Source organism: Monodon monoceros, unplaced genomic scaffold, assembly GCF_005190385.1.
Source record: "Monodon monoceros isolate NGI ecotype Baffin Bay Population unplaced genomic scaffold, NGI_Narwhal_1 Super_Scaffold_16, whole genome shotgun sequence".
Classification (NCBI taxonomy): domain Eukaryota; kingdom Metazoa; phylum Chordata; class Mammalia; order Artiodactyla; family Monodontidae; genus Monodon; species Monodon monoceros.
This window is the reverse complement of record NW_021703772.1, coordinates 8,496,649-8,743,140: the sequence shown is the minus strand read 5'-3', so window position 1 is coordinate 8,743,140 and position 246,492 is coordinate 8,496,649. Positions and strand designations below refer to the sequence as shown.

The 246,492-nt window shown below is 42.6% G+C and overlaps 4 protein-coding genes, 1 non-coding gene and 2 pseudogenes across 18 annotated transcripts in view; 6 read left to right on the top strand and 1 right to left on the bottom strand.

Annotated features, from left to right (window-relative positions):
• Positions 1 to 7,387: 7,387 nt before the first annotated feature.
• Positions 7,388 to 16,797, top strand: CUNH2orf72 (chromosome unknown C2orf72 homolog). Its single transcript, XM_029224536.1, is given in 4 exon segments — positions 7,388 to 7,627; positions 7,630 to 8,293; positions 12,072 to 12,185; positions 15,089 to 16,797. Coding segments are annotated over 4 exon segments (1,158 nt in total). The 3' UTR covers positions 15,229 to 16,797.
• On the top strand, positions 16,795 to 17,365 carry LOC114897004 (annotated as a pseudogene).
• Positions 17,366 to 25,192: 7,827 nt separating this feature from the next.
• PSMD1 (proteasome 26S subunit, non-ATPase 1) lies at positions 25,193 to 122,964 on the top strand. 3 transcript variants are annotated; one of them, XM_029225150.1, is made up of 25 exons: positions 25,196 to 25,375; positions 29,406 to 29,449; positions 30,085 to 30,158; positions 30,351 to 30,520; positions 33,837 to 34,042; positions 36,926 to 37,069; positions 39,199 to 39,425; positions 41,874 to 41,934; positions 42,799 to 42,927; positions 44,284 to 44,372; positions 44,846 to 44,924; positions 45,419 to 45,592; positions 47,445 to 47,556; positions 48,150 to 48,346; positions 49,316 to 49,411; positions 51,440 to 51,504; positions 83,439 to 83,553; positions 92,340 to 92,456; positions 99,613 to 99,715; positions 104,960 to 105,129; positions 106,859 to 106,951; positions 108,379 to 108,465; positions 109,038 to 109,184; positions 120,641 to 120,796; positions 122,747 to 122,964. In XM_029225150.1, the coding sequence occupies exons 1-24, from the start codon at positions 25,360 to 25,362 to the stop codon at positions 120,785 to 120,787; spliced, it is 2,862 nt and encodes a 953-aa protein (XP_029080983.1). In that variant the 5' UTR covers positions 25,196 to 25,359; the 3' UTR covers positions 120,788 to 120,796; positions 122,747 to 122,964. The 3 variants fall into 3 exon arrangements, with proteins under 3 accessions (XP_029080984.1, XP_029080983.1, XP_029080982.1); XM_029225149.1 differs by having other exon boundaries at positions 25,211 to 25,375; positions 42,796 to 42,927; positions 122,747 to 122,951; XM_029225151.1 differs by lacking the exon at positions 30,351 to 30,520 and having other exon boundaries at positions 25,193 to 25,375; positions 122,747 to 122,951.
• Positions 59,662 to 76,370, bottom strand: HTR2B (5-hydroxytryptamine receptor 2B). Of its 2 annotated transcripts, none has more exons than XM_029225152.1 (4): positions 76,013 to 76,370; positions 74,421 to 75,127; positions 65,235 to 65,435; positions 59,662 to 60,834 (listed from the first exon to the last, which is right to left on the bottom strand). In XM_029225152.1, exons 2-4 carry the CDS (start codon positions 74,767 to 74,769, stop codon positions 59,945 to 59,947), a joined length of 1,440 nt encoding a protein of 479 aa, XP_029080985.1. In that variant the 5' UTR covers positions 74,770 to 75,127; positions 76,013 to 76,370; the 3' UTR covers positions 59,662 to 59,944. The 2 variants fall into 2 exon arrangements, with proteins under 2 accessions (XP_029080985.1, XP_029080986.1); XM_029225153.1 differs by having other exon boundaries at positions 74,421 to 74,752.
• Positions 122,965 to 137,582: 14,618 nt separating the features above from the next.
• ARMC9 (armadillo repeat containing 9) overlaps positions 137,583 to 246,492 on the top strand; it is a 146,895-nt gene continuing 37,985 nt past the window's right edge. For 8 of the 11 annotated variants that reach the window (XR_003793890.1, XM_029224973.1, XM_029224971.1 and 5 more), the window contains exons 1-19: positions 137,653 to 137,728; positions 147,785 to 147,872; positions 149,443 to 149,568; positions 152,839 to 153,009; positions 154,635 to 154,790; positions 158,445 to 158,537; positions 162,620 to 162,644; positions 170,320 to 170,477; positions 173,587 to 173,685; positions 184,223 to 184,257; positions 187,216 to 187,327; positions 190,613 to 190,705; positions 196,166 to 196,256; positions 198,124 to 198,247; positions 200,409 to 200,563; positions 202,028 to 202,104; positions 204,619 to 204,693; positions 211,008 to 211,098; positions 214,545 to 214,600. Coding sequence is in view for 10 of the 11 variants with exons in the window: in XM_029224973.1 (XP_029080806.1) it covers positions 147,822 to 147,872; positions 149,443 to 149,568; positions 152,839 to 153,009; positions 154,635 to 154,790; positions 158,445 to 158,537; positions 162,620 to 162,644; positions 170,320 to 170,477; positions 173,587 to 173,685; positions 184,223 to 184,257; positions 187,216 to 187,327; positions 190,613 to 190,705; positions 196,166 to 196,256; positions 198,124 to 198,247; positions 200,409 to 200,563; positions 202,028 to 202,104; positions 204,619 to 204,693; positions 211,008 to 211,098; positions 214,545 to 214,600 (1,788 nt within the window). In the remaining variant the exon portion in view is untranslated. Of the gene's footprint in view, positions 137,729 to 147,784; positions 147,873 to 149,442; positions 149,569 to 152,838; positions 153,010 to 154,634; positions 154,791 to 158,444; positions 158,538 to 162,619; positions 162,645 to 170,319; positions 170,478 to 173,586; positions 173,686 to 184,222; positions 184,258 to 187,215; positions 187,328 to 190,612; positions 190,706 to 196,165; positions 196,257 to 198,123; positions 198,248 to 200,408; positions 200,564 to 202,027; positions 202,105 to 204,618; positions 204,694 to 211,007; positions 211,099 to 214,544; positions 214,601 to 246,492 lie in introns of all 11 variants that reach the window. The other 3 variants (XM_029224970.1, XM_029224969.1, XM_029224972.1) reach the window with 3 other exon arrangements.
• LOC114897399 lies at positions 154,073 to 154,170 on the top strand (annotated as a pseudogene).
• Positions 220,984 to 221,055, top strand: TRNAE-UUC. Its single transcript has one exon. It is a non-coding gene; the product is annotated as a tRNA-Glu (tRNA).

The window sequence follows — 246,492 nt, the reverse complement described above, 5'->3', positions numbered from 1 at the left end:
GTTGTGGCTCATGGGTTTGGCGGCCCCCCCGTGTGGGGGCCCCCCGGGCCAGGGATCGAACCCATGTACCCTGGGGGGGGGGGGGGGGGGGGGGTTCTTAACCACTGCACCACCAGGGAAGCCCCAGAAGGGGAGTTCTGAAAGAATGCAAGTGGGTGAAATTTCTTTCTACCACAGGAATCACAGAAGTGGTGACAAAATGATTATTCTCAAAGACAAATAAAAACTTTCAATTCGATAAAACCCCTGAGCTCCCCAGATTAGAGAATGGCACAGAGTTCAGTATAAGTCCAAGTGAAAACATTTTAAATATTTTATGTGTATCTTTATTTTTATCTTGCCCTGACTAAAAAATAGAGAAAAAAAAAACATTTAAGCTTGCTTGCAAAATACGTTAATAAAATATTTTTTTAAGAAGTCACAGAGGACATTAGGAAGAAGAGAGAATTAGCTTAGGAGGAATAATGTGAAGCCAGGAATAAGATTAATACACAAAATGCTTGCCATGAAAGTGCTCCACACTTGCTAGTTATGAGCCACAATTTGACTCTGAGCTTCCTAGCAGCCCATGCAAAGAAAGAAACAAGACCAGCTGTTTTACTCACGATGTCCATTAGGTTAAAAACAAATCAGGGGGATTCCCTGGTGGCGCAGTGGTTGAGAGTCTGCCTGCCGATGCAGGGGACACGGGTTCGTGCCCTGGTCTGGGAAGATCCCACATGCCGCGGAGTGGCTGGGCCCGTGATCCATGGCTGCTGAGCCTGCGCATCCGGAGCCTGTGCTCTGCAACGGGAGAGGCCACAACAGTGAGAGGCCCGCATACCCCCGCCCCCCGCCCCCAAAAGACAAATCAGGTGCTTAATTCCAAGACCAGAAAAGAATTTCTTCCATGTGTTTCCATAGTGAACAAGGGGTCCCACTGAACACACAGATCTGGCAATGAAACCCGTGTTTCCATGCACTCACTGAGCCCATCCTTCTGAATCTTTGATCCATCCCTCTGGGCAAGAGAAGTGCTGGCTGGGAACTGGTCTGATCAAGAAATGTTATCATAAGATTAATATTTAGTGGTCACCTCGTTCTATACCAGGCTCCCTGTGGACAATGTTCATGAAGTCACCCACTGTTCATATCCCCAAAACACACTTCCTAGATCTCATCAGCTGGAGACTAAGGGGCTGAGAACGTGCACAGAATGAGACGTATAGGTACAGGAGCGGGGAGTCCATGGTGAGCACTGGCCCTCAGGTCCAGCCCCACGGACACAGCTGGCATTGTATTTGACAGTCTGTAAAGGGTGCTCACTCTGAGCCTTGGCTGAGGAATAAGGATGCCTCCTGTGATTACTGACCTTTCATCCACTCTGACCTCGAGGGGCCTGGCAGGTAAAGGGTGCCTGGTTGGTTGAGGTTGGTACATTCACGATATCCTAGGGGAGGTACGGTCCCATTCCATTCTCAGAGTCCCTGGCCACTTCCTGGCCACTCTTGGCCAGCACCATTCTACCGTAAGGCTGGATCTGGGGAGACTCAAGCTCAAGCTCTAACTTCATCTGGCCAGACAGATTTTAAAGGAGGACCAAGTTGAGTGGCTTCAAGATCACCCCGTCCTTATAGCACAGGTCAGCTGTTGTTTCTTCTCTGCCCTACCAGACTCTCAGATGTTGACAGAGCCTCACAAAGTCACCTTGAGCCCATGGCCATGGGCATGGCAGCAGGTGCAGACGCCCTCTTTGAGGTTGCAGGTTGAGGCCACATTCTGCCCACATTGTGCTGGGCTAAGGATGCAGACGTGCAGACCCTGCTCAGGTGAGCTTGTCTGCCGCTCCTGGATGCCAAGCAGAGCTGGCTGGTGCCCGCGCTTCACACAGATGTCCTTTCAGTTGTTGCTCCCGGGTCTTCAACCATGTGCCCCTCAGTGGATGGGTAGAGGAGGGATGGAATAGGATGGCTGAAGGGCGGCCTGAGTACAGGTGTCTACTGATGGAGGATTACCTCCCTGCCGCTGCCCCTCACTCAGCCAGTGCAGGTGTGCCCTGGGGGGCTGCCCACTCCTCCTCCTGACACCAGCGAACCATCGTGGGCCCAGCAGGGGTACTGTAGGGGCTTAAGCCAGGGTCTCTGGCTCAGCATCCCCTCCCAGGCTTCTTAACAAACCTTCATTAGACCCCTAGAGTTCAGGGAAAACTGAGATGCTTAACCCCCAGAAGGACACCAGCTGTCACACAGATCTGCACTCCCAGTGCCCTTATGGGAACCAGTCCTGGCCAGGTATTCGATGAAGGGAAGCGGAATATGCCACCCCAAAATGTGCCACTTTGGCGTGTGGATTATTTTGAGGTGAAGGCAATGAAGACCCAGCAGACTTAGGGGAAGCTTTTAACCTCTCCTCTTTTTTTTTTTGGCCACACTGTGCGGCATGCAGGATCTTAGTTCCCCAACCACGGACTGAACCAATGCCTCCTGCTTTGGGAGCATGGAGTCTTAACCAGTGGACTGCCAGGGAAGTCCTTCCTCTCCCGTAACTGCCTAAAAGATTTTAAAAAGGAAGCCTGTACCAAAAAGACAGCTATTACCAGAGATAACTTTTTTTCTAATCTGAAAGACTTACCTGCATGGCGGGGCAAACATCTGGTTGCCAACCACCTGCTCTTCTCATCTTCCTGTGAATGGCCCTCCTCCCCTCTGGAGCCCCAGGCCCCTAACCCTTTCCTCAGCCCAGGATGGCATGTAAGCCTCCATCGCCCAACTGCCTTTGCATCTCCTGTCTTTGTGGGGCTCCGGTATGCACATAATTAAATTTGTTTTTCTCCTATTAATTTGTTGTCTGTCGATTTAATTACTGAACCAGCCAAAGAACCCAGAATGGAGGAAAGGAATCCTTTTCTTCCCCAACAATGAGGAAATGAAGTCCTAGCACACTGGTGCCCTGTCTTGTCATGCAGCAGCCAGGACACAGAGGTGAAACGGCTAGGTGGTACTTTGCGGGGCTCCAAGGAGCTCTGGTCCTTTATGTCTCAGCACAGAAAGAATTCAGTGAGAGGCAAAGTAACAGATAAGAAATGACTTATTACAATAGGATGCTTGTGAGGGTGAGAGGGTGCCACCCTAAGAACTTAGTGGGCTACAGTTTTATAATCAAAGGAAAAGTGGGGAGGGGGAAAAGACCCCCCTCTTCCTCATTCTTGAGTAGACATCACACTTCCATCATCAACTCCTTCTCCAGGTTGGGCAGGGGAGTTCTCTTGTCCCTACATGGTCAAGCCAGGACTGTCGTGGCACTATGAAAAAACTGTTTCAGGTCTCAGTACAATGAGGGTCTTTCACTTTGAAATGTCACCTTTCCATAAATTATTGTGTTTTTATGTGTGCAGAGAACATGTCCTAGGGATCATTAACTTACTGAGCTCACTGGGCAGGATGTGGGTCTCATGCCACCATTGTTTTATTGTTTTGGGGCATGTCTCACGCTTCTGTTGCACAGCTTTTTTGCTAAGCAGGCCTGCTTGGTTTTGTGGTTAAGCAAACCTTCTTTCTTGAGTGATCATTAACTTCCAGGGGTCTCCCATACTTTTTGTTTACTTACAATCCCCTAGTGGGATTAACTATTTAATCACCTAATTTGTCCCTTTACCCTGTCCCTGTCAGAGGGGGCTGCTCCACCATGGGGCCCACAGTTCCTCGTTGGACCCAGGCTTTGAATGTACTCCCATGCCTCCTCCCACCCCAACCTCATTCCTCTGTGGTCCAGGGGCTCCCCCAATTTCCTTTCCCTCCATGGTCTTCCTCACATTTAAGATCTTTTTTCCTCTATCTGTCTCACCAGGGAGCCCATAAAGTCTCCCCAGGTCCCACCTTCCTCACAGCTCCCAAAACAATTGTCCTGGGGAGAAAAGAGAGTGTGGAAGGACAAAAGAGAGGAAAGAAAGAGGGAAGGAAGAGTGATGATAAGGGAGAAAAAGAAACGGTGGGGACACGGGAAAGGGGGAGCGGAAGGAAGGGAGGGGAGGGGAAGGAAGAAAAGGAGAATAGGATGAAAGAGAGGGAGAAGAGAGGCGAAAGAAAGCACCAGCAACTCAACCAAGACTACTCCTTGTTTTCCAAATCAGCACTTTTCTGTCACTCTTCCTCCCAAGTTCTGCTTGAGTGAACATGAAGAAGCAAACTGTTTCAGAAATCCCAGTTTCACTTTACATCTCCATTGATAAACCAGAGAAACAAGAAAAAGCCTGGTTGTTTTATGATTTTTAGGGCTTGGACAGAGGGGGGGAAGAAATATCCTTGGCATCCTGCCTTTTTCCTAAGGTCTTTGTAATTTCGTGTTAATTTGCCATGTAAATAATACAGGTAAAGATAAACTTCACTAGCCCTGGACTCTGACCTTTGTTTAATGCCCCACCCCCTGTCTGATCTATCCTCCAACCCACCACTGGAAAGTTTGGTATTGTTACCTGGAAATTTAGAGCCAGAGAATAAATAGCTGGAGAGGCAGAGCGTGTTGGTTTTAGACAAGCCTCACGAGAAAGTACAAAAACACCAGCACAGGGACTTCCCTCGTGGTCCAGTGGTTAAGGCTCTGCACTTCCAATGCAGAGGGCACGGGTTCGATCCCCCATGCCGTGCAGTGTGGCCAAAACAACACAAAACAAAAACACCAGCACCTCTGAGAGTTCCTCTCTAATCAGCTGATAAGTTTTCCTCTCTTCCTCAGAAAGGTAACCAAATGGGGCCAATCCCTTTTCCACTTACCTGGTAGGGCTCCCAGCCACTCTGCCGCCCTCCCAGCTTATGCCCACCCAAGCTGTGCTTTGCAGGCACCACACTGCACCGTTTACTTAGACAAGAATAATTTAAACAAGTGATTTAATCCCTCTTACTCCCTATTGTTGAGCACGCCTGTATCTATTTCTCTTCTTGTTGGAATGTTTCCTCTAACGGTGCTTTCAAAGAGGGGCTGTATGTGATAAAGGCGTTATCTCCTGTATATGCCTGATAATTTAGCAAAATCTAGCTTCAAAGTTCTTTCTCTTTGATACTTTAAAAATATTATTCAACTATCTTTTTTTTTTTTTTTTTTGGCTGCACCACACAGCATGTAGAATCCTAGCTCCCCAGCCAGGGATAGAACCTGTGCCCCCTGCAGCGGAAGTGCAGGGTCTTAACCATTGCACCGCCAGGACAGTCCCTATCTTCTTAAATCCAGTTTTACTATTAAAGAAATCTGAAGTCGATTGAATTTTGTTCCTTCCTCAGCCCTCTGCTATCCAGCTGCCTGGAACACAGAGGTAATGACTGGAGCTTTAGCTGCGAGTTTGAATCATGAAGAAGAGATGGGGGAATAGTGATCTGGAATGCAAACTGAGTCTTCAAAGACCTAGTAAAACAGAGCTACTACATCAGCCATAAACTGTCCACCTCCAAACTTCTACAAGAGAGAAAAATAAACTTTCATTGTGTTTATGCCACTGTTATTTGTAGTCTGTGTCATTAGCAGCTGAAATGAATCTTAATTCATTTATTGATTAAATCTGTACTGGCTTATACTTTCCAGAAATCTGATTAAACTAATAGCTTTCACTGTTTTCTTATAACAAAGGTATCCCATTTATTTTATATAGTTAGAAAATACAGATAAGCAAAAAGGACAAAATAAAAATTACCTGTCATTCTTACTGTCCAGAGATGAGTATGACTGCTTTTTGAATATATTCTTCTGGACACAGACACACACACACATATTGTTTTAATTTTAGAAGATTAGGATCATCTGGAAAGGACTTCTGTTTCTCTCCCACACACCACAACACAACCACCTGCGGCCTCCAGGAAGGTAGGGTGGGGGAGGGCATGTCTCATAGTTTTTAGGTTTGTTTCTCAGTCCTCTTCAACCTCCTTCTTGCTTCCGTGGCATCTTCAGGATTGTATTCACGGGAATGGGCCAGCATCTCAAGCACATTACCGTAGTGTCAGCCCTGCATTATTTTTTTCATTGCACCGATCACTGTCTGAAGCCGTTATTTATGAATTTACTTGTTTCTCGTCTTTCTCTCCCAGCCTCCACTAGACCGTCAGCTCCACAAAGGTAGGAACCTGGCCTGTTCACAGCTGTCTTCCCAGCACCAGCACAGTGCATGGTAGAGATGTTCCATAAATACAGATTGGTTGACTGAATCACTGAGCTGGTGCTGGAACCCAACCTGACTCCAGCCCAGGGCTTCTTGCTCCGTATCTTGTGTTTTTCCCACCCAAGCCCCTGGATATCCATCATGGGCAGAGATGGTATAGAGAGGCACAACAAAGCCCACAACAAAGATATGGGGTCCTTCCCCCCAACATTGGCTATACCACTGTAGGATGATCAGACTTAGGGCAGAGCTGCTTGGATATGTTTGAATCCCCACTGCTTGCACACAGGAGGTGCTCAGAAAAGGTTTGCTTTATTGAATGGACATACAAACTCTCCAGGAGGAGATGTTTCAACATAATTACAGGGGGCAGGAAACAGAGTAATTACAAGAGCAGATTGTGGGTTATACAGTGAAGGAGAGAGCTGAGTATTAACAAGTTATTGACCCAAAGGGGCCTTTGGTTTATACCGAGTAATAGAGGAGAGGTAAAGAGCGTTGACCAGCGCTGCCCAATGCCCTAGCCACTCACTTCAAGTGGTTATTTACACTTAATTGAAACGAAATAAAATCTAAATCTTGCACTAGCCAGATTTCGAGTGCTCCATAATAGCCACATACAGCTAGTGGCTACTGCATTGGACAGTGCAGATAATATAAAACACTTCCATCACCACCAAATGTTCTATCGGACGAAGCTGACTTAGACCCTTAGAATGAAAGGAAATGCATTCCTGCTTCTGACCTGGCCTACTGACATCCTCTTGTCCCCCTCCTGCAAACATAGATCAGAACACCATCCATGCCCCACATCTGCCCCCCTAGACTTTCTGTTCCACAGGGAGCAACACGATCTGCCTCCACTTCCCAGTGCGGAGGACAATGCCCTGCAGGTCACGAGGACTTGTTGAAACAATGAGCCCTCAATTAGTTTTCTAAATGCTGAAGACCCAAAAGGTGAGTCAAGGACAGAAGTAACAGAAGAGACCCCTGCTTCCCTTCTTTTCTCACCTCACTACCCCCTTGTCTGGTGCCCTGCCCCACCCGCCAACTTCACTTCAAAGCAGCAGTCACCGGCAGCCCGGCCTCCAAAACTTCCTGTCCCCGAACCATGAGAACTCAGAAATCTATCTGCTCCAGGCCTCAGACCAATCTAGCTTGTGAAGGTCCATTTGCTCACATGATAATTTTCTGTCTTCCTCTACCTTCGGGTCCTGTACACCTAGTAGGTGTTCAATAAATGTTGGATGGATGGATGGATGGATGGGTGGATGGATGGATGAACGGCTCAGTTTCCCCACGTCTGCCGCAGGGACTGCGGGAGGCGCCACCATTAGAGGCCTGGGGGAGAGCCTCCGCTCCGGCCCAGCAGCCGGCTGGAGCTGGGCGATCCCGGCCCGCGGGCCGGGGGCCGGGCGGGGCGCAGCCCTCGGGGGCGTGTCCTCCCGGCCGCCGCTGCCGACGCCGTCTCCGCCGCCGCCGCCGCCGCCGCCGCTGCCCCCTCGAGAGGCAGGCAGCTGGCCAGGCAGGGCAGCAGCGGCCGCAGAAGGCGGGAGGCGGCGAGCATGGAGCGCGAGCTGGAGGCGCTGGCTGCTCGGCCCGCGCGCCCGGCTGAGCCGCCCTTCCAGGCGCTGGTGGAGGCGGCGGGCGGCTGCGGGCAGGTGTTGCTGGTGGGCGAACTGTGGGAGCGCGAGCAGAGCCGCGCGCTGCTGTGGGACTTCGCCCGGGCGGTGTTCCCGCCCCAGCAAGCCGCGGGCAAGCCGAGCGGCGAGGCGGCCGAAGGCGCGGGGCCCGGGGCGCCGGGGGCGCAGAAGGTGCCCGCGACCCGGGCGCGCGCCATCCGCTCACCGCTGGTCTTCGTGCTTTGCCGCGCGTCATCGCTGGCAGCCCGGGAGCCGCGGCGCCACCTGCGGGAGATGCTGCGGGACGTGCGCAGCCGGCGGCGGCCCGGCGCGGCGTTGGTCGGGGTGCTGGTGGCCGAGGCGGAGCCCGTGGACGTGGTGGCTCCGGAGCTGCGGCTACTGGAGGCGCTGCTGCGCACGGTGTTCGGCCGCCAGGCTGGAGGCCCGGTGCAGGCGGCCGCCTACTGCCCCGGCCACCCGGCTTCCAACTTGACTGTTCAGGCGGCCGCCTGCAGGGCCCTGCAAGCCGCCGGGCGCTTGCGACCAGGTGAGTGGGCTCTAGGTCCCGGACGGCGTGGGCGGGCGGCGGCTGGGGGAAGGCCAGCTTTTTTGGCCAGCGCCCCCCTCATGGTACACCGAGGTAAACTGAGGCCAGGAGAGAGGAGGTGCCTAGCACTAGGCCTCCCAGGTAGGGCGGAGCGGGCCCTGGGCAACGGGCCGAGTCTGTCCCGGGTGGATCCTGAGTGCATGGGATTCTGAGTGCTTAGGAAAGCCGAGGGGGCAAGCAGAAGGCAGGGGAGGTTGGTGGAAAGAGGGCTGGACTGAGCTGGGCAAAGATCTGGGATTGGGGGGGGAGGGGAGGAGGAGACGGGAAAGCCTTGGGATGCACCAGTTTCAAGGTGGGAGGAGGACAAAATTGGGACTAGGGGGATATCCGGTGCCAGGAGCTTCTAGGACGCGCACAGCTAGGGATGCGCACAGCTAGGGATGCGCTAGAGACGCGACGGTGAAACGCCGCGGGGTCAAAAGAAGGCAAGGAATAAATGCTGGGGACTTGGAGGTGAGGGGAGAAAGGATGTGAGGGACTGAGGGCCTAGAGTTTACCAGTCCTTCTTGGCTACCCACTGCAGTGTCTCCCTCGCTTCCCTCCCCACTCTCCTGAAGTGTGGGGAGGGAAGTACGGGTCTTCTACCAGCCCCAGTGACTGCTGCCATCAGCAAAAGGGTCTGAATCTCGTCCATCCGGGTACACAGGGTTTTACAGAAGGTTTCCAGTGCCCTGAGATTAAAATATGGATGTTAAGTACAGCTGGATCTGGCAAAAGCTGTGAAATGCCGGAGTGATTTAGCTTCTAGCTTCTAGCTTCCTTCCCCCCACTCCTCTCCAGCACCTGCCGCCCTCCAAGCTTTCCAGCCTCTGCCAACCTTCTTGCTAAAGAGCTAATGACGACAGAGGCTGTGTTCCGCCTCCCTGGGCATTGGTGTGTTAACTCAGCAACTGGGTGATGCCAAACTTACAGGGGTCGGGGGTGGGGCTTTTCCTGCAAGGAGACCTGGTACCTCTGATGTCACAAATGTCACAGACTTACCTGCCAGCGTGGCCTGCCTAGGTGAAGACCATTCCTCTCAGCTGTGGAGCCTGCCCTAACCTTCCCCTCCCCTTCCCACAACTCTTCTGTTGAGTCTGTGAGGAAGCCAGCTAAATTTGAAACTCAAGGACCAGCATTCTGAAAGACACGGAGAACGTCCTGAGGTGGATTGTCATTCGGGTTGTTGCTGCCGGCACCTTTGCTGACCTGGCCCCATGGGGAAAATTTTCTGTCCCCTAATGAGCCTGTGCCTAGAAATTCTCTGAGCCCTTTGTCTCTTAGACATCTCTTATTCCCAGGGAACAACTTTTTTTTTTTGAATTTTATTTTATTTATTATTTTATACAGCAGGTTCTTATTAGTTATCCATTTTATACATATTAGTGTATACATGTCAGTCCCAGTCTACCAGTTCATCCCACCCCCCCATCCCCCACCCCCAGGGAACAACTTTTAATTCCTCAGAGCCAAGCTTGCTCTGGGCTCCTAAACTTTTTTTACATTGCAGTTGCCTCGGAGAGAAAAGCCTTTTCTTCCATCCTCCTTTTCCTGACCAATCCCATCTCACCATTCAGGACTGGACTTCCTCCTCCAGAAAGCCTTCCCTGACCCGCCCACTCCATTTGCAATTCACAAATGAAACCCGAACCTGCTTCTGCGTGGTTTTGTCACTTTCCCTTGTGAGCTTAATCACCACTGTATTCCCATTTCCTGACACCCTGCATGGCATGCAGAATCCTTGCCTCTTTTTAAACACTAACATTTCAAATTTTTAACATTTTGCAAGGGAATCATTCTATATATTGTGTTAAAGTCGATTGTACTTTTATCAAAACATACTGAACATGAAACCTTTCATTAATGACTAAAGGTCACGGGTGTAATTATAACTCATTGTCCAGTAATTTCTTCCAGCCTTTTGCGGTGGGTTACGCCATGGATTCATGCTGCTGAGGTTTTGCTAGTGCTTGCGGAGCTTTCCAGTCTCTTTCCTCACTGTCTGATGGCTGTTCTTATACTTTTAGGTTGCCTGCCTCTTGGTAGTGCTCTTTTACCCAGTTTATGCTTAATTCAGATGCATTTTGGTTGAAAAACAAGGACCCAATCTTTTTAGAATTGGGTACAGATTAAGAGTAAATTGGCCCCAAGTAAAGAATTACGAGAAAGGATTTTCTGTGTCTTGGCTCTCTGGAGTCCTTTTTTAAAACTTTGTTCCAGTTGACCTTATTCCAGATGGTTAGGGATCTCAAGTAATCCCCAGATAACTGAGGTGGTACTATAATAAGGAAACTCGAATCAACATATAATTGTTTTGTGTGTGATTATCAAAAAAAGATTAATTCTATTTCTATTAAGAAATAGTTTGATGGCCATTTCAAGAATAGTTGAATGGCCATCATTAAAAAATCTACAAATAATAGGGACTTCCCTGGCAGTCCAGTGGTTAAGATGCCGCACTTCCAATGCAGGGGGCGCGGGTTTGAACCCTGGTAGGGGAACTAAGATCCCACATGCTGCGTGGCCCCCCCGCAAAAAAGTCTACAAATAATAAATGTTGAAGAGGGTATGGAGAAAAGGGAGCCCTCTATACTGTTGGTGGGAATGTAAATTGGTGCAGCGATGATGGAAAACAGTATGGAGTTCCTCAAAAAAATAAAAGTAGAGTTGCCCTATGATCCAGCAATTCCACTCCTGGGCGTATACCCAGACAAAACTATAATTCGAAAAGATACACGCACCTCTATGTTCATAGCAGCACTATGTACAATAGCCAAGACATGGAAAAAACCTAAATGTCCATTGATAGATGAATGGATAAAGATGTGATATATATATATATCACATTGTGTGTGTGTATGTGTGTATATATATATATATATATATATATACACACACACAATGGAATATTACTCAGCCATAAAAAGAATGAAATAATGCCATTTGCAGCAACGTGGATGCAACTAGAGATTATCATACTAAGTGAAGTAAGTCAGAAAGAGAAAGACAAATACCATATGTTATCACTTATATGTGGAATCCTAAATGCGACACAAATGAACATACCTACAAAACAGAAACAAACTCTCAGACACAGAGAACAGACTTATGGTTGCCAAGGAGGAGGAGGGGTGGGGGAGGGAAGGATTGGGAGTTTGGGATTAGCAGATGCAAGCTACTGTATATAGGATGGATAAACACCAAGGTCCTACTGTATAGCACAGAGAACTATATTCAGTTTCCTGTGAAAAACCAGAATGGAAAAGAATATGAAAAAAGTATATATATGTATGACTGAATGACTTTGCTGTACAGCCGAAATTAACACAACATCGTAAATCAACTAAACTTCAATAAAATTTAAAAAATAGTTTGAACTACAAATCCGGGGGTAGGGGGGCAATTACTGCTTCTTGAGTTTTTTCTTTGGTGCTATGTAATTATAATTAATTTCATATCATTTTTGTTACTGTAGTTTCTCCAACATGGTACCTACATAGAGTTTTTGCGAAGATGAAATTAGGTAATAGGTATATAAAAGCAGTCTTTCTTTTTGGTTTTTTTTTTTAAAGCTCAAAAACCTACCCCCTTTTGCAAATCAGAATCTTTTTTTTTTAATCAGGCAGTTAAAACTAGGGCAGTTGACAGTTGAAGCTCTTGGTTGGCTGAACAGAAAGTCTCTCAGTCGTGTCAAGCCCCATCTGACCCCACTGCCTCTTGGACCTTGTGTTCTTTCTAGCAGAAGGAGCGTGGGAGAGACCCGGCCTCCCAGGACTGCTGGCATGCTTTTCCTGGGGTCCCTGGAGCCGAGGGAAGGACCCAGATGCCACTTCCCCCAGTGACCCAGCTCAGGGTGAGTGTGTCGCCTTCCTGGCTTCCTGGACCCTGACGGGGGCTTGGGGTTACGGTCACGTGCACACAGGGGACCATAGGGATGGAGTGGCCCACCATCGGCGAAGCCGTTGCCTTGTGCAGGGCGTGGCGATGAGCAACGTGAGGTGCCTTGACCCCCAGGCAGCCGGCACTCAGACTGGGTCAGCGGGGCTCTCGCCCCAGGAGTCTCTGCCTAGGGAAGGGGTTGTGGGCGGGGCTGGAAGACAGTTGCCAGACGTAGGTGATGGGGCACCTGGAGCCAAACGCATTGTCTCCCCTGAGGATCCAGGGAGTTTAACAAGTGACTTTTGAGCTGGAGGTTGGGGGATTTTCTTAGAAATGGGAAGATTTGGAGAGGGAACACCATGAACAAAGGCTTGACAGCATGATGTCAAGCTCAGAAAACAGTGCCCTGGGGGTGAGGTGCAGAATGAGACTGGTGAGGGCCAAGGCTGAAAAGGACAGTTGGAGCCACATCAGGGCCCTGGGCCCAAGTCTTTCAGGAATAGGGAGCCCTGGCGACTTCTGAGCAGGGGTGTGCGCTGATTAGGGTGTATAGCGACGTGACTGGACTGCAGGAGCAGCGAGAGACCAGAGGCAGAGCCCACCTAGGGGGGGACTGCACCCTGCTGGAGCACTGAGGTCCCCACCTTGCTCGCTGTCACCTCCAAGAGGCCCTGAAGCTGTCTCCTCTCCCAGGCTCACTCACTACACAGCAGCTGCTCCTTCCATCCGCAGGAGAATCTCCAGCCTCCTATAGCATAACATAATCACAGGAGTGACTCCCCATCACCTTCATCACATACCCAAATCCGCGGCATGGCTACCTCCTCAGAATCACAGGCCCCACCCACACTCAAAGGAGGGGATTATGCAGGATAAGTACACCAAGGAATGGGAATCTTGGGGGCTGTCTTAGAATTCTGTCTACACAATTGAAAGCTCAAAAAATACAAAAGAAGAAACACAAATATTAAAAATCGTTCATTTAATTCCCCCACTCAGAGGTAACTATAATTTGGGTAGACCATTCTGTCTGTCTCTCTGTCTAGCTATCTATTTATATTGCCTTGTACTACTTAAATATTAATAAATTCTCTTCTATATATATATAACTCATCTGAAAAATGCATCACGTATTTAATATATTTAATTGCAAAAATGTTAACTTCAACCTCTCCATCATCATTTTGGATGTATCTGGAAACTAAAGGGGAAAAAAAGCAAAGGAATCATAAACATTTTTTTTCTTTTTTTTTTTGGCTGCATTGGGTCTTCTTTGCTGTGCTTGGGCTTTCTCTAGTAGCGGCGAGCAGGGGCTACTCTTCATTGCGGTGCTCAGGCTTCTCATTGCGGTGGCTTTTCTTGTTGCAGAGCTCAGGCTCTAGGGCACGTGGGCTTCAGTAGTTGTGACCACAGGCTCAGTAGCTGTGACTCAGGGGCTTAGTTGCTCTGCGGCATGTGGGATCATCCCAGACCCGGGCTCGAACCTGTGTCCCCTGCATTGGCAGGCAGATTCTTAACCACTGTGTCACCAGGGAAGTCCCCATAAACAACTTTACGTAACTCTTTGATCACCTCTCTCTGTAGCATATACCGAATTGTTTAGTCTCATGTAGAAGTGAATGTATTAAATGCAAATTGCGTGTGCAGACTATACATAAACATTTATAATATACATAATAAATAGCAGATTATACATACATACATTTACATACACTGTTTTAGAATCTGCTTTCTTTATCAATAACATACTGTGATTGTGCAGTATTCCACAGTGATAAGTATATGTCAACATCTTTCATCTTTTTTTTTTTTGAGGTAATTGTAGATTCCCATGCAGTTGTAAGAAATCCCATTAAGAGATCCTGTGTACATCTTGCCCAGTTTTCCCCCATGTACATGTCGCAAAACTATAGGATAATATCACAGACTGGGTGTTGACATTGAAACAATCCACAGACCTTATTCAGATTTCCTGAATTTTACTTGTGTGTGTGTGTGTGTGTGTTTAGTCCTATGGAATTTTATACATCATATTTATTTATTTATTTTTGGCTACGTTGGGTCTTCATTGCTGTGTGCGGGCTTTCTCTAGTTGTGGCGAGCGGGGCCTACTCTTCATTGCAGTACACGGGCTTCTCATTGCGGTGGCTTCTCTTGTTGCGGAGCACGGACTCTCGGCACGTGGGCTTCAGTAGTTGTGGCTTGCGGTCTCTAGAGCGCAGACTCAGCAGTTGTGGCCCATGGGCTTAGTTGCTCCACGGCATGTGGGACCTTCCCAGACCAGGGATCAAACCCATGTCCCCTGCATTGGTAAGCGGATTCTTAACCACTTCTCCACCAGGGAAGCCCTATACATCATTTTTAATGCCTGAATCCCATAATGTGACTGAGCCACAGTTTACTCAGCCAATCCCTTTGTCAGATATCGAATCAGTTAGGATGCTCTCAGCTATAGGTAAAGAAGCCATGACTCAAACTAGCAGAAGCAGACGAGGAATTCATCATCTCACCTAAAAGACAGTCTAGAGGTGGAGTCAGTTTCAGGGCTGGTTGATTTAGGGGTCCAGCAACACTTTCAAGGACCCAGGTTTTTTCCTTCTCTTTGCTGGGCCGTCCTCAGTGCTGTTTCATCCGTATACTGGTAGCAAGATGGCTGGAGCAGTTCCACTAATTATTCCTAATTATTTCCTTAGGATAAAATCCTAGAAGTGGAATTGCTGGGTCAAAGGGTATGTACATTTTAAAGGTTTCCGCTACATATTTTGTTGTGTTTTTAAAGTAGAGAGTCACTGGGGCCAACTCCTTCCCTTTCATTCCCAGCTTACCCACTCATAAACTTTATCTTCTCATTGGGTGATTCCTTCTCTTGTGTTGCAGGTAACTTCCAGGACCCTGAGGAGGAGCTGGCACTGACAGTCGTATATCCCAATGGAGATTGCGAGGATCCCAGAAAGGGGTCAGTAGCCTGTGATAGAGTTGCCTCCACTCCCGCTGAGCCCGCCGGAGACTTGAGATGAAGGCTGGACCCCTGGCTGCCCCGGCTCTAACCTACAGACAGGGGGCTGGCTCTCACTGAGCTACCCTGCCTCCATGTTGACCTTGGGATGCTACAAAGCCCCACCTTCCAGGGGGCTGTTGCATTGACCTGTTACCAGCCAAGCAGCGGGACTTACTAAGCTAAGCAGGACCTAAGAAAGTGTATCCTCCGGGAATCTGCCCCCCCCCCTCGCATTTGCTCACTCTCTGGTCACTGTGGGGTTATTTTTTCTCTCTGTGCCGTGGTTTCTCTATGCCATTGAGACAGCTGGCTGTCTGCTTTGAGGTTCTGCGGTGCTGTGGCATCCCATGATTGTTTGCATGAGTATCCATCATTTCAAGAGCAGCTGGACTAGAAATCATCAGATCTGAGAGGGGAGCCTTGGACCTGTCACTCAACCTTTGGGTCTTCTGTTTCTCAAACACGTAAGGGCTCTACCAGCCTAGTGGCTCTCAGCCAGGGGCCAGGCTACCCGCTCCAGGCAGTATTGGAAATTTGTGTGTGTGTGTGTGTGTGCATGTGTGGTGTGCTGGGAGAGTCGCTGCAACTGTGGGACACCCCTGGAATTTAGTGGGTATCTCACAATGTGCAGGGCAATCTCCAGCAGCACAAAATTGTTCCATTCAAAATGCCAATCACAGCAACTTTGAGAAACTGTAGATGAGACAATCTCCTCCCTGTCAAATTCTAGGAAGAGTCCCCCAGAGCAGAGAGAGTTGGGCTTCCTGGGGCTTTGGCTCCCAGAGCAAGGCAGAATAAAGATGCATTGCCACCCTGGGGGCCTTTAGGGCCAGAGCCAGTATGGTCCCTGTGCTGCAGGCCCAGGGCGTAAATAGCTTTGCACATTCTTGAGAAGAAAGGACCATGTTTCTTCCTCGTGTTGACAATAACTTTCTGTGCCACGTTCTTTGAGAATAAAGATGCTAGGGACTAACCACAGCACCAAACAGAAGGAAAGTTAGGGGTATGGATTACAAGAGCATACGATTTGTTCTTGATCTCAGGTCCTAACCCAAGGTCAAAGCAGACAAAGCCCAGAGGTGCCGAGTTCCTCAATCCTTTTTTCTCTGTTTATGAGTCAGTCAGGGTCAATGATGTTCCCTTAAAAGCCGGGAAGACCATCTGACTGTTCACTCAGAGAGGGAACACTGTATTAGCTCCCTTGTCTTTCTCACCTGCCCCTGGAGAAATCCAGTCTTTGGAATGGCAAGCACAGCTCCTGATTTTCCCAAGTAGAAAGCACTGTCTAAGGGAAGCAGCTAAATTCATTCATTCACGCATGATTCACTCAGCAGACATGCAGTTGTGCCCAGCACTCTGCAAGATGCTACGTAACTTGTATTAGTTATTTCAGTTCTTGCTGTGATGGCGACCAAATGGGGAATGGGAAACCTTCTGTGGCCGAGGAGCTCTTTGATGCTAAGGAGGGGCCCTCCCTGCTCTATGCCTCAATTTATTCTCTATAATAGGGAGCCTGGTCCATATGAGTGTGAGGGCAGGTAGGATGACAGGAAGGATACAGCTGACTTCCTCCTACACAAAATGAATTGCTGTTGACTTTGTTTTAAAATGGGGAGCCCCATTCCTTGGACCTCTACCACCACGGCCACGGCCACCTCCCGGGAAGAGAGGAAGCAGGAGAGGATCCCACGTTGCCTGTCAACCAATTCCTCTAGCTGCCCTGAAGAGTGCAAGATGTTCGCCTGCGCAAGCTCGCCTGCACCCTGCTCTGATCCGAGTTGGATCCAGAGTTGCATACAGACCAATTTCTGCATCAGTGTTATCTCGACCAGAGGCTAGGGCTGGAGAGGGCTCTTCAGTACTTAATGGGGCCCAGAATGGTGTGTCTCAGTTAATCCAAAGGGAGTTTTAGACCAGTGCAATCAGCAGAGACATTGACACTACAGCCAATTTTATTGGTGCAGGTGCTACAGCAGTAGGAGTGGCTGATTCTGGTGCTGTTATGGGAACAGCCTTTGGCAGCCTCATCATTGGTTTCGCCAGAAACCCTTCGCTGAAGCAGCAGCTGTCCTCATACGCTATCCTGGGATTTGACTTGTCTGAAGCTATGGGTCTCTTGTTTGACGGTTGCTTTCTTGATTTTGTTTGCCATATAACAGAAATTACTGCTTGAAATGTTGGCATTCATATTAATTACAGATATAATTCTGTGTATCTTACTGTGACTCCAAAAACTGTAGTATTGGTTTCATGGAAATGAATGTTTTTTCCAAAGTCATTTCATTAAAGATGAAAACGTTAAAAAATAAGAATAAAAAAATAAAGTGGGGAGACTGGTATTTTTTTTAATAAATTTATTTGTTTTATTTATTTATTTTTGGCTGCATTGGGTCTTCGTTGCTGCGCATGGGCTTTCTCTAGTTGCCACGAGCGGGGGCTGCTCTTCGTTGCAGTGCGCGGGCTTCTCATTGCGGTGGCTTCTCGTTGTGGAGCACGGGCTCTAGGCACGCGGGCTTCAGTAGTTGTGGCTTGTGGGCTCTAGAGCGCAGGCTCAGTAGCTGTGACACCCGGGCTTAGTTGCTCCGCGGCATGTGGGATCTCCCCAGACCAGTGATCGAACCTGTGTCCCCTGCGTTGGCAGGCGGATTCTTAACCACTGCGCCACCAGGGAAGCCCCAAGACTGGTATTTTTGAAGCTGCTATATTTTTCTATTTCTCTGTTAATTTCTTTGTAATAATTTGGTTGAAGTTTTGTTATTTGATGGGGGGCGGGAGCTTTTTTTAAGTTAGGAAATTGTCTAAGGCAGAAGTCACAAGACAGTAGCCTCTGCTGTGTTTAAAAATCTTCTGTATTTGTTGCCAACATTTGAAACTTGGGAGATTGCATGTAAAAAAGCTGGATGAAGGGGCATATTGAAGGATGGGGCATATTGTCCTCTCCAGTGTCCTGCATCCCTCCCGCCCACCTCTGCCACTCCTCTGCTTCTCTTCATCTGAATATTCCATTGCCTGGTCCTGGTCCAGGTGGGCAAGTGAGTTTGCAAGCCTCTGGTATAAAGGGTGGTTTACTCATTATTTTTTCGTTACCTTCAGTATTTGCTGTGAATAGTTGAAGAGAGAAGGTCTTTCCTTACTGAGATTTGGGTTCTGCCTCCCAAATGTTAAACGGGACTGAGACCCATCTTTGCTTCCTTGAGAATGGCTAAGATACGCCCCATCCCTTCTGGAAATGTTGTTGCCGTCTTCTAGCAGACAGAAGAGTTAGGTAGCAGAAGGGATGGCTTTGGCAGTGGGTCTTTTCTCTAGGGACCCTTTACAAGGCACAAAGTTTGGGGTGGGCCTGTCTGAGGGCAGAATTAGGTCAGTGGTACCAGGAGCCATCGGTGAGGGGCCTCCAGTCAGGTCCCCGTGTGGGCTCTTCGGTGCTAATCTTTCTAATATGGCAGTGGTTGTGCTACTTCTGACTTGAATCAATAATTCCTAATATCTAATAAAACCAAACAGTACCTAATTGCCGGCTAATTGGAAACGGAATGGATCTTTCCCTTTATTCTCATAAAAGTGTTCCTTGAAGGGACCCTTGGGAGCAAGGCATCTGGTTAAATGACAGGACCTCTGGAATCATCTGGCCTGAAGTCCCTCAGTCCTGCCCTGGGTGACGTCTCCACAACCCTATTGGCTGGGATTGGAAAACATGTAGCTGGAAAGTGTAAGTAGATATTTAAAAAGAGTGTTTTTTTTTAAGAGATAGCATTTAACTTGGTATTTATTAGGGTGTGTGTCTGCACACGTGAATGTTTAACGAGATAAAATGGCCTTAACTGAGTCTCAGAGAACCCTTTATACTACGTGCGTCACAGTTTCCTCTCAAAATACTTGTTTACAAGACCTTCTGCACAAGAATCCCTTGGTTATCAAACTAAAGCTTAAGGCAAAGCTGCAAAGGGGGTCAAGGGCTGAGGTCCCTACACCTGTGGTCTAAACAAGCCCCTCTTACCGGGGGCAGACCACCTAGGACCCCACCTCCCTGGGGAAGGTTGACAGTGGCCACGTTAACCTGAAAGCAGTCTATACTTCAAAGTGTAGCAGATCCATGCTGCAGGGCTGTCCCTGTGGTCAGGAGGCTGCACTTTGTCCTGTTTGGGTGGCAAACACAGCCAGCACAGTAGAGGAGCCGGTTATTTTGTACCCAGATGACCCCCTTCTGACCTGGTTTTGTGTGTAAGTGGATCAAGGATTGGGACAGACGAGGAAGTTGGCCTGGGCAGCCTGCCATATGCTGACACGTGGAAAGTTCAAGGGGAAATGGAGAAGGCAGGGGTGACGCCCAGGACCCCACACGTATCCCTCTGATGCCTTTGGCCCCTGGGCCAGAGCCCTCTGGTTGCCTTCTATTTGAGGCTGCCTAATACGGAGCAGAAACAGAGACTACCCCACTGGGCCATGCTGTGGTCCACAGGGTTCTTGGAATTCGACTCCAAGGGACCGTGGTGTGCGACTGGGCTCTAGGGCTGCTGTGGGTCCAGGGCTCTGGCAAGAGAGAGAATCTTGTCTGGCTTCCTCCCTGAACTGCTCAGCTCCAGCCAGGGTTCCTGCTGAAGTGCAGACAGTGAATTTCAGAGACCCTCAGGCAGAAATGCAGATTTTCAGTCTCAAGTCATGCTTGTTGCTGTCCTGCCCTGCACTTATATGGAGTAATTAGGCGCTTAGCTTAGTCCTTGGAGCCAAGCCCTCAGAATGAGACCTGGCTGCAGAAACTGGGTCTCTGTCTTGTCACATGAGTTCTTTCTCTCCCTCACTGGTTAACAAGGTCTTCTCAGAGCAGGGTGTTGCCTCAGATCATTACCCTAACCCCAGAATGCCTTCACCCTGACCTCCCTCCCCTCCCCCATCCCAGGTGCATAGCCCTCTCCAGAACTCCTAGCTGCAAGGGCAGCCACTCCCAGCCCCTTGATCCCTGACAGAGGTGGGTCTCACTTTCAGATTCTGCCCCCTGATCTGGTCTGGCCCCGTATGTGCCACCAGCAAAGAGCAGCCATGATTGTGAAGCAGGCCAAGGGGCCAGGCCTGAATAGAAGGGCAGAGGGACTGAGACCTCGGGGTGAGTCTAGACCAGCCCTGTCTCAGAAGAACCTACCAGGCACATAGGTAGCTTTAAATTTTCTAGTAGCCACATTAGAAAAAAAAATCAAAAGAAACAGGTGAAATTAATTTTATTAACATTTTTATTTAGCCCAGTATGTCCAAAATAGTATCATTTCAACTGTAAATATAAAAAAGAAAATTTAATGAGGCATTTTGCGTCTCTGAAACCCTGTGAGAATTTTACACTTACAGCCAATTCAGAAATTAAATTTTTATCCAATATACTTAATCTGTATTTAGATTTCATTAAATTTATAGTTGAAAAAATAGATTCACATCCTCAATTGTTCCAAAGATACTTAAAAAGTTTTCCAATGACTGAATTGGGTACCAGTCTTTAAATTTCAATAAAATACAATATTAATTTAAAATCAGCTCCTGGGTTGCACTAGCCACATTTCAAGTGGCCACCTGGGTCTAGTAGCCACTAGATAGGACAGCCAGAGTGCAGGAAGTCTCGCTTGAGGGTTCATTGTGGCTCCTCCCACCCCTGGCCACTTGCCCAGAGCTGGTTGGTCATCATAGACCCTCCCCCCGCCCCCAGCCACCCCTCCCCCAGCGAGGGAACAGTGGCTTCCAGCATCACTTCATCCAGGGCAGACTTCCGGTTGCCCATGATAGGCGTTGCCCTCCTGGACACTGTCCTTAGAGGGAAGAGAGCCCAGCGTCTCTGATGGCTTCCCGGGTTCTTTCGTGCCTCAGTCCATCCAAAACAATTACAGCCCCAGCCGGGCGTTTCCCTCCAGCCAAGCACATACCTACGGGAGGCCCGAGTCACCGTCTGCGTTTTACGTTTCTGCTCCCTAAATAAACGCTTTTACTCTAAAAGCACGTGGCCGGCGTGCTGTACAGGAAGCAACCACTAGCCTCGTGGCCAGTTTTATTCCGCGCTGTTCTATGCCAAGCCCTTGATTAGAGCACCTCCCCTCACAAGCTGCGCCAGGTAGGTGGACCAGCCCCCTCTGCAGCAGGGCTCAGGTGACCCCAGGGCTGCTGTGCAACAGGGATTTGATCCCTGGTGTCCTGGCACCGACACCGCCCTTTCCACCTTATCACTGTGCAGCTCAAAAAGCAGTCGAGACAGGAGACCGAGCCCTCCTAAGACCCAGGATTTAAATGCCAGAAGGCTCGCGGGTTGAGGGGATGGGGGTGGGTAGACGTGGGTGGTCATAGAGCGCTCGCCCCTTCCCATGTGCTCTGCCTTCTGGGGAACTCTGTGACCACTAGAGGGCGCCGCGCGGGCCAGGGAGGTGCTTCGGCGAAGCTTCGGACTGAATCCTGCTCAAGGTGGGCACATCCGCAAAGAAAAATCAGGGTCACGGTTTCCTCCCGTCACCCTGACAGAGGTCCCCGCCTAGCCCGTAACCGTGTGAGCCCACAGCTGGCCTCGTTTGGGTTTTGAGATCTTTTGTGTTATTCCTGTATTTGGAGGGAGGTAGTTGTTTATGAACAGAGCACTGGGTAAGAATTCTTTCTGTGGTTTTACTGTGTCCTAAGTGTCCTCTAAAAAGAGCACATTTTAGAGTCTTGGAGAGGGCAGGGGTTTCTGAGACACTGGTCTGAGTTCTAGCCTTGTGCCAATAACTAACTGACCCTGTGTTGATCCATTCATCCAACAAATATTTATTGAGCACCAACTATGTGCCTGACCCTGTACTAGTTACTCTAGGGGACACAGAGATGAGTAAGATGTGGCTGTGCCCTTGAGTAGTTCCTTGTCCAGTTGGGACATAGGCAAGAAGACATGATTATAGCTGTGTGGGTAAAGGCTGTAACAGGACACATGGTGGGGTGGTCAAGGAAGGCTTCCTGGAGGAGGTGCTGGGGATGAGGGGGAGAGGCCTTGAAGACAGAGCAGAGAGCAGGTACTGAGGTCAGAGACAAGGTACCATGCCCGCACAGCCTTTTTGGGAATCGGAGCAGTTCAGGATGGCCAGAGTGTGGCACACAGGGCAGAGGGGTGGGACATAAAGATGGAGGGTAAGCAGGGTTGGATGAAAGTCCTGGAGAAGCTTGGAGGAGACAAGCTTCCTTGTTTTGGGTAGTGCTCCAGTCTAGCTGTGAAGAATGGTCTGGAGAATTGTGCCATGGTGAGCAGGAAGTCAAGGCTGTTGGGAACTGTTGCGGCCAGGAAAGAAGAGGGGGAGATGACTAGTGGGTGATGGAGTGAGATGGGAGGCTGGGCTGGTGTGAGAGAGATTAGGGAGGACCATATCTGGTGCAGACCAGGTGGGGGGGACAGAACAGTCAATGGTGCCCTCTACCCACCCTCTCCCTGGGGGCCCTGCTTCAGTAGCTGATGGTTGCCCTTCATCACACTGGGATCAAGGCAGGAGACATACATGCAGCGGGGGTGGGGGGGGGCCCCAATGTATGCAGCTTTGAGGTCGTTGAATTAAGGAGCATCAAGCAGAGATGCCTGGTAGGTGAGTGAGTCTGATGCTCTGGAGAGAGGGCAGGGCTGCAGGGGTACATTTTAGGGCCACCACCTTGTCCATAGCAATCCGAGGCATTGCACTCCCACAGGGAGAACGGGGAGTGAGAAGAAGCCTGTGCACAGAAACAGGGAAGAGCAAAGCAGAAGAATAGAGCCCAAGATGGGGACTCAGGGTTTCAAGGAGCAGAGGCCGTGGTCAGAGTTGAATTTTGAAAAAGATTGCTCTGACTAAAGAGTGCAGAATGGAATGGAGAGGGAGAAGCCAGAGGCCTGGAACAGCAGAATGTCCAAGAAGAGAGGGACCTCTCAGAGGGCTCCCATGGGGCTCAGATGAGACTGTGGCAATTACAAGCTCAGTGTCCCAGCCAGAGACAGAATCGTCCTTCCATAGAGAATGTCTTCTTTTTGAAGAGCAGAGATGGCAAACTGGCCACCTCTCTGCTTTAAAACATTTAGAATTAGTTGCCAACATTTTTTTTTGAGATATAATTGACATATAACATTGTATTTGTTTTAGGTGTACAGCCTAATGATTTGGTATATGTGTATGCTGTGAACTGCTTATCACCATAAGTTTAGTTAACATCCGTCACTGCACCAAGTTACAATTTTTTCTTGTGATCAGAACTTTTAAAATTTACTCTCTTAGCAACTTTCCAATATACAACTGTAAGTCATCATGCTGTACATTCATCCCCAGGACTGATTTATCCTATAAATGGAAGTTTGTACCTTTCCACCCCCTTCACCCAATTTCACCCAACTTGCCAACATGTAAAATTCCGAGGATTTCACACAAAATTCCGATTTCTGGCTTTTCTTGGAAAAGTCAGAAGCTCTCACGACAGTAGCCCTGCATTTGGCACTGCAACACTGTCGGAGCTGAGTAGCCATTGCTCTCTTTAGATGGGGCATCACTCTTCATTCTGTCACAGTCACCACCACCCCCTACTGTTTCCCTGGCACTAGTGTCAGTTGCCGTGCACCATCCTGCTGAGCTGGTGTTTTCTTACACTCGGCCTGCTTCACTCATTCCCGTTACCTGTTAGCATTTGTGTCTGCTTCTTTTAGGAGTTTGGGGCGCACAAGTATCTTTATGTGAGGGATCAGCCAAAGTGCCTCTGTAAAATAATACTCCTATGCACTCAATCTGTTTCTTTTTCATGCACGCCTCCGAGGTGAGTGTCTTTCAATCTAAGCTACAGGTTCTTGAAAAGTGTTTAATAATTATATTTAATATATTTTAACAACCATAGCCTAAGAATACTAATTTTAAAAAAATTCACACATGCCCTGGGACTTCCCTGGCGGTCCAGTGGTTAAGATTCCATACCTCCAAAGCAGGGGGGTGCGGGTTGGATCCCTGGTTGGGGAACTAAGATCTCACATGTCACGAAACTTGGCCACAAGAGTAAAAAAAAAGAATTCACACATACGCTCAAGTGTGTCATAAACCAAATTTTATTTCAACTGCAAAACATTGGCTTGTGCCACTGGGTTACACTGTTTCGAAAGGCCTCAGAAATAAGCTTTAGTAGGTCACTATCCAGTTGAAGAGTGGCTTGATAAGGCTAGTGGCTTTAAAATGCCACCATTTGTCACAAATCTTTGTCAAGGTTTTCTCAGTACTGACTATGGAAGTAAATTGTTTAGTAAAGCTGGTACAAGACTGCAGATGGCTATCACAACAGGCATTCCAAATTAGATACAATAAAAAACAGGAACCTGTCGCTACGGAGGGAGAGAGGAACTGGTCAGATGTAAGACAAGAACGGAAAATTTGTTTTTCCTTCAGAACACTTTTCACTGTATATCTTTTTATATTTCTGATTTTTAAACCATGTACAGTATTAACTATTCCAAAAGTAAATAAAAACCTTCATTGTTTAACTTTATTATAAACCAGTGCTTGCTTAGGGATTCGTCGTGCTATGATTGTAAAGCATTTATGTTGGATTTCTTTGGAAGCTGGGCCCTGGTTTTTTTAAAAAAATGGAAAATCACCCTTCTAAGAAAACGTTCTTTGCCCTACCGGGATCCCCAAAGGCTTGGCTGGGGCGCGGGGTGGGCGCTGCAGGGAGACTTCCCGAGCAGCAGGTGGCGCTACGAGCCCCGCGAGCACCCCTCCTCAACCCGTTTTTCTCAGCAATGGCGGGGGACGGTGGAGGGGCGGGAGGGAGGCCTTTCTCTAGGGGTGGCTATTCTGAAGCCTGATCCCAGGTGCGGACGACGGTTCCCATTCCGCGGGATCGCTGACCTCGAGGAGGATTAGAGAACACCCTGGAGCTCTCCGTGCACCCTCCCTCGCGAGGCGGGGAGGCAGTGGCGGCACGGAAGACACAGGCCTGGGGAGAATTCGCGCCAGGCGGCAGGCGGGACAGCGGGCAGCCCCGGGGCGGGCGGGGTCCTGGATGAGAAGCGAGCCGGTGGCCTGAAGAGGCGACTGACTGAACCGGTCACCCGGGGAGCCAGGCGGCGCGGCGGAGCGAGCGGGCAGGGAGCTGACAGATAGACGGCGCGGCCGGGGCGGCGAGCGAGCGAGCGGGCGGGCTAGTACAGGGCGCAGCCATGATCACTTCAGCCGGTGAGTGGGATCGCAGCCGGCGCCGAAAGGGAGGAGACGCCACGCCGGCTTTTAGCTGAGTCAGGGCCGGTGACTGGGCACCTCCCGGCGGAGCACCGGCCTGCGCGGCTGCTCACTGCGCGAGGCTCACGCCCCGGGCCGGGGGCTGGCAGTGTGGCCCGGGCCCTCCGGGGGCCCTCGCGACCCCCTCCGGCTCGAGGGAATCGCGCTGGGTTGACCGGCTCGTTCTTTCTCCGCAGCCACACCCCCGTGCCCGGACACTAGGGGCTTCCTGGGCCCTCCTCCGACCCCGACGGGTTTTCCTTAATTCTCTTCCTTCGGCGGTTGACCATGTGGGGCCGTCCGAGCCCAGCCCTTCCTTGCAGGTGGTTAGTGTGGGATGGTCCCCCAGTGCAGTCGGACTGTAAGGCAGCCCATGCTACTTAAGTACTTCTCGACCTGACCTAGCACCTTTCTCTTTAGAGGGAAATCTAAATTAAACTAGGCTTGAGGCGGGTCGTTTCTGGGTCTGTTCTAAGGATATTTAGTTAAAGCACCCAGAGAACTTTCGTGTTCTGTGAAGACAGCATCCTGAAAGCAGACGTTATACTGAGAATCCAACTGTGGTTTTGAGGCTAGATGCTAACTATGCTGCCTCGAAGAAAGAACTCATGGGTGTCTGGGGCAGGTTTCCTACACTTAACCGTTGTGTGCGTAGATCGTGGAATGACGTTTGCAGCGGGATAAGCTGTAGAAGTCAGGTTTCAAGTAGAGATTTTTAAGTCCCGGGCTGCAGACTGACGTGCACGTAGCTGTCCACAGCCTTGGTGCCTTTTTTCGTGCCTGCTCACAAACTTTTTTCTCGTCCTGTTTTACTCTACACTTGCCCCACAAGTGCTTTGCTATAAACAGACTGATAATCAGAGGACAGTAACTTGTAAGGAGCTCCAAACCATGTGTTTATAAGGATTACTTAAAGAAATTGGTGGAGACCCTGGGAGACATAATAGTTCTTTTTAAAGACTTGAAGAGCTGTCACGTGTACGTGGGATTAGAGTTTTGTCTCCAGTGGTTACAAATGATTGGGAGATGAATTTTAGTTCAATGTAAGGAAAAGCTTTTCCATCCAGTCGGAGTTCTCTAAAGAGAAAATGAGCACTAAATTCCTTGCTGCTTGTAAACGTAGGCCTAACTTTTTCAGATCCCTCTACTTAGCCCACACTACCTTCATCTCTTGCCTGCCTTGCTTTGACAGCCTTAAGGTTTTGTTTTTCCAACAATTGCCTCCGTATAGTCCATTCTTCGTGTTGTAGTCAGAGTATTCTTTTTTAAACCTTAATCACATAATATTATTTTTCTGGTTAAAATCTTTCAGTGGTTTCCATTGTGCTTATAATAAAATCCAGGCTTATAGGCCTACATGATCTGATTCCTGGCTTGTCTTGTACTACTTTTTTCCTCACTATACCCTAATCATACTGGCCTTTCTGTTCCTTGAATATGTCAGTTTCTCTCCTATCTCAGGCCCTGTCACATTCTTTTCCCCCTTACTAAACTCCTCTTCCTCAAGTTTTCCCTTAGCTTCTCAATCCTTAGTTTCCGCTCAAATGTTAGTCTCTCCTGATCATTCTATTAAAACATGCTGCATCTCTCCCCCTCAGCTGTCCCCTCTCTTCATTACAGTCCTGTAATTACTCTGTTTACTTGCCTGACTACTGTTTTTCTCTCTGTGGTAGAATTTTGGGCGGGAGACTTTTCATAATTCTTAGAACAACTGCCAAGCAGATGACAGAAGTTCAGAAGTATTTCTCGAATGAAGAAATCAGTTAGCTAATCAAATCAATAAATCAGTCACCAGAGTATTTTAAGTAGAGGCTGAAACAACACTTGGTGGGGATTTAATAGAATTTAAACCTAATGATTTTTGAGGTCTTACTCTGAGACTCGGTGGTGATAGCATAGTGTGTATTCGTTACTGTCATTGGTTACGTTTACTGGATTACTTATCAGCTTCTGCTCCAAACCTTTTGTCACCTGGTTTCCTGTCCTTTGGCTCTCTATGGGCTAGGATCTGTCCCGGGTGCTAAACAGAACCTAACAGGTACTAGTTTGGATTAGTCAGTTTATTTGTTCATTTATTGCCTAGGCACTTGCAGGGCACTAAGAACACAGTGGTGAATAAGAGGTCAACATGTACTGTTAAGTTTTTCCAAGAGGTTTGGCTGTGAAAGGGAGCGGAGAGATAGAGATAGGTGGTTACTGGAGGGAGACGTGAGAATGAATTTTTTTTTAACATAATGAAGGAAAATTATGCGTAAAAGCTTTCAAACAATAGTCTCCCTCCTCTTTTCCCTTATTCATTGAGGCAACTGTTTTCAACTTTTAAGCTGTGTCTTCTGGAGCATACCTTTATAAATAATATGCTATTTAAAATAATGCTATAAATTGATACAGCAACTTTAGGTAATATCTGCTGACTTCATATTATGGCATAAGAAACTTTTTAGCATCCTGAAACATTCCCCATTCCCCAGGTGCGCCTCGTCCCGCATCTAAAGGTGAGTTCTGTTGTTTTTAAGATGAGAAATATTTGTGTATGAAGTGTAGGTATTTGATTTAGTTGTGTTCCACGGACAACGGCTGCATTTCTAAGCCAGGACAACCATATAACACATTAGTCATAAGTGAAACCAAACAGGAGAGTATACAGAAATCCATCACCTCTTTTGGTAAAAGCAGTGCAGACATACTGTTGATTGATGATAAGGGAATGGGTAGCATTTTTAGTGTTTTGATAAAGTATTCTGCCATTTATGATCTGTTCCACATTTAAGGTACTCTTGTCTATCAGCTCTTCCATGTCACTAGTTCACAATCCCCCTCCCCTCCCCTGATTGCATTCTTTAATCTGTCTTCTCTTCATGCTGTCAATTCAACCTCTCTGTTCTGGGTTTGTTATACCAACCTAGAGTACCAAGAAGTTCCTTTCATCTGCTTTAATGCTTTTGAACAGTAGTATGCCCTAGCTAGAACCATGGCATAGTTTCGTTTGCTAAATTTTGAAGCTATTTGGCAGACCTACACTTACCAGTTAGAAATGGCTACATCTCCTAAGGAAAGTTGCCTTGACACTTTGTATCAGCTCACAGTTTCAACTCAGTGTTCCAACTCAGTGTTCCGGAATGATTTTAAGACCTACATGGAAAACATATCTGAGAGACAGTTTAGTTTCCTTCATGGTCCAAGGACGGTAATTTCCCACGTCTTTTTTTCTAATAATCCCTTTGATACATGACTGTATTTCAGGGTGCATTTTTTTGGAGAGGACAGTTATTTCCTTTACTCCCCAGTGTTAGTGCTAATCACCTCAGGGTCACATGGGGAATGCTGTGCTTCAGTAATTGAAGTCAGAACAAGTGAGATTGCTCATCATTTAGCAAAACCTTCTAGGCTACTTGCGATTACAACAGAGGTGCCTTAATATAGGCATCTTGAAATAATCGAATTATTTTATTCTGTGAGTTGATGACTAAATACTCCTGCTTTTGTAAATAATTTTATAACTCTTGGTTTATTTTGTGTGAATAATTTTATTCTAAAATTGTGTAGGAAAGTTTCTCATTTTGGTCAGTAAATTAGGCCAGTGATTGTCAAACTGTAATGAATATCAGTATGACAAGGAAGGCTTATGGCTCCATTACTGGACCCTATCCCCACAATTTTTAATTCAGTAGATCTGTGATGCGGCCAAGAATTTTTATTTTTAACAAGTTCCCAGGTAATGCTAATGCTAATTGATCCAGGAACCATGCTTTGAAAACTGTTGAATTAGGCAAATAATGTGATATATATGGTATTATGAGGGTTTGATAACATAGTTAATTCTTAAAATTTGAAATATAAACCTTTTCAGTTTTAAAGAAAAATAATGATTCCTCTAGTGAAGTCACCCCTCAAAAAATACTTTTTTTCCAACTCTGATATATTTTTGACTAAGCATTAGTTTATCTTAGGATATATATTTCATAATCATATACCTTTTGTCTTATAGCTGGAATAATTTCTCTTCTGGATGAAGAAGAACCACAGCTTAAGGTATGAGTTGAAGAAAAATTAACTGGGCTTAATGTGAGTACTTTGAAGCTCTTTGAATTTACTGATAACTATATATCTTCCACCATTTAAAATAGCCGTCCTACTTAGTCTATACCTAGTCACTGAAATCTAGCCCCAGAGGACAGGACAGTATTTTGGCAACAGCAGTGGTTTTCCCTAGAGTTTAACAAAGCTGAGGCAAATAAATCTCAGTGTGGCACCTGGAAACCACACACACACACACACACCAGTTTTCTTATCAACGGCAATCACAAAAAGTTACTTCTGTATCACATATTTTAAAACTATTTTCATATGACAAAAATTTGGAATATACTTCAGTTGGCTCTAGGCACCTGAATTCATTTATATCCAAACCAGCAGCCTAGAGTCAATCTTACACATACTGTCAAAGAAGAAAAATGTTCAGTATGATAAGGAATGACATTATGTTTTATGATTGAAAACAGAAAGGAAGTATGTAAGCCCAATGGAAAGTCAGTTGGTAAACTTTTGTATTTGTCATTTAGTAAATATGACTTAGAATTTGGCCACTGATTTGTTGGAAACTTTTTTTTAAGGAAGTATAATGGTAAGTCTGTCTCAAAATCGAATTTTGGTTTTATCTTCTACAGGAATTTGCACTACACAAATTGAATGCAGTGGTCAATGACTTCTGGGCAGAAATTTCTGAGTCTGTAGACAAAATGTAAGAATTTACTTTATTTCTATAAATTGGAATAAAGTAGATCAACCTTAATTATCTGTGGATGTGGGTCTTGTGGCTTATTAATTCATTTAGAGATTTGCTGCCACTAAATTGTGGCTTGAGTATTTAGATTTGGAATTTTTAAGGAGAACCACAGTTTGAACTAGGCCTATACTTCCTAATTTCTTTCAGAGAAGTTTTGTATGAAGATGAAGGTTTCCGGAGTCGGCAGTTTGCAGCCTTAGTGGCATCTAAAGTATTTTATCACCTGGGGGCTTTTGAGGAGTCTCTGAATTATGCACTTGGAGCAGGTGACCTCTTCAATGTCAATGATAACTCTGAATATGTGGAGACTATTATAGGTAATTATCTTCCATCTAGTAAGGCTTTATCTTGTTGGCTTCTTTCTTGCTCTAGTACATATAGCATTTTTTTCCCTGAATTTTTGAGGTTGCCACATTTCATTTTAATTGAAAGTTCATAATCTTTCTACAGTAATTTTATGCAGCCTGAGTTTTTAGATCTGTCTTAGAATTCTGTGCTTTATTTTTTGTCGTAATGAACAATAACATGAATAACAGTAATAATAAAGACACTCTACTCACAAAATATTTTAAGAATGAATCTAAGAAATTATTCAGAAGCAGCCAACTTAACACAAAGATAGTTATCTCAGTGATTATGTTTATCTCTTTTCCGGTGAGCATACTGTTATATGAAAAAATTAAATCAGATTATTGTGAATAACAGAAATTAAATGATAGTAATTTATAGAGTTGTTTCTAACACAGGAAACCATTATTGAGTGTTTCCATTGTACTAGGCACTGTACTGGTCGTTCTTCATAGCATAGTTTATTCCACAGTTGCCCTGTGAAGAAGGAGCTAGCCTTGTTTTACAGATGAGAAAACTTGGGTTTCAAGATGATAAAGGCACATGGCTATTAAATAGGAGGGTCAGAATTTAAAACCCAGGCTTCCTCACTACGAAATCCATACTGTTTCTACTAGTAGCCATTGTTTTTTTATTTGCTTCTGTATTTTTGAAGTGAGAGGGTAGCACACAGGTAAGGTTTGGGATTCTCTGTCTTGTAAGTTGAACCAGCTCTGTAAGAGTTCGTTCAAAGCTTTTGTAGCTTTAAAAATGTTTGAAAACTCCTGTGCTAATAGATGAAAGAAGGGATTGCATACCCTTCAGACGTGTCTTTTTGACTGTCAAGCTTTAGATCATAGTTACAGAGAGCCCAAGAGTGTGTTCTCTGTCAAGTGTGTATAGTATAGTTTTTTGAATTACTGATTAAGAGGAGATCTGCATTATTCACCTGAACCCTTAAAAGGAGAAAATTGGTATTCTCTTTCAGAAATTGGGAAATGCTGCACAAGGCAGTCCAGAGAGGTACTTTTCAAATGTCCCTGAAGTTTGAAGTAAGATTTTGTGTTCACATTTAAAACTTTTTTGCCATGATGGTGTGAGAATGTTGCAAGTAAGTTTATTGTTGTTGGGAACTCACTGAATTGGAGTTTTCATCTGTGAATCCTGTGGGAAGAACAGATGATTTTAAAGAATAGACCGTATCATTTGAAACCAGAGCACTTTCCCTACATTAAGTTAGAAATGGTGAGTTAAGTGCATTTATCTCTTCTCTCTTATTTGAAGGATTTTTTTTTGATGAATGTTGATAATTTTTTCCAGTGGTGATCTGCAAGTGCTTGCAATGTTAACATTTTACAAATGATGCTTTTAATCAGGACAGCTGGTCTATAAGAGGCTATGAGGTGGTAGATGCCTTCCTATGTATCATCTTAGTCTTAGCTTGTAGAAGGTGATTGTTGACTGGTAGACCAGTTCTGTTTGCTTTTCTTTGTGTGGAAATGGGGTTCACCCTTCTAGTTTTCTTGGGACTATTAGAATGGATTTTTTTAAATGTCAGTGAGATTTGTGAGAGAATATATAAAGTAGAATTTAGGAAAGCCTTCCTAGGCTCTTAATGAATGTCATAAACAGTACACTCAGAAAATTCAAGGCTAGAATTTTCAATCTTCTCCCGATTGTAATAAGACTTCAGCTAGGAATGAGGCTCGGTTCTGGAGTACAGTTATGACATAAACCTGGTAAGTGAGAGCACAGGTCTCATTTGAAACCTGGGAGGTAACATTTTTCTTCCTCAGTTATTAACTAAGGAAAGCTCCCCAAATGTTATAAATCTGAGATTCCTTTCTGATGAGGTAGGGGAATGTTTCCTCACAACTGCATTTGGTTCAAAAAGCTCATATTAGGGTCTGGTGAAGATTTTCTGCAACCAAACTTGTTTAAGGTCTGCTTGTGAGTGCCACTTAGTTCTTACTAACTGTACCTGAACCTGCCTAATCCTACCTGGATGGACCCTGAATGTGGTATATTCCAATTTATAAAAGTCCTCTGCTTCCCCCAAAATATAGACCCATTAACATGGGCCATCTAGTAGACCAGCAGTTCTTTATCCTAGTTCAAATCGTTTCTGTTTCCTGGGGCTATAGTTTGCAACTAATTAATCTTTTCCTTGTACCTTTCTCTTTGAAAGGGAGGGTGACAGGCCAGTGAGTTATAGAGAGGATAACTATTATATATGTCATTCAGCTTGAGTGGCTGTTTTCCTTAAGAAGGTGGAAGAAGGTTTAGGGAAATTTCCTTTCTTGGTTGCTCCTAAAAAGTTTAAGTTATGATTGTAAAGTAGTGTAAGTTGTAAACATGATACCCTTCAGTATGTTGCCTCATCCTCCCCATTCACCCAAATCACTGTGAAATGGGAAAGCCAAATTATGCACATGCACCACTGCATGAATTTTCAGACTCCCTGTTTGGGGGAGAGGGGAAGTATGTGTGAATAGGTTCAACCTACCTCACATTGAGACAGTGAATATTTTAGCTGATTGCCGGAAAGGTTTTTGGAAATCTTCTTGGGATTGCCTTTAGAACCTGTGGCACATTTCAGGTCATAGACAGACTCTCTACTATCAAGGGTCTGATGGTTTCATTAATCTGAAGAAGTGTAATTTATAGCCATGTGATAATTGCTACAATAGGGTTTTTGTTAATATCCTCAATCATGGCAAGTGTTTGAGAGTGAAAACAGCAGCTGTTTGTAGCCAACTCTGTAGAATAAGCAGCTTAGTCAAGTTGAATAACATAGTTTTGAATAATAAACAGTAAAAAGAGAAATTTTTTTAAAAAATTATTTATTTTGTGGCTGCATTGGGTCTTCGTTGCCGTGCGCGGGCTTCTCCTTGCAGTGGCTTCTCTTGTTGCAGAGCACAGGCTCTAGGTGCGCAGGCTCAGTAGTTGCGGTGCACGGGCTTATTGGCTCCGTGGCATGTGGGATCTTCCCGGACCAGGGCTCGAACCCGTGTCCCCTGCGTTGGCAGGCGGATTCTTAACCACTGTGCCACAAGGGAAGTCCTAGAAATGTTTTAAATAATGTCAGCTTACTGGAATTAGTGTGTAGCCCTGCAATGTAACTGTTACGAACGGAACAATATTAATTTGAAGGTATAACTTACAGCATTTAAAAAATTTGAAATTTGCTCATTACTCCATAGTCATCCCATAAGTTATTTTTATGATTATGAATGTAGGCATTGTCCTTTCTAGTAGTATAGCCCAATTTACCAGCTGATCAGAGTTATTTTATTTTCTCTATAGCAAAGTGCATTGATCACTACACCAAACAGTGTGTGGAAAATGCAGATTTGCCTGAAGGAGAAAAAAAACCAATTGACCAGAGATTGGAAGGCATTGTGAATAAAATGTTTCAACGATGTCTAGATGATCACAAGTATAAGCAAGCTATCGGCATTGCTCTGGAGACACGAAGACTGGACGTCTTTGAGAAGACTATACTTGAGTCGGTAGGTAGATGATGGGATTTTAGAGGTTGCTATTGATGAAGAATCAGCAGAGCAAATAATTAAAACTGAAAATTGCATGGATAGTGAAAAGAAAATCTAACTTAGATATAATAAGGTGCTCTTTTGGGAAAAATTTTATTTTTATATTTATAAAATATATGTATTTTATATTTATGTTTATAAATGAACCTTGGCTGTGTTCTGTGTTTGTCAGATAGTTGCTTTTATCTTACCACATTTATTCCTTTGAGATCTTGCATGGGGAAGTTGTCTTAATTACCCTGCCCTTTTTAAGAAGACTGTATTGGTAAACTACTATTGTAATGCATTTATCATGGTTAAAACTGTAAGCTACATTCCTGGTTTGGGGGTGTTTTGCAATAATTACGACAGTTGCAAGTCACCAACCAAAGTGGTCAGAGAGGTGCAAGACTGAGTTAAATGGACATTGATCTGCATGCCCACTTTGCCTGCCTCACTACCTATCCTTTTCCACAAGCTAGCTCTTTGCACTCCAGCCATTTTGACCTTGTCTCTTCTGCTAGATGTACCATACCCCATTCCCTTTGCCAAAAGTATTGCCCCTGCCAAAAACATCCTTTTCCCTTTCTTTCTTTACCTGCTGTGTTCCTGTTCAAGATTCACAGTTCAGCTCAACTGTCATTTGTTTACAGATCCTTCTGTCAATCCCTGCCAGCCATACCCTCCTCAACCCTTAGGTCCAGCTAGGTCCACCAGATTATAACCTCCTTAAGGATAGGCACTTTCACCACTGGGTCCCCAAAGCCTAAGGCAGTGTTTAGCAGCAGTGGTAAGATTAGTTTAAATGAGTAAATGAATGAATGACCCAGTGTCATAGAACGGCCCTTATTTTGCTCTGTTTGATTTTTGTGCAGTTGTAGTTTCTCCTTGTCTTCAGGTGAATAGAACCGAAATATTTGTTTTTATTCATTCAACAAATATTTTTGGAGTGCATATTATGTGTCAGACACTGTTCTAGACATTGGAGATACAGTGGCAAACAAGACCAACAAAGTTCCTGCCCAAATGGAATAATCCACTGGGGGAATAGGCAGTGAAGCCTTATTCCCTATAAGGTAAAGGGGTGATAAATTTTTTAAAAAAGAATAAAGCAGAGTAAGAAATGCGTCTTACTTTACATCCCAGTGCACATGTACATATAGATGTAACTTAGGATGAAATAATACCTACTTTTTCTACTTACGATGTAATCCTGATATTTTAAAATTGTATTTCATTTTTTTAAAAATGCTAGTCCCATTAAGTTGATTTCATAATGTATACGCCGATAGGTCACAACTTGCTTTTTTAAAAAAATATTTTTTTAATCATTGAACAAAGCTATCTTTAAATTTTATAGTGCTTTACAGTTTTCGAAAGTTTCACGCACATGATTTCATATAATCCTATAATAACCCTTTTTTATCCCCTACTCCTATATTGCCCTTCCCCCTTCCCTGTCCCCACTGATAACTACTAGTTTGTTCTATCTGTGAGTCTGCTTTTATTTTTTGTTTTATTCACTAGTTTGTTGTATTTTTCAGATTCCACATATAAATGATATCATGCAGTATTTGTCTTTCTCTGTCTGACTTATTTCACTTAGCATAATGCCCTCCAAGTCCATCCATGTTGCTGCAAATGGCAAAATTTCATTCTTTTTTGTGGCTGAGTAGTATTCCATTGTGTATATACATTTGTGTGTGTGTGACACCCCACATCTTTATCCACTCATCTGTTGATGGACACTTAAGTTGCTTCCATATCTTGGCTGTTGTAAATAACACTGCTATTGGGGTGTGTATATCTTTTCGAATTAGTGAATTTTGTGAATTTTTAATTTCTCAACTCGCTTTTTGAGAAGTACACTTGTAGCTCTTCAGCATGCTTATTCATGCTGAAGGACTTTTATAGGTTAGTATCTCAAATATTGGGTATGCTTATTTATGTTGAAGGACTTTTTTAAGTTAGTATCTCAAATATTGGGTATGCTTTGAAGAACCACAAGGTAAACATAAATAATCTGGAGGGGCTTCCCTGCTGGCACAGTGGTTAAGAATCCGCCTCCCAATGCTGGGGACATGGGTTTGAGCCCTCGTCCGGGAAGATCCCACATGCCGCGGAGCACTAAGCCACAGTAGTTGTGCGCCACAACTACTGAAGCCCATGCACCTAGAGCCTGTGCTCCGCAACAAGAGAAGGCACTGCAGTGAGAAGCCCGTGTGCCGCAACGAAGAATAGCCCCCACTCGCCACAACTAGAGAAAGCCTGAGCGCAACAGTGAAGACCCAACGCAGCCAAAAATAAATAAATAAAATTTTTTAAAAAATTTATAAAATAAATAAATAAATAAATAATCTGGAGTCAAAATTTCCTCAGGAGAGCACCAGCTAGATGTGACAGCACTCAAAGCTTGAGTCACTCAGAGCTGGAGAATAGTTCTATCACATTGTGTTCCTGGCCAGTGAGTATAGGCGGTAAGTCATGAGGATTAGCAAGACTAGAGGCAGACACAATTGAAAAGCATAGCCACTTGGTATATGTACAGCTGTATAGATCTTTTTATAATACTTAACAGCACCACCACAGTTATAGTATACTATGGTCATATAGTCATGATCCTGGATGATCACTAAATATTTAATTGTTTTCAACCTATTTTTTTTCATGAAGACAGGGAAATAGGTAATTTTCTTTTAAGATTTTCATCTAAAATGGTTAAAAATTTTAAGTTTTATTGTTTAGGTAGCAAATCTTTAGCTGCCTAGAATGACTAAAGAATATCGATTAAAATAATTTGATTTCTAAATAAACATGCTTCAGTAACCAGATAATCATATCTCTTCAAATTATCTCTTTCAGAATGATGTCCCAGGAATGCTGGCTTATAGCCTCAAGCTCTGCATGTCTTTAATGCAGAATAAACAGTTTCGGAATAAAGTACTGAGAGTTCTAGTTAAAATCTACATGAACTTGGAGAAACCTGATTTCATCAATGTCTGTCAGGTAATAACATTGCATTACTTTACACTGTACTGCTGAGCCATGCCTCACTACATTATATTATATAGCATCACATCACTATAATTTCATACATGTATCTCAGTTGATCTTTACAACAGCCTTGTGAAGATACTTTATGCGTTTATATTCCATTTTACTGATAAGAAACTGAATCTCTCAAAACTAAAAAACTGTTATAATATGTTATTTCTATGTATTCTTTTTTTCACTTTGAAAATAATCCAGGCATTTAAGGAAATTTTTGAAAATGAGATTAAAAAAAAAAGGTAGAAGAAAAGATAAAAACGGTACCTATGTTATGTCATTTCTAAAAAGAATTTCAGCTATAAAAATTATCTTTGGTTTCATTCCCCGAACACCAGCCAAGACCTTTGGGTATATTTTCTTTATCTCTTTTATTGTATGGACTTGCTTGCACACTTTAAAAAAAATTAAGACAGTATAGAAAATATATAAAATGAAAAGTGTATCTTTCCCTTTCCATTGGCCTTTTCCCAATTAAAAGATTCATAAATGTTTTTCCTCCACCTACTAGCACATGTGGAGCTACCTCATTCTTTTCAATGGCTAGATTGTGTTTTATTGACAAATTTTTGTATTCTGCTTAGAGCGCAGCATTTTATCACGCATTTGGTTTGTTATATTTTCATTATAATGTGTTCTCAATATGTGTTTCTATCCTCTATACATATTTAAAATATAGATTAATACATCCTTTTTTTCAATGCTTTTTTTTAAAATTGAGTAAAGTTGATTTGCAGTGTTATGTTAGTTTTAGATGTACAGCAAAGTGATTCAGGTTTTTTTTTTTTCCAAATTATTTTCCGTTATAGGTTATTACAAGATACTGAATATAGTTCTCTGTGCTGTACAGTAAATCCTTGTTGCTTATCTATTTTATATATAGTTTTTGATGCTTTTTAAACCAAGTGTGAAACACAGAAAAAGCTAGAAGAAAAATATCCACCTTTATATCACCCGAAGTCCACCTAACAGTATATTTCCTTTCACTTTTCTCTGTAGAGGTTTTTGGAGTTTTGTTTGCTTCTAAATAGTTTTTAATAGTTTAAAAAATAGTTTTTAAAAACTTACATGAAAAACGGTAGTCCTTTGCCTTCTTCCTCTGTGTATTTCAGTTTTATTCCTCAGAAGTAATTTTATTTCTTTTAGCTATTTTATTCCTTGTCCCTGTAAAATTTTTTAAAATTTATTTTACATTTTTAAAATACATTTTTGAACAGATAATATTACATTCACATGATTCAAAATTTGTGAAGAATCAAAGGATATACAGTAAAAAGTCTTCTTGACACTTCTTTCCTTTGGCTCCCAATTTCCCTTCCCTGGAAGCAAACAGTATCAATTATATATTTCCTTCAATTTAACATTTTTTCATGTTTTGACATTTCACAAATTCTTGTACAAACTCTTTCTTGATTGTGCAGTAGTCATTCAGTGGATATACTTTGCCTTACTTAACCAGTCTCCTGGTATTGGTCATTTAATTTGTTTCCATAATTTCCTATTCTTAATTTATAATAACTTTGGTTAATGTGTTCATTTTGAAATTGAGTTATTTGCTGCTTAAGGGAACAAGAAAATTTAAATTGAATTCTTAAGAGAAAAATCCTAAATTTATTGGGTGGTTTTTGTTAAAACATGTGGCAAATCCTAAGAGTAGTAAGAGAAATACTTCAAAATGGTCATTTTAAAATGTGCCTCTTGTCCTGGCCCAGCACAATACAATGTGTTAAATGAATGAACGACTCCTACAATTTATGGTAAAGCAGAAAATAAGTTACAGAGCACTTGATAGCGATTTATGGATAAGATTTAAAGAAGCCAAGATTCACTCACCAACCGGTTATTGAATATTGCTGATTGCCAGGCACAGTGTTAGGAGCTGTGAATATAAGTTGTATGGATTTTCTTATGGAAGGCAGATTCCATTTTCAGGAAAACTTTGGTGCCAGGATCAGAAATAGAATGCTAGACTAGATAGTCAGTCTGCCCCAGTTTGCCTTTACTTATATTTGTTGACTATCACTCTCTAAGTATCTTGTAGACAAAGTTTTCAATTATTATGTAATTGTTCTTTATCTGCATTTCAGTGCTTAATTTTCTTAGATGATCCTCAGGCTGTGAGTGATATCTTAGAAAAACTGGTAAAGGAAGACAACCTCCTGATGGCTTATCAGATTTGTTTTGATTTGTATGAAAGCGCTAGCCAGCAGTTTTTGTCATCTGTAATCCAGAATCTTCGAACTGTTGGCACCCCTATTGCTTCTGTGCCTGGATCCACCAATACGGGTACTGTTCCAGGATCAGAGAAAGACAGGTATAAGTATCTTTTTCTGTATCAGAACTAATTCAACAATATTTCATTTTGGGAATAGATATTTATAGACAACATAATCTAAGAATAAATTTCACCATTAGCTTTCATAGATTAGCCTCTTACTAAAGCTGTTGCTCTGTTTTGCACTCTGCTGCATACATTAAGGAAAACCAACGAAATGGACCCTTATGGAAAGAAATGGAAGTGGTTGTCTGATGGGGAGGGTGCTTGCCAGACAGCATGTGTGCTATTTAATCAGGTAAATTAAAAATCTCAGATAGGGCTTCCCTGGTGGCGCAGTGGTTAGGAATCTGCCTCCCAATGTAGGGAACATGGGTATGAGCCCTGGTCTGGGAAGATCCCGCATGCCGCGGAGCAACTGAGCTTGTCTGCCACAACTACTGAGCCTGCTCTCTAGAGCCCGCGAGCCACAACTACTGAAGCCCGTTGCGCCTACAGCCCCTGCTCCACAACGGGAGAGGCCACCGCAGTGAGAAGCCCGTGCACCACAGCAAGGAGTGGCCCCCGCCCGCCGCAGCTAGAGGAAGCCCACACACAGCAACAAAGACGCAACGCAGTCAAAAATAAAATAAATAAATTAAAAAAAAAAAACTCAGGTGGGGTAGGTTGGGCTAGATTTTAGGCATTTGGGTTACATATTTGTACAGTTAGAAACATTCTCAGCTTTTTATTTTTTATTTTTTTTTTATTTTTATTATTTTTGGTTGTGTTGGGTCTTTGTTGCTGTGCCCGGGCTTTCCCTAGTTGCAGCCAGCGGGGGCTTCTCACTGCGGTGCCTCCTCTTGTTGCGGAGCACGGGCTCTAGGTGCGTGGGCTCAGTAGTTGTGGCTCACAGGCTCTAGAGCACATGCTCAGTAGTTGTGGCACACGGCCTTAGTTGCTCCACAGCATGTGGGATCTTCCCGGACCAGGGCTTGAACCTGTGTCCCCTGCATTGGCAGGTGGATTCTTAACCACTGGACCACTAGGGAAGTCCCCATTCTCAGCTTTTTTAACACTTTTATTAGAACTAATAAAAATTACTGTAAGTCAGTAATCTTGTAATCTTCATTTATTTAGGCTTTCTTTCATTTCTCTCAATAGTGTTTTTGTAGATTTTAGTACAGGAGTTTTGTACATTTTCCCTTAAATTTATTCCTAAGTATATTAGGTCTTTTAATGCTGCTGTAAGTGGTACGTTTAAATTTCAATTTCCAATTGTTTGTTGCTAATATATAGAATTACAGTTGATTTTTCTGTGTTAATGTTGAATCCCACAACCTTGCTTAAGTCACTTATTAGGTCTAGTAAATTTTTTTTATAGATCCCTTTATAGAATTTTCTACATAGGAATCATGTCATCTGTGAACAGAGACAATTTTACTTCTTCCTTTATAACTTTCATATCTTTTCCCCCCTTATTTTTTTCCGCATTGGTCAGGAAATCCAAACATTCTTCCTTTGTTCCTAATCGTGGGGTAATAGCATTTAATTTCTTTCTTTTTGATTTTAAAATTGTCTTTCTCCTTACCCTCTCCTGTTCTTGTGTTTATTTGCTTTCATGTTCTTTCTGAGTTGATCTTAATTTCTGAAGTAATTATCCTTCTTCTTCCATTCCCAGTTTTTCCCTAGTTATATTATTTCATTTCTGATATATAATATTCTTTTATATCTGTAAAAGTTTTCTTCATATCTTTGACCTCTTTTCAAATAATTTTTTCTTATAATAGTGAATGGGATTTTACTTTGATCCTTTTCTGTGGTTTATCTTTACTGAAATTAGTTTTCCTAAATATTTACAAAGGAGGCTTGATTTAGGATAGTTTTCCTAATTTCCCTGTTCTCTAGAATTTCCTCTTTTATTGTGTTTGTGGAGTTTTAAACAAAATGGTGTCTTTATGTTCTGAGATCTCCTGGCTCTGTTTCCTTTCTCACTTTTATTTCAGCCTTCTTTTTCCCTCATTTCTGCCGCCTTAATTTGGATTCTGTGCCCAGCATTTTCTCCTCAGTGTAGTGCTTTGACCTAGAAGGGGGTGTCGGCTGGTTCGTTTAAGAGTTGTTGAGGCTCCAGCTGCTTTGCTTCAGACTGGTCTTTGTGGCTCGTGGTGGTGTATCTTCACCTGACCGTGTTTTGGGAATCTGGGAGATACTTTGTCACCTGGTTTTGTTGTCCATATATTTTGCTAACCTAGTTAGTTGCTTTGCGTGTTTTTATGAATTTATTTGGTGGAAATCCAGTAACTGGGTTGCCTCCATCTTATTTTACAATCTTTTTCGTTTCCTAATGGCAGTACTTAAGAAGTAATTAACTGTTTTTTCCTTGCAAAATATTTAATTTGGACATGGTTCAGACCTTCAGTTTGATTAAAAGGAAAAAAAAAAGCCACCCACACATACTATTCAGAAAAGATTTATCACATTAGTAACTATTGGTTCTCTTCCTTTTAGTGACTCAATGGAAACAGAAGAAAAGACAAGTAGTGTACTTGTAGGAAAGACACCAGAAGTGGTAAGTGTGCTTTTTGAAGTTGAGGTTGCCATTTAAACATGTATTTCCACACTATATTGTAAATTATTTAAAAGTGTTTCGTACCTGCTTTTATGGAGGTTTATTATTAAGTTTGATACCAAAGTTATTTTATAAAAATGGATTTTCTATAAAAAGTAAAATTTTAAAGATTCATCCCAGGGAATTCCCTGGTGGTCCGGTGGTCCAGTGGTTAGGACTCGGCGCTTTCACTGCTGACAGGGCCTGGGTTCAATCCTTGGTCAGGGAACTAAGATCCCACAAGCCACACAGCACAGCCAAAAAAGAAAAAAGATCAATCCCAGAAAGCACTTGACTTAGAAGAAATCAAACCCTTAGATCCTTATCAAAGAATGAACTCTGTCCAGAATACAAATACTTGTTTAGTATTTGTATTCTTCACATGGTTGGAGAGTTGTGTTGATGGCTTGGTAGTTCATGAGATCATATATATGTGTTGGTTAAAGGTGCTTTTTCTCAATTTGGAGGAGGGAGTTTCTCACCTAAACTATAAGTTGGTTGTGTATAAAGTAATTCTCCTTGCATATCACCAGTAATTAGTTACTCTTTTACAGTTTTTTTTAATATTAAAATATTTTATATTGGAAGTGAGTTTGGAATGAATTGCATTCTTCCATCAAGCTGGTATCATATCTCAATGGCATCTAATAAAGAAATAAATTACTTTCTCTCAAATAAATGATACATGAGTTTGCTAGATCCTGCTGTTAAAATATGGGTTTTGTTGTGTGTATGACTGAATTTCACTGGTTTAGTGCTGTTAAAATAAAGTTAGCTTACTGGATTTCAGTAATACAATAATTTTCATTCTTGTTTGTTCAGCAGAGTCCAGAGCCCAAGGATCAGACTTTGAAAATGATTAAAATTCTAAGTGGTGAAATGGCTATTGAGTTACATCTGCAGTTTTTAATACGAAACAATAACACAGATCTCATGATTCTAAAAAACACAAAGGTAGGAAATTCATCTGTAATGGAGGCCTTTTTCTTATATTTATTTCTTTGTTGAATAAGTACTTATATTTGTTATTGAATAATTTGTTGCATTTTATTCCTGATCAAGGAAATAAGTATTTAAAAAAAAATAATGGGAGAAATGCTTGATCTTGTTGAAGAAGAAAAGGAATTAATATTGATTGAGCTCCTGTTTTTTGTGCTAGTCTCTCATTGGGAAGTTTAGTGGCTTTTTTTTTTAAGTTAGCTTTTATTTGAATGTATACATGGGGCATTTGGACAAATACCACAATCAGAACATTAATACAGGTTATTTGTGTGTTTGTTTTTCCCACTGAACTGCAAACTCCTTGAGAATAGGGGTTCTTACCTTGATATTGTAACCTTTGTTGAGATATTGATCCTAACAATTATTAATATTAATTTTTGAACAGATAATCTATTCATCTGGTTCAAAAAATGTTTTAATATAAAAAGATACATAGTACAAAAAGATCTTCCTGCCTTGCCTGTGTTATTTACCCAGTATCCTTTCCCAAAGTCATTTATTCATTTTTTATTGTCATATACTATTCCATTACTAAACAGTTGTTTGATTGAGGCATATGTAATCATGCTTCTCCAGACTTTCAAAATAATTTTTACAGATGGCAAAAAGAATAATATAATTTGCATTTATGACAGTTTTCTGATGTTTTTCTTTATAACGCAGCCTCATTAAAAATAAACAAAATAGGGGCTTCCCTGGTGGCGCAGTGGTTGAGAGTCCGCCTGCCGATGCAGGGGACACGGGTTCATGCCCTGGTTCGGGAAGATCCCACATGCCGCGGAGCAGCTAGGCCCGTGAGCCATGGCTGCTGAGCCTGCACGTCCAGAGCCTATGCTCCGCAACAGGAGAGGCCACAACAATGAGAGGCCCGTGTACCGCAAAAATAAATAAGTAAATAAAAATGAACAAAATAACTTTGGTGCTTGCCAGAGTTACAGTGCCAGAAGAGGTGCAGCATTGCTCCTCAGGTTACCCCAGTACTTTGGAGACCTTGAGCAAGATACTGAAGAGAAATTGCGAACTATTCAGAAACCAAAAATTAGAAAGTCTGCTGCATAAATTCCTACCCAAAATCTACTACTGACCTCAAGTTAAGACCACAAATAAAACTTTGTTTGACTTGCTTGTTTTTTATAAGCTAGCTATTTAATGTTTATAAAAGAAATATCCAAGGTTCATATGTTAAATACCAGTTCAGTTTATTCATGTTTTCACCACAGAACAGGGCCTCTTACTGTGTGTTCACGTGCAAGCTTGCGTTTGTATGAATACTTTGCTAATAATAAAAATCTGTATTTGTTTTTGTAGGATGCGGTAAGGAACTCTGTGTGTCACACAGCAACTGTTATAGCAAACTCTTTTATGCACTGTGGGACTACCAGTGACCAGTTTCTTAGGTAAATATGCTTGTAGGTTCCCACTTTGGTTTAAAATTGTCTTTGACAGAGACTCTGTTGACATTGTCACATGGATGTGGGGAACTTTCCCTGCCTGACAGTCCTGAATTTTAAATTCTACTTTTCTATTTTATAAATTTTTTAAATTGCATATGCCTACTTGTTTTGAGGTAAAATTAATTTTCTTTATTAGTTGCCATGAATATAGGTTTTTGAATGAAATACATTAAGCTTAGAAATTTGATACAGTTTTGCTTTTGTTCATAGTGGAATTACATGTCATGCATTTTTAAAGTCCTCAAAATATTAAGAACAACTTAGGAGGTAAAATGGAATCATCAGTAACTTGAGATCCATAAAGTAAAATGATTTGTAACAGTTCAAGGTGAACATTTTAATGCTTTGACGTTAGCGTTATAAAAAGCTTTATGGAGTTCATTTCAGTAGTGTTGCTGAATTTCCTTTTCTTACAGAGATAACTTGGAATGGTTAGCCAGAGCCACTAACTGGGCAAAATTTACAGCCACGGCCAGTTTGGGTGTAATTCATAAGGTAATATATACCGATCACTGTGAGCAGGCATCAGAACAGAAGCAATTTTCCTGGAGTTAAGAAAAAAACTAAAGTTTACTATAATTCATTGACAGGTACATTTTGTTAAATTGGGTCAGTCCTCATACAGGGAAGGATAAAGTAAAGAAGAAATGTGTGTTTGTTTTTTTTATAAAAAGTGGAAGCCTTTTTCCTGTGAAGACTAGCTAAGACATTTCTCAAAATGAATTGAAATAAGTTATTTGCATTGTCTAAGATGAATTTGGGGAACTGTTATAAAACAAGGAGGGGGTGGGAATTGCAGCATTTGTTTCTAACCAGGATGTGACTGGGTCATTTAAAGGCTGTCTTCTTGTGTGAGTGATAAAGTTGCTTAGGAGAGAGCCCCACTTCCCCCTTCACTCTGGAGAAAAAGCAATAATCATAGAAAATGTTACATCTTCTTTTCTCTAACTTTCTTTTACTGACACCTTTGTGGTGGCTCAAATTTACAGGGTCATGAGAAGGAAGCATTACAGTTAATGGCAACATATCTTCCCAAGGACACCTCTCCAGGATCAGCCTATCAGGAAGGTGGAGGTCTCTATGCACTAGGTCTCATTCATGCCAATCATGGTGGTGATATAATTGACTATCTGCTTAACCAGCTTAAGAATGCCAGCAATGATGTAAGTATTAGAGTGGAAAAATAAATCCCCGTTACTTAAGAGTCCAGGGAGACATTAAATTTGCCAAATTATTTCAGTGAATAGAAATTTTGTAGGATTCCCAAACCAGTACTGTTCTCATTGAATCTTTTCTTTCTTTCTTTATTTGGTTGCATGGGTCTTAGTTGTGGCAGGCGGGCTCCTTAGTTGTGGCTCGTGGACTCCTTAGTTATGGCTGGCCAGCTCCTTAGTTGCAGCATATGGGCTCCTTAGTTGCGGCATGCATGTGGGATCTAGTTCCCTGACCAGGGATCGAACCCAGGCCCCCTGCATTGGGAGCATGGAGTCTTAACCACTGTACCACCAGGGGAGCCCCTAGAATCTTTTCTTTTGAAGGTAGTTTCCTCTCCTTCTCTATAAGCTAAAATTGTGCTTCTCAGTCCTTTAAACCTTGTGTGTGAGGAGCAAAATAAAGTACCAGATATTTATATTGATAAAATATGTGTTGTATTCCCACACTTCAGAGTCTTGTTATGTTATATAAGTGACTTTAGTGATCATTTAGCCTAATTCTATTATTTTTCAGGAAACTAAAGCCCAAAGAAATTGCATGTACTCTTTTGGGAATCAGAATTCTTGCTTGTTTGAACTTCGATGGTTTTTTAAATGTAACTCTTTTGGAAAAACTTACTAAGCAGCCCTGTTCTTTTTTTAAGGAACCTTGACACATAGGATTTTAGACTTTAACTTTTATGCTAGTCTGTTTTAGAAGGTTATCGGGAGAGTAGCTAAGTGAGCCAGAAAATTCTGTCCTACTTCAGTGAAAAGACTGAGGCCAGTAGGAAGGTCTTTCTCAGCTAATAAACCCCCTATCCACAAATCATATAGTTTATACATATCTCTACCTCATTTCCTCTGTTGGTCTCAGGTAAAAATTTTCTTGTCAGATAAAACTTTTTGGTTACCAGCAATAAAACCCTCTGCTTAAACAAGGAGTTTATTGGAAGTAGCTTATTTAATTAAAGGAAAAGCTGATGAACCAGTTCTCACAAAGGTTAAGCACAGGGCAGTTCTAGGAATCTAGATAACAAGAACTAATGGGATCATCTCTTCAGGGCACTACTGTCAGGATGAATGAACTTGAAATGTTTTTGGTCCTTGGGTCATTCCACCTAAGAAAGATTAAAATTCCAGAGGAGCATCTGATTGGCCTGTCTTGGGTCACAGGCCCACACTTCCGCTAGGGGAAGATGGGAGCTTATTTTAAGTGATGGTTCCACCAAGACTCGAACCAGTGGGGAGGAATATTCCCCAAGCAGGAGTGGGGTGCTGTCACCAATAAAAGGATACTGTACATTCAAAAGTAACAGATCACCACAAAAGTGTTCTTCAAATAAAGACTAACTTTTGGTCTTGACACCATTTTCTCCCACTTTCTTCATAACCATGAAGTTATGAAGAAACTTTTTTCTCCTTTATCTTCAGTTTCCTTCTATGCTGCCTCCCTCAGTCCACAAGCATCTTCAGGTCTCACCTATCCTAAAAAAATCTTTCCTCACCACTTGCTTCTCCCTTTTAGTTGTTGTCATCTTTCTCCTCCCCTTCTCATGTGAATTTATTAAAAGAGAGCTGTACTGTCTCTACTTTCATTTTTTTCATTTCCTTTTCAACTCACTATTATTTTGCATCAGCAAGCAGCATTCTTTTGAAACTGAAATTGGTGAGGTTACCACTGGCCCTCTGTATCCTTTGATCATACTTCCTAGGCCAGCTGCTTTCCATGCCTAATATCACAACGTATTTTGAAATTAGAATGAAACTTGGATTTTAAGTGCAGTGTACCAAATAAATGGAGCCCATCGTTTTTCTCTAGATTGTTCGACATGGTGGCAGTCTGGGCCTTGGTTTGGCTGCCATGGGGACTGCACGCCAGGATGTGTATGATTTGCTAAAAACAAACCTTTATCAGGATGATGCTGTGACAGGTAAGTGATTCTTTCCAAAGATAACAAACTCTAGGATTAATTAATGTAACTGTAATATTTGTTTTCTACCTATATTTTGTGGTCTCTTAAAAATCTAATGGATTTCTCTATTTGTAGAGAATTCTTTTTAGGAAGTATAGGAATAGATTTCTCTATTTGCCCCATTTATCAAACTCATTTTATAAAAATATGTTTTGTGATATATAGGCTTTTTAAAATGGTATGTCTTGTGTGTATGTCTGTATAACTGACTTTTGCAAATAGAAGTTTATTAGAGTGATCTGCTTGTATCCTGAGGCTGTCTCTACTGCTAGGTGATAATGTAGAAAAAATATTGCCATAATGTCTCCTTTGAAATCTCTGTAGGATTTGGTAGTGTATCCTATCAAGATTTAAAAGGAAAATAGCTGTAAATATATGGATATACTTCCACATAAACTATTCTTTATGTCTGATGACTTGAAACAATGCTCTCAGAAGCTAATGGTTGTTTTGATAGTTGATGCTAATAGTTAGCACTTCTAATAGGATATGTTTTATTTACTTTACATACATAACTCTTACTCTTTAATGTTTTGCTTTTCACTCACTAGGGGAAGCAGCTGGCCTGGCCCTAGGTTTGGTTATGTTGGGCTCTAAAAATGCCCAGGCTATTGAGGACATGGTTGGCTATGCACAGGAAACTCAACATGAGAAGATTCTACGTGGTCTTGCAGTTGGCATAGCATTAGTGATGTACGGGAGGATGGAAGAGGCTGATGCTCTCATTGAATCTCTCTGCCGTGATAAGGTCACATATTATTCATCCTTTTTTCCCTGCATTTCCTCACCCTCCGGTTATTATATCCAGCATTTACAGAAACACTTAACCTTTACTGGAAATTATCTTTGTTCCTATCAGAACTCTTAGGCACATTTGTTGATAAAACTTCTCAAAAGATATATAAAGCCTTATAGAATTTAGGAAAGAAAAACACTGATTAAAAGAGGTGAGCAGGGCTAATTTGAGAATTTTAAATTTAATCAAGACTTCAGTGATTTTCAAATAAGCAGATTTAGAAAAGTTCTTTAGAAATATATAAGTTGATTTCTTTTAGAGATAATGTTTTGGGGATGATTTCATAATCATTTAATAAGACATAAAGTTTACTTCATTGTTTTTTCATCAGAAAACAGTGCCAATCTCTGTACTTATTTATTTGGGTGAGATGTTTTTCCTTTGCCTTTTGTTTTGTTTTTACAATGGTATTGTATATGGTAGGTAGTCAGTGGTAAACAGTACTGTCCTCTGTAATCTGATAAAAACATCCACTGCTATAGTTTATTGATAAAACTACTAATTATTTTGCTCACCTATCAGACTACATATCTCTTCCACTCAGTGCTCAGTTGCCAAGAATTAAGTGGTAAGGTAAAAGCAAGTTAGAATGTAGAATTAGAAGCAAGCTTCTTTGTTGTTTGACAAATGGAAGTTGAGAATCATAGGGCAGTGAGTGTTGGTATTGGGCTTGAGTTTATACTTTATAAAAAGTGTGAGGCAGCATAGGCATGTTGCACAGAATATTGGGAATTAGAAGCAGTTAACTACTACCATATTAGAGTCTTTTAATTCTCCATTTGTGTAGAGAACTGCCAACCACAAAATGGTGCTCCTTGAGTTCATTTCTTACCTAAAACCAGCTCCCCTGATGGATGAAACTAAGCCTGTAGAAGTTACTGTCTGAAATAAGTTGATGATTGACATTGAATTATTTCTTAGGATCCAATTCTTCGACGATCTGGAATGTATACCGTGGCCATGGCTTATTGTGGTTCAGGTAACAACAAAGCTATTCGCCGCCTGCTACACGTTGCTGTAAGTACTCTGACCTTTCTTGGATAGACATGGAAGAGAAAGTTTGCAGACGGACACTAAATGTGCTGATGACTGCACACCCACACCACATAACTATCACCAGCGGCCCCAGGTTCAGATTCTCATTCATGGAGCACAGTCAGCCATAACCTAGTGCCAGGTTCACTTAGCTTTTCAGAAGGATTCAGGAAAGGGTGACAGTGTGTCTATTTGAATGAAAGTCCTTAAAGTCATTTAGGAGCAACTTCTGAAACTCTATTCCAAGGGGCACCCTCATTTATAAGGGACAGGACCATGTGAATGGATCCAGGAACTTGGACATGCACTAGAACACAGCAGGGAATGACACGGAGTCTTTGGCATCATTGAGCTTAATGGAATACATTGAGCTTAGGGAATACAGATGCCAGAACAAATTAATACAAGTGTAATGAGAGTTACAACACGGAAAACTCAAACTGCATATCAGCTGCTTCCTTTGAGGAACATGATATGTCTTCCCGTCTGCAAATAAATTGTAAAGCATTCATCTAGGACTTCAACACACCTCAGGAGAATTGTTCCTGGGTATTTCATATTTATTGTTATGATTGTGTATGGAATTTTCCTCCCATTACATTTTCTGCCAGGTTATTATTGGTGTAAAACAAAAGCTATTGATTTTTTTAGATTTATTTTGTAAACTGGACACCTTATTAAACTCTTTTATTGTGTTTAAAAAAAAAAAGACCATGTGAATGTGTGCAGCCACCCCAGGGTAGGGAAATCTAATGAACAATAGGAATGACTTCTTTTTCCAGCCTGTGAAGTTAGCTTCCAGGTACCCCTAAGGGACATGCTCTATGACAAGAGACACGTTGCACAGGAAAGCCAATGCCCATGTTTTCCAACAGGCTTTTTCCACTCAGAGTCACCCAATCCAGGTACAGTTTTTCAGTGATAAATAATGTTGCCTGATAACACAGTGGACGTTCCATATGTCTTAACCCAGTAGGTTTCTACCATCTTGGTGCTGGGAGATGGTAGACCCAAGGTCATCTTCCCATGCAGAAAGGGTTTAGAGCTATTATTATTTCTTTCTTCCTAGAGATATTCACATGACACAGTATTTATTAATAATTTATTATTTATCAGTGCAGCATGTGGTATGTTATAGATGGTTGTATTTTGCTTGAGTTTAGGACATACAGTTTTGAAAACAACATTGAAGGAATGGTTAGATTTTCAACGTGGCCCACAAAAGCTATGGTAGAGCTGAAATAGTCTTTAGAAGTAGCCCTGCATCTTAAACTTCACCAAACTATAAAGGCTTCTAAGCCTTGAAATGAAGAAATTCTCAGATGAATTTTTCTTAATTGGGGTAAGACATTCTAATAGAGGAATACAGTAGTCCCCCCGCTTACCCACGGGGTATATGTTCCAAGACGCCCAGGGGATGCCTGAAACCACGGATAGTACATATACTATGTTTTTTCATATACATACATACATGCATACCTGTAATAAAGTTTAACTTATAAATTAGGCACAGGAAGAGAATACCTGAATTGCAGCATCACTACTCCTGTGCTTTGGGGCCATTATTAGGTAAAATAAAGATTATTTGAATATAAGCACTGCAATACCTCATCGATCTGATAACTGAGAGGGCTACTGTGTGACTAGTGTGTGGATAGCATATACAACTGAGATACACCGAACAAAGGGATGATTTACATCCCAGGCGGGACAGAGTGGGATGGTGTGAGATTTCATTAGAATACTCAGAATGACATGCAATTTAAAACTTATGAATTGTTTATTTCTGGAATTTTCCATTTAATATTCAGACCACCGTTGACTGTGGGTAACTGAAACTGCTGAAAGTGAAACCATGGATTAGGGAGGTGGTTACGGTAATATGCTAATGAGATCTAGTTTACATTTAAATGATGTGGGCCTCTCGTATCAGTTTATTCTAGTAATGTAATGAATGTAGTAATAGGATGCATGTAGTATAATGTAATTATCCTTTAAATTTTTTCCTAGGTAAGTGATGTTAACGACGATGTCAGGAGGGCAGCAGTAGAATCACTTGGGTTCATTCTCTTCAGGTAATAATTTCTAACTTCTGATTCTATTTATATTCCATTTCTATTTGTAGTTAGTAATTAAACAGAAACTAAATATCTGAGGAAGTATGTCTAGGTTCAGAGTGAGGACCGTATAACATTAAAGTTAGTACTGTTCCTCTGAAAAAGAAGCCAGTATGTTTTGAGAGTCTGAGATGCTCTTTGAGAAGCAGTAGTCCTCTTCCCATGTATATTGGTAATTCAAAAGGGTTGCTATCTCTCACACAGACTTATAGAGTTCTTGAAGCTCTTTAATGAGAGTGAAAGGTATTAGGTTTTGTTTAAATGCAAAGGAGTGGAAAATGTGCAGATTTGGAGATGCCCTTGGCATTATAGTATGGTTGTGATTTAGAGGACACACTCTGAAACCGATCTGCCAGGATTGAATCTTGGCCCTGTCACTTACTAGCTGAGTGACTTTGGGCTTGTTACTTAGCGTCTTTGAACTTCGAATTCCTAAGGGTATAGTAATAGTACCTAAGACTGTTTTTTGACAGTTAAGTGAATTAATATGTCTAATGCCCTTCGAACTGTATCTGGCACTAGTAAGTGCTATTCAAGTGTGTATGAGTAGTGGCAGTTGCGATAGTTGTGGTAGATGCAGTAGTACTTCTTACAGTAGTTCTTCTCTCCAATTTCATGTACACTGTTTCTTTTCGCTAAGGTACTTTATCTTAAAATGCAACATAGGAAAATAAAAAGTATTTCTTTCAGCTCGTTTTTGGGCACTGCTTATTAGAGTTTACTTGTGAAATTACACAGTAAAATAAGTTCTGAAGGTGCATGTAAGATGAGTTTCATGTACTTTTCATCTTTGGTATAGATTGTATATATTTTTTCTCCAACAGATATTTACTCAACATCCACTGTGAACTGGTTAGAGGACCTTCTCTAAGATGCAAGATAGGAAATTAACCATTTACTGCAGGCACTAAATATTTTTTTCCTATTGTGGATAAAAATGTTGAATAAAACAGCAAAGCACACATCCATATAGCATGTTAATAGGTTTTTCCTTACACCAGTCAGTTTTGTTGAATGAGGTTGTTCAAAAAAATACTAATCTTTACTGTATTACCTCTAGCCTCATTTGTCTAACTTGTTCACAGAGAGAGTAGAGAACTTTCACTAAATCCTAAAGTCATAGTATTTATACAGATCTACTAGTCTGGTACCTCTAAAACAGATTATGTGGTTAGTTGGTTATTATTGTTTTTAGTAAATTCATAGAAGTATCACATGTTCATTGATTCCTTTTCTGAGATCTGATAAAACCTATTTGTGTTAAGCCATTCCACATTTTTTCAAAAGATCTACAGCAGGCTCCATAGTTTAAATTTCTTGAGTCCTATCTCTTTTTGAACACTGGAATATTTAGCCACGTACAGTCCTTTTGTATCTTTGCCATTTTCTGTTTTTGCTCAGATTTGTCAACAGTGGTTCTACAATTATATTCACAAGTTCTGTTTCAGGAGAGTGATTCATTTAGCTTAGAGACTTGAACTCATTTAAGGCACCCAGTCTCTTCACCTGTTTTGCATTTTGATCAGTCTTAACAACATTACTTTCTATCTTTCTGGTCTAAAAAGCATTCTCCTGAGACAAAAGATGGAAGCAGAATAGAAGTTGAATAGTTCTGTTTCCTTCCTGTCATCTTTGGCATATCATTCTAGCCAACCTGTGATGCTAACCTTTCCTTAATTTTGTTCTAGAGTTTAGACACAATTGAAAACCAAAAACAAATGGTTTTATTATTGCTATTCGGGGAGGTTTTTTTTTAATTCTTATTGGAAACCTAGATAATTTGTATATGGAAAATATATTCTTCTAGGTGTGCCCTTAGTAACTATTGGCCTGTATAAAGAATCCTACTCATCATGGTCTCTTCCTTTGTTTTATCTATTCATTGTCGGCTACTAACTGTTCCTATTAGTCACTTTATATTTTATATCATATAAATCAGTCACCTGGTGTGTGTATTCTGCCACACAGGAAGTTGAGCTTTCGTGAAAACTGTTTTTCTTCCATTTTTAACCTGACAGTGCTTTGCTCTCTAATTATCAAAATTCATTTCTGCCCTTGTGTTTACTGTAGCTTACACATGTGCTCAGTTCCCAGTTTCAGCAGCAGATGTCTTCCATGAGCTGCTTTTAGGCTTTGCTAAGATCTCTACTACCTAGGATACTCAGATCCAGCTAATGAGTTGTTTTTGTGCTCATTATTTCTAAGGGACCATTCAGAGTTCTGTTGCTGTTGTTTTCTTTTTTCTTCATAATATGATTCTTATAAGAGGTAGAAACTGGAAAAGACTTTACAGGTAACTTTGTCTAAAACTTCATGGATGAAGAAAATTAAATGTTATCAACTTGTCTAAGGAGTTGCAGTTAAAACCAAGTTCTCTAATTTTAGATTGTTGTCAATTCCCTGGAGTGATTTTTTTTTTTTTTTTTTTTTTTGCGGTATGCGGGCCTCTCACTGTTGTGGCCTCTCCAATTGCGGAGCAGAGACTCTGGACGCGCAGGCTCAGCGGCCATGGCTCAAGGGCCCAGCCGCTCCACGGCATGTGGGATCTTCCCGGACCGGGGCACAAACCCGTGTCCCCTGCATCAGCAGGCGGACTCTCAACCACTGCACCACCAGGGAAGCCTTGGAGTGATAACTTTTAAAGGTGAAAAAAACCTTAGAAATAAAACAGTATTCCCATTTTTTTTGAAGAGAAGAAAATTGAATTCCAAAATTGTTAACAAAACTTCCTGTTGTCATAGAGCTGAATGGTAGAACAGAAATTCAAAACAGGTCTCAGGATAGACCAGTGCTTTCTCTACCATGCCTTTCCTTCAGAGCGCCTTCTTTCTGAGTGGCTGTGATAGAACATTTTTATTCTCAAATTTCCTTATTAAGTTTAATATTTGGAAAGTTTCTGTACTGTATCCTAAGAATTAGTAAATGTTTTCTGATGTGTCATCGGTTGCTTTCTTAGTGTGCTCCATTTTATCATTTCTTCCCTTTTAAATGTCACTTTTAAAATAACCGCAGACATTTGGCCCCCTTGAATTGTGTTTTAAGGATTTATTTCTTCTTAATTTTTAAAACTTCTTTTAAAGTGTACTTATTGGACACAAATACTGAAAACATATCAGTAAACACATATTTGTACTTTAGCAACTAAGGTGAAATTGTCTTTGTAGGAAACTAAAAATTTTCATGTGTAGGGCTTCCCTGGTGGCGCAGTGGTTGAGAGTCCGCCTGCTGATGCAGGGGACACGGGTTCATGCCCCGGTCCGGGAAGATCCCACATGCCGTGGAGCGGCTGGGCCCGTGAGCCGTGGCCGCTGAGCCTGCGCGTCCGGAGCCTGTGCTCTGCAACGGGAGAGGCCACAGCAGTGAGAGGCCCGCGTACTGCAAAAAAAAAAAAAAAAGAATTTCATGTATATTATCTCCTTTATTCTTAGGATAGTCCAGGGAGTTGTAGTGTTTTCACTGTTTCTTTCTACTGGTATTTGTGGGTTATATGTTCATAATCTGTATGATAAAAATAGAAAATTAAATTGAAAAACATTCTTGCCAAGTTGAAATGAACCTAGTGTATTTTTAATCCAGTAAATAGGTGATTCATGGGCCCATTGTTATTAGTCTAGTCAGCAGATTTATTGTCACAACTCTGTACAGTACTGTGCTTGGCATTGACTGAAAACTCAGTTGGAATTGAACAGCATCTGAATTATTTCATCTTCACATTGGAAAGGAAAATGAAGAAAGAGGCTAATAGAAGTATTAGTTTTTATATACTTGTTAAAATTAAGTTGCTATAATGGTGAACAAGGTGATGATCTGATATAGGCCTTTCTTAAAATTAGATAGGGCTTCCCTGGTGGCGCAGTGGTTGAGAGTCCGCCTGCCGATGCAGGGGACACGGGTTTGTGCCCCAGTCCGGGAAGATCCCACATGCCGCGGAGCGGCTGGGCCCGTGAGCCGTGGCCACTGAGCCTGCGTGTCTGGAGCCTGTGCTCCACAACGGGAGAGGCTAGCTACAACAGTGAGAGGCCCACATACCGCAAAAAAAAAAAAAAAAAAATTAGATAATCTTTGATATCCGTGATCATCTTTGCTATGACTTAAGCTTACAGTATAACACTAAATATTTCTCAATTTATACATTAATTTACTTGCAGATATGGATGGATCTCTCAAGATCAGAGGGAGATTCTTGATGCAGATACTTTTTAGACCACAAAAAATGGTTTCTTGAATAGAAATATGTTGCATCATCATAGATCCTTAGCATTTGAAGGAACCCTAGCAATCGAATAGTTACCACCAAATGTGTAAATTATCTTTACAATATCTCCATTCACAATTTTTTATCAATTTGATACATATTCTCTGTGTGCTGTTTTCTGTTTCTGCCTCAGTGTCTGGATGCTGTAACTTCCTTTAGTTTTGTTTTTTTTAATTCTTCCTTCTATCTGCATCTTTGTTTTCCCCTCGCATTCAATTAACAATAATAATGGGGCTTCCCTGGTGGCGCAGTGGTTGAGAGTCCGCCTGCCGATGCAGGGGACACGGGTTCGTGCCCCGGTCTGGGAAGATCCCACATGCCGTGGAGTGGCTAGGCCCGTGAGCCATGGCCACTGAGCCTGCGCTTCCGGAGCCTGTGCTCTGCAGTGGGAGAGACCACAACAGTGAGAGGCCCGCGTACCGCAAGAAATAAATAAATAAATACGGAGTGGAGTGAAAAAAATTTTTTTCAAAATTATTCTTCTAAATAGGTACAATCTATTCCTTTTCTTTGAAGGTAGGACTATTAAAGAGAGTCCCTTTGTTGCCATAGTGGTGGTTAACTTCGAGATTTGCTTTTAAATATAGATTTCCTTAAAATGTTTTAGAATAGAAATATCAGTTATGTATCAAAATGCTAAAAATTTTGTGCTGTGTTGTACTTTTTCAGGAATAGTTTATATTGGAGTTGTATTTCTTTTTCTAGAACCTTCTGGAAATACTAGAATGATCTCATTAACTAGCTCTCAGCTAACTGTAAGCAAGGAATTTTTTTTCAGAAATTGAAGCTGAACAGCTTAAAGGTCTTATAGTTAATTCTGTGGGTGTGCATATGTTTAAACACATACACAAATTTGAAGTCAGTATAGAGCATGTGGGAAGATATTCCTTCTAATCTAGATTGTCTAGGGATAGAGCTTTGCCAGTGAGATTGCCATCTCTAGTATTTAAATTTTCTGAAACAATTTTATGTGCCATCAGATACCTAAGACACAGTTTGGAATACTGTTGGAGTGATATCTGAAAACTTAATCTCTGACTTGGCAAGAATGTAAATCTTAACATACGCCAAACACTTCATATTAGAGACTGGAACCAAAATAGATAAGAATGACTTTTTTTTTTTTTTTTAAGGAATGTAAATTATTTTGCCTCTTATTCGAGATAACCCATCCCTTTTTTTTTTTAACATCTTTATTGGAGTATAATTGCTTTACAGTGTTGTGTTAGTCTCTGCTTTATAACAAAGTGAATCAGTTATACATATACATATATCCCCATATCCCCTCCCTCTTGTGTCTCCCTCCCACCCTCCCTATCCCACCCCTCTAGGTGGACACAAAGCACCGAGCTGATCTCCCTGTGCTGTGTGGCTGCTTCCCACTAGCTATCTATTTTACGTTTGGTAGTGTATATGTGTCCATGCCACTCTCTCACTTCATCCCAGCTTACCCTTCCCCCTTCCTGTGTCCTCAGGTCCATTCTCTATGTCTGCGTCTTTATTCCTGTCCTGCCCCTAGGTTCTTCAGAGCCATTTTTTTTTTTAGATTCCATATATATGTATTAGCATATGGTATTTGTTTTTCTCTTTCTGACTTACTTCACTCTGTATGACAGTCTCTAGGTCCATCCACCTCACTACAAATAACTCAGTTTTGTTTCTTTTTATGGCTGAGTAATATTCCATTGTATATATGTACCACATCTTCTTTATCCCTTCATCTGTCGATGGACACTTAGGTTGCTTCCATGTCTTGGCTATTATAAATAGAGCTGCAATGAACATTGTGGTACATGACTCCTTTTGAATTACAGTTTTCTCAGGGTATATGCCCAGTAGTCGGATTGCTGGGCAGTATGGTAATTCTACTTTTAGTTTTTTAAGGAACCTTCATACTGTTCTCCATAGTGGCTGTATCAACTTACATTCTCACCAACGGTGCAAGAGGGTTCCCTTTTCTCCACACCCTCTCCAGCATTTATTGTTTGTAGTTTTTTTTGATAATGGCCATTCTGACCAGTGTGAGGTGATAACCCCATTGTAGTTTTGATTTGTATTTCTCTAATGATTAGTGATGTTAAGCATCCTTTCATGCAGAGATAACCCACCTTTAACACCGCTGAAAAAAGAGTTGTCGCAAAAATGCCTAAAGTTTTAGTGATTTAGGAGTTAAATTTGTAAGGTATACTCTTTCTGGCAGATGACGTAGAGCCCATAAGATCTGTAATAGAACCATGTTCTAGGAAAGGATTCTGCAATTTGAATTTTATGTACCTGGTTTTCTTATGCTGAGTGAGCTTCTCCATAGCCAGCATATTTCTCGTGATAATTTTCTTAAACTGTGTTGCCTGGAAGGGAGCAAGGATGGAGCAATAGGTTGAGGCATAAGAATGGGTCAGCCTGAAAAGGAAAGGCTAAGATATGGGCTGTCTTCACTGCAGATTCCCTCAGCCTAAATTTATTCACCATTTATGTGAGTAGCATAAAAATAAAATATCAAGGGCTTCCCGGGTGGCACAGTGGTTAGGAATCCGCCTGCCAATGCAGGGGACACGGGTTCGAGCCCTGGTCCAGAAAGATCCCACATGCCACGGAGCAACTAAGCCCATGCACCACAACTACTGAGCCTGTGCTCTGGAGCCCACAAGACACAACTACTGAGCCCATATGCCACAACTACTGAAGCCCGCGTGCCTAGAGCCCGTGCTCCGCAACAAGAGAAGCCACTGCAGTGAGAAGCCTGCGGACCACGATGAGGAGTAGCCCCCACTCGCCGCAACTAGAGAGAACCCGCGCACAGCAATGAAGACCCAACGCCGCCAAAAATAAACAAAATAATTAAAAAATTAAATTACCGGGGCTTCCCTGGTGGCACAGTGGTTGGGGGTCCGCCTGCCGATGCAGGGGACGCGGATTCGTGCCCCGGTCCGGGGGGATCCCACATGCCGCGGAGCGGCTGCGCCCATGGGCCGTGACCGCTGGGCCTGCGCGTCCAGAGCCTGTGCTCTGCGGCGGGGGAGGCCACAACGGTGAGAGGCCCGCGTACCGCAAAAAAAAAAAAAAATTAAAATATCAAAAGTAAATAGAATTGGCTTCCATTTACAGAGTACCCACATGAACTCATTCTCATAAGAACCCTATGAAACGTAGATGAGGAGACTGAGAAATTAAGTATTTTTTGTAAATTCAATCAGTTAGTAAACGGCATAGATTGGATTTATTCCAGATCTAGTAGCGCAAAGTAAAGTAACAAAAGGATGAATAAAAAATTTTGTACCAGAAGTTCAACCAAGTCTTTGGGGAGGCTTAGGCAGCCATGATCTCGTTTATAAGATCATTAAAATTTAGGTTCCTGGATTAATAAGGTCCCATGCCTTATTGCATGCTCTTTGAGAAACATAATGCACAGGCTCTTTGAGAAACATAATGAGGTTTAGGTACCCAAGACTGGTTTCATTTGCTTTCTCCTCCTCCTCCGGCAGACCCACCTCTGCTGAGTAGATGCCTGGTGTGAGCCATCTAACAAACAGGCTCTAGTTCTAAGACCGTGTCACTTTGTGTGATATCCAGCTACTCTCCCTACCCCTTCCATCAAGACAGTTTCCTGATCAGTGCAAAATTGTGACTACATTTAACTAAGCCAGACTATGAATGGCAATCTCAGCTTACCTTCAGATGTGATCATTATTTTATGCACTTATTTTTAGTCCTCTGTTCCTATCACTGTTGTTTTGTGTTATGCCTTATGTCTTTAACGCCTTGAAGACAAGGTTAATACTTGTTTTGTTTATTTCATTCTTAGCATAGCTTTGCATACAATTAGGAACTAAATAAATTCTTATGGTGACATTGTTTTTTGTAAGCCAGAAGTTTATTGATTTATTTAATTTTATTTCATTTGACTATCTTAGCATTTAACTAGTGTGCTGGATTGTTTTAATTTGCAACTATACAAAAATGATTTTTTTCGTTAGAATAATTTTGCCCTAATAAAATTGGGTAATCTTAATACATAATTCTTAATTTAAAGAGATGATTTTTGATACATGATATAAAGTTCTTCTTTATGTAATTCTTGGTATATTTATATCTTCTTTATCTTACTCATCATTATATTAGTTACATAAAAACTGTGCCGTTACTCTATACATAACTGATTTGCTCTTCAGTTTTGTCACCTTCATTTTCGGTGAGAAGTGTATCTAGTAAAATGATTGATGAAAACTGAATGGTTGAACTTCGGAGCCTCATTGGACTCTGGTACATGGCAGGATTAATGCCATTTCGCATTCTATGTTTCATGAAATATTTAGAGTTCTCTGCCATTGGATTCTGGAAGTACACATTACCGGAGCATTTTCTGAGAGTTTTTACTGATTTTGTGGCCCAGTAATTGCAGGTGATGTACCGGCCAAATGCATCCCGAAATGTCTTGTTGAAGAGGGTGTAGACCAGAGGATTCACCCCTGAGGAAACATAGCCTATCCACACAAATATCTCCAGGAGCATTTTGAGAGTAGTCTGGTTGCAGGAATCACATAAAGCTAAAGTTATATTTGTAATAAAAAAGGGGCACCACATAAGCAAAAAGAGGAAAAACACAATCCCTAGAACCTTTGAGGCTCTCTGTTCATTGGAAATGGTATGCACTGACTTTTTTCCTACTGTGGACGTTCTTCGCATAAGTATGTTATCACTTGCATTAGGCAGGGTTTTGTCCTTGTGAGAACCATCCAGCATTGCCACTTTTTCTGGTGTTGAGCAAGGTGTTCCATCCCTTTGGAAGACTGTGGACACAGTCAACCACATTAGGCGTTGAGGTGGCTTGTTTTTGACCAAGTAAGCTTTCTTCTGTAAAGCATGGATAGTGAGAAAGTAGGTGACAATCATGATCGCCAGAGGTGTAAAGAAGGAAGCCAGTGAGCCAAAGAGCATGAAATTGCCAAAACGATCCTTTGTCAGCCCACAAGTGATGTTGTTTGGGTTACCCACATCAGTGTCTATACCTTTAATAGGGATTGGAATGGCAATGCCTAAGGAAGAAGAAACAAGATAAATTGAGTTATTTTATGACCTTTGACTCTTAGATTAGGTCCTTTTAAAGTTTATCTTACTGACTTTACCCTATTAGTGTATTGTAATTCCTGGTACCCACAATGCAGAATCTGTCAAGCAGTAAATCAATGGAAGATTTGACAAATAGAACCTAAGTAAGCAAACCTGCTGTTCTTAAAGAGATTGGTTAGTGGTTTCAGTTTTGTAATTAAAGCTTCCCTAAAACCATAGTGTATGCATGAAGTAGTAGAGAATGTCTTCATTTATTCTCCATTTCTCATTATCTATTTTTGTTTGTTGATCTATCCCCAGTTAAGGAAAAGAATTCAGAAGAGAAGCTGCTTTTATCTTAATATCCAGTGTAGTTGAGCTAAAGAGACTTAAGAATACATTCATGCAATATCTTAATTCTGAGTAGATACCTATTTTATAATCTTTGAGGTTACACAGTTTCGTTTAACAGACAGTTTTATCTTTTGATATTTGTGAATGTCTTTTAACCTTTTCTTTCTGACTTCTTAGGGAAAACTCAGGGTTTATTGTTTTTCTTTTCAAATGCTACTTAATAATTTGAGAGCGAGTGGATCATGAAATTTACTTGCTTTTTTAAAAATATTTATTTATTTATTTATTTTTGGCTGTGTTGGGTCTTTGTTGCTGCATGCGGGCTTTCTCTAGTTGCAGTGAGCAGGGGCTACTCTTCATTGTGGTGCACGGGCTTCTCATTGCATTGGCTTCTCTTGTTGCAGAGCATGGGCTCTAAGCACGCGAGCTTCAGTAGTTGTAACACTTGGGCCCAGTAGTTGTGGCTTGCGGGTTCTAGAGTGCAGGCTCAGTAGTTGTGGCTTGCGGGTTCTAGAGTGCAGGCTCAGGAGCTGTGGCGCACAGGCTTAGTTGCTCTGCGTCATGTGGTATCTTCCCCGACCAGGGCTCGAACCCGTGTCCCCTGTATTGACAGGCGGATTCTTAACCACTGCGCCACCAAGGAAGCCATGAAATTTATTTTCAAGATTGAAGGTTCCTCTAATAAAAATGAAAGAAATGTACCTCATGCTAATTTTATTATACTTTAAATACCATGAAGTAGGTATTTAAATATGACCTTGTTTATTAGTGAAGTAGCTTATTAGCAAGATAGCACAAGGGTTAACCCTAATCCTTTCCCTTTGAAACAGCAGATACTTTAAAATAAGTCTGAATTAATTGATCTTTAGACAACTCTAGGAAGTATCATGAAAGAATTCACTTTTATGAATCTAAAAGTACTCCTATCACCTGCATAGCCTTTTTATGGTAGCAAAGAGACCTTGACAAGAATATATTCCTCAAACCCTTTCTAATGGAGGCCACTGCTTTTTCTGCTTTTCCTCAGGTATAACACCAGAAAGAGGATTCTGTATACTTTCTTTTCTACACTAGGGGTCAGCAAACTATAGCCCAAGGGCCAAATCTGGCCTGCCTTCTGTTTTTTAAATAAAACTTTATTGGAACACAGCCATACCCATTTGTTAATGTATTATATGTGGCTGCTTTTGTTCTGCTGCAGAGTTGAGTAGTTCTGACAGAACCATATAGCATCTGTAAGACCAAAATATTTACTGTCTTGCCCTTTATAGAAAAACTTGGCTGGCCCCACCTCTACCCTGTTACTTCCAGGTAATCATTACACTGTTCTTTCCCCACCCCAAAGCACTTCCCTTTTAAAGTCTATTTAAGCTACTTATACCACTCTATTCTCCATCCAGATCATCTACCAACCTCCAGGATATATGTCTGTCTTCCTTAATGGTTTCGGCCCCTTGCTATAGTTTTCTATCCACTGTTAACCTTGCTATCATCTTCCATGACTTCATCCCATTTATTACTCTTCTGACACCTAATTTTATATTTCTTGAACTCTTCAACTCCAATGCACTCCTGAAGCCATCCATCCATAAGTCCACTTAAAACTACCCCATAGGGACTTCCCTAGTGCCGCAGTGGTTAAGAATCTGCCTGCCAGTGCGGGGGACACGGGTTCGAGCCCTGGTCCAGGAAGGTCCCACATGCCGTGAAGCAGCTAGGCCCGTGCACCACAACTACTGAGCCTGTGCTCTAGAGCCCATGAGCCATAACTACTGAGCCCGCATGCCACAACTACTGAAGCTTGTGTGCCTAGATGCTCCACAACAAGAAAAGCCACTGCCTGAGAAGTCTGCACACCACAACGAAGAGCAGCCCCCGCTCACCGCAACTAGAGAAAGCCCATGCACAGCAACAAAGACCCAACACAGCCAAAAATAAATAAATTAAAAAAAGAAAAAACTGGCCCATATCGAAAATCATGAACTCTGATATTTCCCTTTCTTGTCCTGCTACTCTTCATTACTTCTCTTTACAGTTATCTTGAGATCTAGTTCATCCTTCCTTCTCTTTTTTCACATTCCACTAACTCCCATCAAGGTTCAGGTTACCTTCCCAACCAGCTTGTTGGTCAATGACATTTAAGTTTTCACTAGTATTTTTTATACCTTACCCTCTTATTCTCCTTTTGCCTTACTGTTGTCAGATGTTACCTAGGATAACTGTAAATTCAGAAGAAGAAAGTGAGCTCTTTTTTTTTTTTTTTTAGCACTTTGTAGAATTTAAAAACTGAACTAACCTCATTATTTGCCTTTTCTTTTACAAAGTCACTAAATTGTCATTGGTTCTACAACACAAAGTGTGATGAAATGAAAATGGCATTGATCTTGGCCTTTGTGCTAAAAAGCTGTTAAGTCTTTAAGCCAACTGTTTAAAACCTCTAGGTTTCTTTTCTCATCTGTAAAAGGAAAAAGTAGATTTGTAAGATCCTTCTAAGCTGTAAATTTGGGTTCATCTTTTTATTCTTTTCTTCCTGTATACATATCACTTAGTATTAGTCCATCTTCCTGAATGCAAAGATTCTTTTTCTTATTTATCTTTGTATTCTTGGTACCTAACATATCATAGGTACTCTATAAATTTGATCAATTTATAAATTCATGTCATCCAGCCTTGATTGAGGTACCAACAGGCTGTTTATTGGCTTGATTATATTTCAGTTTCAATGTTTTAATTCTCTTAAGGAGCCATTTCTCCTATTTTCCCTCTACCTTTGCCCTATTGTCTCCCCCCCCACCCCCCCACTCCAGCCTACCCCAACACACACTGTTTCCCTTTCCTTCTCCCTTATCACACTGAGCTTACCAAAAAGGTATGGGTTGTTTGACATGAACTACTTTAGTTTTCCTTCTCTCCACTCTAAATTTTGGCAGTTGTCACCCATCCATGCCTTTTCTGTAGCTTCTTTTTTAGGGGCCTCTTCTATCAATCAGCCTCTGTCCCCAAAGCTAGCCTTTTCTCTCTACTTGCAGGTACCTCCATTCTGAATAGAGTTTTCCTTGACCCTAATTTCCTCCCAAGCCAGACTAGTAACAGTCCTTAGTTTTACCTCCAAATTTTTCAAAAGAGGTTTGGCCTTGGTATCTTTATTCCGGGAATATAAAGGTCATTTTCAATGTCTTGCTTTCTTGATTTTTTCCCCAGCGTTCTTTTTTCTGATTAGGGAGAGAAGTCACATCTTTTTCTTGCTTTCCTTTTAGCATTTTCAGGTCTCTCTTGATTTTTTTTCTTCTTTGAATTTTTCCTTACTAGGAGAAAGTGAATCTGCTGGCAGACTGTTAATGATCATAGTAACCATTGTGAATCTGTTTTTCTGATACTAACTTACTTAAAAGATTTGAGTTATCATTTATGCTGTACTTCATGCTAAGATACTCTAATATAGCAGCTATCTTTGAGTATTAAACATGGGCACAGGGGCATAAAAACAGTTTAGAAGAAATACAATTTCTCCCAAAAATTATTTCTGAACATCGTTTGTGTATCTCTTAAAACTTGTAATTAAACATGTTCAAAACACTTAGACAGTAATGCCTTTAGTCTGCGTACATATTGGTTTCCAAGGTGAATATATGAACTCTGATACCTGCATACAAAAAGTTTGGGTTCTTTTTGGTTTTTTTCCTCTTTTCCTATTTATCTTCTTAGGTGTGATTTAAGATGCATTTCATTTTTTTTAATTGTTGTTACTTTAATAAAATTTCAAGATTCTGCATGCTACCCAGACCTTAATGATCGGTTGACAAATATGAAAACTGTTTTCAGGTTTAGTCTTCCTGCATGTCAAAATCAAGCCTTGAACTTTTCTTCTTTTTCACACTTTTTGCTGATAGTGTGCTTTAGAGGCTATACGATGAATGTAATGTTGTGAGGAGCTTGTATTGGTGTAACAGTGTCTACCAGGCCTGGTAATCTCCTAGCCAAATGGAACCAAAGCCTATATACACCACCCCACACCCTGACATTCCCCACATACCTATTGAAATTAACCACACCACTGTAATCTTGATGAATGCTGTAGCTCGCGAGTTATATTGATTGGCCTGGATTGGCTTTTTGATGGCTATGTAACGATCCACTGAAATGGCGCAGAGATGCATGATGGATGCAGTAGAAAAAAGAACGTCAAGAAATAACCAGGCAGGGCATAGAATGAGTGGGAGGGGCCACATAGCCTCTGAAAGAAAGAAAAACAAAACAAAAACATATTCTCCTCAAAATGGCAACCTTTAATCTGCAGTTTCTTTTTTAAGTGATACATATTTTTTAACCTTTTTCTGTATTCATCTGAAATTTTACGACTTAAGCTCCAAGGTAATGTTTGACTTCAGATAATGGAGTCAGTAATATTAAATACATTCTGTAGATGGTACCCTTTAAATACATTTTCTGTTTTGTATAATAATTACAGCTCTTTTCCTAAATCAGTTTAGCATTTTTAGCATTATTTTGACCTTTGCTCTTTTGTGTATTCCTTTTGTGATCTTTTAAAAATGTATACAGTGTTGCAACTGGAACTTAACCTTACTATTCAGATAAAATTTATTTTTAAACTGCTATTGTATTTAAGAAAAAAAAAAACATTTACCAAATAGAGGAAGCAATATAATGTGGCAAAAAGAATATTAGCATGGCAGTCTCAGTGAGGCCTGGGATTTTGGCTCACTTCTAGCATTAACTAGCAGTATGATCCTTGTTTATAGCAAACTCTAATTTGGTGAAATAATTAAGTGGAATGACTTGAGTTTTCCTTTTGACAGAAATAGTTCTTAAATAAAGTTTGCAAAAGGAATGGCTTCAGATTATTCCAAAGAAAAATGGGTTGTTACCCTTCCAATATAGTCCATCCTTCACTCCAAGCAAGGAGATGTAATAAACAGTACAGACTTGGGTTTAAAAAGAAAATCTCATTATTAAGCATAGTACTTTATTTAACAAATTTTTATTTAAAAAGCATTTATTCTATACTTCATACAGTCTGAAACACTTTAGAAATATTAACTTTTTAAAAAAATTTCAGGTTTGGGGTATGATAGTTTTCCAATAAATTTACTTAGACGAGTATTCATACATATATGAATGTGATACATTATGCATTATACATATACTCACTACTAAATTTTGCAGTCTTAAAACAACTAAAATTTATTATAGTGTTTGTCCTAGAGTATTTCAGTTAGAATCCATTTTACAAACACACACAGATTTTAGAACTTGCCATAAAAGCAAATTCCTCCTGTATAGGACAAATGTCATACGTATGAGATTATATAAACCCTTTTTATGGTTTAATTGTACGTCCACTGACATGTAAACTACTTTTCTTTTCCTGGTTTTTGCGAGTATATCTGACTTTGACAGGTATAAAATGATTGAGATAATTGAAGAGGGAACCAAGATAACTATCTCAGGATTTCAGAGCACCAAGAGACCCTTTAATTGTAAACTGTTTAAATTCAGGAAGCCTGGGTGTGGAGAAAGGTTAGTATCCCAGATCAAAAAAGGACCATAATTTAGGGAAAGAGGTTTTAGATAGACTTGAATATGTCTTTTTCAAGACTCAAGTGGGATCTCAGTGAAAAATATTTGGATACTTCACAAAAAAAGGTAGGTAGCAAAAAAAAAAAAAAAAAAGTAGGTAGCAAAAACAAAAGGTAGGTAGCAAGGCTGACAAACACACCGTTTGGTGCCTTCTGTTTCCAGAGTTGGTATGTGGCATGCTTAATAGAAATATTAAAATATTTCTTTTTAAAACAAAATCAGTATGAATTTTTTATTGAAAAAAGATAAATGATTCCTTGGTACTTGGTTCCATGCTCAGCAGATTCTTTCAGAAGGATTTAAAGCATTAGGTGGAAGGAGTAATTCATACTTTTAAGTAAATTACTGTAATCAGACTTGTCCTACTTCACTGAATTGGGGGTGGGGATAAGAGATGATAAATTACAGTCATTGAGCTGGAAGAGACCTTAGAGATTATATCATTGATTTTGTGGATGAGTAAATTGTGGTACAATTAAGTCTTTGAATATGAGAGGGAGCATTTATTTATCAAAATTTAAATGTTAATTGAAAGTGTTCTTTAGGGCCTTGCTACTCAAGGTGTGCTCTTCAGATCAGCAAGGATCAGCATCACCTAGGAACTAGTTAGAACTGCAGGCTCTTGGGCCTCATCCCTTAGGTACTGAATCATACTGCAGTTGAAGGAAATACCCAGGTGATCTGTATGCAGATTAGTGTTTGAGAAGCACTGCTTTCTTGAAAAGGTTGTGTATTGAGTTTGCTGGCGTAGGATAGGCACTCAGAATTCCTCACAGAAACAAACTTATGGAAGACCGCTCAAAATAAACAAAGAAATAAAGTATGGCAGAGAAACTTGTGTTTAGAATGAATCTAATCAATCAGACTTTCTCCCTCTTAGCCGTAGTGTTCAGTTTTCCTGTTAACTAGTGGAAAAGGACCTTGAACAAAGGCAGCAATGTACTCTTTGACCTGAGCTTAAGCAAACTTATGGTCTAGAGTGGAAAGAATCATATATGACAGATAGTTTTGCAGTGGAAGCTACTTGAAGTGAGGCTTCATCTTCAACTATCCTGAAGTTCAGATTTAGAACTGAGTAGGAAGTAGAAAAATACTCAAGCCTAGAGCTACAACCAGAGATGTTAATCATAGTTAAGGATTTTAAAAGGCAGATAATTAATGTCTTATATCTTAGGCTTCCTTTTTTTAAATGCGTGATCTCCATCATCTTTCAAAGTGGGTTGCTAATAAATTTAAACTTGCCTATTTAGCTATTCTAATTATGGATTATATTTTTTTAAATTAAGGTCTGGAAAATTCTAGTCATAAATCTAGTAGCTGTGAGCAGGAAGCCACAATAGAATTCTCATATGAAAAGTACATGTCTTTGGAATTGAACTGCCTGACCCACATACTTCTAATTTTGAGCTAAGAGGGAAAGCTCTTTAGTGCTGGTTTTAGTTAAGCCTGTGAAACCTTGTTAGCCTCCTTTTCCAACATAATGAATTTATTTTATAAACTCCAATTTTGGAACAGAAAGTGGATAGTGGATATTAAAATTAATGCAGATCATTAAAATTTTATTACTTGAGTGCTTTCTTAATTGATAATAGTAGAGATGTTGAAACGTGACAGAGAAATTTCTTTAAGAAAGAAAGAGACTGAGATTTAGAATTAAGAGTGATGGATCTTTTTGATTAACCTTTATGATTCCAAGTTTCATGAAATACTAGTGAATAGACTGTTTTTATGAAACTAGTATAAAAGTAACAGATGACTGCATTAAATAGGTATCTTTTATGCAAAGCTAAAATAATTGCCTAAAGTAGAAATCACGTGATACAATAATTTATACAAGTTAAAAACAGTTCTAGACATTCTCAGTTTATGAAAGGATTTTTTCTAGTCCAGATATTTTCATTCTAAATAGTATTAATTTGATAGGCTCAAGGTCAGAAAAGTTTTTTACTATTCAGAGTAGCTGAAAAAGGTTAACTTGGTATGGTGAGATAGGATAGCTATTCAAAAACTTATATGTTATTTTTATTAGGAGTTTTAATTTGGTTTAAGGATTTATAATTTCATTTGTTATAATGTATTATGTCTAACTTATTTCCATAAGAATGTAATGTATTATTTTAAATGGAACATAAAAAGAAAGAAAGAATCTAAGGGAAATAAGTTATCAGGTACTTAAACTAAATTTATTACTGCTGGGGCTCTAAATTAGACTTTTTTTTAATAAAAGCTAATACAGAAAGGGGAAGACATTTAAATTATATAGTATTTGTTGTCCCACAAAAAGAAAGCACACAAAATTTCTCTGAAAAACAAATCCCGGGCTTCCCTGGTGGCGCAGTGGTTGAGAGTCCGCCTGCTGATGCAGGGGACACGGATTTGTGCCCCAGTCCGGGAAGATCCCACATGCCACGGAGCGGCTGGGCCCGTAAGCCACGGCCGCTGAGCCTGCGCGTCCGGAGCCTGTGCTCCGCAACGGGAGAGGCCACAACAGTGAGAGGCCCGCGTACCGCAAAAAAAACAAAAACAAAAACAAATCCCATTTCCCACCTCGTTGCCCTATCCACTTCATTAAACTCAAAGAGGAATTTACTTCCAATAAGGTTTGAATAATGGCATTTCTTTGGGTGCCTAAAATAATTACAAATTGATAATTATAGGAGCAAAACAAGTCTTAGATGAGTCTTGGATCATGGACAGTTTGTTATTTATCTAAAAATATTAGTAGCACAAATATCTTGTTTAAAATGAAGACTTGTGTGCTGTACCATCATACATAAGGGGTGGTAGAACTGCCGTTCAGTTACATACGTTTCTACTTGTCTCCCAGGGAAGGTTCAGTAACTTCTTAGACCTATGTCTAATATCTTCCTCAGAAAAGATGTCTGGCAATCATTTCAAGGATTCATGCAAGTATTGGTTAAGACCCACATATTCTGTATCATTTAATATGAAATATAACCTTAAAAAAATATTGGGTTCTGCCTTGTCCCTAGAGAAAATTCTATGGCCCTCCTGTTAGATCAAGTTATTTAAGATATAAATGTTGTCTTTGCCAAATATTATAGCTTTGGTTGATATAATTTCTCATTTCATTTGAGAAAGCAGTGTAACAGAGGTTAAGAGTGTGAATTCTAGAATCAGTTCTCCTAGGTTCAAATTGTATCTCTGCCACTTACTTACTCCTATGTCCTCTCTTGTAAAATGGGGATGATAATAATAATACTGATTTTATAGAGTTGCTTTGAGGATTAAATGCAATAATACATGTAAAGTGTTTAGAACAATATCTGGCATAGAGAAAGCACTCAAAATGTTAGTTCTTATTACTATTATTGTTTGACGGAAACTAGCCAACTAGCCCAACCATTAAAACACTCCCACTTAGAAACAATGAGCCATATCATCAGTATAAAACCTGGTATGTTTGTCTTCCTGCCTGCTGTAGCAAGAGTGCGTGCATCCAATTAAACTTAAAACTGTACTTCAAAAAAAGGACATGAGAACATGTTTAACTGTTCAACTTTTAATTAAATTTGTCATGAAAGTATGCCTTTTACTAAAGTTGAATTTTAACTATGTTATATATGTGGCAAAGAAGCATAAGTAACCTATGTGCATTGCCAAACATTGCCATGTCTTTTTGTTTGTTTTTTTGTTTTGGAAAGTAATTGACATTAATCTCTGAATCTGGCACATAAAAGATTTCCCTTTTAAGGATTTAAAGACTATTTTTAAAGCCATCCCAAGAGGACTATGTTCGTGGAGGTAAATAGTTCATGAATGTATTGGAGTAGGACAAATCCTAAATGGCTCTAATGTCCAAAAAGGACATAGTTTTCAAGTACACGTTTTTTTTAATCTCAAATTCTTATGTTTCTGTATTTATCTTCTGGAAAAGACAGACCTAGACCAGTGCTTAAATTTTTATTACAAAGCTTCTGCTTTGTTTTTGTTATTCTTGTTTTTTCGTTACATTTGAGCATATGAGGTATCCTGGGGTTAGATGTCCAATAGGGTGTTTTAAGCGTTTCGAGTGATTTAATACTTATAAAAATTTTTCCTTGGTTTTTTAAAATTTCCACTTTCCAAAAAGAAGTGCCTTTAATTGCTTTGCTCCCTCATTTAAGAATTAGGTAGAGCAGCATTTCACTGCATAAATGAATAACTGATTTGTTTTTCTTTTACTGCTATACATTTATCTCATCTCTGGTGAAACTCACATCCAAACTAAATCTTATATTTAAGTATATAAACCCTTTGCATGTTGTACTGGTACTTGCCAATTATTAGTGCCTAAAACGTGCTGGGACCTACTTGACAATTTCACAAGATATTGGCAATGGAAGATGTAGCATAACCATTTTACAGACAAGGTGATTGAACTCTGATATGTTGTTAAGTGACTTGCATAAGCCAATACAAGAGAACCAGGATTCAAAGCCTAGGGTATCTTGCTTCAAACCCCCATCTTTCAGCCATTTTATACACCCTCTTTCAACCGTACCACAGATACTGCTTCAACTTACAGATCATGAGACATGGATTAAAACTTGTTGTAAATAAGCCACTAATGACCAATGAATGACCAAATGCTGTATTTACTCCCTTTACATTTTTAATCATTTATTTCATGAGAGAAGGCAAAGTTCAGAGACGTTCTTAAACTGTGAATAATCTTTCTTTTTTATATCGGCATATGATGTTCTGTTTTCCTTTGCGTCCTACTCAAGTATTTCTAACCTAAGCAACTTCAAGCCTTATGTTATAAGCTACTAATTTGTGATCATGATTTTTAAGAATTATAGACAAGACAGTAAAAAACTGGAAAGTAAAGGTTAAGTCCAATGCTCCCAAAGAGGAAGAAGTGACAGAAAAGTTGATGTAGCACAATTTGAAAGACCATGTTTTGCCTGCCAGTCGTAATAATCTTGGAAGAAATTCAAATAATATATAATCAAATATTATACAAATTATTGGTTGAATAAAATGTTTCTCAGTGTAAAATCCACTTTAAAATTTTCAGTGCTCTCCTTTTTTTTTAAAACTACATTTTATTAGAATATAAAGTTTCAATGTTACTTTCGTTGAATTTCCGTGAGATAACTAAAACAACTTATGTCATTCATAGTGGTAATTAGTTTGTTTATGTTTACAGAGCCAGGGACACTTTTGTTTGTACAGACTTCAGAAGTTCTGAAGATTATCCCTATAATGAGAGAAAAATACACAAAATCTACTCCTGCATTTTAAGATTATAGAAATCCTTATAAATGCATTAATTTAGAAAGTCTTAGTATTTGTTAACACATGAAAGGCTATCAAAAAATCTTAGTATTTGAAGTCAGGTCCCCATTTATAATATGTGCACTTCCCAATTTATGAATGCATCCTTTTGAAGCTTTTTAGAGGGCAACATGCATTTTCTCATATATTTTCTCATAGAAATAGAATAATGTTTTCAGTAATGAATTAATTCAGTAATATTTTGAATAGTGGTTAAGTTCCCAGGTTAGTTTATTTTTAAAAATCTACTAACGTTTCTATATAGCTTATTTACTGATAGTAGAAGTGTTTCAGTCTATGAAAGAGTTTATTTTGTAATTAAAAATTTACATTTGAAAGAAGGAAATGAGGTTAAAAATGTAATTATTTCAGACATAGGAAGACATTCTACATATTTTGTGTTAAAATATGTTGGATTTTCTGCTGACTCTTATAGCTAAGAATATCTTGGGCCCCAAATATTTAAATATAAACTTAGTTTTCAGCTGCTATATACCTACTGTTTTCCTGTGGAATACATGGGATTATCACTGTTGTCTGCTTTTGTGTTTTGTATGTCAGCTTATTTAATGCCATGAAACTTTGCCTTTTAAGATTCCTTAACTGTTTAGTTGTTGATTTAAGTATCTACCACAGTATTTTGCAAAGACTAATAGATGTTTGATGGACTCATGGATTTTAAAGTTAAAATTCACTTCAATCTCATTTATTCAACATAACGTCAATTAAATTTTGTGGTAGTATGAGACGAGCATTTTAATATTTTTTGTACGCCTAGCAAAGCACAATTTAAAGAGTGATTTGACACATTGAACTATTGTGTGCATGGAGATAAGAGTTTGAATCAATGCCTATACAGTCTTTACCATATATGCATAAATGTTCCTGCATAATCCTCATTTATTTCTTTTAAACTTTATTCAGAATTAAGATTGTTTAGGTTCTCCTTTAGAGTAAGATTTCTTAATTATTTTCCATGGTGATGTGTAGCACTAGATTATTCAAAAGGTTGCAAATTTGTAAAAGGGAGGGGTATAGACAGGCAATATTAATGATTAGAGAGTCTTGTAAAGCAGAAAACCTTATTCATACTGCATGTCCTACCACAGAATTTAAAGCCTGGATAAGAGTTGATTTAGAATGGGAAGTTTTAGCCCGTCACCATCTGATTATATATGGGGGATCAAGTACTTACTTTTAGATATCTTTCTGTACTTACTTATAAAAATGTAACATTTAAACCTGAATACAATAGTTTGAATGGCAGTTTTTCTTCACCTTCTAATATATATTCTAGTTAATAAATTTTACTTCTATAACCTGAAATATTTTTATCTTCACCATATAAGCAATTCCAAGAAGCCCTATCTGCTACAAATAATCATTTTTTCTTAAGCAATTAATGAATGGAATATCAATTAATGTCAAGCATTATTAAATAAGTTATTCTCTTAATGCTGATTGTTAAGAGCCCTCATAATTCATAATCAGAATTATTTGTGTTTACCCAAATTCTCTAACTAGAGATGATATGCATGAATAGGAGACTACTTATATCATTTTAATATCGTTATCTTTTTTATCAATATTATAACTAAGATTTCAGTTCTAATTATATTTTAAATTATTGTAATAACTCAGGTTTTGATCCCTTATTTTAGTAACTTAGAGGTCTGATTCCTCTAACATATATCAAGGGCACAAATGGTCAGAAATCATAAAAATTAAACAGATGGATCATCTCTTGAGATGCTCTGAGCCAGACCATTCCTTCAGCAACTAAACATAGTTTTTTGTTAACAAGACACATGTGTAAGACTTGTGTTTAAGTCTTAAGTACACAAACTATAAAGAGATATAACAAGACTTTTTAGAACAATTCCAATTTAAATTGGGGTTTAGAGATTTATATTGGAATTTAGTGATTCAAAGACCTTATTATTAATAATTAACCCAGCACATTAACGGTCACAGCAGTGTCCTAGATATTGCTTTATCAAGAAAAAAAAAGTACTAGTAATGGGGTAAAGTATAGGTCTGTTCTTCACAATAATCTTTAGGTAATGTATGCAGAATATATGAATATTGCTAACTTGGATGACTTTTTAAATGATTTTGTTAGGTGGCTGAGGAGGGAATGAAATTGTTTCCAAGAAATTATTTTTTGCTCTTTAAAACTGATTATCAACCATAGAAAATGATGAAAAATGAGGGACTGTTTACTCACTGTACCTTTAACTAGTCCAAGTCCATATTTAAAGATTAAATGAGTATCTATTTCTCTAATAGTATACCATAGTTCGGTGGTTTGATGGCAGGAACAAAATGAAATACTTACCAAACATTATTGTCAAGAGGGCAATCGGCATCACAAACAATCCAACCAGCAAATCAGCCACTGCCAGGGACATTAGGAAATAATTGGTAGCATACTGTAACTTTTTCTCCAGTGCAACAGCCAGAATAACGAGGATGTTTCCACCAATTGTGGGTATTATCACCATGAGTATCAGAAGAGCTGCCCAGTGCAGCTTATTTCCCTGTTCCTCAACAAGCTGTTTCATTTCGTCTGGTATCGATTCTGTCTGTAATCCAGACCAGTTAGAAGAGATTAAATGGTCAAATGAGCTCTGCAAAATGTGCTCAGGAATTGTGCGTTGTTCGAATATTCTATAAGAGAGAGCCATTCATTGTTTTTCTTTAATTTTTTCCGATTCCAGAGAGTGGTCAGCATGGTCAGTAGCTAAGCTGGTCATCTGCATTTTTAAGCCTTTGTACCCATGCCAAATACTCAAGGCGAAAGTTGACTCCTTCCTTAAAAAAAGAATTTCAAGTTCTATAAAATGAGAGCATACATACATTTGTCCATGTCTGTAGGTAAGGCCCGAGTGTTTAGTATTCTGCAGAGGTTCCGGTTTCAGAAGGCTTAGTGAAAGAAACTGATAGCTGTGAAAAAAAGACTATATTTTTGGTTTCTCTCTCTCCCTCTTTTTTTTTCTTGTAGTGGTGGAGTCGAGTTTGAATTTGAATGCCAGAGAGTTCCCCCTAGATATAAAATATGTCAATTGCATTATTTTATTTCTTTATTTTCAAAACCCAGTTTAAAAAGTTGAATTTATTAGTAGCCCCTCCCTTCTCAATAGGTCTCTTGTGCATTTGTGACAATGCAGCCAATCCTCATAAACGTATGCCTGGTATGCTCCAATTAATGAAACAAGATATATTAATTTTTTCAGTGGTATAATAAAAACCTAGGTGTTTCCTGACCCTTGAATGTCTTTTTACCTTTACTTTAGAATATGTACAGAAGATTAGAAACATCAGAGCACCAAATAGTTCTGAATAGAACTTTTCATACACACTGGCCATCTACCTAGAAACACTCCAAGCCCCCCTAACGTATAAATAAATGATTTACCAGCTAGGAATCCTTATTTGTAATTGGGTTTTGTCTGAGCAGGTTTATTTTAATACTGATATAAATGCCATTTTTGTAAAACATTTTAGAACTCCTTTAGTTTGAAAGAAGGGGAGAAAATACGTATTACTAGAATCCAGATAATTGTTTTTACTTATTTCATCTTTCGAAGAAAGCATGTTTCTGCAACAAATATTTTCCAAATTTATCACTTTATGTTTATCGCTTTATGCCAAATTTGAACCATTTCTTTTTTGGTTTTAAGTAATAATTTTTTCTTAACCTTCCCAGTTTCCGAGGGAAGGAGGGGAAGCTGAGAGGAAGATTAAATCATTTATTCATAAAATCTACAAATCCCACGTTAAAAATCTCCCCTTTAACATTTGTAAATTTTTCATTTTGGTTTTTTTAACCACTGAATAGAAATAAAAGATTATGGTAGCAGAGTTTGTGAAGAAAGTAAAAAAGAAAACTCTTTAGATCAACTCTATATTTATTTGTTAAATACTTACCTCTTGCTTGCTCTTTACTCTCCCAAGCATGTCATCTTATCTGCTCAGTAGACCAGATGCTGCTGTGACTGAAGTCCTCCTCCCATTGACTTATTCTGAGCCTCCAGCACTGGTGCTTGAAAGCAATGAAACAAATGTGTTGTATAGCTGTAAGCGTGCCAAGGAGGTTATTTCATCTTTGATACATTCATTTTTAGAGAGTAGCAGCATTCATTATAACTCATAAAATCACTAGTTAAGTATGTTAAACCAGTTCGTGACCCTTATTCAAGTTATATTCTTAAGAGCTCTCTTTAATATTGGGGGGACTGTAATAAACTCTGTCATTTTAGCTTAACGTAGTTCTGTTTTAGATTAACCCTAGGCTGTTTTTCCCATTTGAGAAAGAATAAGATACAATCTAGAGATACTAGAGCTTTAATTCTGTGAAGGTTCTGCCCAGTGAACCTTAGAGTGATTTCCAGAGATCTAATTTCTACCAGTGAAACAAGATTCTTATCCAGCTTTTATGCCTTTGTTGTGGAACACAATTAATTTGCTCTGGTTACAACCTTATATAGAAGAACACAGAAAGGTTTGAATTCTACATGCTTACATAAGTTTTAGAAGAGACTTTTTCATTGCTTGCTTTTAAAAAGATGGCCTCTGGATTTGGGAGTTGGTTCATTGGCAGTTTTTTTTTTTTCACAGATACATTGGGGAAAGTATGTGATATATAATGAAAATATATTTCTGCCTTATTTCAGAAAATTAGTGTAAAAGCCTTATCAGCTATTCTATCTGAGTTTTCCTTAAACTGTAAGACTAGCTTAGTACTAGAACTTCAGCATTCTCAAGGTTTCCTTTTAAAAGGTCATCATAGGGGACTTCCCTGGCGGTCCAGTGGTTAAGACTCTGTGCTTCCATTGCAGGGGGGCGCGTGTTCGATCCCTAGTCAGGGAACTAGAGCCCACATGCCATGTGGCAAAAAAATAAATAAAGATCATCATAGATTGCTCATAGTTTAAAATTATTTAATTACTTCTACATTGGCAACAGCATTTATGCCCTGTTTCAAATTTATATTCCTTACCTTGTGTGAAAGTTATTGGAAAATATTTTGTTCATTTCAGTTCTACTGAGCACTTCGGATTTTATTCAATATTTGTTTTATTTTAACTCAAAATTCAATATTTTAGAAAAAGAATTTTGGGTGAAAACGAATAAAATAATCCTGAACAATCAGATGGATTTTAATGTGCCAGAATTTCTCTTCAGGACTATGAAAATATCTTAAAATACTGCTTTATTCTGAACCACAATTTGACCCCTGTGCTCATGCAGGCAGATAGGTATCTGCAAAACAAGTAATGTCAGATTGAAAATAGCATCATTATATTTAATGAAAAGACTTGTATGAAAGAAACCTTCATTGATTTGTGTTTACAGATAAATTTATTAAAATATTCATTGAGTATATTATAAAAATACCAAACATTATTATTTTATAATACTGTGCCAATGCCGACCCTTCTCACCCACATTCACTCACTTTCTTTTTTTTTTTTAATATTTATTTATTTATTTTATTTTTGGCCGAATAGGGTCTTAGTTGCAGCACGCGGGATCTTGGTTGCAGCAAGTGGGATCTTTTCGTTGTGGCACGCAGGCTCCAGAGCACGTGGGTTCTCTAGTTGTGGCTCGCATGCTCAGTAGTTGAGGCTCATGGGCTTAGTTTCCCCACGGCATGTGGGATCTTAGTTCCCCTGCCAGGGATCAAACCTGCGTCCCCTGCATTGGAAGGTAGATTCTTAACCACTGGACCACCAGGGAAATCCCTCACTTTTTTTTTTTAAACCTTAACTAAAAGTAGTTAAAATTGGTTCTTGGAATGTTTTTATTTTATTTTTGTATTTTTAATTAGTTTAATGGCTAAAGGACATAACTAGCTAGAACAACTACTTATTTGGCAACCTTGAGTTATTAGAAGCATAGCTGATAATCGGAGAGAAAGCAAAATAATAATAATAAAAGCGTAGATGAATCTCTCAGTTGGCAAATAACTAAACCTGTGTTCTAAAACCTCATGCACATTAGGCAGAAGGCTGTCTATAAGTCCCCACTCCAAATCTTTTTGCTCTAAACACACTCACAAAAACTTCTGTCCCCCATCTTTAATGAAAACAAACATTTGCACATGGTGGTAAATCTAAATAGTACAAAAGAATATCCATTGATAAATTCACTCTTGAGATGGTTTTTTTTGTGGTTATTGTTTTAATATTTGAGACAGTTTTAACAAACATGTTTCCCTCCCTTCTCCAGAGTAGAGTAACAGATTAAGAAGTGGACAAGCACTTTGGTAATAGCAAAGGGGGCCAATTAAAAAACAGGAATTAACAAGTGTAGGCGTGTAGGTCTACTCACAATAGAGACTTGTAGCTCTCATAACTCAGCCCTCCACAACTCTGTGGTGTAATAATTGATATCATAGTGTTGACTACCATATATTTAATAAAGGTTAAATCATCTTTATTCAGCTCTGTTTTGGATGACAGGAATACGTGAAATGCATTTTTTTTAAATTTTCATCCAAAATGACAAAAAAATATAAAAGTATGATTCTAAGTGGTAGAATGAGATTTCAAATATCTGGAAACTTTATTTGTGTAGAATATCTCATTTACCAAGAACTCCAGATAAATTAATTCTTACTAAAGTAGCTTAAAGGTCAAACTCAAACTCTAATCTGACCATAACCAAAACACCTAATTGGTGCCTTTTTTTCTAAAATACTTATTTTTACCCCTGATGCCTTTTAATTTATTGAACAGATTCTGTCTTCTACTTAAAGGGACAGTCTAGTATCTTTTATACGTTTAGGAAGACAACTTAAATATCAGTCAAAGATATTTTTTATCTCTCAGTCATAGTATCTTTCAAACACTAACACACTAAGGAATTTTTGACAATGTGTGGATTGTGTCCACTACATATTCATTTGCGAAGTATTCATTGAGTTCCGTTAGCTTGTGGAGATACAGTGATGAACAAGATAAACATTTTCTGCCTTTATATCAATATAATTTATAATTTCATGAGGGGTGCAAACGCATATACTGATAATTATAATATAGATATGGTACAGCTAAGACTAACTCACTTCAACAGGGCCCTCGGTGCAGCTCAAATATTTCTTGGCTCTTTTTTTAATTCCTTTCTTGTTCACTCTCTGACGATATCAGTGAAAAAGCTAAAACTTCGCTCATTCTTCCCTGGTGACTGAATTTACCTCTTATTATTATTTTTTAATTAATTTATTTTTGGCTGTGTTGGGTCTTGGTTGCCGCGCACGGGCTTTTTCTAGTTGCAGCGAGTGGGGTCTACTCTCCCTTGCGGTGCCCAAGCTTCTCATTATGGTGGCTTCTCTTGTTGCAGAGCACGGTCTCTAGGTGCTCGGACTTCAGATTATTTGGAGTCTGTTGGTAGGGAGTACAAGGGACTTAAACAGAGGGAATACTCTTAATTCCTGTGTCATTATGGTAATCCTGTGGCACCTACCTAATGAAAATATAAATTCATAACTCTGCCAAGGGACTACCGTGAGGTTTATGTCCTCACCAAATTCCCACTGCGATGGACCAAACCCACGTGCTTAGAACAGTGTTTCTGCCTGTATACGTATAGTGCTATATTTTTTCCTTTTCTAGGGAAGATAGATTAGAAAAGACACATATTCTTGAAAGCATTTTGATTAATACAATTTAATATTGAGGTTGTACAAAATATTCAATAAACAGTAGTTAATAGCCAGTATGTTTTAAAAAAAAAAGGAATTCATATGTGCACTTTATGGTTGGATAATATGGTAGTGACTTGTGCATATGCCCTTGCACAATTCCTGCTCTCTGGAAGGTTGTACAAATAGTAAGTTGGTAAGATGACTGTTAGCTACAAGCCAAGAAATTTTATTGAAACAACAAATCAGAACTTAGTTACCTGTTTCAGTGTTTTACTTTTTAAAGTAGGCCTTCCCTAGCCCCTTTATGTGGTCTCCCTACTGGGAACTTCAAAGCACATAAAATTAAAAGACACACAATTAGCCCTTATGAACTAACTCAGAGGTACTTGTTACCTCTCTCATTTTTGATTATCTAGCTGAGTTAAAAACTTAAGTGAGGAGGGGAACAAGGAAGGGCCTGATATTTTTCCCAGTGATTAACCCTTAGGATTTGAACCTAGTAGGAAATAGTTGTTGGTCAAGTCTCTAAATATATATTTAGTTTGGCTCCCTTTGTCTTTTATTAAGTAATAAAAATTATTTTATCTTTAGTACCTAGCACTGTGCCACTAATTTATGGGAAAAAGTACAGAAGACACAGTCTCCATCCTTGCCCCTTGAGACATGTGCAGTCTTGAGTGGTTTTATTTATAATTTGTTATGTGATAAGATGTTTGAGTTTGTCAGAGGATTTGAGTATCAAAGTATGGACAGAACTGGGCTTCCCTGGTGGCCCAGTGGTTATGAATCCGCCTGCCAATGCAGGGGACACGTGTTCGAGCCCTGGTCCGGGAAGATCCCACACGCCTCGGCGCAACTAAGCCCATGCACCACAACTACTGAGCCTACGCTCTAGAGCCCGCGAGCCGCAGCTACTGAAGCCTGCACACCTAGAGCCCGTGCTCCGCAACAAGAGAAGCCACCACAATGAGAAGCCCGCGCACCGCGACAAAGAGGTAGCCCCTGCTCGCCGCAACTAGAGAAAGCCCGCGCGCCGTAACTAGAGAAAGCCCGCGCGCAGCAACAAAGACCCAACACAGCCAAAAATAAAATAAATAATAAAAATAAATACATTTAAAAAAAAATTATGGACAGAACTTTTAAGTTCTTAGCCCAATGCAAGTGAAAAATAAAAGTTAAATAATGATGGGACTTACCTTATGGTGCAGTGGTTAAGAATCTGCCTGCCAATGCAGGGGACACAGGTTTGAGCTCTGGTCCAGGAAGATCCCACATGCTGCGGAGCAACTAAGCCCGTGCACCACAACTGCTGAGCCCGCGCCCCTAGAGCCCGTGAGCCACAGCTACTAAGCCTGCACGCCTAGAGCCCATGCTCCACAACAAGAGAAGCCACTGCATTGAGAAGCCCGTGCACTGCAATGAAGAGTAGCCCCCGCTCACCACAACTAGAGAAAGCCCGCACACAGCAACGAAGACCTAATGCAGCCAAAAATTAATTAATTATTTATTTTTAAAAAGTTAAACAATGATGCTGTCAACTACAGTAATTCTCCAGCAACCTCTTTGGTATGATATCACCTTTAAAATTTCATTTTTATTTCATAGGAATATTTCTCATTGATGAAATGTCCTGTAATAATGAACACTGATTTAAAACCTTTGATGATTGATTCATTTTTAAAAGCCATAGAATTGTAAAGTGGAACAGACCTTATGGAACTTTTAGTCCAATTTGTTCTTTTTCCGATGTGAAAAGGGACCCCAAAGTGTATGGTTAATTGAACCTTGTCTAAAATTATCCCAGCTATTTAGAGGCAAAACAGGAACTAGAACATGGGTTTTTTACTTCTTATATAACTTACTGTTATTTACCTCAGTACTCATTAACTGAAAGCATATGTGTATTTGTTCATTTGTTTTTATATTATTCCTGCATGATAATCAAGAAATATTATCTCTAGTTACAGAAAAGAAAATTTACGTGATTTGCCTGATGTCATGTACTAAGAAATTAACAAAACTAAGACTAGAACCCAGATCTTCTGTTTCCTAGTACATTGCTTTCTTTATACTATTCTTCTGTATTGTTGCCACTAGTTTGTTTATGGATTTTTCGTACTAGGAACTAGCTTCATCAAACTGAGAAAGAACATTTTCAAGAAAGAGTGATAGCAGAGTTCTACCTTTTTTTCTTTTTTGAGGTATGGTTGATGTATAATATATGTTTCAGATGTACAACATAGTGATTCACAATTTTAAAAGATTATGTTCCATATATAGTTACCATAAAATATTGGCTGTATTTCCTGTGTTGTACAATATACCGTTGTAGCTTATTTGTATTATACATAGTAGTTTGTACTCTTAATCGCCTACCCCTATCTTGCCTCTCCCCCAAAATTCCACCTTTATAGACAATTTGCATAAACTTGGCTCTACTCCATTTGAAATTTGAATTTACCATTCACTGGAGTTTGAGGCTAGAGGACAATTTCAGCATAGAATTATAGATTTAAATTGGTCTGTAGGTAATAACTGCTTTCATTCACAACAGGATACTTTTTTAAAAAAAGTTCTGTTGGGCTTCCCTGGTGGCGCAGTGGTTCAGAGTCCACCTGCTGATGCAGGGGACACAGGTTCGTGCCCCGGTCCGGGAAGATCCCACATGCCGTGGAGCGGCTGGGCCCGTGAGCCATGGCCGCTGAGCCTGCACGTCCGGAGCCTGTGCTCCGCAACGGGAGAGGCCACAGCAGTGAGAGGCCCGCGTACCGCAAAAAAAAAAAAAAAAAGAAAAAAGAAAAAACGTTCTATTGAAATGTAATATATTAATAGTCTCTTTTTAAGTTTTTATTGAAGTGTAGTATACATCTAAAAACATGAACATAATTAGCCTACACCTTGATGAATTTGCGTAACTGAACACACCTGTGTAACCAGCACCTAGTTCAACATCAGTACCAGCCTTCCAGAAACTCCCCTTACACTCTCTTCTAGTTACTACACCCAACCTGCTGACCCCTCAGGAGTGACCACTATAACAGGATAGTCCTTCAAAGATGAGATCAGATACTTCATTTGTCAAGGTTGTCCTCTCTTCTGTATTTGCTGCAAATATGAAGAAGATGAGAAAAGAACAATTTCTCTATTCTTATCAACACAAAAATAATTGCTGAAGACAAAAAAAATCAAAATTTTTTCATACCAAGTCTTATTTAACAATTTAATATTCAATCAGAGTAATACTGGGAGTTTTAAATCTTTTGTACAGCTTTGGAAACATCTTGGAGTCTCTGTAAGTGACTTTTGTCTTCTGAAACAAGACACAGAGTAAGCAGGAGTTATAATGGATGTAGGGCAGTGTTCCCCGTCCCCATTACCCCCCCCACCCCCCACTCCGCCCTGTCTCCCATGGCTGTTCCCCACCCTGGAGAAGACAGAAGGGAATGAGTAATGCTGTGATGCAGAGCTGTGGTTGAGGGATCACTGATATGTTCCTCTTTCTTTTCATATATTCTCTGAATGTTGAAGATAGCTTTCTAATATCAATAATTAGAATTCTGTTGGAGATTTTTAATTCTGTAACTTCTGTGTTAAATATAACTCTGTTGTTTCCCATAACTTTCAAAAAATTGATTAAAATTCTTCCATCTTGATTTAAAATATGTTATCTATAACACTGTCTTCACTTTCTCTCTTTCTTATCAGGACCCCTGAACAGTGCCCCAGTGTCGTTTCATTGTTGTCAGAGAGTTACAATCCTCATGTGCGTTATGGAGCTGCAATGGCCCTGGGCATCTGCTGTGCTGGTACAGGAAACAAGGTAAAGGCCAAAGCCAATGCGGTCAGTTCTTTTCTGGTGCCAGACTGTTTTCTGTAGCCGAAAAGTTTATGTAACAGTTGTAAAAATACAAGTGTGGTGTGATCTGTAAGACTTAACTTGCCTCACAAGTTAAGCTTCCCAGAACTTCCTCACTTAACTATTCTGGATTGCTCAAAGCCGTTTAAGAACAAACCACCACATTACATGGATGGCTCTAATGAAAACAATGCTGTTGAATTTTTTATGAAAGCATTGATTTCTTTAAAAAGAAGAAATAGTATTTTTTTCTTTGAAGAGCTACTCTGGCCATTTTACATTGTTATTTTACATGTTTAATTTGCATAATAAGTATTGTAGAAATCAAAGTTCTTATTTGAGGCCACCACAGTCAACTCAGTTTGATTTTTTTGTGTGTTTGTTTTAAGTTTATATTTAACTGCTGTTTGCCTGTTTTCTCCTCAAGAACATAATAGATAACCTGGTATTTGTTAAGCCCACAAAAGTGACAAAATAAAGACTTGGGTTAGGTACATTGATGATTTGAAAACAGTTTGTCATGAGAGTCATAAAGAAATGCACCAATGCTTTAATAACAAGTATTCTTGATTCACAGCAATAACATAAATCACCACATTTTGCCTTTCATAGAGCGCATGAACACACCTTGGCCAGTTCCCCAAAAGGTGCACTTTTCTTTTAATAGCACACAGGCATGTGTGTGTGTGTGTGTGTGTGTGAGAGAGAGAGAGGGAAGAAGAACATGATTATACTCCCAGTGTCTTTACATCAGAAAGCAGCCACTTTTTAAAAATCATCTCTTGTCCAAACTAAAGCATAATTATTAGTTTATTGATTGATTCCAGGAATTACATTTTAATCTGCTTGACTTTTTCTCTAATAAAGAGTATTAGTATTGGATACAAATAATTTTTTTCTAGTCACATAAAACATTATTAAAGCTAGGAATTAAAATAGGCATTTTCACTATATGTGGCGAGAATTGTATAAAAATTTATAGAGACATGCCCTTCCAATATTCTTATTCTGTCTCCTTACCCTGCTTTATTTTTCTTCATCTGCCGTGGCCTCTCCTGTTGCGGAGCACAGGCTCCGGACATGCAGGCCCAGTGGCCATGGCTCACGGGCCCAGCCGCCCTGCGGCATGTGGGATCCTCCCGGACCGGGGCACGAACCCACGTCCCCTACATCGGCAGGTGGACTCTCAACCACTGTGCCACCAGGGAAGCCCCACCTGACATATTTTTACACCTATTTATTTATTGTCTGTCTTCTCTCCACTGAAATGTAAGGTCCCTGAGAACAGAATGTTCACTGCTAAAACCTAAAGTCAGACCTGGCACATAGTAGAGTTTCAGTAAATATTTGTCAAATGAATGATGAAGGGAAGATCATTTTAAGGATATGATGATGAACAAGTTGGACATGGTCTCTGTCCTCACAGTTTTGTTTTTTAAATGTTTTCATTTCTTTTGGAGGAGAATTTCTTACATGAGAATGTATCTTCAGTGTTATTAGAAAAGTCATTGTGTGTATAAAATACAGCTTATAGAAATAGGCCTTCATTTTTTTCTAGGACACATCTGTTCTATAAACAAAGGAAAAATATAGTTGGATGTTTTACTAAGTATTTTCTCCCTCCGGTGTTTAGTAGACATTTATATCAGACCTCATAAGTTAAATGTAAATTAGATTTTTTTCTTTCCAGATTATTCTAAACTTAATATGCTATCTAGGAGCAAATGTTCTTTGAGACACAGTATCTGACAAGTTAATTCAATGAATATTCTTCATTACTCATACTAAACAAGTCTGCTTTATTTCTAGATAGTTTGTATGATCTACGTATCAATACCTATCTGTCTGAAACTTGGCACATTAATTTTGTTTCTTAAAAGCCTGAAACACCTATTTAGTCTAAAATGTATCTTTGAGGTCATATCACATACCTCAAAGGCCAAGTTAGTGTCTTTTAACTTACAAGTTGGAAATTTTCTTATATTTTTATCATGAATACTTCATAAACAATATTGACAATATGAGTAACGTTTGCAAAACTTGCTCTTCTAAACAACGGCACTACATTTTTCAGGGAAGTGAGGAAAAGGAATACATTTATATGGTATTTGTATTATTTATTAATTGCTCTGATTTTTCTCTTTTGAATTTTATTTTATTTATTTTTTTATACAGCAGGTTCTTATTAGTTATATATTTTATACATATTGGTGTATATATGTCAATCCCAATCTCCCAATTCATCACACCACCACCATCCCCCGCCACTTTCCCCCCTTAGTGTCCATACGTTTCTTCTCTACATCTATGTCTCTATTTCTGCCCTACAAACCGGTTCATCTGTACCGTTTTTCTAGGTTCCACATATGTGTGTTAATATATGATATTTGTTTTTCTTTCTGACTTACTTCACTCTCTATGACAGTCTCTAGGTCCATCCACAAATGACCCAAGTTTTTTTCCTTTTTATGGCTGAGTAATATTCCATTGTATATATGTACCACATCTTCTTTATCCATTCGTCTGTTGATGGGCATTTAGGTGGCTTCCATTACCTGGCTATTGTAAATAGTGCTGCAGTGAACATTGGGGTGCATGTGTCTTTTTGAATTATAGTTTTCTCTGGGTAAATGCCCAGTAGTGGTATTGCTGGGTCATATGGTAATTCTATTTTTAGTTTTTTAAGGAACCTCCATACTGTTCTCCATAGTGGCTGTATCAGTTTACATTCCCACCAACAGTGCAAGAGAGTTCACTTTTCTCCACACCCTCTCCAGCATTTGTTGTTTGTAGATTTTCTGATGATGCCCATTCTAACTGGTGTGAAGTGATACCTCATTGTAGTTTTGATTTGCATTTGCCTAATAATTAGTGATGTTGAGCAGCTTTTCATGTGCTTCTTGGCCATCTGTATGTCTTCTTTGGAGAAATGTCTATTTAGGTCTTCGGCCCATTTTTGGATTGGGTTGTTTGTGTTTTTAATATTGAGCTGCATGAGCTGTTTATATATTTTGGAGATTAATCCTTTGTCCCTTGATTTGTTTGCAAATATTTTCTCCCATTCTGAGGGTTGTCTTTTCGTCGTGTTTGTAGTTTCCTTTGCTTTGCAAAAGCTTTTAAGTTTCATTAGGTCCCATTTGTTTATTTTTGTTTTTATTTCCATTACTCTAAGAGGTAGATCAAAATATCTCTTGCTGTGATTTATGTCAAAGAGTGTTCTTCCTATGTTTTCCTCTAAGAGTTTTATGGTGTCTTTCCTTAGATTTAGGTCTCTAATCCATTTTGAGTTTATTTTTGTGTATGGAGTTAGGGAGTGTTCTAATTTCATTCTTTTACATGTAACTGTCCAGTTTCCCCAGCTCCACTTACTGAAGAGACTATCTTTTCTCCATTGTGTATCCTTGCCTCCTTTGTCATAGATTAGTTGACCCTAGGTGTGTGGGTTTATCTCTGGGCTTTCTATCCTGTTCCATTGATCTATATTTCTGGTTTTCTACCAGTACCATATTGTCTTGGTTACTGTAGCTCTGTAGTATAGTCTGAAGTCACAGAGTCTGATTCCTCCAGCTCCATTTTTTCCCCTCAAGACTGCTTTGGCTATTTGGGGTCTTCTCTGTCTCCATACAAATTTTTAGACTTTTTTGTTCTAGTTCTGTAAAAAACACCATTGGTAATTTGATAGGGATTGCATTGAATCTGTAGATTGCTTTAGGTAGTATAGTCATTTTCACAGTATTGATTCCTCCGATCCAAGAACATGGTATCTCTCCATCTGTTTGTATCATCTTTAATTTCTTTCAGCAGTGTCTTAATAGTTTTCTGTATACAGGTCTTTTGTCTCCCTAGGTACGTTTACTCCTAGGTATTTTATTCTTTTTTTTACAGTGGTAAATGGGAGTGTTTCCTAATTTCTCTTTCAGATTTTTCATCATTAGTGTATAGGAATGCAAGAGATTACTGTGCATTAATTTTGTATCCTGCAACCTTACCAGATTCATTGATTAGCTCTAGTAGTTTTCTGGTAGCATCTTTAGGATTCTCTATGTATAGTATCATGTTATCTGCAAACAGTGACAGTTATACTTCTTCTTTTCCAATTTGTATTCCTTTTATTTCTTTTTCTTCTCTGATTGCTGTGGCTAGGACTTCCAAAACTATGTCGAATAATAGTGGCGAGAGTGGACATCCTTGTCTTGTTCCTGATCTTAGAGGAAATGCTTTCAGTTTTTCACCATTAAGAATGATGTTTGCTGTAGGTTTGTCATATATGGTCTTTATTATGTTGAGGTAGGTTCTCTCTATGCCCACTTTCTGGAGAGTTTTTACCATAAATGGGTGTTGAATTTTGTCATAAGCTTTTCCTGCATCTATTGAGATGATCATAGGGTTTTTATTCTTCAGTTTGTTAATATGGTGTATAACATCGATTGATTTGTGTATATTGAAGAATCTTTGCATCTCCGGAATAAACCCCACTTGATCATGGTGTATGATCCTTTTAATGTGTTGTTGGATTCTGTTTCCTAGTATTTTGTCGAGGATTTTTGCATCTATATTCATCAGTGATATTGGTCTGTAATTTTCTTTTTTTGTCGTATCCTTGTCTGGTTTTGGTATCAGGGTGATGGTGGCCTCATAGAATGAGTTTGGGAGTGTTCTTTGCAATTTTCTGGAAGAGTTTGAGAAGGATGGGTGTTAGCTCTTCTCTACATATTTGATAGAATTCACCTGTGAAGCGGTCTGGTCCTGGACTTTTGTTTGTTGGAAGATTTTTACTCACAGTTTCAATTTCATTACTTGTGATTTGTCTGTTCATATTTTCTGTTTCTTCCTGGTTCAGTCTTGGAAGGTTATACCTTTCTACAAATTTTTCCATTTCTTCCAGGTTGTCCATTTTGTTGGCATAGAGTTGCTTGTAGTAGTCTCTCAGGATGCTTTGTATTTCTGCGGTGTCTTTTGTAACTTCTTCTTTTTCATTTCTAATTTTATTGATTTGAGTCCTCTCCCTCCTTTTCTTGATGAGTCTGGCTAATGGTTTATCAATTTTGTTTATCTTCTCAAAGAACCAGCTTTTAGTTTTATTGATCTTTTCTGTTGTTTTCTTTGTTTCTATTTCATTTATTTCTGCTCTGATCTTTATGATTTCTTTCCTTCTGCTAACTTTGCATTTTGTTTGTTCTTCTTTCTCTAGTTCCTTCAGGTGTAAGGTTAGACTGTTTATTTGAGATTTTTCTTGTTTCTTGAGGTAGGCTTGTATAGCTATAAACTTCTCTCTTAGAACTGCTTTTGCTACATCCCATAGGTTTTGGATCATCATATTTGTCTCTAGGTATGTTTTGATTTCCTCTTTGATTTCTTCAGTGATCTCTTGGTTATTTAGTAACGTATTGTTTAGCCTCCATGTGTTTGTGTTTTCTACTTTTTTTTCCCTGTAATTGATTTCTAATCTCATAGTGTTGAGGTCAGAAAAGGTGCTTGATATGATTTCAGTTTTCTTAAATTTACTGAGGCTTGTTTTGTGACCCAAGATGTGATCTATCCTGGAGAATGTTCCGTGTGCACTTGAGAAGAAAGTGTAATCTGCTGTTTTTGGATGGAATATCATATAAATATCAATTAAATCTATCTGGTCTATTGTGTCATTTAAAGCTTATGTTTCCTTATTAATTTTCTGTCTGGATGATCTGTCCATTGGTGTAAGTGAGGTGTTAAATTCCCCCACTATTATTGTGTTACTGTTGATTTCCTCTTTTATAGCTGTTAGCAGTTGCCTTATGTATTGAGGTGCTCCTGTGTTGGGTGCATATATATTTATAATTGTTATATCTTCTTGGCTTGATCCCTTGATAATTATGTAGTGTCCTTCCTTGTCTCTTGTAACACTGTTTATTTTAGAGTCTATTTTCTCTGATATGAATATTGCTACTCCAGCTTTCTTTTGATTTCCATTTACATGGAATATCTTTTTCCATCCCCTCACTTTCAGTCTGTATGTGTCCCTAGGTCTGAAGTGGGTCTCTTGTAGACAGCATATATATGGGTCTTGTTTTTGTATCCATTCAGAGAGCCTGTATCTTTTGGTTGGAGCTTTTAATCTATTCATGTTTAAGGTAATTATCGATATGTATGTTCCTATTACCATTTTCTTAATTGTTTTGGGTTTGTCTTTGTAGGTCCTTTTCTTCTCTTGTGTTTCCCACTTAAAGAAGTTCCTTTAGCATTTGTTGTAGAGCTGGTTTGGTGCTGCTGAATTCTTTTAGCTTCTGCTTGTCTTTAAACTGTTGATTTCTCCATTGAATCTGAATGAGATCCTTGTTGGGTAAAGTAATCTTGGTTGTAGGTTCTTTCCTTTCATCACTTGAAATATATCATGCCACTCCCTTCTGGCCTGTAGAGTTTCTGCTGAGAAATCAGCTGTTAGCCTTATGGGAGTTCCCTTGTATGTTATTTGTCATTTTTTCCCTTGTTGCTTTCAGTAATTTTTCTGTCTTTAATTTTTGTCGGTTTGATTACTATGTGTCTTGCCATGTTTCTCCTTGGGTTTATCGTGCCTGGGACGCTCTGTGCTTCCTGGGCCTCTCTGTGCTTCCTGGGCTTGGGTGGTTATTTCCTTTCCCATGTCAGGGAAGTTTTTGACTATAATCTCTTCGAATATTTTCTCGGGTGCTTTCTCTCTTTCTTCTCCTTCTGGGACCCCTATAATGCGAATGTTGTTGCGTTTAATATTGTCCCAGAGGTCTCTTATGCTGTCTTCATTTCGTTTCATTCTTTTTTCTTTATTCTGTTCCATAGCAGTGAATTCCACCATTCTGTCTTCCAAGTCACTTATCCGTTCTTCTGCCTCAGTTATTCTGCTATTGATTCCTTCTAGTGTAGTTTTCATTTCAGTTATTGTATTGTTCATCTCTGTTTGTTTGTTCTTTAATTCTTCTAGGTCTTTGTTAAACATTTCTTGCATCTTCTCGATCTTTGCCTTCATTGTTTTTCTGAGGTCCTGGATCATCTTCACTATCATTATACTGAGTTCTTTTTCTGGAAGGTTTCCTATCTCCACTTCATTTAGTTGTTTTTCTGGGGTTTTATCTTGTTTCTTCATCTAAGACATAGCCCTCTGCCTTTTCATCTTGTCTCTCTTTCCATGAATGTGTTTTTTGTTCCACAGGCTTCAGGATTGTAGTTCTTCTTGCTTCTGCTGTCTACCCTCTGGTGGATGAGGCTGTCTAAGAGGCTTGTGCAAGTTTCCTGGTGGGAGGGACTGGTGGTGGGCAGAGCTCAGTAAAACTTTAATCAGCTTGTCTGCTGATGGAGGGGTTGGGTTCCCTCCCTGTTGGTTGTTTGGCCTGAGGCGACCCAACACTGGATCCTACCTGACTCTTTGGTGGGGCTAATGGCAGACTCTGGGAGGGCTCACGCCAAGGAGTACTTCCCAGAACTTCTGCTGCCAGTGTCCTTGTCCTTACGGCGAGACACAGCCACCCCCTGCCTCTGCAGGAGACCCTCCAACACAAAGCAGTAGGTCTGGTTCAGTATCCTATGGGGTCACTGCTCCTTCCCCTGGGTCCCAGTGCACACAGTACTTTTTGTGTGCCCTCCAAGAGTGGAGTCTCTTGTTTCCCCCAGTGCTGCTGAAGTCCTGCAATCAAATCCCACTAGCCTTCAAAGTCTGATTCTCTAGGAATTCCTCCTCCAGTTGCCAGACCCCCAGGTTGGGAAGCCTGACGTGGGGCGCAGAACCTTCACTCCAGTGGGTGAACTTCTGTGGTCTAAGTGTTCTCCAGTTTGTGAGTCACCCACCCAGCAGTTATGGGATTTGATTTTACTGTGATTGCCCCCCTCCTGCCATCTCATTGTGGCTTCTCCTTTGTCTTTGGATGTGGGGTATCTTTTTGGTGAGTTCCAGTGTCTTCCTGTCAGTGATCGTTCAGCAGTTAGTTGTGATTCCAGTGCTCTCTCAAGAGGAAGTGAGCGCACATCCTTCTACTCCGCTATCTTGAACCAGTCTCTTGCTCTGATATTTCGTAATATTGGGGATATTGGGGATATCCTGGTAAACATTTTGGAAAATCCCACCATATGTGGGAAGTGTAACCATGGAATCATTTCTAGTCCTATTTGACTTAATTTGTGTTGCCATTCTCCTAGCAGGTAAAATCTTTTTTGTTTTGGGAGTTTTGTTTCTCTTTGTTTTTTGTTTGTTTCAATTTACATTCGATTTATTTAATATTTTAAATTAGATTTTGTAAAATCATCTTAAGATATTATCTTACTCTAGTATTTGAAGGAAGTTGGATACTTAGAGTCAGACTGGCCTGAGTTTGCTACACTTATGTGATTTTTGGCAATTTACTTTACCTGTCTAACTCTGTTTCTTTGTTTTTAAAGATTGTTTTGTATTGCTGTTATTGTTGTTTTAGGATGAAGAGGATTAAATGGATAATATATATAAAATACCTCCCACTGCACCTGGAAAATAATAGGTGTTTATCAAACATTAATCTCATTTTTTCTACTTTCTTTTTTATCTCTTTTACCCCAAGACAAGAGCACTTGTGTTGTAAGCTTCCTTTTCACTTACCATCAATTATATTGAAACTTAAAGCATACTCAGTTCTGACTGTTGCATCCAAGTAGTCTTAAATTAACTTGTGATTACAATGTTAGATGAAAATATTGACTTAGAAAGACAGTAACTAATCTGAAAATTTAGCTATATAAACTTTATTAAAAGTTTTTTTTGTTAATGCTTTCAGGAAGCAATTAATTTGCTAGAACCGATGACAAATGACCCTGTGAACTATGTGAGGCAAGGAGCTCTCATAGCTTCGGCTCTCATCATGATCCAGCAGACTGAAATCACTTGTCCCAAGGTGAGCAAACAAAAAAATTCTCTAGAAGAGAGCTGGTTCAGGCTTTTCTTTGGTAGCTTATCTTCTTTTGAGGACATTTCTACCTCAAATATGGTGTACACTGAACTCACAGAAAGTAAAGAGGTAGGAGAATAGGAGAACTTTAAGTATATAATACTCTTTGATTGCATTTTTTATAAATTTATGGTCACTTTGTTAATTCAGTTATATAGCCATACTTGAAAAATTAGAACTCATGGGTTGACAAAATCATAAAAATCAACTTGAATTTTTGCCTCCTGCTGTGCTTTTAAAATTTATTCAGTAGGATAACTTGTTCCTGTGATACAAGATACAAACTAAGTGGTCTATGATTTTTTTTGATCCATCCTTCTGAGGTAATAAAAACTTTATATAGTATATACAATCTCAGTTTAGAAATGAGTACATCCAGATTCTCTGTTAGAATGTCATTGCCCTCATTGGAGATCCCTTGGGCAGTGTTTCACATGGCTCCAGGAAGGCTTTCTTTCTTCTTTGACCCACATCTGTCCACAGAAACACTATTGCATTTTTTGCCCTTCTTGTAGGTAGGAGTATAATAGGCTCTCAGTGCAGCTTTGCCTGCCTCTCCCTCTCTCTCCCCCTCCCTCTCTCATTGCTTGTGCCTCAGTCAATAGCTATTGCCTCATAACTCATGTGTCAGATGTCAGTGCACAATGACCACTGATCATACTAGGCTCACCACATGCTCACCACATGGTCTCTCTGAAGCCCATCTCTAGGCTTAGCGTTAGTGGGAAAGACTTAAAGCCCAGTTTTCCCCGTAGAGAAATCCTTTTCACATATCCTTCTATTGATACAATCAAGTCCTCATATATACCGTGTGGATGACCCCATAACAGATTTTGAGGCACCTGTTTTAAAATTTCCTCATGATAGTCTCTCGGACCTCATTTCAGACTCTGGTAACTAATGTATCTTGGCACCTCACCCAGAACTTCTCATTTTGTTGAGAAACAGAAAGTGCATAAATCTTATTACATATACTAAAAATTACCATGTGTGACATGTTTAATAGATGTATATAGCTTACGCAGTAATTTCAGATCTTTAATTCTTAATTTAAAGTTAGGGCATTTAACAACCTTGTATAATTCTGCTCCTATATAAGAAACAGTCAAAGAAATTGACAACAGAAAAAGCCACTGGTACACTGTCTTCTGCCTCATTAAGCAGATTCATTTTTAGCAAAGTATCAATAGATAGACTGGGGAGGAGGAGGAAAAAAATTTCAGAACTCATTGATTGTTCTGTGGAGCTTTAATAGATTTCCTTTTCTGAGCAGTTGCTATCATTTTTGTTGCTGTCCTTTTTTTTTTTTTTTTTTTAATCCAGTCCTACTCTCTCCTAAAATCACTTTTAAGACTTATAAAAATTGGATTATTGCAAAAAATAGAATCAAACTTCTCATCCTCTTTTAATAATACATTACTTAATATATTGTATCTTCTAGAATATAAACATCTTTTCAAGCAGACCACATTTCTTTTTGGTTTTTGTTTTTAAATAGAGCAGTTATGAGTAGCTTTTGCATCTTTTATTTCTACTTTTGATCTTCTGTTGAGCTTTATCAGCTGGAGGTTATCCAGCTGAGTAATGTCATTAAAGAAGGAAGTTTGACCATGGAATGCACGTCCCCTAACAGTAATATATAGATATTTATTCGCTTTGACCTCTCATGTTGCTTTCTTGTTATATGTATTGTGAACATGACAAATGTTTTGCCATCTTCCCATCCTCTGCTATAGGGTTTCATTGATTTTATAACCATAAGCTCTGTACCAACAATGGCAGAGTACTTTGTAATGGGGGTGGGGTTAGGTTAGGGTAGGCTGTATAGTTTCAAAAACTTTCAACTATTTATTCTAATAAAACTTTTGCATATTTAGAAAATGTAAAAAATACAGCAGTTTAAATAATTAGTATTTTGTAATCATTCCATAAATTTTGTTGAATGAAGTCTTAGCTGATGTGAATATGTGGTGTACACTTGCATCTTCACATTGTATCAGAATCTTGGGTATTGATAAGAATGTTAAAACGCAGTTATAGCTGGTAGGCTGTGCCATTAATATAAACTCAATGGGGAAAGTTAAATGTGTACCCCAGTGACTACAAAAGCAAAAGTGTATACAACAAATGTTCTTTCTGGAAACACTATCCCTTAGAGTAAAATTGTTACTCACTTCATGAATCCTTAAACTTTAAGTTCTGTTTCATCGTTTTCTGCTCTTAAGCATGTGATCAAGAGCTTTGTAGACTATATATAGTTTATATCTCTCTCTTACCTGATAATTGCGAAGAAGGCAACATTGATATTCTGGGAATTCCCTGGCGGTCCAGTGGTTGGGACTTCGTACTTCCACTGCAGGGGGCATGGGTTCAGTCCCTGCTCCGGGAACTAAGATCCTGCAAGCCACGTGGCGTGGCCAAAATTTTAAAAATTGATATTCTTTTGGGGTGGTATGTGATATTGCTGAAAAGAAAAAGCTGTTAACGAGCTTGAAGAGAAGTAAGTTCTCAAGGCTACAGAGTCCTAGTCACAAGGTTACAAACCAGTCCATGAAAATGCCTTGAAATCAAAGATCAAGTGTTAATTTCATCAAGACTATAACCCCCTCCTCAAAGGAATACAGAAGGGACATTTCTCAGATATTTTGTGAGATTTTTAATGGAAATTTCCAAAGGAAATGTTTTTTATGCAGTCATGATCTACCTCACATCCTTTTACAGAATGCTGTCTTAACACTAAGCTCTACACATTGTGGTCTTAGCTTAACTAACTCCAGTACATCTTTGCTTTTCTTCTGCCAGTTTCTTGCTCACTCACTCTCACAAACATAGACCCCAGAACGTGCATACACCCTTGGGTGATTACAAACCCAATTTAGAAGGCTCTTAGACCAGAGGTTCAGAACCATTTAACTAGAATACTGTTCTTTTATAGGTCCTTGGAGTTATTTTGTCTCCAGAACCCAACTCTTTATGAAGGATCTATCTTCTGTTTTTCTTATTAAATGAACTCCACTGTTAGCAGTTATTTGAACATGTATATAACAAGTATCATATATAGAATCAGATAAAAATATTAAAGTGTAAGAATGGGATCCTGTGCTCCTCCTTGCCTAATATCATCTAGCCTGAGGCCTGTTACAAAGAAGCTTCTCCCACCACTGGCATGTACCCTTTTTGGAAGTAGGATCATATTTGGCCAAGTTTGATCAGCTTTTGCAGTTTTAAAATAAATCAGCATGAACGTTTATATTATAAGGTTTTATTTTACAGCATAACACATTTTTAAATAGTAATTTATATTACCATACTGTTGCCTTAAGTAAGACAGGGATTTGGACCCTAAAAGTGTTGGTGGTAATATAAAGAAAAGGCACAACCAACTACCATGAACAAAATAATACTAATAAGATTGAGGAGGGAGCTGAAAACATCACTTGGGATATTGATAGTGGGGAAATCATGATAGCATTGCCTGGAATCTTGAAAAAGAATAAAGATAATTTTCACATTAGGCATGTTAAGTGTGAGATTACAGCAAGTCAGTTGGATTTAAGATGAGAGCATAGGAAAAAAAACAGAACTAAAGAAAGAGATGGGAGCTAGCCCAGATAAATTATATAAGTTCATGGCCTTTATCTGCAATTCTAATTTACAGAAAGGTCTGAAAACTAAGAGTTTTGTCTGTCTTTAAGGACTCGTTTGGCTGTAAAATCTGAGCCAGTATGAACTCATTTATAGCCTTTATCCCATTTAGTAAACATTCATTTTGCTGCTTCAGAAATATTAACTTGGTTGATTACGGGATATTACCCCCACGCTCCACTGAGGGTATTGCATAACTTATGGTGTGTGCACCATGTCACCTTTCTAAATTCTGAATTCCAAAATTCTTCGGGCCTCAGTGAGTTCGTGGAAGGAATTATATACCTAGTTGAAGTCATAAGAGCTAATGTAATGTCATTGAAAGAGAAAAGGGAAAAAAAACCTCTAAAACTGATCCCTGATGTACAGCTTCATTTCTATATCCAGGAAAACAGGAAAAAAAAAAACAAAAAAAAACAGGAAGAGACACACCTAGGTGATAAGTAACCACAGAAAAGACGTTTACGGAACTTTATGCCCTTCTCCCATCCTTTATTTTTCTCGCTGACATAGAAGTATGGGTTTTGTTTTTTTCCAACAGTATAAGGTGTACAGAGTTAAAAACATGATGAGTGTTTTAAATGTAGGATTTGGAGAAGGTAGATTTTAGATAATCAGGCACAGCAGAAGGCATGGGTCACAGCATTGTCTGAAATTTAATTGTCTTTTCTGTGAGATTATCATAATATAAAATGGGAAATTAATATGATTTTCTCCTACAAATTCTAATTTGTTTTATGTGGGGGCCATACTATTCATAGCGATGAAATTGAGTCAGAAAATCATGATCCTTAGCCATGACTGCAATTAATTGTTTGTAATCACAAGCAAGCCAGTCATTTTACCTATCTTGGTTCCATTTTTCACATCTGTAAATTAGGCAGAGTAGACCAGATGGGCTCAAAGTCGCCTTCCAAATAAGATACTATCCTAACCTACTAATATAATAATTCTTTATGAAGAATCGTAATAATGAAAATTAAGTTACTGCTGCATAAGTAATAAAATGTGAGGAAAAATTTTTAAGTGATGAACAAAAACTAGCTTTTTAAAAGTACTAGTCTACTTAATATTGATTGGATAAACCCATTATGTATTTGCATTGATTTTTTTTTATTCCGTCTTTTAGTTTCACCAAATGTCCTGTTGTTTGGGGTGTGGTTTTATATTTAAGTTCTTCTTTATAATGTACATACAGTGCTTTGTCCAGCGTTTCTTTTTGTAAGTTCATGTAAACTTAGCACATAAAATTTCCATCCTATATAAGGTAATATAAGTGTTCATGTAAAATAAGTTAAGAATCAAAGGAATTTGACTTGTTGAACCAGAGTAAAATCATCAAACCTTAGGATTTTTAAAACTAGAAGGGAATTTTATGATGATCTTATCGTGCAGGGTTTTATAGTTAGAGAAAGTAAGATGTAGAGAAGTGAGTAGCTTGCTAATGGTCATATGCTGGGTAGTGGCAGAGTTAGTTCATTGTTTTCGCTATCACATTCTGTCGTTGCCTATGAATAAATAAGTGAGAACCATTTTAAGGAATATCATTTTGATAGCAGTATTTAGGTTGCAGAGAGGGTAGTCATGGAGGACTGGTTGGACTCTGCTCTGATATGGTAAGACAGCCATGCTTACTGAATCATAAAATGCCTTTTACACATTACTTTACATATGTATTACTTCATATAGTCCTTACAGCAGCCGAAGAAACTGAGACTCAGAAAAGCCAAGTAACTTACCCAAACAGCTTATTAGAGCAGAGGTGTTTATAAGCCAGTGTTGTCTGGCCCTATGTTACTCTGCGCTGTATCACAGTGTGGCCTCCCCGACCAAGATAAATGAAAAGGGTAAGAGATTCTGAAAGAATACGTAATGCAGATAAAATCATTATATTGGGAAACTCAAATTCAATATTTTCTGCCTTTGGCAGATTTGGGGAGCTCTGGTGATCATGTGCTTCTTGAACAAGCCGACTTCTTTCTGGGTGCTTACCATTTGAAAAGCACTTGGTGGGAAAATAGAGAAGTGTAAGACATGGAGGAAGCATAAAATATTTCCCTTATTGTCACCCAAAAATCAGGTATTTTGATGAGAACATATATTTTATAAATATTATTTTCTAATTATAGAAGTAATATATGTTAATTTTAGAAAAATACAGAAAATAATAAAGAAGCGAACAAAAATTACCAGTAATCCCTCCCTGAATGAGTCAACATGTATTCCATTTAGGTGTGTCCTTTTTTTTTAAGATTTTTTTTTTCCCTTTTTGTTTTTAATTAATTTTATTTTTGGCTGCATTGGGTCTTCGTTGCTGCGCGTGGGCTTTCTCTAGTTGCAGCGAGTGGGGGCTACTCTTCCTTGGCGTGCACAGGCTTCTCACTGCGATGGCTTCTCGTTGCGGAGCACGGGCTCTAGAGTGCAGGCTCAGTAGTTGTGGCTCGCAGGCTCTAGAGCACAGGCTCAGTAGTTGAGATGCACAGGCTTAGTTGCTCCACGGCATGCGGGATCTTCCTGGACCAGGGATCCAACCCGTGTCCTCTGCATTGGCAGGCGGATTCTTAACCACTGCGCCACCAGGGAAGTCCCTTGATGTATTCTTTTGGTGAGAGTAATTATTGTGATGTGTCCTCTGAAAATTGATGTGTGAGCATAATGAAAATCTTTATTGTATATGTGAATATAAATCCAAAATATGCCTCACACAGCTGCAGTGAAAGGTAGTTTGTTGTAAGGTAGAATTGAAGGACTGTGCCGATTAGGAAATCTGTAGGTTGATGGTGAGCAGAAGAGGTGTAATTCAGAGTTCACTGAAAGCCTTAGTGTTCACTTGAACTGTTTAAGCCTGCTGACTAACAGTGGTACAATATGAAATCACACTCAGCATTCCCCTGAGTCTGAATCATCCACTGTGGAATGAGGATTGAAAACAGAGCTGGTGCTCCCATACCAGAAAAGTCATGACATCCATGATTTCAACCATGGGACTGTTCTGCCTTCAAATCCGGTCCAGAACCCTCTCTTTTTTTTTTTTTTTTTTTTAATAAATGTATTTATTTATTTTTGGTTGTGTTGGGTCTTCGTTTCTGTGCGAGGGCTTTCTCTAGTTGCGCGAGCGGGGGCCACTCGTCATCGCAATGTGCGGGCCTCTCACTATTGCGGCCTCTCCTGTTGTGGAGCACAGGCTCTAGGTGCGCAGGCTCAGTAGTTGTGGCTCACGGGCTTAGTTGCTCCGTGGCATGTGGGATCTTCCCAGACCAGGGCTCGAGCCCGTGTCCCCTGCATTGGCAGGCAGATTCTCAACCACTGCGCCATCAGGGAAGCCCAGAACGCTCTCTTTTTGAATGTTGTGAATCAGAACTCAGGTTTCATTGCATTTGAGCGGTCTATTCCCCGCTCGAAAATGACACAGCAAGTGAATAGAACTAGACTATAATTGGTTTTCTTGTTCCTTCAGGTGAATCAGTTCAGACAGCTGTATTCGAAAGTCATCAATGATAAACACGATGATGTCATGGCCAAGTTTGGCGCTATTCTGGCCCAGGGCATACTGGATGCAGGTAAATGTTTTAAAATCTTCCAGATTAATTTGTCTGTTTAAACTAAATCTAATGAAATATATGTTCTAACTATATGACAATGTAGAAATTGAGTCTGGGACAAATTACTCCTGGAGAAAATTTGGAGCCTGTAGTTCATAGAAATAATTTAGTAGAGTTAAAACTGCAGACTATTACGGTTTGAATCCCAGTCCCTTTACAGTACTAGCTATATTTCCCCTCTTTATGTCTGTTTTCTTGTTTCGTAAGGTCTACCTCATAGTGTTGGAGGATTAAAAATATATGTAAAGCAACTAAAACAGTCTCAGTCACTTAGTAAAGTGCTCAGTGAGTGTTGGCTGATTTCTTTTCCTTTAATTTTCTTAGTATATATCAGTTTTAAACAAGTTGACATTGGAAATTTTTTGAGGAAAAAATTAGGTTTTAGACAAACTCTAGCAGCTAAATCATCCTAAAATAAGATACATGGAATATTTGCCTAGTAAATGCATAGCACACTGTACCAACTGGCTCCTGACTTCACATTCTTCACCACTACGCTATGGTTTATTTAGAAAGAGATGGGCTACTCTTTCAAGATAGAATGGTGTGCTTTAGTACCTTGGACTTGGGGTTCATTCAACCTATTCTTTAACTGTTATTACTGGTGATATCTCACTCAGTAGGGTAGAAGGGAGGAAGCATAACTATTTCATTCAAGTGTGAGATTCTTTTTCTAACTGTACCCTAGGCATGTAGAATATAATCTTTTTCATTAATCTTTGCTAATTTGGAAGGTAAAACGATGTATCTCAAGGTTTTCATAGTAATTCTATTACTAGATGAGCTTTTCTAAAACTTGTTGGTTATCTTAATTTCTTCTAATAAAAACACTGTTAGCCATATTTATTGCAAACATTCTTTTATTGGTCAACTAGAAATGTGTTTATATTTCTAGTGAAGGAAATCAGAGAAAGAAGCTGAAGTTTTTGATATCGTAAGTTTTTTTGTTAACCTTGTCAGGTTTTGTACTTAGAGTATTTTTAGTCATATTAAGATTTTCAGCATCCTTATTTTTTAATTTTAGGTAATCTCCCTTATATATAAGGCTTTTTAAAAAAATCTGTCTCCTTTCTAATTTGATTATATTATCTTTTTCTTAATTAGATTTGCTAGAGATTTCTCTTTTTGTTTATATGCTGTTGCTAGTCTTTTTTTCCCCTAAATTCTTTATTTTTGCTTGACTCTTATTTGCTTTTTCTTTCTTAGAATGTTGGTGCTGTTTTCTAAATTTTTTTAAATTAATTTATTTATTTTGGCTGAGCTGGGTCTTAGTTGCAGCACGCAGGATCTTCGTTGCAGCATGTGGGATCTTTAGTTGTGGCATGCGAACTCTTAGTTGTGGCATGCATGTGGGATCTAGTTCCCTGACCAGGGATCGAACCCGGGCCCCCTGCATTGGGAGCATGGAGTCTTAGCCACTGGACCACCAGGGAAGTCCTTGTTTTCTAAATTTTTGAGGCAAATACCCTTCTCTTTTAATCCATTTGTCTAGTAAAGTTTGTTCTGTTTTAATTTTCCAAGAAGTTGAGAGTTTTCTGCTTAAATTTTTAGTGTTTAACGTACAATTTATATTTTTCTCTCTTTTTAATTTAAAGATAGGTCGTTGCAGCTGTATATAAATAAAGACAGTATTCCATAGATACTTTAGATGAAGTAAACCATTTCAGTTCTTGATGGTATTCTCTCCCATGTATAAATGATACAGACATTGACAATGCCATAGTTTCTCCTTTCTCATTCTTTGCCACCTTCCAAAATTTTTACATTGTCATAGCTCATAACATTTACATACTCTTGTGAAATCATAATTCTCACAGTTTAGTCTTAGTTTCATATTTAAAGGGATTCAGTGCTCACCACCATTTCTTTTATTGCTGCTTCTTTTTCCAAGGTATCTATACTAAGACTTAACACTTAACTGACTGGATTTTGTCAGTCTCTAGTTTACATTCGGGTTCACTCTCTATGGGTTTTGATAGATGCGTAATGATATGTATCCACCTTTACAGTATCATACAGAATACTTTCACTGCCTTAAAAATCCTCTGTGCTCTACATTTTCATCCCTCCCTCCCTCCCCACCCCCGCACCCCCAATCCCCCGGCAACCACTGATCTTTCTGCTGTCTCTATAGCTTTAGCTTTTCCTTTTCCAGAATGTTATATAGTTGGAATCATACAGTATGTAACCTTTTCAGATTGGCTACTTTTGGTAACTGGTTTTTAAATAGGATTTAGAAGTAACATTTTACTACTCCATAATCTTTTATGTTTTCTTTTAGCTGCTAGTTTTTGAAGTTTGTAGTTTTAGGCTTCAACCCTTTACTCATTCTTTAGTACTACTAAATTAGAGTCATTTGTTAAGAAATTGGGGAGAGAATAATTCTTTGTTTTAGCTTTATTCTGCCATCTTTACTAGAAGTCCTCTCTCTGGTTTCCCCTCCTTCCTCTTTGAGCCCTTCTCTCCTTCCATCTTTTTTTTGGGGAGTGTCTGTTTGATCTGTGGTGCACCAATCAAGTTTTGATGCTTCTTTCCATTTCTCTTTTTAGTGTCATTAAGTACATGAAAGTCGTGTACTGCCATATTTGCTATTAGGAGCATAAGATTATTTTCTTACCCTTTTTCACTTTGCTAATATCCTTTCTTCCTGGAAAACATTTCTGCAACTGCATTAGAAAAAATTTTAGTCCTGTAATTTATCTCTCAGAAGTTAATGGTAGTAGAGAAAACCTGGAGAGGGCAACTTCAAAAGAATGAGTAAAGTTTATGAGAACTCACTCAATGATTTGGTTTCTTCAAGGAGAAAAGCTGAAGATTAAGAAAGTTTATGGTGAAGTTTGTAAAACTGTGCAAACACTATCAATAGAATAAACTTGCCCTTGTTTCATATTAAATCTCAAACTATTAGAACTAAAGGCTAGTTTAGTTTCTAAGTGTGAAGAAGATAGGTTTCATTGAAATAAAAGAAAATTCAGCTTCAAAACTTAGATCAAATATCACATTCTCTAGGAAGCCTTCCCCCCTCTTCTTCTACTGTATTCAGCCTCCACCATGTAGGTGGGCCTAGTACCCAGTTATACCTAACATAATACTTTTGTGCCTTATTTTAATTATCTAATTATCTGTCTTCACTAGATTGGAGGCTCCTTGGAATCTTTTTCAGTATTTCAAAATTTTTAATATATTGTAAGCATTCTGTGAATGTAGGGTTTAGAATAGGGAAGAATATAAGTAGACAGTAAAAGTATAACTCATTCCTGTTGGAAAAACACAATTAAAGTATACCTGATTTATTTCTAGGTAAAATCTTAAATGAAATATCTGTAGAGGGAGTATTAAGAAAATCTAGGTTATCTGGTTGAACAGTAGAACGCTGATTCTTATAAAAAATGCTTTTTTTGGCTTAGTAAAGTTAGTACTCACTTCCTAACTCCAAGCAAAACATGAAGGCAGGACTTCCCTGGTGGCGCAGTGGTTAAGAATCGGCCCGCCAATGCAGGGGACACGGGTTCAAGCCCTGGTTCGGGAAGATCCCACATGCCACAGAGCAACTAAACCCGTGAGCCACAACTACTGGGCCCACGTGTGACAACTGCTGAAGCCCATGCACCTAGAGCCCGTGCTCGGCAACACGAGAAGCCACCGCAATGAGAAGCCCGCACACCACAACAAAGGGTAGCCCCCACTCACCGCAACTAGAAAAAGCCTTTGCATAGCAACAAAGACCCAACACAGCCATAAGTAAATACATAAAAAACATGAAGGTGTCTGTGTGATACTGAGATGAAGAGAAGTGAAATGTGAGCAATGGAAATCCAGAATTGGAATTCATATTAGGATGGTGACTAGGCACAAACAAGCCTTATTTTTATGGGCTATATTATATAAACTAAAAGATTCGTGTCTTAAAGTTCTGGGGTCCAACACTAACACTGTTACTATAGGCCAGAGGCTGCAACACAGCAGCCCATGGGCCATACCTGCCTTAAACACGTTTTTGCCTGCCTAGCAAAATTTGCAAAATTTTGTCCGAAATCCAGATTCAAGTGTACTCTTAAAAACAAAATTACATAGTGACCCTGGATCTAACACCCCTAGTAACATGTCCTCTTTAAATATGACACGACCTTTTTTTTTTTTTTTGCAACACGCGGGCCTCTCACCGTTGTGGCCTCTCCCGTTGCAGAGCACAGGCTCCCGATGTGCAGGCTCAGCAGCCATGGCTCATGGGCCCAGCCGCTCCACGGCATGTGGGATCTTCCCGGACCAGGGCACAAACCAGTGTCCCCTGCATCAGCAGGCTGCTTTCAGTCCAACTTTTCTCATTTGTTTACCTGACCAGTTCCTAAAGACATTCAAGTTTGCAACCCCTAAAGCCTCCTAGAATCTCAGCTTTATGAGGTCCCAGTAGAGATCTTAGCTAACTGATACTTGGATCTTAGTTCTTGTTTACTAGCTTTCAAACTGTGTTTCTCTGCACTCCCTCAAGGGAAAGTCTAGGGGTTGTGGAAAGAGGTAGGTTTACAGGTCAGATTCAAGCCCCAAATCTCTTCTGATTTAACAGAATTAGCTCTGATTTCATTGTTTTACATATTGTGCTTCCTCAGAAAATTTTTTCAGTTGAATCAGGGATTGGATATTAAAATTTTTCTTTTGTTAGTGGTAGTGCTCTAGTTCAAATGCTCAAGTTCAAACTCTCATTTTGCCAATGGGAAAAAAAAACTTTTAGAGGTAAAGTGATTTGTCCAAGATCACAAGGCTAGTTAATCTTGGAGCTGCCTGCATTCAGACATGACTAAAGCAGAAAGAATAAAAATAAGCAAACAGTATTTACCTCTTGTCTCTTTGCCACTGTTTACAAATATGATATGTACTAAAATTTTACTTTTTGTTTGCAGATTAAAAGCCAATGTACAATATAGATTAATATTTAATTAAGCATACACGTTCTGATATCCTTCAGGCTTAGTTTTTGAAAAATGCCTACCTATATAGAAAGAAGTTCTAAATTACCCTTAGTCCAGTATTTCCAATTTTGGAGACCCTAGATAGCTCATTGGCTAACTAATTCCAGTGACTTCATATTAGATTTTAGAACTATACTCTCAAAATAATCACCAAATTTTTCCCTAGTGTAGTACTTAGAAATCTTTATTATTGCTCAGCTAGATTCATGTTTATGATTTCTCTCCTTTTCTACAGGTGGACATAATGTCACAATCTCCTTGCAGTCCAGAACTGGGCACACCCATATGCCTTCTGTGGTTGGCGTCCTTGTCTTTACCCAGTTCTGGTTCTGGTTTCCTCTTTCACACTTCCTGTCATTGGCTTATACCCCTACGTGTGTCATTGGCCTTAACAAGGACTTAAAGGTATGTTTGTGAGACCTCAGTTTTATATTGTATCTTCACCATATCCTATTTGCCACCCACTCACGAGGATTTTCATAAAATCTTAAAGATTAGTTGGCATCTTATTAATAAAGTATTTTCCCTTCAGACTGAGTCATCACCTTATTGAGAGGAGTGTGTTGGTGGAAGTTTTGAAAATCAAGTCTTTTTACTAACTGCGTAACCTTGGGTAAATCAATTGAGAGCGATTGGTAAGAGGGGGGCAAAATATTAAAATATGCAAAGGATTTATAATCACTGATGAATTTTATTTAATATTGAAGGTCTGTGAGAGCTGTTGTAGGATTTCATGCAGATAAATGACATGATGAGATTTGCATTTTAGAAACATTCTGATATCAGTGGAAATTTGTTACAATGCTATTGCAATAATCTGGGCAAGGAAGACCTAAACTAAATCTTATTAAGGAAGGAAGGTTTGAGACAGGGATATGTTTCAGTGTTATGTGATGCTAGAGCATTTGATGGAAGAGAGGATTGTTGCTAAAGGGAAAACAAGATAGGAGGATGTCCGTTTGGTAGTGGCAGAAAGCAAGACCAGCAGTGAGGAGCCAGGGACACTGACAGAAAGAAACTAGTCACTTAAGTCAAAGACTTAAGGTGATACATTCCGTGTCATCACACACTATCCTTTTTTTTTTTTTAATGAGATTTTTGCTTATGTCTTTTTTCTCAGTCCTATGGCCTGATGAATCACTTTCTTGGTCTTGCATCCTCTCAGAGGCTTTTTGATCTTTAAATAACTCTTACATTTGGTCATCGCCATTGTTAAAACATTCTGTTAAGTTTTCAGAGTGGAAAAATTTTAGGCCAAAAAATGGCTGGTAAAGATTATTTCATTGAATTGATTTTTTTCAGTATAGCTGTATAGCCAATTAATTATCCTCTAAGTGTTTCAGTATTAAACTACTCACATTTGTAAATATTGAGCAGTTTTATCTCTCAGAGCAAGAATCTTTTGTTTTCCCAATCCCCAACATTTAACATTGTGGTTAAACATACTGTATAATCTTTAGGGACTTCTTCCTCTGGCACACAATTTTATGATCTCTGTTTCCATTCCTTACAGTGAAAGTGGGATGGAAAAGACAAGATTGCTTGTCCTAGTAAATGTGATGCTCATTACCATTCTCTTGGGTAAATAGAGAAAAATTCAGACTAGAGAACTTTAAACCTGGTCAATAAGTAATGCAAAGCCGACTTTTCCATTAGGCTCATGCTAGACTCTTGTAAGGTGTGATTATATGGTGTAGAAACTGTATATGGATGTGTATAGGTTGTTACTGTGGTACAAGGAAGGGACATGGAAGTTAGGAATGCAGGTTAGATAGATGACACTTTACAAAGAAGGTAACAGTTGATCTGACGCTCACACTGTGAGTGGGACTTAACGCACTGAAGCAGGATGTGCGGTCAGTAAAAATGAAAGGGATGCCTGTTTAAAGGCACAGAGCTTGAAGAAAGTATAGGGAACCACAGTAGTTCTGTAAAGCACCTCAAAACTAATTCAGTGAAAGAAGAGAGATGCCTTTAAGGGAGGAGTGGTAACATAATTGAATAACTGTGTAATTTAGCCAGGATTGAAACTTCTGGCAGCCCTTGGCATCTGTATGCTTGTTAAGAGCATAGAGTACTTAAATCTTGATTTTGATTATTTTAATAGAGGGGGGGAATTCTCTTATTTCTTCAGATGCCGAAAGTTCAATATAAATCAAACTGTAAACCATCAACATTTGCATATCCTGCCCCTCTGGAAGTACCAAAAGAAAAAGAAAAGGAAAAGGTAGGTTTTTTGCTACTTTGAGCACCATTTGTACCTATATAGGAGCTGCTTAGTGTTTTACTTGGGTTTGTTTTAAATATTGTTATGTTTTAAAGTAGGTATTTTTAAAGTAATACTTCTCATAGTAAAATCCAACGTTACACAGGAATATAAAGTGAAAGCCCTTTTCTCTCCTGGTCATCCAAGTCCCATGTTGCAGGAATCACAATTTGTGAATCCCTCCAAATGTTTTTTCTGCACATAGCTATACTTTTTATACCACAAATCAAATTATTCTGTGTGCTGTTCTGCATCTTATTGTTTTCACTTTAACAATTTTTTTAAAAAACTTTCAATGTGTATTGATCTCTTTTTCCAAAGCTGCAGAGCAATCCCTTTATGTATATATCATTGTCTTACCAGTTCTTTATCTGATAGACATTTAAGGTTATTTCTGATTTGTCACTGTTACAAATGGGACTGGAATAGAGTTTTTATACGTGTATATTTGTGCACTTGTACAAGTATATCTATAGGTTAGGATCTTAGATATGGAATTGCTTGATCAAAAGTAATGCACATTATTTTTATAAGTGTCAACTAAATTTCTTTTCAAAATGGATATAACCAATTTATACTCCTCCCCACAAGCATGAAGACACTCATTGATACGTGTTAAGTTAAAGTATGGTGAAATTGAGAGCTGTGCTTGCCCCTGTAGTTTTCTCAGTAAAATTACCCTTTATGACACTTGAGGTTTAGGAAAATGATTTTTTCCCTCAAGAAAATGTTCCATATTAGCCAGTTGACTATTTGCTGTAAATGTTATAGTTAAGTAGGGATAATTATATAACTGACCAAATTTGCGGGTGGTAGGTGATGGTATCCTTTGACAACAGTATCTTGTTCATCAGCTGTGTTTCAGGGCCCCCTCCCTTTTGAGTCTAAAACAAAGGCAGCTTTACACCATTACTGCCCAGCCTTTCGAAGTACCTGTTTCACCTTTGATTTCAATGAGACCCATCAAGGAGGATAATTCTAGGTTAACGACTCACCCACTGTGGATTACCATTGTAGGGCATCTAGTCCAGTGAGAGATCTTTACGACCAGGTTTGGAGAAAATTTTTGTTTTCCAGTGCTTTCCCTATGAAGTAAAAAAGGATGTGGCACCCAAATCTCTACCTTAGAAACTTATCATAGCAAATTCACATCCAAGGTATACTACAGATGAAAAAAATTAGAGTTATATTGGACACAGGCCTCTAGGAACTAAAGATTTACCTGATGACTGTAACAGTAAGTTATCTTTATATTCCCAGACTATTTTGTTCTTTATGATACTTACTACCAGGAAACAGAATAGTACTGTAGAACTGAATTCTCATTGGGCTTGTACATTTGCGTGTAAGTAAGGGATTAAAATGATTTACCCTGTTCACTCCTCTAGGTTTCCACTGCTGTGTTATCTATAACTGCCAAGGCTAAAAAGAAGGAAAAAGAAAAGGAAAAAAAGGAGGAGGAGAAAATGGAAGTGGTAGGTATAACTTGGTGGTCATATGGGTTGATGTAGCTTTCTCTGTCATGGTCCAGATTCTTCCTTAGTTGAACATTGTTATACCTTGCTCTTGGCTTCCTTTAAATAATTATCCTGTTCCAAGCATGGAGACTCAAAATTTTAATTGGAAGAGACTTTAGAAATTATACCCATTCATGGGAAGAATAGAAGGGTACAAATCAAAAATGAGTTCTTGGAGGAAATGACAACTAAAATGAGTTTTGAAGGGCAGAGTAGGATTTTCATTAGACAGTGAGATGATGGTGGTAGAGAGAAAAGCCCTTTCAGGCAAAGGGAACATCATTTATTTTTGAATATCGCTGATGATAGAAAAGCCTTCTCACTCTTTACAACTAAGTTAAGTATCATTCTCACCCCCAAATAGAGTTACCATCTCTCTTGTCTGAGTCTGGTATCACTTTACTTCTACTTCCGTTATGTCTAATCCTAACTACCTTTTGCACCTAATAGTTGCTCAGTAAATTTATTAAACATTATTCAGTGATGTAGAACAGAAGTGAACTTTTATGGGGCTATTTTTTCCCGCCTAGGATGAGGCAGAGAAAAAGGAAGAAAAAGAGAAGAAAAAAGAACCTGAGCCAAACTTCCAGCTATTGGATAACCCAGCCCGAGTTATGCCTGCCCAACTTAAGGTCCTAAGCATGCCAGAGACCTGCAGATACCAGCCTTTCAAACCAGTAAGTCACCAATGGCCCTTAACTATATACCAGTAGGATGTTAATCTGTAGGGCAATGGAATCTTTATAGAGAAGGATAAATCTCCAAAGTATTGGGAAAAGCTCTGTAGTACTAATAAATCTCTTAGCAAAAGAGGACATTCCCTTGCATTCCATATAGATTTGGGGAGACTTTTCTTTGTGTGACCCTGCAAACATCCTTCATCTACCAAAGGCTTACATCATGGAAGTTTCTAATACAGCATAGTGATTTGGACTACAGACTCTGGAGCCAGACATCCTGAGTTTGAATCCTGATTCTACCACTCTCAGCCTATGAGACCTTAAGCCAAGTACTAATCCTCTCTTCCTCAGTTTTCACTACTATAAAATAAGAATTATCATCCTTAACTCATAGGAATGTGATTGAACAAGGTAATACATTTAATACATAAGCACTTAGAGTGTTCTATTTTACAATTAGAAAAGGATCTTCATGCCATTTAATTTATTCTAGGGCAGAATGTTTCATGTTAGAAACAAATGCTGATCAGAAATTTGAGCCATGATAATGTCTTTATTTTCTAGGTTCTTGTATCTCGAAAACTAGAGAACCATTAGTAGACATATTTAATACATTCAAATGCTGGACCTGTCTCAAGTGTCATAGACAAGATTTCTAGATCCTTATAGAAGAGTAAACGCATTCTCATCAGCTTGAAGGTGGTCCTTGATGGTGGTGACAACTCTTAACCACAATTGTGAGTCAGGCTCTTACCTGACTAGATTATCAGCTAGAGGAGGCGAGGGCAGAGGATGGAAGATATTTAGTGGAAGAGCTAGAATTGGGCGGAACTGAGTTTATATTGCAGATCTGCTGTTTCTTAGCTGTGTAACTGAGACAAGTCATTTGATTGCTTCGTCTTTCAGTTTCCTCATCTAATAATTGGGATGGTGATACTACCTACCGCCTAGGAATATTGTAAAGATTAAATAGGTTGTTATATGTGAAACACTTAAAACAACATGTGGAACATGGTAAATCCTCAGTCAGTGAATATTACTTGGTGGTGGTGACAAATCATCAGCCATCTGTGGGCAGCAGGCAGTCAGGCCGGGAAAGACGGAATAGCTTGCAGGTCTTCTCCCATCTCCTATTAATTTTTCATTGCTAGGACCTAATACTGCTTGGTCTGTAGTGTCGAATGAATGAATTAATAGAACCACTAATGGACATATTAAATGTAGTCGCTATCTAATCTGCAGCCCAGCTCGCTAAAGTGACGTTTCCAGAGAATATATTCTAACAGCATCCTTTCAAAACTGCTCATGCCAGAACAGGTATATTAGTACACAACTTGTGAGTACTTTAAGCACACAAAACACCTAGTGATTTTGACAATTACGAAGAACTAAAGAGAGCAAAGTATATGCTCAGTGTCATGAGGCCATATGAGGAGACTGGTTTTCCTCAGCTGGAACTTAAATGATTGTTAAGCCTTTGCTCAAAATAAATCCGAGGAAGCTGTAACAGTTGTTCATTTACAAGCGAAAAGATTTCTTCTGTCTGTGCCTGGCTGACTATTGAAGGGAAGGTGTGCCCCAATCACATACATAGCCCCTCAGCAAAGACTCGGAGACTTATTGTTCCAGGTGTTTAAGGAAATCCCTGGCTAGTCATTAGCTGTCCAATCAGGTAACTGAGAGAAGACTTCAGTGATCACACACAACAGAAAATACTTTATAGAAAAGTCACAAAACAGACAACAACAGCAAACCCTGGGGAGAGGTGAGAATCTGATTTCCAGAGTTGCCACATTGTATTATTTAAATGTCCAGTTTTCAACAGAAAATTATAAGATATACAAAGCAATAAAACATGACTCATACACAGGAAAAAAGCAATAAATAAAACTCTCTCTGAGGAAGCCTAGATGTTGTACATAATAGGCAGACTAAATCAACTAAAATATGTTCAAAGAACTAAAGGAACTATGTCTAAAGAACTAAAGGAAAGTATAAGAATGTTATCTTAACAAATCATGAATATCAGTAAAGAGATAGAAATTGTAAAAAATAATCAAATAGACATTCTGGATTTGAAAAATACAATAACTGAAATGAAAAATTTGCTAGAGGAGCTCAACAGCTGATTCAGGAAGACTTGAGCAAACTTGAAAATAGGTCATTTGAGGAACAACAAAAAAAGGGTGAAGAAAAAATGAACAGACCTGTTAAAAGCCAAGCATACCAGCATACACAGAAATGGGCTAATGGGAGTACCAAAAAGAGAGAGAAAATTATAGAAGAATATTTGGAGAAATAATGACTGAAAACTTCCATAATTTTATGAATAACATTGATCTACATATCCAGGCTGCTCAGTGAATCCAAGTAAGATAAAGAGATCCACACCTAGACACGTCATAATCACACTGTTGAAAGACAAAGAAGGATTCTTTTCTTCTTTTTTTTAACTGAGGTAGCATTGGTTTATAACAAATGTAAGTTTTGTGTATACAACATTATAATTCACCTTCTGTATACACAGCAGTATGCTCACCACCAAAACTCTAGTTTCCATCCATCACCATACAATTGACCCCCCTTTCTCCATTTCACCCTCCTGCACCACCCCAGAAGTTACTGTTTTCTCTATGGTTTTTTTTTTTTTTTTTGCTTTGTTTTGTTTTGCTTGTTCATTAATATTTTTGTTTTAGTCCATATATGAGTGAAATCATGGTATTTGTCTTTCTCCATCTAACTTATTTCACTTAGCATAATACCCTCAAGGTGTATCCATGTTATTGCAGATGGCAAGATTTCATCCTTTTTTTATGGCTGAGTAGTAAGTATTCCATTGTGTGTGTGTGTGTGTGTGTGTGTGTGTGTGTCACATCTTTTTTATCCATTCTTCTATCGATGGGCACTTAGGTTGTGTCCATATCTTGGCTGTTATAAATAATGCTGCTATGAATAGAGGGGTACATATATCTTTTCAAATTAGTGTTTTCATATTCCCAGAAGTGGAATAGCTGGATCATTCTTTGAGGAATCTGCATACTGTTTTCCACAATGGCTACATCCATTTACATTTCGACCAACAGTGTACCAGGGTTTCCTTTTCTCCACATCCTCTCCAACCCTTGTTATTTTTTGCCTTTTTGATAATAGCCGTTCTAATGGGTATGAGGTGATATCTCGTGGTTTTGATTGATTTGCATTTACTTAATAATTAGCAATGTTGGACATCTTTTCATGTGCCTGTTGGCCACCTGTATCTTCTTTGGAAAAATATCTATTCAACTCCCTTGCGTTTTTTAAATTTAGTCATTTGTTTTTTTATTGGTCAGTTGTAAAAGTTCTTTATATATTTTGGATATGAACCGCTTGTATGATGGATATATGATTTGCAAATATCTTCTCCCATTTGGTAGGTTTTCTTTTCATTGATGGTTTCCTTTGCTGTGGAGAAACTTTTGGTTTGAAGTAGTCCCATTTGTTCATTTTCACTTTTGTTTCCCTTGTCTGAGGAAACATATCCAGACAGATACTGCTAAAACCAATGTCAGAAAGCATACCGCCTGTGTTTTCTTCTAGGAGTCTTATGGTTTCAGGTCTTACATTCAAGTCTTTAATACATTTTGAGTTAATTTTTGTGTATGCTGTAAGAAAGTGGTCTGGTTTCATTCTTTTGCATTTGGCTGTCCAGTTTTCACAACACGGTTTATTGAAGAGACTTTACTTTCTCTACTGTATGCTCTTGGCTCCTTTGTCGTAAATTAGTTGTCTGTATATGTGGGTTTATTTCTGAATGTTCAGTTCTGTTCCATTGGTCTGTGTGTCTGTTGTGTCTATTTTTCTGCCAATACCATGCTGCTTTGATTACTACAGCTTTGTAGTATAATTTGAAATCAGGGAGTGTGACACCTCCAGCTTGGTTCTTTTTTCTCATGATTTCTTTGGCTATTCCAGGTCTTCTGTATTTACATTTTAAAATTTAGGATTTTTTGGGTTCTATTTCCGTAAAAACAAATGTCATTGGGATTGTGATAGGGATTGCATTGAACCTATAGATTGCTTTAGGTGTATGGACATTTTAATATTGTTAATTTTTCTAATTTATGAGCATGAAATGTTTTTCCATTTCTTTGTATTTTCAGTTTCATTCAACAATGTCTTATTCAGTTATCAGTATATAGGTTTTTTTCCTCCTTGATTAAACTTACTCCTAGGTATTTTATTCTTTTTGTTGCAATTGTAAACGGGATTGTTTTCTTAGTTTCTCTTTCTGCTAGTTCGTTGACTTATTTCACTGAGCATAATACCCTCCAATTCCATCCGTGTTGTTGCAAATGGCACAATTTCATTCTTTTTTATGGCTGAGTAGTATTCCATTTATTCTTTTTTATTCATTCACCTGTTTATGGACACTTACATTGCTTCCATATCTTGGCTATTGTAAACAGTGTTGCTGTGAATAGTGCAGTGCATATATCTTTTCAAATTAATGTTCATTTTCTTCAGATACATACCCAGGAGTAGAATTGCTAGATCATCTGGTAGTTCTAGTTTTAGTTTTTTCAGGAACCTCCATACTGTTGTCCATAGTGGCTGAACCAGTTTACATTCCCACCAACAGTGCACAAGGGTTCCCTTTTCTCCACATCCTTGCCAATATTTGTTATTTGTGGTCTTCAGTAATTCTTAAGATTATGAAGGGATCCAGAAAAATTCTTTATCAGATGAGTTGGAGTTCAGAAAATGTGGTCACAGAACTCTAGACCAGAGGGACCCCACCCTGTGGCCGGAGTCTGCTCTCACCCTGTCCCCAGGGTGGCCAGCTCACCACCCACTCCCTGGTCTTTTTTCCTCTTATCTGATTTAAAAGACAACTGTACAGTGCAATCATAAATTGGTGTTGATGTGTACACACTGTATAAAAATGTAATTTGCATTAAAATATGTCTTAGTCTGTTCTGGCTGCTATAGCAAATTGCCACCTACTGTTTAAGACTGGGTGGCTTAAACAACAAATCTTTCTTTCTCACAGTTCTGAGACTAGAAGTCCAAGAACAGGGTGCCAGCATGAGCACGTTCTTGGTAAAGGCCATCATCCCAGCTTATAGACAGCCCTCTTCTCATTGTATCCTCACATAGCAGAGAAAGACAAAGCAAACTCTCTTCATGTTTCTTCTTATAAGGGCATGAATTTCATTCCTGAGGGCTTTGCCTTCATGACCTAATTGCATCCTAAAGACCCAACTTCTCATACCATTACACTCTATGGGGGTGGGGTAGGATTTCAACATATGAATTGGGGGAGGGGACACAACATATAGGTATGTTTGGCACATACGTGAGCCATACAGAACCATGTCTGGCACACAGTATGTGTATACTAAAGTTGGATATTGTTATGATTCTTACTATATAGGGCAAATAAATTTCTATCTGTTTAATCAAAAAAAGGGGAAAGACTCAAATTACTAAAATCAGGAAACAAAGAGGAGACATTACTACCAGCCTTACACATTACTACCAACCTTACAGAAATAAAAGGATTATGAGAGTATACTGTGAATAACTATATGTCAACAAATTAGGTAATTTAGATGAAATTGACAAAGTCCTAGAAAGACACAAACTACTACAACTGACTCAAGAAGAAATAGTAAATCTGAATAGATATATAACAAGTAAAGAGATTGAATTAATAATCAGGAAGCTATAAAGAAAAGCCCAGGGCCAGACGGCTTCACTGGTTAATTCCATCAAATGTTTAAAGAAAAAATAGCACCAATCCTTTACAAACTGCTCTTAAAAAATACAAGAGGAGGAAACACTGCCAAACTTATTCTGTGTGGCCAATATTACTCTGTAGTAAAACCAGGCAAAGACATTACAAGGAAAAAAACTACAGAGCCAATAATTAATGTTCACAAATTGGAAGATTTAGTATTACTCAAGATGGCAGTACTCCCCAATTTGATCTATAGATTCAACACAGTCCTTATCAAAATCCCAGCTAACTTTATTTTGCAGAAATATACAAACTGATCCTAAAATTCATATGGAAATACAGGGGACCCAGAATAGCCAAAACAATCTTGAGAAAGAAGAGCAGAGTTGGAAGAAACACACTTCCCAATTTCAAAACTTACTACAAAGCTACAGTAATCAAAACTGGTATTGGCGTAAGGATAGACATCCAGATAAATGACTTTAAACTGAGAGTCCAAAAATTTATGGTCAATTTGACTCTTTTTTTAATTGAAGTATAGTTGATTTACAATGTTGTATTAGTTTCAGGTATACATACAGCAAAGTGATTCAGTTATACATTTATGTATATATCTACTCTTTTTCAGATTCTTTTCCATTATAGGTTATTATAAGATGTTGGATGTAGTTCCCTGTGCTATACAGTAGGTCCTTGTTGTTTATCTCTTTTATATATAGTAGTGTGTATCTGTTAATCCCAAACTCCTAATTTATCCCCCCCACACACCCTTTCCCCTTAATTTATCCCCCCCCCACACCCTTTCCCCTTTGGTAACCGTAAGTTTGCTTTCTACAGTATTATCTGAGTATACTTCTGTTTTGTAAATAAATTTGTACCATTTTTTTTAGATTCCACAGATAAGTGATGATATTATTCCACAGATAAGTGATGATATTATATTTGTCTATCTGACTTTCTTCACTGAGTCTACGATAATCTCTTGGTCCATCCATGTTGCTGCAGATGGCATTATTTCATTCTTTTTTATGGCTGAGTAATATTCCTGTGTGTGTGTGTGTGTGTGTGTGTGTACACATACATATACCACATCTTTATCCATTCATCTGTCAGTGGGCATTTAGGTTGATTCCATGTCTTGGCTATTGTAAATAGTGCTGCTATGAGCATTGGGGTGCATATATCTTTCTGAATTAGTTTTTGTCTTTTCCAGATACATGCCCAGGAGTGGGATTACAGGATTATATAGTAACTCTGTTTTTAGTTTTTTAAGGAACCTCCATAGTGTTCTCCATAGTGGCTGCACCAATTTATATTCCCACCAACAGTGTAGGAGGGTTCCCTTTTCTCCACACTCTCTCCAGCATGTATTATTTGTAGTTTTTTTTGATGATGGCCATTCTCACCTGTGTGAGGTGATAGCTCATTGTAGTTTTGATTTACATTTCTCTAATAATTAGTGATGCTGAGCATCTTTTCATGTGCCTGTTGGCCATCTGTATGTCTTCTTTGGAGAAATGTCTATTTAGGTCTTCTGCCCATTTTTTGGGTGGATTGTTTGTTTTTTTGATATTGAGCTGTATAAGCTGTTTATTTATTTTAGAAATTAATCCCTTGTCAGTCACATCATTTGCAAATATTTTCTCTTATTTTGTATGCTATCTTTTTGTTTCATAGTTTCCTTTGCTGTGCAAAAGCTTTTAAGTTTAATTAGGTCCCATTTGTGTATTTTTGGTTTTGTTTCCATTACTCTAGGAAATGGATCTAAAAAAAAAAATTTGCTGCGATTTCTGTCAAAGAGTGTTCTGCCTGTGTTTTCCTCTAGAAGTTTTATAGTATCCGGCCTTACATTTAGGTCTTTAATCCATTTTATGGTCGATTGGTTTTCTTCAATGGGGAAAGAATAATATTTTCAAGACTTGGTGCTTAAGACAACTGGCTATCCATATGCAAAAGAATTAAATTGGATCCCTACCTTACAGCATATATAAAAATTAATTGAAAATGGATCAAAGACTTAAATGTAAGAGCTAACACTATATAAACCCTATCTGTAAATCTTTATGATCTTGGATTAGGCAGTGTTTTCTCATATGTGACATCTAAAGCAGAAGCAACCACAAAAAAAAGATAAATTGGACGTAATCAAGTTAAAAACTTTTGTGTTACGAAAGACACTATCAAGAAAGTGGAAAAAAACCCCAGAGAATAGAAAATATTTTCAAATCACATACCTGATGAGAGACTTATACCCAAGTACATTTTTTAAAACTCTTAAAACTCAATGATTTTAAAAAAAAATGTATTTTTTAAATGGGCAAAGGATTTGAATAGACATTTCTCCAAAGAAGATTTACAAATGGCCAAAAGCACATGAAAAGATGCTCAACATCATTCATCATTAGGGAAATGGAAATCAGAACCACAAGGAGATACTTCATAATACCCTAGGATGGCTATAATCAAAAAGACAATAGGGGCTTCCCTGGTGGCACAGTGGTTGAGAGTCTGCCTGCCGATGCGGAGGACGCGGGTTCGTGCCCCGGTCCGGGAGGATCCCGCATGCCGCGGAGCGGCTGGGCCCATGAGCCATGGCCGCTGAGCCTGCGCGTCCGGAGCCTGTGCTCCGCAACAAGGAGAGGCCACAGCAGTGAGAGGCCCACGTACCGCAAAAAAAAAAAAAGACAATAGGTTTGTAGGTTAAAGTTAGCAAGGATATGGAGAAATTGGAAGCCGCATATAGTACTGGTAGGAATGTAAAGTGTTGCAGCCTGTATGGAAACCAGTTTGGCAGTTCTTCAAAAAGTTAAATGTAGACTTACATGACCCAGCAATTCCACTTAGTATATGCCCAAGTGAATGAAAACTATGTCTACACAAACACTTGTACACTGATGTTTATATCAGCTTTATACATAATAGCCAAAAGGTAGAAACAACTCAAATGTCCATCAAGTGGTGGATGGATAAACAAAATGTGATATGCACAATGCAATATTATTCAGCTGAAAGAAATGACATACTGATATATACTCCACCGTGTTTGAAACTTAAAAACCTTATCCTAAGTGAAAAAAGCCAGACGCAGAAGGCCACGTAATGTATGGTTCTGTTTATTTGAGATGTCCAGAATGGACAAATCCATACAGACAGAAGTTGCTTTAGCGGTTGTAGGAGCTGGGAGTGGGGGATGGAGAATGACGGCTGGCAGATGCGTAGTTTCTTTTACGTTGATGAATGTGTTCTTGAATTAGATAGTGGAGGTGGCTGCACAACTTTGTGAGTATCCTAAAAGAAAAATCACTGAATTGTGTACTTTAAAAGAGATCATTTATGTTATGTGAATTATATCTCAATTTTTTAAAAAAGGAAGGAAAGACTGCCTCTGTGTGTGTGCAGTGAAGAAAGGGGTGCCCCCTGACTCATTCCCTCCAGAACCCTCAATGGCAGGGTCATCAGATCCTTCCTCAGACATTGCATTTGAAAGAGGCAGCTTTAGGGTTGTTTTGTTTTGTTTTGTTTTTAATATTTATTTATTTCATTTTTTATTTTTTGGCTACGTTGTGTCTTGGTTGTGGCATATTGGATCTTCTTTGTGGCACGCGGGATCTTTTGTTGTGGCATACGGGCTGTTCTCTAGTTGTGGTGCGCGGGCTCCAGAGCACGCAGGCTCTTCATTGTAGTGTGTGGGCTTCTCTCTAGTTGCGGTGCGTGGACTCTGTAGTTGTGGCATGTGGGCTCCAGAGTGCATGGGTTCTGTAGTTTGTAGCACGTGGACTGAGTAGGTGCGGTGCATGGGCTTAGTTGCCCCACAGCACGTGGGATCTTAGTTCCCCGACCAGGGATCAGACCCACGTCCCCTGCGTTGGAAGGCAGATTCTTAACCACTGGACCACCAGGGAAGTCCCAGCAGCTTTAGTTTTGAAAATGGGTGGCATTCCTACTCTGTTTCCTGTCCATCTTAAAAGATGTCTTATAGAGAGTGTGGAACATTTGGCAGCCGAAGTGCCCCATTGCCTCTGTCTTCCATTGTCACTAGCCTTCTCAGAAAACAGAATGTCATATATCTTATTCCCTGCTTAGAGAGTGTGAACTTTCTCTCTAACATATAAGGCATTAATAAATCTAAACCATGTAGCTATAAAAAGCTCTTCCAATATGTTGATTATATTGCAGGATTTGGGCTGGCGCATTCCAGTTAAGCATGAAATAGTTCCATTGTAATCTAATCTGGAGCCATGTATTTCCAAAATGCAGGAAGTCCTTTGGTGAACATGGGTATTTTCTGTTGAGTAAAAGATTGATCTCCATTTGGTCCTTTAGAAGGTTCAAATAAACTTTTAGACCATGGAGTATTAGGATAGTGGCCATGTTACTCTGTTCTTGGATGAATATTGGTATTAAAGGAAGGGTCCATTCATAAAATGGCTTTTCTTCAAGGAAAGCAAGCTTTTTAAGTGAAAGGATTATAGATGAATGTGTATGAATATGTATGTATTGAGAGAAGGGAAATAGTTTAGAAATTCATGAAGGCACACCAGTTTTATAGCGTGGCAGAGCAGAGTTCTGATGAGTAAAAATTAGATTAGGTTGAACTGCAGAGATGCTTATACATATATGAATCATTTTCCTAACGTGCTTGGGCTTTTTTTCCTTCCCAGTAATGTGCTTTGGTAGAAATATGTTTTTGCCAGATGTTCCCTTCACTGTTGACTGATTTAATTACAGAGAGCAGCTTTCCATTTCCTTTGACACAGGAAAGCAAATAGAATAAGATTAGCACACCAGAGAAGGGCAGACAGTTTGATTTTTGAATTTACCTTTTGCTAATATGTTTGGGAGAGGGCTTAATAGAATTGCTTCTATACTCTACTTCCCTTTTGTTTCCAGTCTAGTTTTTCACTGTCTCGCATCACAAGGATTTGTAGATTATAGTGAAAAACACTCAGATATTTATGATACTTATATTGCTCTATCATTCTGAAATTGCTGGAGAAAAATTGGCTTTTCATTTCTAGGTTGTCTCTTGTGTCCAAAATGATGGTTTTCTCACAAATGATAAAGTATCTGTTAGACTAGTGTGCGTCTCAAACTTTAACATGCATATAAATCACCTGAGGATCTTCTTAAAATACAAATTGAGAGATCTGAAGCGGGGCTAAGTTTTCTGCATTTCTAACAAGCTCCGAGGTAATGAGGATGCTACTGGTACAGGACCACACACTGAGTAACAAGGCATTAGAATACCGTCTTTGGATAGTAAACATTCTCCCTGCAGTCCGACTGAGGCTAGTGCAGTACTGAGAAATACTTCTTAAATTGGGATGCATCATCCAAACAGCAACACCACATGTTCTACCATCCAGAGCCACTGGGTTAAGTTTGCAGGTACTCCTATAGATTACAGTTATCTTTATCCTTTCTTATGCACATTGGCAATGATGTCCTCATCCAGCCCTCAGACTAACCTGAAGGAATAGATCAGGAAGATTTTATTTAGCCCCTTCTTACGTTTGAACAGTTTAGTTAAGTCACTAGTGTAGCATCACACAGGCACAAATGCCCAGGTTTCCTGACTGTCATCAAGGAAAGTGTAGTTCCATCCCAGTTCTTTATTTCCAAATCATTCTAGTAGCCTTGAGGTACCATCTAACAAATATGCACTCAAGATTCTGGAGCATTCTGGAACTATGAGTGGAGCTTGTGCTTCTTCATTCCTTGCTCTGTTTAATAGCTGTCCATTGGAGGCATCATCATTCTGAAGGATACCAGTGAAGACATTGAAGAGCTGGTGGAACCTGTGGCAGCCCATGGCCCGAAAATTGAGGAAGAGGAGCAAGAGCCAGAACCCCCAGAACCATTTGAGTATATTGATGACTAAGGACCAGAGGTGTGTGTGGAACAAAATTGTGTATCAAGGGAAATCTCTTAGTCAGTTCTTCACAAATGTTTTATACAGAGACATGGTCTCACTTTTTCCCTTTTGTACTTAATCCCTGTTTACCTAAACAGTATTAAAATTTACCCTTCTTTGACCTCTTCACGAATATGGAATATACCAATTCCTTTTTCCTTCTTTGACTCTCTACCCTCTAATGTTCTACCAGTGCTATTCAAAGTGGCTGGACTGCAAACTGATTTCATAGGTCCATGACGAAGTAGGGAGCTTGCTCCAGAATGTAACTCAATGCTTCTCTCATCAAAAAAGCCTTGCTACCCACTAACCCCAAAAAAGTCAGCTGAACTGACAGTCAGCTCAGTGACGGAGGTGATTTCCATTTTGATGTAAGCTCCTCGTTGTGGATCAGTTATAGTTTGTGGACGGGCACTGGTCCGTAGATCACACTTTGAGTAGCACAGGTCTAAATTCCTCACTGATTCTTCTCTCTCTCCCTTTCCTTTGGCAATACTTTTGGCACTAAAAGCCTTACCATTCATTTATTTGAGAATCTGTTGAACATCTAATATGTATAAGCCATAGTCCTTATAGGTACTTTGGGGTCATTTAGACTGTAACACAAAGCTTTGTCCAGTTGAAAAAGATTATTATTATGCCAATGTCCTAACAATGTTGAAGGGGGGTTTTAGATGCAAAAAGATTGCAATTTCACAAAATTGTCATTCTGTTTCCTCCAATTTTTTTTGAATGGTCATCACGTATCTGAAGATACATATAAACTGTACAATCAAGGTTCTCTAATTCCACCCTACTACAAGTACGTTGTCAAACAAATAGGAATTTATTCTACTCTTTAAAGAAAGTAAGATCAGTATCATTTATTACATTAGGACAAAAGAAAAATACATTTGAAATGTCAAGTTGCAAATCTAACGCTGTGAGTGTTACACACTAAGTAAGCAATTAATGAAAGCTTTTATAGAAATCTCAGATAAATGTTAAGGCAGAAACCCTGCTATTAGTAGAAAAATATATTCAAGCCTCCAAGACACAGTTTGGAGATTTATAACTTGCCTTCCTGCCTTTGAAAATTGTCTTCCAGCTCTTGATGGTTTCCTAAGCTTTACCCAACCAGCACATGACAATATTAATACCCTGAGCTCTCAGTCTGTGTGCAGAACTGAATTCACATTAACCCTCTTCAGCCTTTCACAATACCTTACTGAAAACCCCCTGATTAAGTCTTTCAAGACAGCTAACTACAAAATGGCTTAGAAGTTTTCAGTTGGAAATTGGATTCTTGTTAGGTTTTTTTTTCATATTTATTATCTATTTACTTTTGTATTTAGTTATTTAGTCTGCGCCAGGTCTTAGTTGCGGCACGCGGGATTTTATTTGCGGCACGCAGACTTTAGTTGCAGCATGCGGACTTCTTAGTTGCAGCATGCGGACTCTTAGTTGCAGTATGCATGCAGGATCTAGTCCCCGACCAGGGATCGAACCCTGGCCCCCTGCATTGGGAGCGTGGAGTCTTACCCACTGGACCACCAGGGAAGTTCCCCTTGTTAGTTTTTAAAAGGGTAAAATATCCAGTCAAATGAGAATTTGGAAACTATAGTCTGTCTTAGCACGAACTGTCGTGTTAGGACTGCATCAGCAGAGTTAGGGGCTATTTTGGTTTTGTTTGTTTGTTGTTTTGGTTTTTTATTTTGGGTGTTTTTTCTTTTTTTGCCACACTGTGCAACATGTGGGATTCTAGTTCTCCAACCAGGGATTGAACCTATTACCCCTGCAGTGGAAGCGTGGAGTCTTAACCACTGGACCACCAGGGAAGTCTATAGGCTAGTTTTAGACTTCAACATCTAGTAGTTTGTTTTAGGTTTTTTTAATGTTTTTAAAATAAAGAATAACCCTAGCTTCTCCCTCTCCCCGCTTCCCCAGGATTTTATCGCTCACCTGAAGAAGATTGTCCAGGCTCATATTGGAAACGCCTGTGAGGAAGTTCATGCTGAGACCTGCTATTCACTGCATGTATCATTGCCTCTGTGCGGACCTTGTGTCCAAGTCTTTGGTTGAAGAGATGGTATATGACTATTTAGTGTTCTCTTTCACACAACTTGGTTTTCAAATAAATATATTAAGATCTTCAGATGGACAAGGACTTCTTGTTTGTTTTTCAGCCTGGATTTTAAATAAATGGATCTAGTACTCTTTCCTCCCACCATGAAACGCCTAAACCCAAAGAGCTAAATCTTTGATTGCTGGGATGAGTATGCATGACTTTAATATTGGTGAAAGAGTTAAACTATTTTATAGATTATTTGCAAAATAATGGAAAAAATAAGAGAGAAAAACAACGACCCTTGTTTATTACTCCAAGAATTCTCTGCATTTTTATTAATGGGATTCAAGGTGTAGGGTGGCATCTCTTATTGAGGTGGAAGTCCCTTTAATGACCCAAGGGAAATGTAGTCTGTTTAGGCAGCTCAGAAGCTTTTTTTTAAAATAAGCTTTGCTTATTGTTTCCTGCTTTTGATCCTGTTAAGGACAATAGATATAAATTATTTCCATTTATTTAGCCACAAGATCTAATAATGTACCCTTTTTTTCTCCTTTTCTGACTTATTTTTCATGTTTTTTTTAATTGAGGTATAATTTAAAGGTAATAAAAAAATGCACACATTTGGTTACGTAGGGTCTTTTGTGCCTTGGCCTTCAACTATTAAAGTAAAAGTAGGTAGTTTCCAACATTTATACACGAATAACTCTTTATTCCAACCTTGATTCTTTCACTTCTTAATTTAAGATATAGCCTTCTGAGTCTGGAAAAGAAAAAAAAAACCTGTTTTTAGAGGAAACAAACTCCTGGGTAGATCAGCTCTATCCGTTCATCTACCACAGCTTTGTTGTTAGGTACAGGTCTAAAGGTTACTGATCCCAAAGGATGGCTCCACTCGTTGGTTAATTTCATTGTATCCCCTCCTTTGTAAATTCCTTGTTTCCTCAATATCAGATGATTCTCTAAAAGAGATTATCTCATTTCCTAGCCTCTCATTAGCTATGTCCTTCCTGTTCAACCTCTTAACATTGCTTGCATTTCAGACACAGTTATCTCTAACATTTCCCTTAATATATGAAATGTTTAAAAAACAGAAGTCTGTAAATGATGTCACTGTCCAAAATTGAGTAGTCTGGGAGAAGTGGTACATTCATGGGTCTCTGGCCAAAGTTAATAAATTCTTTCTAAAATAGTGGATTGAACTTCAGGGAGCAGTCAGCACTAGTTCCCGGTAAGAAGTGCAATTTAGAATTTGTATCTTGGTCTTAAATCTTAAGGTTATAGCTTTTAAAAATGCAAGCTATTGGGCTTCCCTGGTGGCGCAGTGGTTGAGAGTCCGCCTGCCGATGCAGGGGACACGGGTTCGTGCCCCGGTCCGGGAAGGTCCCACATGGCGCGGAGCAGCTGGGGCCTTGAGCCATGGCCGCTGAGCCTGTGCGTCCGGAGCCTGTGCTCCGCAACGGGAGAGGCCACAACAGTGAGAGGCCCGCGTAACGAAAAAAAAAGAAATGCAAGCTATTAAAGTAAAATGGCCTCTTGGGTCAGATTATGATGAGATTGTATCTCTTTTCCTGATTTTCTTTTTCCTAGAAGATTTCCTAAGATACGCACAGCACCGAGATAACTAAGGTGCAAAGAAATCTAAAGTGATATATGAAATAAAGTCACATATGAAAGCAGGACAGGAGCTAGAATTGCCACATTCTATAGAAGAAACAGAAAAATGGCAGCAATTACTGCCAGTGTTGTCACTGGGCACACACTGTTTCAGAGTTGAGGCAAGGGGGGTGCACATCCAACCACTCCCTGGGCATCCCTATTCGGGCTGCCTCACAGGCACTTAAAACCATATAAGCAAAGCACGTCCAGCCTCTTCTGCTCCCGCTTGAGGCTAATTACAACCCCTCGATCTGGTGATCCAACCAGAAATCCAGAAAGGATTCACCCTTGACTCAGTTTAGCGTCTCAAGTATCTCTCCAGTTCGTCCACCCTCCTTCCCCACTGTTCACTATCCCTAGTTTAAGTACTTAACTGTCTGTCTGCCTCCAGACTTGGCCCACTATACTCCATTCTCCAAGCTGACCTTTCTAAACTGCAAACCGTATTAGTCTCCTGCTTAAAATCTCTCAGTGGTTCTTTGTTGAATAATGTGCAAATCCTTTTCTATGTGTACAAAGTTATGCAAGGCGTTAGCTGCTACTCACCTCTCCAGCCTCCCATCTCTTCACTCTTCTCCCACCTCACACTTAGAACCACTTTCACTTCCTTCAAAGATCCATTGAAGGGATTTTTTTGTGGAAAGCCGAAGTGTTGTCTCATTTATGATGAAGATAATAAGGAGGCTGGGGAGAGGACTGAGACAAAGCCACCAAAGCTTCTTTGCCCAAGCTCAGCTTCTCATCATCTCATGCCAGTTAGAGATAACTGGCTTTTGCACGTACTATTCCTTCTGCCTGAAATACCCTTCTCTCTTTATTCCCGCCTCTCCCTCAAGGTCTGGTGAATCTACTAGTTGCTTCTTTTTTTTTTCTTTTTTTATTGGAGTATAATTGCTTTACATTGTTGTGTTAGTTTCTGCTGTACAGTGAAGTGAATTAGCTATATGTATACATTCTACTAGTTAGTTCTTTAGGTCTCAATTTAAAGAGACTTTTTCTAAGAAACCCTCCCCAATTCCCCCCACCAGAGCTGGACTAGGTCCTCTCTGCTTCCCCAGCACCCAGTATTGCCCCCGTGGTCCTTATCACACCATATTATTATTCATTGCCCAGTTGACTTGCCTATATCTTCCCCCACTTTTGTCTTGCTCACCATTATAACCCTAGCACACAATGTATGATCATATATTCTTGGACTCTGTACTGTTGAGAATGGTGAGAGCCACAACTGAGCACTAACAGAACAACTGGGACAGAATCCATGAGGACATATGAGGGGATTAATTCAAATGTCTTCTTATTTATCTCCTGCAGTGATTAAACAATCCTTCTAAGGACTGTTTTTCAGTTGGTTTTACTCTTGGAGAACCTTGGCTTTTCTTTGTGTATGTATATGTGCAAGATGGTGTGTCTGAAATCTCTAACTGGCATGAGATGATGGGAAGAAGCTGAGCTTGGGCAAAGAAGCTTTGGTGGCTTTGTCTCAGTCCTCTCCCCAGCCTCCTTATTTTCTTCATCATAAATGAGACAACACTTCGGCTTTGCACGGCAAATCCCTTAGAAGTTGCTTAACTTGATTGTTTCTAGAGCTCAAGTTCCTTTTCTACCCTTTCATTTTTTACTATTAAGAACTGGAAGGGAGGGCCCTTCCAAACCGAACCGCATAATGGGAAGGTCGTAGACTCTGGCTTCAGACTTTGGTTCAGATCCTGATCTTGTCCCTTAGTGGTTTCCTCATTTGTACAGAGGAAATAATGTTTATCTCAAGGTTGGGGGATTAAATGCTAATGGCTAATTATTACATGCTTACTACATGCTAGATACTAAGAATCACACGTATTATTCCTCACGACAACCCTGTGAACTAGACGCTGTTATCTTGAGATAATCTATCTAGGTTAAAGAACCTAGCACTAACGTATTCACTAAATTTTAATTGAATCAGAATGGTATGGTCTAACCCCTCATTTTACACATGAAGGCACTTATAAGAGTGAAGTGACTGGTTGACATTAAGCACCATTTTTACAGTTGTGTTTCCAGTTTGTCTTTCCACAGAGCTGGTCCCTGGCCTATTAGTTTTCTGGGCATGTTTGATCCAAAGGGCAACAGACCTCCAAATAGCCATTTTTATGGCTATTCTACTTCCATACTCTGCTCCAAGTTTGTGTCTTCTTCCTCCATACTCTTAAGCCAGTACGCCTTTTCAAAAAGGGATTGTCAATAAAAGCATTATTTCCAAACACCCGTTGCCTCTACAACACAGCCCATTGCTGATGGGCATTTCCCATCTGTTCGCTGGGATCTGGGCAGTTCCTTTGGTGCATGCACTCAGTGATTGCCAAATCAGTGAGTTATTTATTTATAATGAAATTGCATCCGGCAGACAATTACCTTCAGAGATCTTGGGCATTACACAGAGCTGGGACTTGGCAAATAGTTGGACAGAGATAAAGAGTTTCCCATCAAGTTGTATTCCCACGACCTGGTGTGAGCAGCCTCTGACTCGTGCCATGATCTTTTCTCAGAAGCCCTGATTCATGTTCTAATGATTTAAGAGGTTTATAAGCATACAAGGCTTTCTGCTTATGCTGGGTATGAACTAGCCTCTCCAAAATAAGGAGTAAGCATATCCCTTCCTTTGTTCCTGGATTAGAAGCCTGGTGGGGGTATTCAATCAATCTTTCCTCTGAGCAGCTCCCAGGCGTGTATGATACATGGTTGGCAGGTGATGCGTTGTTCTCCAGTGATTTCCTGTGTGTATGGGATTTTCATCACCCAGCCAGTTTATAAATAAGCTCCTTAAGAGCAAGCCCCAACATATCCCCCAAAGTCCCTGTCACAGTGTTTGAGACATAATGCCTGTTGGCTCCAGGTTAAATAATTGGGGAGTCTGGTGATACACTTGATCCTGATTTATTTTTCTCCATGGCACTTAGAACCACCTTGCCTATCATATGTTCCTTTATTGTCTGTATCCCCCGCTTAGTGTGTAAACTTCCTGGGGACAAGGAGTTTGTTTTTGATGACTGATGTATTCCTAGTGCCTAGAGCAGTTCCTGGCTCATTGTAGGCTCCCAGTAAGTATTAGATGGAGAGATGGACAGACAGACGGTCAGACAGATGGCTGGACCGATGATGGTGCCAAACGTGTATTTAGCTTCTGTGAGCTAGGCACTGTTCAGCACTTTATTCACATTTTACCATTTTCAATCCTCGCAATTCTATCGTGAGCTAAATATTACTAGCCCATTTTACGCAAAATGGGACTTAGAGAGGATGAGGGTACACAGTAAGTTATGAGACAAATTCAAACCCAGGTCTGACTACAAAACCCGATTCGTTTGCTTCTGCTTATTTTAGCCACCATGGCAGTGACTTGACAGACCTGGAGTCCAACTCAGAAATCAGCCAGTTTAGCTGGCACTCAGGTGATCCTGATAGAGATGATCCTGAGACCACACTGAGAAACACGGTCCTACACAAAGCTGCCTCCAGACTTGGGTCCCCTTGGCGTTTAGACGGGGTTTGGATACGGGGGTAGTGAGGACCCCAGAACCCCTCCAACAGCACAGCCATCAGCAAAAGCCCTCCGTAGAAGACAGATGTCTCCAGCAGCAATGCAGGACATACCTGGAGGCAGAATTATTCCCCAAAGGAAGGGTCCCCAGAAACCAGGTCAGTGGACCAAGTGGCAGGAAGTGAGAATGCTGTCCTGCTGGGGCCCCTTGGGCAGGTCTCGCCTGTAGTACGTGTGATACATGGCAGCAGGCCTGCTGGTTTCCCTAACTCCAGGCTCGCCTGCACTCACCGTGGCTGCTGCTGCTCACCAGCAAAAAGGACTTCGGGTTTGTCGAACTCTGGTAACAGCCCATTTAATGAGACGCTTCGCTCTCTTCCCTAGAGCCCTGCGGTGGGCATACTGAGGAGCAGGGGTGGCCACGATGCACTGCTTCCCCTGGGAAGTGCCCCACCGGAGCCCCCAGCCTGAGACCTTCTGCAGCTTGCAGTGACCAGGGAGATGCAAGCACATCGCCTTGCCCGAGCAGACAGTGCCTGTGAGCGGATGCCAAACAGTCAGTCCTTGCCCTGGAAACTTCAGGCCCCAAGCCAGCCCCACAGAGGCCTAGACACAGGTGCCTCAGCCTTTCTTCTCGTTAGGGTTCTCAGGGGGGCTGTGTTCACGCAGTCCAGTACCTCCTCAGCCGGCAGCGGGCTCAGGTGGGGCTGGCAGGGCTAAATTGCCCATCAGCGGGCAGAAGTGCATGCTGGAGGCAGCAGGGTAGAGGCCCAGGAAAAAATAATTTCATTTTTCTTAAAATAATTTGATCAACATATATTTGCAATTAAAATAGTCTTTATGGGGAAAATGAATACGCTGTTAGACCTCCTTACATTTATTCTGTGTCTTAGAAATGTTTTTATTTTTAATGGGGCCAATGGGGCGTGGGGGAGGCACCATAATCTTGTCAGTGCTTAGAGTCTTTAAAGGTCCTAATCTATCCTGAACAGAGACATGTAATCTGTGCTTAGTCCCTCAACATTCTCAAGCCACTGACTGGTCCAAGACAAAGTCACACTCTGGCAGTGGAGCTGATACTAATAAGGAATATGGAAAAGCATCACATCTGAGGGGAAAGCCAGTGCGACCAAACCAAACTGTGGGAATTAAATCCATAGACGACTGGCCTTAGCTCACATTTCTGTACCACGTTAGAGGAGGTCTAGGGAGCTCATTCACTCGTGTATTCACCCATTCTCCAGTGAGCTTCTATAACGTTCGCAAACCAGCGGCCATTTGCATCCCTTCTGGGAACGGATGTCTGTGCCTTCCCTGAGGGAACTGCTGACCTCCTAGCTCAGCCCAGCTGCCGGTCAGCACACTCCACCCGCAGGCCTCGGTGACGGATTCAGGGACGAGCACACAGCCCATCAGGCCAATCTGAGAAAACAAGACCAATTCTGGGACCTCTGCTCCAACTACTGGGAACCACTCTCTCTACTTTTGACACGCCCTAAAGCTGAGCCTTGCTCCGCAAAGAGCCTGAACATGATGCCAACCCAGAGGAACCCGAGCTCAGAGGCGGATCCAAAGAGCATCACACAAGCTCCGGATCCAGCCATGTCTCTACCTCCAGACTATGAAGTTCCATGAGTGACAAGCTCTCCTCTTTTTTTAAGCAAAACACAAGGCACCTAGAGTTGAATTTCTGGCATTTGATACCAAAAGACTACTTCAAGAAGAACCATTAAAGAGGGGTGTGACGGGCTAAACTGTGTCCCCTCAAAGTTCATATAGTGAAGTCCTAACCTCCAGTACCTCAGAATATGACTGTATATGGAGATAGGGCCTGTCAAGAGGTAGTTAAGATGAAATCATATGGGTGGGCCCTAATCCTATGACTAGTGTCCTTACAAGACAGACAACACACAGACCAAGGGGCAACCATGGAAGGACAGAGCAAGAGGGAGGCCATCTGCAAGCTGCAGAGAGAGGCCTCAGAAGAAACCAAACCTGCCAGCACTTGATCTTGGGTTTCCAGCCTCCAGAACTGTAATAAAGTAAAATTCTGCTGTTTAAGCCCCCTGGTGTCTAGTATTTTGTATGGCAGCCCTAGCAAATAAACACAGAGGGTGTACTAGGGGACAGATGAGGTGATTGAATTGGTGGCGGGGGGTGGGGGGAGTCAGAGGAAACCACTGCAGTCTTCCACCAGGGAGATGAGGCTTGAGCGAAGCAGGAGGCAGAAGCAATAAAGAGAAGAACATGGATCTGAGAGAAATTTTAGGCCAAATTGAACAACTTGGTCACTGACCATGACGAAGTGAGGGTAGGGATATCAAGCTATTTGCTGGAGCCTGATGGTGTCATGTCCTCCAGCAGCAGAGGGAACGAAGTCAGAGACACCAAGTGGTGACCGTGAATTATACCTGTGTTTGTCCTCACTGTGTCCCTTACCTCTCCCCACACGGGGTTATTAGCTCCTGGGTCTGGGCTTGGTGGATTCACATTCATCTCCTCTCCGCCCTCACAGCCTGAAGCTGCAGTTCTCAGGAGTGAGGCATAACTGCCCCTGGAAGGGAGGCATTTCCCACATCGGTAGGGTGGAGGCATTTTTAGTTCCCACAATGACTGGGGAACCCAACGGGTGTTCCTGGTGGGAGCCCACCATGCTGGACATCTTGCCGCACGTGGCTCGGTCTGGTCCAGGACTTTACTAAGAGCTGCTCATCCTTTTGAACTACCCAGTCGCCACCATCGCACCCCTGCGCCAGTCTGCAGGGGCAACTGCCTGAGGCCACGTGCATCAGACTGCTTTCTGTCTTCCCGTGTAGTCGGCCCAAGTGCTTACATATGGAAAAATACATTGTTTTTTAATAAATGGCATTATCATGATTATTTTAAAATCAGGTGGGTGAGGGGGTTATATTAGCTGGGAATTTCATTTTAGGATAGGAAAGAGGATATTACAAAGCATGTGATGGAAGGGGGAGCCTGAGAAGGTGGAGACTCAACACCCAGGGCGACGGCGCAGCCTCCATGGAGAGCGACCCTGAGGCCCCCCGCCTGCTCTTCCCAGCGGGCCAGGCCTCTGCGCAGCCTCTACCCTATAAGGCCATGTGAGGGCTGAGCAGGCAGAGGAAATAAATGGGCTCTCCTCTGGCAGGGGCCTGTAGCTCTCACAGCTTCCTGGAGGGGAGGGGGCTCCCAGAGCCCCCCACCGCCCCCTGAGAGGGCTTGGGCTGCCCCGTGCCCCCTGCCCCCGAGACCCCCGATCAGAGGATCCGGACTGAGCCAGACTTTCAAGGGCAAGTAAAGAATGTTACCTGTCTACAGCCCCTGTTATTTCCTCCAGACAGGTACACACACATTTCCATAGGACAGATGGTTCTAGAAAATGGGAGGCAGGCATACCAGGGTCCTGAGGGCTCTTGGGTCCAGGATGATAGAAAACTGTCCCTTGTCTTGGCTCCTTGCCCACACCTGTGTTCTAGGTTCGGCACTGCTGGGGGGAACAGCAAAAGGCCTGCCTGCACGATTGTGTGGCCACAGCTGGCCTGGCCCGAGACCTGGCTTTCCAAAGACCTGGATAGCTTAGACGCAAGGGCTTTGGGGTTCAAAGCAAGGCCTGGACGCTGGGGAGCAGGGCCACCATGGTGCACCACCATCAAGGGTGACCCCTGGAGGCAGCGGTGGGTTAGCCAGCACCCCGGGGCTAGCACCCAGCCCCCTTGGAAGGCAGAGCACTGAGACCTTGGGTTCTCATCTGCTCCTCACCCACCCTTACCCCAAAGGACTTATCCAAATATTTCTTCCAAACAAATCCAGTGCTCAGCCTACGAGAAAATCTGGAGAAAGAAATTTCCTTCATCTCCATACAAATGGCACCCGTCACCCTCCCAGCCTGGCCTTGATTTTTGGGCTTCACCACTCACAGCCCAGCTAGGAAACCTTCAGAGCGTCTCCTCCTCTGTCCCCACTGGCCAACAGGCCCAGGGCAAAGGTGCTGCTACCTCTAAGTGGCTCTGGCTTCCCAGCCCGGGAGCTCAAAGGGGTGGATGGAGGCTCACCTCACAGCGGAGGTCCCCCTCCCATGGACTTCTCTCACTCTCCAGTTTTCTCATGTGATCCCTATGGTCCTATATGGCCTATGGTCACTGCAGTCCCAAAGATCTGTGACTCTGAGATGGGATGCGGTTGCTAAGAGCTGGCCAGCTGGCCAAGCCTCAGATCGTTGCAGAGTTTGCTGATACTGCCCCTCCCGTTCCTTCCTGGATGTGCTCAGCTCCTGCAGGCTGACCTCTACCCCTGCAGGTTGACCTCCATCAGGACTATCACAGGTTCTCAGCTGGGCCATATTTGCCTGAACCCTAGGGATGGACAGAGTTCATATCATTTTTCCTGGACAGCTTCTCAGCCCCTCCTCAAAGCAAATACTCAGGGTGGGGGGCGGGGGTTGCCTTAGCTCCATTTACCAGAAACTTCTGAGCCTGGACAAGATGCCGCCACACTGTAGCTGCTCCAACATCTCTGCCTACTTTAGCACCTCCCCCAAGGATCTTGGCAGGCCCTGCTGGGACCCATACAGAGGAGGATGAGGCCACTCCCCTGTCCCAGCGGGAGGGAGTAGGAGGTCACAAAGCTGGACTCTGAGGCAGTGTCTGTGTCCCCTCTTCCCTCCTCCATGCTAGGGAGCTCCGCCCCACGCCCACGGGCAGGGAGGCTGGGAGGCAGCCAGCCCTGCCCAGGGAGCCTGTGGGAGTCCAGACTCTTCCTTGTGGGTCATCAACTCGAACATGCTCAGCAGAGAAGCAGCCTTCATCTTATACACACAAAGCCATTTTAAAGAGTCAAGGACAGGGTGCAGCCAGGCCTCAGGAGAGAGGGGAACCAGACCCTTGGGCCCCAGACTCCAGGGAGAGCGCTCCCACAGGGCTTCGCTCGTCCTCCCTGCCTCTCCGCCCAGGCCGCCTCTCGCTGCTCCCGGGCCCAGGTCACAGGTCCCGCCACGGGGAGAGCTGGCTTCCAGTCCCCGCCCCACACAGAGCCCCTGGCAGAGCCCAGAGGAGAGAGACAGAAGCCGAGAACTGAAGGCACTGCTGGGGTCCTCCTTCCCGCTCTGCCTGAGGGAGGCGGGCTGCGCCTGACTTCCCTGTGATGGGAGCCAGGAAAAGTCGCTTTTGGCTGAAGCTGTTTCAAGACAGGTTTCTGTCACTGGACGTGAAGGAGTCCTCTGCGTCCCTGGCGCGACTCTGTAAGGAGTTGAGGCCGGGAGGAAAAGGGACAGGGCCAGAGAGCTTGTAATGAGGGAAGGTGGGGTTGGCCTGCGCTGCTGTGCCCCAGGCCGCTCCAGTGTCTTTGCCCCGACTTTCTTCCCAGGGTCAGGGCTGGGGGCCGGTCGCGGGAGGAAAACAGTGATGCCCAGGCCGCCCGGGTGGGGACTGTCTCCGCTCCAGAGCGCCTGTGATTTCTGGGAACCGCTCTGCACTCTGACCGCCGGGCTGGCATAGCCAGAGTCCAGGTTCCTGGAAATGACCGCGGGAGGAGGCGCGGGTGCGCCTGGGGCCCGGCAGGAGCCGAACTTCCACCTGGGCGGAGCCCAGGTCGGGTCCGACGGCTGCTGTCTTAAGCTCTACCCAGGCCCCGCGCTGACCCCATCCTTCCCAGGCCCGAGGTCACTGCAGTGACGCCCCCACCCCCACCCCCAAGATTAGGGTCACTGGGTGAAATCTCCGCGGGCGTCTTGCTTGCTTCCTCTCGGGGCGGAGCGGCTGCGTTGGTGATCGCGGCTCCACCTGGTCCCCGCGCCAGCCAGCCGTTCGCGCGGGCGGGCGGCGTCTGTGCGGCTTCCAGGGCGGGGCGGGCGGCGGGCGCAGATCCGGCCTCGCAGAGCCCAGCTCCCCGCGCCGCGCCGGGGCCCGGGGGATGCTCGCTTCCGCTCCCGCCCAGAGCCCGCGCAACCCGAGACCTTCAAGTCCAGCGGCTCCCACACTTGGGGCGCCCATCAGTCCCAATCGCCTAGATTGCTGGGCCCCACCCAGAGTTTCTGATTCGGCAGGTCTGGGTGGGGCCTGAGAATGTGCATTTCTAACAAGCTCCCAGATGCTGCTGCGGCAGCGGATCTGGGGACCACACATGGGAAAGCCAGTGGGTCATCCTCCCAAATTCTCTCCTCACCGGCCATAGTTTCACTTTTGGCTTCAGATGTCTCTTAGCAGTAAAAGGCTTCATCCAAGGGCAGCAAGGAGTTCTATGTCTTACCCTTGACCTCAGGTTCAACTGAGCTCATGGGACATTAAATATAGGCGGGGAGAAGGGTGAAAAGGGAGATTCAGCGTTACTGTGTGCATCTTCTAGCATCAGGAATTATTCTTTTCACTGTCACGATCAACCAACTATTTAGGAGCCGGGCTGTCCCTGCCTCACCCCCGCCCTCTCGAGTCCGTATGCAGGTCTCACCGTGAAAGCAGTAGACATAATGTAAAGCTGGTTTGGGGCAAGTGGATCGGTGCTTAGGCTGAGACAACAATGAGGCCAGGAAATGCTTAGTGACAGGATTGGCGGTACAGCTAAAGAGGTTCCTTGTGAGCTATGCCTTGCTGGTCCTCAAGATGTGTCAACCTGCGAGAAAACCACCAAATTCGGTCAACGTAGCATCTACTCTTCAGTTCAAACCAACATACTGCCCTCTGTGCTTGCCCTTTGGGAAGGCCATTTGAAGGTCTGGATCTTTTTGCCAACCTCACCCAGGCCACAGAACTACTGGGTGCTGTGATGTGACTCACATCCCTGGAAATAAACTTAAATTGTTTAACAAGAAACAAATTTTTAAGCCATTTTCAGTTGATATAACATATAGAAATTACGTCTGTAATAGTCAGACTTCTTTTGGTTGCAAGTGACAGAAACTCAATTTGAACCAGTTTAAATGAAAATGATGGTTGATTGGAAGAATGCTGGGGTTGGGGAGGAGCAGTCCTTACGCAATGGATGGAGTGAGGGCTGCTCCAGGGAACTCAGGAGTCTGGGACCAAGGATCTGATGCCCCCAACATGCTCTGTTTGCATCTCTCTAGGTAACAGCTTCATTTTCTCAGGCCTTCCCATGAGATGAAGAACACGGCAGTAGACTGCTCTGGAGTCTCATTTTACAATGAACTGACCACACTTCAACAGAAAAATCCCAGGGAAGGACGTTCATTGGATCAGCTTGGGTCACATGCCTATCCTGAACCAATCACTTGTCAGAAGGATGGGGCAATATTGGTCCAGATTGGGCTGTAATGCCCATCCCTGTGGTCATGGGATGGGATGCTGGGCAAATCCTGCTCATCAGGCAAATGCACTTGTAAGTGACCAATCCTGATCGTGAGGCAAATGCACTTGTAAGAGAAAGTAAAGCAAGAGTGGTTTGTTTGTTTTTGTCTTTTTCTTTGGCAGTGTTGCGCAGCATGCGGAATCTTAGTTCCCTGACCAGGGTTTGAAACCCGTGTCCCCTGCAGTGGAAGGGCAGGTTCCTAACCACTGGACCACCAGGGAATTCCCTGGAGTGGTTTTTATTGTAGTTAAGAGCCTAGGGTTCAAAGGCACAAGGTCTTGTGTTCAGTTCTGGTTCTACCACTCCCTAGCTATGTGAATTTGGAGGAATTTCTTAACCTCTTTGTGTTATTCATCTTGTCAAAGACAAAACCTGGACAAGCAGGTTGATTTTATTCAGGCTATTTCAATAGGTAGAGCAAACCAGGTCAGACATCAGAGTGTCTCCACAGGGTGGTTTTACCTTGGACTCGTAGAGGGAGGGCTAGACAGGTTACAAGTAGGATGATTTACAGTTGGGTTGATTTTGCCATCAGGGGAAATCTCAGTCAATTAGCTGAACAGGACATGCTTATCTCTGTATCTAACTAGTTTCAGGGGGGGCACAAACAGTTCTTATCTCAGCTAATCAACCACGAGACAAAGAACAGGAATTTGGAAGGTCTGTGTCTGGCCTGGTGAGCAGGTTCAAGCAAAAGGGGAAAGGTCTATGTTTGGCCTTGTCACAGGTAAACAAGGGCATCATCCATGAATCTTACAGGAGTCACGAAGAAGAGTGGATGATGAGCCTTATCTAAGTCACAAAGGAAGGGTAGTTCTTTTTGGTAAGCCCCTACCCAGAACACAAAAGGGTGGGGGGATTTCTTAACCATCACTGTTTCCCAGGAGCAAAGGGCTCAGGTAAGGTACAACATCATTAATCTGTAAACCCCTGAAAATATTACCCATCTCATAGATGTGGTGTGAGGATTACATACAAGTGGGCACTCATAGGGTTGCCATATTTATCAAATAAAAATACAGGAAATATAATGTCCTATATGCACAATAAAATAAGGCAATATTTGGGATATACTTAATTAAAAACTTATCTGAAATTAAAACATAATTGGTTGTCCTGTATTTTGTCTGGCAATCCCTGGCACACAGTGAGTTGACAATAGATGTGAACTTTTGTCATTATGAACGGCGAGGTTTATTTTCAATTCATATTACCTGGACAGTGTGTCTCTTCCTGCTAAATACAACCTTTCTTTGAAAACACTCTCAGATCTCAAAAGAGCACTGGCAGTCCTGGGGCCTGGGGAGGTGGCCACAGACCATCTTAGGGCTTCTTCAAAGGCAAGCATATCTACCTTCTCCATGCCCTCTTCCCTGTCTCTGTCTCTGGTGGTGGTCTCCACCTTCTTGGAAGCATGGAGATGGAAACATGGAGATCTGGTCCTCAATGCCTGGTGGGGAGAGATTTTCTCCATCTCTAGCCAACTCCTCAGCCTCCAGCCCAGAGTTGGGCGACTCGCAGGTGCTCTTTTAGTGCTGGTGAACTTCAGTTCAAAAGCACCACACGCAAGGACAGGGATGATTTATGCTCCTGTTTCACTTTTAAAAACCCACATTTCACGTGGGGAAAAAAAAGTTTCTCTAAAATCCCTGGAAACTGCTACAGTGGGGTGGAACCCTAGTGCCTGGAGCTTTAAGGCAGATCTTGGGCTACCTTGTTGGTTCTAAATTGACCCTGGGTCGCTCCTGTAAAATGGGAATAACGACGCCTATCTTTTTCCGCGCACACCACACTGTAATCTCTTCATGGTTTTGCTTCCAGCCTGGTCGGGCTCATCCCTAGAGCCAGGCACAACGCCAGGCGCAATTTTTATTTTTTATTTTGCGGTACGCGGGCCTCTCACTGTTGTGGCCTCTCCCGCTGCGGAGCACAGGCTCCGGACGCGCAGGCTCAGCGGCCATGGCTCACGGGCCCAGCCGCTCCACGGCATGGGGGATCTTCCCGGACCGGGGCACGAACCCGTGTCCCCTGCATCGGCAGGCGGACTCTCAAGCACTGCGCCACCAGGGAAGCCCCAGGCGCAATATTTGTGGAAAAGAACCAATGAGAAGTTGTGGAGAGGAGGACGGGTGACGCCGCCCAGCATCTTGCAACCCGCAGCGGACTCTGAACTGCGAGCCGCGACTTCACTTCCGCCGCCTGGAAGCCCCGAGACCTAGCCCGCTACGCTCCGCCGTTTGTCCCAGGATGCTCCGCGTAGGTCGCGTCCGGTGATTGGCTGCGCTGCTCCACGTGGTGCCAGGCAGGCGGCGGCGGTTGCCGGGGCGACGGCTGGACAAGGGGCGACCGGGCAGGGTAGGCGCGTGTGCCCGCGTCAGAACAGCAGGTAAGCTCGTCCCCCGACGCGGCCGGGCCACCCCCGAGCCCGCCGTCCCCGGGCGGGGAGGAGTGGTGATGGGCCAGAGGGCCGAGGCTCTGCTGAGCCCTCTCCCCAGAGGAAAACCCCGACGCGCCAACTCAGCAGCCACTGCCGGATGACCCCACTTTTCGACTGCTGTCCTGGAGTCTGTGGGCCCGAGGCGGCTGCCTGGATATCCCGAGTACAGGCCCAGCTGCTTCCCACAAGTAGTCCCTGATCTTTGCTTCAGTGAGCCAGGCTTGAAGGGGGCTTCATGTCGTCCAGCTGGGGAGTGGCGGCGCGAGAGGGTGGCCTGGGGCTTTTAGATCCATCCCTTCCGTTATCTCCCATCAGCTAACCGCTCTCCCCAGGCACCCAGGTTGAGTCCAGACTTCATCCAATCTAAGCAAAACCGGGATGCTTCCTATTCAAATTCGTCTTCCAGACAAATCCCATAGTCTTCCCCTTATTCAACCAGCTCGTAGGCCCTAAATCCCTATTATATAGAAATCAGAAGCTGCCACTGCAGTCCTCAAGAGTGATTGAAGAAGTTTTCTCTAGTTTTTGCATAAAGTAAAGCCGTGGTTCTCAAACCTGAACGTGCGTAAAAGTCATCGGGAGAGATTGTGTGAAACAATTTCTGGGCATTGTGTTCAGTAAGTTCAGAGTGATGCTAGGAATTTTCATTTCACAAGCATCCCAGGTGATTCTGATTGAGGTGGTCCAAACTTTGGGGTTATCCTGTGTAGTGGTTAATATCAGTCTGGATGTAAATTCCCACTTTGTTACTCACTAGTCGAGTTATTGGGAGCACCTTAACGTCCCTGAGCCTCAGCTGCCTCATCTGTAAAAGGAGAATATAAATCATATTCATCATTCAGGTTTATTGTGAAAATTAAATGCGAAGCGTTTTGCATGGCATACAATAAGCCCTCAATAAGTGAACTTATTATGATATAAAAGTGTACAGAAAATTCTGTAATTTTTAAGAACGTCAGAGTAATAGAATACCCAATGATGGCTCACATTCACTGACAGATGATCGTAGCAGAATCTTATTCAAAAGATGGTCATGAAGAACTTCTCTGACGAAGTGATGTTTATAAGCACAGGGCTTAGCCAGGTGAAAAAAGAAAGGGGAAGAGTGTTGCTGGCAGAGAGAACAATATGTGCAAAGGCCCTGAGGTAGGAAGGAGCTTGAGTTCTCAAAACAACAAAGTTTCCTTGTTCCAGGGCCTTCAAAATGCTTTTCCGTCTGCTTGGGCTTCATTTATTTATCACATGTCTTGGGTGCCTACCAGGCACTCTGCTAGGTTCTAGAGATACAAAATTTAAATACAGCTGCCTGCCTTTTTAAATAGGGTAATAAGTATAACAGTAGAAGTAAATGTAGGATATAGAGGTACCCCAGAGGAGAGAGAATTGCCTTGATGGGGAAGGAAGGAGAGGGGTTCCTGGAAGACTTCGTAAAGGAGGTCAAGCCCTCAGTATGATGTGTCAAGTTTGCCCACGAGGTGAAGAAGAGTACATCCAAGGGCTTAGAATCATGAAAGAGCATTTTGGAGGAATGGCCGGGAGTTTAGTATTACTGGGGCCTCACATGGGGAAGTAAGAATGGAGCCGGGACAGGAACAGGGACAGGGGTTGGTGGTTGGTCCAGAGGAAGGCTGGACAGGTGGGTGGTCCTCAGACAGACACAGAGGTGTCTTTCTCCTCACACCTTGTGTAACTGGCAGGCAGGGGGTCCTGCTTGCTCCTCATTGCTACTTCCCCATCACCCCCTACCCCCCCACCTTTGAAGTCCATGCCGTGGGCTTTACCACCGTTGTTTCCCTTGAAGACTGCAGCGCCTGGCTCACCGTCTACGTCTCCACCTCCTCTGCTTCATTTTGAGGAGTTTCAGAATCCTGGCTGCACAAGTTTCTTCGTCCTCCTTACTTATAGGCATCTTTTTCCTCCATCCTCCTCATTTGCCCACTTCTGCGGTCATGAGCTTTTTATTACTGCACCACCTTCAAAATCTTGATTTGAACTATTCATCCTGCTCTCTGAGCACCACCTTCTGTCTTTCAAGCTCACTTTGATGTGCCTCTGATCCCATTACTTTTTCACTGCCTTACAACCCCCTTATGCACCTTCCCTCCCTCCATCTTTAACGTAGCTTAACTCCAATGTTCCATCGCTGTTATGCTTGTTTTCTCTTTCCCCTGTCCTGCAAAAGCCTCACCCTGTTAACCTAACTCAGACAGCTGAAAGTGGCTGGAGAAAAGTGCAAAATGGTGCAGACTGGTTCTGTTTGGGATTCAAGTCCATGTATCTTTTTTTTTTTAATATAATTTATCTATCTATTTGGCTGTGTCGGGTCTTAGTTGCGGCACACAGGATCTTTGTTGCGGCATGGGTGAGGGGGGTCCTTCGCTGTAGCATGCAGGCTCCAGAGCGTGCGGGCTCAGTAGTTGCGGCACATGTGCTCTCTAGTTGTGGCGTGCGGGCTCCAGAGTGAGTGGGCTCAGTAGTTGCGGCGCATGCACTCTCTAGTTGTGGCGTGCGGGCTCCAGAGTGCGCAGGCTCAGTAGTTGCAGAGCGCGGGCTTAGTTTTCCCATGGCAGGTCCCCAACCTTTTTGGCACCAGGGACCGGGTTCGTGGAAGACAATTTTTCCATGGACGGGGTGGGGGATGGTTCAGGCGGTAATGCATGCGATGGGGAGAGGTGGGAAACAGCAGATGAAGCTTCGCTCACTCGCCTGCCGCTCACCTGTTGCTGTGCAGCCCGATTCCTAACAGGACATGGACTGGTACCGGTCTGAGGCCTGGGAGTTGGGGACCCCTGCCCCACAGCATGTGGGATCTTAGTTCCCTGATCAGGGATCAAACCCATGTCCCTGCACTGGAAGGTAGATTCTTAACTACTGGACCACCAAGGAAGTCCCTCGAGTCTATGTATCTTAAGCAGACTCTCAATACTGGAAATCCTGCCATGTTTCCATAGTTGATTTGGTTCCCACCTTCCCTTCTCTTCAAACTACCAACTTGCTTCTTGCTCTCAGCTGATGGCCTTGTTTCTTGTTTTGCTTCTCATCACTAAATCTGCCCATTTCTTTGGTCACTACCCATATCCTCTGCCATCCCTCTGTGTCAGGAGATGTCCTGTCCCCATTGCCTGTGTGAGGCCCGGCCCTCATTGGACACTGGCCGCATCAAGGACATTGCTTCCTTAACCATCTCCTCTCTCTCCCGCCTCATCCACTTTTCCTTCTCTAACTGGGTCACTCCTATCAACGTACAAACACGCTGCTTACAACATCTTCCTTCTTAAAAAAAAAACCTCCCATCTCTTTCCAGCCGCCTTGCCACCTCTCCTGTCCTTTTTGTCTCTCCTTCCTTACTTCCCTTTCTCTCTTTAACCCTTTCCAGTCAGGCACATGTCCTCACTGCTCTTATCAAGGTCACAGCCAAACTCCATTTTGTCAAATCCAGGGATTAGTTCTCCTGTCCTCATCTCCCTTGACCACGTGCAGACGCAGTTGACGTGAGAAGCACCTTCACTGGGCTTCCAGAGTGTCACAGTGTCCTGGTCGTGTCTCCCAGCAAGTATCTGTTCTTGCTTAGTCTGCCGTCTCGCTGACCCCGCAGTACCGGGGGCCCCAGGGCTCAGCCTGGGCCTGTCCTCCTCTCCAGCTGCACTTTCTGCCCGGGGCGGGGGTCACATCAGTCACCGCGCTCCTCTGCCGCACCGCCATCTTTGCGCGGACGACTTCCGGACGCTCCTCCGCGGCCCCCGCTGCTGCCTTCACTCCACCAGCCTTCTCAGCGCCCCCACTTGAATGTCTGCTCTGCATCTCAGATTTCGGGCCGGAACAGAACTCTTGATTTAGCTCTCAGACCGTCCCTCCCCAGTTTCCCCAGATCAGCGAGTGGCTTACTCTTCACCCAACTGGGCAGGCCGCAGGTGTCGCCCTTCACCTTGTCGCCGCACATGCTACATCCAGCCCAGCAGCAGCCGGCCACCTCTGCCTTTACACCTGGAACCAGAACACTTCACACAGTTCCTACCGCTCGTCCGAACTCCCCTTATCGCCCGTTTCCTCTCATGGGGCCCTGCAGTCTCTTCTTGGCCTGGCAGACATGGCGCTCCTTACAAGACGTGAGCCAGGTTGGGTCAGCCCCCTCCCGGCCTCCCGTTGTGCCCGGCTAACGGCCCGGCCGGTCCCCTACACTAGTCCTACTGGACTGGGCCCTGGCACCTCGTTGCCTCCACAGCCTGCCTACTCTTCTGCCCAAGCGGCGCCCCTACCCCAGCACCCGCAGCCTTAGCACTTGCAAATCCGTCTGCGCAGGTCTGGGAAGTGCCTGCTCTCTCACATCTCTGCTCACCACTCCTGTTCCCAGGGAGGCCTCCTCTGACCACCCTTTCTTTTTTTTTTCTTTTTATATTTTGGTTGCATTGGGGCTTCGTTGCTGCATGTGTTGCTGCGCGCGGGCTTTCTCTAGTTGCGGTGAGCAGGGGCTACTCCTCGTTGCGGTGCACAGGCTTCTCATTGTGGTGCCTTCTCTTGTTGTGGAGCACAGGCTCTAGGCACACGGTCTTCAGTGGTTGCAGTGCGTGGGCTTCAGTAGTTGTGGCACGCGGGCTCAGTAGTTGTGGCTCGCGGGCTCAGTAGTTGTGGCTCGCGGGCTCAGTAGTTGTGGCACGCAGGCTCAGTAGTTGTGGCTCGCGGGCTCAGTAGTTGTGGCACGCGGGCTTAGTTGCTCCGCAGCACGTGGGATCTTCCCTGACCAGGGATCGAGCCCACCTCCCCTGCATTGTTAGGCAGATTCTTTACCACTGAACCACCAGGGAAGTCCCCCGACCACCCTTTCTAAAATGTCCCCAGACCCCTCTCCTCCGTGCTCTGTCTCCTTCCTTGCTGTATTTTCTTCATATCTGAAATTCTTTCCATTCGCTCAATAAGTAATTTTGAGCACCCACAGTGTGCCAGGCACTGGTCCAGTCACTGGGGATGCCAAGTGAACGCGTGTCTTCCTCGTGGAATCTGTACCCCGGGGTGGGAGCGACAGTGAGCAGATATGTTAATGGAAGGATGTTCCTGTCAGGGGGTGCTTAGTGCTGCTGAGAAACATAAAGCAGCAGAAAGGGTAGGAAGTGACCGAGGGCTTGCTCCTTAGGGAGGGTGGTCAGGGCAAGGCTCTGAGGGGGTGACTTTGAAGCAGAGACCTGAGTGGGACGTGGATGCCTGGAGGAGGGGCCACGAGGCAGAGGGGGCAGTGAAAGCAGAGCCCTCAGGGAGGGCAGGCATGTGCAGGGCGGGTCCAGCGGGTGTGCGCTGGAACCGCACGGTGGCCCATGTGGCTCAAGCCTATGGAGCAAAAGGAAGAGTGTTGGAGGCCAAGTGGTGTAGACTTTGAGATGAGAGTTGGGCCGAAGGAGCCTGGCCTTCATCTAGAGGTGGAACCACGGGAGGGTCGAAAACAGGAGGGGAAAGATCCCTTGTTGTAGCTTAGACATTGGAGTGAGGTGGAGAGGGAGGTGATGGGAGGTGGTGTGGAGGGACCTTGGGACAGACAAAGGCACGAGACAGTGACGGGGAGACAGAGAGAATGAAAAGGGGGAGATTTCTAAATTTCGTCTTCCGGACTTGCGTTCAAATATTTCAAACTGAATGTACTGTTATGGGCAGAAAAATGTAAGGTTACAGAATCACGCATTCTTTTTTTTTTTTTAATATTTATTTATTTATTTGGTTATACTGGCTCTTAGTTGCGGCTCAAGGGCTCCTTAGTTGTGGCACGTGAACTCTTAGTCTCTTAGTTGCAGCATGCACGTGGGATCTAGTTCCCTGACCAGGGATCGAACCTGGACCCCCTGCATTGGGAGCGTGGAGTCTTAACCACTGGACCCCCAGGGAAGTCCCAAATCATGCATTCTTAGAACTAGAAGAGATCTGATAAATTCTCCATTTTATTTTACAGATAGAAACAGGTTCCAGTGATGTGCCCCAGATCCCCAGATCAGGTGCCAGTGAATGGCAGAGTTAGCATTAGAGCCCAGGCTTTGTAATTCCTCTGAGGTTATGGGCAACCAGCCGCGGGGAGGAGACTGGGAGTGGGGTCCAGGGAGTGGCTGCTTTGGGTACACCTTGGGGAGGGGTGGCAGGAAGAGAAGAAAGACTTACTTTAAAAAATTTCATGACGTTTTATTTATTTAAGTGTTTTGAAAATATAAAAGATGTTGGACATTCTTGCACTTAACTTTTAAAAAACTGACCTAATAAATTCTCTGGTGTATGAACCTTGTGTTAACAGTTGTGTAAATGCACACCACCTCCTCTTCCGGTAGCGTAAGGCTGAATGACTATGGACTTCGGGTGACATTAAAGGTTTCTTTTGGGGCTTCCCTGGTGGCGCAGTGGTTGAGAATCTGCCTGCCGATGCAGGGGACACGAGTTTGTGCCCCAGTCCGGGAGGATCCCACGTGCCATGGCCGCTGAGCCTGCGCGTCCGGAGCCTGTGCTTCGCAACGGGAGAGGCCGCAACAGTGAGAGGCCTGCGTACCGCAAAAAAAAAAAAAAAAAAAAAAAAAAGATTTCTTTTAAGTAGTACCTGATATCTTTTTGTGACTGTTTAATTTTTGTTTTGCATTTTTTTTTTTAAACATCTTTATTGGGGTATAATTGCTTTACAATGGTGTGTTAGTTTCTGCTTTATAACAAAGTGAATCAGTTATACATATACATATGTTCCCATATGTCTTCCCTCTTGCGTCTCCCTCCCTCCCACTCTCCCTATCCCACCCCTCCAGGCTGTCACAAAGCACCGAGCTAATATCCCTGTGCCTTGCGGCTGCTTCCCCCTAGCTATCTACCTTACTACGTTTGTTAGTGTGTATATGTCCTTGACTCTCTCTCGCCCTGTCAAAGCTCACCCCTCCCCCTCCCCATATCCTCAAGTCCGTTCTCCAGTAGGTCTGCGTCTTTATTCCTGTCTTACCCCTAGGTTCTTCATGACATTTTTTTTCCCCTTAAATTCCATATATATGTGTTAGCATACGGTATTTGTCTTTTTCTTTCTGACTTCACTCTGTATGACAGACTCTAGGTCTATCCATCTCATTACAAATAGCTCAATTTCATTTCTTTTTAAGGCTGAGTAATATTCCATTGTATATATGTGCCACATCTTCTTTATCCATTCATCCGATGATGGGCGCTTAGGTTGTTTCCATCTCCGGGCTATTGTAAATAGAGCTGCAATGAACATTTTGGTACATGACTCTTTTTGAATTTTGGTTTTCTCAGGGTATATGCCCAGTAGTGGGATTGCTGGGTCATATGGTAATTCTATTTGTAGTTTTTTAAGGAACCTCCATACTGTTCTCCATAGTGGCTGAACCAATTCACATTCCCACCAGCAGTGCAAGAGTGTTCCCTTTTCTCCACACCCTCTCCAGCATTTATTGTTTCTAGATTTTTTGATGATGGCCATTCTGACTGGTGTGAGATGATATCTCATTGTAGTTTTGATTTGCATTTCTCTAATGATTAATGATGTTGAGCATTCTTTCATGTGTTTGTTGGCATTCTGTATATCTTCTTTGGAGAAATGTCTATTTAGGTCTTCTGCCCATTTTTGGATTGGGTTGTTTGTTTTTTTGTTATTGAGCTGCATGAGCTGCTTGTAAATTTTGGAGATTAATCCTTTGTCATTTGCTTCATTTGCAAATATTTTCTCCCATTCTGAGGGTTGTCTTTTGGTCTTGATTATGGTTTCCTTTGCTGTGCAAAAGCTTTGAAGTTTCATTAGGTCCCATTTGTTTATTTTTGTTTTTATTTCCATTACTCTAGGAGGTGGGTCAGAAAGGATCTTGCTGTGATTTATGTCATAGAGTGTTCTGCCTATGTTTTCCTCTAAGAGTTTGATAGTTTCTGGCCTTACATTTAGGTCTTTAATCCATTTTGAGCTTATTTTTGTGTATGGTGTTAGGGAGTGATCTAATCTCATACTTTTATATGTACCTGTCCAGTTTTCCCAGCACCATTTATTGAAGAGGCTGTCCTTTCTCCACTGTACATTCCTGCCACTTTTATCAAAGATAAGGTGTCCATATGTGCGTGGGTTTATCTCTGGGCTTTCTATCCTGTTCCATTGATCTATCTTTCTGTTTTTGTGCCAGTACCATACTGTCTTGATTACTGTAGCTTTGTAGTATAGTCTGAAGTCAGGGAGCCTGATTCCTCCAGCTCCTTTTTTCGTTCTCAAGATTGCTTTGGCTATTCGGGGTCTTTTGTGTTTCCATACAAATTGCGAAATTTTTTGTTCTAGTTCTGTGAAAAATGCCAGTGGTAGTTTGATAGGGATTGCATTGAATCTGTAGATTGCTTTGGGTAGTAGAGTCATTTTCACAATGTTGATTCTTCCCATCCAAGAACATGGTATATCTCTCCATCTATTTGTATCATCTTTAATTTCTTTCATCAGTGTCTTATAATTTTCTGCATACAGGTCTTTCGTCTCCTTAGGTAGGTTTATTCCTAGATATTTTATTCTTTTTGTTGCAATGGTAAATGGGAGTGTTTTCTTGATTTCACTTTCAGATTTTTCATCATTAGTATATAGGAATGCCAGAGATTTCTGTGCATTAACTTTGTATCCTGCTACTTTACCAAATTCATTGATTAGCTCTAGTAGTTTTCTGGTAGCATCTTTAGGATTCTCTATGTATAGTATCATGTCATCTGCAAACAGTGACAGCTTTACTTCTTCTTTTCCGATTTGGATTCCTTTTATTTCCTTTTCTTCTCTGATTGCTGTGGCTAAAACTTCCAAAACTATGTTGAATAATGTTTTGCATTTTTTAGAAACTTTTTATTTTGTATTTTTTATTGGAGTATAGTTGATTTACAGAGTTGTGTTAGTTTCAGGCGTACAGCAAAGTGAATCAGTTATACATATGCATGTATCCACTCTTTTTTTAGATTCTTTTCCCATATAAGTCATTACAGAGTATTGAGTAGAGTTCCCTGTGCTATTCAGTAGATCCTTATTAGTTATCTATTTTACATATAGTATTGTGTATATATCAATCCCAATCTTCCAGTTTATCCGTCCCCCCACTTTCCCTCCTGGTAACCATAAGTTTGTTTTCTACATCTGTGACTCTATTTCCGGGTTTAATGTTTTTTACTTGGAAGCAGAGCGAGGGATTAGTGACTCTGTGTTTTTTCCATGAGACTAATTCTAGTGCATATCCTTTCTTAAAGTAAATGAATTGACTTTATCATTACACTCTATTTTGTTCTAAATACACTTTATGCTTTCGACTGTTTGAATTACACATACCATGTGATAGCACGTTAGAAAAATAATCTTCCTCCCTCTCACCAGCAATCCTTGACTGTCTCATTTATACCACCCTCCAGTCCTTGATCATGTTCATTTTAAGTAGTTGTCATAGAAGAGAGAATTACTTTTGACTTTAGCCACTGTATTTCCTAGTGCTACTGTAATAAATTACCATAAATGTAGTGGCTTAAAACAACCCAGATTTATCGTCTTACAGTTCTGGAGGTCAGAAGGCTGAAATGGGTCTCACTGGACTAAACTCAAGGTGTTGGCAGGGCTTGTTCCTCTCTGGATGCTCCAGAGGAGAATCAGTTGATTACCTTTCGCAGGTTCTAGAAGCCGCCCGCATTCCTTGGCTCCCGGCCCTTCCTCCATCTTCAAGGCCAGCAACAGCGGGTTGAGTCTTTCTCCCACTGCGTCACTCTGATGCTAACCTTCCTGCTTCCCTCTTTCCCTGATGAGCACCCCTGTGATTATGTTGGGTCCACCAGATAATCCAGGCTACTCTCCCTATTTTAAGGTCAGCTGATCAGCAACCTTAATTCCATCTGTAGCCTTAATCCACCCCTTCTATGCAACCTAATATTTTCACAGGTTCTGGGGATTAGGACATGGGGGCCATTATTCTGCCCACTACAGCTATCTTTTTGTTATTTTACAGACAGTTGGAATGATAGCCTTTGTCTTATGTTTTTGCCTTGTAGAAATTTTTGCTGTGAGAATTAACAGTAACGGTTCAATATGGGGGACATTCTGGCTCATGAATCAGAATTACTTGGACTAGTGAAAGAGGTATGTTTTACAAAACACGGGTCACAGAAAAAGATCTTGAAAACTTGTATTTTACAATGCAGGAAATTCTGTAATGCCTTGTAATGTTTCTATCATTACATTACAGTTATCTGTTTTCCTTTTTATAATTTTCCATGTATTTATATTTTGCTTTCATAACTAAACTGAAATTGTAAAGCTGCTTTTTAGAATTCCTTTAAAGAAAGTTATAAAGACAGCACATGCTCATGGTAACAGATTCAAACGGTATAGAAGCATAAACAGTGAATTGCCCTCCTGCAGTGACCACTGTCAATGGCTTAGTATATTACCTTTCCAGACTTTTTTCTATGAGTATTCAAAATGTATTCACGCGACTATAGTTTGTTTTGCAAAACGTGGTGATGCCACACGCATTGTTCTGCAGCTTGCCTTTCATGTGTCAGCAGTAGACAGTGTGACCCTCTCCCTGTGATCTGCCTCACACCTCTGAACGCCGTGGAGTATTTCACTGAGTGGCTGCATCATCATTTAACTTGTTGCCTATTGATGGACATTTAGGTGTCCTACGCTGAAAGCTTTTGAAGGATGAGACCCACACCGTATGCTTTTTGGTATTCTCTACTGCCTTTAGCAGGGGCTGGCATGGAGTTGGTGCTAAAGAAATGGTTGCTACTGTTTTACTGTGTGGTTGAACTGTCCATTAGGCGTTGAGAGACATGGCCGTGGAGCAGGGATACGGCATCCACCCTGGGAATGCAGCTTTGGAATTTGGTGTGATCGTGAATAAATTTTCCAAGCTGTCACAGCAGAGGATTGTGGATAGGGCCTGGAGAAATAGCCACAGTTAGAGGAGGTGGAAACAGAAAGTTACGACCGACACAAACTGTAAAGAAGGGCGGAGAAGAGTGGAGAGCAGCAGTAGAAGTAATGCATGTCACTAACACAAGGCAGGGGGCGTTTCAGGACGGGGTGGGCGGGGATCATTAGTGCTTGAAGGTGGCTGATGACTTTGCCCATCTTTTAATGACTTACCTTTTGTTCTTAGGGGCAAGCATTACCTCTAATCCCTCTGTTTCAAGTAACAAATTCCCAGAGACCTACTTAGACCCAAAGCCATCAGGTCCTTTGATCACTTTTGCCTTTTTCAGGCTGCTGCACATATCATCTTATTTTCTATTAATAATTATAATAAGGGAATTCCCTGGTGGCCCAGTGGTTAAGACTCTGCACTTTCACTGCCGAGGGCATGGGTTCGATCCCTGGTTGGGGAACTACGATCCCGCAAGCCATGCGACGGGGCCAAAATTAAAACATAAATTATAATGCAGCTCACATTTTCCTTCTAAAAACAAATTTATTTGCTGTAAATAAATGTTTTCTATGATACTGTCTTTCTAGTTTTTTAGTGTGCATGTCAGTAAGTAAATTCTAAGCTGGATCCCAAATTGCTTCTCCCAAAGATGACAGTTCATTAACCCCATTATAAATTTTGCGATAATATTGAGCTGGTACAATTACATCAAAGATGGTTACTTTGCTGATGTTAAAACAGAGAAATATATATACATTTATGCGCTTTTTTAAATAGTATTTAGATTTTGCCGAATTTGAAGACACCTTGAAAACATTTTCAAAAGAATGCAAAATAAAAGGAAAACCGTTATCTAAATCAGCATGTGGCTCTTTAAGGGACTCCAAATCATCGATAATCCAGGTAACATTTTACTTTTTTTGATTTCTGTAGATAATCAAGATGCTCCAAATTTGTAAGAAGTGCTGCCATTAGAGAATGTTGGACTATTTCCGGGGACCGGGGCACAGCGACTCTTAGACTGTACAGATGTTTATGGATAAATGAGCAATGTCATTTTCAAATCTCTGTATCCTAGGAAATGGGTGGCAACATAAGATCTTTCACATACATTTCTTGGCAAGAAGAAACCGTGCAATGCTTAGAAACTAAGACTAATGTGGTCCCCATTCTGAGGAGTTTTAGGTTATGAATTCCAGGTACTGGAGACACAGCAATGAACAAAACAAAACAAAATCTCTGCCCTCATGGTGCTTGCCTTCTAGTTCGGGGAGGTCGGAGGGGGCAGGGAGCAAGAGCCATATGCAAGGCAGCATCCTTTCAAAGCAAGGCCTGGGCAGCGGTGAGCCTGTGGCAGTGGGCTGCAAAGGGCAGGTATTACATGGTCCTCAACTCTCAGGGTTAGACAGGATCTTAAAAGTCCTCATTTCAACCATTATTTGATGCTCCACCCCATTTGTAACATTCTAGGTAAGTGATTGATTCACCGTGAATACATCCAGTGACAAGAGAACATACCGTTTCCTGAGGCAGCGTATTTCAGATTTGCGTGATTTTATTATTTTAATAAATTTATTTGTTTCAATATACATACTTCTAAGAAAAATATGAGACTCTGTTTGAGAGTCCCACTGAGTAGCTGGAGGTCAGGCCACAGCCTGACTCCCCAGTGGCCTGGCACGGGGTACCATTGAGCAGGGGCACCGTCGCAATGGCCCCCGACCCAGTGCCCCTCCAGTCCTCACGCACCTGGATTCTGAGCTGCCACCGCTTCAGACGCAGGCTCTTCTGTCAGTGATGCATCGGGCAGCCTGATGATAGCTCCCAACCCTGGAGCACACTTTTCAGAACGTGAAACAAGAATCTAGTCATTATTAGACATGGAAACAGAGGCTGTACTTAACTTGAAAGACCTTGAAACTTTCTGATAGTGAGAAGCCTGTCTTTTCTGCTCATTCAATAAACAGCTGTGTCCTGCCATTACAGATTTCCCAAACAATAATACCTGGAGCAGTGACTTAGGGACATTTGTGAAGTTGGCACTCAGCAAAGGGAGAGTTTCCCTAAGCACAGTTCTGTAAGAATGTGTGTGTGTGTGTGTGTGTTTATAGGTGATTATTGGTGGTATGTAAATTTCCTGATCTTCATAATGCTGGCTGTGATCATGGTTTACATCTGAGAAGTTAATATTTTGTGACCCTATGAGTTGTAACACTGGATTGCTCTATGTGTAGATATTACTTTAAACGCAGGGACCATTTCCAGGTACAGAATATGATTCATAAATTGGGAGTATAATGGCACAGCAAAGGTTTGTAGTCCCAGGTCTACAAAGGTAGAGTTTAGAATAAAGTGTAGATGGGCCATTGGACACATAGACTTCCTTTGCCAAGCCATTTATGAAAGTACCTTGACTCCAAGCTTTAAAATACCCACGAGAGTCTGCGGTCACCTCATTCACACAGTCACTGGACCTCTCGCAGGACAGTCCTCCCCAGAGTGGCTCGTGGGGTTCGCTCAGAGCTCAGCCGAGGTGAGCCTGGGGCGGGGCCGGGCCTCAGCAGCACACCCTTGGGAGGCTCCCCTCCACCTTTGCATCAGTCAGTGACAAGAAAAGGGGATCCTCTGGCCAGGCTCCCCCAGTTTCTTCCAGAGGTGGCGGTGCTTAGCTGCCTCTGCTTTACTTTGCTACCCGCCCTGCCTGCAGTTGCTGACCAGCTGTCCTTCGCTGTTTCCAGGGCTGAGAGACAGAAAGAGGCCAGTTTTGAAGAGGTAGAATTTCACTGTAGGGCTTATTTTGAAACATTCTGAGTTTCTTTCAAATGTATGCCAATCCCTTCCAGACTAAGGTAATATTCAGAGACAGTTGTTCTTGGTCACGTCACGTAGAGAACATTTTTGTAAGATTCACAGTGGAAGATTCCTTATCAGTGAATGTCTTTGGCTTAAGGATGACCAAACAATGTAACATTGTTCTCTGTACACTTCTATTTTATAATGTTAAAAAGTTTGATTATAAACAAATAGAATGTGTAACCTTAAAAAAAAAAAGACAGTTTTACAGAAAAAATGTAAAACCATTAAAAAAAGTATAAAAGAACAATGACCAAATAATGGTGGTAAATAGTGGTGGTGATGGGTTGGGGAACTGGTGATTCTATAGAAAATGCACTCCGAGAAAAGCTTTTGCAGCTGAGCACAAAATGTAGGTCTGAGGATCTTGGGCATTTGATACAAAAAGGAAGACAATATGAGTCACAGGAAGTCCTTGTGATTCTGCCTTATACCTAAATCTGCAAGATTACACAGCAGCTGTTTGTGACGGGTCAGTTGTCATTTTTCCTGTGAGACAGGTGACATGGGAACTGCCACCACCTTTCTCCAGAATTCTCTGTTTCAGCTATTGCATGGCGAGTCGGGAAGCTGTCTCTGCCCCACATAGTCAGACTGGCACAGCTCCGAGGTCGGGTTGGTGCCGGGCCTGTGCGCCCTCCTCCATCTCCAGCCCAGGCTTCCTTGTTCCTGGAACGGGAGGGCCCGGGCAGTCACTACCTGCATGTGTTGGGCTCTATGGTTGCTTCCCACACTGCCCTCTCCGCCAGACATGCTTCTAGCAACAGCGGGCACGTGACAGCACCCACCTCCCAGGCCTGGGATCGACTGTTCCGTGTGGCTGAGCTCCCAGGCGCTCAGGGACTTGGCAGTTGTGGTGTCAGCAACTTGCCATAGGCATGAGGTTGTTCCACTGAGGCCTGGCTGGGCTCTGGGCCTGGCCTGTTCTCATCAGTTGCGTGCAGTGGGTCAGCAGGTCCAAAGGGCGACCTCAGTGTATTCCCTTGCCTATGAGTCTCTGGGCTCAATCTTTGGCCTATGCCTGATTCCTTCCATCTCAGAGACCTTAAATGTTGTGTCTGTTCTTTAGAGTGCTCAGATTTGATGTTGCAGAGCAGTGGAAATCCAGGGTCGGTCTGTAGGAATCTCAGCCTAGGCAGTTTGAAGCCCTCTGGGTCTCTATTTCCCTATCCCTTACCTCTGAAAAGGAGACTTAATTCTGCTCACACTGAAACGATGGAGTATACCGGTATCCAAGGTAGTGGGAGGGTGTGAGGATTCGGGGTGTTGAGAGAAGGGGCACCCCTATGACCAGGCTTCACTCTGATGTCTTCTCCACAGAAGGACCTCCTTGCTGCGTTTGACAGTGGAGACCAGAAGGTGTTCTTCGATTTGTGGGAGGGGCACATCCCCAGTTCCATCCGGGCTGGCGACTCCCTCGCCCAGAAGTTGGAATTCTACCTACACATCCACTTTGCCATCTATCTTCTGAAACACTCCACAGGGAGGCCTGTAGGTTCACCTTACGGCGTGGGTTGGTCCAAATGGTGTGTTAAAGGAGAATGTGTTATGTTTTGCAAATGAGGATTAGTTTAGTTTTGTGGCCATTTTACCATATTGCTTCTAAGGAGTAGGTGTCTTACATCCTGATGAATGATTTTCTATCTCATTCCCAGCAGTTTATTTTCTAATTTGCATGGAAAGTTAATCACTTCTGTAATGAAAGCTACATCATTTTCCTGAATACCTCGACATGTATGTCTAAGAAAATACGTGTTTAGACCACATTTTCGACCATATATTAGAAGATAAATTTAAGCTTAAACAGTGGGAAAATGGTATGCCCGTCTGTGAAAGTTCATTTGAGTGATAAGTTGAATTTAGCTTCTGCAGTCTTTTCCTGCAGGTGTGGGACTGGAACTGTGAAGGGGAGAGGGGAGCAGCTGCAAACTTCTCTGCAGGTGAACCTTGGAGCACGGAGAGAATGACAGAAGGGGAGCAGGCCAGGCTGACATCGGACCACGCACATTTGTTTCGTGGCTTCTCCACGCCTTGGCTACTGCTCCCAGGACCTGTGTTAACTTATCAAATGTCAGGGGGCCACAGGAAGGCTCAGTGGTAGAGGAGCAGCTTTACAGCACATTGTGGTAGCCATTCTTGGAAGGCTGTTCCTTAGGATAGGACTCCTGTGGGTGCCGTTGTGGGAGACTTTTCATTTTCTTTGCATTTATTTTTATTTTCTAATTTTTCCATTTTTCTGTAAGATAGATCAATAAATTTTTTAAGTCCGGTGGGCTTCACGGTGTAGGTGAAGTGAGATGCACTGATGAGAAGAATTGGCCTGTGTATGAGGCTGTGAGGGACGTAACAGGCGAGGCCAGGGTGGACCTTCTCATTGAGGCCCAGGAGAAAATGGAAACCCTGGCGGGGGACCCGACTTGCCTGGGGTTACACCTGGAAGCAGCGAAGCAGGCGGGATCACTTCTTAGTTAGCCTGATAAAGGAAAGGAATGATGGTATGGAAAACTTCCATTTCAAAAAACTATTCACCTTTAAGTGCTCTCTTCGGCAGCACATATACTAAAAAAAAAAAAAAATTGGAACGACACAGAGAAGATTAGCATGGCCCTGCGCAAGGATGGCATGCAAATTCCTGAAGCGTTCCATGTTAAAAACAGTAACTGTTCACCCTTAAAAACCTCTCGTAAGGAAATCACAGCAACGCAGACAAATGGTTATTTCTGATATCTGAGCTATGAAAACAATGTACATATCTAATAATGGGGGAATTGGCTAAATAAATTATGATAGACCCACGAGATGAGGTTTCGTCCTGCCATTAAGAATGATGTTTATGAAGAATCTTAAGGATATGAGAAAATGGTAACGATAGATTGAAAAGGCAGCATTTGAACTGTGTGTATCATATGTCTAGTTCTCTGATATTCCTGACAGTTTCACGAAGGGGCGAAATAGGAGTGATGTTAGGATGACTGGTGACGGCACGCAGGCTGGGCCAGACGGGGAGGATGCCAGCGACGTGGCGGGAACTGAAGGAGCCTCGGAGAGAGGACAGGTGAACAGGTGAGCTGGCCTCAAGCAGGAGATCTCAAAAGAGCATCCTTCCTTCCTCGCAGGACAAAGAGGAACTGGATGAAAGGATTTCTTATTTCAAAACCTACCTGGAGACCAAAGGGGCAGCGCTGAGCCAGACCACGGAGTTTCTCCCTTTCTATGCCCTGCCTTTTGTTCCCAATCCCATGGTCCACCCCTCATTTAAAGAGCTTTTCCAGGTAAGTGACCACCTCCGAACCTTGTCTCAGATCCTGGGCAGCATGGCAGTCTCACCTTGTATACATTGGTGCTTTCTGAATGATGCTGTAAAAAGGCTAAAATTTGCTTATGTTATGTTGTATTTTAAAAGAATGTACAGGTAGTTTGCTTTAACAAACTTTTCTTGTGCTATAAAGTGTGCTTTTTTGTTGTTGCACCAAGACTTGTTAACCCAGACTGACAAAATATTTTAAAATATACTAACCTCTCAAATCATTCTGTGTATACTTCTGCGGTATTGAAACAATAACTTATTCAATTACAATGAAAATTAGTAGCCTGAAAAAAAACTAGGCTGCTTTACACAATCACTGGCTATGCATATTTTGATTTGTGTTAAAATTCTCACTTACTTGGTATATATTTGGTTACCTGATTGTGTACTATATTACCATCAGACTATTTGCCTATAGCTCTTTTAATCGTTACACTTCATTTTAGTTGACATTTTAGAGTAATATTTATGAATAAGATTTACCTATTAAGGTAATTTTTGTTGACTTAGTAAAATTAGTATGTCCCACTGAGAGGTTTATTGAAAGGTATTTAGAGACAAATGTTTTGATATAACGAGATACTTTTTCTAAAGATCTCGCTCTGTTTCCAAGAATCTGTATGGTGCTTACTCCCCTGCCATTGAACGGCGGATGCAGTTCTTCCAAGCTCAGTACATTTCAGTTTCTGCTATAATTCAGTAAAACAAATTTCATTACCCCTGAATAGTAGCTGCTAAACTGAAGGTCAGGTCGTTGACTGAGCTCATCAAAGCCGGATTGTTGTATAGTAGCACAGCTGAATTCTGTGCTTGTTTCTTTGGTCAGTCCAAATTTAGTTTTACCGTCTTCTCCTAGAAGGTTGAAAATATGAAACGGTTAGAAAGTTGTGAAAGTTCTCACAGTCAAGGCTTCTGTTTATGAGAATTATGACATGGCAGCGTGGCTACAGCTTAGATCACGGTGAGGATGAGCCGGCAGCGTCAGGGAAGGGTCCCTCTGAGGCCGCAGCAGGTCTGATGTTCCAAGGCAGAGGCCAAGTTCTTCTTCAGAGTTCAGGAATTTAGAGACCATCAGTGTTCATGGAGAGTCATTTTATTCCATTTTTTTTCCTTTTGCTACTCTCTATTTTTTTTTTTTTTTTTTTTTTTGGCGGTATGCGGGCCTCTCACTGTCGTGGCCTCTCCCGTTGCGGAGCACAGGCTCCGGACGCGCAGGCTCAGCGGCCATGGCTCACGGGCCCAGCCGCTCCGCGGCACGGGGGATCTTCCCGGACCGGGGCACGAACCTGTGTCCCCTGCATCGGCAGGCGGACTCTCAACCACTGCGCCACCAGGGAAGCCCTACTCTCTAAATATATTCTTTCAGTGGTCATCACAGATACTTCAGTGTACATAATAAAATCTAAAGTTAATGTCTTTATTCTCTTCCTGACCATTACAAGGACCTTAGAATGCATTAACCTCATTTATCTCCTTCCCAACTTACGTGCTATTATTATCAAATATTTTAGTTATATACTTTAACCACACAAATTTGAAATTTTTATTATTTTATGCAGTCAGTATGTGTATAGATTTACCTTTAGGTTTGCCAGTATGTTTGCTTACCACTCCATCTTGCGCTGAGGACCTTCCATCTGGGATCATTTTCTCCTCTACCTTAAATACATTCCTTTAAAATCTCCTTTAGTTGAGGATCCCTTCTTTCAGTTCTTGTTTGTCTGAAAACATCTTTATTGCTTTCTCAGATAGGGTTAAAATACTAGGTTTACAGTTCCTTTCTTTTCTTCTTTTTTTTTTTGGCCACGCGGCATGTGGGACCTTAATTCCCCTACCAGGGATTGAACCCGTGCCCCTTGCAGTGGGAGTGCAGAGTCTTAACCACTGGACTGCCAGGAAGTCCCAACAGTTGCTTTCTTTTTTTTTTTTCTTTTTAACATCTTTATTGGAACCGACAGTTACTTTCTTTTGGGACATTGAAGGTATTTTTATTTCATCTCCTGGCTCCCACTGTTGCAATTTTGAAGTTGGCCGTCAGTCTAATTGCTGTTCCTTTGTACGTGGTCTGTCTTTTTTCTCTGGCCTTTAAGGTTGTATAATTTCACTGTAGTGTGTCTAGGGATACCCACATATTTTATTTTGTTTTGTTTTTTAAGATGTCTTCGTTTATGTTGGCCAATCTAGCAGACCTTTCCTGAGATTCTTTTCTATATGGTTGAGCACAGAGAGCCTTGAGCTGGAGCACGCTATTAGTTTCCTGCAGCTGCTATAGCAAAGGACCACAGACCGGGTGGTTTAGAACAGAAATTTATTGTCCCACAGTTTAGGAGGCCAGAAGTCTGAAATCAGGGTATCGGCAGGGGCGTGCACTCTCCGAAGCTTCTAGGGGAAGATGCTTCCTTGCCTTTTCCAGCTTCCGGTAGCCTCAGGTGTCTATTGGCTTGTGGTTGAATAATTCCAGATCTCTGCTCTGTCTTTACGTGGCCATCTTCTCTCTGTGTCTGTGTCTAAATTCCCTTCTTCTTATAAGGACAGCAGTCATATTGGATTAAGAGCTTACACTAATAGCTAATTCCATCTGCAACGTCCCCGTTCCCCTGGCCTCACATTCTGAGGAGATTAGGGCTTCAACATGTCTTTTTAGGGGGCACAATTCAACCCACAACAGACACATGAGAAATGAAGTCATCATGCTGTGTCGGGGAATTACAAAATCTTTTTAAAATATCAGACTTTTCTGCTTTTCTGGCAGTGTTTTTTCAAAGGGTCAGACAACGCACTGGAGGGACTGATGGGGTGGCGTGGGAGGCGTGGATGAGGATTAGAGCTGGGGGGAGAAATGGGGAAGGATGGGCAGATCTGGGGGAGATGGGGCAGGATCTCAGAGGTAAGTGGACATGAGTTTTTAGTGGCAGAGCTTCTTTCTAGTGGAACTTCTTGGTTTAGGTGGCGGATACTTTTGTCTGAAGACTCAGAAAAATTGTCCTGAGAAAGATCGTTGCTTGTGACACTTATTCTTTTACTACGTGAGTCATTATTTTTTCCTTCTCAATGAGCATTATTTGAGATAAATAATTTATTTTTAAGGAGCAGATCAAACTAGATGTACGTCATGATGCTGGACGTGATGGAGTATTTGAGGCAGATAACAGCTTCTTTCTGTTTTTCTTGTCTGGATGAGGTTTATGGAAATGAGTCTTCTTCTTCTGGAGACTCTCAGTAACTTAGCGATAATTGTGTATTCCTGCCAGTGCCACATATGCCTAAACCATACTGCATTATTTTTGGTATTCAACATAATAAGGTTACTTATCAGGCTTGTGTTTAAATCACATGAAAAATTCAAATCATGTACAGGGTTATTTTTTCTCTGTATATGAAAGTACTCTCTTCTTTCCTCCTGCTGTGGGCTCTCGAATCTTCTATAAGTGAATTGGTGAAATGTCCTAAAACCTGTTTTTTACAGCATCACACCACTGGCAAGACATCTTGCTTCTGATTTCAGTAACTGTGGTGGAGTTATTTAACCCTAAAGGCCACAACTTGACAATGTTTGTTGGCATTTAATGATCTAGTGCTTTTCTTTTTTTTCCTTGTTTTTTTTTTTCCTTTCCTTCAGGATCCTTGGACTCCAGAATTAAAGTTGAAGTTGGAAAAGTTTCTGGCTTTAATTTTTAAAGCCAGTAACACGCCGAAGCTTTTAACATTATATGTATCCTTTTGAAGCATATGGAGGCCACCTATGGTGTTAGAGCAGCTCACTGGCCTAGGTGTCCTCAAACAGGGATAGTTGTGGTCGTGCTGCTTTCATACTTAAGAGCGAATTAAGCGTTAATGGGAGCGTGCCAACCAGTCCGTGGCCTGTTAGGAACCGGGCTGCACAGCAGGAGGTGAGCGGCGGGCGAGTGAGTGAAGCTTCATCGCCGCTCCCCATGGCTCACATCACCACCCGCACCATCGCCCTCACCATCCGTGGAAAAATTGTCTTCCACGAAACCGTCCCTGCTGCCAGAACGGTTGGGGACCACTGCTGCAAAGGATTGACTTCTATGGCGTTGGGTCTCTGAGACGCAGCGAGGGTCCTATTTTCATGTCATGTGCTGAGAAGCTGTCTGAGTAGGAAAAAAAAAAGTCTGTCTTCCTGAAAAATAACTCTTTGGAAGAATTGTCCTTCGCAGAAGATCAGCTAGTCACTTTTAAGGCCTTGAGGCCGTGGCGTATGGACAAGTCATATATAACTTGTCACTCAAATTAGGACTTTTTCCCGTTGTGGAGCACAGGCTCCGGACGCACAGGCTCAGCGGCCATGGCTTACGGGCCCAGCCGCTCGGCGGCATGTGGGATCTTCCCCGACCGGGGCACGAACCCATGTCCCCTGCATCGGCAGGCGGACTCTCAACCACTGCGCCACCAGGGAAGCCTCAAATTAGGACTTTTAAAAAACAACTTTGTTGGAACTTCCTTGGTGGTCCAGTGGCTAAGACTCCGTGCTCCCAACATAGGGGGCCCGGGTTCGATCCCTGGTCAGGGAACTAGATCCCACATGCCGCAACTAGAAATCCCAAGTGCCACAACTAAGACCCGGCACAGCCAAATAAATAAATAAATATGTTAAAAATAAATAAATAAAAAACAACTGTAATTTACACACTGTGAAATTTACCCGCGGTACGCACATTGTTTAATGATTTTTAGCAAATGGATAGAGTTGTGCAGCCGTCACCACAATCCAGTTTAAATAGGGACACTTTTGAGAGTAAAAAGGGAACACTGACCGGACAGCGGACCAGGCAGCAGGTGTAAATGGAGCTTGTCCGGGGAAGAATGTCACGGATCGCCCAGCCCGTGGGAGGCTGATTTCCCAAAGCTCGTGGGTCTCTAAGGACGTTCATCTCCTTTTGTTCTGAGCAAGAATGTATCAAAAGTTATTTCATAACAAGAATATAGCATTTTGAATTGTAAGGTTGGTGTTTGTTTTGTTTAATTTAATAAAACATTTAGGCCACTGTGCTGCATAATACCTTCTGCTTCCGTTCTAACTCCAAAGCACTGGACTCTCTTTTCCTAATTGAACTCTTTGAATTGAAATCCCTGGGATTTCATGGCGTGTTTCTCCTGCTTCAGCTTCCTAAGCCTCTGGTGGCTCCCTGTGGCCCGTACTCAAGTCCTCAGCCTCGCCTTGAGACCGCCCACCATCGGGCTGAGTACAGCGCTCCTCTCTGCTTTTATATCCTTTAAGGTTTTGTTCCAATACTACCCTCTGCCCACATACCATTATGTTTGCATACCCAATTCTTTTCCCTCTTAGAGTTCCATATAAAAGGACAGTTTTCAGTGAAATTAGGACTTTTCCAACTTGGTTTATGATTACTTGAATACACTTTTAAAAAGCGTTTCTCCTTAAAAAGGTAATGGGGATGATGTAAAGATTCTAAAAGAAATTTTTTACGTAGTAAATCATATTAGTTATATTAATAATAGCACCCATTTCATTGGAATAATATGAGGATTGAGTTAATACGTGAAAAACTTGCTTAAAACAGCCCAACACATGGAAGCGCTTGTGTTACTGACTGTTAGCTGTTAGTATTATAGTTTGCAAATAGTTGTTACCTTTTATCCTGTTCAACATGCTTTGAAGCAAATATACTGAAGTCTAGCAGGTAACTATAGACATTATTCCTTTCTTTCCCTTGTCGTGTGGAAATATTTGGAGTTCAGTTCAACGCATATATTAGGTTGAATATTGTGCTAGAAATTAGGGACACAAAGAAAAGGCCAAGACATAGTTGTCTCAGGCAAGTTGGAGTTTTGAACAGTACAATGGGAGTCTGTGAGGCAGATAGAATGAGGGACAGGAGTTCCAGGTAGAGGGAACAGCTCGTGCAAAGGCACTGAGCCTGTATGTTTGGGAAACTATGAAGCATTCAGTATTGCTGGAGCAGAAGAGTTGAGAGAGAGAGTCAGAGATTAGGCAGGCCCAGGGCACGAAGGTTCCTATGAGGCCCCGTAAGTAATGAGGAGCCTTTGAACCATTTTAAGGAGAAGAATAGCATGGTTATGTTTACATTTCTAAACAAACAAACAAAAAAACACTCTTTTTTTATTCCTGATTATAAAATTGATCATATTCCTTATAGAAAATTTGGAAAGCACAGAAATGCATTTGTGTACATACATACACCCCAAAGTATGTAATGTTTACAATAAACGAGGATAGACAGCTATATGTATGTGTATTTTAAAGTATTTTTTATCAAATGAAGAGAGAATTTCCTCATATCATTAAATATTCTTCAAAAATAGGTTGTCTTCACAAAGTTTAAACATAGAAATTACCTACATCCCAGCAGTTCCACTCCTAGCTGTATACTCAAGAGAAATGAAAACATATGTCTACACAGCAACTTGTACATGAATGTTCACAGCAGCATTATTTGAAATAGCTAAGAAGTGCCAACAACCCAGATGTCCATCGACTGATGAATGGATAAACCAAATGTGGTCTGTCCATATAACGGAATATTATTTGGCAATAAAAGTGAGTGAATTACTGATCTGTGCTACAACATGGATGAATCTTGAAAGCATGATGCCAAATGAAAGAAGCCAGACCCAGAAGGCTGCATATTGTATGATTCCATTTGTATGAAGGGGCCAGAGGGGGCAAATCTACAGAGAGTAGACAGTGGTTGCCTAGGCCTGGGGGGGGGGGGGTGGTGGTGACTGCTGACGGGCACAGCGTTTCCTTTTTGGAGGATGAAAATGTTCCACAGCCGACTGTAGTGATGGTTGCACAACTCAGTGAATGTACTGAAAACCATTGAAATGTACACTTTGAATGGGTGAATTATATAATATGTGAATTACATCTCAATAAAGCTGTTACCAGAAAAATTAAGAAAACCCAGGGACCTCCCTCATGGCGCAGTGGTTAAGAATCCGTCTGCCAATGCAGGTGACACAGGTTTGAGCCCTGGTCCGGGAAGATCCCACATGCCGCGGAGCAACTAGTCCCATGTGCCACAACTACTGAGCCTGTGCTCTAGAGCCCGTGAGCCACAACTATTGAAGCCCACATGCCACAGCTACTGAAGCCCGCGCACCTAGAGCCCAAGCTCCGCAACAAGAGAAGCCACCGCAATGAGAAGCCCGCGCACCGCAACCAAGAGTAGCCCCCGCTCGCCGCAACTACAGAAAGCCCGCGCGCAGCAACGAAGACCCAACGCAGCCAAAAATAAATAAATAAATAAATATATATTTTAATTAAGAAAACCCAAATAAAACAGGTAAATACCTTGCTATCAGACATGCAGCCAGATGTGTGGAAGCTGAGATTTAAACCCAGGAGGCAGTCTGGTGCCAGAGTCTGTGGCTGTAGTTACCGCACCATGCTCTCTTCATCCCATTCTCAATTTCCTTAGGCTAACGTTTTAGCACTGAAGTTACAGCGTTAAAGGGTATGAATTCAGATTTGCACTTTTAGTCAAACGTCTTGGTAGCTGTGGGGAAGGTTTTTGAAGGGGGAAGGAGGCCAGTTAGGGGCTGTTGGACTCACAGAGTGGTTCTTGAGGTGCATAGAGGAGGATTTATCTGTGAGTCATGAGTCGCCCAAAAATCGAGAAGTCGGTAACTGTCTTAGTTATTTATAGCAACATTAAGAAGCGCCCTTCCCTGTCCTGAGATTTCTTTTTTACCACGCTGGGGCTCTTTCTCAGATTGGCCAACACAATGTGAGATACCCTGAGTTTCTGCCTCCTGAATGCCTGTTTTCCTGAACTTCTTTCATCCCAGAAGGAGAATGGACAAACCAACAAAGGTAAATCATCTAGATGAAAAATTTTAAATCACAACTTTGCCAACTCGAGTTTTAAGTAATGAAATGGAGAGAATTCCGCGGACTTGGCAAACGAGGGCTTTAAAAATCTAAATATTTATGAAGTGCTTTGTAGTCCTTTTTAATCTGCGTTCCTTGAGACCCCCTTTTCAGGGTGGATGGTATTGTTAGCTTTGTCTTGTATGTCAGGTAACTAAGACACGGAGAAACAACGAGAATCCAAGCAAGAGCCAGAGGGACCTAAGTGCAGCAGCACAGTTAGAAGGTGCAGTACAGCGTGGGTAGGGAAAGAGTTACTTCAGTATCTTTCACTTTTACCTTAAACTACTTTAACAGGGTCTTATCTCCACAGCAATATGGAGTTCTCGTTCTTACAAAGCATTTCCATTTTTTGCATTCAAAGTAGGAATTCCAGTCTTACACTTTTAGCATAAAATGATGGTTTTCCAAGATTAGTAATTTTTACCAGACCTGTTCATTTTCCAGAAAGGTGAGAAAAATTTTAGTTAACATGAAATTGGTGGCCACAGTTGGGGTTCTTTGTCTGTGATACAACATTATGAAAACTGCTTAAATTATTCTGTTGCAAAGGGTTATATGATGTGCTTCATGCCTTTGATAAGTATTGAGGGCATAATCCTCAATTCCCAGCAGGTGGAGTTTCACTACGTGAAATAACACATTTGCCCTTTTCACAGCAGTCATGTTAGAGAGGATTGCAAAGCTTCCTGCCATTGTTTTTCTGTTTCCTTTTAGAGAGTTAAAGTTTTCTAAAGAAAAGAAGCATTAGTAAATTATTTAGCTCTTGGTGTGCCAGGGAACTGAATGATGAGCAGGGCTGCAGATCTGATTCCCACGCGTGCTTCAGTAGCTTCAGGTGGGAAGCGCTTGGGTGTTTCTTCTCGCCCTCGGTGGCCTCGCGGGCCTCCAGCTCAGCGGTTCTAATTGCGCCGCTGGCTCTGCAGCTGGGCCTCCCCTCCCGGAACTCAGAGGGACCTGCGTGGAGGAGCTGCAGGACTCACGCCCTCGGTCCGGGCCTGAACACAGAGGAGCAGTGGGGACCGCTCCGAGGGTCACAGGCTGCAGCCTCGAGCTCCCGGAGGTGGCGTTGCCCCCAGCATGGTTACGCGGAGGACGCGTACCTGGGGTCTGTCTCTGCGGCTGTCCAGGCCTGCTCCCTACTGGGTTAGTGCAGCTCCGGGCCTTGGCCAGGGCGGGTCCAGGCCGGTTGTCTCCCGTTCAGCACAGCTGGAGCTCCTCAGTTGGGACAGGCGCTCGGGGCTCGACCTGCAACCCCCAGAAATGCTCCTCTGCCTCACTACTTCTCTTCCTCTTGCTGCCCAGCAAGCTGCCTCAGACTCAGTGGCATAAAACAACCATGTCCATTTATTCTTATTGCTTTCATCTTGCGTGGTCTGGGAGTTGTGGGCTCAGTCAGTTCTCCCTCGGGGTGTCTCCCGGGTGTAGACGGAGCCGGGTAGAGCCGTCTCCAAGGCTTCCACGTGCACAGGTCTGGTGGCTGATGCTGGCTCTCGGCTGAGCTCTCAGCAGAGGCCCTGGACTAGAATGCCCACGTGGACGCTTCCTCAGGGCCTGTTGGCCGGGTTCCCACCCAGGGTGAATGTCCCCAGAGGGAGCTGGATGGAAGCCGTGTCATCTTTTCTAACCCAGTCTCTGAAGTAACTCAGTGTTGTTTCTGGTGTGTTCTATTCATTAGAAGCAAATCCCTAAAGCCAGCCCACATTCAAAGGAAGGAGACTTACATTCCACCTCTTGATGGGAAGGAACCGTCAAAGACCCTGCAGTCATATTTTAAAACCACCACCCAACCTGCGTCCATTGGGTCCCAGAGAACTGCCTTAATTCTTTTTTTTCTCTTTTTTAAATTAATTAATTTATTTTTGGCTGCGTTAGGTCTTCGTTGCTGTGCGTGGGCTTTCTCTAGTTGTGGCGAGCGGGGGCTACTCTTCATTGTGGTGCGCGGGCTTCTCATTGCGATGGATTCTCTTGTTGCGGAGCACAGGCTCTAGTCTCACGGGCTTCAGTAGTTGTGGCATGCGGGCTTCGTTGCTCCGTGGCATGTGGGATCTTCCCGGACCAGAGCTCGAACCCTTGTCCCCTGCATTGGCAGGCAGATTCTTAACCACTGCGCCACCAGGGAAGCCCAGTTTTTGGCTGAGTCCGTTTAGTCCTTGTTCAGAGTCAGTCTTTGGACTCCTAGGCATTGGGGACAGGAAGGTGGTGAGAAACTTATCCTGGATTTCCGAGTTTCTGCCACCTCCTGTCACCCAGTATGCCCTGCAGTTTGGGGGGATAGCTTCTTGCCAGCAACCAGTTATGTCTCTGATAAGTGGCCCAGTTTTGCAGACGAAATAAACATGGGAGGGGGAGTGCAAGTAGAAGAGGCTGTATTTTTCTACAGACCTTTCATTTGGTATTTCAGCAAGGAGACGAGGTTTTTCGAGCCTTCTTTAAGTTTGATTTTAATTGCGTTTTCTGAGGATAGCTAAGCAGGATGTCTGTGGAATTGAGTCTGGCAGGCACAGTGTATGTCTGTGGCAGAAAAAACCCCAAATGCAGTATTGCCACAGAGGTGAGAGATTAGCACCGCAGGGCACTTGTACCAGGGACTCCAGCCCAGGCCCAGTGTCACCATAGCTAGTTGTCACCACTGTGTCTTCTGTGCCTTGTGGTCATTGCTAAGGCTGTAGTGACCACAAGGCACAGACAAGCCCCCAATTCAATTCTAGCCCCAGGTGTTGTTTTTTATTTTTATTTCTTTTTTTAAAAAATTTATTTATCTATTTTTGGCTGCGTTGGGTCTTTGTTGCTGCGCGCGGGCTTTCTCTAGTTGCGGCGAGCAGGGGCTCCTCTTCGTTGCGGTGCGCGGGCTTCTCATTGCGGTGGCTTCTCGTGTTGCGGAGCACGGGCTGTAGGCACGCAGGCTTCAGTAGTTGTGGCTCACGGGCTCTAGAGCACAGGCTCAGCAGTTGTAGCGCATGGGCTTAGTTGCTCCCTGGCATGTGGGATCTTCCGATCAGGGCTCGAACCCATGTCCCCTGCACTGGCAGGCGGATTCTTAACCACTGCTCCACCAGGGAAGCCCAGGTGTTGTTTTTTAAATGGAATGGTTGGATAATATCATTATGTGTCTTCAGACCTACTAGAGAATGGACTTGAGGATATGGAGAGGGGGGAAGGGTAAGCTGTGACAAAGCGAGAGAGTGGCATGGACATATATACACTACCAAACGTAAAATAGATAGCTAGTGGGAAGCAGCCGCATAGCACAGGGAGATCAGCTCAGTGCTTTGTGACCACCTAGAGGGGTGGGATAGGGAGGGTGGGAGGGAGGGAGACGCAAGAGGGAAGAGATATGGGAACATATGTATATGTATAACTGATTCACTTTGTTATACAGCAGAAACTAACACACCATTGTAAAGCAATTATACTCCAATAAAGAAAAAAAAATTTTGATAAAGCAAAATTATATATATATCATTATGTGTCTTGATAGGAAGGTTTCATGGGCAGAGTGAGATTTCCAGAAGCTTTTGAAGAAGGTGAGAAAAGTGCTTGGAGTGGAAAAGTCTCTCAAAAGGAATTATATTAAAAATGGCATTAAGAATAAAAACTTAGGTTGGCAATATACCATATTGGATTATTATTTTCACCTAGTCATCTAAAAAGGATACAGAAATAGTATCTTTTAGCATTTCTGGTATTATGCATTTGGCCCCTTCAGACAATGGGCAACTGATCATTTTCCTAGGGTTCAGAGCTGTAAATATTATTTTTGAAAATGATGACCTATATTCCCAGTTATAAGCCTTAACTTTCTTCCTCCGGTATTTGTGGATTAGCAGAATAGCAAAGAGCCGATTTATATCTAAATACCAAAAAAAAATTGTTTGATATTATAAAAATAGAGTGATTGATTTGTTTTTTATATTAGGTTAGAAAAAAATCCATATTTTAAAATGTATCATCTTGAGCAGCCAAGATGTCTCTAAAATCAAATCTCATCTACTCTTCTTTTTTTTTTAATTAATTAATTTATTTATTTTTGGCTGCGTTGGGTCTTTGTTGCTGCGCGCAGGCTTTCTCTAGTTGCGGCGAGCGGGGGCTACTCTTCATTGCGGTGCGCAGGCTTCTCACTGCGGTGGCTTCTCTTGTTGTGGAGCACGGGCTCTAGGCGCACGGGCTTCAGCAGTTGTAGCTCGCAGGCTCTAGAGTGTAGGCTCAGTAGTTGGGGCGCACAGGCTTAGCTGCTCCGCGGCATGTGGGATCTTCCCGGACCAGGGCTCGAACCCGTGTCTCCTGCATTGGCAGGTGGATTCTTAACCACTGCTCCACCACGGAAGCCCCTCATCTACTCTTAAAAAAAAACAACAACAATGCATTTCTACAATGAAGTAGAAATGTCAACAAGGGAAAGTTTGACTGCTTTTCTGTAGGATCACTTTTGTTATTGATTCATTTCATGCTCGAATTATAGGAAATATAGGAAATTATATAATACAGGAAATTATAGGAAATATAAGGTCACTCTTTGTGACCTTAACTGGCATTCTTTTGGTTGTATATATCTTTTGTTTAAAGCTTGGGATGCAGTTCTTTGGACTTTTGCACAAATTATGTCAGTGGCTTTGAAATATAAAGAGTCTCAATAAATTTTGCTGGCATGATTACGACAGTTTCATTCAAATAACATGGACCAAGACATCTCCATTAAAAGTTGAGATCTTGCATGGCAAGGCATCTTAGCTTAGTTGTCCTTGTCTCATAAAACTTTTTGTTACTGAGTCCAAGCTCGCTTTGCCCGCCGCATGACAGGCCAATGAATCGGAGACAAGGTCTTGAGGCAAGGAATACGACTTTATTCGGAAAGTCGGCAGACCGGTGTCTCTGGAAAACCATCTTATCTGGGTCTGGATGCCAGTTTCTTTTATAGAATCAGAGAGGGAGAGGTGGTGAATTAAAGTAAAAGGGCCATCAGTCTTGCAAAGCATCTTCTGGAATGACCAGACTCGGAGAGAGGATGTGTTAGTTTCTTCTTTCTTGCAGCCATCCACAGGTGGGCAGGGTTCCCTGAGGCAGGCCATTAGGTATGTTTATAATAACAAAAGCAACGAAAAGCAAAGGTTAAAGTCTAAGAAACAGATCGGAACATGGAGTCTGATTTAGCTCGTCCCCATCACAATTTGACAGGGAAAAAAAGAGTCAAAGTTCTGTTTAATGCTCAGAAATAAAGTTGATATTTTGAGCTGTAACCCAAATAGCTTACAGTAATGGTTAGGTCCTGTGTGTAGCCAGTTAAGGTGTCTGCAAGGTGATATCTCTGGATAGCAGGCTCTTTTTGCTAAATGGTGTATTTGAAAGGGTTATGAACGTTTCAGCCCAGTTGCCTACTTCTCTCTTTCCTATAGGCTGCTGGCAGTGAAGGCTCTTTTGCCTCAGGTTACCATACTTTGAAACTGTCATAAATTCCAGTTCTGGGTTCCCAAGGCAAAAGTTCCACAAATAGTCCCCAACATTTAGTTAATCGTACAATGAGTTTATGCGGTGGGGGGGGGGGGGGGGGGGAGTGTTTTGCTACAGTCCCCTTTAGAGAGGGACTACTTTGTTGACATTAACACTGATAATTTGGGAAGTCATTTGACCCAGCTAATGGGTTTTGGTATTTCATTCGTCTGCCACTTGGTACACGTTGAGAAAAATGTCACAGATACTCTTTAATATTTATTCCCATAAAATGGGACTATGAATAATCTAAAATTTTCATCCTTGGAAGTTCTTGTTTATGTAATTTTGAGTTTCGGATGTATGAAAAAGCTTAAATGATACTTAGTGTAGGAGGAAGGTAGTGACTCCTTCCCAATATTATATTAGGAGAAGATTGATAAATGATTTCTAGGAATGTTCTCCAGAGGTTCAAGTACTGGATGTAAATTTGTGTCAGATGACTTTTTAAAGTTATCTTTCAATACTGAGATTTGATGGGCGTTAAATAATAATAATAATTCATTATGTGATATTTTGGGTTTTAGTAGTTAAAATATTTTACTTCTGCACATCAACAATTGTGACACATAAAAGTTTTTGAAATACAGTTTGAATGTGGGTGATCCTCATAGCTGTTTAGGACACAAATTAGGAGGAAAACATAATTTAGGACAGTGTTTCTCAAACTTGTGGTCTGTGTCAGAGCCGGGAGTTTGTTGACAGCATAGGTACTTAGCCCCTACCCAATATCCACAAAGGCAGAGTCTCTGAAGGTAAAGCTTGATCATCTTTATTTTTGGATGATTCTGATATATTTCAAAATGTGCATTACCACTGCTTTAGGACGTAACCTTTCAGCCCCTTTTTCAAGTTATCTACTTGCATAGATATATATTTAGAAAATCTTTGACCCCTTTCCATGAAAGGCAATAATAATAATAGCTGCTGTGTATGGGCGGCTGCTGTGGGCCGGCCGTGTGCTTGGCACTGTGCGTATATGTGTTCTTTAGTCCCCACAATAACCCTTCAAGATCATTATCATTTTCCCCATTTTATAGGTTAAGAAATGAGAAGCAGAGACATTAAGTGTCTTGCCCCAGGTTACCCAGCAAGAAATTGGTAGGGTAGAGATTTGAACCCAGGTCTTTAACTGAATTATAGTTGACTTACAATATTATATTAGTTTCAGGTATACAACATAAGTGATTCAATATTTTTAGAGATTATACTCCATTAAAGTTATTATAAAATAATGGCTATATTTGGTCTTTATAATTGTAAAGGCTCTCTCTGTATACATGAAATGTGTTCTGAAATGAAGGCTTTAAGTATTATACAGTGCCTGGATCGGGACAATATTGAGTTAACGTGGGTTGGGGGCAGCAACACGTCCTTCCATCCAAAACGTAGCCTTCCAGGAAAGGGAAAAAGTAGGATAGGGCCAAGGAGTACTGACACCGAAGAAGATTTGTATAGTCCAACTGTGCCCAGGGTGGCGTGGCCGTCAAGCGCTGCCATGGGGTACGGGGCCAGGGTGGGGGGGATTCCAAGGAGACAACCCTAGAACCTTCCAAGGCTGCCGCTCTAAGACTTATGCTTCGTTGAACTGGCAGAATGAACACCTGGAATCTTACCTAATCCTGGATTTGAGTTTTCTCAGCACCTGTCAAGCAGCCCTAACCTTTACTTAAAATGAAGAACTCTCTTGCGGTTATGAGTTATCCCCCAGACAACCTCACGGGGCACAAACAGAGAAAAAAACTCAGTTTTGGTTCAACCATTTTGTGAGCTGATTCTAGAAAGAAACATTGAGTTTGTTTCTTGTACATAGAGAGAGGAACTAAAAGAAGTTGCATGGGGTTCAGCCAAGGAAATAGATTTTGTTAGGAAAGCCAGTGATGACTCAATTGAACTACCGGGGATAAGAAATGAAAAAATCAGTGGTTACAAAGCACTTTGTAATTAAAAGTGGCATGAGACAGAAGAAGTGTTAAACACAAATACGGAGCGTCAAGTTCATTGTTATGGTAAAATATTCTGACAGTAGGCATGGTACTCCCTTGAGAAGAATATAATTATTTTTTATTTTGTAGGAGTCTTTTAAATTGTTGCTTTTTTGTTTTAATATAAATATATATTGTCTTCCTAGAAGTGTTGCAGCAGCTCCACCAGCAGCTGGTAGAAGCTGAGCGTAGGTCAATGACGTACTTGAAACGGTACAATAAGATCCAGGCGGACTACCACAATCTCATCGGAGTCACAGCAGAGCTGGTGGATTCTCTGGAGGCCACAGTCAGTGGCAAGATGGTAAGGAAGGTCCCCCATTGTTCATGTGTCTTTTTTGAGATAAAGATGTGTCATGACACATCTGTTGAAAAGAAAGAAGAAAAAGAAGGCATGTACATAGAAAATTCAGGGACTTCCCTGGCGGTCCGGTGATTAAGACACCGCTCTTCCACTGCAGGGGGCACGGGTTCGATCCCTGGTCAGGGAACTAAGATCCTGCATGCCGCACAGTGAGGCCAAAAAATAGAAAAAAGAAAGAAAATTCAAGCAGTACAGAAATAAATAAAAAGAAAATGTGTGTTTTCCTTTTGCCTTCTCTCCTCTTAAAACTTAACTGCCACGATCCTGGTGTGCTTCCTACAGCCAGGGTCGACGCGACGCCAGGTGTGGCATGCGGGCCACAGATAGGCACATGAGCTCTTACAACTGGAGTGTGCAAGCAGAGGCCTGCAGACCACCAGGCAGGGGTTGGAAGGGCCTCCACTATCAAAACAGGGAGAGATGGGGTTGGGGGGAACACTGGAATCTTAACTAGCTTGTTCTTCATGTAAAAGAAACACGTGCTCTTGGTAAAAGATTGAAACAACTCAGAGGAGTATATAGTTAGGAGCAAAAGGCCTTCCACACACAATTTCTAAGTCTCATTTTCTTACTGACATTCAAGATTAACACTTTCTTGTGTATTATTTCAGAACACTTCTGTGCATGTGCACGTGTGTGAACGTGTGCATACGGTATGCACATACTTACTTGGGATCTTGTGACCCATTACTCTTCTCAAACTTGCTATGTCACTTTCAATATATCTTGGAGATTTTTCCACATGACCACACACCTACTTCATTCTTTTTGATGCTTGTACATTATTATTCCACTGCAAGGGTGAACCATAATTCATCAGATCTCCGATGAGGAACATTTAGATTTTTTTGTTTGCTTTAACAAAAACTGTTATAATGAACATCCTTGTATATACTGTATACCTTTGAATATAGGTAGGATAAGAGCCTAAGAATGGAATTGCTAGGTCAAAGGTTATGGGCATTAAAACTTTGAGAGATGTTTTGCCAAATTATTTCTCCATAGATTTCAACAATGTCTACCCACCCCCCCACCCCCAGTAGCATATCAGAGCATCTATTTCTCCATACACTTGCCAACACTGGACATGATTATACGTTGAAATTTTTGCCAGTTTGCTGAGTAAAACTTGGTATTCTGAATGTTTCCATTTACATTTCTTTTAGTCAACTCTTTATTCATGTCCTTTTCTCACTCACTTGTTTTAAGCAAGAGAGTGACGGAATCAGATTTCCTTGTTAAAGGGGTGGGTCTGGTATCAGTTCCGGTATCAGCCAAAAGAGGAAACAGTTTCAGGAGCAAGGGGTTGATCCAAAGTCTCAAAAATCACAGAAAACTGTAGAAGTCCAGAACGGAAAAGTGTCCAGTGTTTCTGACACTGAGAAGGTCATTGGTGGTGGCCTTTGCCATGAGTTCCCTTGGGGTGATTCAGATGGGGGCTCGACTGTGGTGTGTTGAAAGGTAAAGTGAAGGGGAGGCGGCAAACGTTGGCTATTCTTTCGAGGACCTTGGCTGTGAAGGAAGAACACTGAGAGGGTGGTTGATAGATGAGGGCCTAGGGAGGAGAGAGGGGAAGGTATTTTTAAAATATTAACTGTATTTTGGACATGTTTCTAGGTTGTAGGGAAGGAGCAGGTTTACAAGGAAAGGTTAAATGTACGGGATGAAAAAGGAATGATTAAATTTTGATACTGTGGGAATTCAGAGGAAATGGGCTCAGGATAATGTAGGAGGTGCAGCCTTGAGATGGGGCCCTTCTTTGTCTGAGTCACTTATAGCCGAGTGTCGAGGGATGACCAGAGACATCTGGCACAGAGGGGCAGTCTTTCTGGTGGCCGAAACAGACCAGATGTTTCGAGGGGACAGACAGGAGGACCACAGGGAGACAAAAGGGTCTAGCCCAGTGTTCTGGCTCTTTCCAACTCACCAACCAGTTGAGTTGTCTTCCTCTTGTGGGGACGAATGAGTGAGGGGTAGGAAGAGAGCCAGTTAACATTACCATATGGAAGTTCAGCACATGGAATCATGAGGCTGGGGAAAAGGAGCTTCCCTCTCACAATCAGGCACAGGAAAAAGTCTGGAAGGGGGTAAAATTGTTAAGAGTAGTTACCTCCAGGGATTGGTTTGTGGGGTGGGGCTGGGGAGAGGTTGTGTTACCTTTTAAATGAGCACATGTTACCCCTATAAAAAGAAAAGACATAAGATGAAAACGTTTCAGAAATTACCACCTTAGATGCTGGATGTCCATCCTGAATCATGGTAGCTAATGAGAGAGGTATGAGAGGTGCTGAAGGAAGAGGCCATGATGCAGTGGCATCGATGCAGCAGTAACCCAGCCACCTGTTGTCTAGCACTGGACAGTGTATAAAGTGTCTCCGTCACTCATTCAATAAGCGTTTACTGAGCCATCTGTCATGTGCTAGGCTCTCCCTTGATCTCATTTACCCCCCTCCCCGTGACGCAGAGCCGTGGCCTCATTCATGTCGTCCGACAGGTCAGGAAAGCAGGAGGCAGAACTGTTGGTTTTCTCGAGTCCACTGCTTGAGCCCAGATCTTCAGATTTTCAGTCCGGCTTTCTTTCCATCACATTATGGCCACCCAGTGACTTTGTTGCTTGAATTAACAAAAAATGGTTTAAAATCGGTTTATTTTATGGGAAATCCCTGGCGGTCCAGTGGTTAGGACTCTGCAGTTTCACTGCTGAGGGCACAGGTTCAATCCCTGGTCAGGGAACTGAGATCCCACAAGCCGCCCTGTGCAGCCAAAAGAAAAATGAAAAATCAGTTTGTTCTACACGACGGCAGGAGTACGTTAAGTGGAGTTCTGTAACTTAAAGTATGCTATCCCGTGACCACACCAGTAGTGTGTTAGTTTTTGCGTCAGGCTCAGTGCTTCAACTCCCTAGGGCTGCGATGTTAAAGCAAAAGCTCACCTTTGTGCCCTCGGAGAGGCTGTTGAGAGTCAGCTCCGACACTGGCTAGGGTGCCTCTCACGGCTCCGGGGATGTCTCACCCCTTTCACCCGCCGTCCATCCTCTGTCCTCCGGCAGATCACCCCCGAGTACCTGCAGAGCGTCTGCGTCCGCCTCTTCAGCAACCAGATGCGGCAGAGCCTGGCGCGCAGCGTGGACTTCACGAGGCCCGGCACGGTGAGGCTCTGCGCCACGGTCTGCCCCCAGGTGTCAAAATCCCGTAACTTTAAAAAATGGGAGAACAGGAGAAATTAACACATTCGGAGTCTGCATCTCAGCGGGCTTTGGAGGTCTGTGCGTTCCCAGAAGGAAGGGTGGGTTTGGGCCGCTGGGAGGCGGCCTCCTGAGGGAGGGGGCGGGGGAGGCGCATTTGTCTCTTCCAGACGGAGCTGCTTGTTGGGTCCCAGGGCCGCTAATGGCAGCAAGGCAGTAGGAAACGAAGGAAACCTCGTCCTGTTTGAAAAATCACTGCCGTGTTGGGGTTGTGCGGTGGCAGACGGGCTTTCCTTTTATCTTTTTAAACTTTATACTTAGAATCATTGCAAACGTACAGAAAAGCTGCAAAAACTGCCCGAAGGACACTTGTATACCCTTTGCCCATATTCACCACCTGCTAGCGTTTTGCTCATTTGTTTGTTTACTTTCTCTCCACACACACACAATATGTTTTCTGAACCATCTGAGGATAAATTACACATGTTTATGGCCCTTTGCTCCTAAATACTGGAGTGCAGTGTGCATTTCTTAACAGCAATGTTCTCTCATATAACCATGTGATTGTCAACTTCAGTAAATTTAATATCGAGGCAGTATTTTTACCTGACTAACCTACTGTGCACGTCCCAGTTTTGCCAGCGGAGCCATTAACATCCTCTACAGCAACCCCTTCCCCGTGCCCGGAGTGTGGGCTCAGGTATTACGTTGGTTTGTCGTGTCTCTTTAGCCTCCTTTCAGCTTCAACACTCCCCACTCCACCCCCGTCTTTCTTTCTTTGACTTTCATGACATCGACATTTTAAAAGAAGACAGTCCTTCCCCTTCTTTAAAAATAGAACATTTCTCCTTTTGTGGTCGATGTTTCCTTGTGGTCAGATTCAGGTTTGCGTTACAGGCCAAGACATTACGTAGGTGACGTGTCCTTCCTAGGAGAGCTCATCTGGAGGCATGTGGAGCTGAGTCGGCTTCTTAACCAGGGGCACGAGTATAGCTGTGTCTCCAGAGGAAGTTTTCAGAGTTCGTGAACGCATGTCCCGGGAGCGCACACCAACCTGCCGCCTGGTCCAGAGGCTGTGTGTGTGGAGCCGGGCAATTAGGAAGGAAGCGCCGGGTGATGCTGAGGCAACCCCGAGGGTCAGAGCCCCAGCTTTTAATTAAGTGTTTGCACATTAATACTAAGGTCTTCATAAACAAGGCCTTTTTCAGCATTAAAATAACCTACCTGATTCGCAAGTAGATTTGAAGCAGCGTATTATGAGAAAACACAAATATGAGAAATGAAAAGATAGAAAATAAAAATAAAGAAATTTTGGTTAGAATTCATAGAAACTGAAAGTAGATTGGTGGTCGCCAGGGAGTGGGGGAGATGAGGGGATGTTGGTCAAAGGGTACAGACATCTGGCTTTAAAATGAATAGGTCTGGGGATGTAATGTGCAGCAAGATGACTACAGTTAACAATACTGTACCGTGTACCTGAAGGTTTCTAAGATCTTAAATGTTCTCACAACAGCAAAAGGTAACTGAGAGGTGACAGCTGTGTTAACTGACCTTATCGTGGTAATCATTTCACAATATGTACATTTATTAGATTATCACATTGTATGCCTGAAACTCACACAATGTTGTATGTCAGTTATATCTCAGTAATGCTGGGGGAAAAAAAGAAATTGTGCTTAAAGGAAGATGAGGGTAGGAAGAATAAAAGTAAGCCCGGGCTCAGGCTAGTATAAAAAAATGCATGTCCTAAGTTACTGTACCCCTGGGAGCGAGGCTCAGATTTGGCTGTGGGCTTCCCAGTAGCCTGTGCAAAGAACAGTTACATGACTTATTTCTAAAGGAAGAGAGGGTGATATTCACTGCATCTAGAACGGCGTTTGTGCTACACATGTAGCCTGTGAAGCACGGCAGTAAAGTGAACGCCTGCGAGCCCATCACACGTGCCCACAATAGACCGTTTCAATGCCACCAACGTCCCCTATGTGCCCTTTAGACCGTGAACTTTTTCCAAGTAGGTGTATTACTCTTACAATTTAAAAAGAAGTCTAAGCACCTTGTTTTTTGAGGACTGGAAGGTCCGAAAACTGCCGCACAGGGTTTTTCTGGTGCTACGACCCGCGGAGAGTTCCCCTCGTGGATCTTGGTAGAAAGGACATGGTAACGTGGTGAAGAGCCAGCATCCTTGACCATGTCCTCGGGGTGCACGTGGAAGCGCACCGCCAGGCTTTCGCTGCATCGGCTGTGCCACACGTGGACAGGAGCTGCGGAGTGCATGCTTTAGGATGTGGGTGCAGTGATGTCAGCATACAGGAATCTTAGCGAATCGACCATTTTTAAAATGTCAGTAAAGCACACACAGACATCCGAGTTTCGAAAAAGTAACTCCCTCATGGGCCCTCTAGGATGAGGGGTTTTAAGCCACATCCCTGTGGCCTGGCTGAGTTGACCCTCTGTGTCCAGTGTATGCTTAGCAGTAAGTCATCAACCTAAGGTAACATTAAGGATAGAGTGTGTTCATCAAAAATGATGGCTTTCTAGCAGTAATTAGCATAGCAGGATCTGTGTCTAATAAGACCACTTCTTCCCCCCACCTCTTCCATTTATGTATTAATTCAGTAAATACTTAGTGTTCTTCAGGTTTGTTTATAAAACCCCACCCTGTCTTGCATATACAAGAATCCTGTCTGTTGGCGGAGTGCTGCATCCAGCATATTTAAAACTGATGTTGGGACTTCCCTGGCAGTCCAGTGGTTAAGACTCCGTGCTTCCACTGCAGGGGGCACGGGTTCAGTCCCCGGTCAGGGAACTAAGATCCCACGGGCCACGTGAACAAAACTGATGTCATGTTTAAAAGGAGCGCTATAAAAGGGGATGGGGGAACAACATATCTGCTATTTCATCCCGTTAGAAGTTACCTTCATTTGTCAAGAGACTGGTCCTACCATCCTTCCCAGTTATGGTGGCACTAAGGTACAGAGTGTAAGCCTCAGAAACCACGGGAGAGAGGATGTGCTCCGTTTGCCTTAACTCGTAACCGTTTCTTTTTCCCCCACTTGAGTCATTGACTTAGTAACAGGCCATAAAAACTGCAAACAATTTTTTATTGTTCCTAGTATATTTTTCTTATAAGGTGATAAAAAGTGGGTGAGGGGTCATTATGGAAGTGTAAAAGAATATTGTAGTTGACTAGGCATGCCTAACGTCAATGTATGATATCAGATTTATAACGCATGAAGAGGAAATTAGGGTACAATTTAGATCGATGTCCGGTGACTGAGTCAGTCGGATCTAGGATTGGGAAGAAGATTGCTTTTTTATTTGTTTAAGGGAATACAGTCTACCCGAAGTCCAAACAGGATGCCATCAGTTTCAAGATAAATAGGTAGGCACAGACCAGCCTTCCTTCTAGCCTGGTCCTTGATCAGCTTCTCCTCGGGCTTGAGCGTTTCAATTCACTGTACTGACAGGAGCCTGGCTGAGGCCCATCAGAAAATGGCTGGTGCTACGAAGTTTAGTGCCTTTGATACTGGTTTCTAAATCTGGCTGTTAAGAATCTGGCCCTCTGCAACCTCATTCACTGTTGAAAGTTCAGAAGGGCTCAGTAAATAAGACCCTTCTTCCCCCTGAGTTCCGAGCCAATTGAAAAATACAACAATAGAATGAAGGGAAAAGGAGCTGGAAACATTGCCACTGATTCTGACAAGCTTATGTTGGAGAATGTGGATTTTTTTTTTTTGGTAGGCAGGTGGGTAACCTACTTTTGAGCCCTGGAATTAAAGAAATGCTCCCCCCCCCACCCCTGTCATGGACAGCTGTGGCCCAGCCCCTGCTCTCCACCCGCTCCACCCATACCACTGGGGCTGTGCTCTCTGTGCAGCCTCACTGCCCAGAGGAGCGGGGCGCAGGGCGGTGCAAATCCAGCAAGTCACCCCCTCTGGGGGGTATATGTGAAGACTGTGTATGTGTGGAGGCCGAGGACCCCACTGAAGAGACAAGAAGTGTGTTTCCACCCTACCTCCTTCCCGCCCAGGTAACTGTGTCCGGAAGTCTGATGCATTATCAGAGCTGGGCGTCAAATCCACGTGCTCCCAGGGTTGATAATGATGGATTAAATCTTGAGAAGAGAGCTCTCCTGGGTGGCCTCTTCCAGCTTGACTGCTTGTCACCACCACCACAAACCCCAGGTTTGTCATGCCGTGGTCCTTACCAAATCAGGTTCCAAACCCTGGGGCCCATTATTTGCTGGGATTTGAGATGAATCTGATTTTACATTATCAGGAATCTAGTGATAAGTAGTAAAAGGAGAAACTTCTTCCTCAGAGCACAAGAGGGAGGTTTTTTGTGTGTTCTAAGGTTATACAAGGGATACAAGAATATGTGTTAGCTGGAAAATACACAACAATTTAGCAGTAAATGGAGCAAAGCAGAAACCCCTTCCCTCCCTCACACTCACCCCATCCTGCCTTCCTCCGCAGATAAGTGTTGACTGTGTTTCATATGCGTCCTCCAGACCTTTAAAAATTGTATATAATTGAGATTTTATTACACATATCATTCTGCAGCTGTCTCCTTTCACTTAACTACATTTTTGAAAGTCTTGCCTGTCCCTGTAGCGTCTTGTATTTCCCTTATCTTTGAGAATTTTGATTTGAGAGCAATGCGGCACATTTAGCCACGCCTCTGGCGGACAGCCACGCCTCTGGCGGACAGCCACGCCTCTGGCGGACATTGTCGGGTTTGCTCTTTCTAATGCTGCAGCGTCCATCTTTGTGCGCTGCAAATAGCATTTAAAAGTGCTTTGCTGTGTCCTTCTCTTCCTAGCCCCCCGTTTGCAGTGGGCAAGCATGAATGCAGAGACACTCTCAAGGTGGAAATCCGAGCACAGCCCCCAGTTGAGTCCCAAGTCCCACCCTGTGGCGCCTCTAGGTTTGTGATTCATCGGGTGGGAAAGTTTCCATTTAAACCCATCCTTATTGGAAAAATGGCTCTTTGGGGAATTTACCCTCCCTTTCTTCCACGACTCCAGGTAGGCCGCACTGGAAATGCAAGTTACAGTAGTTCCCGGCGTGATAGCATTAAGTCTATTAAAGGCCCAGGACATGTGAATCTTAGGAGGCGTCTACTTCCAAAATCAACCATCTTTGTTAGCAGTGAAAACCTGCAGGGGCGGGGGGTGGGGCTGGCGGGGGTGGCGGTGACCCTTTGGGGAGGTGGCCTCGTGCAGTTGTTCAGGAAGCCTTGCTGTGGCACTATTCTGCTAAGGAGGGTACTTCCCGAAGCTTCCTGCTGTGTGGACTGTGGCTCTGCAAATGAAGTCCAGCCTCTTCAGCCTTGGCGTTCTCCCTTCGGTGGCTTGCTTAAGTCTTGGCAGGACGCCTGCCCTTTCCCCATGTTGCCACTGCATTTCGAGGCAGCCTTTCTGGGCCCAGTGCTCTGTGTATCGAGGAGGGGGAGTTGCACACCTGGTTCCCCTCTCCCTACCACACCTCATACACCAGTGCCTGTCACGTACCTGAACTGACCCTGCTGATGTGAGGGTTGAATACCTTTGGTCTCACCAGTCGGTAGGACCGTGATCGGCAGAGGGTAACTGTGCCATTAGCTCAGACCTTTTCCCCGACCTCCAGACCCAGACTTACCGGCCTTCTCCCCGTGAATGTCTGACAGGCACGTCACACTTTCCGTGTCCCAACCCAGGCTCATCTTTTCCTCCACACAGGTGATTTCCCTCCTGTGTTTCTGTCTCAGCAAATGGCACTCCAGGGAACCCCGGGAGTCACCCGAGGCTCTTCCCTTTCCTCTGCCCTGTGCTCAGGTGGCCGTGGGGATCCGGGCGGGCTTCCTCCCTCCTGCCCTGCCTCTGTTGCTTTGTGTCTGTTCAGGCTCTCCCTCTTTCTGTCCTGGCTTAAAGCAACATTTCCTGACTGGTCTCAGTCTCAGAACTCTTAGATTTCTGATGGCTCATTCACATGGGAGCTGGAGCCACCTTTCTGGTTGTGTCTTATTTATTTACTTATGCCCTCAGGCTTCAGGAAGTATTTAGGTACATACAGGAATCCCATCTGGTTACTCCCTTGCTTAATACCTGTCATCGCTTCCGGTCTGACGTGCTCAGCATGGAGTCCCCAGCCCTCCATGATCTCATGCGCATCTGTCTCTCCAGGCCTGACTCGGGTCTCAGAAACCCCAGGAAGCCCCAGCGCCCCAGCCCCTGGCACCTCCCCAGGTGTGCGCGTTGCTGTGCACCTTGCCCGGCCCCAGGCTCTCAGATGCCTTCAGGCTGTGGGGTGGTGAGGCAAGGCCAAGGGTTCAGACACTGGGCGCTCCCACGCCACGCGCGCACATAGCGCCACTTCCAGATCTCATTTGCACAGTTTTCCATTCCAGCGCTCCCCTTCTGCAGTCACAACCCTGCGTTTTCGAGTTGTGTCCGTACCCCTTCCTGTTACAGAGCTGGCCATAGCAGCCTCCCTTGTCCATGTGGCGGGGATGTCCCTCTGGGTCCCTGGCTCCTGTTGCCTCTCTGTCGCGTGGCCAACACACATTTCCTCAGGTTTCCCACAGTGGTGACTTAACCTCTCCTGGTGACCGTTCCCCATGAGGTCGCCTGACAAGGGTCCTGCCTTTGTCCTGCACCGCAGAGGCGGCACCTGGGTTCAGCGTTAGTCCCACGTGAGCGGGGCCAGGGAAGAAGGGCTGGCAGTGGACCAGCCTGGTCCGAGGAGGTTTCTGGCTCCAGACGGGGCCTTCCTGTCGCCCTGGGGCTCGCAGCCACTGCTGGTGTCGGTGAGGCTCCTTCTTTCTGACCCTCCCTGGACTGCGCACACCCGCTGCTCCTCTGGAGCAGCAGTTCCCGAAGTGTGTGCATTGAAGCCAGTCCCGTGGGATGTCCCCGTCCCCAAGCAAACTGTTGATGTCACAAGTTTGAGACACGCTTGGTACTGAGATTCACGACCCTCAGCCGTACACCAAACTCCCCGGAGAAGTCCCACAGTGACAGGCCCCTGCCAACCCAGTCCACCTCCAGTCGCTCGTGACCCAGGGACACTCTCGCCACGTCACACCTCCTCCCGGTTTCTCTAAGCACGCTTCCTGACGTCATGCGTCATTAGCAAAGCCCCTCATCCTGCTGTTGTCACCAAGAGTGGTCCCAGGCTCGTGTGGCCCCAGTAACGCCCTCGCCCACACCATGACCCCGAGGGCCGGGCTCCGCTTCCTTGCCTGCAGCTGGGAAGGGGTGGGGCCGTAGTTCTGCGTGTTCACTCTCGGCTTAGGTGGCTGTTCAGTTCCCCCACGTCCAAGCGTTGCAGAGAGCCTTGCCCTGAGCCCGGCACGGCACAGGCGCTCAGTGACTAACTGACAGGTGCATACGTTCCTCGTTCCACTGGCCTCTACCTGTGCCCGGAAGGGGCTGCCGCACGTTCACACCGTGCTTGCCCAGTGGAAAGCGCCGCCCCTCTGCGCCCACGTCCGCCGTGGCCGGGGCGCCGGCCTCCTCCTGGTGCCCCAGGCCTTGGGGGCCTTACTCTGAGTGCCAGCGTAGAATCCCGGAACTCACACAGCGCCCACTGGGGCTGCGGTCAGGGCCTCCTTAGCGAGGGGATGCTCCCTGGGCTTGTCGTCCATACTCAAAATCCAGAGTTACCTTGAGAGGGAAATTATTCCAACTGATGATTCTGGGGCCTCTCCCAGCTTTCTCTTCCTGGGCTTTTCTTCCTTAGCCAGACTGTCGCAGCTGTGTCCGCCCCGCCTACGCGCAGAGCAGCGCCCGTAGCTGATGGCAGCGACCTTTAGAAATCCAATCCAAGGTAAAGGTTAGTCAGCAGATCAGAGCAGCCCCCTGAGTGCTCGAGCATTCTTATTAACGCCTCCACCTAAGAAGGAAGTGGTAGCCGTCGCCCGCTGTGAGTTCTCCATTCCATGGGCAAATTTATACTTGGGTGTCAATGTTCAGGTCAACTTCTACTTCATAACTTACACCCAGTACCTCTCAGCTCTAGCATCCCCGTCAGCACTGGGAGCTCAGCGTGGACAGGCAGAAAAGAGGGGAAGCTACGCTGACTTCCATGCGCTCTTGTTGGCATCTGCACCCGCTGGTATAGCATTGCCACCATCTTGCAGGTGAGGCACGGAGATTTATTTGATCATTGATTCTGCCCGCTGGATTGCAAGCTCTCTGAGAAGAGGGCTTTTGCCTTGCCCACCGATTTCAGCGGTGCCTAGCAGAGGCCTGTTAGATGGTGGGCAGTCAGTACTTACTGAATGAAATACCACACCTTCCTCCCTCGTTAGGAGCAGGCTGGGCCATTCTCCCCTCGGCTCATTGCCAGCTTTAAAAGAAAATTTTTATTTACTTGATTGAATAGTAAAGTCTCAGTACTGTTTAACATACTGGCTCTTCTCATGAAAGGGGCAGTTATTACTGCTTTTCAATTAATTTCTTCACAGGGCAAACAGAATGATATAGAATTTAGCAAAAGAGAAAAAAATCAGTGTTTTAAAAGATAGAGAACACTTTCTTTTCTTTCTTTTTTTTTTTTTTTTTTTTTGTGGTACGCGGGCCTCTCACTGTTGTGGCCTCTCCCGCTGCGGAGCACAGGCTCCGGACGCGCAGGCTCAGCGGCCATGGCTCACGGGCCCAGCCGCTCCGCAGCATGTGGGATCTTCCCGGACCGGGGCACGAACCCGTGTCCCCTGCATCGGCAGGCGGACTCTCAACCACTGTGCCACCAGGGAAGCCCAAGAACATTTTCTTAATTATGAAAAAAGGGGGTTGTATGTAAATGAATTTTATTTGTGGAAATATGAAGTAGCCAATATCACTAACTTTAAAATATTTTTCTCTTGTGTATATATTATGCGAGTGTTTTACTATGGCTGTGTCCTTCATTGACCACATTACTGGCTCCTTGATCCCCTTGATGTGTTAGACAAGTCATTTAGATGACATTTCAAACAATGTTCTGAGCTCCTTGCTGTTTAAGCCAATAACAGGAATAACAAGTAATTAATTTTTGAAAAGTCAAGGGTTTAAAAAAAAAAAAAAAAGAAAGGAAAGGGAATTCCCTGGCAGTACAGTGGTTAGGACGCCGAGCTCTGACTGCCGAGGGCGTGGGTTCAGTCCCTCGTCGGGGAACTAAGATCCCACAAGCTGCACGGTGTGGCCAAAAAAGAAAAGGAAAAGTCAAAGGTTAAAAGTTACAAGATCATACATGGTCATGAACCATTTAAAAGCCGGGTTTTCGGTCTTCAAGGTGAGAATATGGGGATCTGTAAATACTGCGAAGGGAAGCAGTTGAGAACGTGGCCGATTTATTACATTTAGTAAATCAGTCAAGTATTCTGGAGTGCCCACTTTTGGAAGTCAGTCTTCATTCATGCATTCAACAAATAAATGTTGATTGAGTGCCTCTGTGGTCCAGGTACTGTGCCAGGTGCTGGGGACATGCAGGTGCTATATCTTCAGCCCTTGTGAAACTCCATGTCTGCTAAAGGAGAAAGACACAGAAATGGCTGCAAAATGATCACAGTTCAATATGATCAGCGTGGATAATGTTCCGTTCGAGGGTTGTGGTGACATAGAGGGAACTGAGTGCTACTGCCTGCCCCTTCGGGAAGGGCTCCACAGACGGCTGAGACTTCCTCTCTTCGCCTCTACTTACTTTTGTCCCCTAGAGTTCTTTTAGACAATTTCCAAACATTCTATCATTTTACCTATAAATAATTCAGTATACATCTCTAACAGATAAGGGCTTCAAAAAACGTAACCACAGTGCCGAATATAATTAATACTAATTCCTTAGTATCATGTAATACCAGTGCAGTCCATTTTCACATTTCCCGTGTTTTCTCAAAATGTCTTTTACGGTTGGTTTGAGTCCATCCAAACAAGTGTCATTCACAGCATTTGGTGGTTTCTCTATTTTAGTACATGCTTAATACCACGTTGCTGTAGTAGCAAAAGCAAAACAATAAATGGGACGTGCCCATAAAGTAGGCAGTGATTTGGCCTATAGGCAGGATTAAAAGGGAGTAGGGTGGGAGGGGGATTGTGAATTTTTTCCATAAACACCTCTAGAGCGACTTGGTGCCAAGTGCCTGTGTTATTTGTACACTCAAAGATAAAATCTTAATAAAGAAGAAAACCAGGATAATAAACTGATTTTCATTGCTTTTGTTCTTTATGATGTCTTTGACTAGGCAGCTTTAAGTTCCTCTGGGAGCTTGGTCAGGGCGAACCCACCCGTTTTCTTATAGACTGCTGCTTGGAGTGGAGTAGCAACAAGCCAAAGGTGGGTGGCTTGGGAAATGCATCAGTAGGGTATTACTAAACTTGGACTTGGGCTAATTTTTAAATCATATACGATTATGGTTGGAGAATCCTGGTGGATGAAACACTTTGCAAATCCGTTGGTTCTGTGCCGTTACAGTGATTTGGGATTAATGCATTGCTGTCAATGTCTAACACGATCTCTTTCCTTCTCTCCCCCTCCCCCCTCAGGCTTCAACCATGTTAAGAGCCTCCTTGGCACCCGTGTAAGTGACTACTCTTAGGAGTTGTTATTAAGGAGAATAGCTATGGGTAAAACTGAAATTCAAAACAGTTTTAATAAAAGCTCTTAACCGCCTCGCTTAGACGAATTCCTTTGATTAAGCTGAAGCTACATGTGGGCATTAAAGGAAATACCAGTAATCATAAGTAATACTTACAAAATACTTACAAAAGTATCTTTTAAAGTCAATTCTATTTACGTTGGTGAGGTAGCATCGAATGGAAAAAATTGTTGAATTGTTCCTATAATATTCTATAGAAATCAGTTTAATCTACTGTCATACGGCGGTCAACAGAACGTTGCAATGTCTAAATTTTATGTTCTCTCCTGAGTCACATTGTGACCAGGGCCACAGGATAGCTCTGTGTGTGCTGGGGCATTCCTATCCAAGTCAGTTAGGCTGTCCCCCGTGGGGGTATCTGATGCACGGGGGCTTCACCAGGCATATGTGTTGCACTAGCAGGGAAGTTGAGAACCTTTGGCATGGACACGAGGACTAGGGTGGGTTCTGGTGACCCTCTGAGCCAGCCTTGGGTGGTGGTGGGGATTGGAGGGTGCTATGATATTACCAAGACACCTGCGGTCGATACAACATTCCTCCTTCCCTCGGTCCTGCCCGAGTCTGACATTAACCCTGCACTCTGTTCACTTCAGATGGTGGCTGTAGAATGCAGTGCTTATGAGCACGGACTGCTGGGGTTAAAACCCCCCTCTGCCACCGGCTCTGTGACCTTGGACCATTTTTATAACCTGTCTGTACCTCAGTTTCCTCATGGACTGTAGGAGAGTGGCTGGACCACAGAAATGGGGGATAGCCGAGCAACTTAGTAATATTGCCATTATTGGCAAGTAAATATGGCCTAAATATATATGACCGTTTTTCCTCCTTTGAGTAGAAGCTCCCCAGCTATGGAACATTATCAAACTTGGCTTTACAAATGGAACTTTTTTTGTCTAGAGAAAGAGCCTGTTTGCATTTTAAATTAAAACTTTTTTTCATTTTGAAATAATTTCAGAGTTGCAAAAATAGAACAAAGAATTCCCATATACCCTTCACCCAGATTCCCCAGTGTTAATATTTTACACAAGCCCAGTGCAGTTATCAAACTCAGAAAATTAATGCTGAAAAAGTACTGTCCTCTAGTCTGCAGGGCTTATTCACATTCTATCAGTTGTTCCATTATGTCCTTTCTCTGGTCTGGGGTTCAATCTAGGATCACACGTTAGTCTTGTCATGTCTTAGTTTCCTTTAATTTGAAATCATTCTTCGGTCTTTGTCTTTCGAGGCCTTGACACTTTTGAAGAATACTGACCAGTTATTTATAACTGGAATTTTTTAAAGTATTTGTATTAATTTTTAAACTCACAATAGTATCTGCCTCTGGAAAAAAATAAAAATGATCAATGTGCCATGTACAGAGGTTTACCATTTACTATATTAAAAGAAGACTCTGACGCTCCTCCCCAGGAGTGTTCACTGAGACCCCATTCGACGCCCTCTTTTCTGGCTTTTTCTTCCAGGCCCTGTAAGAGGATCTCATTTTTTCTTTTAAAAACTAACCTTAAGGGAACACCCTGGCGGTCCAGTGGTTAGGACTGTGCGCTTTCACTGCTGAGGGCACGGGTTCGATCCGTGGTCTCGGGGAACTAAGATCCTGCAAGCTGCGTGGCGTGGCCAAAAAAAAAAAAAAAAAACTAGCATGTAATTTTTTCCTATAATGTAAGTAATACATGCTCATTATAGAAAATTTGAGTCTATAGAAACATGAAGAAGAAAATTTAGAGAACCCCAAATCCTACCTCCCAGAGGTATTAGCTCAGTTTTTACTCCACCCTTAAAAACAAATGAAACCCTACAGCTTTAGTCTTTTCACTCAATTCTTCATGAATTCTCATTTAATATTAATATTCTCTGCACAGTATTAGAAGAATCATATTTTGTTTTGTTCTTAGTTTTTTTATTTTGAAATAATGATAGATGCATAGGAAGCTGAGTCCCTCAGTGTCTCAGATAAGGTGGTGACATCTTATCTGACTGTAGTACAACAGCAAAACGAGGAAATTAACATGGAGACAGTGCAGACCTCATTCAGTTTTCAATTTTTCTATACACTCCAATCTTCTTCTATTCAACAAAACAAAATGTGAAGATACTTGTCTTATTGACAAGGCATCTGAGGTGGTCCCTTTTGTTTCTGGCCAGCCAGATGCAGGTGTTGGGTCATCTGCACCGTGTAGATCTCTGAACAGCGGTCTCTCTTAGTTGAAACCTGCCTTCGCCTGAGGTCTGACTCGGAGTCCTCCTGAGGAGGGTTTGCAAATTGCCCTACTTACTACCTGTCTCACTGGCACGTCCCCACTGCCGCTTCCTGGCCACACCCTCCTACCTCCCGGAGGGTCAGCTGTGCACCTCCTCTTCACAGTTGTTTTCTGACCCCTGTTCTGTCCTTCACGTCCCCCCAGGCCAGTCCGTCAGGCTTGAGAGGGACAGTGGCTTCAGGTTTTTAGGGAGGACCCTAGGGTAGCCTGCTGAAACTAATAAGCTTTGAACTTTGCTCAGGATTCTAAATAGAACTCAGGATTCTATGAGGCCTCCGAGGTGATTTCATCCCCATGGTGTGGAGCCCTGGCCTATTGTGAATGTGGTGGTATCTAATCCCGTTAGGCCGAGACTCCTTGTTTTAGGAAAAGTGTTATATAGACCCTGGTACATGCAACAGAAGAGACAGAGCTGAGCCCGTTGAAGCTGGGGTGGGGGGCCTGGAACCCAGCCCTCTTGGTGAAGGCCTGGAGTTAACGCCAGGAGCACAGAGAGCAAGTGGGCCACTGCCCGTCCAGTGTGTCAGAGCAGCTCTAGGTGAGACTGTCATGATACTCAGGAGGTGTGATGAACACGCCCTTTTGCTCTGTTCTTTCTCTTTGAACTTGTGTTGCTGAGTAGGAAATTGAAGGATGTCCCATTACTGCCCTCCTTGGATTATGAGAAACTGAAGAAGGATTTGATTTTGGGGAGTGACCGCTTGAAAGCCTTCTTGTTGCAGGCTCTGCGCTGGGTAAGTACCTTTTTCCTGAAGTTAAAAAAAAAAAGGGGCTTCCCTGATGGTGCAGTGGTTGAGAGTCCGCCTGCCAATGCAGGGGACACGGGTTCGTGCCCCAGCCCGGGAAGATCCCACATGCCGCGGAGCGGCTGGGCCCGTGAGCCATGGCCGCTGAGCCTGCGCGTCCGGAGCCTGTGCTCCGCAGCGGGAGAGGCCACAACAGTGAGAGGCCCAGGTACCGAGAAAAAAAAAAAAAAAGAAGAAGACCATGCTGGTTTTCTTGTCTGGCTGCCTTGCCTGTATCTTTTAACCCATCTTCTCAAAATCTTTCTTCATGCTTCCTGCTGACACCAAGAGTGAAAATGAAAAGCAGCTTCTGAAGATCACTGTGGTCTCTTTTAAAAAACCCCTATGTTGGCGTCACAGCTGCCATTGCCTTCACTCGATGATTTGATACATGATGATTTGGTACATGTAGTTTCAAGGCCCCGGAGACGTCCTGGCATCTGGCCCTTCCCTGGTCCTGAGCCAGACTCACAGCTGGTGGTGTCAGTGTTTTAGAGCACGAGTCCCGCTCACACTGACCCCCGCAGACACCTGTGGATTTAGGTATTCCCGCACAGCCACACGAGCAGGCATCAAGGGTGAAAACTTATTAACAAGTCTTTAAGGAAAATAGAGTGTAATCTAAATAGTTGCTTTTCTGAGAATTCCCTGGTGGTCCAGTGGTTAGGACTCCACGCTTCCCCTGCAGGGGGCACAGGTTCGATCCCTGGTCAGGGAACTAAGATCCCGCAAGCCACGCGCGCAGCCAAAAAAAAAAGAAAAAAGAAAAAAATCCTTCGTTTAAATAAATAAATGGTTGCTTTTCTCGCCAATTTTCAGATTGATCACAGTTAAGGCAGTGGTTCTCAAGCTTTCTGGTCCCAGACCTCTTGACACTGTCAAAAATTACTGAGGAACCCAAAGAGCTTTTGTTTATGTAAATTTTTTTTTTTTTTTTTTTTTTGCGGTATGCGGGCCTCTCACTGTTGTTGTGGTCTCTCCCGTTGCGGAGCACAGGCTCCGGATCCGCAGGCTCAGCGGCCATGGCTCACGGGCCCAGCCGCTCTGCGGCACGTGGGATCTTCCCGGACCGGGGCACAAACCCGTGTCCCCTGCATCGGCAGGCGGACTCTCAACCACTGCGCCACCAGGGAAGCCCTTGTTTATGTAGATTTTATCTACCAAAGTTTCACAGTATTAGAAGTTAAAGCTGAGAAAACGTAAAATATATTTTTATTAATTCATTTAAGATGAACAGTAATAAACCGAGGACATAACATAACATATTTTTTATGAAAAATAACTAGTTTCCAAACTAAAAAATAAATTAGCGAGAAGACTGACATTGTTTTACACTTTTATAAATTTCTTTAATGTCTGGCTTAATGGAGGGCAGCTGGGTTCTCATCTCTGCCTCTACATTCAGTTTGTCACAGTATCTATCACACTTCATATGACCTCTGAGAGGTTGATCATTAAAAAGACAAAACATGCCTTAGTATTATTATGAAAATAATTGTGACCTTCTACACTACCCTGAAGGGACTCTCCAAGTGTAGTATGGGGAACCCTTCTAGATCCCCAGGGTTCCCCAGACTACATTTTGAGAACTGCTGGCCTAAGTCAACACTGGTTCACTCTTTTTTTTTTTTTTTTTAATTTTTATTGGAGTACAGTTTATTTATTTATTGGGCTCTCTCTAGTTGTGGCAAGCGGGGGCTACCCTTCGCTGCGGTGCGTGGGCTTCCCATTGCAGTGGCTTCTCTTGCTGCAGAGCACGGGCTCTAGGCGCGCAGGCTTCAGTAGTTGTGGCATGCGGCTCTAGAGCGCAGGCTCAGTAGTTGTGGCACACAGGCTCAGTAGTTTTGGCGCACGGGCTTAGTTGCTCTGCGACATGTGGGATCTTCCCGGACCAGGGCTCGAACCCGTGTCCCCTGCATCGGCAGGCGGATTCTTAACCCCTGGGCCACCAGGAAAGTCCCTGGTTCACTCTTTAACTGAACAATCTATTCTAATTCACCTTGAAATAGCGTCAAACCCCTTCATGGATCCCCAAATTTCAGGTTATCTTGACGTCCAAATGCCTCTGAGTGATTTCCCCATCTCTCTGGAAAGCACTTGCACTCTGATGGTTGGCAGTGCTTCCGGGAATGTGGTCTGGAGGAGCACTCTGAGGACGCTCCAGGATCAGCAGGAAGAGTCCTGGGGCCAGTGTGTCTGCTCTGGTTTTGTTGACTAGAGTGGGTGGGGTGGCGTGAGTAACCGCTAGTGGCTGTCCCTGCCCGGAGGTTTGCCGCTGCTCCAGTTACCAGCCTCCCTTTGGTTCTTCGATTATCCGCCGGGCACTTGCTATCGGTCCATGCTATTAAGCCTCTTGGCGAGACAGGATGTTCCTTTGCTGAATGAATGTCATAGAACAAGCAGGAAAAATAAAGAGATCCTTGTGATTCTGTCTGAGACCCCTCCAGCCCCTCACCCCTCCACCCCAGCCCAGCAGTAGCCTCCGAACTCACCAGAAGGGCGGCAGCCCCTGTGACCGTGTAAAGCCCGTGGGTGAGAAGGCGGGAAGAGCAGCAGACTGTCTGGAACCCAAAGGTGGAGGTCCTGAGAGGCCGGTGTCCCGGAGAGGTGGGACCCACTGCGGCCAAGGAGGGAGGCCCTGGGGGAAGAGAGGACCGTATGCAAGGAGGGCGGTGCCAGGGGTGCCACACACGCGCACGCACACACAGTATCCGCAGTGCTGCTGTGCCAGCCCCTGTGGGATGGGTCTGCTCTGTGCGCCTGGCGCTCATTCACGGCCCCCCCGTCGGGCACCACGCAAAGGCACCCTGTGTTTTCACACCCCCGTCGGCTGGACCACACGTCCCGAGCCCCCACTGCGCTCACATCCCCCCGTGCTGCCCAATAGCCTGCTCGTCCTTCGGGTACCAACGCTTGAGCCACTTACGGCAAAAAAAAAAAAAAAAAAGCCCTCTCCAGGCATTGGTGTGCTGTCTCTTATCTGCTCCCTTACAGTCCAGTCCAATACAATCCTTCACTGCTCTGGAGGTTACATGTGTAAGCTGACTCCTGCATCGCCCATTCAGAAGTACGTTGTAATTTTTTGTTAACTGACTTGTTGGCTGGTTGGCCACCCGGCTGGGTATTACTCACCTTGTTTGGTGAAATGCATAGTTACTGGTGCTGCCAGCTGCGGGAACAGTTTCCTCCACATCGACACTTGGGTCCTGTTGCCCTTGTTTTTCTTCACTCTAGCGCTTGACCACATCGCACCCTGGAGAGCAGAGGGAGACCGTTCTGCAGGCCTACATCAGCAACGACCTCTTGGACTGTCACAGCCATAGCCAGGTGGGTGAGAGAGGGGCCAGCGCCCAGCCAGGGCCTGCATTTCTGGGAAGGATCTTAGAAGGTGGAGGCTTTCATTTCTATGCATATCTTCATCGTAGTGACTGTATGTCAGCCTGGGGCTTCTGTTAGCTTCCGAAATCTGCTGTCCACCCTGGACACTGGCCCACTTTTCACTTCTAATGCAGAGTCCTAAACAAGCTAGTACTGCTTGATTCAACTCCGGAGCCCTTTCCTGCCATTTTTCCTTTTCTCAAATTCCCCGCTCTTTCCCTCACGCCACTGCTTACCATGAGTCCTGAAAACTCAGCATGACTTACAAGGGGCAAGGCAGGTAAGCAGATTCAAGTTGTTTTCATCTGGGCCTGACTTAAAAAGTGTCTTGGGCTTCCCTGGTGGCGCAGTGGTTGAGAGTCCGCCTGCCGATGCAGGGGACACGGGTTCGTGCTCCGGTCCGGGAAGATCCCACGTGCCGTGGAGCGGCTGGGCCCGTGAGCCGTGGCCTCTGAGCCTGCGCGTCCGGAGCCTGTGCTCTGCAACGGGAGAGGCCACAGCAGTGAGAGGCCCGCGTACCGAAAAAAAAAAAGTGTCTTCAACACTCTTTGTATATAGCTTTGGACCAGATAGGTCTAATGGTGCAGTGGGAAAAGTATGGGGTTTAGAGGGAGATAAACTGGTTTCAAATCTCTGCCCCACCGACTATTGGCCAGACACCCTTAAGCAAATTTCTCAGTCTCAGGGAGATTTCCACCACCAAGAAGGGGCCATCACCTGCCTCGTGAGGTTGTTGGGGTGGCTGCATGCGGTCACGTGTGGGAAGAACTTAACCCAGGGCCCAGCTCGGAGGAGTCCTCCTCCCGCCTCCTCATCCCTCTTCCCCAGGGTTCTCAGCACCTGGCCTCCTACCGAAGGAGGATCGACAGCTTGAACATGCCCTATGCAGAGAAGATACTGCATCTCATTATTTCAGTTTCATCCAAAATGCTCTAAAAACTTCATCTCCCTACTGTTAGGCTTCACAGCGTGTGCCCTGAGTGCAGTATCAATACCTCTCGGGATCGCTGATGAAACAGCCCCGGAGAAAGCTTGTTGCGCGTAATCTGTTGTGTGCACAGGCGACAACATTTAAGGGTTTTGAGTTTCTTCTTTGTACACAATCGTATTGTTCCCATGAAACAGTTAAGTATGAAAAATAAGTCCCTCAAATTCTTATTTTCTTTTCCTTTTTTTTTCTGTTGGTATTTGTAATGGCACGGAAACCAGCCTATAAGACACGAAGCAGCTGAAGAATATACTGTCATGACTTAACGAACTCAAATTCAAAGAGTGAATTCAATACTGATTCTTTCTGAACTGTGATATTTCATTGAATCTAAGATGTAATTTCTCCCCCCATTTTAGCATTTCCGAAACTGGGGTGTATCTGATAGCCGATGGCCTGTTACAGTTTACCTTGCAGTGCTTTTTTCTTTCTTGGTTATATATAAAAAAAATAATATGTCCTCCTATGAAAGGTGTCTTAGGTTTTGTGATATATGATATTTGTCAAAATGCCGAAATCTTTATAGCCACTGAAGATGTCATATCTTCCTCAGGTCATTATTTTTAATTGCTATCGCTTATTTATTTTTTTTAATAAGGAATGAGCTGGAGTTACCTTAAGATGTCAGAGAATCTGCAGAGCAGGAGAACTCCTTGGGAAATATAGGTGCCGTGTCACCATGACACCAAAATAAATTGGGAGATAGATATATATATATATATATATATATATATATCCCACGTTTTGTTTATCGATTGATCAACAGACACTTGAGTTACCTCTACCGTTTGGCTGTTGTAAATAATGCTGCATTGAACATGAGTGTGCACACCCTCACTTTTGTCTCAATCAGTTCCTTGCTTTTCTTTGTAGTGCCCTCATTTGCATGTGTACCCTGAATAATATAGTGTTTGATTTGGGGTTTGCTGAGTGGCAAGCACAGACCTTGCTCTGCAAGGAAAGGGTACTGTTCCCATGTTAGATGAAGGCACCTAGGGGAAGATGACATGAATAAAATTGCTGGATTATAATCAGGCGTAGCTTCCCTGGGCTCTTAATGGTCCCCTCTGGGGACATTGGTAATCAAAGTCAGGAGAGAGTCCCAGGAAGCACAGGGCCTCTGGCAGGGCTGAAAGGCAGGCCAGGTACTGGTTATCCAGCAGCAATATGTATGGCCAAGGGGAATGGTGAGCCGCTCTGTAATTTGGGTTTTTAAGCTTGCCTCGTCTGCTTCTAGTTCTCAGGAGCTGATCACACGAGAACACTTCTGTGGGGATGAAAAGACTTTCCACAGCTGATCCACACAGCAGGGTGTGAATGGGGGAGCTGGAGCTTCATCAGAACAAGGGCAGGGGTATCCAAGTGTGGATGAGTCTGGGCTCACCTTACCGAGGTAGTTTGTACTCTATTTGAAAATATGTTACATGGTGCACTACTTTGGATCCCTGGCCATATTTGCTAAAACTGCACAATCTGTGTCCTAGCAAAACCACTCCTAAGTATAACCCCAACAGAAATGTGTCCATACGTTCAACTAAAAGATGTGTAAGAATGCTCATAGCAGCACTATTTATAAGAATCAAAACACTGGCTATAACCCAAATGTCCCATCAAGAGTAGAATGGATAAATCAACTGGGATATATTTGTAAAATGAGATGTATTGAGCAATGGGAAGGAGCACACAGCATCCAACACGGATGACTCTCACAGACATAATACTGAATGAAAGAGTCAGACATAAAAGAATACATACTGCATGACTTTACTTATTAAAAAATTTAAAAACGGACAGAACTAACCTACGATATAAGAAGCCAGGAGAGATATTGCCCTTGATTTGGAAAGGGACCCCGGAAGGGTGTCTGGGGCTTTGGTAATGTTCTGTTTCTTTTTTTTTTTTTTTTTGCTGTACGCGGGCCTCTCACTGTTGTGGCCTCTCCCGTTGCGGAGCACAGGCTCCGGACGCGCAGGCTCAGCAGCCGTGGCTCACAGGCCCAGCCGCTCCGCGGCATGTGGGATCTTCCCGGACCGGGTCACGAACCCGTGTCCCCTGCATCAGCAGGCGGACTCTCAACCACTGCGCCACCAGGGAAGCCCAATGTTCTGTTTCTTGATTTGACTACCGGTTACCCACGTGTCGTCAAGCTGCACACTCATGATCTGGGCAATATTCTGTATGGATGTTATATTTCAATAAAAATTTTACCTAAATGAATATGGTACAGTGGCAATAGGCATCTTGGGGATGACAGCCTTTGGTATGTCACTCTCCTGAGTCAGTCATTCAGCCTGTACTGGTGGCCCTCCACATCTGGGGCACAGCTGCCTTCCAGAAATCTCTTTTCACCAAACGTATGTTGATTCCTTGCAGCCCTTTCCTGAATTGGATCTCTGTTTCCAATATTCAGTATTGTCTTCTTGGTGAAGCCTTTAGTTAATAGCTTCTAGAAAAAGGATGGATGGGAAGTATATTTTTCAAGACTGTGTATGTCTGAAAATATCATTATTCTTTGTATAGAACTCTGGGCTGTAAATAATTATCCTTCAGAATTTTGAAGATATTGCTTCATTGTCTTTTAGGTTCCAGTGTTGCTGTTGAAAAGTCCCAAGCCATTCTAATTCCTGACCCTTTGTATGTGACCTGTTTTTTTCTCCCTAGAAACGTGTTGAATCTTTTCTTTTTCGCCAGTGTTAATGAATTTCCCATTGATGCCTTTCATGATGTGTGTTTGATTCACTGTTTTGGGCACTTTGTGACCCCTTTCAATCTGACAACTTTAGTTTTGGGAACTTTTCTTGAGTTGTTTTGTTGATGATTTCCTCGTGACCTGTTTTTTTCTCTCTAGAAACGTGTTGAATCTTTTCTTTTTCACCAGTGTTAATGAATTTCCCATTGATGCCTTTCATGATGTGTGTTTGATTCACTGTTTTGGGCACTTTGTGACCCCTTTCAATCTGACAACTTTAGTTTTGGGAACTTTTCTTGAGTTGTTTTGTTGATGATTTCCTCTCTTGTTTTCTCTGTTCATTCTTTCTGAATGTTGGGCCTCTTGAACTGGTTCTCTAATTATCTTTTTTCTCATATTTTTCATTTTGTTCCACTTTCTGGGAGATTTCCTCATCTTTATTTTCCAACCCTCCTGTAGAGTTTTTCATTTCCCTTTTTTGTGTTTTTTTGTTTTTTTGTAGCATTCTGTTGTTTCATGGATACAGTTATCTCTCTGAGGATATTAATGACAAATTTTTGTCTATTTTTAGTTTTCTTCTCCCTGCACAGTCTCATTTCCTCCAAGTTGCTTCTCTCCCCTGCCCCATTTGTTTTGGCCTTATTTTCCGTGTTAGAAACTTTCCTTGAGTTCCTGGTAGACCTTGGTTATCTCCTAATGTTTAGAGTGGAGGGACTGAAAAGCTGACTGGCCGTTCTGAAGGTGAGGGTCAGGCCTGTAGGCATAGAGCTCCACTGAGGGTGACCCTCGTGGGCCATCTATTGGGAACCTCTGATTTCAGGAACTTTAGTTCTTTCCCTGTTTCCAGGGCTGGTCATTCTCCTCCAGGAAGTGTCTTCTAATCTGCCTAGAAGGTAACAGTCTGGTTGGCAGTGTTCCGAGAGCCAGGTAGGGGAAGAGGATGGGGGTGGCTCTCTGTCGAGCATTTATCCTGCTTTTAGGCACCACTCCTGCTCCATTTTGGTGTGGCAGCCCTGCTCCCCTGTGCCTGCTGTCCTCCGTCCAGAGACCTTTTGTGTTGCCCTCAAAAGAGAGCGCTCCCAGATGTGTGATGGGAGGTGCACGGGAGGACAGCTGTGCAGGAGCAGCGTGGGGGGGACCTAGCTGCTGCCTCCACAGCTTTCATTCCTTCTTCTTGATTTCCCCCCAGTTCTTGAGACTTCTGAAGATTGCGTGACGTAAGCTGGGTGATTCCTCATTGCCCGCTTGGCGTTCTTGGGTCTGCTAAGTTTGTTACCATCCTGCATTCATGATTCCAAGATTGTGTTGTTATAGTTTCTTGTGCTGTCCTCTCTGTCCTTGAAGATTTGTCTCCTTAAACTGTAGTTTTATGGTGGTTTTGGAGGGAGCGAAGTTAGACGAGTGTTGGACCAATTGTTCTACCTGGAAAGGCGTCAGCAACAGTAATAGCAAGTAGTGTTGCTTACTCGGTGCCAGTCACCATTCTAAGTGCTTCAAATCATTAATTCTTCTAAATTTGGAAGTCTGAAAAACATATTTTTTTGCCAACTCTCGGAAAAAAAGTCAGTTGGAAATCAAGACTGCATCACCTCTAATAAGTTCACTCAGAGGAAGAGAACAGCAGACCTGCGGAGGAGACATACGCTTCTCTCTCACTTTTCTTTCACTTCATTGCTTTTCCTCTTTGGATATATATATATTTTTTTAATTTTTTTATTTTTCTCTCCCATAGAGGAGTGTGCTGCAGCTGCTGCACTCAAAGAGCGAGGTGGTGCGGCAGTACATGGCCAGGCTCGTCAACGCTTTTGCGTCCCTGGCAGAAGGTGAGACGGCAGCTCTACTTGCCGACTGAGGGGAAAAAATGAAAAGCTGAGAATTATGTTTTATTTGGTGGACAAAACTGAAGACTTAAGCCCGGATGCAGCGTCTTACATAGCTCAGAGGGACTGCTCTGAAGAGGCAAGGGGGGAGCCAGGGTATAAAAGAGTTTTTGCAGCAAAGATGAGGTAGACAGAGCATCAAAAGCTTACTGTTAAAGAAAACCAGACAACTCAAGTTAAGGAATTCAGCACTTTTCTGTGTACGGGAAGATGCAAGAGTCTGGGCTCACTGAAATCATTCCTTTGACAGGCACCTCAGCGATCTAGGGCCATATCCTGTGCTTTCCCATCCTGAGCCTCTTCAGGGTGCACCGCTGGGGGTGGCTGCAGGGGCTGAGGGCTTGGCAGTGGGCAGCCCGTTGGTCTCCATCCTGAGCTTCCTCAGGGCTCACCGTCCAGAGTGGCTGCAGTGGCTTGATGGCTGCAACATCCTTTGCTTACTGATACGGCAGGCAACATTTTGTTTTTCATTGATACCTTCAAAGGGAAGAGCTAGGTCGTGTGGATGTGTTTTTCCCTGTGAAAACACATTCTTCCCCAAGTTTCTTAGCAATGACATGTGATTCCTCAGTTTATTACTGTTTAATGCATCTAAGGTCTTTTGAAAAACTTAGTTGTTGTCATATTGCTGTAACTTATGTCAGAGCAAATTTTGATGGTTTGGGAGTTTATTTTGTTAGCCTTTGGTTTTATTTTGTAAACTTTCTGGTATTGTAACGTAGTACTTTTTAGATTGCTCTCAAGATAGCAGGTAACGCATTTTTTATCATTTTCTACTTAAGGCCAAATAAGGTTTGGTGAAATAAAGTGATCCCAGTAAGCACTATACCATGTCTTTCAAAACACTAATCCTTTTAAATCAAGAGGATTTGAAAATTCCCAAAATAACATGCCACCATAATTTAATTCAAAATGATTTTACAAAATGCCATTACCTCCCATAAATTCTAATTTGTTTGAGCTCTTTTTAACACGAATAATGGGAGTTTTAAATTGTGACTGTATGACACTCCAGAAGTTTTTTCATTCATTTGTTTGTTGTTCCAGCCATTTAACAAACATTTTATGATAAGCCAGGGTATGTGCCAAGGACCATTCATATAATATGGTTGAACTTTATGTCTGAAATTAATGTCATCTGTATCAAGATACAAGTTCACGACAGGCTAGTGATAGGGTCCCAGGTATGGTTCCTAACTTCTTCTCCAGGCCATGGGTGTGTCCAGAAAGCACTACTGGGCTGCCTCTATTGTTAAGACTAAGAGGTTCATAACACACAGATTCATCACCCCCTTTTTCCTTGTGATCTGACTTTTGGGTTCAAGATTTTGGGTAGGGACTTCCCTGGCGGTCCAGTGGTTGGGACTTTGCCTTCCAGTGCAGGGGGTGTGGGTTCAATCCCTGGTCGGGGAGCTAAGATCCCACATGCCTCACGACCAAAAAACTAATACATAGAACAGAAGCAGTATAGTAACAAATTCAATAAAGACTTTAAAAACAAAAAATGGTCCACATCAAAAAAAATCTTAAAAAAAAAAAAAAGATTTTAAGTAAATAAAAGTGCTCTGCACAAGAACACGGTGATGAATCATGTTTAGATGACAGGAAAAGTGGTTTTCCATTCATTAGATAGTTGATTGAGTAAAACCAACTTGCAGTTGAAATATGCTTTAATAAGTTTTCTAGAACATAAAATTACCCAAACTCTCTACGTGTGTTATATGCAAAGTTTTCATAGAAAGTGGTTTTGGAGCATGAACTTAACACGAGATAAATTCTCTCCCTTGTTCATCTCTGGTTATATTATTAGGTCGCCGCTACCTTGCCCAGAGCACAAAGGTGCTGCGGATGCTGGAAGAGAGGCTGAAGGAGGAAGACAAGGACGTCATCACCCGGGAGAACGTCCTCGGGGCCTTGCAGAAGTTCAGCCTCAGGTGCTGACCGTGCAGTAGGTCATGGTGGCGCCTGTGAAATCAACTTGGGGGTTTCTTAGCCACTTGTTTTGTGCTTATTTGGTCCCAGTGACAATCCAAGATGCAGGTGATATTTTTCAGTGAATGCTTAGAAGAGGTTGGGTGACTTTCTGAAGAAGAGCTGGAAGGCGTACCTCGGATCCACTAAACCATCCTGCTCCTACACTTTAAAGCACTGGTATATTCTCCTCATGACCATTATCTCGTGCTGACCAGGTGCTAGATGCTAGATTGTGTCTCAGGCCACGTGCAAGGTTTGGAGATAAGCACATGAATGCACCCCGAGAGAGCCTCCACCTGCAAGTGCCCACAGTTCACTGTGGGGGAGGCACGTGTAGATGCGCAGTCACAGTCGGGGGGTGGGTAGGTCGCTTTGTGGAAGTCAGGGGTGGAGCCTCCTGGTTCCTGGTCACCCATCTCAGCCGCCTGCGCTGTAGTCTCAGCCTGGACCTGGTCGTGACTTGGGAGTGCTCCACATTCGAGATTTAAAACTCAGACACCTCTTCTTGAAGCAGATCTGACGTCCTCCCAGAGCCTTTTTTTTTTTTTTCTAAATTGGCAGCATTATTAAGGTGTATTTTACATACCACAAAATTTACCCCTTTTAAGTGTACAATTCAATGATTTTTGGTATATTCACCGAGTTGTACAACCATCACCACAGTCTAATTTTAGAACATTTCCATCACCACAGAAAGAAACTTCCTGCTTATTTGCAGTCACTTTTCATGCTTATCCCTCTCGCCCCAGGTAACCACCACTCTGGTTTCTGTAGATTTACCTGTACTGGTGTGGTCTTTTGTGACTGGCTTCTTTCACTTGGCATAATGTTTTTGAGGTTCATACAAGTAGCATGTACCAGTACTTTGTTCCTTTGTGTTGCCGAATAACATTCCGTTACGTGGACAGACCACATTTTGTGTATTCATTCGTCAGTTGATGATATCTTGGTTGTTTCTACTTTTTGGCTATTACGCATAATGCTGCTATGAACATTTGCATACACGTCTTTGTGTAGACCCATGTTTTCTTTTCTCCTGGGTAGGTATCTAGGAGTGGAATTGCTGGGTCATATGCTACTTCTCCCAGAATCCATATTCCCTGATGACCACCTGACTTTCTCGTTGACTACTAAGAATTTTAGTACCTTGAGTCCCTAACTTTTTCTCTCAGTCCCTAACTTTTTCTTCCCACCAGATGTGGTTAACATCTGACTGACTCTCACTAATAAACTAAAACCTGAAAAGGGACATATTCTAAGTGTGTGTATGTTTTGTGGGGGGAAAGCTCTAGATATGTAGTTCCTACTATTTGCCATGTCCCTGCTGATGAAGGTTTCTCGTTCTACCTATGAATTGAAAGAACTATAAATAATCTCCAGAGTTATTACTTCCTCAGATCATAGGAACATGTTTCTGTCTGTTTATAAAGATGATTTAGCTTGATGTTGACTGTATTTGAAAAACTTTTAGAAATTGAATAACTTCAGTTATTATAGTGCTTAGTCCCGTCAATTCTTAAGGTTGACGTGATAACATCCACTGTAACACATTATGATGAGGCCTTGAATTTTGTAAGATTTTACACCTGGACCTTGGGTAGAAAATAATTCCATATAAATCGCATTACCCAAGTTACTAAACTAGCCTTACTCTATAGAGATCTGAATCAAAACGGTATTGAGCTGGTTTTATATGGGCTCGTCTTCTTTTTTGTGTCTCTTTACTTTTACATAGCTCAGAGTGCCTAAACTGCATTATATAGACTAGACTTCAGGTAAAAATCTGTTTGTCAGTGAACCATTTCTATGACTCTGTTTCCTGGGTTAAGTAGACCAAAAGCTATCAGTAAATATTTATTAAGTATTTGAAGTAATACGCTGCTAACTCTAAATATTGAAAAGGAAACTTTCAGAGTAGGAAGTCTCCTTACTGCCTTATTTTTCTTTAAACCTTCAGTAACATCCTTGAAAGGTAAAGAATTTATTGTTGTAGTTTCCGTTGTACAGGTCTAACAGTAAGATATTCGCCAGGGTCCGTAACTTCTGTGAAGGTTCTTTTCTGATAGGCATTCACACTACCATGTACTGTCACATGAAAGGTTTCCTGCTAACTCCCCGCAGGCTGTCTCATCCTAGGCGCCCACTGCAGACAGCGATGATTCAAGATGGCCTCATCTTCTGGCTGATTGACGTCTTGGAGGAGCCTGACTGCCTGTCAGACTACACGCTCGAGTACTCGGTGGCCCTGCTCATGAACCTCTGCCTCCGGAGCACAGGTCTCACTGTTGCCGTCCCCCTGCCCCCAGGTTCTGGAGTGCCCACGAGCCTGATGTGGTCTGCCTTCCGTTTCCCTCCCAGAAAACTCAAAACAGAAAAAGAGTGAAGCATGTCCAGCTAGGTATAAAGCTATTGAATCCCTAAAGCCAAGATACCACTCTGGCCTTGGAAAGAATAATTTATACATATATGTATGTATATATATATATATATATGCAGAACCCACATTAAGAGGAGATTGAATTACATTACGTTTTTCTTCATTTTCATTGCATTATTCAAAGTAGGAAGTGAAGAGTTATGATCTGTTTTATCTGAAGACAGAGAAGTATGTTCCCAAGATTCCACAGGATTAAGTTGGTGACAGAGCAGTGACATTAAACCAGCCTTCCTGCTCTTAATCACAGTCGCCTTCCCCACTCCACCTCGTACAGACAGCGATTCCCATGTGACATCTCAGGTCATTTATGTCTTGATCAATAAAGGGAGTGATTTTAGCTTTCCTGCAGGTTCCATCCCACTTAAATGATCTGTTCCCTGGGATGGAAGAAGCTTCCTTGGAGAGGTGCCACGTCCGGCCCATGGCTGACCTCTGTCTGAGAAGGTGTTGAGAAGGCGTTGGGAGAAGGTTACCTGGATAAATAGCTCAGGGATATTTGTTAGAAGCTCCTTCACCCTCAGACGCCTTGGAATCTGAACCACCTAACTGTGTGTTGTTGACTGACTAAATGACTTCTATCTTCTCTTTTAAAAAAATAGCATATGCAAATTTCCTAGCTTTAAAACATTTATCAGATTATAATCGGCTTGTCTTTATTATCATCAGTTTATTTGCAATGATTGTCATGATGATGTTTGGAATTCCTGAAATAGCTGGAGGATTTTTAAGTGATGGCCTGTGCACTTGGGAGGAGAGCATGGCCCTTTGACTACTCATCGTGCTTTCAGTGTAGTGAACAGCTCTGACCTCCTGAATAATAAGAACCGCCTCCACTTACTGAGCACTGGGAGTGTGCCGCCCTATACTGAGCCGCCGGGACTTCCCTGGCGGTCCAGTGTTTAAGACTTCGCGCTTCCAATGCAGGAGGCTCAGGTTTGATCCCTGGTCGGGGAACTAGGGTCCCACATGCCGTGGCGCTCGGCCAAAAAAACACAAAAAACTGATGCTCTCTTTCTGTCTCATGGTCCTGTCTCCTTTTCTCACATTGCTTTGGGAAACTTTAGTGTTCACACCCTGAGATATACTGAGCTACTTAACTCCACATCGCCCTTTGAGGTGGACGTTATAATCCCCAAGGGACCCCAGAGGAAGAAATTGGGCCCCAAGTCGGTGAAGTGACTCACCCAAGGTCACACAGCTCACAGGCAGAGGAGCCAAGGTTCATATTCAAGTCTGCCTGACCTGAAACTGTGCCTCTGAGTTTAGACATGTCCTGTTTTGTTTCTCTCTTTTTCTCCTAAAGGGAAGAACATGTGTGCCAAGGTGGCGGGCCTCGTGCTGAAAGTTCTTTCGGATCTGCTCGGCCATGAAAACCGCGAGGTACCCAGTCAGCACCGTAAACCCCGGGCTTGGGGGAGGGTGGCCCGGGGTACTTACTGCACTTGCCCTCTTCCAAGTATTTGTATAAGCTACGTCAGAGCTTTTATCATTTTTAAATTCTGGAACCCAGAGCAGGAGGCTGTTCCCTGGCTTCCCGTTTGTGAGCACAACTGCCGTTCGCTGGCCTGTACTGCTCCCTCCCGGGGGTTATTTTTTCCTCCTGGTCATCTCCCCCTGCTTCACTCCTCCCCCCATGTTGACACTCCTCTGTTGGGTTTAATATATGTCCATAGACACGTATGTAACATGAAAATATATTTAATATTATGGGTGTGCTCAATTTGTATAAATAACATTGCCCTCTAAATCTCATCCTTTTCTTCCATTTTCACTGTGTCTTTAGGACCTTTCTCTGTTGCTTTCTGTACGCCTAGGTCCTTAACTCTCGCTGCTGCACAGCAGCCCCTTGTTGGCAGCCTTGCCGTTTCACTTATCCAGTCCCCCAGGCGTGCCCTGTTTGCTTGCCTTCACCCTTCTGTGCCACAGCCGTCCTTGGCGGACGTGGCCGCACTTCCCCCTCGAGGGCCCGAGCCGGAGCTTCCCTGGGGCATAGACACTTGTCACTGCTGGCTCACCCCATATGTCAGTCTTGGGTCAGAGTCCTGCAGAGCTGTCCTCAGGATGGCCGTCCTGGCTTCTGCTCTCATCCGTGTGGCGTTCTAGCCAATGGGAGGCAAGCCCTTTTTAAATAAAATAGAGGTCTGGATCAGCTAACACACACTATGATTATTCTCTCACCCGCTTTCTACGAATGCCTTTGTGGAAACCATGACATCACTTTGCACCTGAAGCCAAAACCTCCACAGAGATCTGCCCTCTTTAGCCGGCTCTTGATATACGTTAAGAGTCAAACAGAGAAAAAGCCAACAGGAAAAAAAGGACAAAGTGTATAAATGGACAGTTTACAGAATAGTAAATCTTGATGGTCTGTAAATATGAAAAGATCTTCAATTTTGCTAGTAGTCAGGGAAATGAAAATAAACACAACTGTAGGATGTCTTCTCTTACCCATTAGATTAGCAGAAATGAAAAGTGGTAATAAATCCAGCTCTGGAAAAGGGTGGTGGGAAATGAGACCTCCCCCATTGCTGTGGAGAGTGTATGTAGCACGCAGTCCACTCGAAAGGGAAAGCCCGTTTATCAAGCGGCTGCCATGTACCATGTCCTGTCTGGCTTGATGTTAGGGTTACTTATGTGAGTAAAACATGGGTCCTGTCCCTGAAGAGCTCATGGAGAGACATAAGTATAAGTTTAAAAATATACTAAATCCTGGGAGTTAGCTGGTGGCCTAGGGGTTAGGATTCTGGGCTTTCACTGCCGTGGCCCAGGTTTAATCCCTGGTCAGGGAACTGAGATCCTGCAAGCCGTGCAGTGCAGCAGATAAATAAATAAATACTGAATCCAGCGCAGAAGCGGAGGGAGGTATGTACAGGGAGCAGAGCAGCCTGTCTGGGGGCTTAGGAAAGGCTTCCTCTGAGGTATGTCTGAGCTGAGTTTTATTTTTTAATTAATTAATTATTTATTTATTTTATTTTGGCCACACTGTGTGGCCTGTGGGATCTTAGTTCCCTGACCAGGGATTGAACCCGCACCCCTTGCACTGGAAGCGTGGAGTCTTAACCGCTGGACTGCCAGGGAAGCCCCTGAGCTGAGTTTTAAAGGATGAACCATAGGTTTCCAGATAGACATATATGGGAAGAGCATTCCCAGCAAGATGAGCTGCTAGAACCAGGCCAGGGCATGTCACAGCGTGCTGGCGGGGGGCCGGGGGGCAGTCCCTTAAGTGGAATCTGTGTAGTGTGAATTCCAAGTGGCAGGAAGGAAGGAGCAGAGGGGGATGATATAGAGGCCAAACCTTGAAGGGCCCTGTGTCCTACAGTAAGGAGTTAGGACTTTCCAGGTAGTTTCTACAGAAGGTTCCCGAGGTCGGGGGAGGGATGATTTGGCCCATGCTGTAGAATCTTGGCAATGATATGATGGTTGGGTTAAAGGGTGAACATAGAAGGCAGAGAGACCCTTTTGGAAGTCTCATGTAGCCTAGGTCATGGACGATGATGTCTGAACAAGGACTGTAGCGGCACCTATGGAAAAGATGGGTTCCCACTAAAGATGGCTTGGACACCCAACATGGGAGGGTAAGAAGAGAGAGGAATCAGTGATGCCTCCAAAGGTTCTAGCCTGAGTCATCAGGATGACATTAATTCAGCAATGACATGTAACGGGAGTAAACTTTGGGAGAGAACGATGCCCTTGGTTTTGAACTCTTAGTTTTAGCTGTTGCCCTGGGCCGTGCCAGTGGAGATGTCTGTCATTTTGGAGACCTGCATCCTGGAGCTCAGGGAGCTGTCAAGGTGGCAGTGTTCGCCAGCCAGGCTGTTCTCAAGGGTAGTGTGTGATGTTTGAGTTGTATGGTATTTGAGAACCTGAAAATGACTGTTTTTTCTCCCCTTAAAGATACAGCCGTATGTGAATGGAGCTCTGTACAGCATCCTTTCTATTCCATCCATTCGTGAAGAAGCAAGAGCAATGGTAAGAAAACGTGCTGTGGGGTTGGTCAGCTTCTGTCAGTGCCACGTTCAGAGGCTTTTAGAATAAGGGGTTCCTGACGGGGCCCCAGGGAAGGGCTTCAGATAGCTTCTGAACTCCCTGAAATTGTATCCCAAATACGTATTTGCAGTTTTCTGGGGAGAGAGTTTGTGGTTTTTATCAGATTCTCAAGGGGTCCCAGCCGACAGGATTAAGAACCACAGCGTCAGAAGTTCCTAGAAGGTTTATTTTTTGGAAAGTGGTAGACATTTTTAAAAATTTAAGTGACTCATTTTAATTGGGGGCTTTGGGAATGCTTACGGATTTCACAGTAGGAGAAACTTGGCAAGAAAATGATGAAACGGAGAAACATCATCACCCAAATTCACCTCCAGGCTTCCTGGAGGATTGTAGCAGTGAGACCTGGGGCAATCAAAACACTCCTCTAATCCGCAGGCATTCTGATAGCAACCATGTGGAACTGATAAAACTGTCTGGCTGGAAAAGAGTTAACTGAATATTTAATGTGTTTACTTTAGTGTTTATATTGGAAGCATAAAACAAACCTCAGGTGATTAGCATCTTCTTTTGAGATGACAAACGTTTCTAGATCTAATCAAAACCATTGGAGTTTTGTCCTTTTTCCTTATGACATGTGAAACCGTGTGTGCGTATTAAATGCTTAGAATGAAGGGATTAAATATATTTCCATCATCAAAACACAGGCTAAATTCAGTTTGAGAGCAATGAAGCATGTTCTTCCACTTGGCTTTGCTTACTTAGAAGAATTACTAAATCTTCTAATGGGTCATCCACAGTTACATCAGCAGTTATGCCAGAGACAAAAACTTATTTAAGATCCATTCTGTGTGGTCACGGTAAACAATGAAACTTAATTGCCTACTGCTTTTTTTTTTTTTCCGCCGTACGCGGGCCTCTCACTGTTGTGGCCTCTCCCGTTGCGGAGCACAGGCTCCGGACGTGCAGGCTCAGTGGCCATGGCTCATGGGCCCAGCCGCTCTGCGGCATGTGGGATCCTCCCGGACTGGGGCACGAACCCGTGTCCCCTGCATCGGCAGGCGGACTCTCAACCACTGTGCCAGCAGGGAAGCCCTGCCTACTGCTTTTAAAGAAAAAAAGAAATCTGCTTTTTCAATACAGAATAGGGGAAGATAAACTTGATTAAATTCTGCATTATGGTCATTCAGGTCAAAGAGAGGAATTGTCAACCAAGGCAGAGAACAAGGAAGAAAACATGTAGGTTGAAGAAAAAGAAAGAACAGAGGTGACATGGAGTCCAGAAGCATGAAGGGCAGACATCCAGGGCACAGGGGTGGAGAAGGCGGACTTAAGGGCAGGAAAGGGACAGGCACCAAGTGGGGAAAAGAGACTCACTGTTGTCGGACACGACGGGGGTGGCCCTTAGAGATCATCCAGGCCAGAGAGAAAAGAGGTGGAAGAATGGGGCAGCCTCAGAGCCCTGTGCAGCAATATCCTGAGGTCTCACACGCCTGTCATTGGAGCCCCAGAAGGAGAGGGGAGAGAGGGAATGGGCAGAAAAAGGGTTGAATCAATAATGATGGAAAACATAAACATAATAATAAGGCATCTAGGAAATCCCCAAAGGTCTGGAAATTAAGCAGCACAATTGAATTCGTTTTCTATTGCTGCATAAAAAATTACCCCAAAGTTTAATGGCTTATAAAAAATTACTGCCTGAAAAAAAAAAAATTACTGCCTCACAGTTTCTATAGGACAGACGTTGGGGAGCAGATTAGCTGTGTGGTGCTGGCCAAGAGTCTCTCCTGTGATTTTGGTGAAGACTTCAGCCGGGGAGCCGAGGGCACAAGGATCCGCTTCCAAGCTCGCTCTTGTGCTGGCTGTTGTCTGGGGACCTCGTTTCCTTGCCAGGGGACTGCTGCATAGGGCTTCTCTCCACATGGCAGCTGGCTTCTCCCTGAGGGATCCTAGAGAGTCAGAGCGTGAGCAAGAGAGCAGCCACAGTCTCCTTTATGACCCAATCTGAGAAGTGGTCACAGGACTGGCTCGGGTGCAGTGTGGGAGGGACAGCCCGGGAGCATGCGGTCCAGGAGGGGGGTTCGTCTTGGAGCCTGGCTGCCACTCGCTTCTAAGTTGCCTCTGGATCAAAGAAGTCGCAAGGGAAACTAGGGCTATTAATCGTTTGACATATATCACAGATGTTTCCCCAGTTTTTCATTGGTGTTTTACTTATGGGGCTTTGGTTATATGACAGCTTTAATTATAGTTAAATCCATTAATATCTTCCTTTATAGTTTCTGACATAAGTTTCTAGACAGCCTCTGAATTACCGACTTTGAAAAGAAAATGTAGACCACTTAGATAGAGGTGTAAGTAGCATATGCTTCCCTCTGGCATTTTAACAGGTATCAAAGTCATAAGCAAATGGAGGAAGCTTTTGGACACTTCATCTAAGTAGTTACCTATTTATTTGTAAGAGAGGCCTCTAAAGGAGGATATGGCTTCAACAGAGTTTTTCTAAAACCCTGAGATTTCCTCTCATTTCACTCTTATCCTTGAAGAGGTTTTTAGATTGATGGAGGGTATTACATCCTTTTCCTTTGTTATATAACAGTAATAAAGGAAACCAGACAGTGAGGAGAACATTATCCATAATCTCACTGCCCTAACATCTGCTCACACGCAAAGCCAGGGAGGAGGTGACAGAACTGACATTCAGGCCGTGCCGGGTGTGTGTCAGCACAGTCCTTTTGGAAAGAAGTTCAGCAGTATATGTGACAAATTATGGAAACCTACATATTTTGGATTCATTCATTTTCCTCTGGTTATTGATGCAGAGGAGAAGAGCTCTGTGCATGACAAGGCTCATTTCAATATTTTTATAATAGTGAAAAACCAGAACATAAATGTCTGGTAATAGAGGAATTGCTAATGAAATTGTGGTTCTTTCGCTCACAGTATTAGTAGCTATTGAAGATGATAATTAAGAAAAGCAGTATGAGACGGTATGGGAACTTGATTGTGTAATGAGGGATAAAAGCAGAATATGACATTATAATAACTCTGTGTTTGCAACTGTGTAAAACATTTGTGTGCTTGTGGAAAATGAGAGAGAATACGTAAAAATTAGATTAGTACCAAATGCCACTATGGTGGTCTTAAAGTAATACCAACAATAAAAAAAAAAAAAAAAAAGGAGAAAAAGATACATGCGTGCCCTGAGGCCCATTTGAACTTTAAGAGACCACCAAGGTCTGGGGCCGGAGAGCAGATGCGATCAAGAGGGCCACCCTAATGCTACCCCAAGGCCTCCTGCACCCAGGGCTGGAGTAATTGTCGGCCAGGAGCTCTTCCCTGGGATTGAAACCCCAGCCAAACATTGCGCCCTGGGCTGGAGCAGACCAGATGCTCTGTCAAGGCTCTCAGAGTCTCTGGGAGAACCAGGGAACTGGGCTCAGAAGCCACAAAGCCAGGAGAAATGCCCACCCACTCCACGGGGCTGCTCCAGTGATATCCCCACTGTGCCTTGCACCAATGCCCCGGGGCCAGGCTCACACTGCAGTGCCAGAAACTCTGCTCTGCTGTCCCTGAAGGGCGGGATGCCGCCTGCCCAACCGTCACAAAGATGTGTGTTCCCCGCGTGCCTGATTCTTCACATTGCCCACTTCTGAATCAGTCCCACATGGGTGCATTTGATTGGCAGGACCTAGGTCATCTGCCTGCGCCCTGGCTGAAGGGAGCCTGGGAATGCTAACATGCTGGCTGCGGCCTTGGGAAATGAACACATCGTAGAGGAGCTCTTTTAAAAGTGTTCATCAGCTACAAATGTAACAGTTGTCCATTACTGTTGGTAAGCCTGTTTGCTGTATTCCATGGCATCCCATCATGTGTGGGCCTTTCAAAATTAGTGTGGAGGGCTTCCCTGGTGGCGCAGTGGTTAAGAATCCACCTGCCAATTCAGGGGGACACGGGTTCGAGCCCTGGTCCAGGAAGATCCCACGTGCCGCGGAGCAACTAGGGCCGTGTGCCACAACTACTGAGCCTGCGCTCTAGAGCCCGTGCTCTGTAACAAGAGAAGCCGCCGCAGTGAGAAGCCCATGCACCGCAGCGAAGAGTAGCCCCCCGCTCGGCGCAACTAGAGAAAGACTGCACGCAGCAACAAAGACCCAACGCAGCCAGAAGTGAATAAATAAATAAAGTTATTGAAAAAAAAATTAGTGTGGAAATCTTACTGAGAGGATAAATTGATATGGCATTTTTAGAAAGCAATTTGACAATATGTATAATAGTCCTCAAAAATATTAATATTCTTTGCCCAGTAATTCTACTTCTGAAGCTCCATACAAAAACATGAACAGGGCTTCCCTGGTGGCGCAGTGGTTGAGAGTCTGCCTGCCGATGCAGGGGACACGGGTTCGTGTCCCGGTCCAGGAAGATCCCGCATGCCGCAGAGCGACTGGGCCCGTGAGCCATGGCCGCTGAGCCTGCGCGTCCGGAGCCTGTGCTCCGCAATGGGAGAGGCCACGACAGTGAGAGGCCCGCGTACCGCAAAAAAAAAAACAAAACAAAAACATGAACAAAGATTCATGTATCAAAATATTCATCACAGCATTACTGATCATAGTGGAAAACAGGAAACAACCTAAAGGTTCTCCAAGGTTCTGTCCTAACCCTCTTCTCTTCTCACTCTGGGGCCACCGGGAACCTTGTTTGCTCCCTTGCTTCAGCTACCAGCTCTCTCTTCTGAGCCAGAAACCCTTACCAGACACAGCAAACACAGTTTCAACCGTTTATTAAGCATCTCCTATGTGCCAGTCGTCAGACTAGATGCTTTTTCTATCTTTTTTTTTAGGTATAATTATGAACAGTGAAATGCACAAGCCTTACATATACAGTTCAACGCATTTTGACAAATATACGTATTTACATAACCAACACCCAATTATATCCTTTAAAAATCTCGTGTCAACTTGAGTTGCCATCCTTATTTTATAGTTGAGGAAAAAGGCTGGGAAGAGTTAAATAATTTGACCAAGGTCACATAGCTAGTTTATGGGGAAACGAGAATTACAATCCAGATTTAACCTTTCTAGAAGGTAATGCTCTGCTTTAGATGATGGGAACTCACCACGTTCAAAAGTGCACTGGGCACTTCTTCTTTGATTCAGTTAGAGCTGTTGATTCCAAACTGGCCTACCTAAAAAGGAGCTTACTGGCTCCGGTAACTGAAAAGTCCAGGCAGAAGCTTCAGGCGCAGCTCGATCAGGATTCACATGTCACTTGATCTGTTTCTCTACCAGCACCTCTGTACTCTGCTCCCTCTGCTTTGGGTTCAACATCAGATACACTTTCCCCTCGTCGGGGTAAGAAGGCCTCATCAACTCCAACCATACGTTCAAGTCCCACAGAAAAGAGGAAGGAGGAGAAATAGACATTTATGGTCAAGTCAGCATCTTACCTCTACATGTCCCTGGAATTCTGTTAGTCTGAATTGAAAATGCTGATGTCAGTGTTTCGTAGTAAATAATACACACTGTAATGGCTTTATAATTATTTTGATAGAAAAAGAATGATGGCTGTTTAAAAAGAGGTTCTATTTGTTCTTTGACTTCTCTGAACATGTGGTTTTACTTTTCAAAGACCATTTTTGGCCCTAAAATCCAGTAGGCAGCGTATAACTACAGGGAAAACATGGGAGAGAAACCACCTCCCCAGACAACATACTGCCAAAGCTCAAAGGAGGACTTACACAGTAAAATTTTACGATAGCTTTTTAAAAAATAAATGTGTTATGATTAGGTCAGATAGTCAACCAAGAATAAAATAATTTCCTTGTGAATTGTGAAAACAACAAAAAGAATGTTTAGAACTGAGTAGAGGATTTTTATTGTGCATATCCCTTCCTCCTGAAAAAAAAAGTTTTTTGGTTTTTGGTTTTGTTTTGTTTAAATTAATTTATTTACTTTTGGCTTCATTGGGTCTTCGTTGGGTTGTGCGGGCTTCTCATTGCAGTGGCTTCTCTTGTTGTGGAGCACGGGCTCTAGGCTCGAGGGGCTTTAGTAGTTGTGGCTCTCGGGCTCTAGAGCGCAGGCTCAGTAGTTGTAGCACACGGGCTTAGTTGCTCCCCGGCATGTAGGATCTTCCCGGACCAGGGCTCGAACCCGTGTCCCCCCGCATTGGCAGGCGGATTCTTAACCACTGTGCCACCTGGGAAGCCCTGGTTTTTTTTTTTTTTTGATTAGGTGAAACTACTCCATTAAAAAGTAGTTTCCCCCCAAAACTGAAATGTTAACTCTTACTCTCTCCAATGCTTCTAGGGAATGGAAGACATCCTTTGCTGCTTCATCAAAGAAGGCAATGCTGAAATGATCCGCCAGATTGAATTTATCATCAAGCAGCTTCATTCAGGTCTGTTCAATGCAAGAATCTATTATGTATCTTTTGAATCTTTCACATATGCTAGAAAGACACGTGGGCTTTCTTAGAGGGGCTTGTCATGTCTTAGAATTCATTCAAGAGGCCTTAAGGGAGGTGGGGAGACCCAAGTGAACCCACAAATGAAAGTTCAGCCAGGTAGCCAAGGCCACTTTGTCCCATGATCAATAGTCTCTCGTCACACTTTTGGCTTAGAGTCAACCAGAAGAGCTCAAAAGCAGTTGCAGAAACCCTTCTCTAACTGGAAGTTCTCTTTATGTGGGCCTCCCCCTCCTAATTATTTCCCCCAGACCACTAGGGCGGCCGTCCCAGGGTCCTAGGGTCAGATAATGAAAACAGATGCCAATCTTTCCGGCACCACCGTGGCAAAGGCCCTCGTCCTCCCACATTCATTCGCTCCAGAAGAATTCATGTTGCCAACCAGCAACGTGGGAGGATGTGATCCCCTTCCTTCCATTACTGTGACCACCCACATCCCATAATAAGCAGTAAAGGAAGGTAAAGGAAGCTTTGGATGGGACCAGGTGGTGGGGACGCCCTTAGCTCTTTCTCTGGCCCCCTGATGCCTTGATCCTGACTTGTACACAAGCCAGAGGCACCTGGCACTGCCAGCATCCAGGGTCAAGCTTGTCACTTAACGTCTTTCTGCATGCCCTTGTCCACATCACTGAAAGTCCAAGTGCACAGATTCTGTTTGTCACACGAACGCAGGTAAAAATTGAATCTCCTGATCTCTAATCCCAAGGCAGCAGCTCGACCAAGGCCGAGCAAAAGGGAAATGCCTGAAGCCCTTCACTGGAGGAAGCCCACAGGTGGCTCTCCCAGCTCCTGGTTCACAGCTGGGGCTGCACAGGGCAGTCACCTGGGGAGATTTGAAAACCCCCAAGGTAGCACCCCATGCCAATTAAATCAGAATCTCTGGAGGAGCCCCAGGTACAAATAGTGTTTAAAACTCCCGGGTGATTCCAGTGTGCAGTCCTGCCTCGGAGGGACACAGAAATGGAGAGGCAGAAGAAGGGGGTTAGAGGGCTCCCCATCAACAGGAGGCGGCCAGGAGAGCAGCCGGTGAGGTTAAACCTTGGCTGCCTTCAGGCTGGGGGCCCATTTCCACTTGAATGTCCTCCCCTTTGGTTTTTATGGAGCAAGTATAATTCATCCAGGATTCAGGTGGGGAAGGAACAGATTTGTATTTTCTGCAGCTACTGCATTTCTGACTTTGCACTTCCATTCTGCTAGGCGGGCATATTGAAAAAAATAATAAAAGGAAATAAAACCTAACCTTAGTCTTGGCCGAGGTTACTCCCTAACCTTCTCTATGTAGGCCACAGTTGGGAAGGCAGGGGAATGCTGGGAAAAGTTGTTGCCTATCTGCTCTGAGGTCACTAGCTATGCCGAGACCTCCCTCCCAGGCCAGGAGTCCTCTGCAGCGTCAGGGTCGGGTTTGGGTTGGGAACCTTCAAGGCTGACTCTGTTTCAGTCAGTCTATCGAGACACACCTCTATTTCCTTGTCAGTCTTCCCTCCTCCCAGGCAGCCAGAAAGCAGTGTGCCTTGTCTCTCTGGCCAAGAAAACATCTCTTCCTCTTACATAAAGCTGGGCCTTGGACCGGCACACTAACGAATGTGAGGACGAGGGGTCAGTCTACGTTTCCGTAAGGGATGTGCTTTAGCAAGAAGTTGTCCTGCGCAGAGCCAAGGCCTTACAACCTTGTGTGTTCAGGACAGACTTGGGGTCTACCTGCTCAGCTCCAGAAGGTCCAGTTTAAATGGAGTGCCTACAGTGGTTCTTTTTCATTTCAAGCACAGAAGCTGTTCTGTATCCATAGGACAGTGGCAGGACTCCAGAGACGATTACCCAGGAGTCTGCTACTTTGAAGCAAAATTAGAAAGTCATTGAATATTTGGGTGGAGGACCAGATACATACACATAAATACCTTAGGATACCTGTCAACAGCTATCAAGGCAAAATGAATCTACAAGCATCATGCTTAAACCTAGAGGAGGGAGAGCTGGAGAGTTTCCATCTAGTCCAGTCTTCCTCCTCAAGGGGAAGTTGATAGCCGAGTGGGAGTTATGAGGTGAATCTTAAACTAGTAAATCTAGTTTTAGATTTAACAATCTTTTAAAGTATCGGCTTTCTTGTTTTATTTTAGTGAACATGAAAACATGTACATGGGTTTTCATAATTCAACTCCATCTCAATCCTCTAGCACTCTTTTTCTAGTGGAGTTTTAAGGTCCTCAAGGACAAAAATTCCCATGTATTTTAGAACTCTAACCCCACAGGAGGGGAAGGACTGCTCTGGCGAAGCCTAAGGGGAACTCCCGGCCTGGTGATGTGACAAGTGGAAGTGAATGGCCAGCAGCAGCAGGGAGTTTTGTCCGTGACTCCAGCGCTCAGCAAGGGGGACCTGCAGATACCAGCCGGTCACCAAAGAGAGGACAGGGCGACCTGACTGGTCACTGGGCAGAGCAAGGCGGAGCCGGCTTTCCCGGAGGGCCCTCAGGAAAGAAGGGATGCTGGTAGCTCAAGCGCCCTGTTGTTGGGCCCACAGCCCAGGGAGCAGTGTGGGAAGCAGGGCTCGTGTCTCCGTCCTCCCGGAGAGGAGGAGCTGAGGCTCGTAAGGGACTTGGGTTCACAGGACTGCACATTGTTCCGAAAGTAGGTTGAGTCTGAGCCCACAGGCTCAGGGGAGGGGGCAGTGTGGCTGGACTAGCCTGTGGCCTCATGAAATAGCTGAGATTCAAAAAAAAAAAAAAAAAGGCCTTTCCATATTTGAAGAAGAAAGGTTTAATTTACAATTGGTAAATATAGCAGCCTCCCCACTGTGAAAGCCACTTACCGAAGGTGGGAAGGAGCAGTGCTGTTCAGGGGCTGGGAGGGCATAGAAGTTGGGTAATTAAGCTTCAGCCCGGATGCAGGTAACGCAACATCCTCCGGTGTGCAAAGAAGCTTCCACGACAACGGCACAGCCCACGGTAGGCACGCGAGCCCTGTGAGTGACCTGCTGGCTTCGGTCCAGCCGGGTCAGTGGAGTCCTTCAGAATGAGGGCTGCGTCGAGGACAACGGGTCCTGGCGTTCCTACGGATTCCCTTCTAGGAAATGGTTTTGGGGTTTGGTTAAGTCTAGGTGCATCTGCCGCCTTCCTGAGTGTGCTGGACAGTGTCTTCAGCGCCTTTGTTTCCTTCTGTCCTCCTATTTCCTCTTTGATTTCCTTTCCTCTTCTCTCCGGCTTTCTTTACTTTCATGTCGTCTGTTCAAGAAATGGGTGATAATAAGGAAGGTGCTGAGTAGGTCAGGTGCTCTGGCCCCAGGGGCTCACAGGCTTCGTTTACCTGTCTCTGCAGCAGCTAAAGGATTTTGTTGACCAAGGCTCCCCACTGTGGTTGCAGTTACTCGTTGATCTCTTTCTTTGTAGAAGAGCTGCTGGACGGTGTTCCTGAATCTGATGATGACGAAGATGAAGACGATGAAGTAAGTTAGAGGCTCTTGACACCACATAGAAAACTCCGGCCAACTATTCTGAGTCTCTTCCTCGCCTTGGAAAGTTAGTCCAGAAATGGAGCTTTCAGTCCCTGCTACGTTACTTCTCACAATTCTGTGGGTCGGCTAGAGCTCAGCTGGGTGGTTTTCTGCTGGTCTCTCTTGGGGTGTCAGTGGCTCTTCTCCACGTCTGAGCTGGCATCGCGGCTGCCACAGCCCCTCTCCACGTGGCCTCTAATCACTCAGCGGTCCATCTGGGACTGCCTTATTGGTTGGGGGCCGGTCTCCAAGGGGAAAGAAGGGAAAGCTTCCAGTCCTTGTGCGGGCTCAGCAGCCTTGGCACATCACTTCACGCTGCGTTCTGCTCGGGGCATATGTGCCAAGACCAGACCAGTCGCGGGTGGGGGTGGGGGTGGGGGTGGCAGTTAGACTCCACCCACACGCGGCTGCAGGGTGGGAGGACTTGCGGGTGGCGTGTCTGGAGACTGTGGCCGCACCTTGGTGGGCTCGTTGCAGCCAGCATGGAGAGGCCACACTCTGTGGCACTTGGGTTGATGGGAGGCTGAAAGATGACAGGTCTTCAGCTGAGTCTTTTGCCCTGAAGGGGCGTGAACCTCCCCGTCTTCCTCGTGGGTGTGAACGTTGGGCCTGGAGGCTCCCCGGGAGAATCTCCAGTGTGGGAGTCCGGGGCTTGGTTCAGAGCTGGCAGAACCTACCACTTTACCTTGTCATTTGCGTTCCTGTGGTGTGGGTTACCTCAGCTGTGAAAAATCCGCTTACCTGGTTTTTTAGAGCGTGAAGGTTCAGAATGAGGGCGTCTGAGTCCCGTGAGGTGGTGTAGAGAATGGTGACTCATGGGCTGTAGGTGGATTTTCACATGACAAGCTATTTCATTATTTTTCCTTCAGACCTAAAAAACCCATACATGGCTGTCCTCTCTTGTTCTCTGTGGTAATAAGTGATTTGCATTCCCTCTATTTTGTGGGGAGCATTTATTCCTGAAGTGAACGCTGGAAGATGAGTTGTTCTTTGGAGTTGTGGTCTGTCCATGTAAAAGGTGTGTAGAAGCCAGGTTTTTGTTCATTGATGGCATCAGTTAGGGGAGGCAGTTCATTTAAGAGCCCTCCACCAACGAGGACGGCTCCACCAATGAGGACAGATCTGTGAGCGATGGCCCCTCTGCAGCCAGCCTCCTGCCTGCCATTTTCCTAATGGGCTGTAGGCGGCGCCAGCGAGCACCCCTGCTCCCTGCAGTTCTGGACTTCCAGAACTGGCCAGCACCGTGTCCAGGCCCCTTCCTTTACAAAGGTGGATCCAGAGAAGGGAGGAGGCCAGCCTAAGGTCACACAGAGCTGATGGCAGTAAAATCTGGTTTACAACAGTGGTCAGCAGACTTTTTCTATAAAGAGGAAGCTAGTATAATATTTCAGGCTTTGCAGGCCACACTGTCAGTTTCATCCACCCAGATCCACCCATTGTAACACAAGGTAGCCATGGACAATACATGAATGGTTGAACGTGGCTGTGTTCCCATAAACCTTTTTTTTTTTAATGTGTCCTGAAGTTTGAATTTCATATGATTTTTATGTGTCGTTAAAAATTTTTTTCAAACATTTAAAAATGTGAAAATCCTTCTTAGTTTACTGGCCTAACGACCACAGGCCATTGTTTGCCGACCCTGGAGAGAACCCAGCTCCCTGACTCACTGGCCTTCTCAGGACCGTGAAGAGACACCACCTGTGTGTCTCGCCATTCAACACTGTTTTATATTATACTTTGAGTTAATATCTTTTTTTTTTTTTTTTTTTTTTTTTTTTGCTGTACGCGGACCTCTCACTGCTGTGGCCTCTCCCGCCGCGGAGCACAGGCCCAGTGGCCATGGCCCACAGGCCCAGCCGCTCCGCGGCATGTGGGATCCCCCCGAACCGGGGCACAAACCTGTGTCCCCTGCACCGGCAGGCAGACTCCCAACCACTGCGCCACCAGGGAAGCCCCGAGTTAATATCTTAATTATTTAATTCCAATAACTTTTTGTCCAAAAAAAGCTCCCCTCAAGATCTGTTTTTCCCCCCATCTGTTATCACTGTGGGGTGGTTTTATTTTATTGCTATTAACCCCTTTGTTTTTGTACTGCAAGGGAAAATTCATTTGGTTCAGCTGTTAATGATGGGGATTCAACTTTTGGAAATTTCCCTGTGGAAGTTATAGTCGACTATAACTACAGTTATAGTCTATGGTAAAGAAGGAATATAGACATCTTTTAATTTTCTGGACTTTTTGCTACTCTATGCATATTTTTATTTTAAGAAGCTAGTGTTTGAAAATATTTGTTGTGATAACTAGAATTTTCAGAAGATTCTTGAAAGGGTTTAGCTGGAAAATTATAAGGAAAGGACCTGTCATTTGGGGCCAAAACTTGACTCTCTGTGATGAGCTCAGGTCGGCAGGTTCTGGGCTCTCCCTCTGTCATGGTCCCGACGCGTACTGTGGAGGACTAGCCAGGACGACCTGGGAAGGAGCCAGCAGGTCTCTGCTTTACTCAGCTTTCCCCAAGGCCAGGTGTTACTTTTTAAACTGGGGGCAGGGGTGGGGGAGGTATGGGTATGGGGAGAAAGTGAAAGGTGCTTAAACTACAGGAAAATCTCCAAAAATCAGTTGTGCAAGTCACACTGTTGTTGCAATGTGGCTGTCACTTCCCAAGGTGACAACTTTGAAGGAGACAGCAAAATTATTTAAACCCAAAACGCAGATAACGAAGCCACTGTTTGCAGTTAGCTGCTTAGTGCCTCTAAAGGTAAAATGGCTCTAGGAGGGGCCGGAGGCCGGGGTAAATTATGGCTGCCTTGCCTTACACTGAGCTGAAATCTGTGCCCTTGCAACTTCGGCCACTGGTCCTGCTCCGCTGGAGACTCTCAAGGATCCCCAGATGCAAAATCTGATTTTTCCCTCTAATTTCTAAAAATGTAATGACTTGTCCTGATGTATTAACAGTTATTTAGTTATGCCTGAATATATATACATACACATACCAACATAAAAAGTTAACTAGAGTTAGTTTTTTTCTGACTTGTAGACTGTCTAGGATATAATGTCAAATGGAAAAAGGAAATTGCAAAGTAACGTGAGCAGTATGAGTCAATTTCAAAAAACAAACTTATAAACACACATCCTGATGAATTATATACCTGCTCATATATACAGAGCAGAAAGGTGTGGAAAGTTACACCCTCTTAGTTGACACTGGAAATCCCCTGGGTGAGGTCTGGGGATGAGGAAGGGTGGCTGAGAGGTGAAGAAAGGCCTGGATCAGCAGGGCCCAGGGCTGCAGACTCACCACGTGAGGCGAGAAGTAGGAAGGGCATGCTGGATTTAGTGGACGGAGGTTGGCTGCTGAGCATTTTTGAAGACTAATGAGGCAAAAGCCAAACTGAGCAGTTGAGGAGCAGGTGGGAAGTAAGAGCATGGAGCTAATAAGTACATACAGCTCTTCCCACAGATTTGGCTATGAGCAGGGGAAGAGAGTTGGATGGTGGCTAAACGGGGCATTTTTGTTCTGTTTTCATTTGGGAGATACCTAAGCATGTTAAAATGCTGTTTGGGGGCTTCCCTGGTGGCGCAGTGGTTGAGAATCTGCCTGCTAATGCAGGGGACACAGGTTCGAGCCCTGGTCCGGGAAGATCCCACATGCCGCGGAGCAACTAGGCCCGTGAGCCACAACTACTGAGCCTGCGCATCTGGAGCCTGTGCTCGGCAACTAGAGAGGCCGCGATAGTGAGAGGCCTGCGCACCGCGATGAAGAGTGGCCCCCGCTCGCCACAACTAGAGAAAGCCCTCGCACAGAAACAAAGACCCAACACAGCCATAAATAAATAAATAATTAAAATTAAAAAAAAAAAAATGCTGTTTGGGAAGGATCCAGTTGAGAGGGAAAGGTTGAACATTCAAAGCAGGAGGAGAGAGAGAGGATGGCATCAGACGGACAGGTGTTTTCATTATTTTCTAAATTGCTTCTTATACTCTTCTTGGACCATTTAAAGCTCCAGAGGAAAAAAAAACTATCACTAGATAAGCTTGGACAGTACCTAGGAGAGAATGGACAAATGACAACAACAATTTAAGGGTTCCAACGCATCTCACCTAGTGCTTTGAAGAAATGTGTTATTATCTAATACAGTTTATTTTTATATTAAACGTAGATAATATGTTCCCAAAGGGTCGATGGTGAATCACAAGGAGTCCTGATTCCAGTATTCTCACCACAAACGGCTCACATTTTCTTACAGTTTGAGGCGAGTTCCTTGTGTCTAGCTCATAAGTGGCTTTGTAAGTGGAGATGAAAGGCCTTTCTGTGCTATTCCAGAAGATTGATTTTAAGACAAATATTCTCCCCTCTTAACAAAATAGGTTTAAAGGCTGGGTTAGATCAGCCGTGGACATTTACTTACTGGTTGCCATGAAAGTGACAGTCATGTGCTCAGCAGTTCCTTTCTCTATAGACTTCTGAAATCTAAGAGCCATTCACTTGCTTATTCAACAAATATTTGAGGACCTTAAAATAACATTATTCTAGGAAGTAATGGGGAAGGGATCCAAAAGAAATTTAAGAGTATCTATGGTTTAAAATGACTCTAAGAGTTTAAAATCTAGATAGGTGAGGCAATAAAGACCCTGATAATAGCTTGTGTAGCATCACCACGTGCCAGGCACTGTTCTAGGCACCTTACACTTACTGTTTACCCATTTATTCCTCACAAGAACCTGGTGATAGGTGCCGTTATTGTTCCATTTCACAGACAGGGAAACAGAGAAAATATGTCACTTGCCGAGTTCACACAGCTGATAATTAAGTGACACAGCCAGGAATCAAACCCAGGTGGTCTGACTTGCCCACACTGTTAACCACTACATGATTTTGTCTCTTGCGAGACATATATAAAGTTAGCAAATAATAGAAAATAAATACGCGCTCAGAGGTCCGTGAATGTGATAGAAACAAGAAGTGCTGCAGAAATTCCGAGTACTCAGAGAAGACTGGAAAGTGGCTGTTTTGACAGCACTTTGCCTCACCGAGGGTGAAAGGTGAGTGGAATGGATTGCTGAAGAGAAGGATGTGGTCAGGAAAGCAGGAAAGGCATCTTCTAGAGGAGGCAGCATGAGCTTTGTCCTTTGCTTCTCCCCGACCCACAGTGATGCCCCCACAAAACCCATATTAACAACCTAGTATGTGTATGTGCTTTCATACTTTTCTTACAAGGTACACAAAGAAAGTACACAAACATATGTACCATAGTCCTGGATGTTTTTGTCAGCATTTGTTTTACAAAATGAGATAACACACAGATGCAAACACACACATCCTCAGTGTTGCCTTTTTCCCCTCTTAATATCTTCTGGAAATCCCTCTGAGTCAACCAGCAAGGCAGCTGGGATTCCTTTTAATGCTGTGCATGTGCGGTTTTCCCGATCTTTGCTACTTCAGACGGTGCTGCGGTAAACAGCTTTGCAAATATATCCTTATTTAGTGGTGCTTTTATTTACATGGGCTTCTGTTGCTGGGTTGAAGTGTATGTGTGTTTTAATGGTAATGCATTTTTCTAGATTGCTTTTTAGAAAGGCTGTAACAGTTCAGATTTCACTAGCAGAGCAGGAGAGGAGCCTTTCCCTCCATCTCCACCAGCGATAGGTGTCATTACTCTTTTTATTTTTGCCAATCTAATGGTGGTAAAGTGGATCTCATTGTCATTTTAATTTTGCATCTCCATTGAGTAGTGAGTTTGAGTGTCTTTACGTTTATTTGATTGGATATTTGGATTTGCTATGCTGTAATTTCACATTCCTATCCTTTCTCTATTTTTAAAATTGCGTTTGTCTTTCCGTGTCGGTTCATGTGAATTCTCTATATATTATAGATATTGATCCTTTTTCACCTTAATTGCAGCTATTTTAAAGATGTATCTTTTATTTACTGACATATTTTTATAACTTCTTTTGTCATAAATCTTTAAAAAAAATTTTAAAGACAAATATCTTTGCTTTTCTCTTATACCCTTTGGGTTTTCTATCCTGATTAAGGTTTCCCTTAACCCTAAATTTTACATGTAGTCTCGCCTAGATTTTCTTCTAAGATTTCATTTTTTCATTTAAAATTTGATTATTAAATATTTTATACATGTAAAAGAAATATATAATGTTTATGTAGGTTTGAAGTAACTGTCCTCAAATTTTTGGTTGTGGAACACTTTTATACTCTTAAAATTATTGAATATTGCAAAGAGCTTTTGTTTATGTGTATTTTGCCTGTCAATGTTTGCTAAATTAGAATATAAAACTGATAAAATGTACTTATTAATTTTAAAATGACAATAATAGGGGATTCCCTGGTGGTCCAGTGGTTAGGACTTGGCACTTTCACTGCCAGGGCCCGGGTTCAATCCGCGGTCAGGGAACTAAGATCCCACAAGCCTCGAGGTGCAGCCAGAAAAATAAAAATAAAATAAAATGACAATAATAAACCCATTACATGTCAATGTAAATAAAATATTTTTTTAAAGAATTATTTTCCAAAACAAAAAAAACTATTAAGAAGAGTAGCATTGTATTTTATTTTTAGGAATCTCTTTAATATCTGGATTAGAAAAGAGCTGGGTTCTCAAATCCGCCTGTGGGTTCTACCTGTTGCAATATGTTGTTTTGATTGAAGGATATAAAGAAAATCTAGCCTCATACATTTATGTAGTTGAAATTGTTGGAGTATTTTAATAGCCTTTTGGGATAGAAATATTTTTCTTTGATACTACTTCAAAACTGGACAAGTGATAGTTTATTAAAGGTTAGTTGCAATGTGGAATCAGAAACTATATCAATAAACCTTTTTTATTCTGTTAATTAAAATCTATTCATCTATTTTTCATTTTGTTTATCTTATTTTCTGATTGCTCAATGCTAGTGTATAGAAATACAATTGACTTTAGTATTTTGATCTTGTTGTATCCTATAACCTTACTGAACTCATTTATTAGCTCTAAAAGTTTTTGTTTCTTTGTTTTGTTTTGTGATGGATTCCTTCGGATTTTCTGTATACGCCACCATGTCATCTGCGAATAGAGATATTTTCACTTCTTCCTTTCCAATCTAGATGTCTTTTATATCCTTTTCTTGTTTAATTGCCCTGGCTAGAAGTTCCAGTACAGTGTTGAATAGAATTGGTGAGAGTGGACCCTTTGTCTTTTCCTGATCTTAGGGGGAATGTTTGTCTTTCACTGTCCAGTATGATGTTAGCTGTGGGTTCTTCATAGATGCTCATTATCAGTTTGAGAAATTTCCCTTCTTTTCCAGCTTTGTTAAGTGTTGAATTTTGTCAAATGCCTTTTCTACATCAATTAAGGTGATCATGTGTGTGTGTGTGGTGGGGGGGTTGTCTTTCATTCTATTAATATGGTGTATTACACTGACTGGTTTTCATACGGTAAACCACCCTTGAACTTCTGAGATAAATCCTGCTTCTCCATGATTTGTAATCCCTTTCATATGTTGTTGGATTTGGTTTGCTAGTATCTCTTTGAGGATTTATGTATCTATATTCATAATAGATAGCAGTCTGTCGTTTGACTTCTCTTGTGATATCCTTGTCTAGTTTTGATATCAGGGTAATACTGGCCTCATAATATGCGTTGGGAAGTGTTCCCACCTCTTCCATCTTTGGAAGAGTTTGTGAAGGGTTGTTAATTCTTCTTTAAACATTTGGTAGAGCTTTACCAGTGCTGCCTTCTGCACCTGGGCTTTTCTTTGTGGGAAGTTTTGTTTTTGTTTTTACTAATTTGATCTTTTTACTTATTATATGTCTGTCTATTCATATTTTTTATTTCTTCCTGAGCCAGTTTTTGTAATTTGTGTCCTTCTAGGAATTTGTCCATTTCATCTAAGACATTGATTTGTTGGTGTTCAGTTATTCATAGTATTTTCTTATGGTTTCATTTCTGTAAGGGCAGTAGTATTCCACCTTTCATTCCTGATTTTACTAATCTGAGTCTTCTCTCTTTTTCTTAGTCAGTGCTATGGACTGAACTGTGTTCCCTCAAATTCATATGTTGAAGCCCTAACCCTCGGTGTGGCTGTATTTGGAGATAGGGCCTACAAGGAGGTAATTAAGGTTAAATGAAATCATAAGTGTGGGACCCTGATCTGATAGAATTAGTATACTTAGAAGAAGGGACACTACAGAGCACTCTGTCTCTCTCACCACCATGTGAGGACACAGAGAAAGCGGCTGTCTGCAAGCCAAGAGGAGAGCCCTCATCAGGAAGTGAATCAGCCTGCACCTTGATCTTGGACTTCTCAGCCTCCAGAACTATGAGAAATAAATTTCTCTTGGTTAAACCACTCAGTCTGTGGTATTTTATGATGGCGGCCCAAGCTGACTAATACAGTCAGTCTAGCTAAAGTTTTGTCAGTTTTGTTGATCTCTACAAGAACCAACTTTTGTTTTTGTTGATTTTTCTCTATTGTTTCTCTATTTCATTGATCTCTAATTTCATTATTTCCTTCCTCCTGCTCTTCTTTTTCTGGTTTCTTAAGGTATAAAGTTAGCTTCTTGATTTGAGATCTTTCTTCTTTTTTAATGTAGGCATTAAATACATTAAATATATACAGCTATAAATTTCCCTCTGAGTACTGCTTTTACTACACCTCATAAGTTTTGGAAGGTTGTGTCTTCATTTTCATTCATCTCAAAGTATTTTTTACTTTTTCTTGTGATTTCTTCACCCACTGATTATTTAAGAGTGTGTTTTCAACAAAGCCTATGAGTTGACCCCAAGTGAACTAGTGGGTTAAATAAAGACAAATTCTATCTATGAGGGGGTTTTCCGGGAAATTGCCAGACAGGTCAAAACATGACAGTTTTCTGAGAATGAGGCCTTTGGGGTGCTTCAAACCTGTCTGCTCACTCCAGTGACTGCTTGGATGCTGGTTTTCACTTTGATTGCAGAGCTGGTGGTTTTCAGGGACCTGGGGAGAGAGTGAGAGGAACAGGGCAAGTTTAAATGCCACAACATTTGCTGTTCTTACTGAGAGCCAGTTTTCTTCTTGAATAAACACTCCTCAGATTGTTGCAGCCTTTGGTTAATTTTCAAAGTCCTGAAGAAATTGATTTTGACAATTTTTGCCAGTGTTCTTGCTTTTACGGAGAATGGATTTTGGCATCCTGCCTGTTTTGCACTTTCAATTGCTCTTTCACCCACATGTGATTTTGTATTTTCATGCATTGATAGTTGGGGAAATAATGGTTTTGCACTTTTGCAGTTCTTCCAGTTGTTGCCGTATTTTATTATAAAACATCCTTCCAAACTGCGTTCGTTAATATCACCACTGATCTCATCAGAAGAGTCTTTAGGTGTTGGGAAGCTATCAAGCTCACAGTAGTAGGTACAAGTTTTTTAAAATTCTTGTTTTCTCTTGAGAGTTCAAATTTTATTATTGATAACAAATACTATCAGTTGTTTTCCTTGAAGTGACGGGCTCACCTCATCAATTTTTGAGAAAATGTCTGCCAGATACCCAAGTCTGCATAACATAGTTCTTATGGCATTCTTTTGAGTAAAAGAGATGCTCCTCGAAAAAAAGTGCCTAATTCAGCTTGCAAATCAAATAACCGCACAAATGCTTTCTTCAAGATGACTGTCATGTACATCCTCTTTACACAGAATGCTAAAAAGACAGACCACGAGAATCAAGACTTAATAAAATTAATTCCTGCTGCTTCACTGAGGACTTCTTAAATGAAACTCTATCATCTTTCTATCATCTTTCATCTATCTATCTATCTATCTATCTACCTATCATTTTTCTATTATTCATCTATAAGTCTGTCTATCTAGCTAGCTAGCTATCTGTGGTGGTAATGGAGAATGCAGTGACTACTACTAGAGCTTGTTAGCAATGCCCTGATTGATGCTATGGAGCTAGTAGTTTTACCCTCCTTTGCTTTTGCACCATAAGTTCAGATATCAGGTTAAACCATGAAAGTCAATAAAGGTATTCAATGAGGTATTTCAGTTAGTGTCACTTGTGTTTTGCTGCCAAGTATTTACATAAAAGGTCTTTAATGACTCGTTACTATTAATACTGGATGAATACAAGCCAAACAGCAGGTCCAGGCATAGCTCTGCAGGTGAGATACTAACTCAGCATTCATGTTTGCAGCTTAATCTTTAATTCAACAAGCTACTGTTTCATTGAGAAGTAGCATGCTGTAATTTCTTTTGCTAACTCTCCATCCAGCCGGCATTCAGTAGTATTGGCTCTACAAGGCTGTTGTGTATTTTTCTTGGACCAATGCAATATAATAACGTACACTTTAAGGTCTTCAGTGTCTTTGTTTTTTAAATAATTGGGCTTGGGGGTGGGGATAATTTTAGATTTACCGAAAAAGAAAAAGAATACACAGTTCCTGTATGCCCATAACGCAGCTTCAGCGGCTTTTTAATTTCTAGTCTGAAAAGATATAACAAACAAATTTTCAGTTTTTGACTTTTAAAGAACTCAGTCACATCTATGTTTAAAATATTTAAATTCTTTTTCTTTGGACTCTGAATGATTGGTCTCAAAATTATACCTTAACTGGCTTTATGTGCTCCGCAGCGGGAGAGGCCACAACAGTGAGAGGCCTGCGTACCGCAAAAACAAACAAACAAATGTTTACATAAGGTAAATTATTGACATCTATAAAACTGAGGGAAAGATAACTTCCATCATAATTTTGGTTTTTATTTGCAGTTTTGCCCAGCTTTTCTGGAATAGATTCCTCCCTTCCATGAGTCAGAGACCTTTCTGATAAGTCAGTTTCATTTTTTTCAGCATTTTTTCATATAAATGGTGCAGCTGTGGGTTGAGAAATTGAGTCCTCTGATCATTCTGTGTGTGTGTGTGTGTGTGTGTGTGTGTGTTTTGTTTTTTTTTTAACATCTTTATTGGAGCATAATTGCTTTACAATGGTGTGTTAGTTTCTGCTTTATAACAAATGATCATTCTTTTTTAAGCCAATGATCCATCCTTAAAAGTATAAGAAAAAGACTTTATAAACAAATTTTCTTTTATCTTAAAATAAATGATTCTTAAATTTTAACAGTTTTAGAGAGAAATTTTTAAATTAGAAAAGCTTTTCTATAATTTTTCATCATAAAAATAACTGTTGCAACATAAAACAATAAGTGTACTGCTAGTCTGTTACTGCGTAGGAGCAAGGAAAACCTCATGATTTCAAAATAAAGATTTATTGGTTGATAATGAAGTTATATAAGTTATAGTAGATGTAACCAAAGATTGCTAGTAAAAGCACAGTAGAAGTACTGAGCACAAACTTAGTTATGAAAATGTACATATCTATACCCCAAACCTTAGAAATTTCTAGAAAACACAAGAATAAATAAAACGTACATTTATTAACTATCAGAGTGATATCATCATGTGTCATGTAGCCTCCAGAAAACTTCACTGTATCATAGAGAATGAGAGTGAAAAAGGCAAATATTATTACTATTAAAATAATTGTGTATTGTTTTACATTTTATAAATGATAATAAATATATAAGTATATTCTATGTGATATATAATAATATTATATTATGAACATAGTATAGACTTTATAAACCTCCTGAAAGGATCTTGAGGCCTCTGAAGCTTCCCCAGAACACACTTTGAGAACCACTGGTTTACAGCTTAGTTTTGTACATCTTTATGAGTTTGGTTATTAAAATTTACTCTGGCTTCATAAAATAGATCAGGAGGATTTTTATCTTGTCCTGGGGGCTGGAATTAGTTTTGTTTTTGTTTTTTTTTATTTTGTCTTACCATTTCTTTTGCCCCCACCCCCCCCGCCCCGCCCCAATCCCACCTGGCCCATGGTGTACGCACATATTCTCCTGAGGAAGTGAAGCCGGTCAGTCTGGTACAGGAAGTGGGGGGAGGGGGGGAGGGGTCCGAGGTTAACCGCCCCCCAGGCTGCTGTCGTAAACTCAGACCCAGTGACCATCTCGTGTGGTTGATATGACATGGGAAGGCTAGGCTTCTTCTTTTCGTTTTCTTTTTTAATCATATTTCCTAAAGCATCGAAGTAGAAAGCAGAAAACTAGGTCTTATTCCTTAAAAAAAAATTTTTATGTCACTAATTTTTCAAGTGATACTCTCTTTAGATGCATTTTACCAAATACAAGGCCCTGGGTAGAAACATCAGTATCCAAAGAAAGGCCGGGCTCAGGCAGTAGAGCTGAATCAGTGGCTTTTATAAAATCCCAGTATGTTCTGACGTCACTAAGGAATCACATCAAAAGCACTTGGCAGGGCTTCCCTGGTGGCGCAGTGGTTGAGGGTCCGCCTGCCGATGCAGGGGACACGGGTTCGGGAGGATCCCACATGCTGCGGAGCGGCTGGGCCCGTGAGCTATGGCCGCTTAGCCTGCGCGTCCGGAGCCTGTGCTCCGCAACGGGAGAGGCTACAACAGTGAGGGGCCCGCGTACCGCCAAAAAAAAAAAAAGCACTTGGCACAGTTCCTGGGACACCGTAAGCCCCTGGTGAATGTCGGTTCCCATGGTGATGATGGTCATGGTTATGATCCTCAGTATCACCACTGTCGTCAACTTCAGGCCCACCACACCTGGCTGTAGAGCACATATTACGTACTGGTGTTTCTGCACCTGGTGTCCCATTGTATTCTGGCTCTGGTGGAAGCATGGGTGCCATAGAGGAGCCTTAGATAAGGATGTGGCCTCAGGTGTTTTAAAATATAGTGTATTAATAGAAGATGTGAGCTTCAGTTAGGCTAACAGATCAGAAAAAATAGTTGCACCCAGTTCGCAAGAGGTTGGGGCACATCACACCCAGGCGGGTACATGTCAGGGGAGAGGAGGCACCGAGGTCAGGAGGCTGAGGGAGAGAAAGGAAATGTGGCCAAGAGACTTTGTTGTGGTTTCTGAGGAAAGAATGGTCGGGGCAAGGTAAGATTGGCTGGTTTGAATAATTTCACGGGGCTTTGTGGTCTAGGGGCTGTCCTGAGTTGTCTGGTACCTGGCCAGACAGGTGATTAGGGCGGGTGGATAATGGCCCAGAGTATGAGGACCCAATACAGGAGGTGATTGGGGCGTGGGCTCTGGATTGGTTGGTTTGCATTTGAAAGGTGTGCTCCCAAGTGAGTTGTTTAATATCTCCAGGAGCTGGCTACTTCTAGGAGAGGCAGTCCTTCCATGGTCAGCAAGACCCCAGATGTCAAACCATCAGAAAAGAGAAAATAAAAGGCATGGTTAATACACGAGGCTTCCACAGCCTGGCCCCACCGGACTTCCTAGCCTTATCTCCCTCCTCTCCCTGACACTGACTCTTGAAGTAAGCAGGAGCTCTAGGGACCCTGCGTGGTCTCAAACCTTCCCTGCTGTTTCCCCTACTGCCTTTATCCCACTGTTGCTGCTGCCTGGGTTCCGGGGCTGGGACAATTACCGCCGTCATCATATCTGGTAATCTGGTCATAAGAGTCACGTTGATCCCTTAAGTATTCACCCCAACTGGTAAAGACCAAAGTCTTTCAAATGGAACTTTTATTTATTTAAAAACTAGAGGAAGAGGGACTTCCCTGGTGGTGCAGTGGTTAAGAATCCGCCTGCCAATGCAGGAGACATGGGTTCGAGCCCTGGTCCTGGAAGGTCCCACATGCCGTGGAGCAACTAAGCCCGTGAGCCACAACTACTGAGCCTGTGCTCTAGAGCCCGCGAGCCACAACTACTGAGCCCGTGTGCCACAACTACTGAAGCCTGCCCACCTAGAGCCCGTGCTCCACAAGAGAAGCCACTGCAGTGAGAAGCCCGCGCACCGCAACAAAGAGTAGACCCTGCTCGCCGCAACTAGAGAAAGCCCATGTGCAGCAACGAAGCCCCAATGCAGCCAAAAATTTAATTAATTAATTAATTAAGTTTAAAAAAAAAAAAACGAAAACTAGAGGAAGAAAGCGAGTAAAAGAGGTGTTACAGCTGTTAGATTCAAATCAGCTTCAGAGAAGGTGGGCATCCAGGCTGAGGAATGGCATGAGTCAAGAGCATAGGCCGGACACCAGCCAAGGATGGTTCACTTTGGCCTCAGCTTGGAGTATGCGAAGGGGAAGGGAGGGAGACAAAGCTGGAAAGGCGGTTTGGAGCCAGGCTACAGAAAATGGAATATCTGTGAAGCCCTGAATATTTATGTGTGAGCCTGGGAGGGATGTGAACAGAGCTGTGCTATAGGATGGTTGATCTGGCGTCAGTGTTCAAGTTAACAAGAGATCGAGAAAGCTTAGAATTACTGAGGAGCCAGCATCTTCTGAATGCTTACTGTGTGCCGGCCAAGAGCTTAACGAGCTTTCTTCTATTTATTCCTTGTACCCCCTCTGTCAAATAGGTACTTTTATTAGCCCTGTTTCTTGGATGAGAAAGCCAGAGTTTAGAGAGGTTCAGAAACTTGCTCAAGGTTACATGGGCAGTAATTGGTGGAACTGAGATTTAAACCCAGGCTGGTGTGAGAGTCTCTGTGCCCGCCCTCCCTCTGCTGCATGCTTCAGTGGGGATGATGCTGAACTTGGCCACCAGCTGGGAGATATTCTGCAGGGGGTGCTCCTGGAGGTGGAAGTGGCAGGAGTTGGTCACTAACAGGGCATGTCATTAGGAACTGAAGGCCGGGAACCTTGACCCCAGATAGCAGGGAGGGTGGTGATGCCTTTAACGAAAATGGGCAACAGAGGCTTCGGGGTGGGGGAAGCCTATCGTGTATTAGGGGGAACTTGATTTTATGTGGGAGTCGCATACCATTATCTGGCTAGAAGAGAAAGTGGGTGGGGCCTAGATCCAGTCAGTTTCCTGCCCGACCGGGCTTCCTTCGAGCGACCTTGCATTCCACAGACAGAGAGGTGTTGAGTGCTTGGGCCATGACCTCCTTTCTCTTTGGCCACCTTTATACACAGCCTGTGAGATGGTTGATCCACCTGAAACTGCTTCAGAGTACACGTCCAAAGAACCAGCTGCTCTCTGTGAATCACCTCTGATGGGTCACCTCCTGTGGTCTGCTTCCTTGGCACCGTGCGGGATATGAGTTTAATTCCCTGTTACCTAATTAGCAAAGAAACATCTGTTTATGTCTGTGTTACTTGCAGGGCCTTTCCATTATTTAATCAAGTCAATGAAGAAACTCAGTGTTTCCCAGTTACGATTTTTGCTTTTTTCTGGTTCTAAACTCGCTTATTTCTATAACACAGCTCCTATGCTCTCATACCTTGGCGGGAACAAACCACCCAACAGGCTGACTCATGGCTACTGCCCTCGTTTCCACTCTGGTTTCTATGGAAATAGACATCAGATGGCTCAAAACAAGGTGAGGGCTCGGAGACACCTCCAGATTCTGAGGCATTTACAAACCCTATTTGTCCAACATCTGTTTCCATGGAAACAGATGCAGAAAAGGTCAACCAGTACTCTACAATAAACATTTTTTTCTCTTATCTAATTTTTTACAAATACCACAGCAGTGCATTGCTTTTTCCTGTTATCATAGATTTTTGGAATAATAGTACTTTTTATGTAGTGAGACATGTATATTTCTAATTTTGACCTATTTGATAAATCCTTATACTTAAGTGCATTCTGCATTATTTTAAAATTTTTATTAAATAAACTTGTTTCTACTTACCTAATCAAATCACTATCACTTGGCATTCAGAGATGAAACGCTTAGTGTCTTAGGCCTGGGAATGTGAGTGGAGAAAAAATAGTGCATGACCTGCCATCCCTTCCAACTTAAAAATTCAAGACATTGGCGCTCCAGGTAGTAACTAAGACCCTTGCTTGTATCACTGTCATTTGGCTGGAAGGGCTCAGGGTCTGTTTGACTCAAATTGAGCCAGTTTGTGTCTAAATTCTGTGTGCCACGTGTGTTATATAAAATATTGAATATGCCTGTTATATAAATAGAAGCAATTTTCTGTTAGCAGTGAGCAAAATGAGCAATGCACCATATTCAATTTTGCAGAATGACAAGAACAACGAAATGGACAGATACTCATTAAGCTGTTAGGCGTGGTTTATTCAACTTAAACCAAGATCTGCTGCTAAGAGTAGACAGATATAAGTCAGATCTTTAAAGGGAAAAGCAGAGCAAGCTCACTTGAAAGAGAGAAGACCAGAGAAGCAAAGTGAAAGTTAACGTTGCTATGTGGTATGCGGGAGAAACACTACAGGGAATGCAACTCATAGTCATGCAACTCACGTTGCTGCAAATTGTGTGCTACTTTTGGGCATTTATTTTGATATTACCTTTCACGATGGATTCATCTTTTTTTAGATGCTGTTTATTCGCACTGCCTTTTATTCTCCACTAGTGAACTGTAAGTGCCACTAGGGCGGGGACAGTGTCAGCTTTGTTCTCCAGAGCACCCCCAGCACCTAGCACGGCACGTGGCACACACTGGTTGTTGGGTAGGGATACTGATTGGGTAGATGCTCACAGGAGCTCTGATGGTTTCTCTCTGCAGAGAATTCCCCCAGAAAAGTGGATGCAGGCAGATTCACCTGATCCAAATGCACACACCTGTGTAACCACCATCCGAATCATTAGCGTCTGCATCTCAGAAGCCCCACCTTGAGTTCTCGCTCTGTTGTGGACATTTATGTAAATGGACTCCTACAGCATGGTGCACTCTCTGAGTTTGGCTCGTTTGCTCAAAATGTTTTATCTGTGACAGTACCAGTTAGCCCTTGCTAACTGATAAAACCACCCCAAATCTTAGTGGCTTAAAAAAAGCGAGTCTTTTCCTCCCGATTCTGTGGGTTGACTGGGCAGGGCCTGCCCTCCTCCTCCAGTGAACTTGCTGGGCATCTTCACAACATGGTCGTTTCCAGGCCCTCAGAAGGCAAAGGCCAAAGCCACTAGGCCTCTTGTGAAGGAGTGTGCTTGCTGGCATGGGAGGAGTTGCTGTCTGTGCAACAGTCCACCATAGTGAGATTCATCTCAGAATAAACCATTTTAGGACTTCCCTGGTGGCGCAATGGTTAAGAATCTGCCTGCCAATGCAGGAGACACGAGCCCTGCAATGTTCGAGCCCTGTCTGGGAAGATCCCACATGCCGCGGAGCAACTAAGCCCGTGCGCCACAGCTACTGAGCCTGCGCTCTAGAGCCCGCGAGCCACAACTACTGAAGCCCGCGGGTCTAGAGCCCATGCTCCACAACAAGAGAAGCCACCGCAGTAAGAAGCCCACGCACCGCAACGAAGAGTAGCCCCCCGCTCGCGGCAACTAGAGAAAGGCCACGTGCAGCAACGAAGACCCAATGCAGCCAAAAATAAATAAATAAATAAAAAAAAAAACAAAAAACATTTTAAGGGGCTTCCCTGGTGGCACAGTGATTGAGAGTCCACCTGCCGATGCAGGGGACACGGGTTCGTGCCCCGGACCGGGAAGATCCCACATGCCGCGGAGCGGCTGGGCCCGTGAGCCATGGCCGCTGAGTCTGCAGGTCCGGAGCCTGTGCTCCGCAACGGGAGAGGCCACAACAGTGAGGGGCCCGCGTACCGCAAAAAAAAAAAAAAAAACTGACAGAATTCATCTGGTTAACAGGTATTTATCAAGCACCTGTTTTATGCCAGGGACAAGTCTATGTCCTTACTGATTTTTCTGTCTACTTGTTGTTCTACCAGTTACTGAGAGAGGAATATAGAAATCTCCGATTTTAATTGTAGACTTGCCTATTTTTCATTTCAGTTCTGTCAGTTTTGCTTCATCTATTTTGGAGTTCTTTTGTTTGAATCATATATATTTGTAATTGTTGTAATATATCATCCCAGTGTTGACCCCTTTAATCATTATGAAACGTCCTCTTTGTCTCTAGTAACGTGCCCAGTATGTTTTGTCTGTCTGTTGTTGTTTTTTTTTTTTTTTTTTTTTTGCGGTACGCAGGCCTCTCACTGTTGTGGCCTCTCCCGTTGCGGAGCACAGGCTCCGGATGCGCAGGCTCAGCGGCCGTGGCTCACGGGCCCAGCCGCTCCGCGACATGTGGGATCTTCCCGGACCAGGGCACGAACCCGTGTCCCCTGCATCGGCAGGCGGACTCTCAACCACTGCGCCACCAGGGAAGCCCTAGGGCATTCATATTTTTAAACAGTTTTATCGAGGTGTAATTTACATACCATGAACTTCATCTGTTTTAAGCGTACAATTTAATGATTTTTAGCAAATTTACAGAGTTGCACTACTGTCCGCACAATTCAATTTTAGAACATTTCCATCACCCCAAAAAGATCCCTTAGGCCCTTCTGTAGTCAATCCCTGTCCACTGTCCCCCTCCCCCACAAGCCCCAAGCAACTAGTAATCTGCTTTCTGTTTCTGTAGATTTGCCTTTTCTGGACATATCACATAGTATGTAGTCTTCTGCATACGATGGGTTTCATTTAGTATGATATTTTTGAGGTTTAACCATATAGGATATAGCAATAGTTCATTTCTTTTTGTTTCTGAATAGTATTCCGTCGTATGGATAGACCACTTGTTTATCCATTCGCTGGCTGATAGACATTTGCATTGTTCTCATTTTTCTGGCTATTATAGATAAGGCTGCTGTGAACATTTGTGTATAAGTCTTTGTGTGGTCATATGTTTTCATTTCTCTTGGGTAGTTACCCAGGAGTGGAATTCCTGGGCTGTATGACAAATTTATGTTTAACTTTTAAAGGAATGGACGAAATGTTTTCCAAAGCATCTGTACCCATTTTTACATTCCCATCAGCCAAGGTATAAGGGCTCCAGTTTCTCCACATCCTCACCAATGATTGTTATTTGTGTGTTGTTTTAATTATAGCCATCCTAGTGGGTGTGAAGTGATACTACGCTGTGCTTTTAATTTGTATTCCCCTAATTACTAATGATGTTGAGCATCTTTCTACGTGCTTGCTAGATGCATTAGTTTCCTAGGGCTGCTGTAACAAAGTACTACAAACTGGCTGGCTTAAAACAACAGAAATGTATTGTGTCACAGTTCTGGAAGCTGGGTGTCAGCAGGGCCACACTCTCTCCAGGTTCTGGGGGAGAATCTGTTCCATGCCTTCTTCTTAGCTGCTAGTGTTGCTGGAGGTCCTTTGCGTTCCTTGGCTTGCAGGTGCACTTCTCACCTGTGTGTCTTCGCATCATCTTCTTGTAAGGACACCAGTCACATTGGACTAAGGGCCCACCCTACTCCGGTATGACCTCATCTTAACTAATTACATCTGCAACAACCCTATTTCCAATTAAGGTCACATTCTGAGGCATTGGGGGTAGGATTTCAACATATCTTTGGGGGATACACAGTTCAACCCTAGCCATTTGCATGTCTTCTTTGGTGAAATATCTATTCAGATAGTTTTCCCATTTTAAAAATTGGGTTGTTTGTCTTTTTATTATTGAGTTGTGAGAGTTCTTTATGTATTCTGGATACAAGTCCTTTCCCTGATATATGACTCGCAAATATATTTTCCTGGTGTGTGGCTTGTCTTTTCATTTTCTTAATGGCGTCTTTTGAAGTACACAATTTTTTTGTTTTTTCTTTCATGGTTTGTGCTTCTGTTGTTGTACCTAAGAACTCTTTGCCCAACCCACCGTTTACCAACCTTGGGCGCTGTTGACATTTGGGGCCAGATCATTCTTTGCTGTGGGGACTGTTCCACGTGTTGTGGGATGTTTAACAGCATTTCTGACCTCTACCCATGGGTGCCAGGATTATTCACCCCACTCCAAAGCTGTGACAACCAAAAATGTTTGCTGACATTGCTAAATGTCCTCTAGGAGGCAAAAGCACCTCCACTTGAAAACCATTGGCCTAAACCAATATTGCAAAGATCTTCTGGAACTTCCCTGGAGGTCCAGTGATTAAGACTCCACACTTCCAATGCAGGGGACATGGGTTCGATTCCTGGTTGGGGAACTAAGGTCCCACATGCCATGATGTGGGCAAAAAAAAGCAGATTTTTCTCCTATGTTTCCCTAAGAGTTTTATAACTTTAGCTCTTACATTTAGATCTAGGACCATTTGTAGTTATCTTTTGTTTACGGTGTAAGGTAAAGATCTAAGTTTATCTTTCTGCATGTGAATATCCAGTTGCCCCAATACAATTTGTTGAAAAGACTGTGCTTTGACCCATTGAATGACTGTCAAATTGAGCCTCTGTAAAAAAATTGACCGTAAATGTAAGCATTTATTTCTGGATTCTCATTTCTGTTCACTTGTGCTAGTACCGCATGATCTTAATTATTGTAGCTCTATAATAGGTTTTGAAAATGAGTCCTCCAACTTTGTTCTTTTTCAAAATTGTTTTGTTTGACATTTATTCACATTTAATGTAATTATTGGTGTGGTTGGGTTTAATTCTGCTCTTTGCTGTTTTCTATTTGTGTGATCTCTTCCTGTTTTTCCTGCCTTCCTTTGTATTAAAGAAATGCATGTATTACCCTATTTTGTATTAAACAAATATTGTTTAGTACACCATTTTATTTACTGTTAGTTTTTTAGCTGTATTTCCCTTTTTCTTTTTGAGTTGGTTCTAGGGATTACAATATGCACCTTTACAGTCTTCTTCGAGTTAATACTGATTTGTTTCTCATAAATACAAGAACTTTGCACCAGTACAGCTCCATTTCTGTTTCTCTTTTGTGCTCTTGTTGCCATATGTACTACATCTATATTTATTATCAACCCAGTATTGTAAATCTTTGCTTTAAATCGTCATAAATCTTTTAAAGGAATCCGGGGAAAGTGTATGTCTATGTATCCACCCATGTATTAATCATTTTCAGTGCCCTTCATGCCTTCCTGTGAGGTTACCATCTGACACCATTTCCCTCTCGTTTGAAGCACTGCCTTTAGCATTTCTAGTAATTCAGGTCCGTTAACAACAAATTCTCTCCATTTTTTAAATCTGGAATTGTCTTTAAATATATATTTATTTATGTATTTATTTAGCTGCACCAGGTCTTAGTTGTAGCACTCAGGATCTTCGTTTCAGCGTGCAGACTCTTAGTTGCGGCATGCAGGATCTAGTCCCCTGACCAGGGATGGAACCCGGGCCCCCTGAATTGGGAGTGCGGAGTCTTAACCACTGGACCACCAGGAAAGTCCCTGGAATTGTCCTTATTTCACCTTCATTTTTGAAGGACAGTTACACTGGGTATAGACCTCTTGATCAACAGGTTTTTCTCTCTCACTTTGAATATGTCACTGTCTCCTGGCTTCCATTGTTTCTGATGAGAAGCCTGCTATTAATTTTATCTTTTATCATCCTTTCCCTGGATGTGGTGAGTTGTTTTGCCCTTGCTGCTACTTAAGATTTTAATGTTCAATTTTGGTTCTCGGCAATTTGACTATGATGTGTTTGGGTGTAGTTTTCTTTGTATGCATCCTTTTTAGGATTCACTGAGCTTCTTGGGTCTATAAGTTACAGTTTTCCACCAAATTCGGGAAGTGTTCAGCCATTATTTATTCAAGTATATATTCTGCCCCTTTCTTCTCTCCTCTCCTCCTAGAAATCCAATTACACATACATTAGAATACTTGATCTTCTCTGACAGATCTCTGAGGCTTTCTTCATTTTCTTCAGTGTTTTTTCTCTCTGCTCTTTAAGCCAGATACTTTGTGTTGATCCGTCTTCCAACTGACTGATACTTATGCCAGTTCGTATGTATCTGCTACTGAGCCCATCCACTGAATTTTTCATTTCAGTTATTAATCCTTTTCAGCTCTAGAATTCCCATCCGGTTCCTTTTTATAGTGTCCATTTCCCTGTCAAGATTTCCTGTTTTTCACTCATTTTTAGTTTATTTTTCTTTAACTCTTGAGCACGTTTTCCTTCAATTCTTTAAACATTTTCATAATAGCTGTTTTGAAGTGTGTGTCTGCTAAATCCAACATCTGGGCCCACTCAAAGCGAGTTCTCGGCTTCTTGGTATTTCCTGAGCACAGGTCACATTTTTCTGTTTCTTGGGCCACGTCTAGTAATGCTTTGTTTGAAAACTAAGCGTTGCAGATAATATGTTGCAATGATTCTGGATTACGTTTTGTTCTCCTGAGTGTTGTTTAGTAAGCTGTTAACTTGCCTGGTCTCTAACTGTGAACTCTCTCCCCCAGTGGTGTCTCTGTTCGTTACTTCCCCTGCGTATTTTTATGGTCAGTCAGAGATTTGGGCGAAGGTTATGTTGACACACCTCAAGTGACCATCTTCTGCCACTTGAATTATGTGTAGGTTGAGGAATGCATTTAAAAGCACAGAAAATTTGCAAGTTTCCCCAAGCTTTTAAATTTCTCTGAGCTCCCTGGGGTTTTCTGTGTGTATCTGTAGTTTAGCAGTCGGTGGGGGATGCTTGGAGATTTTATTACCTCAGTCCTTCTATGGCTCCCTTGCTTCCGGGTATCCCCCTTCAACTAGCTGCTCTGCTACTTGCCCTCTACCAAGGCCACACCTTCAGCTGATAAAGCTGTGGGTTTTCACTGCCTGAAATAGACAGGAACTCCCCCAGCCATTGCACCATTCTTGCCCCAAGTGCAGTAGAACTTCCCCAGCGAGCAGTTGTGGCCCGCAGCGGGTCATTTTCCAGTGTCCTGAAATGACTGTTTTTAATACATTTGTCACATTTTGTGCTTGATCTGTGTAAAGGGTAATTGCCTGACCTCATATTCCCTTACCAGAAGCCATCAGGGCGTGGCAGTAAGCGAAACAGATACTCTTATCGGGAGAAAAGCAGGCCTTAAACAAATAAGAAAATAGAAATGTGATATGTCAAACGGTGGTAGGTGCCTTACAGAACAATAAAAGTAGGAAGGGCTTGAGGGAGAAGCCCCGTGGTGGACACTGGGAATAGCAAATGTCAAGGCCCTGAGGTAGAAGCCTATTTGGGGAGCCACAAGAAATGGGGAGGGAATAGGATACAGGGTCACAGGAGGTAGCTAAGGTCAGATCACCTGGAGCCTTGAGAAAGACATTAGCTCTTATTCTGAGAGAGGAGGGAAGCTGTTGGAAGGTATTAAGTGAAAAGTGACATTATCACTCGTCTTGCCTTAAGGGCTCACTCAGAATGCCCACTGACCGCATCACAATGAGAACTACAGCTGCCAAGTGAATTCAGAAAGTCATTGACAGGCTTGGCATCCCTGTCCTTGAACTGAGCCTTGAGGCACTGGGACCAGGGAGCCAGTGGACCTCGTGAGTTTCTAGGCTGAAGAGGCATCTGGGCTTAGCCGAACATCATTCATCTTAGGATCAGGGACCCTTGTTGGGGTCCTAACTCTGCCATGTACAAGACTCCGTTTCTCTAAATGAGCCAACTATCCAGTGTCTAACACATGTGATATACAGTCAGTAATTGGCTCTAACTCACATGTGGACGTTAACAGAAACTGAGGTTCCTAAACTGCCTGCTTGTCCAGGCCCCCACACTCCTTCAACAGCACAGTGACCTGTGGCTCTTCCTTCTCCTCTGTACTTTGTCATCATCCTCCAGACACAGTGGTTCATTGTTCTGAAAGTCACTTTCATCTACCCCTTCATTTCCTTTTCTGTTCCACATCCTGGCTTAAGCCTCAGTCTCTTCCCTCCCCAGCCTGTCCTGCATGTGGCCACCAGACCATCTTTCTAAAGCAGGGCTTGGATCAATCATGCAGGGACATGATCTCTTCATTTTTAAATTGGGGGACATTTTAAACTTTCTAGAAAGTCCAGAAAATAACATGACATCAGTGGATCTGTCCCTTCATCCCCCTCGTCTCCCACCTTCCCCAGAATTAACCACCATCCTGAAGCTGGTGTATAAAATTCCATGAGCATTCTGTGCTTCTATAGTATCTTTATGTTTCCATTAACAATATACAATATTGTTTTATGGTTTTTAAATTTACATGAATGGCATAATACTCTATGAATCATTTACCAGCTTTTTCCATTCAACATGACGTGTTAGAGATTTATTGATACCAATACGTGCTGCCCTAGTTCATCCTCTTAACTGCTGTACAAAAGTCTCATCTTTATTAGATACTGCCAAATTGCTCTTCAAGGTGGCTGAATCCATTTACACTTTCACTTGATTCCGTCTTAAAAACATTCCCATGCCCCTATCACCTAATAAAATTAAGTTGCTAATGGTGGTATTCAAAGGCCCACTCTGTTGAGACCCCAGTCTACTTTTATATTTTCTTTCACATTACTTGCTTTGTTTCTTCATCTATAAAGATAAAGATAATTACTACCAAATTGTTGTGAGATCAATGAGTTAATCTGTGGCACATAATGGACACCCAAAAAAATGATAGTTTCCGTTCCTTCCTTTGTATCTATATAGTACACACTTGCTCCTTCTGGAGCTATGTGAAAAGAGTCTAATCCAGAAAATTTGGGGGGTGAGCAGGGGGACACGTTAAAGCCAAGACTAGGACGCTCTCTTGATCTCCTGATATCTTATTGTTGCAGCTCACTGGGGTCTTGGATCACATTCTTGCCTCCTCTCATGGGCGCATTTGATCATGTGTACTGTCCGTGTCCTCATTCCAAGTCCAAGGTGACAGGGGCCAAGCACAGAAGCCTCTCTGTACCCCCGAACAGACCCTGAAAATGACAAATACATGCTGGATGTTAAAACAGCGAGTGTTTGAATCTAAATACAGAGAAAGTGGTTCTGTAATCAGACTGCCTGGGTCTGAGTCCTGCCCCATCTCTTACCAGCCATGTGGCCTGGGGCAAGTTGGTTAACCACTCCAGGCCTCAGTGTTCTCATCTGTAAAGTGCAACTATAAATACCCATTGCTTCAGGTGGTTGTGAGGATCGAGTGAAATCATCCCCATAGAGTGCTAGCACAGACGCAGTGCATGTTAGCCAGTTTTGACATTACTGTATCATCATGACCTACAGGCAGACTAGACTGATGCAGATGAAGGTCTGCTAGAGTGGAGGTTCCTCGTGTGGTACCCGGCCAGAGCTGGAGCCAAGGTTGGTGGGTGGCCAGGATGGAGCTGGGGGTGGAGAGCGGGGGAAGGGGGCCATTGGACGCCCTCAGTGGGTAAAAGGAGGGGAGGGAGGTCGTTCCCAGCACAAACTTCCGGTAACAGCGTGCTTGTGAGGTTTTTCCTAAAAAAACTAATTCAGATTCCTAATCGATCCCCGCAAAAGCATTTTCCCCGCCGCAGGGGGCCTGAGAAACACTGACAAATCCTTACTTTTCAAATCTCCTTCATCTAGATTCTTTGAGGACTTTGAAGTTCATCTAAACATTATTTCAGAACTTACGTGATTTATTGAATAATAATTTTTCCTTATGACATTCTTGCTGATGTGTAAGCATATACCCTCATTGTGTCAGGGGCATTTCCGGGTCTGGGGTGGTGGTTTCTGGCTTGTCAGCTAGCCGCCCCCCTCACTCCGGGCTGGGGGGGGGGCCCCACCCAGCCTTGGGGTCTTTTGTTTCCCCGGAGTGCCGCACTGCCCGCCCCTCCCATCTCTTGAGCACGCTCAGTGACTCTTATTCAGAAGGAACCACAGCGCGGGTTACACGAGTCGTCCTGTCTGCGTCCCGCACAGTGTCTGGACACTGCTCTGATGTCGTCTTCCTCCCTCTGTCCCACCAAAGCTTTCTACTGTCTTTCACTTCCAGTCCTGTTCAGCCTCCAAGTCTCCTCTGATTCTGTGTGTTCCATATTTTAATACGCTCGGCTTCTCTCAGAGCAACACTGCCGTCGTCTCCATGTGTCTTGCTATTTTCACTTAGACTTCAGGTGAAGTTGAAGTGAGCATACTGAGCAGCGAAAGCAATGGCTTAGAGGAATCAGGGAAGTGAAGGGTGTTGGGGTTTGTCTGGTTAGTTAATGAACTGAGCTGGTTGTTAAGCCAGCTGTCATTACCCGCAGGAATGTCATTTTGTGGGTAGGGAAGTTGCTGTCTAGAGCAACGCAGCATCGCGACAAGTCCTCCAGGATTCAGAACCTGCTTCCATCCGCAGTCCTGGCACACACTCAAAGAAATCTGCAAAAATGGAAAAGGTCCATTCCGCTAGGGGAAATATGTTGATTACACTGCCTGCCTGGTCACCTTGGTCCACCCTTTCTCTCCCATGTGGAGTGTTTTTTCCTTATTTTTACAAAGAGTGAGATTTCCAATTGAGTGTTCTGAGAAGGTGTCTCAAATTTAAACTGCTGGTAGAAGTCTTATAATTATTTCAAGTGGAAAACACACTCGATACTTTCACTTGTCATATGTAAAACCACTTGAATACATTCTGCTCTCTGCATTGTATCTGTAAGAATCTGAGTTTTCAAATGCATTTAGCGGTCAGCCTGAGTTTTGTTTTCAGGCCAGTTGCTTAGAACCTGGTCTGTCTGGGGTATTATGTGTCTAAGCCCTCCAGTTAAGGATCTTGTAGTGTCATAAGGTCACCGAGCCGCTATGGGGAAGCTTCGTATTAGAACATCTAAATTCATCTCAGCTCAAGTGCCTTTTTTATGAGGCATTCTTAATTTCTCGAAGTAATCAGTTATCCCTGGGCTCTCCCTTCAGTAATCTGATGCATTCTGCCGAAGTACATAAAGACCAGTAATTTTAGTAAAATTCCTCCCAGCAATGGTATTTAAAACCCACCCTAATGAGACATTTATTCTTGAAGCATTTCCTTATCCATCACCTGCTTACTTCACAGAGTAGATTGCAAAGTATGTTTCATTTGGAATTCCCAGGCAGCTCGGAAAAGCTGGCAATGTGGCTGGTGCTGTTTTTACACGGTGTGTTCTGCACCCGGGTGCTGCCGCATTCAGCTGCTCACACACACTTAAGTGAGGCAAGGGAAATTCTTCCCACTTAAATTGGGGGAAACTAGTGGAAGTAGTCTCCTCTCTCCCAGAGAGAAGGCTGAAGCTGTAAACTTATCACTGAATGTCTCCTAGGTTTGCCCATTTCAAAAAGTTCTGACACATCCTCGGTCGTTTCCACCCACTTGGCCCCAACTGAAGAAGTGGACCCAGTGCCCTGCTATCAGTAGGCATCAGTTTTACAGCCTCTCTCCTTTCGTTTCCCACCACACCTAGTGGTTTCCTCTGCCTTCCCGAAGCTCCCCCTGCGTCTAGTTTCCCAAGAGTTGCTGGAAACAGATTGAATAGTATTGAATTAAGCTCTTGCTTCTCTTTGCTAAGTTGCACTTTCCAGCTCATCGAGTACAGCCCATTTTCCTTCTGCTCTTTACATTTCAGGGGTCCTAACGATGCCTCCGTTTCCTTTTTGCTGATATCAGTGTTTCTTAGAAAAACTATGACAGTGACTTGTTTGTGTCTATACAGTATATGGCTTTTCAAAATCAGAGAACTTAAGAGATTTCCTTAATCAGTAAGGCATGATTTTAAAAGGGACAGGATTTTAAATGATCTCATTCGCCAGATGGAGAAACTCAGGCATTGACAAGAATCACGTCTAATCAGAGCCTCATTACAAACTTTCTTAACCAGGAACTATCAATTTAATAATGATTTTCACATCCATTTGCTTACATTTATGCATCTTACATCAACGTAATATTCTTGAAAGCACCAAGAGTATTTGCCTGCGTGTTGGCAGTAGAGAAACCGTGGCAGAGGAAGCAAATTCTCCAGGTGGCAAGCAGATCGGCTGAGATGCCCTGGTTCTTCCTCTGGCCCTACACTTGCATATGACACTGTGACTTAAGTCGACTTTTATTACAGGGTCGTATATATTAGGGACCAAATGTAGAAACTGGCCTGTGTTTTATGAAGGTTATCAATTACCAATGAATTTAGCTATGAAGTATTTTTAATAAAAAACAGCTTCAACTTGCTTTAAATTTTTAAAAATTTGAATAATATTTCAGTGAATCTCTTACTAACTTATTTTTGAACGAGTTAATAAATCAAGCTTTAACTTATGATGGAGAATATGTTCGCTGGTTTGTATATTTGCAGGTGAATGCCTTACATATGTACTCGTTGTCGAGAGTAAAGAAGTACTTTTGTGAGCGTTGACTAAGGTTAGCCATTGACCTTTTATTTTTCATTGAAATGGAATGTGGGCATTTGTTTTGTTTCTTAAGGTTTCATATCTCATCCTGGCAGGGAAGTGGTGTATGACCAATACCTCTGTGAAACTGTGATCCACATGCCCATTTCCAGCTGGTGCCTCCAAAGCCTGGTTCCCTAGGAAAGAGATGAAATACTACCCCACTGCCCAGAGCGCTTGGCCACTCACGCTGACCACACAGCCCAATGCTTTTGTCCACAAAGAGCAGTCATTTTCCTAAAATAATCATATAATGTACACACTATTTGATCACTAAGATGCTGGTATTGTAGTAAGCTAAACTCTAAGCCAAGGCAGCAGCATAAATCTTACCTGGCTGTCCCAGACCTGACCTCAGGTAGGGCCTCATATAGCATTACCTTTAAGGAACCCCGAGTGAAATTTCAGGATGGCGTGTTCACATGCACTTGACAGAGCTGCCAACTCAGGTGAAGCAGCAAGAGAAGGCAGCAGCCCTTGCATGGAGAATGAGTCAGGACTAGAGGCTGGACGACCATGAACCTGGTGTTCCAGGTAGGACAAGAGCGGATTCTCCGTCGGTGATTAGATGCGACAGGAAGAGAGAGGACAAGACACGGGGGTCCAGAACGGTGCCGCGGCCCTCCTCTCCCCTCTCTCTGCCCCATTGAGCTCAATCTCCACCGGGCACTGAGGACCCTCGGGCCTCAGAGGACCCGGTCAGTCCAGCCTGTGCCTCCTCAGAGACCGGCTTCTCTGAGGGGCCCCAGGTGGCTGAGTCAGAAAGATCTGGGCAGAAGGGGACTGGCCCAAGGTTAAAGTCCAGACTCCTGCCTCCAGGCCAGGCTCTCACTGTGGACCTGTCACTTCTCTCCAGCTCAGATTCCACATCAGACAAAGTAGGTGTAATCAAAGGGACCCACACGGAGTCACTGTGAGAATTAAGGTGAAGTGCTGTGGAAATGTAAGGTGGATTCCTCCATGGTTCTGTGGTCACAGAGCATCAATGAAGTGCTCAAATGTAAGCTGGAGGGAGCAGCGTCTCCGCAGCAGCCCCTGCCGCGGGTACGACAGCACGGAGGGTTAGGAAAAGCTATGGGTTGGACTGGAACATGCCTCTCAGTCTGCTGGTTCTGGTCTGCTTCGGGGGCCACCTAGAATAAGTCGAATCCCCTTTCCCTAAGAAAGCCCATCCTGGGGTGACAGCGTCTAGTGGTGGCAGATGGCACTGACTGGGTGGTGAAGAAAGCCCGGGAGACAGGGCTGCGCCCTGGAACAGCCCTACCCAGAGGCAGTCCTCACGGGAATTTGGGCCTTCGCATCCCTTGGAAACTGACTCCGATAAACCAAATTCACAAAAGACTGGGGCACCCAAAATGGCTGGAAGTTTGTTTGAAAACAAGGACAGGTACTTGACGTTTGCTTTCTCTTCCTGTTGGCAAGTTTAGAGGAAGCAAGTCACATGTGGTTGAGTGGGTGAGGAATCAGGAGAAGGATTGGTTAGATAACCTCAGGGACCCTTGTCACCCAGGCGTGCAGCCCTGGGGCACCCCCTCCGCCCTGAGACTGGACGGGCACTGGACGGGCATCTCCTCCAGGGCCCCTCCTTCCTGCCATCTCACTTCACAGCAGTCCAGCTCCCTTCGCACGGACACATTCTTTCCTTAGTTTCTACCTCAGTCAGGTGACGGCCTGGTCTGTTTTGTATTGATCTTTATAATTTAACCTGCAAAGGACAGTGTAATCTCCGAAGCCCTAGCAGGGAGCGGGAAAGAGGACCGCAGCTTCCCCGGTACCATGTACGTCGTTCAGCTGGAGTTTGATTAGACACAGACCCGAGACAGCTCATATATGCTATCATCTTGTTTGTAACTCCTCTCTTTTTGTGTATTTGAAAACTTTTTATTTTGAGATAATTATAGATTGACATAATGATAGAGAAAAATCTTGTGTACCCTTTACCCAATTCCATCCACTGGTAGCATCTTGCAAAGCTACAGCATAACAACAACCAGGGTATTAACACTGATGCATTCAAGAGCCAGAAGATTTCCATTACCACAGGGTCCGTTTACAGCCACAACTCCCATTTCCTCCTTAAAATCTGGCAACCACTAATCTGTTCTCCATTTCCATAGTTTTAGCGTTTCAAGAACGTTGTATAAGTGGAATGATATAGTACGTAACCACCGAGGATTGGCTTTTTTCACACAGCGTATTTCACTGGAGATTCATCCAGGCCCCTGTGTGTCCATAGTTCATGGTGTGGGGCTTCCCTGGTGGCGCAGTGGTTAAGAATCCGCCTGCCAGTGCAGGGGACATGGGTTCGAGCCCTAGTCTGGGAAGATCCCACATGCCGCGGGGCAACTAAGCCCGTGCGCCACAACTACTGAGCCTGCGCTCAGAGCCCGCGAGCCACAACTGCTGAGCCCGCGTGCCACAACTACTGAAGCCCGAGCACCTAGAGCCCGTGTTCCTCAACAAGAGGAGCCACCGCAACGAGAAGCCCACGCACCGCAGGGAAGAGTAGCCCCCGCTCGCCGCAACTAAAGAAAGCCTGAGCGCAGCAACAAAGACCCAACGCAGCTAAAAATAAATAAATAAAATAAATAAATTTAAAAAAAAATAGTTCGTGGTGTGGCTGGACCACAGTTTGTTTAACATTCTCCTGTGGAAGGACATCTGTTGTTCCCAGTTTTTGGTTATTACAAATAAAGCTGCTATGAACATTCATGTACAGATTTTTGTGTGACAATAAGTTTCCACTTCTCTGGGATAAATGCCTAAGAGCATAATTGTTGGGTCACATGTAGCTCCATGTTTAGCTTTTTGAGAAACTGCCAGGCTGTTTGCCGGAGTGGCTGCTCCAGTTCTGTGTTCCCACCAGCAACGTATGTGTGATCTACTTTCTCTGCATCCTCACCAGCATTTGATGTTATTACTGTTTTTAGCTTAGCCATTCTGATAGGTGTGGAGTGACTCACTGTGGTTTTAATTTGCATTTTCCTAATGGGTAGTGATGTTGAACATTTTAATGTGCTTATTTGTCATCCACGTGTCCTCTTTAGTGAAATGTCTCTTCATATTTTTGCCCATTTTCTAACTGGATTGTTTGGGGGTTTTACTGTTGAGTTTTGAGTATTCTTTCTATATTTTATATATTTAGATACTAGTCCTTTGTCAGGTATGTGGTTTCCAAATGTTTTCTGCCAGTCTATAGCTTTTCTTTTTGTCCTCTTAACAGGGTCTTTTACACAGCAAAATTTTTAAATTTTCAATAAAAATCTGATTTATCAAATTTTCCTTTTTATGGACTGTACTCCTGGTATCAAGTATAAGAACGCTTTGCCTTGCCATGGGTCCTGGAGATTTTCTCCTATTCTAACAATTTGATAGCTTTACATTTAAGTCCATGGTCCATTCTGAGTTAATTTTTATATAAGGTGTGAGAATTAAAGTAAGGTTCTTTTTTTTTTTTCCCATGCATGTCCAGTTGCTCCAGCACCACTTGTTTTTGTTTGTTTGTTTGTTTGTTTTTAATAACAATGGTTGGCATTTATTAGTCATTTACAGTGTATCTGGCACTTTTCTAATGTACAGTTTTCAGAAGTGTCCTATGAGTTAGATTCTATTATTACCATGATTTTACAGATAAGGAAACTGAAAGGTAGATGGAATAAACCGTACAAAGCCCAATGGCAGATGACCATCAGAGCCCATGTTTCTAGCCTATGTGCTCTACTATCTCCCGTATAGAATATTTTACCTTCTCTAGTATTAAGATATTTTATAATTTTAGATTTTAAAAGTTTCCCCGGTGATAATTTACTTTTTC

Bases quoted from the DNA above. Each gene is read 5' to 3' on its own strand.
- PSMD1 (XM_029225149.1), top strand. The intron at 44,925-45,418 runs GTAATATATACC...TCAAATTTACAG, and splicing joins GTTTGGGTGTAATTCATAAG to GGTCATGAGAAGGAAGCATT. The intron at 108,466-109,037 runs GTAGGTATAACT...TTTCCCGCCTAG, and splicing joins AGGAGGAGAAAATGGAAGTG to GATGAGGCAGAGAAAAAGGA.
- HTR2B (XM_029225152.1), bottom strand. From the start codon at position 74,769: ATGGCTCTCTCTTATAGAATATTCGAACAACGCACAATTCCTGAGCAC. The intron at 65,436-74,420 runs GTAAGTATTTCA...TCTTTCTTTCAG, and splicing joins CCTCTTGACAATAATGTTTG to AGGCTATGTGGCCCCTCCCA. The intron at 60,835-65,234 runs GTATGTGGGGAA...CTTCTTCCTTAG, and splicing joins GGTGTGGTTAATTTCAATAG to GCATTGCCATTCCAATCCCT.